Source organism: Lissotriton vulgaris, chromosome 1_1 (genome assembly GCF_964263255.1).
Source record: "Lissotriton vulgaris chromosome 1_1, aLisVul1.2, whole genome shotgun sequence".
Taxonomy (NCBI): domain Eukaryota; kingdom Metazoa; phylum Chordata; class Amphibia; order Caudata; family Salamandridae; genus Lissotriton; species Lissotriton vulgaris.
The window spans coordinates 846,567,603-846,852,473 of record NC_141685.1 but is presented as its reverse complement, the minus strand read 5'-3'; the positions used below and the strand labels follow the sequence as shown (position 1 = coordinate 846,852,473).

Here is a 284,871-nt window from a genome sequence, read left to right as displayed (position 1 = left end):
AATAATTATTGTGTACATAATAAGTGGATTACTGCATCATAACATGTACTGATATGTCTGCTCTGATTATTTTTTAATGAATATTGACTTCAGACATTTTTTGGTAAGAGGCAAAAGCAAATAGCGGATTCGCATGGTAACAGAATCATGACTGAGCATGATTAACTATTTAGTCCCTCTCCCACGTGAAACATTTTGACAGTTATCCATGTGCTGCATCTTGCCGGTTGACAGCAGCCTCATGTGTTACCCCACCCACCCCTGAGCTATAAATAGGTAGCATCTAAACAATGGAAGCGCTTGGCCTCATTGCTCCGTTCCCACTTACCTGGAATCCAGCATCAGAGAACGGAGCTTCCTGTCTCCGTCTCTGATCTTCGGCCATTCCTCCTTTTACGATTGCTAGACCTGGCATCTTTGGCTTGGTTTTCCCCTATCTTTTTGCCTCTACCTCCTGTATTTTTGATGCTGTGCTGGATTTCGATTTTGCTGGTTTAGATGCTTTGGGCACTCTGACACTGCTGATCAGTGCCAGAGTGTAAGTGCTCCCTATGTAAATTGCTATTCTGATTGGATATACATGTTTGGCATATTTGTATCACCATGAAGTCCCTAGTAAAGTGCACTGGGTGTGCCAGGGCTGGTGATGACAAATGCTACTAGTGGGCCTGCAGCACTGATTGTGCCACCCACAGGAGTAGCTCTAAAATGGTGTCTCAGGCCTGCCACTGCAGTGCCTATGGGCAGTTTAGAAACTGCCATGTCCTCCTGGTCAGTGTCCCCGCTGACCAGGCCTGACCCTTCCCTTTTTGTGCACCTCAGTCACCCCTATGGAAGGCCCAAGGTACCCCCCTGGGCAGGGTGCAGTGTATGTGAAAGGTACTGGTGCAGGTGACATGCTCTGGTAGTGAATTACAGCCATTTTCGTTTTTCACTATTGTAAGGCTATCTTGCTCCATAGATTAACATGGGGATGCTGGCTACAGTAGCTTCCAGCATTTCTTCCCATAGGAACAAGATAGGACATAAGTATCTAGTATCCCTGAACTCAGAATTTAATAACACATCTTTTAGGAAAGGTTGTTTTAAATCCTGTGTTTGAGAACAGCACTTTTAGAAAGTTGCTGTTCTTTGTCTGACCCTTCTGCGTGCCTTGGCCTGTTTGTGTATTGACTGTCTGGTTTGAGAGTGACACGGCTGGGGATTCCCCAGGAGGCTGGCTGAGTCAGCCCTAGGCTGAATGACTGCATTTGCAACTGGAGTGGTGGGAGGAGTTAGCACCTGGGCCTGAACAGGGCTGTGCCTGCCTTCCACAATGCTGGCTCCACCTCCTGCTGGGCGGCTGACGACCCTGCCCCTCACTCTGAAAGGAAAGAAGAAGCCAGCAAAACAAATTACTAAGGAAACACCCAGAAGTGGTTCAGACCGGGCTCAGGGCCCACATGCACAGAGAGAACAAAGACTTTAGGGGTATAAGTACCGGACCCCTGACAACAGAAAATTAGATCATCCTGGAATCAAGAAGGAACCTCTGCCAAGGAGAAAGCTGACTATGAAGAAGGAAGACTGTCCTGCTGTTGCTCTGCTGGACTGACCTGCTGTTGCTTTGCTGCCCAGGAGAGAAGAAGGACTTTGCTGTTGTGCTGTGTCCCCTTGCTTGAAGGAATCTCCAAGGGCCTGAGAAGAGCTGGCTCCCTGTTCTGAAGTCCCAGGAACAAAAGGACTTCACCCCCAACTTCCCTGAACTCTGCTGAGAGATTTCTGTCCTTCCTAGAGTGCTTGATCCAGTTGTGGGGCCTCTGGAAATTGTACCTGTGCTGGGAAGCTTGAAACTAAGCTTGAGAGACTTTTGCAATTGAAAAGTGTTGCATCGCTCGCTTGCGGAGCGCATCCCCGACAGTGCGAGAAGTTTCCTGCCGCTACGAAGGTCGAGATTGTTGCAGCGCCTGACACTGCTGCCAGAGCCGTCGCATCCTTCGTTTGCGGTACGCACCTGATCGATGCGGGAAGCCGAACATCGCTGCGAGTGTCGTTGCAGAGCCTGTCGTCACTGGGTGAGATCGCCGCACCGCTTGCTTGCGGACTGCATCACATCGCTGCGAGCATCATCGCAGAACCATCGCATCGAGGAGTTGCGAGAGAGAGGATCCCTGCTGGACCTCGCATCGCAGCCCCTACGAGATCGTCGCATCATGCCTTTGCGAGAACAAACTTCCTACGGAACCTACGCACCAGAATCCATACAAGTGGCCTTCCTCCCCATTCAGACCGGATTCGTCGCAACACGCCCGCTGCTGCAGCGGGGTGGTCGCTTTGCCTCCCCAGGGTCTCAGGAGCAACGCATCGCTTGTTTTCCACCGCACCAGCTTCTGCTTGTGGAACTTTGTCGCAACTAAAAGGTACTGTGAGTAAACGTGACGCACCTGTGAACATTTCACGCATCTGTGGATTATTTTATCGCAACTTAAAGAACTTTGATCACAACCTTAAGAACTCTTTTGAAACCATATTCTTGAACTGTGTATGTTGGATTTTTGTCGTTTTGGTCTTGTGTAGTTTAGAATAAATACCTTTATTTTCCTAAACTGTTGTGGAATCAGTTTGTGATGTTTTCACTGTGTTACTGTGAGAGTTGGTACAAATACTTTACGCATTGCCTCTGGTTAGCCTAGACCTCTCATGCCAAGCTACCTAGAGGGTGAGCAGAGGTTATCTCAGAGGGTTATCTCTTTGCCCTGACTAGAATCAAGGGTCCCTATTTGGACTGTGGTACCTACCTCCGCCAACAAGAGATCCCCAGTTCTAATAACGATCTTCTTCTACGTCCGTCTTCCATGAAGCTCAAGTTACAACGGCAACATCCGTGAGTCCCACGTCGCACCGGAAATCCAGCTTAGTCTCCAGATCTCTTCTAAAACCCTGGGAGAAAAAGAAAACCGTCAGTCAGGATTAACACCTTAACTGCCGCGCAAAGTCCGCCGCGGTGCTGGACATTCCAATCGCGGGCATGGCTAGGACGGCCCTCGGCCGTCATGCGCACACGCCCCCTGTGACTCATGACGGCCGGGGGCCGTCATGAGCACGGAAGGGGTTAAGGTATTTCTCAGCACTCGCGTCTTGAGGATGCCTATTCTACAATTGACAGGTATCTTTTGTGTTACGATTGCCGCAATATTAGAGAAATTGAACTTGGAACTGAGATTGGAATGATTAATCTTTCGAACTTTAACAAATCACTCTTTTGAGACTATAAACCTATTTGGAGAGAGCATGTATATGCAGTAAGTTAAACTTTGGATTGTTCAAACATTTGGGTAAAATCTAATATACATTTGTAGATATTAATGTTTTTATTTCTCTCTTTTCAAGTATAGTTGATATTCAAATACGTATTGAATTACTTCAGCTATTATTTACAGAGTGAACAAACTCCCTATATGAAGTACAAGCACATTTGTGAGAGGTACTGATTAAGAACAAAACAGAATGTTCATTACAAAGAAATTTGACGAGAAACAAAAAGAGTTTATTTTTTGTTTGATCATTTATTTATGGGCATTTTGTAGACAAAGAATGCATAATATTATTCTCCGGTACCAGTCATTGCTAAAGGTTGAACTTACCAGAATATCAAAAGTACATCAGCTTGAAGAAAGTAGAAGTGTGTTTTTCTCTCTCTCGTTTCTCTTCCCATTCCACTTTCCCCTGGGATTCTTCTCACGCTTAGTGTGTTTTTCATGACTGTAGCAGGAGTAGAGTCTTGGGGGTGTTGGGATTTAGCATCTCATCTCGCCAGAGGAACAACCTGGTTTTCAGGTGAGTGGCATTCTAACAGAAGGCCAAGCCACAAAAGTTAAAGTTCCTTTTGGGATATATGGACCAAGACCTAGAATATATTTATACTCATGACACGGCACAGGCTCTGATGAGCGATACTAGTAAGGAACAAGATCTAGGAAACATGTTACAAAATCTGCATTGAGAAATGCAGAAATGAATAGAGGAAAACTCAGAATTACGTAGTGAATTAATATGTTACAAACCCAGAGAAATCCTTTGGGATGACATTATGCCTAAATCCTTTGGGAATTCTTTGACACTGGCACGGAAATTTACAATCCATCTGTACACATGACTTCAGAATCTTTCTCAACACCAGTACAAGTTAGGGTAGCAGTTCCTAGTCCACTACCCCTGGCAGCCAGGGAAATAATTTTTGGAGACAGTTCTAAGTTTAATATTTGTATTAGTCAATGTCAGCTGCATTTTATTTGCAAACCTTAATCATTTCCTACATGCAGCTAGAATGGCTTTTGTTCTCTCTTACTTGGGAGGGTTTGCGGCTGATTGGTCCATTCCATTAATAGATACAAATGATCCCATTTCATATAATTTGCCAGTTTTTAAATCAACCATGAATAAATTATTTGCTAATCACACATTCGTACATGCAAGTGATGATGAGCTTTCAAATCTCAAAGAAGAACATAAGGACTTACTGAGTTATTTAACAACTTTCAATCGTCTGTTGGCAGAAACTCAATGGCCTGAGGAAAACTTCTTTATTCTATAGAGGTTTACGTGATGGCTTAAAAGATGCCGTTGCTCATATCGTAGAGTTGCCTAACGACTATTCAGATTTTATGGACCTTCTAGTAAAGCTAGATCATCGCCTTGGTGACTGCAAGGGAGAAAGATCACGCTTTGAAAAAAATCATTACTATGAAGGCTGAAAGAAAAGAACCAGAAGTTAAAATATCAGGAGCTGAACCCTTGCAAATAGGAGGTGTAAAAAGTCCTTTTTCTACTGAAGGGAAGGAAAGCAGGCGAAAATTAAACTTATGTGGCAGGTCTGGATCCTTTGCCCGAGATGGCTCAATAAAACCAAAGGGTTCCAAAGAGGCAAATACTGTGTCTACAACTAGCACAAGTCAGGAAATCAAAATATCTCGTCAGGAAAGGAGGTTGCCTTGTCAAGAGAAATAGAATTTCATATCTTCCAGTATTTAGCAAATAGAGTTGTATGTATTCCCCAACATTTTACTAATCAAGTCACTCTCATCTTAACAACTCAAATAAGGCATGTAATTTCAGTATTATTAGATTCTGGGGTCCCTCTGTAATTTTTTGACATTCAGTTAGCCAAAAAATTGGGTATTTCCACAGTTTTAAAAGCACAGCCGGAACCAGTCCGTGGGGTGGATGGATCTGAATTATCTTCAGGTTTAATTACCAACCAAACATGTCCTATTACATTAGTTTGTCAGAATGGTCATACGGAATAGATACATTTCGATCTAATTGATACACCTATATTTGGAGTCATTCTTTGGTTTCCCTGGTTAATTACCCATAGCACAAAAATAGATTGGGATTTGAGATCTGTTACCTTGGATTCTGTATATTGTTGTATACATTGTTATCAGGAAGCACAGGCAGAATCTATGGCGTTACTTCATTGCGCTAATACCACAACTTTTTCTGATATATTGAGTATCAGGACTTCAGTGATGTATTTGATCCAGTAAAGGCAACTACACTACCTCCACATAGATCGTATGATTGCCATAGATTAATTCCCAGGTGCCACTCTGCCTAACAGTCGAGTATATGCACTTACCGAAGCTGAAACACAATATTTACTACAATACTTGTATGAACTATTAGACCTAGGTTTCATTCACCATTCAACTTCACCTTTTTCCTCACCACTGTCCTTTGTCCCAAAACGACATGCTGGCATATTGCTGACTTAATAAGGCAACTGGTTATTTATAAAGTTTTATATAGCGCGAATATGGCCCATGGGGGTATCAGTGCGCTCTACAATCTGCAGTTGTTGAACATTAGATGGTTGAGGTAGTATACATTGATTCGGTATTATCCATTCAGTACAAAATAGGTAGATAGGAGTATATGGGTGGAATAGGAGACTAGTAGTTATTAACCCTTTCGATGCTGATGACGAGCTCAGCTCGTCATGATGCACGGTTGAGCTGTGCTGATGAAGAGCTGAGCTCGTCATGATTAATGGGAAAAATCCAAAGTCAGCACAGCAGGGGAAAACACCTAGCAGCCAAGGTGTTAAGGAATGATCCACAAGGGAATCAGAGCGAGTTACAATACACATATTATCACATAATAGGAGTTCAAGGTAGTATACATACATTCGATATTCGTCATTCAGTACAAAAGAGGTAGACAGTAGTATAAAGGTAGCATGTGAGACTGGTAGTTATCATAGAGTTAAAGTCTTAGGATGTACATTTGTTCATTAGGAGCAGTTTTACTTCTTTTTTGAAGGAGGTAAAGGAAGTGATTCTGTGAACCACTGGAGCTAGGGAGTTCCAGATCTTTGGAGCGATCCCTGAGATTGCTCTGCAACCAGTTTTCTTTTTGTGGAAGGATTGTGGTTTCAATAATAATGAACATGCACTACGCAATGGTCTGCATCCTCCTGATCGCTCAACCTTTCGTGCACAGTAGCTGGGGGTATTGCAATGCAGGGCTTTGTGAATCATGCAGGTGATCTTTAGGTGTATTTTTGCCTCATAGGGTAGCCAGTCCAAAGCTTTCAAGGTTGGAGAGATGTGGTTATTTCTTTTAGTTCCTGAACCAGTCTGGCTGCAGCTTAAAGCGAAGCCCTCAGTGAGGCAAGCTTGTATTTGGGAAGACCACATAGAATGGTGCTTCCATAGTCTAATCTTTGTAACACTAGGGCTTCGACCGCCATTTTTAAGTCATTCTGTGGGAGGAAGGGCTTAAGTTTCCTTAGTATGCTCATTTGAGATTTAGCTCCGTTGGTGGCAATATTGATTTGTGCCTGCATGTTCAAGTGGTTGTCTATGGTGACTCCCAAGGATTTCATGGAGTCAAATGTCAATGATGTGGGGAGCACCATCTATGGAGGTAAGATGCTTCAGCCACACGTCTATCTTGGGTGTGTGATTGGGAGGGGAGATGAGAAGGAATTCCATTTTTTTGGTGTTAAGCATGAGGTGGTTGTCAGTGAGCCAACTTTGAGTATTCTGTAGAATAGCGTTGAGGGAGATGAAGTCTTCTGGTTGTGAGATTTTCATATACAGTTGAGTGTCGTCCGCATATAGGTGATATAAAAGGTTGGCAGAGTTCAGTGCATTTGCCAGGGGTTCCATGAGTAAATTGAAAAGGATGGGTGAGAGTGCTGATCCCTGAAGAACCCCTATGGTGACCCTAGAGGGTTGAAAGAGTGAATGCTTCATCTTGATTCTTTGTGTTCTGTTATTTAGAAAGGAGGTGAACCATTGTAGCACTTGGCCAGTTAGTCCCATCTTTTGTCCTAGTAAGGACAGTAGGTTGTCATGCTTAACCGTATCAAAAGCGGAGGATAAGTCAAGAAGTATTAATAGGCATGATTTGTTGTGGTCAAGCATTTTTAGATTGTCGTCCATTATGAGGGTGAGTGCTGATTCAGTGCAGTGACCATGCCGGAATCCGGATTGGTGTTTGTCTAGGAGGTTGTAATTCTCAATATGATAGCGTAGTTGTATTTGGACACATTTTTCTAGCAATTTTGCCAAAGTGGGGATGTTAGATATAGGGCGGTAGTTGTTGTGATCAGTGGAGAGGGAGTAAGATTTCTTTAGTATAGGTGTGACCTGTCCTATTTTAAGACAGTCCGGTATGGACCCTTGTCTCAGAGAGGCATTTATGATCTTCACCCATAGGGGAAGAATAGAGGTTTTAATCATTTTGAATACAGAAGGAGGTAAGGGGACCAAAAAGTGATTTGAGGGGTTAATCGTTAGAAGAGTGTTATAGATTTCTTGTTCAGGGTTGGGAGAGAAGGTGTTCCAAGAGGCATTGTTTTTTGGGATTTGCTTCGGAGTATTAAAATGGACCTTGATCTGAGAGTGAGATTGAGCATCAACGGCCATAGTTTGTGGGAGGGCCTACTTGGATTGGATGTTTAGTTCATTGGATTTTGGTTTTTCTAGGAAGAAGTTGGCCAGCTCATCACAGTTAGGTGTAGTCGAGTCGCTTGGTTCCAGAGAGTTTGGCTTGTTGAGCGCTTGTTGTTTGACGATATCAAATAGTTTTTTGGGACGGTTGATTGCTTGGTTCAGCTGGGATCTGAAAAAGTCGGTAAACAGACAAAATATCGAATGAAAAATATAGAATGGACATAATATAGAGTAAAAAATATAGAATGGCTATAATATCGAATGGACAGAATATAGTGGTTAAAAATATCGAATAGGAGGTAAGTAATATCGATTTTTAAAATACAGAAAGTCAAAATATCGATGTAAGTAATATAGATTTAAAAAAAATAGAAAGTCAAAATATCGAAGTAAGTAATATCCATTTTTAAAATATATCAAGACAAAATATCGAAGTATATAATATAGATATTAAAATATATCGAATTTTTAATAATATCTAATTTTTTTAAGTGTTTTTTAATGTTATTTAATTTTTGCGTAATCTAATTCTGTGGCGGGTTGTGGGTTTATAGGGGAATAGGCTTGGAAGTACTTTAATTGTAATTAATTAAAAAATTAAATGTATTTATTGGTATTTATTTTGAATGAATAGTTAATTAATTTTTAATTAGTAATTAATTAATTTTTAATTGGTAATTAATTTTTAATTGGTAATATATTTTTATTAATTAATTATTTGATAATTATGTTAATTTAATTAATTTATTTTCCGTAGCGTGTTGTGGGTTTATAGGGGAATAGGGTGGGAAGTAATTTAAATGTAAATAATTAAGTATGTACATTTTTTAATTGATATTTATTTTGAATTAATTATTAATTATTAATTAATTGGTAATTTATTAGTTTTTAATTGTTAATACATTTTTATTAATTGATTAATTGATAATTATGTTAATTTTATCAATGTATTTTTTGTAGCGGGTTGTGGGTTTATAGGGGAATAGGGTGGGAAGTAATTTAATTATAAATAATTAAACGTGTTAATTTATTTATTGGTATTGAGTTTGAATTGTTAATTAATTATTAATTAATTAATTTTTAATTGGTCATTTAATTTTATTAATTGATTATTTGATAATTAAGTTAATTTTATTAATGTATTTTGTGTAGTGGGTTGTGGGTTTTTGGGGGAATGGGGGGAAGTAATTTAATTGTAATTAAGTAAATCATTTTTATTTATTGTTTGGTATTTATTTGTAATGCATTAATTAATTGGTAATCAATTTGTATTAATAGGTAATTAATTGTAATTATTAATATTAATTTGTATTTTTAATTGATTAATTATTATGTAATATTAAATTGGTGATTTATTGTAATAAATATTTTCTTGGTATTGATATTTAATAATTTTTTTAAAATATATTTAATCTTTACTTTCCCTACTGTTGCACTCTTTGGAGTGGGAATAGTAATTTTTACCCCTACGCTATCCAACGCTTTCCCTACTGTTGCACTCATTGAAGTGGGAATAGTAATGTTTACCCCTACGCTATCCAACGCTTTCCCTACTGTTGCCCTCTCTGGAGTAGGAATAGTAATTTTTAGTCTCCCGCTATCCAACACTTTCCCTACTGTTGCACTCTCTGGAGAGGGAATAGTAATTTTTACCTGTACGCTATCCAATGCTTTTCCTACTGTTGCACTCTGTGGAGTGGGAATAGTAATTTTTACCCTCCCGTTATCCAACACTTTCCCTACTGTTGCACTCTCTGGAGTGAGAATAGTAATTTTTACCCCTCGCTATCCAGCGCTTTCCCTACTGTGGCTCTCACTGGAGTGGGAATAGTTATTTTTACTCCTACGCTATCCAACGCTTTCCCTACTGTTGCACTCATTGGAGTGGGAATAGTAATTTTTACCCCTACGCTATCCAATGCTTTCCCTACTGTTGCACTCTCTGGAGTAGGAATAGTAATTTTTACTCTCCCTCTATACAACACATTCCCTACTGTTGCACTCTCTGGAGTGGGAATAGTAATTTCTACCCCTATGCTATCCAATGCTTTCTTTACTGTTGCACTCTCTGGAGTGGGAATAGTAATGTTTACCCTCCCGCTATCCAACACTTTCCCTACTGTTGCACTCTCTGGAGGGAGAATAGTAATTTTTACCCCTCGCTATCCAACGCTTTCCCTGCTGTTGCACTCACTGGAGTGGGAACAGTAATTTTTACCCCTACGCTATCCAACACTTTCCCTACTGTTGCACTCATTGGATTGGGAATAGTAATTTTTACCCCTACGCTATCCAACGCTTTCCCTACTGTTGCACTCTCTGGAGTGGGAATAGTAATTTTTACCCTTACGCTATCTGACGTTTTCTCTACTGTTGCACTCACTGGAGTGGTAATAGTAAATTTTACCCTCCCTCTATCCTATGGTAAAAATATTGTATATTTTTAATTAATGTTACGTTCATATATATATATATATGTATTTAAAAATCAAAATGTATGTTTATTTTTTGTAACTTAAATTAAATATTTATTAATTTTAAGGTAATATAAGTATTTTAAATATTTTAATTTAATTATATTTATTATTTTATTAATTTATAATTATTTTATAACATTTAAAAAAATGATATTTTGACTAACTATATTTTTAACAACGATATTTTTGATTCAATAATTTTGTACTTACCTGTTTGGAGATATGGATTCGATATTTTTGCATTCTCTAGTTTTTTAATCGATATTGTGGTAATTCTATAATTGTGACATCGATATTGTTTCAGTAATCCGAAAAAGTCTGCTTTAGCCTTTATGATCTTCCTATTGTATTAATTCTTCAGCACTCTGAGTTGATAAAGGTGCTCAATGGAGGGTGCTGATTTCCATAGTCACTCCGCTGCTCTTAGCTTGCGCTGATCTGAATTCAGGTTCTCATTGAACCATGGTTTGCAGAGTTTGTAGGAAATGTTTTTTTCTTGGAAGGGTGCTGCGGAGTCAAGAATTTCAAGCATCATGGCATTGTAAAAGACTGTGAGATCATGGACGTCGGCCATGTCTGTCAAGGGGATCAGGGTGGAGTTGCATAGGTTTATCAGGTTGTTAGGGTTGATATTTCGTAAATTCCTTTTCCACTGTTTTGTTTTTGTGGGTTGACCCCGCTTCGGAATTACCTCAATATTGATTAACAAGAGAATGCCTTAATGGTCTGTCCAGTCACATGGAGTGAGGGATTCTAATGATACTGTGTTCATTTTAGCTATTATGAGGTCTAGTGTCTCTCCCTTGTTGAGGGGTAGACTGTCACAGAGTTGGCACAGCTCCTGATTTGCCAGAAAAGATTTAAGACAGCTTACACCATGATCGCTTGAGTTGTTCCAATAGGGATTGAAGTCGCCCAGGAAAATCTATGGCACTTGTGAGTTGTCATTGGATGTAATGACCTCCAGTAGGTCATCAATGAACGTCAAATTATCACCAGGGGGTGGTAAATGATGTGAAGTTTGCAGGTGAGGCGCTTGTCATCAGCGATATTGATACAGAGATATTCGCTGGAGGATAAAGAGATAGAGTCTGCTTGATTGACTGCAATAGTGTTTCGATAAATGCAGGCTAGTCCTCCACCGGGTTGCATGTTTCTGCCTACGCAGATTAGGTCGTGACTAGGAGGTACCAGTAGGTCCAGGATGGAAGAGGAGGAACTATTTAGCCATGTTTCGGTAAGGATGATAATGTTAAGATCATTCGCAAGGATTAGGTCGTACATGTCAGGGGCATGTTTGCTAGCAGATCTGCAATTGATGAGTGCACATTTCAGCTTGCTAGTCGCATGGGGTAGTAGTCTGCACTATGTTGATATTTGTGAGGTTTTCTCCTAGGACGAGATGGGTCATTGGGGAAAGGAATCTTATACTGTCTGGTGTCCTCTAGGTGTGAGTTCTTGGTGGTATATCTGCTTGTTTGGTGGCTGGTTCACAGTGGCACTAGTAGCTCTGCGTGAGTTTAGGAGTTCTTTCGTGATGGTTGATAGATTTTGTATTTCAGCCTTGAGATGGAATAGGCCACTGGCTAGCTCATTGAATCGTGCATTCCAATCAGAAATGGGATAAATAGATTTGTGTGTAGGTGTGAGTTCTATTATAGTGGGAGGTCGGCAAATAAGGTTTGATTGCTTTGGTAACTCGTTATCTGGTTGCCTGGGGATAACGTTATTAGGGAGTGAGGGGGTTAGTTGATCATGGGTGTTTGGTGTAAGGTCTGAATCAGTGTGTGGGAAGGCCTTAGGGTGTGACCCCATGATAGGGGCTGGCGCATGTGATCGGGGTATGGTCAATGAGTGGTGAGTTTGTATGAGGGGAGTGAGCATCGGGGGTGATGGGAGTCGATCAGGTGACGGAGTGGGCGGTAGTTCATGGGTAACTATGCATGCCAGCTCAGGTGGAGATGGGGAGAGAGGGATGTCTTGGGTAGAGTCCAGGTTGGTAAATTCTCCCGTAGACACCAGGGATATCGATGATGCGTCTGCAGTATGGAGGCTGGTAGCTAAGAGAAACCCTGTCCCTCCTGAGCCAAGGGATCCCGGTGTGGATGAGATTGATGTGACAGAGGGGTAGAGATCATTGGGGGTGTGGAGAGGTTTCAGTTCCATTGAAATTGTTATGGGATTTTGTAGTAGAGTTGGGGCATCATCAGAATAACTGAGGAGTGTAGGGGCGGGGTGTGATTTTCTTGCAGTTCACTGCTTTCTTGAGAGTAGGGAAGATCTTGTCTATGGTAGCGAGATTGGAGTTAGAGGCTTGTATAAGGATATTACCGTTGTTGTAAATGAAGATAGTGGTGTTCACATGGCAGAAGTCTGACGTGGCTAACAACAGTTTGAGGGCATATAGGTATTTTTTGACATTGGAGAGTCGGAGCATGGAGTAGAAGGTATTTTTCCACTGAGCACTTTTTTTGTGTGTAGAAGATGAGGCCGTTTGATAGTATGCCTTTGCTGATGCAGAAGTAGGGATCTGAAATAGGAACCTCAGGGTGAGATTGCATTAGTCTATGCTTGAACTTCTTTGCTGCATTTTTGGAGAGGTTGGGAGGGTATGTGTTGGTAAAAGCATGGAGGCCTGAGGGTTCTAGGTTTTTATCCATTTTTTTATATCATCTCTCCTTCTTCCCGTCTTTATTTTCTTATCTTCCCTATAACTCAGCTTCCTTCCTTCACTCGTTCACTGGTTGGATTATTTGCTCACTAATAAGTTTAGAGTTGATCTACAATGTTTCTTTCCTATCCTCACTTGTCTGGGGAGGACATTGTTGATGTTTGATGCCTTTCAGGTTAGTACGTTTCTGGTATAGTTGGGACAAGTCCCCCAGCGTGTAGTAAAGGAGAAATGTCTTCCCCACAGTCAAACCTGCAACCTTCCCAGACTGCTATATCGCTTGTTTACAATAGATACAGTCTGATTTAGAGCGCCACTTTAGGTATAGGCATTGGAATTGTGGTGAGAACCGAGGTGATGACGTTCTGATAATGGAGTGCTCCTAGATGACCATATGTTTTTAATCCGCAAAGGTCAGAGGCAGTCGGGATGCCGAAGTTGAAACTAGCATAAACAGCAAAACAATAGGGACGCTAGGAACTGAATCATGGGAGCCATATTAGGGTTAGGCGCTGGAGTCATGAGCGTCGTGTAGAAGAGATCAGTGTTGCAGTAGATCACTTCTACAAATAAGGAGGCCTCGCAACAGGAATAATTGTTTGTGTTTGGGGAATCCAGTGTGCAACCCGGCCGGGGAGGGTGAAAGGTGCTCCTAGCGCTTCTTAATAGGGTGCCCTTTTGAGGTCAGGCGACATACAGTTAGTGCAAGCCTGGGCGTCAATCTCCTACGGCAGGCTGCAGCAAGCTGCAGCCGCAATAGAGTACCTTGGCACTACAGGGCGAAGTCAGCTAGCACCCTCAATATCAGGTAGTTAAAATTTGAGACTCCGCTTCACTCCCACCGCCTCTGCTGTCTTGAGAAGGCACCATTTTAAGGTCAGGCAGCTTTAGAGATAGTGCAAGCCTGGGCATCAATATCATACCGCAAGGCTGCAGCTGCAATAGAGTACCTCATCACTGCAGTGTGAAGTCAGCTGGTACTGTCAATGTCAGGCAGTCGGATTTCTGAACTCTGTTTTGATCCCACCGCCTCCGCTCCTCATCCGTTCAGTAGGGGCACCAGCTGGGACCACTAGTGAGCTCTGATATCATCTGGCGATCCACAGGCACGGACTCGGAGGGGCCGACCTATAGTGTCAGAAGCCAAGGACTCATATTCATCCCAGTGGATGTCTGCCTTCCATAGCAGACCGGCATCGGAGAAGAAGACCAGCCAAGCAGCGCTGGGTCAGCACAGAGTGGGCACAGTCCAGTCACAGCCGAAGATCCAGCGGGTGAGTCTGATGTCCGGATGATGCTTCAAGGATATGCTTCAGAGCGGGTAGGTAGCAGGGTCCAAGGGCAGGAGGTGGATGCCGATGGTGCGGTTTAGACAGGGATAACTACCTTTGCGGTAATCCCCAATCCAGGAGCTACTTGAAGGCTCCTACTCGGCGGCGGCCATCTTAGGTTAAAAACAAATATCCATTGCCATTCATTCCAGTGCTTTTTGATCAGCTATGACATTGTACTATCTATACATAATTGGTTCTTCGCGGGGCACATCATCTTATACGGGTCAAATAGGGTGACGAATGGAAAACTGTGTTTAGAACTAAATTTGGATTATTCAAGTACACCGTCATGCCCTACGGGCTGTGTAATACCCCTGCGGCCTCTCAATACTTCATAAATGAGGTATTAAATGAATTCCTTAACGTATGAGTGGTTGTCTTTATTGATGACATCCTTATTTACTCCACAAATAAAGAAGAAGATATGCAATAAGTCCGGACAGTATTACAAAGATTGCAAGACAACCACTTATTTGCTAAATTAGAAAAAATTACTTTGAACACAGATACTGTAGAATTCCTAGTATACCTTATGTCTCCAACAGGAATAATGATGGACCCAAAAAAGGTAACTGTCATACTAGATTGGCCAGAATCTAATTCAGTCAAAGACATAAAAAAGGTTTTGGGCTTTGCAAATTTTTATAGAAGTTTCATACACCAGTTTTCCAAAATTGTTTCACCTATCACTAAGTTGTTACGAAAAGTTCAACCCTTTTTTTGGTCAGAAGAAGCAGCACAAGCGTTTCGAAATTTAAAACAGAAATTTACATCACTACCCATATTGAGATACCCTGATCCAGACCTACCTTTTTTTGCTGAGGCAGATGCTTCTCAGGTCGCTGTGGGAGGTGTACTATCCCAAAGAGATGCAGATAATGGACAAATACACCCAGTGGACTTTTATTAAAACAAGTTGCTCCCTGCCGACCAAAATTACACTGTTGCAGAGACGGAGTTGTTAGCAATCAAATTGGTCTTCAGAGAATGGCATCATCATTTAATGGAAAAAAAACACTACGTCACCATATATAATGATCACAAAAATCTACAATTCTTTAGTTCAGTAAAAGCATTGACAAATCGACAAATGAGATGGTTGCATTTCTTCAGTGGTTTTGATTTTGTGATAACATATCGACCAGGTTCAAAATAAATACAGTCAGATATACTCTTGCATTTTGATCAAACAGCAGAATCAAAACAAGAGAGTTCTATCCCTCCGATAATACCCTCTGACAAAACCATTGCACTCACATTACAACTAGACTTTTTACTGTTACTATGGCAAGAACATCTAAAACAAAATATACAAGAGTGGTTGTCAAATTCAAGAAACACTATTAGAGAGGAATACTATATCATGAAACATATGTATTCATATACACTCCAGAATTGCAAAAACAAATATTAATCAGGAATCATGATTCAGCATTAGCAGGTCATCCTGTATATCAGAAGACTTTAATTGCAAAAAACAATGTTGGTAGCCCTCAATAGCTAAAGATGTTAAAACATATGTGGAAACATGTCTAATTTGTGCTAGGAATAAAACCTTGCATAAAGCCCCTGCAGGATTGTTACAACCCCCGTCTACACCTCCCAGTTCCTGGCATACCATTAGTCTAGATTTCATCACTAATTTGCCATCAGCTAATGGACACACTACTTTCTCTGTGGTTGTGGACTATCTGCCCAAATTGTACACTTTATCCCACTGTATAAATTGCCTACATCACTTGAATTCAGTAATATTTTCATGAGTCACATAGTGCGTTTACACAGTTTGCCATCTAAAATGATATTAGACTGTGGGAGTCTGTTTAAGTCATCATTTTGGAAATAATTGTGTAAAACATTAAACATGGAAGTAGCATTTACTACTGCTTTCCATCCTGAAACAGATGGACAGACAGAAAGGACGAATCAAACACTCATACAACCCCTTCGTTGTCTTCTGTCCACAATCACAAGGGATTGGGATAAGGCTTTACCTTTAGCTGAGTTTATTTATAACAATAGTTGTCATTCAGCAACACAATGTACTCCCTATTATTTTTTAACAAATCTTCCCTTGCACTTATTTTGGATCTTCTCAATGCCTCCCTAAGAGAAGCTACAGTACCCTCTGCATGGAAACACGCAATGATAGTGCCTCTGCTAAAAAAGGCAAATGCTGATCCTAGCAACCCATCTAATTTTCGCCCTATTTCCCTTCTACCGGTCTTTTCTTGGTACAACAATACTGTCGCCCTCGCAATCTGAGATCATCCAGCCAACACTTATTTTCAGTTCCCAGAATAAAAAAAGCCAGAATGGGTGGCCACTCTTTCGCCTGGCTTGCCCCCTCACTCTGGAATTCTCTTCCCCTCCAGTTACGAACTGAACCCAACTATCTTAGGTTTCGCAGACAGGTAAAAACGTGGTTATTTAACATCTAACAGTTCTCTTCTGCCTCTCCCCCCCTCATCTTTTTGGTTTTAGCGCCGGGAAACCTACTGGTAGCTGAGCGCTTTACAAACTTAACTATAATAATAATAATATAACAGGCTATCATCCTAAAGCCTTACCAGTCTCTATTGATACTTCTCTTATTCCTGCTACCACGGACCGATTACAACAGTTATTAGACATCCAAGAACAGGCAAAAATCCATTTAAACAAATACAAAGAAAATATGAAGAAACAAGCAGATAAAAAGAGAGAACCCACATCAACATTTAAAGTATGAGATACGTTTTGGATTTCCACAAAAAAAAAATGCTATAGGTCCAAGGACATTACAACCTCATTATATTGACCCCTCTCCAATAACAAAACTTATCAATCCTTTCACTGTCCAATTAGAGTTACCTTCTGAATATCCTATACCCCCTACCTTCCATGTATCATTATTAAAATTCTATAACCCAGAGACAAGAAAAGAATCACCACCACCACCAATTTCAGTGGACGGTCATTTAGAATATGAAGTTCAGCGTGTTCTTGATTCAAAAAGAATACAGGGTCAATTGTAATATTTGATATCCTGAAAAGGTCATGATGCTAGCAAAAATTATGGGAACCAATTTCTTTTGTTTGTGCACCTAAACTGATTCGCCAATTCCACATTTGTGCGCCGATTCCAATCCGGTAAAAAAAATCCCCCGTACGATTCGTATTCGTAGCCGTTTCAGTACGACTCGTAAACACACCGTACGACCCGGCGAGTACGATCCGGACCGGGTGAACAGGACGCTATTCGTACGGTCCGCGTCAGGTAAGGGCGATTCGTACGGAAAAGCGCACAATCACATACACACCGTACGGCGCGTACCCCCCATGATCGCCGGGGTACGTGACGTACCCCTGCGATCATGGGGGGTACGCGCCGTACACCCAGCGTACATGGGGTACGTGCCGTACACCCAGCGTACATGGGGTACGGTGCGTACCCCATGTACGCTGGGTGTACGGCGCATACCCCCCATGATTGCAGGGGTACGTCACGTACCCCGGCGATCATGGGGGGTACGCGGCGTCCCGGGGGGGGGGGGGGCGTTCCGTACTTGTTTCGGCGCGAACTATGCGTTTACGGCTGTTTCCAGCTCCCGTAAAAAAAAGGGTCGTACGGTGCGTACCCGACACGAATCGTACTTGCTGGGTCGTAAAAACCAGCCGCGAACCGTAGCGATGTCACGTACAGCGGGTTCCGAGTGAGACTCGTACGGATATTTTAGTCGTACGGAGTCCTGTACGACTCGTACGGTCTTTGGCTCCTGGTACGAATCGTACTTTATCGTACGTACGCGGACGTTTACGGGTACGATTCGTACGGGGAAAATTGCTCCGTACGACGATTCGGAGCGCATTTTACCGGATCGTCATCGACGCCTAAGTGTTCCCAGAAACCTCACCCCGTAGGACGTCCTTTGAGAGGGGAAACTGTTAGGAATTGTACACTGAGCATGGCCAGTACTCAAATTGTGCACTGAGCATGGCCAGTATTCTGAGCAGAATGATCATTGTGTATATAATAAGTGGATTACAGCATCATAACCTGAACTGACATGTCTGCTCTGATTATTGTTTAATGAATATTGACTTCAGACATGCTTTGGTCAGAGGCAAAAGGAAATAGGGGATTCACATGGCAACACAATCATGATTAAGCATGATTAAACATTCAGTCCCTCTCCCACGTGTAATATTTTGACAGTTATCTATGTGCTGCATCTTGCTAGGCGCAGCCTCATGTGTTACCCCACCCACTCCTGAGCTATAAATAGGAGCATCTAAACAATGGAAGCGCTTGGCCTCCTTGCTCCGTTCCCACTTACCTGGAATCCAACATCAGAGAACGATGCTTCCTGGAATCTCCGTCTCTGATCTTTGGCCATGCCCCCTTTCCGATCTTCTTCTAAGTCTGTCTTCCTTGAAGCTCCGGCAACATCTACGAGTCCTCTGTTGCATCCTGAAGTCCAGCTTAGTCTCCGGATCTCTTCTAAAACCCTGAAAGAAAAAGAAAATGGACAATCTGGATTAAGGTATTTCTCAGCACTCGAGTCTTGCGGATGCCGATTCTACAATTGACAGGTATCTTTTGTGTTCAGATTGCTGCAATATTAGCGAAATATAGCTTCGAAATGGATTTGGAATTATTAATCTTTTGAACTTTAACAAATCAGTCTTTTGGGACTATAAACCAAGTTGGAAAGAGAGCATTTATATGCAGTAAGTTAAGCGTTGGATTGGTCGAACATTTGGGTAAAATCATATATACATTTGTAGATATTAATGTTTTTAATTTCTCTCTTCTTAAGTTTAGTTGATATTCAAATACATATTGAATTCCTTCAGCTTTTATTCGCAGAGTGAAGAATCTCCCTGTATGAAGGACAAGCACATTTGTGAGATATATTGATTAAGAACAAAACAGAATGTTCATTAAAAAGAAAGTTGACTAGGAACAAAAGAGTACATTTTTTGTTTGATCATTTATTTATGTGTATTTTGTAGACAAAGAACACGCAACATTATTCTCCGGTACCAGTCATTACTAAATGTTGAACTTACCAGAATATCAAAAGTACATCAACCTGAAGAACGCAGAGTGTTTTTCTCTCTCTCGTTTCTCTTCTCATCCCACTTCTCCCTAAGATTCTTCCCACGCTTAGTGTGTTTTTTACCACTGTAGCAGGAGTAGAGTCTTGGGGGTGTTGAGAATTAGCATCTCATCTCCCCAGAGGAATAACCTGGTTTTCAGGTGAGTGGCATTTTACCAGGGCAGAAGCCAGTAGGGGCACTTGCTTCAGCTCATTATGAGTCTCTACTTCACTTGACAGTCCCTGGGTACCTCCCATGAGGACCTGAGTCCTGGTAAAGGAATGCAATGCGATGAATAATCTGAGCAGGTGCATGGGGATCCCCAATAGGACCAGTTTTCTCCACAGTGTCTCTCGGTCAACCGGGGCGAAAGCCGTAGAGAAATCTATAAAGGCCGTATATAAGGCCATACCCCTACTCATTGAGTATTTTTCGATTAGAGTTTGCAGAGCGGTAATGTTGTCTAGGGTACCACTGTGTTTGTGGAACCCGGCTTACTCTGCGGGGACAAAGGTGTTTCCAAAAGCTGTTGGCGAACAATTGTCGGGTCGCATCCAATAATGCAATCTGCCTAAAGCTAGCAGGGGACTTTAGGGACCCTTTTTATATAATGGGACCACAATACTTCCCTTCCAGGATGGCAGAATAATCCCATGTATGTAGCAGTAAGAAAATACTGGAAAAAGCAATTGTGCCCATGCTGAGCTATCTTGTTTCACTGTAACTATTGGTGAGTCATCTGGGCCCATCGCCCATTTACCTTGCCCCTTTAATATTGCACTATATTTCCTTGCATGAAGGGGGGCGTAGTCGCCCCCCTTCAGGGAATCAAAGGTTAATTCTGGATTCAACCCCGCCAAGGGATTTAATGCATACAACTGAGAAATGTATGAGGTCCACTCTGCATCGGATAGTAAAATGGCGTTTGCCTTAATTCTACCATCGCAGTACTTGGCTATTTGTTTCCTTGCCTGCTTTAATCTATTAATTTCCCTTTGTCTAGCCATCAAAAACTGCTTAAATTGTTCCCTTATTAGGGCATTGATCTCACAATTTAATTTGTTTACCTCCCATGATTTAGTGCCGCTAACTTGATTTTGCTTCCACAAGATCTAATTAAGGCCAGAATCTTCTCAACCCAAGAGGTGGGATTTTTCTGACAAGGGCCAAGGCTCACATTTTCTATAATCCTCCCAAGACATGGGAGGTTTTATTAGACCAAAAAGTATGCCCATTTGCTTTGTTATACAAAATGGTATTCTGCCTTTGATTCCAAAATTCCAGCAACTCAGGCAGACATCCACTGACAGGACACTGTGAATGCTCAAATTTGTTCTCTGTACCTTAAATGTGTGCATGAACCAAAGAGCTGATAGGATACCACCATATAATCAATCAGCGACTGCCCACGTAGAGAGTGAAAGGTAAGAGAGGCTGGACAATCGTCTGGGAATCTACCATTTAATATAATGAACTTGTTCATTCTCAAATCATGCAAGAAAGACAAGCCCCACCTGTCAGATCAAGTTTGACCAGGAAATGATGATTCGGGTATGGCCTATATGTCTTCCAATTCTTGGTTAGAAAAAGCCATGTAGGAGCAATTTGAAATTTTAGCATTAAAATCACCCACCATCAATATCAAGGTGCAATCCTCTGAAATACCACCCTCATCCACAAAGAAAAAAATAGAGTCAACCAGAGAGTCAGTTACTCTCCCAGGCTGAATATATACATTTACCAAAAGGAGGAATGCATGCTGTCCTAGTGTCCCATTACCCAACCTGAGTTTCAAACCCATGCAAAGCTTAGATGGATGAAGAAAAAACCACAGGTTTCCAATTTATAGTTCAGCTGAGTAAAATATCAAGACATCCACTTGTGTGTCCTTCTGTTGAGGGTTGTGCTGCACAACAGAAGACAAAAACATTATCAAAGTCAAGATCCACACAGCTCCAAGTTTCCTGAAGATAAATTATTTTAGGATCATGCACTAGTAAGGAATTTAACTTAGAGTTATGATTTCCAACACCTGCTAGGTTCCAGGACAAGATTTTCCCAAGGGGGCTACGTCTGCAACATAGGGAGTTTTGCGGTTTCTTTTGAGCCATTCAGTGAGCCAGTGACCCAGCTCCATTGGCCCATCTCGTCATACCCTCTATGTTTGATGGCCCTTTGGACCTCAGGAGCTATAATGTTAATTTCTCTTTTCCCAGAGGAGCTACCCAACGAAATGTTAATATCTTTTGGGTTTATGGCACCCCTTACATTATATAACATACTAGCTAGCTCCTGGCAGTCTTTCCTACGAGATTCAAGCGGGGATATAAAAGGCTCATCATATGGGAACACATTGATCCCTTTTTTCCTGAAATGATCAATGTTAGCTAGAACTAGCATTGCGATTATCCCTGAACAGAATGTGACTCTAGAGTTTGGAGACCCACTAATAAGGTCTAAGTAAACCTGCTCAATGTTTTTACTTATTACTAATCGCAGGTCCTCTAATTCTGATAGTAACTGCAGCATGGTGCTTCTATTGAGTGGAGCTGATTCTATATCAAATAGGGAAGCAAACATCTGGATATTAGGTGCTTGCCCTGGTCTGTATCCTAAACATATATTATCGCTTAACCTTAGGTCAATCCCAGACTCTGACGTTTGCCCAGTACGAGAAGCATGGACAGGACCCCCATACAAAAACCTCCCTTGGCTAGTATCAATTCATACTGGGAGAGTACCCCCACCCGTAAGGATAGGAAGGACATTATACACGGCCTGCCCTACATCTAGCACAGCATCGTGTTTTTACTGCTGAACTTACTAAATCCTGATCTCTCCTGGTTCCACAGGGCACTAAGGCCCCTTCAATGTTTTCTTTAAAATTCTCCCATGTATTCCCATCCCCCATTAAGTCTGGGTATCCCTATATCTTCCTGCCCTTCTGTACCAACTAATCCCTCCCATAAGGAGTCATCTATCAAATTAGCGGGAGGGGGGGCGGATTTATCTCCAAAAGCCCAAAGTTCTGGCCGTCGTCTAAGATGGTAGGCCTGGGTTCATTCCTACTTAGGAGCCGAATTGGCGTGTCTGGCTCCTCGGATACCATAGGGAACCTCAGTTTTTTGGGCTTACACCTTGAAATACGTAGAATCCTGTTCTTCTTCTCCCTACAACCTTTTAATCCATCACTATCTTTGAGTGAGGCACGCTCCCGAGGGGGAGTAGCATCTAAATTATCCATTGGCCATTTGACAAGGAGTGGGTCTATCACTGATTCAGTGGTGCAGGACATGGTGTTTTTTCCTTTTGTCAACATAGGATAAACCTCCAATGGATTCGTGGATGCAGTTACATTTGTGCTTCCCCTGGGACTGACGTGTGAATGAACCCCTAATGCTAGGTTTCGGGGGCAGTACATAACGTGGGACTATCTGTAGACAGTGGTGTGGGAGAGACACCCTTGTCTTCTCAAGCCTCCACCTGGATTCCCAGCTCCGATACCCGTATGTTTGTCAGGCATGCCTGAGATTTTACTTCAATACACTTTTCAGCCTTACATATACAGGGACTAGCAGAATTGAGCGTGTGATCCCCCATTAAAATCGGTAAAAGAACATCCAACATGTGATCAGAATTGAGAGTGGCTTTCTCCAGCAGGGATAAAATGGACAAAAGAATCCTCTCTAATGCATAAAGTATGTCAAGATTTTCCCCTCCCCCAATCTGTTATCCGCTACATTTAATAGGTGGCAAAAATCAAGTACCCCTTTATTTTGGGACGCATATAGCACCTCAGATTTTGACAAACCTAGAGGGGGTGCTACTATACAAAGTTAGTATAGGTGGTCAATTAGCGTGATTGTCGGGTGACAGTCTCAATGCCAACTCCTTGGCAACTGGAGTTTTCAAGTTGGTCTTCATTACTCTTTCCATCGGTATGGCGATGTCAGGCATGGTATCATCCTCCAAGTCCACCAAGTCCATAGGTTTGAGGCTGCAGTCTACAATCTGTTGTATTTGGGGGGACATTTTAAGGGAAAGATGGCCAGATGTTGGCTCTGCAACATTCAAAGGGCCAGTTTTATCGACCAAGGACCCTGGCCCCACAAATACAGCAATGACTTCACTGCAAAATGTATTTCAGTTTGGCCCTTCACTTCTTCAATAACCATGTCCATTTCCATCTCCGTTTCTTCAACTACCATCATTAAGGCGTGCTCATGAGTGGCCGCAGTTAGTGGAATTACGCCCTGTGAGTTCTGATAGGTGAACTTAAGGTAATGTGGAAGAGTCTGCTCAGAAAGAACTGAGCAAGCACCCGCCTCATCCTCACTAACTACAGCAGAGTCTACCCAAGTCCTTATCCTTTAGCACTGTGCCGCTCATGCCCTTCGAGAACATTGACAACAAAGTGGGATGGGACTTCAGGTGTGAAAAGTGACCCAAGGGTTTTTTCTGCCTGATAGTTTTTTGTAACTTGAGGGGCTAGTGTGATCAGAGGGACAACTAGCTGACCCTGATGCAGACCCTGGTGACCATGCGGAAAATCCTGAGGGCGCGGTTTGGCGCCCTGTACGCCCTGAACGACCTGAATGCAGGCACCTGGAGGACATCACCAGCAAATTTTGTTAGTTTGTGGGCTCACAGACAATAGCTAGCCTCGTTACCAGTCCACAGATATCTACAGTAACGCTAGAGTCACTGCATTATACTCTATTCTGCCATTTTATGATGTACACATATGTCCTACGCTGTGCTCTTTTACTGATTTAGTCCAACCCCCTGATTTAGTCCAACCCCATAGCTCTCATGTAACTCCGTATTTCGTGTTAGCTACCATGAATTGGTCAAACATAACACATGGGTAAAAACGAGCAAGATGAAGAAGCATGCGGCGAGAAAGCAAAAGGGGTGCAAAAGCACATTAGGGCAAGTGCGACATGGTGGGGAGCAGGGAGAAGCACATGGGTGAGAGAGAGAAACAGGGACTTCGTAGAAGGTATGAGAAGTACAATAAGGAGACAGCTGGAAAACACATGCACACTCATGGAGTGCTTAACCAAAAAGAAAAAATGAGTGCCTGAAAATTAAAGAGAGAAAGGAAACAATATATGAGGACATGCTCCAGAATGTCCCAGAATGCAGCAAAAAAGAAATTGGTATATGAGTCTCTGGACAACTCTGGGATAATTAACCTGGCTCTAAGCTGCACCGCCTCCTTCTAGAGACAGGACGTTCTCTCGCATGCAAGAGTACGTGTTTTAGGCTTTAGGGGGAAACGGCCCCAAGCTGATGCACGATGGAGGTGCGGGACAGGGGCATGTCTTGGACTGGAGCGGGTCCCTCAAATGTAGTCACATGCTGCACGGGTGTTCCTGTTCCGGTCTTGAGTTTTCTACCCACCCCACGGTCAGTGCCGGAAAACTCAGGCGCAAAGGATCTACTGTCTAACACACCAATTTAAAAACATGGACATCCAGGATAAAGGTCACAGTACCAGACAATGTTTGATGGGGCAAGTTAGGTGACGAGTGGGTTCTCGACCTTGACAAAGTAAGTCTTGCATGGAGTGTAATGAGGATTGTTACAGCACGTGATTTCCTAAAAAGCAGATAAAAGGGTATATTATTAGCTCTCAAAATCTCTCCTATTACAAAATAGAAAGGGAATGTAGATTTATTTTTAATTTTATCAAAACTGCCTGTCTTTTCTAATATAACTTTATAACATGTGGGGCTCGTATATTTTGCCTACCTTTTCTGTACCAACCACAGTTTGGCAATATGACTTGCAACAAGCATTGAATACTTTCCATAATTATGGTATCACTCTAATATCTGTTTTATATATTCATTCATAACTCAAGAGTGTGACTATAGGAGAGACCCACCCCAAACAGACCATGTAGCACCTAGCTGAATAGCTCTAGGTATTTAAGTTTTGCCTGCTTTCGTTCCTTGAGTACTGCATTGTCACATGAAACACACTAGGGTATTTGTGTATTTCACCTTATATTTATATATAATCTACTCACCTAATCCCACATCTGTTATATAAAAAAAATGTCATTCATTTTTGTAATATTGTGCTACATATTTTAATTGTCATTCATCAAAACTACAGAATCTTTAGTCATATACTCTGCTAAGTTAAATCAACTCTGACTCCTTGTTTATCAATTACATGAACAACAATCTTTGCTGCTTTTGTATTTATCTCATAGGTTATCACTTACTATGAGACCAGCTGAGAGATGGGTCCTCTCTTTACGTCTAAGCTTACCCAGCACTTACTTATTGCAGTGTAGTGGGCATAGACACAGGCCTGATGAATGCCTTAGACCCCCGGCTGAATAGAGGCAGAAACATGTTGACATAGATACTGTACATTGATGCATAAAGGCCATTATACATTAGTATGCCTTGTGTATTTACCTCTTGTTAATTTTTTTATCAACCAGGGATACCACCAAATTAAAGGATACTTTAGTGGTTTATCCTCAGGTTTTTTAAATTCATGAACTGAACCTAAAAGTCCCATTCTGAGGTTGAGTCGCCCTGGTAGTAATATCTTATCAGGGTGGGACAAGGTGGCAAATGATGAAGGATGTCACATTATGTGAGTGAGCTATCCTCGTCCAATTTTTGGAATTGCCTCGAATTTAGGTAAAGTATAACTATCAGCATACAGAGAACTAGTAGTGTCCCTGTTATTAACCTGCTGATGAAGCAGACACCCAATTTCTGAGGGCATCACACCTCTTTTTGTGTTGGTTCCAGTGGAGAGGCAAACACAAGAAGAGGAAGACAAACCCGCACATGCTAACAAATAAAAAACAAGCAACCTTAATATTTGATTTTTGGAATAGTCATCATTTTATCAACAAAATACACACCATTCTCAGGAATTGAGTTGTGTGGACTTCCATGTTTTTCTTTTTTTCTTTAACAATGTAAGCAATTTTGTTTAAAATAAATACTACAATCAAATCAAGCAATGAATACTCTACCCATCCACCAGAACCAATATTTGTCTGTGCCAGGTTCGGAGGAACACAGGGTCACCCGCTGGTACCTAAAGTTCCTTAAAAGTAGACAGACACTACACGTCACATATAGCTCACAGTTGCATTCACACAGTGACGTATCCAATACCATAGACAAAATGAAATCCAAGGGCTATTGACAAAATCCCTGGAGATACACATGGTTCTATTCCAGATGCAAAAAGAAAAGCAATTAAGCATACAGGCACCTTTACCGTTGTGCACTCAACAACAAAGATGTAAGCGTCATCATAGTTTGCTTGAAATATGAGAGTGTCTCTTCCTACATGCAGTGGGACTACTCTTTCCAATATTACAATAAATACAAAAACAACAAAAGACAAAATAGAAAACACACCAGTCTGTTATTTCACTGGTGGTCGGTGATCTTTGAAAGTGGTGGAGTGTGATATATTCCTCAAATATCAAGGATTGAACAAGCAAAGCGGCCAGTACGATAAGAAGGATTGGGGGGGTTCTCCTTTTGAGGAAATTTGAAATAAGGCATCATACACTGCATTTTACAGTGTGATTGTTAAATGGGCACTAGCAACGTACTCCAGGACTTTCTTCGTGTAGCAACTAACTGTGATCCTCACCAGAGGTATTGCAGGTGCATCTACTATAGAATAAGTTTGTCATGATTTCTTCCAGTTTATATCTTTTGAAATTTGTTTGATGGTCATTGTTATAACTGATTTTAATTCACACCATTTCCTGTGCACATGTCTATGAGATGGAGTAGTCTTGTTAGCCAATCAAAACCTACAAAAGTTTCCTCTGTTCTAATGATCAGCCAATTTGGTTTATGTTACTCTGGTTATTTCCAAACCTGGTGATGTAGTATTCTGTCTCTAAGGACACCTATTCCAAAAGGCGAGGTACCAAAATATTGTCACAAAAGTATCAACCTGCAGAAACATCAACGCTAAGATGTTGACTTGCTGAATGTTGTCATGGTAAGTAGGTTTGTAAGTTAAAATATTAACTCTATTCTCCTATGTATGCTTACTGTGATGACATTGCTGAAGTCAATATTTTGAAGTCTATATTTCTATGTAATATTGCAGACTCATATGCGGAGTGTCTAAAGGTTTGTCTCTCTTCCCCACCTTCCTCAACTTATACATGATCTCTCTGGCCAACGTCATCTTTAAACACAATATCTACATCCTCTCCTATGATGACAACACACAACTGATACTCTTCCTTTCCGACAATACCCCCAACACAAGAAACAAGTTCACTGCCTGCATGACCGAAGTTGCTATCTGGATGAAATCCAACTGTCTCAAGCTCAACATAAACAAGAAAGAAATTGTGATCTTAGTCAAACAAACGCGTAACCATGGGACTCCAACTGATGTACGGCCAAACTCAGATCCCCACCCAGCACCCACTCCATGAACCTCAAAATCATTATCAACAAAAAACAGGATGTGACCCCACAAGCCAACACTGTCACTGCATACTCTTTCCACACCCTGGAGATGCTGTGAAGATTTTTAAATGGCACCAAAGCAACACTAGAAAAACATCACTTGCATAACAGTCAACCTTTTGCAAGAATCTAGGTACTAGGAGCCACCAGGTTGCTTTATGAATTTTGAGCACTAGTACTGATCGGATCCATGTCTTTGGTGAGGCAAAATTGATAATGGCAAACTAGATACGTCACTCTAAGTGTTAACAAAATGTGGTAGCTGTGGGGTAGTCTCCACACCCATCCCAAGAGCAGCAGGGATGCGATTAGTGGCACTAATGTTCGGACCCTATTTATTGTATTTATTGTACTTGTGCCCTGCTCTTACAAAGGATTGTTCTGTTTAAACACTGCAGCTTATTTTAGGATAACAGTTGTTCTCTTCTTTTTTATCTCTTATTGTATTATGTATATTGCTTTATATCATTCCTTCTTTTTTTGATCTGTGTGACCAAAATAAAGTACTTGACTGACTGATAATATTCGCCAAAAAGTTGGACTATGGCAACACCCTCTACCCTGTGATCATCAGGCAACTCACCAGAAGACTGCAAACCAACCAGAACTCGGCCGCCAGACTGTTAGACCTGGCATAATTGGCGTGAGTCTCCCTTCCATTTTGACGGATTGCCTCCACTGTTTTGATACGTTTTTGCTGGATTTATGCTTTGGGCACTGTGCCACTGCTAATCAGTGCCACAGTGCAAGTGATCCCTATGTTAAATTAATGTAATGATTGGTTATTCCATGATTGGGTTTTTTGATTTACCTGTCAGCCCCTAGTACAGTGCTCCATGTGTGCCCAGGGCTTGTAAATCAAATGCTGCTGGTGGGCTTGCAGCACTGGTTGTGGCACCCACAGAAGCAGCTTGCAAAGTGTGTCTCAGGCCTGCCATTGCTAGGCCTGTGTGCACTCTAGCACTGCCATGTCGACTTGGCCAAGTGCACCCACTTACCGGTCCCTAAGCCTTCCCATTGCTTTATATTAGACACCCCTATGGTAGGCCCAAGCGCAGGGTGCATTGTAAGTATAAGGAAGGACATGCTCTGATGTGTGTAGCATGTTCTAATAGTAAATTACAGCCATTTTCGTTTTTCACTATGGAAGGCTACCTGTTCTCATAGGCCAGAATGGACAGCTAAGATTGTTACATTCTTACAATCCTGACTCAGGGAACATGGTAGAAATTCGAATTTAGTATGCCTGAACTCAGAATAATAAAATACATCTTTTAGTAAAGTTTATTTTAATATTCTGTGTTTGGAAATACCACTTTTAGAAAGCAGGTATTTGCTTGCCTAACCATTTGAACCTGCCTTTGCTGGGTTGTGTATTCCTTGTCTGGGTTTGTGAGTGACAGGGCTGGGGAATTCCAGGAGACAGTCTGGGACAGCGCAGTGGTGAATAGAGAGATACACATCCAGATGGGAGGGAGGGGTGTACCTGGGACCTGAATAGGGCTGGTCCTTCCCTCTACAATGCTGGCTCCACCCCCTGTGGCTTTTCTGATGTCTCTGCCCTGCACCGTGAAAGGAGAGAAGGAATCATGTCAACAGGGTGCTCCAGAGCTGTATCTTCCCTCCCCTGTGCTGGCTCCACCTCCTGTGGGGCTGCTGATGTTTCTGCCCTGCACAGTGAAAGGAAGAAGAGAGTCATGTAAACAAAGTGCTCAGGAACTGGTTTGGACTAGGCAGAGGCCTCTCTGCCTTCAGAGAACAAGGGATTTTGGGGTATAGATATTGGGACCCTGATCCCAATAAATTACATCACTTCTATAACAAGAAACCTTTCTGCCAAGGAGAAGAACCAAGGAAGCTGCAGGAGTTTGAACTGCCCCTATGCCAGTGTGCTGTTTGCTGGTTTGGCCTGCAGTGGTTGCTTCATTGCTAAGGGAAAGGAGAAGGAACTTTGTAAGGACTTTCATCTACAGAATATTCTCCAAGGGCTTGAACTGTGCTTGCCTTCTGCTGAAGTCTCAGGGACAAAAGACTTCACCTCTAGCTCCCTCCTGAATTTCCTTGCTGGGAATTCTGACTCCAGACACTTGCGTGCCGCTGGGAGCTGGAAGCGTGACGCATCGAGAAGAAGCGTGTCGTCGCCGCAGCTGAAATCGTCGCAACGCCGGAGAAGCGAGCCTTTGTCGCATCTCCCTGGAAGCGTGTGTTCATCAAAGCTGCCTGTCATTGCATCACCGGAGAAGCGTGATGCCATCGAGAGAGTCGCCATCGCATCACCGGAGAAGCGCGTCGCAGGGCCTGTCGCGGCTCCAAAGTACAGAGTCGTTGCAAGGCTGCCAGGCCATCATCGCATCGCCGCCTCAAGGGTGCCATCTTCTCGCATCCCAACCGGATCGTCGCATTGCATCAAGGCGCCATATTGCGCACTGCAACGGGCCCGCAGGCAGATAATCTACGCATCACCTCAGCACCGGTAATGCTCACGACGAGTCCCCTTTTTTGAGCAAGCATTGAGTAAGTACGCAACCGTTGCCCCGGGTCACGGAACCGACACATCTTCCCTATTGCGAGCCTTTTGTTCACTTTGCGTTACGCATCCAGGTACTTTGTTGAGAACTTTGTCACATTTACCAACAACTTGAACTAAGAGACTTTAATCATCTTTTAAGCAACCTTAAGTGTAGTATTGTGGATTTTTGTCGTTTGTGGTCTTGTGTTAAGTATGTATAAAGAATACTTATTTTTATAAAACCTGTAATGTGTCCATCTGTAGTGTTTTCACTGAATTACTGTGCATATTCATAAATCCTTAACACACTGCCTCTGAGATAAGCCTGTCTGCTCGTGCCAAGCTACCAAGGGGGTGAGCAGGGGTTATTAAGGAGTGTAATCCCCTTATACTGATTAGAAGTAAGGGTCCCTAGTTGGACAAAGGTGATAACCATTGCCAACTAGAGACCCCCAGATCTAACACAGACTCATCCCTAATCTCCCACATGGAACTCTAAATCACACCACATCTCAGGGAGCTCCACTAGCTACCAATACAGAAAAGTTCTCATTTCGAACTCTTCACACACACAATCAAGAAACTGCACAACTTTTGACCTATCTACCTGAACCGTTGTATCTCCTTTTACCAACTACCCAGATGCCTCTGCATGACTCCTATTCACACACATCCCATGCATACACAGATTTGGATAGGCATCCTCTTACATTGCTGCAAAGCATTAAATGACCTTCCATGCCACATCAGAGTCTCCTCTTCTCTTCCTGAGTTCCGCAAGAAGCTAAAGATCTGGCTATTCAATTAACCAGGGAACACAACAAGATGATGGATGGAGTGCTGCTATGTTTCAACCACTAACCCCTAGTCACAGATCTGGGTTTAATCCATTGTTCTTTTGTTCACTATGCCACCCCAGTTTGGACCCAGCCATATGCAAATCAGTCATGGCCCTGTTCCTCATGGGAACAGTCTGGCCTGAACTGCCAGGCCAGGTCCTCCCTGAACCTTAAAAAAACATCCTGGGACTGATTTCGGGGTATTACCCCTCATCAGCCAGGCCGGCTTGAATCCAGTGGTATAGCAAGAAAGGGGGTGCATTTTTTAAAATGCTCAACATTCCGTCCATCATCTTTTTGTGTTGCATTTTCACCCAAAGTGTGAAGGGTATGCCCAGACATGGGTCCCGTGCTCACTACCCCACTGGTTTCAAGCTAGCCTGGCTGATGAGGGGTGACTCCTAGAAACCGGTCCCAGGATGCTTGTTTTCTGGTTCAGGGAGGACTTGGCATGGCAGTTCGGGCTGGACTGTTTCCATTGGGTACAGGGTCAAGTCTGATTTGTATTAACCCTGGGCTCTAAGCGGAGCTGCACAAGTGGCGGAGTACAACAGTAAAATGCCGTTTGCGCTGATTGCTCGGTACCGGATGCTTGTCTGCACTGTGCAATAATTGTGAACGGCACAATGCACAGTGCAAGCAGTCCTTGCTTTCCTTTTCTGACGCTTGAGTGGATTTTTACTCGAACAGCAGGTTTCTCAACGCGAATGGGAAGTTTAACAACGCGAGCTGTCTCGAGCATACACGACCACTCGAAATGAGAAACCTGACCCCCCCGTGTTGAGAAATCTCACGGGATGTTGATTTTCCATGCTTGCGCTCGCCAACTTGATGTTAACAATTGCAAATGAGGAAACATCTCGCCGGGAGGCTGATTTTCCTCTCTTGTGGTCGCCAACTTGATGTTGTCGAACGCGAGCGAAGAAAAAAACATAGCTACGCAACGCAAAGCTGACTTTTTCGGTACTCCTCGTAACGTGGAGTGCAAAAAGCTCTGCAAACTGCGTGAGTGGAGCGGAGTTCACCGCCCAGGTTTAATTTGTATATGGCTGGTTCCAAACTGGAATGGCGTGGCAAACAAAATAATGATGGATTAAACCCAGTGACTTGGGGTGGATGTTTGACAATGTTCAACATTCTGTTCATCATCTTTTTGTGTTGCATATTCAATTAACCAACCTACCAGAGGCTGGACTATGGACACATACCTGCTTCTTACCTCATGAGCGACAGTGCACTTTACAAATATACATATCATAACATAACATAAAATAAAATTACATAATCGCTGACATTTTTGTGGTCTATATTTATGTGTAAAAACTTCTGAAAACCCTTCTTGAAGAGTTACCATGTTTGCTGCAGCAGAGAACCCAGGATGTGGGGACGTGGGTGTGTGAATGATTCATAGTGTTAACTGCATTTATTCATTCGTAGTGCCCTTAACAATCTGCTTTAGCTAATTGTGTGATATTAGATCCAGTAGAATATCTCAATTGGCCACTAAGCGTAGCATCGATTGGGACACAAGTCTCTGCAGAATTTGTGGGCATAGTATCAAGGACCGGTGTTAAAATGATCGCCTTTGTATCAGCAGGAAACTGCTGATAAAACAGCGATAATGGGCTTGATAATACGCCCTTGTTAATTCCCATAGAAACCCATGTTCTGGTGCTAACATGGGCTTCTACGGAATTAACAAGGGCATATTATCAAGCCCATTATCGCCCTTTTATCAGCAGTGTCCTGCCGATAAAACGGCGATAATTTTAACACCGGTCCTTGATAATATGCCCCTTTGTTTTACAGTTGATGATTTCTTATGACCCAAGGCCCTCCGCGAAGAAATTGTGCACTGAACCTAGTATCCCACTCCTTTATAGGCTGAAGCCTACCAGACAGCATCAGCTGTCTGGTGTGCTAATGACTTCTTGTAGGCATTCTGAAAAATTCCCTGGGAATGCATTGCACCCATTGCTTACCATTGTATTTGTGGTTTTTAACTTACATTTTTGGCTTTCCATTTACTGGCTTTATTTGTTTTAGGCTGTTCAGCATGTCTTCGTCCCTCCCCAGGAGCAAAGCTTGTTCATCATTGCTTTGTTCTTATCTTGTGGTGGAAGTAAATACTTTGATACAATCAAAATAAATCAGTATACTAGGTGATGACATTTCCACACATTATCATTTGTATACTGTATCTTTTTATCAGTAAAACTGTATGTGCAAATGCAATGGTTATTTCAATCGAAAATGTGTTGTCTTGAATGGCAGTGCACTACCACAGCATACATACTCCACACAATAGCACTCCACTCTAAACCATTCAACTATACAACACTCTACTTCACTCTATTCCCATTCACTTTATGCCACTCCACTCTATGAAACTTAAACCCACTCCACTCTATGCCACTCCTCTCCGTTCTATGCCACTTCACTCTATGCAACTCTACTCCACTCCACTGCACTCCACTCATTATATTCCACTGTAGTCTACGACACTCCACTCTACGCCACTATACTTTATGCCACCCCACTCTAACCAGTCCATTCTAAGCCACCTTACGGCACTCCACTCTACGGAACTCCACTCTACGAGACTCCACCCCACACTAGCCCACTCTACACCACTCTATGCCACTCTACACCACTCAATGCCACTCTACTCCAGTCCGCTCTGAAGCACTCATCTCTATGACATGCCGCTCTATGCCAAACAACACCACTCCACTCTACCACACTCCACTCTACACCACTCTATGTCACTTTATGACAATCTATTCCACTCTACACCACTCCATGCCACTCTATGCCACTCTGCATCACTCTTTTCCACTCTCTTCCAGACCACTCTATGACACTGCACTGCACTCTACTTTGTTCTTTGCCACTTCAATCTAGGCCACTTTACAACACTCAATGACATTTCACTCTCCGACATTCCAAGGCACACTATGCACCTCTAAGCCACTCCATGCCTCTCTGTGTCACTCTATGCCACGCTACAACACTATATGCCACTTTAAGACACTCTATGCCACTCTACTTCACTCCACTCCATGCTAGAACACTCCATTCTATGCAACTCTGGTCTATGCCACTCCACGCCACTCCACTCCACTCTACGACAGACAACTCCACTCCACTCTATGCCACTGTACTCCACGGTGGTTCACTCTACTCCCTTCTACACCACCTTACTCCACTCCATTCTATTGCACTCAACTTTACAACACTCCATCCCACTCAACTCCATTCTATGCCACTCTATGCTACTCTTTGCTACTCTATTCCATTATACACCACTCTATGCCACTCTGCGTCACTCCAGCCTATGACCATCTATGCAACTGTACTTCACGTTATGATACAAGCTATGCTACTCCACTCCAGGACACTTTAGCCCACTCTTTGTCAATCCACTGTACTCCATCTACGACACTCAATGCCAGTTTACTCCACTCTACGCCACCCAATGCTACTCCACTCCACTTATGACACTTTATTCGACTCTACACTATGTCACTCCACTACACTCTTTGCCACTCCACTACACTCTACAACACTTCACTGTAAGACACATTATGCCAACCTGCTCCACTTCTTGCCTCTTTACTCCACTCTATGCCACTCCACTCTATGCCGCTGTCCAACACTTTACTCAACTCTACACCCTTCTACTCTAAGCCCTTCCACTCTATGACATTCTTCTTTGCTCCACCCGACAACGCTCTATGCCACTCTATGTCATGCCACTCCACTCTATGACACTCCACTCTATGACACTGCACTCAACTCTATGTCACTATACACTTCTCCACTCTACAGCACTCTAGTCTATGTCAAATCACCCTGCAACTGTTGTTCACTCAATGCCACTCCACTCTACTCTATGCCACTCCACTCTACAACTTTACTACACTCTACGCCACTCCACAATACTCTATGCCTCTCTTCACCACTCCACCAAACCCCACCCCACTATATTCTATGCCACTAAGTTTTAGCCACGCTGACAGCAGCCATGCTTTTGTACAACATGGCAAAACACATTGGTAAAGCCAAAACATCTTGCATAGGCTAGACCTATTGGCGTTGCAAATGCTTGTTCTCTTTGAGGATGCCTTGTTGAGTGCTCTTCCTTTGATCTGACATCCTTTGACTGTCATGCTCTGGAATTGTTCTTAGTCTTCTTAGCTTTTGTGTTGCTGTGAAAGACTCAACTTTTTGTACCTTTATTTATATTTATAGAGAAAGAAAAGAAATGCTGTTTGGGGCAAAAAGGTAGATAAGAAAATCGTCAATCCAGTTTTGTGGCAAGGGTGATTGAGAGATTCGTTGTTCATGCGATAAGTAAATAAGACTCATTAAGTTTATTCAATACATGCCACTTTCTTCAATATAATTTTGTCAGTTTCATTTTTTTCTGTGATGTTCATTGGTTTTATTTATTGCCAAATGCCAATACCGCTTTAATACTTGAAGATTGAATACTTAGCCTTTTCAAGCATTAGTAGGAACACGACTTTAATATATATTTAATGTTTACATTCTAGTACTGTTTATTTACTACTAGTTTCACTATTTTCTTCACTTACGGTGTTTTAGAACCAAATAATGTAAACTAAAAAAATAATGTCATAAAAGCAGCAATAGCTGAATCAAGATGTAATACAACAAACCTCTCAATTTTAAATTCTGAAAGTGTTAATTCTCTTCCAAAATACCTATGTTTCAAAATTGTTTTGGGGCTGTGAGTGGTGAGTTTTAACCAGCTGTTGAGTTACAACACTTGTGACATGTATTTTCCCTGTTGGTGAGCAGAAATCTGTTATTTTCTCACAAAGCCCAATAGCAGCACCGTTCTACTGAATTAGCCCATGAGATAAGCTTCAAACGAACCAAATAACTGATTAAAACCACTTGTCTAAGAAAGTCAACAGACTGGGCGGGCTCAGAAAGGCCAGCGTGTGAGGGAAACTGACGTGGAGTTGGTACGGTATCTCCTAGCTTAGGTATTGGACAACATACACTGTGTAGCTATTGTTAAGCGATACGTGCCCCAAGTGTACGAGCTTCTAAGTGGGAGATATATGAAGAGCTGTTGAGCGAGATCACACGCAAAGATTCCCAAGGATTACTCCTTAAAATAAATCTCATGAGTAACTGAGTAACATTCACCAGCTTTGTGGATGTATGTATATGGTATTTCTATAGCGCAAGCCTAGCCAATCACTGTACATGGTCAATTGCTAGATATAGAATAAACAATCAAATAATCAGTCTTGAGGTCATGATATTTTAACCAATGCCGAAAGACTTCATCACTTAATAATCAGTGGTTAATTTGCAAAAACTAAGTGCCGGGGCTCTGGTCAGGTGGCAGCTTTCACCTGCCCATTTCTGCTGTTAGCACCGCCTAAAACAGATCCAACTACTAACCATGAAAGTGGGGAGAGGATGTGACGTAATGGCCAGAACTGCCAACTTCGGAGCTGGGGAACCAGGTTCGAGTCTTGCCTTTGGCTCCACATCCTGTGATTCTGGGCAAATCACTTAATCTCCCCGTGCCTACCATAAATTAATGTGTTCTTAACTGGAGCTCATGAAAAGTGCCTGTGTTGATGATTAAGTGCCGGTGCTGAGCACCGGAAACCACTGGTTCAAATTAAGCACTGCTAATAATTGGTCTTATGCTACTTTTTAGAGATACCGTCCAAATGTATTTCATAAAAGAAAACATGCTTTCCACTTTGCTTAGTAAACATTGTGCAGTGTTTGCAAATCATCATGGAACGTTTCAATTCATAATCTGCATTATGAAGGGGGCAAAGGGGTGACATATTAATATTTGTACTTTCTCGCAGTAAAATTATATTTGAAACCAAGTGGCAGTCCATTACTAAGGTCAATGAAACCAGAACACTCACAGCTGGAATTGGAACACTGCTCAATAGACGGTACACTTTTAGGACAGGCAAGTGTAATAGGAAGGTTGCGCAAGCTGCTACATGTCGCTCAGTACTTCTGGAAAAGATGACAATAAAGTAGGGGTGTGCGATAATCGTATAATTTGTTTTCATGAAAGTTTGCTAAGTTTTGGGAAAATGCAGCAAAACTTAGCATAGTTATGTGAAACACAAATCTGCCATTTAGCGCTAAATTTTAGGCATGAGGCTCTACAGGTATACTAACCATGGGATATGGAGGGGGGGTAGTAACATTATTGTATGTGGCGGTACTATAACTCGAGTTAAGCTGGAAAGTTTAGGTAAGATGTGGTCTACAGTTAAGAGGCAATAGCTCACTGAAGGAGATTGGAGACATGCAATGGGCTTTTCATACAAATTCTCAAGGAAGGCATGCAGCTAATTGTTGCAGATGATTTTGTACATAGAACATATCTGACACCTGGGAGAAGAGGCAGAATGTGCCTACCATCTCCAGCAAATTCCCATAGATGCAGGATTGTCAAGGTTAGGATCCCGCAAGGGGTTTAAATGCACAACTGGTGTAGTGAAACCGAGGCATGCCTCCTTGTCTTGTTACCCAGGTCCCAGTGGTGTGATGTACAATGATGCCCCCGCTGCAGAATGTATGTGAAGATATTCATTGGACCCCTGAAGGGCTGGGGGCTCTCCGGGATGGTAAGGGGCTGTAGGGGCCTGTCTTACACTCCTGCCAGATCCAAGAAATACAAACCAATATAGAAGTTTATAGATCTGGCTTTGTTGTTGGTCAGCATCTTAGCACTACAAATAGTACATTTATCAATGACCCTGACATGTTAGATCGAATGTCAGAATTACAGAAATGGGCCATGGTTGAATTATCAATATTAAAATCTGAAGAGATGCAGTAAAGGAACTTTTACTCAGGGATGGTTTCATATACCTGAGGTGGACAAATAATGGAATGATGATAAACACATTGGACAGCAGTGAAAATCTTGAAAACCAGATAGGATTCCTGAAAATTGGTTATCCTGTCTGAACTACCCCTCACATCCTCATAAATTCCATAGTTTTTTGTCCCAATAGCAGCTACACTTCTTGGCAAGACATGAAACATTTTCTCAAAAAGCTGCCAAAATGGACTTCATATTATCGTACCTTACAGCGGACGTGCTGACATGGGGGACACACCTCATAATAATTCAAATCCCTTAGCTGGCCAGTTGCTCTCAATTTTGAATCAGCTCTCCACTATTTTTAGCAAATTACATGGATTAGCACTTTCAACAATGGATATCCGAAGCTACTTGGATGAATAAATCCACAGGCGATGACTACTATCAAGGTTTGCGGAAAGACTTAAAGGATGCTTTGTCCATGGCAGTCAATTGGCCAACACCAACCACCACTAATTGATTTAGCACTTCAAATTGAATCACAGCAACAACAGCGGAAGCCAGAAAGATGAAAAATTACTCATCAAACCTACAATCGTTGAAATCCTGAACAAACAGAAGACCCAAAGGCAACTGAAGAGGTTGCATGAGCTGGAAAGATTAGGACGACTCTACATAGAAGTGAAAGAGTGATGGAGCAAGCTGCTTATGTTTTTTTATTGTGGTAGTGGAGGACATTTAGTTAAGAAGTGTGATTTGTAAAAGAAAGTAGCTCGTCCATGAACACCAGACTGGGATGAGCTTGCAAGTTCCCCTGTGACAGCAAGCATATATCTACCCATTCTGTAAATCCAAACAGAGTGGTGCCGTCCCTTGAAACAGATGAGCGTGGATGACCAGTCCAAGATTTACTCCTCATCCCCTTCCCTGTTTCTGCCCCAATTCCTATTTCCGGCGGTGAGTCCTCTTTGCTCACTGTATTAGGTATTCATGAATGCAGGGGCTTTTATCTGGTCTACATCTTCGGAGCCTAACAGGCATTCGTACTCCTTTTCCCCCTACCTGGCTGCACTCTTTGTCCCTGCTACACAGCAACAGTCTCATGGTGTTGTCTCCAGCCATGGCCTACATGAAGTGCCCTTTGCCAATTGAGCAAGGCATGGAATTTGATGCCACCAAACATTCAATTTACCGCTGGTACCAATATGCACATAATGTGGTCTTTGGCCTCAGCCACTCCCGACTCAGTATCCCACACTATTCGTTGTTAGGCACATGGCAGTTACCACTGCCATTGTGCCGTCTCCCTATTCCCAATACTCACTAGGCAGGACCTTTGCCCAGTGGTAACAGGTGCAGAGCATGACCTTCGTCCCTGCACTGTATCTAGCATCTAGTGTCCTTGGTCAAAAATGGGCATTGCATTTGGCCTCGCCCCACAGATACTGCCCTCCTGATCTGACATTTGGCTACCTGCTGGGGTCTTTCCCTACTCTGCAGCTCTAACTGGTCATAGTCCTCAGTCAACTGATTTTTGTTTTCTTGCTTATCGATAATTCCCCTTTGGAATTCTACGCAAAAGCAACTTTTGGGGTCCCCTTTACACACCGACCCCCTTTATCAATCTTCAGACACGTTGTAAAAATTAAACTGATGTTGCCATATTTTGTTCTTTTCTACAGACACCTGACACACCTAAAGTTATAACAAATCAACAGAGGCTGTGGCAGCAGGCAATAACAGTATGTTCCTGTACTGACTAGTGCTGGGAGTACTGAATTAATCACTGTGTAGTACATCTTGGTACAAGTAAAGATTTCAGATTTGTTCCAGGGTTGGGGTTAGGGTTGAATTTACAGGTTAAAGAGGTGCGTTCTTGTTCATCTTCAGTTTCCTTCTAACAAACACATGTACATCTGTGAGTTGTATACAAACTGTATGGCTTAATGCAACAATTTTTCTGTTAGAGGGAAGCACATTTTCCAGCCCTCTAGAGATCCACCTAGCCTTCGCTTGAACTGAATGTAACAATGTAGCCCTAATCCCATGGCCCTCCAAAACATTTGGAGGTTTCACGTTCATTCACATGCTTCCTGGTCTCTGAACAGTTCATAAATTTAACAGGCATAATTTAGCATTAATCCGTCGAAGCCCACCCAATACCATTTGAAATTCAAGCATCGCCACAATCACAGAAAGGATTTACACCAAACAAAAGAAAATAGCCTATTTTGAGTAAAGGTCTGTTTTCAGTCCATGTCTGTAGGCATCTGTTTAGCTGCCTTTCCTATTTCAGAGAGAAAAACTTTCGATAGTAACAAAAGTGGCAAATTATATTTTTGGTTCTCTCCCAGTAGTTTGCCACACCTCTAATCTGTCTGTAAGAAATATGAAACAATTACCCTTGTCAAGACAGAGTGGTGCCATCTCTTCATTGGCGTAGCAAGGTTGGGGGGGGGGGAGGGGGTCGGCCCTGTGCGGCACGAGTTTTGGGGGTGGCAGCATCCCCCACGCTTACCTATGACAATCGCAGGAATCACCAGCAACCCCCCCCCCACTCTTACTTATTATCCTACTCAATGATATTCATCTTCGGGCTCTGGAATGATGAAGGCCTGAGTGGACCTGCTGGGATTTGAATAATGGGTCACGTGGTCAAACACAAATCCATGCAGTGAATGGCTGAATCTACTTATCTTCAGTCCCACCATGAATATAAAGTGAATTTCTATTACAGGAAAAAAGAATGCTGTTCAAGGCAGCAGCTGATTTTTTTTTACTTTTACAAATGATATCCTATAGAAAGAGTTACATTCTTTATAAAACATTTATTTTTTATTTATTTTTAACGACATTTATTTTCATAGGCTTTGATGATGTGCAAAAACTGCAATATTTATTTCGGTTGGTGTTCAAACTAGATTCTATTTCATGCACTCACCAATTTTAAGGAAAGAGTGAGTAACAACAAGGAATCTGTGGTCTACGTTGTGCATAGGGGTGAGCGTATCTTGCATATTGTGCTGTAGCATATTTGAGAGAAATTATAGCAACTTTAAGATCACATAGAATTATGTGAGGAGCATAACCCAGAATTTAGCTCTATTTTCTTAGCACAAAATGCACGCTAACATTCAAAATAGACCAGAGGGTATATTTTGCACTAACAAAATAGTGCTAAGTGAAACAGAACACGAGAAACAGCAGCCAGCCAATTGTTTCGTCTCCTGTGTTAGCATTTATGTGCAACATTTATCATAATTATGCACAAGGACATCATTGCTTGATTTTCTGTAGTTTTGCATGAAGAGAGTAATGCAAAATTTCAGAAATTACTCCAATTACTCTTCTGTAATTAAAATTACGCCCAGGCCTAGCTGTACAGTCCTAAAACCTGAACTACATGAACCATATTTAATCAGAGGAATTCATGTCAGTTGAGCTGTAAAAACCAAACCTTTCAGTTGTGTGCACTGCTGCAGGATCAAGTTTAATTATTAGTTTCATAGGACATGGAATAATATTTACCTGCCTAAACGAGTGCTTTAAGGAAACCCTATCTCTCTTAGCAGGTGTGAATGTTCTCACAGAGACACAGAAAATTAGCAGAAATCATTACCCTATCCTGGAACTGTTATCTTTTCTTTCACAAGAACTGTTTTCAGCACTCAATCATTTATATTTTTTCAAGACAGAAAATATTGTTTTTTCTTCAAAATTCTCCTGCACTGCATGGAATACCCTGGTAGTGGCTTTAGGCTAGTAGCGGCCGGTGCAAGTAAGAGTGGTGAAGCAGGGTAGAGTGGAATCGACAGATGACGATGAGGGGAAAAAAAGAACACCACTATCTTGTGCTCGCTGCATCGCTGGCTCATAAGTAAGTGGTTTTCTTTTTACTTTTTCTAAATTTTCCCTTGCCATCATTGTCTGTCGACTCACCCCTTCCCTCCTCCCCCATCATCATACCCCTCTTACCTGCATGGGCCACTCCTGCTTTAGGCAGCTTTTTCAGTAGGGAGACAACCCCTCAGTCATTAGAGACACTGTTTCCAGTCCTGAACTTTTCACCTACAAGTCAATGATTTCAGATGTATTCTTATAAGTAGTTCAAGGGAAGAAAAACAGGACTACGACACCTGGAATGTAATAGGTTGGTGAAAACAGTGTCCCTCGGGAACTGGAAGGAGGTGGTCTTCCTTGTGATCAGTCATGTAAATATTGAAATCTACTGGGTCAAATCATTAGAAGATGAGTAATAAAACAAGTCCAAAGATTATGTGTGTGATTTTTTTAAATTGACTAATTTTAGAGATTGAATTTTTTTTCCTGGTCAGTGTGATGAATGAGTGCGCTCACCCAGGACACAGCTGTGTGCCTGCTATAATATGATTAAAAATATTTCGCTCAAAATTTTATTTAAAAAACTCTTATCACCTTATCACCCTGGGCCAGACGTACGCCTGAAAATTGCATGCGCAAACGGGTTTGTGACCCATTTGCAAATGCAATTTTCCTCTGGGCAATGTACTAACACTATTTTGCGACTCATAAAATAGTGTTTTGCGACTTGCTATTAGGAAGGGGCGTTCCCTTCCAAATAGCAACTCACAAGCCATGTATGAATGTTTTGCGACTGCAATTGCGGTGCAAAACACTCGCATTTACTGCGCCATTCAAGAGGGTGGTAATGCAGTCGCAAATGGGAAGGGGTTTTCCCAGGGGACGCCTTACCCTTTGCAAATGCAAGGGGAAAATATTTTTTAGGGGCAGGCAGTGGTCCCAGAAACCACTACATGTCCTTAAAAAAAGAAATGAAAACACTCTTTTTTCTTTTTTAAAATGCATATGCTTTTCCTTTAAAGAAAACAGACTGCATTAAAAAAAACTGCTTTATTGAAAAGCAGACCCAGACATGGAGGTCTGCTGAGCCCAGCAGGTCAACAGCCCTGGGAGGGCCAGCCATTCCCAATGGGGTCGCGAATTGCGAGTGCCTCATTAATATTCATGAGGCTCGCATTTTGCGCAAATTGCGAGTTACAATTTACACTGGTCGTACATCTGGCCCTCCGTGCCTAAAAAAAACATGAATGTACTGTGTAATGTAATGTCCCTGTGCCTAATTAAAAAAAATGAATGTAATGTAATTGGCGCTTTTGAAATGCACCCAGGTTCGCCCTATATAACACAACCAAAAAAAAAAGGAATAAATAAAACCAGAGGGGTAGCAACATCGAGAAGGGGGTAGGTGGGAGGGGAAAAAGGAACCAGGCACAAGTGAAAGGGGGAAAAAAATAGTACCTCAATCAATGTGGGAGCAGTGGGCGTCCACTAATAAAGCGGAATCAATCTGTGCCTGGTTACGTGCTCCAGGAAGGGAATGGAAGTGATGGCTTAGCCTGTGCTGTCCAACAAAGAGGCACTAAAGAAGAGTGACAAAGAAGCCCACAAATAGGAAGCAAAGGGCAGGCTGAAAGCCCTTTGTTCTACACAATAGTCTTGCAAGTGAGAGCTCATGCGTAAGGTGCACATGCGCTGTTACAAAGTATTGACCAAATAAGAAGGGCCAATCAATTCTGCTTTCACTCATGATATCTGGTCAGTTGCTGTAAGGATCCTGAAGAGCGGGACTTATTATGCTTGAGGCGCTCCTCATGTGGCGGGTCCTGTTTTCTGACAACAAAAACCAAAGACCTAGAACATTCGGGTTCTCAAAGGGTCTACCTATTTCATCCCATGATGGGATTGATTTAACGAGCGGATTGCAATGCATCTCCAACTCTTTTACAAAATCAGTACCTTCTTACATGCCTTTGACAGAGGGACTAATCTACCAATCCTTTTCTAGTGACAACTGTGTACCTCACTATGCCATAGAACTCAGGTTTAACTATAGCATCAGACTAAAGTTATGTGATCTGTTTAACTTAGGCAAAAAGGCAACTCCTCCAATGGATGTGACCTCTGGCCACTGGGCATATTAAAGAGCTACCTTGCCCCAATAGCTTCATTTTCACTTGTCACTATACCAGAATACAAAATCTGCAGTGCAGTTATAGCTTGCACTGAGTTTGACAAAAGAGCCTCACTTATTGTGCAGTTTGTCAATGTGTTTTTTTTCAAGCACATCTGCAATTACAGGATGCATACTTTTCAGTTATGGAAAATGTGAAATACTGTACACATAGTGGTTGTACCACCAACCTGAAAATAATTACTACATAGTGATATTTGCAGAAATCATCTTTCCACAGAAATGACCATTGGAACATGTCTAAATAAGCACCCATTGTATGGTAGGTACTCTTATACCCTTAACAATGTCACAGCGCAATCCTGTCTCAAAGACCTCTACGCGCTATTCCTCGTGTACTTTTGAACACTATGTTGCTTCAGCTTTCTCCAAGTCCCATGCATCCTCTGGAGTTTCTAAATTATATGCTGCTTTAAGTACTTCTAAGCATTTAGGTGCATCAATTTGTTTTTAAAGTGCTAAACTCCCTCAGTCTCTATTAATTGTTATTCTCTCTCAAATGCTTCTAATAACAGGTTCTTTAAAAAACAGATTTATACCTTGAGCATGTTGTCTCCCGATGTTCCTCTAGCAGCCTCATTTTACTCCTATCTACGTGGGGCTTCATACTCCGTATTCAAGGATGCCCTAAGATAGTTGCAGAATACTTAACCTGCTGAAGCGCGCTCAAGATCTCTGCTGACTTCTTTTTGACTTTAGAGCAGGCCTCCATGGGCCAATTATGTCAACGCTAACCCAGTTTTTCTCCAAGAACCAATCATCCTTTTTGTGCACCAATAACGTCTAGTAGCATGCTATTGTCAAGACCTCAATACGTTGTCTCTTACCTTTAGTGGTGGACAAGAATTCTTGTTGACAACGTAGAGAATTTCGCAGAGACGCAAGTGACCATCTTCCCAAAAATCTAACTAAAACTTGCTGACTAGAATTCACAGCTAAGTAATAACTAGAACTTTGGGAGGAGGGCCGGTACTGGACGTTGACTGGAGAGTTGAAAGTCTTGCTGTCGACCTGCGAATCAACAAGGGGATGGTGTTTACTAAATAACTCTAGCCTTCTGAATTCCTACTTAAACTACCCTACCCTCTTCCCTATAAAGTGAGCAAAAAATCTAACTGACTCCTACCTGCGATCAGTTTAGTTCTATCCACCGTCCAGTATTTCTTGTCTTGTCGGGAATGGTGTCTTTAAGTTGTCTTGTTAGATGAGTTGGAGTTACGGCGATTGAAAGTCTGAAAATAAATACACATTTATTAGAAATGTTCTTCTTCTACAAATTGTCTTTTCTCTTGATCCCTTTACCCTGCTACCTAAACTTACTTGGAAATTATCTTCATAAAAATTATAGGGTGATTCTGATTTCCTTCTTTATCTTTACCTAAGAAAAGAATAGACTAAATACCAAAACAACAGTGCTAACCTAACTCACAATAACTCCTTGTGAATTAGATTGTGTCAAATATCTTTTCCACAAAGGTTCTATCTTTACATTAATTAAATGGTCCCTAAAAGACACCAAAAATAGAAAACATAAGCCAAGTACTAATTCCTCTCAAAGTTCTGCTAAACAATTGTCAATGTCTCTTTCTTGCGAGGGGCGCCTTGTTTTCTTCTTTCAAAATATTTCACTTAGCTTTGAAATGTCTCCTTCCTTATTGCAGATTGAAGGTCTAGTGCAAGCGATGGTTTTCTCTCCGGTGAAGGGCGTAAGCTGGAGGGCTGATATCCGATGACTGGAACTCGCGTTGTTGCTCTCTTGGAAGTCAGAGGCAAAGCGAGTTCCAGAAGCCTGGGTGCGGTTTAAATACCGACCGCACCCAGGAGAAACGTGCGCACGCACATTTAAATGCTCTCAGTTTTCAGTCGGCTTTCTGCCGGCAGAAACGGCAAAGACAACAGAAGCTCAGCTGAATAGAAATGTGAAAGAAACTTTGAAACACCACTATTTGGTCCATTAAAATGCCTAAATTAAAACGAAACATCACAGCTACAATCAATACTTTACTTAAAAGCATCTAAACGGTACATTTTACATTAGAAGCATGATAAAACACAAGTCACTTACACAAATACTCTCAAGAGGTGCTGGTGCACGGGATAAGGGTGGGTTTTTAAGAAGGGATAAAAAACAGCTATGTACTATGAATGTACATGACTGTTAACAGAGTAAATAATGTTTATGGACCTGTGTGATATTAGATGGCAAGTGCTTTTAAACAGTACAGAATCTCTAGACATAGGCAGGAGGATCATGACAGTACTCCCTCCTCAAGATCCCCCCTAAAACCGGTGAAATAGGTCTTGGTTTCTCAGGATGTTGAGCATGAATCCTCTTTAGCAATTTGGGAGCATTCTTCAAATGTTCTAGAGGTTCCCAAGATCTTTCCACAGGTCCGTAACCCTTCCAGTCTATAAGGTAAAACGACCTTCCCCGAGATCTTTTAGAATCCAAAATTGATTTTACTTCGAATTCTGGATTTCCCTCAATGTCAATAGAGGAAGGAGGTTGGATGGATCTAGTTTGAGAGTTAAAAGGTTTGATCAAGGAAACATGGAATACTGGATGGATTTGATACTTGGCAGGCAAAGTCAACCTAACACAAACCGGATTTAGAACCTTTTCTATGGGAAAGGGACCAATAAACCTAGGATTAAATTTACGTTTCCCCTTCAATCTTAAATTTTTTGTGCTTAACCAAACCTTGTCTCCAGATGTATAAAGTGGTGGTTCAGTTCTATGTCTATCAGCAAACCTTTTCTGATCTTCTTTAGCTCTAGCTAAATTGAAAGCGGCTTGTTCCTGAATTGAAGACAATTTGGATACATATTCAGAAATGGCTGGTACATGATTGAGTTCTTTGATTTCTTTTGGAAAAGACTTGGGGTGATAACCTAGGTTACAAAAAAAAGGTGACATGCCTAAAGAGGTATGATCAACATTGTTATAAGCAAATTCCAGTTGACTTAAGAGTGTAGACCAATCCTCACTTACATTGGTTAACATACATCGAATGAATTGCTCAATAGTTTGATTGGTACGTTCAGTAAGACCATCAGTTTGAGGATGATAGCTAGAGGATAAACGAATGTCCATATTTAAAAGAGATCTTAAATTTTGCCAAACTCGTGAAATGAATTGAGACCCCCTATCTGAAATAACCACTGATGGAATTCCATGTAAACGAATAACATTTTCCATCAACAAATGAGCCATTTCCATGGAAGATGGTAATTTTTTAAGAGGGACAAAATGAGCCATGTGTGAAAACTGGTCTACAATAGTCAGAATTGTGGTAAAACCCTTCTTAGTGATTGGTAATTCGACAATAAAATCTAAAGAGATTGTGTGCCATGGTTGAGGTGGAATGGGAAGAGGGTTTAACAAGCCGCTAGGATTCTGATGAGAAGATTTGTTCTGAACACAAACTCCACAAGTCTCCACAAAAATGTGCACATCTTTAAACATGGAAGGCCACCAAAAGGTTCTCTTGATTAAATCATAGGTCTTTATCTTACTAGGGTGAGCAGATAGAGCTGTATCATGATGGAAATGAAGGATCTTTTTCTTTATTGCATCTGAGGGTACAAAAATGAGATTTTGCATAAAGATCAAACCATCTTTTTCTTGTACATGAGGATATGTTTCTTTCCATACCTTGAATTCTTTTTTTGCCAATTCTATTTTAATTTCTGAAATAACATCGCACACTGTAACACTGGCTTGAAAACGTGACATGGGTATTACTGGATTTATTTCAGAAGGAGAATCAACAACACTTTCTCCCATTCTTGACAAGGCATCTGCTTTTAGATTCTCTTTTCCTGGTCGATAGGTGATAACAATTTTTTTTTTTTTTTAAATATTTTTATTGAAAAAAACAAAGAAATTTTACTGGCACACATATAACACAGAATACAAGTATAATTAATACATATAATAAACCAAGGTTACTTATCAAGAAAAACAATATAATACTACACATAGCCTTTGATAAAACAGGAGAAAAAATAGCAGAAAGAAAAAATAAACCATTGATTAAATTAATAATACATCAAACTACATTTGCATTAGACCTTTCCTTCCAACGATATACCGGTTCCCAAATTTTCCTTCCCCACCTTTTTACCCTTTTACCTTTCTTTCCAAATATACCTTTTTCGAGGTTAAACGTCCCCAGTAATAAAGCAATCCACTGCTGTATTCCCGGGGGTAGGGGATCCAACCAAACTCTTGCAATCAACAACCTGAGAACCACCATGGCTACAAATAAAAATTCACTATGGTCACCTTCGCAACCCCTAACTCCTAACATAATAACTGTCGGTGTTAGAGTCACGTTTAAAGCAAGTGTATGGGCCATAAAATCCTCAATACCCTTTAATAAAGGCCTTAATTTAGGACAGAGTGCAAAAATATGGATACTATCTGCGGCCAGAGCATTACATCGCCAACAATTAATCCCTGTAGTTGCACCTCACTGTGCTATGCGGTCTGGCGTATGATAAAGTTGATACAGCGTTTTGAAATGTTGTGATTGTAGTGGGGCAGAATAAAAGGCTGAACAACCTAAATCCAAGGACTGCAGAAAAGTCTCACTCAATATCCCTAATTTCCCAGCCCATTTGTTGCCAAATCTGTCGGTATCATCCTTCTTCGTTACAGCCAGCTGGGCATAAAAATATCGAATGGGGCACACCCCGCTTTGCTCTATTGCTTCCATGATGTTGCTTATATTGAAACCTCCTGCACCCCCTTTTTTCTTAACAAAAAAACTCCTAACCTGCAGATACTTAAAAAAACTATATCTTGCTATATTAAATTTAGCCAACAAGTCTGAAAATTGAAGTATATTTCCGTCTAAATCTAGCATATCTCCTATTTTTTTGATACCTTTTCTGTCCCAATCTGCCATAATAGTATCACAAAAAATTAAAGGGGGTAGGGACTTATTCCTATAGAGTCTAGTATACCTATTAAATCTCCCTAAACCAAAATTTTTAGCAACAGCAGTCCATACATTATACGCTGAGGCAACTGTCTTGAAACGTGTACGTTTGTAATATGATGAATCTGTACAATTTAAGAAAGCATTTACTGAATCTTCGCCCAAAACAATTGAATAAATCATAGTTGAGACAGCTTTGACTTTCAAGTCCTCTTCATTTGCTCCGATTAACCCTTGAATATATTGCAATACCGATGCCCAATAGTAAAGCCTAAAATCAGGAACCCCCCAACCTCCCCTATCCCTTGGCAAAGTCATAAACTTATATGCCCGTCTTGTCTTCCCATAGGACCAAATGAACTTATTAAGAATCGACTCCAACTTATTAAACCAAATTGACTCAACCAAAAGAGGGATTGTACGAAAGAAATAAAGGAATTTAGGAAGTATAAGCATTTTAATAATGTTGGTCCGACCCACTAGGGTAAGCCTAAGATTATTTATCCTCATCAGATCCAACCTTACTTTACTCAATAAGGGCGCGATGTTACGTTCAACTACTGTCCCCAAGTTGGGAGAAATTTCAACCCCAAGATAGATTGCTGCCGAGACCACTCGTGGATCATTACATTGGGTTTCTATGTTTTTAATAATCTGTGTTTTGGCGCTATTAAGCTTATAGCCAGAAATATTGCCAAAATTTAAGGCCTCTTGTTCAATCTCGCCTATTGCCATTACAGGATCAGGTGTAATTATCGCCACATCGTCAGCGTATGCCAACACTTTAACTACTATCTCATTTACACACATAGGGGGAATACTAGGATTAAGATCAAGATTGCGTAAATACGGATCCATATATAATGCAAACAAAAGAGGAGAGCTAGGACAACCTTGCCTTGTTCCTCTTTTAATCTGCACCGCCGTTGTTAATTCCCGATTGATTTTAATTCTAGCCGTTGGATCCCTATAAAGAACCTTAATCGCTCTTATAAAATTATCACCAAACCCAAAAGTTCTCATTAGCTCCCACAGATATGCCCAAGCGACCCTGTCGAAAGCCTTCTCGACGTCTAAAAATAAAGCCGCGACAGGGCCGCCTGAAACCTCCATGGCATCAAAACAGGTGATCACCGTCCTAACATGTTCTGTAGTCCCTTTCCCTGGGATGAATCCATGTTGAACTGGGGTGACTAGTTTTTCTATGACAGATGACAACCTTGTAGCCAGAATTTTGGAATAGAGCTTCACATCAGCATTCATTAATGCGATAGGTCTATATGACCCTGGAATCGTGGCGGGTTTACCTTTTTTCAGGATGACTATAATTTCAGTCTCGCCCCATGATTTTGGGATTGAAATTTCTCTCTGGGCTTGAATAAGTGTATCCAGCAGCTCCACTCTAAGAACTGATATAAAGGTTTTATAGAATTCGATCGGTAACAAATCTGGTCCTGCAGCCTTTGAGGATGGGAGATCTGATAAAGCTAGTGTCAACTCTTCTAGTGTTATAGTAGCATCGAGTATAGTTTTTTCCTCCAAATCTAGTTTTTTAAGTTGAATGTTTCCCAAATAATCCTTAATTTTGTCAATATCTACCGCAGTCTCCCTGTCATATAGTCCAGAATAAAACTTCCAAAATACATTCCTTATTCCAACCGAGTCAGAGATCAAGTTGCCTAAGTTATCAACTATGTTTTTAATGTCCCCTGCATTCACTTTTTGTCTGGTCCTGACAGCAAGAATGTGACCAACCCGCTCACTAAACTCACAAGCCTGCTCCTTCTTAGTTAGATAAGTAGCTGCCGTCTTGTTAGTGATTCTTTCCGCTATTTCCGCTTTTAAAACCATAATCTCTAGCAATTGCTGATCCAAAGAGAGCCCCCTCATAATTAGTCTACTTAACTCAGCCTCAGCATTCAAAAGGGAGTTAACTTGTTGATCAAACATTTCTCTTTCTTTTTTCCGTCTATATGTTGAGAAACTAATTGTCTCTCCCCTGACACCCGCTTTGAAGGCATCCCATATGTAGCCACTACTAGTGCTCCCCACATTGTTAAGCCAAAACTCGCTGATCCATTTTTCCATATGTTTACAATAACCCTCATCTTGTAGCAGAGCTCGTTCAAATGTCCAACTATGGGTTTTCCTACATAGCCCATTCAAACTAAGTGACAATAGCAATGGGTTGTGGTCAGAAACCAAACGAGGTAACTTCTTAATCTGTGTATTAGAAATCAAAACATTGGAAATTAAAAAATAATCCAGCCTTACTGTTATATTGTGAGGAGCAGAGAAAAACGTATCACCATCTATCTGCGGGTGCAGGTTGGCCCAAACATCTGAAAGAGCATTATGCATGGCCATATCTACTATCGCCCTATGGACCCTTTTCTTCCTCCCTGTATAAGAATGGCTCAGTTGTAGCTCAATATTTGCCGGTCGACTGATATTAAAATCTCCACAACAAACAATTGGCTCCAGCCAAGTTGAAAGTTCATCATCCAGAAATTGGAATATATCTGGGTCATCGCACGTTGAGCCGTAGACTGAAACCAGTGTGAACCTAGCACCTCTGAAGCCTATTTCTGTAATCGCCCACCTGCCCCAGATATCTTCTTTGCTCCTAAATACTGTGCAATCTGTTCCTCTCCCCAGAATCGCTACCCCACGAGTTTTAGAGGCTTGTTTAGTGTATGCTAACACCTTAAAGCCAGCCTGTTCTAACAAAAAACTCTTTCCTCCCTCCACATGAGTTTCCTGAAGACAAATCAGATCAGGAGACATTGATTTACAAAATGCTGAAACTCGCAACCTTTTTTGAAGATCATTAAGGCCACAAACATTAAATGACAAAATTCGACAAGTCATCAAAAAACATCAAAAATTAGCGCAGACTTCCAGTTCCAACTCTTAACCAAACCCACCATTTCCTTTTTTCTCCATTTGTACATATCCTGTGTTTGCCTCAAACCACGTTTCACTGTGTATGATGTGTGCCATTTCCCCCCCCCTCTTCCCCCTCCTCCCTCCCGCCTCCCTGAACCCCCCCACACTGCCCCTCCCCCCCCCCCTCCCTCCCGCCTCCCTGAACCCCCCCACACTGCCCCTCCCCCCTCCCCAAGGTGATAACAAAATTGTAATCGTTAAAAAACATTGACCATCTCAACTGTCTTGCAGATAGAGCCTTAACAGATCTCAGTGCTTGAAGGTTTCTATGGTCTGTATATATCGTTACTGGGTGTCTAGCTCCTAGCAAGTAATGGCGCCATTCTTGAAATACTGCTTTTATCGTTAAAAGGTCTTTATCTGCAATCGCATAATTCAATTCAGCTTCAGATAGTTTTCTGGAAAAATATGCAATTGGATGCATCTGTCCTGTATCTATATGTCTCTGAGACAATATGCCTCCAAGTGCATACTGAGAAGCATCTGCTTCAACGATGAAAGGCTGACTGGGATCAGGATGGGAAAGAATAGGGGCTGAAGTAAATTTGTTCTTGAGATGTTGGAAAGCTTCTTCAGCAAGATCAGTCCACATAAACTTAACACCTTTTCTTAATAACTTAGTGATGGGAGTGATTGTCTTAGAAAAGTCTTGAATAAACCTACGGTAGAAATTTGCGAATCCCAAAAAACTTTGAACCTGTTTTACAGAAGAAGGACTGGGCCAGGATTTCACCGCTTCTACTTTCTTTGGATCCATTTCTATTCCCTTGGGACTGATGACATATCCTAAGAATTCTACCCTTCTAGTGTGAAACTGACTCTTTTCCAATTTAACATACAAAGAATTCGAAAGCAATTTTTGAAGAATGGCACGGACCTGCTGTACATGCTCCTTTTCTGAATTAGAAAAAATTAGTATGTCATCTATATAAACAACACAGCAGACATCAATGAATTCATGTAGAACTTCATTTATAAAAAATTGGAAAGCAGCTGGGGCATTGCAGAGTCCAAAGGGCATGACTTGGTATTCAAACAGTCCAAATTTTGTGCGGAATGCTGTCTTCCACTCGTCACCCTTTCGAACACGTACCAAATGATAAGCTCCGCGCAAGTCCAATTTTGTATAAATGGTCGCCCTTTTGATCTGATCTAGCAGGGTGGGAATCAGAGGTAAAGGATATCTGTTCTTTACAGTTACATTGTTCAAAGCCATATAATCAATGCACGTGCGCAATTCACCTCCCTTTTTCGGAATAAAAAAGAGAGCTGAAGAGACAGGAGACTTGGAATGACGAATAAAGCCATTTGCTAAATACTCATCTAAATACTCTCTAAGATGAGCATTCTCCTTTTCCGTTAACGCATATATCCTGCTACAAGGTAGAGTAGCCCCAGGGACAAGATCAATTCTACAATCAAAATCCCTGTGTGGAGGAAGAGTGTTCGCCTTTTTCTTATCAAATACGTCTTGAAGATCTGAGTAAACAGGTGGAACCCCTTCTATTGCCAACACACTGGATGAATCAGAGGGAAAGTTAAAACCTTGAATAATTTCTCCGGATCTCTCTAGGAGAAAGCACTTATTAACACAATGTGATGACTGAAAAGTCATCGTCTGAGATACCCAATCTATACTTGGATTATGTTTGATCAACCATGGAATTCCTAGAATCATCTTGAATTGAGGGGCGTCGATGATGTCAAATTGAATCTTTTCTCGGTGAATGGGTGAACAGTCCATGTCAAGAATTTCGGATTGTCGATTTATCGGTCCAGAAGTTAATTCTTTACCATCTACTGCTCTAACTATCTCAGGATGATCTTTTAGGACAGATTCAAAGCCTAATTGGGAGAAAAACTGAGTGTCAATAAAATTTCCTGTTGCTCCTGAGTCTATAACTGCTTCTACCTTTTTAGTCTGAGAGGTAGGAGATAAACTTTTTAACTCAACAAGAATACCAAAATGCTTACATCCCAATGGAGGAACAGTAGAGGCCAAACTGGAAATTACACTCGATGAACCGACCTCTTCTTTCATCGAGTTTTCTAGTTTTCCGACGACTCCTGTGTTAAAAGCTAAATCTGAAGATTTTGGCTTTGATTTATTTGGTCTGGTTGGACAGTCTCTAACAAAGTGTCCCGTCTTACCACAATATAAACATTGATTTAGTTTTCGCCTCTTTTCTTTTTCATCTTTCGAGATTGGACCCCGAAGTGTTCCTATTTGCATAGGCTCTACAGGATCAGGTTTGGAATTAACTTCTTTTACTGTAGTATTTCTATCCTTAACAAACAAAATTTTATGTTCGCTCTTTCCCTTTTCACCCTTCCTTTCACTGAGACAATGGTTCAACTTAACCACGAGATCAATGAACTCATTGATATCATCAGGAGGTTCTAAGATTTGCGTTACCATGTCCTTCAAATCTTCCCGAAGGCCTCTATAGAAAATAGATATTCTTTTATTATATGGCCAATTAGCCTCAAGTACCAATCGGTTGAAATGGGATATGTAATGGAGTAAATCAGAAGACCCCTGTTTTAAATTCAGTAACTCGTTGTCTGCAGACTGCACAAAAACATGTTTAGCAAAAATCTTTTTCAAGGCACGTTCAAAATTCCTGAAATTGTACAAAATCGGGTCATCCCTTTCTACCAAAGGAATTGACCAAAGAGCTGCATCACTTCCAAAGTATGATAACATAAAGGCTACTTTGGACGAATCATCTGGGAAGGCAGATTTTTTGGCAAAAAAATGTAAATGACATTGTTGCAAAAATATGGAGAACTTATTACAGTCTCCGTAAAAACGTTCTGGTTGAGCTAAAGGGGTAGGCATAGGGGTAACTACTTGAATCTGAGTTTTCACTCCAGATTCAGAAGATGAAGCCTGCAAAGTGACTGGATTCTGTTGAATTACAGCTTGTAGCGCAGTCATGCCGTTTCTTAAAGAAACATTTTCATCCCTAATGTCTTTTAAGACTGCTGCTATTTCCTGTAAGGTGACTTGGTCCATTGCGTCTGGGCGAAATATTATTCTTAAGCTTTGCCTTCTGTCAAGACCTCAATACGTTGTCTCTTACCTTTAGTGGTGGACAAGAATTCTTGTTGACAACGTAGAGAATTTCGCAGAGACGCAAGGGACCAACTTCCCAAAAATCTAACTAAAACTTGCTGACTAGAATTCACAGCTAAGTAATAACTAGAACTTTGGGAGGAGGGCCGGTACTGGACGTTGGCTGGAGAGTTGAAAGTCTTGCTGTCGACCTGCGAATCAACAAGGGGATGGTGTTTAAATAACTCTAGCCTTCTGAATTCCTACTTAAACTACCCTACCCTCTTCCCTATAAAGTGAGCAAAAAACCTAACTGACTCCTACCTGCGATCAGTTTAGTTCTATCCACCGTCCAGTATTTCTTGTCTTGTCGGGAATGGTGTCTTTAAGTTGTCTTGTTAGATGAGTTGGAGTTACGGCGATTGAAAGTCGGAAAATAAATACACATTTATTAGAAATGTTCTTCTTCTACAAATTGTCTTTTCTCTTGATCCCTTTACCCTGCTACCTAAACTTACTTGGAAATTATCTTCATAAAAATTATAGGGTGATTCTGATTTCCTTCTTTATCTTTACCTAAGAAAAGAATAGACTAAATACCAAAACAACAGTGCTAACCTAACTCACAATAACTCCTTGTGAATTAGATTGTGTCAAATATCTTTTCCACAAAGGTTCTATCTACATTAATTAAATGGTCCCTAAAAGACACCAAAAATAGAAAACATAAGCCAAGTACTAATTCCTCTCAAAGTTCTGCTAAACAATTGTCAATGTCTCTTTCTTGTGAGGGGCGCCTTGTTTTCTTCTTTCAAAATATTTCACTTAGCTTTGAAATGTCTCCTTCCTTATTACAGATTGAAGGTCTAGTGCAAGCGATAGTTTTCTCTCCGGTGAAGGGCGTAAGCTGGAGGGCTGATATCCTATGACTGGAACTCGCGTTGTTGCTCTCTTGGAAGTCAGAGGCAAAGCGAGTTCCAGAAGCCTGGGTGCGGTTTAAATACCGACCGCACCCAGGAGAAACGTGCGTACGCACGTTTAAACGCTCTCAGTTTTCAGACAGCTTTCTGCCGGCAGAAACGGCAAAGACAACAGAAGCTCAGCTGAATAGAAATGTGAAAGAAACTTTGAAACGCCACTATTTGGTCCATTAAAATGCCTAAATTAAAACGAAACATCACAGCTACAATCAATACTTTACTTAAAAGCGTCTAAACGGTGCATTTTACATTAGAAGCATGATAAAACACAAGTCACTTACACAAATACTCTCAAGAGGTGCTGGTGCACGGGATAGGGGTGGGTTTTTAAGAAGGGATAAAAACAGCTATGTACTATGAATGTACATGACTGTTAACAGAGTAAATAATGTTTATGGACCTGTGTGATATTAGATGGCAAGTGGTTTTAAACAGTACAGAATCTTTAGACATAGGCAGGAGGATCATGACAGCTATATCACTTGGTAATTAGCATTAGTTTGAGATGAGCACTGCAACAAAACTTGGCCCATTGCCGCCATACAAGATCCAAGTACCAATAAGAATCCAGATCCATTGACGTCAGTGAGCATGCAACCTATTCATTTAGAACCCACTAACCCTGACAAATATGGATAAATGTTCAGAGAGCAGCAAATCTGATACACTGGGGCATTGTGAATCTAATTTCTGGGGCTATGGTTGCAATTTTCAAAATCTGCTGATCTTCAAATAATCTTGAAGAGGTATCAATGAGGAAACATTAGACTTTTTAATTATCCCAAAGAGATTTCGAGGTTCAGATATTGCTAGATACCACATGTAGGTTTGGCTGCTTTGATGACGTTTTGCGTACTTTTTGTGTGTATTTACTTGTATCTTTCTCAACTTGAGAGTTTGCGTTTGGTGCTTTCTTTGTTGCTGAGTTGGGCAAATTATTCTCATAGTTGCCCATTTGAGGACAATGTCTTCTAAGGATGTGAATGGTCACTAGATGATTTGGAAAACGTTCTTTGTCCTTAATATTTTGACAATGTCTGTTTAAAGACTTTCCAATTAAATGACCTGACCAAAATATCTAATTGTAGGTTTCACATTTGTCTTTTTGGAAATTATGAGATCCATGTGTTTATGTGGGAGGGTTTTTGTGAGATCCATGAATAGGGAAGCCAAACAAGCCCAACAAGTGTGCATACTGTCAAGCTTAATTCATATATATGATACGGATGATTGTGAATGAAGGCTTGTAAAAAACATCAATTGGCAAGTGGATTTTTCATTAAAATGCATTCGAGAATAGGAACCCATAGGTTTAAGAGAGCAGTTGAATTGGTTCTCATACTGGCCTTAGTGAAGGATGGATGTGTGTCTCTAGAGAGCAAGCAGCACTCCTTTTAGACCAGGGCCATATGGGACCAGGGCATATGTAATTAGCCATGGTGGACTTCGTGCAGCTGCCTGCCTGTTAAAAGGACAACAAAGGTACCTATAATAGGCAATCCACTTTATTATTTGCATGGCATGTTTTCTTAATTCACCTGCTTATTTTGTGTTGTTGTGTGATCTTTGATTTACAATGTATTATGGTGAAGCATTCACACATTTCAATTACTGGGAGCTGTAACCTCTTCTAAGAATTCATCCTGTGAAAGAAGCTTTGTCTTGCATTTCTGATGAGGCTGCCCAACATTCTGTTGCTACAGAACCTGTTTAGGCATAAATCTGGTGCATGTGTGGCACGTTTATGAAAATATAAACCTGGCATCAATTTGAATATTTTGATTCAAGCCGTGGTAGTCTCAACAAAAATGTTTGCAGATTAAATCTTAATTCTTTGTATCTTTATTATAAATATATATTAATAAAATCAAAAACATGTATAGATTAATTTAGAAAAAATATTTAAAGAAACAAATTAACAGAAAAAGATCCATCAAACACATAAAAACATTGAAAAATTACCCAAGCAGACCCAACATTCATCATCAGACATTAAAAACTTGAAAGAGGGAGTCATTTGTAATGTGTGATTTATCTGTTTTGTACTTCTCCTGACCACACAGAAGATTACATCTTTCAGACTCTTTTCTTTTAGCCTTTTGCTTTCAAATTATACATGGACTAGGACTCCATAGTTTTTTGTGATTATTTCTTAAATATTTTTTCTAAGCGGATTTATATATGTGTATGATTGAATTAATATATTTATAATAAAGATATAAAGAATATAGATTTGATCTATTGAAGTTTTTGTTGAGATTATCAAGGCTTAAACCCAATTATTCAAATAGATGTTAGGTTTAATTTTTCGCAATTATTTAAGTGCTTAGATATCTATGGTAAAGTAGGCCAACCCCTTTTTAGGAGGGAATGTGTGGCACTTTTGTATAGAGTTAAAGTCACTCAGATACTAATGGTGAAGCTGCTGCTGCCGCTGTTCGCGTTGCGTTTATCTTAAAAACTGCACTAAATTGTTCATTTGCACATCATTTGCTGCTTTTAAAAACTGCCTATTTTGCACAACCTCTAGAGGAAGACAGCGAGTTAGGCTGTTCTCTTATCTTAGTTGTTTTGGCTGCCGAATCCCGGGCTCCGTTCCACCACGGCTGAGTGCCGATTGTGTGGAGAGCAAAAGGGGAGGTAGGCAGACCAATCAGTGGACATCCCATGCAAGCCGGAGGGCGGAGCCAGGAGCCCATGCTTCCCGCTATTTAACTCTGTGTGTTGGCGGTCGCGCAGCATACTACTGGTGAAGCTACTGCTGCCGCTGTTCACGTTGATTTTATCTTAAAAACTGCACTAAATTGTTCATTTGCACATCATTTGCTGCTTTTAAAAACTGCCTATTTTGCACAACCTCTAGAGGAAGACAGCGAGTTAGGCTGCTCCTCTTACCTTAGTTGTTTTGGCTGCCGAATGCCGGCCTCCGTTCCACCACGACTGAGTGTCGATTGTGTGGAGAGCAAAAGGGGAGGTAGACAGACCAATCAGTGGACATCCCCTGCGAGCCGGAGGGCGGAGCCAGGAGCCCACGCTTCCCGCTATTTATCCCAATGTGCTGGCCGACGCGCAGCAGACGGGCGCAGCGGGCCTGACGATGGCGAGCCGAAAGTGCACCTAAGGCAAGCCTGTCTGCGCCCGTCTGCGACCGAGGGGCCATACCCCCTGTCGGTGACACTCAATCCCTGCATGCCGCCATCTGCTATTCCCGTAACGAGCTGCTGGCTTATGCACACAATCTGGGCCATAACCACGGACAATGCACTCTGACCGGTCCGGGACTTTCTTATGGCCCAATTTCCTGTCTCGCTTGTGGATGGCCTAGCATGGGCCAAGTACAATTAGGCTGCCCGAAGACTCATGATTATCCAAAGCTTCTCTGCCTATACTTTAATGCTAGATCCTTACCCAAGCATGCAATGGATATTTGGGATCTACTGAAGGTAAAGAACCCCGATCTGGTCTTTATCACCGAAACTTGGCTGACCGACACTAACGCCCCAGATTTGGCCTATGCACTACCTAGCAATTACAAAATCATCAAACAAGACAGAGTCGGAAGTAGGGGAGGGGGGGGTTGCTATTATAATTAGAGACCACCTGACTTGCCTTCCGGAGCAGGCAACCTCTTACAATGAACATCAAACTCTCCCCTTTCAACTACTCTATGATGGCCTCACCATCCTAGCAGGAGCAGTAATCTATAACCACCCAGGCCAACAAGGTAATTTTAGTGCCAAATTACTCACCCAACTCCTACCAACTTGCCTAAAACATAATAACTACCTAGTAATCGGAGACTTTAACATGCACTATGAGAAAAAGGACACCGTAGCTGTCTCCCAACTGGAGAATGATATGGGGATCCTCAATCTTAAACAGTGGATAGAGGGTCCAACCCATATAGCGGGCCACACACTAGACTTACTCTTCACCAACATCGAAGCCACAGATGTTTGCGAGATCATGCCATTACTCTGGTCAAATCATTCTCTCAAAGTCTTCCCACTGGGTTTACCCACCAAATCATTGAAACCCAGGGCAACCCATCAGATCTCCAACCGAGCCTGGAGGTTAGTTAATGAATCGAATTTCGATACACATTTTCCAGATGCTAACATAAAGTTCTCAGACGATATCACAGTATGTGTAGACGCGGCCACCCTCGAAACTGAGATCTATCAAACACTAGACAAGCTGGCCCCTATTCGTAAATCCAGGAAATGGTCCCAAATGGAAAAATGGTACACCCCACAATTAAAAAGCCTCAAAAGGGAGTGCCAGAAACTGGAACACCTATGGAGGCAGTCCAAAAATGAAGCAAACAAACTAAGTTACATGCTCAAGCTGAGGTCTTATAATTACACCAAAAAAAATACAAAAAGAAACTACTTCTCCCAGCGCATCCATGAAAACTGCAACTCGGCCAAAGAACTTTTTAGAATTGTTAAGGAACTCAACAAGCCTTCTAGCACTACTCAAACCCTCACCCCTTCCGTAGAGGCCTGTGAACGAATTAGTGCCTTCTTCACTGAAAAAATTAGGAAGATATACCCCACCTTCAATCCCCAGAGTCCTCCTAGCACAATTAACGTAGTAAAGACCCCTAGCACAACTAACGTAGTAAAGACTGCCGGGGCCGTCCCCAACTCCGAAGTCACACCAACCTTGGGTAGCTTCGAGCCTCTCACAGCAGATGAGGTTCTGAAACCTATGAGTACAGTAAAATCTGGTTCCCCACTGGATCCCTGTCCCCATTTTGTCTTCTCAAAAATTGCCCCCACGCTTTGCCCCTTGATTACCCAGCTCCTTAACAAATCTTTAAGAACCACCATCTTTCTGGACTTATGGAAACATGCCTCAGTGATTCCCCTCCTGAAAAAAGCTGGGACGGACGTCCTCAACCCTGAAAATTACCGTCCCATTTCCCAGCTCCCATACCTTTCTAAGGATTTAGAGAAACTGGTGAATGGCCAGTTGACTAGGTACCTGGAAACGAATCATCTCCTGGACCCCTCCCAGACAGGTTTCAGAGCTAACAACAGCACGGAGGCAACGCTGCTGGCAGTGTCGGACAGTATCAGATCGTGCACCGACCAAGGTGGGGCGGTGGCTCTGATACTGTTGGACCTGTCGGCAGCGTTCAACACGGTCTCTCACAACTGCCTGCTGAGCATCCTCTATGAAAAAGGAGTTCACTCTACTGCCCTAAGCTGGCTATACTCATTTTTGAGCAACCGTACTCAAGCAGTACATATGGGCCAATTTCATTCTAAACCTAGCCCCATCAGTTGTGGTGTCCCCCAAGGGGCCTCATTAAGTGCCACCCTTTTTAATGTCTATCTGTCATCTCTAGCTAAAATTGGCAGGAAGTGGGGCATTGGCATCTGCTCCTATGCGGATGATACACAACTGATGGTGGCCTTGGACGAAAAACCAGGCATTACCAAATCTAAACTGCATAACTGTCTTTCTGAAATGGCCCAGTGGATGCACACACATTGCTTGAAGTTGAACACCGGCAAATCTGAAATCCTACTGTTCGGCGGTGCCAAACGAGTGTGGGATGCTATTTGGTGGCCACCCACTCTAGGTATGGCCCCCATCCCAAAACAACATGCCAAAAACCTGGGCATCATTATGGACTACGCCCTGACTATGAAGGACCATGTGCGATCCCTCTGTGGTAAAGGCTTCGCCATCCTGAAGCATCTAGCTAGACTGTTCCCATGAATACCACTGACTCCAGATGCTCTGTAACACAAGCCTTGCTGGTTAGCCTCATGGACTATGGCAACACCTTATTTGTAGGCTTGAATGAACACATATTCACACGCCTACAAGTACTGCAGAACGCAGCGGCAAAACTTGTCTGCAATAAAGGAAAGTATGAGTCCGCCTCAGGTTGTCTGAAGAAATTGCGCCAGAGAGCAGTTTTCAAACTGCTTAGTCATACTCATAGAGCTCTTCATAAAACAGGCCCTACATTACTCCAGGAGAAGATCAAATTCTATGTTCCCATAAGAAACCAGCGATCGCTCCAATCAGCTCTTGCCAGAACAAGACGCATAAATAAAGTAAGGACAGGAGGCCGCTCATTTTCCTATCTTGCAGCCAAGAAATTGAACGAGCTTCCTCAGGACCTAAGACACACCGCCAACTATCTTCAGTTCAGGAAAGAATTAAAAACATACTTATGCCCTAAACCTTAATGCATCAGCTTCTAGCATCAGTTCTGCAGAATCATCAGCACTGGTATCAGCGCCTTGATATTCCTTGGGATGAGTGCTGCACTATCACAGCATTTATGGAGAAGCAAGAAATGAAAGTCAATGATTTTAGATATCCATTCATTCATGCCATGTTCAGCTGCCTCAATATTGGTTGTCGTGCTCTCTTCACCGTATGCGGAGCTGCGGGCTAGTTGGGCTTGTCATTGCCTCACAGCGTTTGATGGCTGTTTATGACTGTTTCTGTGTGTTTATTCTTTGGCTTCATTAATTCTGCCTGGTTGATTGAACTTGTTCTCATAGATTTGTCGCACAAATGCAGCTTTTGTTCTTTGCTTTAAATATGTTATGGGCGTGGATTGGTGTGCTGCGCAGGAAGAGCCGCTATATGTAGCACGAGGATATCCAAACAAATATAAACGAGTATGGGGAAAATGGTTGGGACTGTCGGGGTGACAAAACAGGGATGACGTGTGGGGAACTGTTGCTCTGGACGGGTGAGCGGGATACTTAGGGGCCCATTACGATGTCGGGTGGATCTCCACCGCCATGGTGGCGGTGGCGATCCGTACGACATAAATGCCCGCCCGCCACTCTTTCCCCCCCCGCCACATTACAATGGCGGGGCGGCCGTGGAGGCAAACACCGCCCGCCACTTTTCCACCCCGGTCGCATTACGGCCGGGGCGGAAAAGGGTTCATATGGCGGCGATGTCTATCAGACACCGCCAGCCATATTTGGATGGGCGTCTGCAGATGCTTTTCCGTGGCGGCATTGCCTACTCGGAAAGGCAGGTGGACTTCCCCCTTCATTTGCATTTACAAAGCGGCAGGCACCGCACAGTGCCTGCCGCTTTGTAAATGCAAATGATGAAATGCATTTTTAGCATTGTGGCGGGTAGTGCAGAGAGCACCGCCCGCCACAATGCTAAAAATACAGGATGTGCCCGCCACTGTGGCGGGCACATCCTAATACCCCCCAACGGGACCCCTGCTCTTATTGCGGGTGGTCCCTATTACCACGAGGATGGCGGGCGGGCAAAGTCCGCCCGGCATCCTAATGAACCTCTTAGTGTTCAACTGTATGGTGGGGTGGGCTTTGCGGTTATCATAAGCCACTTCTATCAAATGTAAGGGATCTGATGCCATTAAATGTCGTGTCTTTTGGTTTATGTTGTGCCTGCAAGTTTGAAAAACCCAATAAAGTTGAGTATAAAAAAATATGTAATGGGATGAGTCTCCGTTCTTGTTATATTATTGCTGTAAATAGATGAAGATAGATGACAGGATACTTCTAGTTGATTACATGTAGATTTATTGTAGGACACAGCTGAGTACAAACCTCGCCAGCTGACCAGACCATCAACTGACACTGGTAGAACACTCTGGTACAGGTTATAACACTCAGTTATTCTGGGAGGCTGAGGAGGTGAAAACCCTAAGGAAGGGCTAATGACTACTGTCAGCCATATTACAAGAAAAAATCAATATACAACACATCTTCCTCCTGTACAGAAAAGAAATAAAACAAACATAAAAATAATGAAGCTTAAAGTATGGGAGACAGCAACAATAATATTAAAGACAGATAGGAGGTCTAAGACGACTTGAACTATTTTTAGTTCATGAAGGCAAAAGAGCATTTTGGGACAAAGAGTGTAAAAGTGAAGTGTGAGGTGAGACGTCGTCTTCCTCAGTGTTTTCACCTTCTCAGCTTCCCAGAGTACCTGTGAGTGTTCTAATCTGTACTAGAGTGTTCTACCAGTCAGTTGATGGTCTGGTCAGCTGGCGAGGTTTTGTACTCAGCTGTGTCCTATAATAAATCTACATGTAATCAACTAGAAGTATCCTGTCATCTATCTTCACCTATTTACAACAATTATAAATTGTAATCACTACTTAATTACTGATTCTCAATTCAAACTAGACAAATCTGTGATACTTCCTCCATCACTTCTGGTTACTATGGTAACTAATTGTTTACGTTTTGAGAGTGTTAGCCAAACCCAAACTCTAATTGCTGACATTGTCCTTCTCCACAGATGAAGTGAGCACTCCCTTTCCCCAACCTGAGTGTGAAGCAAATGAAGCTGAGTGATCCTCCAGAAGGCAAATTTCCACTGAGGTTTCTTTCTTACGGAATTGCGATTGCCTATGAGGCACTTCTAAACTGGGTAGGTGCCATTTATCATTGGGCCCTGGGCACTATTGCACTTTCAAAAAGTTCCTATTTGTGGACTGACCCTCTCAGGACACAAGGTCGAGCAACAAGTTACTGGTAGGGGTTACCTACGTGTTAGGAAATAAAAGTGTTAAAAAATCAAATACTGTCCTTGTCCGATCAAATATATATTTCCTAAAGCGTTTACACCTTTATTAAAATGATATATGAGAGCAGAAGAACAAATAAGAATCATCAAAGAAAATCTGGAGTTTTTAGTACATTCTAAGACAGAGTTACAAAATCCTGCATTATTATTTTGCATCAGGGTGCAATAGATGCAGCTACATTGAACCCTATGGCTAATGTTGAGTGGAGGGAATATCTTATGACAGTGTCATATCTACAGTGCTGATTGAATGAAGCTGTTTTTGGATTTATGGAAACCTTCTCTAAATTGAAGAAGTTCACATCGGATGAGGGATAACATGTATCACTCAACCAAAATATTGCATCAGATATTACTTTGTTAGAAGGTGAAACAACATGGATCATCCTTCTAAGTAATCCCACTTCCAAAGAGAATTTGTCATAATAGTTTATATGCACTCTCAGCTAAATCTTAGCCATGTATTAGAGCTGCCAAGGCTAACACCGCAGAGCCAAAGATAAGGATCCTCCAAAATCCATCATGTAGCCAACCCCCCCAAAAATGCACTCAATTCGCAAAAGGTCCATTATGATGATAAGGGGACTGCTGGGATTTTGTTTTCAAAAGCTGCTAGGACAGAAATAGTCTTTTCTAAAATCCACAAAATATAAGTTACAATATTTTAAAATCGACTACCGCCTATCAATATTTAGGATCCAGGCCCAAGGCAGAAGTTCTGACAAAGCCACTGTATATTAGGAATATTTGCATTCATTGCTGGACTAAAATTTAGGGGGATGATGGAAACGTACTCTTGGGTCTGGATTTATTAACCTTTCACACAGCACAATGCAACAAGGCACCTTTCTGTGCTGTGTTGCACAAAGAGGAGATAGCAGAAATGCTCCATATCGATTAAGATATGGCGCGCGTCTGCTCTCTCATAGCACTGGCACACTTAGAGGCAACTTCGCTCCAATACAAGCACCCTTGCTCCATGGTGCAAGGGTGCCTGTGTTAAGGGCAGGATTATTTTTGTGCAGGAAGGAGCATCTTTCTTCACAAACAACAATACTCAGAAACATTTTCCTCTTTCTATGAATGCTGTAGAATGCAGCACACATGGAAAGAGGAAGTAACAAGGAGAAATTAAGATATTTCTCCTCATTACACCTCTTAGACAGAACCGGCTGGTGCAGGTAGGAACGGTGGGGTAGTGAGGGGGGGCATTTTGCGTTGTGGCTGCACTAAAACAGTGACACAAACATGACCCAAAATGTTAGTAAATCTGGACCTTAATATAATGGGTACCAGTGTTTATGTTATTATTATGACTATGGTCCTAGACTGACTAAGCTACGTAGCTAGAGACATCTCTATTCGACATTCATCAGTCTTATGAGTGACATTGTGCAAAATGATTACTTAAATTAGAAGGGTCAAGCATTGTTGCTGACCCCACTCTCACTTTCTAGTTCTAATTCACTTTACAATTAGCACAAATTCAGGGAGGGGTAACAGAAAACCAGTGGTTAATTTGTGAAAAGATGAGTGCCAGGGCCCAACATTTTCTAAAAAGTCTACTGGCACCGCTGCGAAATGACCGGGTTGCTGAGTACCAAGCTCTCTAGTCTTTATTTCACCTCATGCCTCTTTCATCCACCAATTCTCTCCCTGTCTCTATATAAAACTTTTGTATGCTCTTTTTCATCCTTGCTTTCTCCTGTAGACTGTTTTTCATTTTTCTCTTCCTCCTGTTTCCCCGTTGTTGTTTTTTTCTCTCTTGTTCGGCATCAAGGTTTAATGATTAAAAATACGTCACGGTACTGGGGGGCCCCATCTGCAACAACTGGCCCAAATTAAGCACTGCAGAAAACACATGGTGCATCTACCAGCAACTCTGCTATTTTAGTGCATTCTGTAGGAAAAACACCAGTCAAACAAGATGAACAAAATGGAGGCATGATGGCAAATGTGATGATGACATGAGGGATTTATGGGCCACTAACAGTAGCAAAATTACAAAAAGAAAACTCCACTAAACAAGATGAAGACTGTGCCATAGATGGAATGAAACTTTGAAATTAGTAAACATCCATTGTGTTACCTAGCATTGTCAATAAATTAAAAATCTAGAAAAACAAAAAAATAAACAGGACTGTGCGTATCTACTAAAGACGGGGTATAATTTCATCCATTTACTCCTCAGAACTGTATGAAGGGTTGCCTACCAAAAAAGGGGAAGTGCCATGCACTGATTTTTGTGTCCTAAATAGCACTCCATAATTTGAGACTTATTGTTACGCAAAATAGTGATCATCAATGAACAGAAATGTAAAGTTGAGACTGTGGAGAGATTATATGCTGTCAAAATAGCATTTATAATAAAAAAAACTATAGATACTTCCCCACTAAGATAAACTAGACTTCAGGTTTAATTGCAACAGTAACTGTCCGGTGCAGGTGGCCAAGAGCTCTTAAACATTGGCCAATACACCCACAATTTTAGCTATTTAAAATTTAAACTTGAATAAGCCCATAAACAATACCCCACAATGTTTCAATGCTAAAGGGACTCCTTAGCCTTGTTTGGAGCAGAACTTTTTCAAGGCAGTCATTTATCAAACGCTCTTCTGCCATCATAATCAGAATTAGCTGAATTTCATAGATGCATATTTCCTAAAAACTTTAATATTTTGGACAAGACCAAGGAGTAGCCTAGTTGCACGCCTTTATTTTGAAGGGGGACAAGATGTTTTACACCACTTTCAATTATCATAGTTCAGGTATATTAAAAATTTGTGATAGATTTAGATCTTCCTAGGTTTTGGTCTCAACCCAATTACATTACAAAAAGATATCAATATGGTTGCAATTAAGATCACTATTGGGAGATGACTAGGCTTCGGGATTTTAATGTTATTATTAAAACTTCTTTGAGTTATAGCTGTATTCAAACAAAATACTTTTCTGGTCATAAAATGCCTTTGGACTCACAAATACAAATTTTGTTCGTGCTCACTGCATATTAAATTTAGATGAAGTATGCTTATGTTAAATTAATAGACTGCTATAAGGAAGGGCTGTGTGCTTATGAGATGGAACCTTGCCGTAAGTATTTAAGGCCAAAAATTATTGCAAGGGTCCTACAGTTAGTAAAGTCTAGTTTAGTATAATAAATTATCTCACCAGGGATTGGAAGCAAAGATTTTCAACAGTCCCAGTCTTTGCCTCTAGGGTAGAGCAAGAAGCAGGGTCCTGTCTCTTGAAAACAGCTCTCTAGGCTGGTGTGCAGCTTCTCATTCTGTCTCCAGCTATGGTATCGCTATAGGCTGAATGGGAACATTTTTTATTCTGCTTTGGTACCATTGGGTGCCAGGGTCTCTTGCTGTATCGACAACATCAAGCACAAGACAAATTGCAAGTGGAAGTTTAGGTACTGTTACTGGCAGAATATGGGTGCACATTGCTTAATCCCACACAACATCTAGGTGGTCTAAGATAAGTACCCAGGAAAAATTCAATAGACTGAGGTAAGACACCTCAACTCCACTCCTAGGTGCATATCTTAATGACAATGACAACATGGAGGGGAACTTCTATTTTCTGCAGTCCCTCCCTGTTTCATCCATTAGTCACCAATCATCCAGTAGATGGCCTCAGTCATTAAAAAGATGTAAAATGGTACACAGAGGGCCACAGAGGATCTGAAGGTGGTCCTGGGCCAGGGTGGGTTAACGGCACTGATCCTCCTGGACCTGAGTGCCTTTTTCGATACGGTCTCCCACCCCACCCATCTCCGTTGATGGGAAGAAGCTGGTATTACAGGGAAGGACCTGAAATGGTTGGCCTCATTTCTGGATAAGTGCAGTTTCCAGGTCAGCAAGGGACTGTTCTTCTTATTTAGCCATCAGTTGTACTGTGGTGTCCCGTAAGGCTTGCCCTTTTTAGGTCTCGTCTAGCGTATGCTGCGCACATGCGCAGTTTCGCTGGCGAGATTTAAAGTTTTAGAGTATGTTTCACTCGCGAGGGTTAAGCCCCGCCTCTCTTTTACATTGCCCGGCGTCACCGTTTAGTGTAAACGGTGGCCAGCCATTGGAAAAGAGCGTCCTCTGATGTACACTTTTCTCTTTTAGAGCCGTCCCATTCGGTCAGACTTCCCCGACTTACTGCTGGCGTAAAAGGTTTCTTATCTTCTTTATCGGGCCATCTGTTTTGCCCCATAAAGAAGATAAGAAACCTTTTACGCCAGCAGGAAGTCAGGCCCAGCCCATCCAAGTGGGACAGCAGAAAAGTGTACGTCGTAGCGAGTGCTTGTTCCCACATTGTTGTTAGTGGGCTATATAGTTTTATCCGTAAAAATATCATGTGAGTGCGAATGTTGTGTTCATTTCAATGCACACTGTACTGCCTGCCTGTAAACGAGTGTGCTCGCCCACACCATGCTTTGGTGATGATATGGCACATCACCCGTACCTCTAGCTGTGGAATGGGCGTTGCTCATGGGGACACTTGCTCTTTCTAACTGTATTTATATAGCGCTTACGTTTGCTTTGGGGATATGTTTGTGACCCTGTGCTCCAAAATGCAGGACAGCTGCATACGTCACCCGAACCTCTCTCCTGTGGATTGGGCGTGGCTCACGGGGACACTTGCTCTTTCTAATTGTATTTATATAGCCCTTACATTTGCTTTGGTGATGATATGCTTGTGACCTTGCGCTCCAAAGTGCAGCACGGCTGCATACGTCACACATACCTCTCTCCTGTGGAATGGGCGTGGGTCATGGGGACACTTGCACTTTCTAATTGTATTTGTATAGCGCTTACATTTGCTTTGGGGATATGTTTGTGACCCTGGGCTCCAAAGTGCAGCACGGCTGCATGCGTCACCTGTACCTCTCTTCTTTGGAATGGGCGAGTCTCATGGGGACACTTGCGCTTTCTAATTGTATTTATATAGTGCTTACATTTGCTTTGGGGATATGTTTGTGACCCTGTGCTCCAAAGTGCAGCACAGCTGCATACGTTGCACGTACCTCTCTACTGTGGAATGGGCGTGGCTCATGGGGACACTTGCGCTTTCTAATTGTATTTATATAGCGCTTATGTTTGCTTTGGGGATATGCTTGTGACCCTGCGCTCCAAAGTACAGCAGAGCTGCATACATCACCTGTACCTCTCACCTGTGGAATGGGTGTGGCTCATGGGGACACTAAGCGCTTTTTAATTGTATTTATATAGCTTTTACATTTGCTTTGGGGATATGTTTGTGATCCTGCGCTCCAAAGTGCAGCACAGCTGCATACATCACCTCCTCTCTCCTGTGGAATGGGTGTGGCTCATGGGGACACTAGCGCTTTTTAATTGTATTTATATAGCCTTTACATTTGCTTTGGGCATATGTTTGTGACCCTGCGCTCCAAAGTGCAGCACAGCTGCATACATCACCTGTACCTCTCGCCTGTGGAATGGGCGTGGCTCATGGGGACACTTGCTCTTTCCAATTGTATTTATATAGCACTTACTTTTGCTTTGGTGGTGATATGTTTGTGACCCTGCGCTCCAAAGTGCAGCACGGCTGCATACGCCACCCTTACCTATCTCCTGTGAAATTGGCGTGGCTCATGGGGACTCTTGCGCTTTCTAATTGTATTTATATAGCCCTTACGTTTGCTTTGGGGATATGTTTGTGACCCTGCGCTCTAAAGTGCAGCACGGCTGCAAACGTCACCCGTACCTTTCTCCTGTGGAATGGGCGTGGCTCGTTTGGACACTTGCTCTTTCTAATTATATTTATATAGCGCTTACTTTTATGTCGCACTTGGGTGTTCGCTACAGTGTAGCACCCCACTCTGCCCGCTGTTCCAGCCAGGGCCGGCGCTAGGCATGGGCAGCGTGGGCAGCTGCCCAGGGCCTCGCAGCCAGGGGGCCTCGCGCTTTCAAATGCTTCAGAGTTTGGAGGCCCAGGGGGCCCAGGAGGCCCAAGGGATTTAATCAATATCTGCCTGCCTTGGCCTAATCGCTGCATCTACATGAGGATAGCAGCGATTAGACAGGTCTTCAAGAGCCCTCACCTGTGAAGTGCGCCCTGCCCCTAGTTGAATAAGAAGCAGGATAACCTGCAGGGCGCTAAAAGAAAGATAGAATGACGGCGCCTCACACTGAAAACAGCTCAGCTCATCCAGGACTAGGGAAAGGGAGCACAGAGTAAATGAAAGGGGTGCGAAATACGGAATCAAGTGAGAGGGGGCGGGGGGAGCAGATAGGTGTGATAGCAGCCAGACAAGAGGTGCAGGAAGAGTAGCACAATCAGAATGTAAAATTGGCTGGAGCAGGGCTTTCAGTGTGCTAGGTCCCTCGAGTCTTTACCTGGTGGTAAATTAAAATCGACATTGAAACAGGCCCCTACCGGACCCTATATTCATGTCCTTTACTTTACCAACAAAAACAATGATCCTGTATCAGCACAATAATTGTATAACACAGTGGCCGGGTTGGACATTAGGGTAATCAGGCAGTGTGTAATGGTCCAATCTGCCAGGTTAGTATTTGACCTGTTTTTTGGGCTGTTTGTTTGCCTGCTTTATGGTCAGATGAACATGTTTTTAATGTTGATTCTCATGATATTAAAACAAACATTGCCTGCAGCAAAATCAAATTATGCAATCTCTCGTACCTTACAAAAAACGTAAACAGCGTGTCTTTACAAGTTAAAAACTGCCCTAATTTTGACACTTTTCTAGCTAACTAATTCACTAATGGGGGCCACTTTTATTTTGGTGCTGGGCCTATTTCCTGACCCTATGAGCAGGCGCGGTTCGTCCATTGGGGCTTGGGGGCGTAGCCCCCTGGCCAACGCCGTCCGCAGCTCCCTCATGACAATCATGTCAATGAATCAACATGACGTCAGACCGCCGGGCGGGCGTCATGTTGATTCATTGACATGATAATGCACAGACGGCAACACAAGTACGCATGCGTGGGGACGGAGGGTGAATTTTTACCCGTGCCCACGCATGCGCACTTGTGTTTTGGCGGCGTTGCGCATGCCCATCAGGAGCCCTAATGGGCGTGCTGCGGGAGAGAGGGTACCTGTGCCCCTGGCGCCAGGATTGGCCAGGGGCGCTGTGAGCCTGTGACGTGTGCGGGACCGGCAGCAAGGTAAGAGTGTGTTTTTCAGTGTTTAGCTTGCACAAATGACTTGCGATAGTTCAGTGTGTTAAAGCATCTGCTGCAGAAATGTGTAAATACATGAATGATGGATGGATGCAGGGTGGGTGCATTAATGATTGTTCGGTGGATGGGTGCATGGATGGATGAATGGATGCATGCAGGATGGGTGGATGGATGCATGAATGATGGATGCAGGATAGATGTGTGGGTGGATGGGTGGATGCATGAATGAATTATGTATGGATGCAGGATGGATGGGTGGATGCATGCATGATGGGTGGATGCATGATGGATGGATGGATGGATTGGTGGATGGATGGATGGGTGCATGAATGATGTATGGATGCAGGGTGGGTGGATGCATGAATGATGTATGGATGCATGCATGCATGATGGGTGGATGCATGATGGATGGATGGATGGATGGATGGATGCATGAATGAATGATGTATGGATGCAGGATGGTTGGGTGGATGGATGGATGCATGAATGATGTATGGATGGATGGATGGATGGATGCATGCATGATGGGTGGATGCATGATGGATGGATGGGTGGATGCATGAATGATGGATTGATGGGTGGGTGGGTGAATGGATGGATGCATGAATGATGTATGGATGGATGCTTGCATGATGGGTGGATGCATGATGGATGGGTGGATGGGTGGATTGGTGGATGCATGAATGAATGATGTATGGATGCAGGATGGGTGGATGGATGGGTGGATGCATGAATGATGTATGGATGCATGCATGATGGATTAATGCATGATGGATGGATGGGTGGGTGGATGGATGGGTGGGTGCATGAATGATGTGTGGATGCAGGATGGTTGGGTGGACGGATGGGTGGATGCATGAATGATGTATGGATGCATGCATGCATGATGGGCGGATGCATGATGGATGGATGGGTGGATGCATGAATGAATGAATGAATGATGTATGCAGGGTGGGTGGGTGGATGAATGGGTGGATGCATGAATGATGTATTTATTTATTTTTTTTGTAATTTGTTAAGCGCGGCGAATACCCGTGGGCGTCTCGGCGCTAATTAAATTAATGTATGGATTGATGCAAGGTGGTTTGGGCTCGCTCACTGCGCTCGATCGCTGCGGTGCAATATGCAAATTAGTTTACGCCTCACCACTTTCAAATGTCACCAGCCGCCCCTGCCTATGAGGTCACTTCCTGTCAGGTTAAACCTTATGCAAATTATAGGGGCCTCGCATGTTCATATTCTGCCCGGGGCCCCACAAATCCTAGGACCGGCCCTGGTTCCAGCCCCACTGTCTGGAGGTCATGGGGTCTCCAGCCCCACTTTTCAAGGTGCTCCTGAAGATAAAGTCAGGAATCCCGTGTTCAGGACGCAAGGAGCGTGGCATCCTCACCTCACCTGGGTCCACAGTGTGCGCCTCCAATTAAAAAAGTGTTTTTTTTAATGGCCCTTTACGCTGACAAGTGGCGCTCATCCCGGGCCCAAGCTGTCAGGAGCCAGAATCGGCTGCCCCTCGGATGCTTGCAGCGCCCAGAACCATCTCCTTGGGCCGGTCGGGCGGGGATCGTGCAGATAACACTTCCCGTCCTGTAGCCATTAACCAGCTGCTTAACCCTCAACTTTGTCAACCAATGGGCCACGACTTATGCAACCGCCATATGTAAATGTTTTATAAACCAGCTTACTTTTATCCCTGGTTGCTACGCTTGTATTTATTGAAATACGACACTCTGGTATAGCGAACATTTCACAGTTTCAAATTACTGCTAAGGACTGGAGCATTTGAATTAAATGGAAACTGGGGTAAACTTAACTTTCTCCTTTGACTATAGCAACTTAAGTAAGACGTTCCAAAGTTTTGAAAAGCAAAAAAATGTGATCATATTCCTCCACCAATGAAACTCGACCTGCTTAGCGTGAAACAGCCCTGGAAGATTTTGGATTTTCTCTAGCGATAGAGTAGCTTCAGAAAAGGCTGTGGCTTTTTAATATTGCAAGTAACGTTCAGAAAAGAAAGGAAAAGCTTGAGCAAATAGAATCGCAATAGCCTATATGCAATTCTAGGCCTTCTACATACCAGTAATGGCTGTGAAGTGCACACGTGCGAGGAACTGAAAGGAACACCTGATATGTTTTAAAGATGAAGTGGCCTGAATAGCATCAGCAATTAATGTTCAGATGCTGGTGACTGCAGGACATAAACATACATGATTGTAATTTGTTGGTGGACACCCTTGATAAAGGAGTTAATCCAACATTTAGATTGTGTGTTTTGTGTTTGAAAAGCAGACTCTAGAAGCAGATGTTAAGGATTCCTTGTAATCTGGGATGTCAAGGAAAAAAAGATATAAATTCGCATTATGCTAGTGTATCCTAGTCATCGCTTTTGTTTAGCTAGCAGAGGTCCCTCGCAAGCCAAATCCAGTGGGCAAATAACCCGGATAAGTGTTCTACTTGCCCCGAGCTCAGTAAAGAGAGCACTGTCTGTAACACCTTGATAATGTATATACATTTATTTCGATTCAAGGTGTGGTCTTTATTTATTAGGTCTATTTGTGTCCAAACGAAAATGAATGTGTCTTTCTGTAACAAAACTGGTGCTCATGTAAAGCGCTCGGATACTCGATGTCTCGGTTTAGTTTGCGCTATATAAACGCTCTTTAAAGCAAGCATTAAAATGCAAAGGGTCTTGCCTTTTATTAAGTTAAGGCCATTTGCTTTGCTGTACAATACCATTAGCAAAGCAAATGGCTTTAACTTAATCAAAGGCGAGACCTGTTGCATTTTCAATGCTTGTTTAACATTTATGTCTGCCCCCTATCAGATATCATACGTTGCTTGGGCTTCAAGATGGTTGCTTATGTGGACAACACCCAGCTGATTGTGACGCTGTCACCAAAATATGGACTCTGTTTCCATGAGACTCAACGGATGCTTAGCAAAAGTATCTGAGGAGCCAGTAGTTGAATGATGATAAAACTGAGGTTCTGGTCCTAGGAAATAACCCAATGCTTTGGGTCAGATCATCTGGCCTTCTCCATTAGGCCAACTCCTAAGTCAAAGTAAAAAGCTTTGGGATGACTCTAGACAATCATCTAACCATGGCCACCCAAGCAAAGAATGTAACTGGCAGTTCTTCTGGCTTGTTGAGAGCCCTAAAAAAGGTTTTAAAAGGGCTCCCGGTAGAATCACGCAGAATCGTGATGCAAGGGCACAACTTGTCCAGCCTTGATTATGGCAACTAACTATATTTAGGCAGCCCAAAAACAATGATAAATGAACTTTATATCACTCAAAATGTCACCACCTAGATACTGTTCGGTATTCAGAAAATACAATTGTTTGGCTCTGCGTTTAAAATGCTTTATTGGCTGCCCATAAGCTGCAGAGTACAATTTAAAGCACTATGCATTTTATATCGGGCAAAGCATAACACAGGCCCATCTGTTCTGCAGCAAATGGCTATCCACTACCATGCCAATAGGGATTTGCGATCAAACAATTGTGGAATGCTTTTTGTCCCCAAAATTAAAAAAAGCTAGTAGTGGGGGGCAGGTCTTTTGCCTATCTCTCACCTATGCTTGGGAACTCTCGCCCTGCCAGCCTCAGGTTGGAGGGCAATTTTGCAAGTTTCAGAAAATAACTTAAGACATATCTTTTCTCGTAACTCTGTCCAATTCCCCTTATATTCAGTCACTCCTCTCATTACAATAGTGCTGGGAAGCCCAATCTGGGTAGCCATGTGATTTATAAGTTTTGGAGAATAGAATAGTACAGACAGCTATTTTGGTGTAAATTAATGTGGTGGCCTTATAAGGCAGGTACATATTTTACAGGGGGGATCAGAGGACTTCCTATCAACCCGTTTTACAGGTAAAAGGATCTTTGTCCCTCCACAGAATCAGCAGTTACCATTCATTAGTCTACCCAGACACTAATATGTGTGGGCAATAGCCACTCTCGATGATGGATTAACTTTGGATGCAAACCTTGACCCGCAGATCCTTGTGTACTGTTGGTGTATTAGATCAAAGGCCAGGGCTAGTGTCTGGCCTAAAGTATGGGGCTACTTATATTCCACACAATGACGAGATAGGAATAAATAAAATCCAGCCCCAATAATGTGGCCTATTGCCAGGTAACATATAGGAAAGAGGTTGGATTACCTTTAATAGAAGATACTAGTGTCACCAAGCATTGGTGATGGGACTTTTAATTAATACCTGTTATGTTGTGTGGTGTGGAATGTAGGATTCTATATGGTGGGGTATGAGTTATGTCTTGCAGTGCATGTTTCTGTCTCCTGATGGTATGACTAGGTTACGTGGATGTGGGTCTCTTGGCTGCATGGCACGTGTCCATGTGCGGAATGGTGTTAGTGTTCTATTTTCAATGGTGAGCTTTGGGTGAGAGCAGACTCAGGGCCAAATTAATCCACATTTGATAACTCACCCTTACCTGTCTACAACGCCTCACTATGAGCACAGAGATGTCCGATGGCATCAAGTTGCTGCGGCACCAGGTAATTCTTATAGCATCCCCACTCACAATAGATTCAATGCATTGTCCGGACTGGACTATAATGATTGACTGAATCACGACCAGTCCACAGGGGAAAATGTGCACACATCAAATATAGGAGAACTCCTAACAGGAAAAACCTCAGTCACAGAGGACAAAAATATAACACTTACTCCTGGAAAACATATTTCTACTGTTTCCTTGCAATATCGGTCGGGCGACTAGGACAATTCACCAATAGCCATTCCCAATCCTAGGCCAACGGATAACTTAATGGTTGCATCATTCCTTCCCAGTCCTAATTCACCTACCTCCCAAGTACATTTCACATACTGGAATATAGCTGGTCTATCTGCTAAACAGACAAATACTAACTTCTTGAACCGGCTAAATCTGAGTAAAATCATCTGCCTCCAGGAAACCTGGGCTACTGACCCCATACACATAACGGGGTACAAGACTTATTTTTCTGCAGCCAAAAAATCAGCTTCTGGAAGAAGCAGGGGTGGTTTAATCACTTACATTGCAAATACTCTACATGGTGAGGATACTCTCCCCCTAAAGCTAGAAGAGAACTACCAGCTAATAGTTCTAAAGAGAACTAAACAAGAGATCTATGTAATAGTAAAATTTTACAACAATTTGAATGTAAGTGACTTAATCAACCTTCTGTCAGAGATTTTCCTAGTTCTGCAAGATCTTCGAGTGCAGTACATTAAGAAGTCATGCACATTATTGTGGGGTGGTGATTTCAACCTTCATCTATGTAGAAATAACAACGTTGATAAGTGTGGAATTAAAGAGGATGATGGTAACAGCATAACACACTTTTTACATTCAACTGAGGGAGAAAAAATGAATGAGATTATGACGGAATTGTAACTGGGTTTTGCTAACGAGATAAAGACCTCCCCAGTAGCCTTTGTGCCAACATTTAATGGCAGGGGATTAGTAAGCCTGATAGACTATGTCCTGATATCATCATGCAAGGGGCCAAACATCGAAATCTTTGAAGTAATTAAAAACCCATTGAGCGATCATTTCCCAAACACCATTGCCTTATACGAATCAAAATCTTATAAAGATCCCGAAATAATGAACATTTTAGACCAGCAGGAGCTGGAACTAGGATCTTTAAATGGCTATACATTAAAATGGGGAAAAATCGACCAAGGAGCAACTACCGCAAAAATAGTCAGGCAAAGCCAGTCAGACATAATAAACTGTCTTGATCCTAGGACAAAATCCAGAGAGGTTCTGGCTAGTTTCAATACCATTTCTCAAAACATAAAAAAAGAACTTACCAGAACATAGAAACGAAAAAGTCAGGCAAAAAAAGGCTGGTTTAGCCCGGCTTGCACCAAAGCGTATTCGCGACTAAAGGAAGCCCTAACTAGGGGAAAGAGAGACAGAGGGGAGGTTGTTAGACTAAGAAAGGAATATGCGCTAGCCTTAAAAACTAGAAAGAAAGAGCTAAAAGCTGACCTATGGGACCAACTAAGTAGAAGCTCAGAATTAAAAGACAGTGCAGCCTTCTGGCAAATAGTCAGATCTCCTTTTCTAACAGATACAGAGGACTCACCATCCATTGACGTTGCGATCAGCGACAGAGAATGGGTGAACTATTTCTCTAAAGTTTTTAGTAATGGGAACATACGGGGTACGGATTATATAGATTCCTGACCCAGGTTAGCTACCCAATAACATTGCAATTTACACATGACGAGGTACAAAAAGCAATAAAATCCTCAAAATCAGGTAAAGCTCCAGGCCCAGACGGGGTTCCAGTGGACATTTTTAAACATGAAGTAGATCTCTGGTCCCCGCTACTGAAAAACGTCCTAAATGCCACTATGGATGAGGGTCTAATAGAGTCTTGGAAAACCTCGATATTGGTCCCTATATTTGAAAAAGGGGACCATATCAGCCCATCTTGCTACCGACCTATTTCGCTCCTGGATTCGCTCGGGAAGATGGCAGGTCGGATTCTTTTCGACCGACTCCAGGAGTGGACAACTAGTCAGAACATCATTTCCGCAATACAATATGGGTTCCGAGAGGGGCTAGGCACAGTAGACCAAGCATTAAACCTGTCTCTACTGGCAGGAAAATACATGGAGGCCAAAGGGAGTGCGCTGTATATGGTGTATGTTGATTTATCCGCAGCGTTCGATTGTGTAGTACACTCGAAGCTGTGGAAAATCATTTTAACTATGGGTGTGGACCCCAAGGTTGTGGATTTCCTACAGGAACTATACACATGAACAACGGGAAGAGTAAGATTTGGGACCAATGGGCAACTTACGGAAAGTTTCAGGGTGGAAAAGGGGGTCAGACAGGGATGTGTGCTGGCCCTCTTCCTATTTACCCTATACACAAATGGGCTAGAGACTACTATGCATGAGGGAAGCAAAGATCTCCCTTCAATTAGTTATCGGCAGATACCAGCTCTGTTATACGCCGACGACGCGGTTATCCTAGCAAGAACTCCTGTCGAGTTGCAGCGAGCACTAGACAGATACTGTGGCTTTATGTCAAGTTTAAACCTGACCCTGAATGTAAAAAAAAAGTATACAATGCATGTGGGGAAAAAAACTGCAAAGATTAAAAGTATATATGTGTATGGGGAGGTGCTGGACAGAACTGCAACATATCCATATTTGGGAATTGTAATTGACGAAAAATGTAAGTGGAAGGCAGCGATCAATGCAAGGAAACTGGCCTTTTTAAGAGCAACTACAGCACTAAAATCGTTCGCACAAAAATTGGGTAAGAGACCATCATTAGAACTATTGAAAATATACAATGCAAAATGTGTCAGCACTGCCACGTACAGGGCTGGGATATGGGGTCTTGCAAATGTGGACAAACTGCAAAAAATTGAAAATTCCTTTGTAAGATATTTACTTGCAGTACCGAAGAGCTCTCCCACATATGCCTGTCACCTAGAGCTGGGCATAGACTACATATCAGATACCATAAAAACCCAACCAGTAATGCTGTGGCGTTGAATTTGGGTAACTGAACAATGTCACTTAACAAGATCAATTGTACAAGATATTAAGACACTCGACCACTGTGGGAAGATAAAATGGCTGGCATATGTCAAAGCTCTACTAACAGACCTAGGCTATGAAAAATTCTTTGCTGAACCATCAACAATAGCAGAGATCTCAAATGCAGATTTGAAAAAAGCATGCCTGGCACACCTGGGGCAGGTACGCCTGCTAAAGGAGATAGGGAAACCCTCTGTCCAACAGGGTTTATTAGCTCAGACTGTGTTTTCCATTGAACCTTACTTGTTGTACAGACTAAGTCAATTTGAAAAACTGTTGTTGACACACTTCAGACTCAATATGATTCATCTAATGGTTTCCTTTCCCTCTCAAAACGGCTGGTCATCAAAGTCGTTCCCATGCCCTTGTGATTCTGTTTCGACACAATCAACCATACATGTAATACTTTTTTGTAAATTTATACTATACCGCGAAGGCGTTGGATATTGCCCATATTGAGAAACTGGGGCCTGCGCCAATGCCGTCCAGCATATTTGGCGCTTCAGTACCTTGAAGACGAAATAGAAGCAAAAGCGAAGGCATGTTTTCTTAAATTTTGTATTCGTCATCGCTTGAATCTTTGACAAAGATGAGTCATCCTGTTTACATATTAGAGGACTGATGAAATCATTGTAAAAACTGTATGTCACGCCATGGTCATATCTTTTATGAATTGTGATTTACATGTAAACTGTGTTTTATTGTATAGTAATAACTAATATTACATTTTAATTGATTTTTAACTGAGAAAGTGTATAAAATGTATTTTATGAACTTTTATGGTATTTCTACAATTATGAAAAACCGAATAAAGTTGATTTTGATTTGGGTGAGAGCAGACACTGCCAGTCAATAAGGAATTGGAATCCAAAGTAAAGGTGTTTTACATACCCTTTCATCCATCTGGTCTTCATTATGTTGGGGCACAATTTCTTTATGTGACACATTACAATTTCTTCAGAAGTATGGCATTTTGCATAGAGAATGTAACTAATACCAACTGCAAAGTAATTCTTTGGGTGAGAGGGCTGGTTGCCTGAGGTTGACAATGAGCAACAGACCCAGGACTTAATTTACAAAGAATTAGTGCAGGGCAGCACCGCAAGTCATTTTGCTGCACTGCCCTATGCCAATTCGAAAGGGTAGGAATGCACCAAATTTACAAGATACACTGCATCACTGTCCTTTCAGCCCATGCCGGAGCACAATTTGCAGGCAAGCCCCGACAAAGGCACCCGTGCACCATGGGGCACAGGTGTCTGTGTTGTTGCCATGATTGTTTTTGCGCACGAAGGGGCACCTTCCTACACAAAAACGATCACAAGAGGCATTTTCCTCATTCTATGTGTGCTGCAGAATTTAGCACACATGGAAAGATTAAAAAACGAGGAGAAATGTAAACTGGGGAGGTGTAAGATTTTGTTGCTGCCACAAGTTTACATGATGTGTCAAAACCCATGAGTGATGAGTGGGACGACCACAGCAATACCCATGGAACGCCTCCTTGAAGTAGAGTAAGGCAAGGCAGTGGTTTGCACTGCCTTGCCTTACTCCATATCTATGAGGCCATGCAAAGTCACACAGGGTGGCTTTGTGCCTCCTCATAGATATTTTTATTTATTTATTTATTTATTTATTAAATGCATTCTTATAAAGCGCAGACTTTTCCCGAAGGTGTCAGAGCACTGTACAATAGAACCAGTTACGTTACATGAGAGAACTGTTACAGGAATGGAACAAATAAAAATAGCATGCCATAGAATCAACGCGACATAAGCATAAGGCACACAATTTCAAGCACAGCAAACACAGACTGTGCAAGCAAAAATATGAATATAAATGACAAATTTTACAATGAATAAAGCACTTCCTGGCGAAAAATAGCAGGCCATAGAATCAAAACAACTTCAGGCAAACGGAACACAAAATCAAACGCAGCAAGCACAGGATGTACAAATAAAAATATAAATATATGTGACACATTTACAATTACTCAAGAACTTCCTGGCGAGGTCTGAGAAGGGGGGAATTAGTTCTGAAAGTGTCTTTGGAATAAAAGAGATTTGAGGTCCGGACCATCATAAAAAGTGACGCTCTCACGGTCAATGCCTCTTGTAAATGAGAGTTTCAGTGTTGAGGAGTGTTTGAGTGAAATGCTGCACATATCAATACTCCGCATTTCACCAACCAGGTTACAGCTTTCCATGCTTTGAGAGGTCATAAGGGTTGGTCAGAGTTGGTGCCAGGATGGATACATGTGGGCAACAATGATGATACGTTTCATGGATGTATGTCTAGTATTATCTAAGGGAGTGATACTCAAAGTACGGCCCAGGGGGCCGCTTGCGGCCCTCTTGACCTTTGCTTGTGGCACCTGATGAACAGCAACAAGAGCTGCTGTTTAGTTGCTGAGCATTAATAGTCAGGAAACAATGTTAAATAGACAGCAAGCATGTATTAACCTGCAAATGAAAGCTTTCCAGTTTATTTAAATACTTTTTAGATTTCCTTACACAATCCCTGACCCACCAAGACCCCCTACTGCAACCCTACTGGTATCAGTGCGACCCTCGGTCACACCTCTGACCATACTTTGTGGCCCAAGGGCAAATGTTTGTGAGTACCCATGATCTAAGGTAATACAAGTATCATTCAAGCCAGTGCTTTACAACAAACTGCACATAAACAAAGTATGCAATTCAAGCACTGCACTTTGATGTCATTGTTATGTAGCCCCTGGAGCCTACCCTTGAGAATGTGTTATCCTGCTTAAAAAAGAACCTCAAACATGCACCAATCATGTTAATTCTGGGTCATTAAATATAAAAGGTATGTCATGCGCTTTAGTAGGTTTCCATGGTAAACCTACTAATGCAATCAATATGTCATTCTACTACAAATGCATGGTGAAGATTACTTTTGAATATTCAGTCATTGACATAGCAACTTACCTTTTCAACTTTGTTCATATTAACACTGTTACCTCACACTTCAGATTGCTGAATTCCTTCCTTCTGACCCCTCCGGTCCAGGTTTATACTTCAATAGTAATATTCATGTTAAAGGAAGACAGAATTATGCGTGGTCTGCCTGTTCTACTAACCATTGTAATTTATCCACATAGGATGTACGGGCCGCCTGTTGACATCATAGGAAGTGACATTACACATCCCTCTTACCCATTTGACACAAGGTGACATAACATAGAATTTGGACCAGATAACATCACATGCGGTATCTCAAAAACTACACAATATGTAAAAATGATAAACAGCTTTAGAGTTCCATTGCGGTTGTGAACAGGCAGGCACAAGGATGGTTAACGAGTCCGTTTCTTCTGCTACTGACTACTGCATGTCATCCTTGCCATCAATTACTCTGTCAAGTGAATGCTTCCCTATCAGTTTCTTTCTGTTTTTTGTTTGTGTGGACATTGCACTACACAGCATTTATTTCTATTCCTATGGATGGTAGAGACTAAGGAGGCGAGTCATCTAAAATGTGAGAATCTCAAAAGTTTGTGAAGCCTGAAATTGTAATCACGCGGGTTGCATTTGCAATCCTGAGCACCCCAATTGAGGTCCATTATGCATTTCTATATATAATCATAGTTATTCATAGTGCCACTATATTAGCCTTCTAGCTCTTTAGACAACACTTAAATCCCATAGAGAGTCAATGATGGAAAGCAAGTGGATTGGTGGAATGGAGGAAGACCAGCACAGGGATAGATTATCCTTTAGGATATTCACACATTTATTCAAGAGGGCATTACTTGTCTTGGGTACACATAAACTGGCTTGGGGCATGTTTAATTGCACTTTGAGTCTCATTCTGGAGTCTGCTGTAGAAGGTGTGACTGACCTTTTGTGGGATCCACCCTCCAGGGGTATCTCAATGTTGGGATACTTGAATCATTAACTCCAGACAGCTTTGCTTTCCCTAGGAATATTTAAATTGTCTTTGGGCATGCTTAAGTAGGCTTTAAGTCCACTTTGGTTGCTGTGGCTGGACCACGGTGGGATTCGGCTCTCTAAATTATCTCAAACCATGGGGATTTTTGCATCTTTAATTGCAGGAATCTTTGCCTGCACTTAGAGTAAATAAATTTACTTTGATAATGTTTTAATGGTCTTGGAGTCCCATACTCATGTTTGCTTTAGTTCATGGAACTCCTTGGGCCTTGCTGGAAGCTACCCCAAATTCCCGTCACGAATGGCAGTACAATACATGTGCTGGCTATCCATTGAACTCCTTTGCTACGCTCCACACCTAAGCACAAATACACTATCACAGCAACACTCTATGAGCAGTCTCAGCGATACATGCACAACACTAAAACACATCCCAAACACGCCATCTATCTTGGTGATATATATGCTTGAGGAACGTAGATATGGAGTCAAGAATGGTAAATCTATATGTAACTATTTATACTTACCGATGTGTTACTGTGGTAGTCAATATTCTGGTTACTACATTGTAGCAGGATGACATTTCTGCGTGCAATATTCTTGCCTCCAACCTCCAAAGTACCCACTGGCCATCATTGGCTTATTTGAAAGATATATTTGAAGTACTTCCAAAGGAGCTAGTGAACAGGACATGTGCAATCTAGGATCAGGAGTCTTCTACACCAAGGGGCAGATTCACTTAGGACTTGCATTGTCTTTGCATGGTGCGAGTCATTGCAACGAACCAGAAGTCTTTAAATGTGTTTACAAAGCAACACAAGGGGCCACTTGTGCCTCCCTGCCTGGCTTTTTAAAGAAATGTAAGGCAATACAGCGACTTGCACTGCGTTGCGTTACATATCGTTGTGGTAGCTTTTCCATGGTTGAGCATGGGCATTCCTGTGCATCCACCGATGGAATTTGATGCTATCTCCAAGTTAATAAAGGCAGAAAATTTGGTATGGTGCCTAAATGGTTCCCCTACCACAGAGAGGTGTAACAAGGAGAAATATATTTATTTCTCCTCCTTACTTCTTCTTTCTATGCTTGATGTATTCTGCATCACACATAGAATGAGGAAATTACCTCCTAGGATTGTTTTTGTGCAGGAAGGTAGTCCGTCATGCACAAAAATAATCTTGCCTTCAATGCAGGCCCCCTTATAGCATGGCACAAGGTTGCCTGGATGGTGCTAGGCATCCCACAGTGCGCCAGTTCTACGAAAGTGTAGAAGTGTGCCATATCTTGTACTTTTTTTTTCTCTCCCTTTCACTCAATGCAAAAAGTAGCTGTTAGATCTGGCATCTTTGGCGTGGTTTCCCCTGTCTTTTTGCATCTTCCTCCTGTTTTTTTGACTGCATGCTGGACTTCGTTTTGCTGGTTTGCTATGGTAGTGGAGAAGTGTGGCTCACTGGTTAGAGGAGGCAGACCTGGAAGCAGAGGTCAGTACGGGACCAGGGTTCAATTCCCGGCTCGGAGGGGTCTTGAGTCCTAAAATGTCCATGGACTCGACAATTCTCGCTCCGGTGCCTGCTTGAGTCATGGGTACACACTCTGCGTCTCTGGGCATTAGCTTGCTTAATCTCCACAACGGCCCCTCGCGGCGGAATGCCTGGCTTTCACCTTGCAGGGGAATTCCCAGGACGGGTTCCCTAAGCAAGCGCTTAGAAACCGCTCGGTGATTTGCGCTATATAAATTCCTGTACATTTACATTTACATTTTGTGTGTTCAAGCACTTTAACACTGCTGATTAGTGCAAAAGTGCATGTGCTCCCTGTGTAAATTGTGATTATGATTAGTTATCTATGAGTGGCATATTTGATTTACCGGTAAGTCCCTAGTAAAGTGCACTATGTGTGCCCAGGGCCTGTAAATCAAATGCTTCTTGTCGGCCTGCAACACTGGTTGTGTCACCCTGATGAGTATCCCTGCAAACATGTCTCTGACCAGCCATTGCAGTGTCTGTGAGTGCAGTTTGTGAAAGCTAGAAGGATGGTGGGCAAGCAAATATGTATTGCCTTCTTTTTTTTTAGACATCATTTTTAATGTTTTTAAATTATTTGATTTTAATATTTTAGAACTTTACTGTAGGCTTGTGTCTAAATAGTGAATGAGTATATGAAATAATGATGATGTTGTTTGTGTGTTCTCCTGATCTGACTGTATTTTTAGGACTTTTTTCATCACTTATGATATGCAACTGTACTTTGTTTATTTTTTTGTCCTTTGATTTTAAGGTTAATTGTTAACTGAATAAAGCTTTATTGATTCTGATTTTGAGTGCATTTTTAAACTACCATGTCGACCTGGCCACTGCACCCACTTACCAGGCCGAAATCTTCCCTTTTCTTACATGGAAGGCACCCCTAATGTAGACCCAAGGTAGCCCCATGGGCCGGGTGCAGTGTATGTGAAAGGTAGGACATGTACTGGTGTGCTTTGCATGTCCTGATAGTGAAATACTGCCAATTTTGCTTTCACTATTGTTAGAACTATCTCTCCCATACGTTATCATTGGAGCTTCCTTGTAACATCCTACAAGTGTAACTTTTAATTGGAAAGTGATAGAGATTTGGAGGTTGGGCTCCCTAAGCTCAGAATTTAAAAATACATCTTTTGGTGAAGGTTATTTTTAAATTGTGTGTTTGAAAATGCCACTTTTAAAAAGTGGACATTTTTTTTTGTTTTACCATTCTGTGTCCCTACCTGCCTGTGGAATCAATTTCTGGGTTAGACTGGGAGCTAGGTTGTTTGTGCATTCACTTTAGACAGTCTCCCAAAGGGAGGTGAGGTGTGCCATGCATATATCCGGATGGGCCCTCTCAAGTTGATGGACCTTCCTGAGCAAGAGTGGTGGGAGGACCTTTCACTAACCCCAGAATAGGTCTGTGCCTGGCCTCTCACAATGCTGACCCCCCATAGTGTGTCTGGAGACAAGGAAGGGCTAATTCGAAGGTCAACAGGGGTATCATTATTGGACCATTGTAAGAACACTTTTGGACAGAGGACTCTGCCAAGAAGAAGATCTGAAGAGCTGCCAGGAGGGTTACTGCCCCTTTGCTGTTTGTTGCGTTGCTGGGTTTGCCTGCAGTTGTTGCTTCTGTCTCTGGGCAGTGGAACACACTGGATTTGGCTTCCTTCTATCCTGCTTTTCCAAGGTTCTCCAAGGGCTTGTGTGTGTTTGCCTCCTGTTGGAAGTCTCATGGCCATCAAAGACTTAATTTACAGCATCTCTGAACTCCACTTCTTGGAGTTCTGACCTGCCAAGTGGTGGCAATTCCAGTTCTGGGCCCTTGGAGGTGGTTCTGCTGCTTCAAGACTTGAAAATCCAAGCATCACCCTTCCAGTGCACCATTTCCTGCAGCAATTTGCCGTGCAGTTGAAAAACTAACACATCCCTGCGGTGAGGCTAAAAAATTAACATAGTACCTGTTCGCGTCCCAAACAGCTGCCTCCACCTGAGTCCAGAACACTGAGTCTCCGATGTCGAGAGCCCCACTTTGACTTCAACGCAGGCCCTGGTGTGCGACTGATGGAATTGACAGATCACCTGTAGGTGGGAGTGGAAATCGATGCAGCACCTGTTTCACCACCTCATTGACCCTCAGCACCTCGATTTTCTCACACATCGCACCTGTAGGCCAAGTCTTCCAATGCACTGCCCCGCCAAAAGGAGTCACCTCTGGAAATCGATGAATCGCATCTCCTCGCATTAAGGAATCGAAGCAACACTTGTTCTGCCTGCAGCAGAACTGACGCATTCATTGTCCTGGGACTCAAGAACCGACACATCACTGTGTTTTCTGATGCTTTCCTCCTTTATGGCTGTTTTTCGTCTTAGATTTTGACGCATGAAATGTACTTTGTGCAGAAATCAATGCACCCATACAGTTCTATGGACAGAACTGCTTAATCCCTTTAAAAGTGATATTTTGAGTTATGTGTGTTGAATTATTGTTGATTTGGCCCTGTTTGGTTTAGAAAAAGATTGTTTATTTTTTTAACTGGTGTTGTGTCAATTTGTAGTGTTTTCAATGTATTGCTGTGTGTTTTATGTACAAATGCTTTACGCATTGCATCTGAGATAAGCCTGACTGCTCATGCAAAGCTACCAATTTGGTGAGCAGGGGTTACCTTAGGTGTGTAACTCCCTTACCCTGACTAGAAGAAATGGTCCCTACTTGAAAAGGATACATACCCCTGCCAACTAGGGACTCCCATTTCTACCAGAGATTTGCTGCATTGCATGATTTATTAGTAAATCTGCCCCCAAATAACTAGGCCTGGTGGTTCAATTGATTGACATTCGCTTGCTGGATAGCCAATGGGTAAAAAAACTTACGATTCTTAGTGGATGTGTAGCACAATGCTTACGTCTGTGATTACCTATGGTATTTGCTCCTGGGGCACTGATAAATTCCGATGCCTGCTCAAACACTTTTTGGCACATGGGTAAGAATTCAGATTGTTGTGGTAAATAATGTACCCTTGCAATTTTTCCCTGATCAATTTTGTTAAGTCCTACCTACTAAAATGTTCCTGGTCTAAAACATGTGGTAAACGGGAAATGTCCTTCACACCGAAGCCGAATCCCGCTGTGTATTTACAAAGCGGGCAAAAGAACGAACACTTCTTTAGTATGCATTCGTTCAGCACGCAAGTCGTTAGGTTTGCACATTGCAATGGTGTTGGATTTAAAGTCCAACACCTTTCCTACTGTTGCGCATACTGAAGTTGGAATAGTAAATTAACCTATTGCAAAATCCAGCACCTCCCTAAGGCAAGTCGCTATAATGACTTGCATCTAGGAATGCATACTAAAGACGTATTTGTTCTACTGACTGTGCTGCGAAGGCACAGTGTGATTCGGGCTTGCGGAATACCATCACACATTCGTGGTAAATATTGGTATGTGCAGAATGTAGCACAGAAAGTACAAAATGATGCACCTAATTCTTCAATTTAGCTAGGAAAACTTGGAAAAGCGTGTATTATTCTCACCCAGAAATTACCACACCGTGTGCCATTGGTTTACCATGTAAAGCAAATATTTCACCCCCTTCAGACCCATATGGAATGATGGCGTTAATACAGTGAGAGTCAAAAACTACCAGATGTGCCCCTTAGAGAAGACAAGGAAGAGAGACAAAAAGGTGGCATGGGAATAATTTCTAGTTTATGCTCCAAAAATAGAATTCAGAAATGTAACCATTCTGGTGTGCACCATAAAGATCACAGTTAAAAAACAAAACAGCCATAATACCTCAGATACGCTTTCCAAGGTTTGTTTTATTTTTTGTAATTTTCAGTCACCTTATCTTAAGTGGGAGTTGTTCTAAGATTCTTAAATGTCTGTTTGGTATTATCAATTGTAAAAAACGAAATATAATTGTTTAAAACTTCACAAACACACTTTAGACCAAGCACGAGATTATTAATAATATCTGGAATGTTTGCCAGGCTTTCTTCAGAACAGTATCTTCAGTCACTCCACAGCTTTGCTGGACGTAGACTAACATACGGACACTTTCCTTGCCACTGGAAACATGGATTCCATGCTCCTTATTTTATCTTAATTGATTATTCCGAAGACAATGCTTAAAGTCCAGACTCTCTTGACTCTCTTGAAGGTATTGTTTCCTTAAGCTATTAAGTGACTACTTTGATGACAACAGGGGAATATCTGGTGTCGGCAGAGGGTTCCTTCAGATAGCATTTTACTCGTTCCGCCTAGTTCCCTTTGACTATTATCGCCTTGTTGATTTCTTAGTATCACGATCTATTTTTTTGTTTTGATTGTTGCTTTTGAAATTGCACGGGCACAGACACGCTGGCCAGATTTAATGATTACCAGAAGAAGAACGTGGTCCTACAGTCTACTAAAGTGAACAAAAAGGCGGAGGGGTATTGTTTTGCACACAGTTTACTGGATAATAAGGAAGAAACTGTATAAATATGTGTTCCACGGTTTTACCTGACTGTGAGACATATTCGCTCCTTTTTAGACCTGGTAAAAAATGTCATTTACGCCCGTGTAATTTAGAATATTTTCTGGCAGTCAGAGGTTTTATTGTTATGTGAAATTACACGAGATCATTCCAAGTCCCATAACTGGGACTTTGTTTAATTAAAAAATCCTATTACGAAAGCATGGAAGGTATCTGAATGAGCTGAACGCGTCATTTGCAATGTTGTGTTATTTTTGTGTGCCGAATGCCTCATCATATAAAAAAAGGTGCAAAGTTGCTTTTTCTGCTAAATAATAGTGCAACACGCCAAAGCTGACATTTTTCATATTTTTGGGCCTTTTCAGATAATTTCCGCAAAGAAATTATGCACAGTCACCCAGGCCTACTTTATATATACATCCAAAAATTACATTAAGTCATAACCTCCACACTGGTTACATTGTGCACAATGACAAGACAAGGAACGATTGCAAGCAGGCACTGCATAGTGTAGCAACCAACCAGAAAACTTACTAAGCCACAATGTGAAGGGAACACATCCTTTAACAACCCTAAATATTGCACAGGCCCTTGGTGAAAAGGATATATTGAAAAACAACCTAAAAAATTGCACAAGCACGCTGTGAACTAAACAAATACACAGACAACTGAACTCAATATGACACAAGGACACTGTGTGAACGGGACACATACACAACCAACCCAACATTACACGAGCACACTGTGAACTGGACACACCCATTATCAAACCAAAACATTACACATGCCCTCTATAAATAGGGACATCCACACCCACCCCAAAAATCAGGCATGTCAATATGAAATGAACCCACCTTTACTAAATTCAAACTATTACTACTCTTGGTTGTGCATAGGACACTTCTACACCCAATCTAAAACATTACACGAGCACACTTAGAACTGAACACTTGTATGACTAACTCAACATTAGACAAGAACACTGTGAGCTGGACTTATACACAGCCAACCCAATATTACACACACAATCTGTGAACAAGACACATACACAACAAACCAAACATTAAACCAAGCATAGTGTGAACTGGACACATACACTTCCAATCCAAAATACTACGGAACTACATTGTAATTGAAAACATGCACAAACTGCCCACAGCGTTACACAGTGTATAGGACTCATTAACAACCAACCCAAAAGCGCACCTGTGAACTGAATTAATCTACAACCACCCAAAATCACTGTGCCAGCACACTGTGAAATGGACACAGTTAGAACAGGCTCTAAACATTACACCAAACACAGTGTGAGCTAGAGACACCCCCAACCAGTTCATAACTTTTCATAAGCAAGCTGTGACCAGGACATACTCAAAATAAACCCAAAACAATGCCCATGCATGTGAACTGGGCACATCTACTACCAGCCCAAAACACTGCATAAGAAGTTTGTTACTGGCTGTAAGTGGCAGTAGGAGCTTAAGAAGCAAAGGGAGGGTAATTATGGCAAGGAGGGTGACAGAGACCCATGGATAAATGAGTGACACAGGGAAATATATTCTGATGAAAAAATGGACCAATAAAAATCAAGGGATTTTACTCCACGAACCATTCCAGAATATGTGGTCCGCTCTGGCCTAGGTGTTCTGCTGCTGCCACACTGAGGGGCATATGTACAAGCCCCTATCGCCACCACAACGTCACTTTTTCTGACCTTGTGGTGGCGATAGGGGCTTAGCCTTATGTACAAGGCAGTGTTAAGCCACTTAACGTGTCTTAACGCTGCCTTGTAAATACGGCCCCCTTTCACGCTATGGTTAGTGTGAAAGGGGTGGGCAGTGGATGTTGCGGCGGGCGTTGTACCGCAACACTCATTGATTTTTGGCACTTCCCCCTATGTACAAGGGCAGTGTACATAGGAGGCAGTGCCAAAATTAAGACCAGGGAAAACCTGGTCTTAACTTGGCGAAGCAAGGAGAAATTATTTATTTCTCCTCTCGTTTTCTTTTTTTGCCATGTGTGCTGCCTTGTGCAGCACACAAAGTTTGAAGGTGATTTAGATTTTGCATCTTTTGTACTTAGGGGCAGACCAATGCTTTCCTGCTGTAATTTTACTTCTGCAGGTTATTTGTGGTTCACCAGCTAATGTCCTGTCTACTGCACACATGCAAGCAAGACCCACCTATGTGTACACGACTACACAGGCACAAATACTTAGAGCTCACATCAGACCAGTTGGCTTTCTCAAGGAAATATTACAGGAGTTATTGGAAATTCAAGACCAATTCAAGCTCAAATAGGCTATGGTCATGACGAGTTTGCATCTAAATGATCACAATTTGGGTGCAAACTAATTTGCGCTCATAGGTACGCAGATTGCTGATTTTTTTCGGCTCTGCCATGATCAGATCTAGAGACAAAATGTTGGGGTATTTACAAAATTGTACCATGAATTTGCACATCTTGCTCCTGGAAATAAAGGGTTTAGGTGAAAATGGGGCAGAAATTGTGAAAAGTACACCAACACGCAATGATGCATGCAGAGAGTAGACACATCTACTTAAAAACATATTTAGAGTGGAAAAAAATATTTCACTATTTTCACAAATCTATGCCAGGCTACTGTGAAAATTGCTTGGAGAATGCACAGGTATGTGTGGGAAAACATAGTTTTGCAAGTGTATGAACACATAATGTATGAGCATTTGTGGTGGTGGAAGTGTTCATTTGTTTTTGCTTTTAAGTACACACATATGTGCATGTCATACACTTGTTTTCTCCACCTGCCTGAAACTGCCTTTGTGATAGGGTTAGGTAGAACTGTCAAACTTTAATTTCTGCTGCACTTAGGACAATATGGCCGCTGGCAGGCTGTAGGGAGAGGACGTGTCTCTCCTCTCTCCCTGGTTTTTTGTGAGAAAGATGAAATATGTATGCAGACCGGCGTTTTAGCAGACAAATTTCCCTAATGTACACGGAGAAACGAGGATATGGTGTACTTGCTTGGGCAAAAGAATAAAAAAGATTTAATCTTAGCGTTCCCAATTATAGCTGAATATAAGCTATATGGAAAAGAATCAACCGCCCAGACGGTGAAGACGGCGGTGGTGTGGGCACTGACACGCTCAAATCAAAGAGCACTAGCTACATCGTCTAACTATTGGGATATGATGGCTCCGAAAATATCAAAGAACGTGAGAGAGGAGAGGGAGAGAGCTGCTTGGAGTGACTCGGATGCCCCTGCGGCTAACCTCAGAGTGAAGAAAATGCTTCGGAGTCAGGAGGAACGTGATAATCTTCGTGCCGGCGAACAAGACAGGAGTGCTGTTAGAAATGGTGCAGCTAGCAGCATGACCGAAAGGAAGAAGAAAAAGGAAAAAAGCAAGGCTGCATCTAACAAGAAATGCAATGCAGGTGGTAAAGCGGCTGAACAGGCAACCATGAGGCAACCTACTGTTTACGAGGCTTTTTTACCTGTCAGTGTCGGCGTTCGCGGGATATCAGCAAACGCGTCGGCTCCCGCAGACCTTGCTGTGGTTGATTCAACCTCCGCCCCTGCTTTGGAACATTTGGATCAAGACGGCGCTATGGTACAGTTTGTGGACTCAGCTCTGATAGTACCGGTAAGCGTGGAGGCAACGGTCACAGCAAACGAGCAAGGGGCGGGGCAAGGCACTTCAAAGCAGTCGGGAGGATTAACGCTGCAGGCGGATGGCGTGGAGAGGGGCGAGAATGAGAGTGAGAGTGTTTCACTGGAAGGGGAGAAACAGGCTGCGAATCAAGTGAACCAAGCGAACATTATAGCCCAAATGGAAGCAACATTAACACGGCAGGAGCAAAGGGTGGTAAATATTGGCAATAATGGCAATTGTCAGGATGAAGAGGGGACAGTCTCTGTGTGTCTGGACAAGGATATGGCATCAATAGGGGCATTAATAGGGGAATTAAGAGCAGAAATACAGGCTGAAGACATGATTCTTACTCCAGAAGATATTATGGGGGCGGGGTCTACTCAAGTACTTACTAAATCCGGACCCACGATAATAGTGAATGACATGGCTATTGTAGATTCTGATGATCTTTATTCAAAAAAAGGAGGCCAATCCAGCAGGCACCCTTTGGCAATTCCAGGCTCTCCTTCCGATGAATGTTTTTTTTCTGTAAATGAGGGTGAGGAGGACGAGAAAGAGGAGGAGGAGGAGGAGGTGGACGGGGAAGAGGAGTAGGGGGGAGCACTTCTGTAGCCTCCTTAAGCTCTGTGGAGACAGAGAATGATCAAACAATGTCTGGATTAGCGACAGAGGCAGTAGCCACATCAGAATCTGGAGAGGGCTCGATTCAAAAGCTATCTGCCAAGCGTAAGTCAAAAATTTTGACAAAAAAACGAAGGAAATCAAAAAATATTGTAAGTCCTATAAATGCTGATATTGCAAAGCGATTGGATTGGGACTACTCTGCGACGTTGCAGATGCACCAAGAGACTGTTGGGGGGACAGGAGATAAAGCTATGGGTACTATAGAGATATCAGAGCAAGATTCAGAACAAATACAGAGGCAGAGGCAGAGTCAGAGTCAGTCTCAAGGGCAATCACCACCTAAAGGGTTTGAAATGATGTTTTCAATGTTGAAGCAGATACAGACAGAGGCGAGAGTGGAAAGCCGCAGAGCCAGGCATGAAAGTAAAAAGATACAAGGATCTCTCCGTAAAGTGAATAAATTATACGCAGGTTTGTCAGGGAGAGTTACGAAGGTGGAAGAAAGAACCGGTATGTTGGAGGATGAAATGAAGAAATGGCAGGAGTTCAGGCAGGAGCAAGAGAAGACTACATCAGATGTCCTATGGAAATTGGAAGAATTTGAAAATAGGCAGCGTAGAAATAATATCAGACTCTTGGGTATTGCGGAGGGGAAAGAGGGGCAGGATGTGAGATCATACGTTATTGAGTTACTCAAGGGTGCGCTTCCTGGCATAGAAGGCTGGGATTGGGAAACGGAGATACAGCGTGCGCATAGATTTCCATTTACACAGAGAAAGGGGGATGTATCAAACAAACCTAGAGCAATACTCATATATGTTGGTAACTATCTGCTGAGAGAGGAGATAATGGCAAAGGCAAAACCACAGGCCAAGTGTAGATATAAAGATGTTGAGTTTTTTGCTAGGCCTGACTTCTGCCACACAACTGTAGAAAGGAGGTGGAGAATGCGGGAGCTGATTGTGCCTTTTCAGAAAATGGGATGTGAGGCATACCTGATGTTTCCTAGCAGGCTAAAAGTGGTAAGGGATGGACAGTTTAAAATTTTTTATTCTGAAATTAACGCTCAAGAGTTTCTGATATGGTTGAAAGAGAATAACCCACAGTCTCAGACACAGGTTGATAAAGAGCGAGCGGTAGCTCTGGTGGCGCAAGGAAGCAAGAAGCCGTAAAAGCACACAAAATGGATAAGATGTACAAATGATTTATAGTAAAGTAAGCAAAGATGTATGTATATATATAGGATATTTCGTTTTGTTTGCATAGGTTGGTATTAAGAAAGGGGGAGTGGGGGATACGGTGTTCCCAGACAGTCACAGCTGCCACATATAGGTCCCATGGACCAATTTGCCAGTAGGGGGGTGGGATAGTCAGGGTGGGAACTCAAGGGGGGGTAGGGCGGGGGGGTGAGGAACAAAAATTTTGGAGATATTGTAGAGGAACAAAGGAAGCAAGCCAGAAGATAATGACTAATAAAAGAAAACTGTATTATTCTTATATGGCTGTTAGTTTATCATGTATAAGGTTTGAGCTGTGTATTGATATAAGAAATGTCGACTCACATAATAATCTAGAATGAATACTCGAATAATGACATGGAATGTCAGCGGGTTAAATGACAGACAAAAGAGACAGAAGGTGTCTATTTTAATTAAGAGCCTTAGACTAGATTTCCTAATATTGCAAGAAACACATATCCAGGTGTCTGAAATTCATCTGCTTGAACAATTGGGACTCTCGGTTTTAGCGTACTCAAGACAGGGGTCTAGGAATAGGGGAGTAGCAGTATTAGCAAGACAGAGAGGCATCATTACTAGGAAAAAATGGGAGGATGCTTGGGGGAGATGGGCTCTGGTAGAATGCCTGGTAGGAGAACAATGGATAACTCTTGGTTCTATATATGGATCTACAGGGACGATGCGGAAATTTTTGAACAGGTCGATATAGAGTTGGCAACTTGGGCCCCATATGTAGTACTAGGAGGGGATTTCAACATTAATGGCGCAGGAGGCCTGGGATTGGGGTTAGGACCCCCAGTTAAATATCAAGGAAGGAAAAGAAGGGTGTTTCAAGCAGTTTGTTCCCTAGCCAGGAATAACGGTTTAATGGATGTTTGGGATACTCTTAAACCAGGAGAGGATGGATATACGTATTACTCTGCACCGCATAAAGTAAGTGCAAGATTAGACTATTTTCTGGTCAGTAGTCAGGGTGTTGATGGTGCACATATCGAGAGATTGCCAAGATTATTGGCGGATCATAACCCCCAGATTATTAACTTAAAAGGATTATCAGTGGCAAGGGGGGCTCGGTCTGGACTTTTGAAAGAGTGTTGCTTGAAGATGAGGCATATATCCAGCATATGAAAATATGGATAGTGGAATACCTGACAATAAATAGAGATACAGCAACTGAAGGTATGATCTGGGATAGTTTTAAGGCTGGGGTGAGGGGAGAGACTCTAAGTTTCGGAGTAAGGAAAAGGAAGCAGGAACAAGAGAGAAGTCAGGCCTTAAAAAGGGAGATACTATTAGCAGAGGAAGAAGTGAGTAAGGGTGTAGATTCACCCAATAGTAATGGGTGTGTGCCAAATCCTGCTATAATTAAGTTAGCGAAATTGAGAATGGAAGCAGAAGAATATATAACAGCAAAGGCAGCAAAACAATATGTGACTAATAGGGAAAAATGTTATGAGTTGAGTGACCGAGTAGGCAGAATGTTAGCAGTTAGAGCAAGGCAAAAGGTATCGCTTGGGGAGATAAAGGCAATAAAAGGCAGTTCGGGAAAGGTGGTAACGAGTGTGCACCAAATTAGAGAAGTCTTTAGAAAATTTTAAACAAATGTATATCAAGAAAGCGATGTAAAAGATCCTGGAGAGATAGCGGCTTATTTGAATGATTACGCAAGGGTGGAGTTGGATGAGTCAGAGAGAAAGAGATTAGACAATCCACTAGATCAACAGGAGATAGGAAGTGCTCTGAAGAATCTTCCATCTGGCAAAGCAGCTGGGCCGGACAAGATCCCGCTAGAATTTTATAAGGTGTTCTGGGAAGAGTTAGGGAAGGATATTTTATGCACTATGCAACAGGCACAGAGGGGTTTATCAATACCAAACTCTTGGTCCGGTGCAGAAATAGTTGTCATTTTAAAGAAAGGAAAGGCACCCACAGATCCGGGTTCGTACAGACCAATAACGCTAATGAATACCGATACAAAGATCTACTCAAAAGCATTAGCAATAAGATTTGCTAGCGTAATAACTCCATTAGTTACCATCAGCCAGCATGGATTTATACCTGGACGAGGAACTACACACCATACACGGAAATTAATTACCCTTTTTGATAAAATGGAAGTTATAGGGGAACCATTAGCGGTTTTACTGTTAGATGCCGAGAAAGCATTTGACCGCGTATCCTGGGGGTATTAGTGGAGTGTCTTAGAAAGGGTGGGATTTGGAAATGGCTTTCTTACGGCAATATAGACTTTGTATAGGGATCCGGTGGCCACGATAAGAATAAACTCGGGAATAACTGAACAAGTGACAATTAATAGGGGTACTAGACAGGGATGTCCGTGCTCCCCCTTACTCTTTGCTATGTATCTGGACCCATTAATACGCAGAATGGAAGGGAATGGGAATATACCTCCAGTTGTTACGCCTAGGGGGGACTGTAAGATACTTGCATATGCCGATGACGTGGCTGTTGTAACACCAGTACCCACAGAGGCTATTAGATATCTGGAACTGGAGGCTAAAAACTTCGGAAAAGTGTCAGGATACTCTTTAAATACTGGGAAAACACAGATGATAAAAAACAGCAAGGCAATGTGTCAAGATCCACGAGTGGTGCAGACAGGAACATATCTGGGTATAACGATCACTGCAGAGCTGGGAAAGTTAGTAGAACTAAATATAGATCCTATTATAAGGAAGGTGGGGAAAGACCTAGACAGACTCAATAATCTACACCTTACAATAGCTGGTAGAGTAAATATTATTAAGATGTTAATTTTACCGAAATTTCTGTATATTTTTAGGACAATCCCGTTATGGTTTGATAATCTTTGGTTTAAAAAGATCGAAGGAATGATCAATAGATTTATCTGGTCTAAAGGTAAAACTAGGAGAGCAGCAAGATTTATGGTGCTCCCAAGAGAGAGAGGTGGGTGGGCTCTACCGGACTTGAAACTTTACTATTGGGCTGCAGCTCTACAGTATATGGTTGGATTGATAGGTGGAGCAGAAGCAGAAGGGGAGGATGATTTAGGATCATTAGCAATATATGGTTTATTGATGGGGGAAGAGGTAAAAAATATATTCTTGAAACACTTTGACACAGCTTACTTTAAAAGGACACGATTTAAGACCATTTTGGGAGCCCATAATATTTGGAAAGCTTTTATTAAGAAATATGGCTTGGGGAAAATTAATAGATACACGAGAATAAAAGATAATTCAGCATTCCCTGAGGATATTTTTTCTGATCTAGTGTATATAGAATGGTATAGGAAGGGTATTATAAAAGTGGGGGATTTGATGGGTACACAGGGGATGAAACAATTTGTAGAAATACAGGAGAAATATGATTTGGCAACAAGGCATTTTTTTAAGTATCTTCAAGTAAGAAGTTTTTTGGTGAATAAAAGGGGGGGCCCGAGAGGATTTGAGAAAAATTCTATACTTGAGGCGATACATAATGGAGTAAACTGCACTATTAAAAGGTTCTATGCAGAGTTAATTGAAACAAAACCGGACGACACGATTAAGTGGGGGGAAAGTTGGTCGACTAAGTTGGATATAGAATCGGAATGCTTTAATTTGTCATTAGAACTGGGACAAAATATTCTGTGCTCTGCAACATTACAGGCTCAGCACTATAAAACTATATACCGGCTGTACTATACTCCGGCAAAACTTGCACAATGGGGGGCGATTACTGGGATTAATTGTCCTAGATGTGGAAGTTTGCAGGCCGATATAATTCATATTTTCGCAACATGTCCATGTTTATCAACAATATTGAATGAAATACAACATTTTTTACAAAGAGCATTGAAAATAGCCGTCAATTTAACCCCTACGATTGTGTTATTGGGAGTGAATTCAGGCAACACACATGGAGAGGGTTGCTATTTTATTTTCATTGCTATGGCTGTCTTTAGATTATGTATTGCCTCAGCATGGCTCGATCAGTCACCACCAGTATTTCAACAATGGTTAGCCAAGGTCTTAAACATTTATAGTCTGGAAAAAGCAATATACTCTAGAAAAGGAAAGATTGGGAGGAAATTAGGATTGAAAATATGGGAGCCGATAGCAAAATGGAGAGAAGAAGCATAATAATGTATATAATGTATATAATGTATAGGTTTGTAACGTTTATTGTGGTAGGAGGGAGGACTCACAAGTGTTTAGTAAGAAATAATGTGTCATATGTTTTTTGTTAATTTTAGGTGCGCCACACGATTGGATTGATTAATTGCTAAATCTAATCTCTCTCTGATGTATATGTTCCTCTATGTGTATTGCAGCAAAAGTTGTTTTTTTTGAAAATATGATTGAATGTATATAGTAATATGTTCCTCACCCCCGGTGTAGGGGGGAAAAATAATATGTAAAAAGTTGTCAATAAAAAGAATTAAAAAAATAAAAAATAAAAAAAAAGGAAATTCAAGTCCAATTCAAGCTCAAATAGGCTATGGTCATGACGAGTTTGCATCTAAATGATCACAATTTGGGTGCAAACTAATTTGTGCTCATAGGTACGCAGAATGCTGATTTTTTTCGGCTCTGCCATGATCAGATCTAGAGACAAAATGTTGGGGTATTTACAAAATTGTACCATGAATTTGCACATCTTGCTCCTGGAAATAAAGGGTTTAGGTGAAAATGGGGCAGAAATTGTGAAAAGTTCACCAACACGCAATGATGCATGCAGAGAGTAGACACATCTACCTAAAAACATATTTAGGGGCCGATTATGATCGCGGACGGACTTGCGTCCGTCCGCGATCATTGAGGAGGAGGGGACGTTATGGTCTGCGGAGTCCCCTCCTGTGCGATTAGGATGTGACCGCCACCCTGGCGGTCACATCCTCTATTTTTAACATTGCCGCGGGTGCAGCTTCAAGCTGCACCCGCGGCAATGTTAAAAATGCACGCATTGCATTTGCATGCAGAAAGAGGCAGGCACGGCGCGGTTGCACCCCCCACCCCCCCTTCACCTAGGGGGCCCGCAACGGGCCCCCTAGGTGAAGATCCGTATGCTTTTCCACGGCGGAAAACCCGCCGCGGAAAAGCACTTTTAAAATCCCATCCTGATATGGCGGACGGTGTCTGAGAGACACCGTCACCATATCAGAGCTTTTCCGCCGCGGTTGTAAACCAGCCACGGCGGAAAAGCTGCTGACGGAATCCAGGACCCACCAGCCATCCTAATGTGGCGGTGGGTCCTTGGTCAGTCCGCTGCAGTTTTTCCGCATCCTCGGGGCCGGCGGTGGCTTCCGCCGGCCCCGAGGATGCGGAAAAACCGCAATCCTAATGACCCCCTAAGAGTGGAAAAAAATATTTCACTATTTTCACAAATCTAAGCCAGGCTACTGTGAATATTGCTTGGAGAACGCACAGGTATGTGTGGGAAAACATAGTTTTGCAAAGTGTATGAACACAAAATGTTCAGTATAAGCATTTGTGGTGGTGGAAGTGTTCATTTGTTTTTGCTTTTAAGTACACACATATGTGCATGTCATACACTTGTTTTCTCCACCTGCCTGAAACTGCCTTTGTGATAGGGTTAGGTAGAACTGTCAACCTTTAATTTCTGCTGTCTTGCAAGATTTGTTAAACTTCTTCAATTTTGTGAATTTTACAAAGATGCTAAAGTTGGAAAGCTACAAAAAAAGTGCAAAAAACGCATACAAAGGTCTGTTTTTTTGCACGAGAATTCTCCAGAAAAAAAAGTACGTTTGTTCCAAACTTTCCAAGAGGGCTACCATTGAGGCACACATGTTTGTTTGCACGTCAGCCAACCCGCAATGCAATTTTTCTTTTGCTTTTAGAAAAATAAAAACATTTCAAAATGGGATGTAAATCTTGTCATAATAAAGCAAAAGAAAAATTATTCCACGGAGGCACGCATTTGTGTGTGTACACATTGCTGTCATCCGAGAGAAAAAAAGTATTGGAAAACCAGTAGGTCTGCATCCCAGTGTCACAGGCGAGACTTAGTGATCATGCCATTGATTTTTTTCTGATGTCATTCCCATCTTGATATTAATTCTCATTAGTTTCAGATCTTTATCCGGATAAATTTTATCCATAAAAGTACAGATCATCATAGCTAAAAGGGAAATATAACAATCCATAGACAAGTGCCAGATAAGAACGACGTCATGCATGACAATTAATGTAGCATAAAACCAATCTATACCAAAATTCCCATAAATCAATTACTTTTACAACTCAGTCTCTACATAAAAACAGAACATCATAAAGTGCACATTGAATTTCGAGCGCGTACTCACAATTTTAAAAAGGTACCAACACGGGCCATTAACGCATCATTTTGGAACTTACGGATTGTTAAGTAAGCTTCTTCTAAATGTATTGGCCGTGTGTTCTTAAAAAATGGGAGCAAAAACTGATGGGTATATCAGCTGTAAAATTTACAAAAGAATAAAAAATAGAGTGTTGTCTGCCCACTCCTGTCATTACATGGGCAAGGTAATTGACCCAGATTCGCAGTGTACCCCAAAGGAAAATCAAGCAGAAATGTAACTGTATCAGCCCTTAGACGAAACAATAATCCTCTCTCGATTGGCTTTAGAAGGTAACTAGGTAGGGTATTTGATTCTTCCACAACTGGCAAATAACTTTCTACAGATCTTTCTGGATCTCCCTTTTGAATCTTAAAGTCCTGTTGTGATCATATAAAACCCCCATAATCCCTTTTTTATTCATGCTAATGGAGTCTTCTGGGTTTGTAAAAATCTGAGCATGGATGATACTACTGAGGGCAACCCTTGTAAAAGCGAGCCATGGTATATCTTTCCCCTTATCACTCTTTAAGCAGACTCTAATGATCTCTCTAGTCAGAGAAGCTGCTGGGTTCTTCCAAATTGCAAGCCAAAAGAGAATGGGTCGCGCCTTTATAAAGTCTTCAACATAATGTAATTTTAGTTCCGCATGACAAATGAAATGTGAGGTCGAAATCGGGGCTCTCAGTACTTTCCTACAGAATATGTTTTCTTCAAGTTGAATACTATTGCACTTTGTGGTCCCCATGTCTCTGCGCCATATGTCGCAGTTGGAATGCACTGTGTTTTGTACATTTTCAAAAATGCTAGTATTATCCCTGTCTTTTTAGGCTGCGGTAGACTAATAATTGAGTTGATAACTTTAGAGAACTTGTTCCTACTATGTGTCACATGGTCAGTCCATGAACCATTGGCAGAGAAAACAAGCCCAAGATAAGGGAAGGTACTGGTACAGTGAAGTTTTTGCTCATCTACGGTAACAGAATTTAAAATATGCTTTTTTGGCCCACAAGACATAATAAAAGATTTTTTTAAATTAGCACACATATCTAAGCTACCCATAAAATCCACAAAGCCCCACACTAACATTTGTAAGGCATTTGGCATTCGTCCCATTAAAACAGCATCATTAGCATTACAATAAGGTGGTTACTAGATTACCGTTAATTTTGGGGACATCATTAGTAAGTGCAATAAGGGATTTATGCAAATTGTTAATATATAAAATAAAAAGCAGGGGTGCTAGACCACACCCCTGCCTTACAGCCCTATCAATTCTGATGTCTCCTGAGACTTCCCGACTAGTATTGATCCTTACTCGAGCCGGTAAGTCCCTATGCAGGTATGCTAAAAAACAAACTAAAACCTCATCTAATCCATACCCCAAAAGGGTAGACCATAACATGGACCTTTTAACAAAATCAAAGGCTGAGGTAAGATCCATAAAAGCCATATATATAGGGGTTCACCTAGCCGCAGTATATTTCCCAATAATTAATTTGAGGTTTAGACATTGTTCAATAGTCCCCTCTTTGCTTCGAAATACCAGTTGGCAAGATTAAAAAATACAGTCATCCTCGGCCCAAGTCTTTATTCTGTTGTACACGATCCTCCCTAAAATTTTCAATGTGTTGTCTATTAGGGAGATTGGCCTGTAACAGTTGGGTTGCGATCGGTCATCGTTTTTAAAAACTGGCACAGTAATGCTTACTGACCAGGTACTTGGGAGTGGGGCATTAATTAAATTGTTAAAAACATTTAATAATTGGGGCGCCCAGAGCTCAGGTCTAAGTTTGATCAAATCGATAGGCAGCCCATCAGGACCTGGAGTTTATTACTCAGACTCTGATTAATAGCATCTTCGACTATCTGCAAAGTTATTTCAATAGCAGGGGGGGTCTTCAGTCTCTAGGGGGGCTTCGCTCTGTGTAGGCAATGAATAGATCATCGAAAAGTGGGCTTCCAAAGACTCACCTGTCACATTGCAGCTTATGAAAGTTAGTGGTTAAGCAAGGGATCTCATACTTTAAACTGCAGCTCAGAAAGTGTTCCCATTATGTAGGAGGGCGACCATTGCTAGATCATCCCAGTGCTCATTCAAAATCTGCTCTTTCCTCTGTAGGACGGCTACCTTATACTTTTTTCTCAACAATTTACCCAGGAGGAGATCTCTTGGGGTTTTTGATAATGCCAGACGTAACTGTCTATTAATTCGTGAGCATTCACCATTGAACCATCGAACCATCCTAACCAAGGTTCCACACTCGACAATGGTTTTGACAATATAGACATGATCCCTTCACATAGTTTCCCAAAGTCTCCAACTACCTCCAGGTTGGGATCCTGAAATGTTAAACATGAATCGATAAGGCTCGGGTATTCACTAACCATTTTGGCAAAAAGATCAATATAGTTACCTTCCCGCCAAACCAGTCTTAAATTATCAGTAGATGGTGTCAAATCCTTTGCACCGCACTAAATATTATAGTTTGTCGTAATTGGATTATGGTCGCCATGAATGGCAGGGACAACCATAGCTTGGGTTAAACAATCCTCGAGAGTGGGATAAATAAAAACATAATCAATGGTGGTGGCACTACCCTTTCCTCTAAATGTTCCTCTAAATGTTGGTTCTGGGGTATCCCCATTATAATTCACCTCCGCAATTTCCATCACGTTTGACAAGTGCTCATTAGTTGAATCTGGAGGGCTCAACTGAGATATACATCATTTCATGAGCAAGGGTCAAACTTATAGCCCACTCTAAGGGGCAGATTTATGTTAACTGGCGCATCCCCAGGGATGCGCCAGTTAACGTGCGCCACAGCTCCGCCACCCATGGTGCGCCGCATTTATAATGCGACGCACCATGGTGCAAAAACGGCACAGATGCGTGACGCATCTGTGCCGGAAATGTGGCGCATTGCTGGAGTTGCGTCGCAAGCGCAATGCAGCTCCAACAAGGCTCGGGGGTACACCATCTGCACAATGCTGCGTCAAGACCTATGCCTGCTTCAAGCAGGCGCAGGGTTTTGACGCAGCATTGCCCTGAAAGTGACTGAGTGAAATCTCATAGATTTCACTCAGCCACTTTCAGGAGGCGTTCCTGCGCAGGAACACCCCCCCTGCGCAGGAACGCCTCCTTATGGCACAGTGCTTTACAACGTGACGCATCTCCTAGATGCGTCACGTTGTAAATAGGGCGCATTGTTTGCGCCTCAGTTGCGTCAAATAAAGTGATGCAATTGCCTCATAAATCTGCCCCTAAGTCTATATTGGATACAATAGGTCAGTTGCTAGTAGAAACCTGAAGCTGCTTGTAGGCTAAACCAACAAAGTCATCTATTTGTCTCTTCATTTCTCTTCTTCTGATATCTCAAGTCCTTACACTCTGACTGCATATATGGGTTCATGACAAGGTCAACTCGTCATAAGCACAGGGCAGGTAACACCCATGACGAGTTGACCTTGTCATCAGCATGGAAGGGGTTAAATTTATAAAAACATAAGGGCAGAATCAAAACTAAGCTTCAAAATAAGCCAAAGAAGTCCCAAACTGTCATTCTGAAGTGCATACGTACTCCGTGCTTAATTTATAAAAGGAAGAATAAGTGCAGGCCCCTAAAATGTTTTCTAGGGCGGTCACAGCTTGGAAAGCACGCTATTGCTCCGAAGAACTGATATCCCTGAAGGCCTCAATTCTTCAGGGAGAGTGAGGAAGGGATGTGGACATGGCCAGCAGGCCTCGCCTTCCTCACGTTTTGAACAGGTCAAGCACAAAAGCAGCTACAGGACCACTACTGGCCAGAAGCCTCAAACCTTCTGACAACTGCTTGCCGTTTGGCTGCATATTTGGCCTATGCGGGGAGCAGCGTTCATACTATACTATAAGAGAACAGCAGTCATTTGTTTATGTTTTTCGTGATTTGTGGAGAAAATAAAGGTCTGCCAATGCTCCGAATTTTGAAAGAGCACTGTTTTAGCTTTCGTTATTTTATTTCCATGTACCTGTGTGGAAATAAAAGAAGGACAGACTTCTCTGACTCCCACTGCTCAGTAAGTGAAACCAGCTGCAGACCGGGACCAAGACCAAGTGACAAAGAGTCACGGTCCTCAGGAAGAGAAGGTGGCGGTGCTCATCAGAAATATATGGCAGTCATGCTCACTGGCAAACACCAGCACAAATTAAGAACTTTATCTACGCATATTGTGAATCAATAAGTAAGTCAAATACATTTCTGTGTGCATCAAGTTCAAAATGTGCAATGATTTGAATTGGAAGGCTATCACTGACTCAAACTTCAAAAAGGTTTTTTAGAACTCTGTTGCTAAATGCCTATTTTCTAAATGCCCTGGTCCTCTTGCTACATTTATCTTTGCCATTGCTGTTACAATTCTGTACAGTCGAACTCAAACATGAGCTTGTCAAATTAGCAGCAGGTTACAAGCAGGCTAATTGCAAGTTATTCCAACTGTGAACCTTTGTGCCTAACTAAATGTATGTGTTAAAACAGTTTTTTTGTTGTTGACTCTCTATTTTCCCTTACTTGTTTTAAGCTGCTCCTCAGACACACCTATTCTACATATGATAATTGGGTCATTGGAAAATAGGCTTAATCAAACCCTTGATGATAAGGCACCCCATAAATATTCTTTGACATCTCTCTGTGTAAAGGGTGATCCTAAACTGGATCTTAAACTGGAGAATGAATACTGCCCTCAGAAGACCTCCACTGTCCTGTGAGACCAGCCCCTTAGGGGGTTTACTTTTTAGGTTTGGGCATACATCAGTTCAAACAGAGCATCCTTGGAGTAGGACAAGCCTGTTTAGCTCAGCAGCATCTTCTTCCCAGAAGATGTGTGGGAGTGGGGGGCACCTCGTGTGCCCCCCCGGCACCATAGACCAGGGGAATGGGGGCCTTGCTAGGGCCCCCCCAAAGTCCCTTTCCGTCTGCAATTTTCTGGGCAGTTGGACCGCCATGAAAAGGCAGAGGGAAATGGACATTGTAATTCCTATGGCAGTGCCTAAGCAGGAACCGCTCCTATTGTAGGGATTATGGTCAGTGCGCTGCACTGACGGGCTCCTTGAGCCCGTCAGAAGAGCAGCGGTTGGTACCCCTGCCCAATGTCTTGAGCTGCCGGATCAAACTGACGGCCTGTCGATGGTGGGCCCACCAACAACGGAATAGGCCCCTAACTGGTTTGAGTTATTGAGTTTTTTAAGTAATTTCTTTTTTATTTTGTAGATCAGGAATTATGAGTGAGTATGGAGTATGGAGCATGGAGTATTGAGTGTGTATAAAAAACTTTAAGGGCTAATTACAATGTTGGTCAGAAAGCCGTCGACCGCTACTCGGAAGCGTTCCGACTGCAGGTGGAGGTTTTCCGACCGACACTGTCGGTTTGCGGTCAGACCGCTGAATTACGATGTCAGTGGTTGGAGCGTGAACCAGTTGGTTTTTCCGACACGATTCCGACCGACTCTCGGATTCTTCCGGCTGGTTGGAACTGCACTGTAATCCCAAATGGACAGCATTTCTGCTGTTGGGAGTACGATGCCGGTTTCCCACAGCCTTCTCGTGCCAGTCTTTCCAACATGGAAAGGCTGTTGGAAAGTGACTTTGGGGCCCCCTTGCCTCCGGTGCCTATGTTTGTTGGCCGAGGGGGTACCTAGAGTGCCCCCCTGTAAATCCATGCACTGTGTGGCAGGCACCATGGGGTGCCTGTCACAGGGTGCAGTGGTTTTACACTCCCCCATTCCTTTATGGGAGCCTGTATTACGACTGGTTTACTGCCTTAACACATGCTTCCATAGAGAAACGTGAGTATCCGACCAAACAGTGTTCAGTTGCAGAGTAATCAGGCGGGTGGAACAGCCAACTGGAGGTCGGTCGGTCCCGAGACCGACACGGTGTCAGTCGGAGGCAACTCCGACAGACATCGTAATAAGCCCCTCAGTGACCAGCAACTTTTATAAAATGTTTTAGATTGTAGTGGAAATAGTAATTAATTCCCTTTTAGTGTCTAACATATTTTCCAAATTGATTTAGATTGGAGAAGGGAACAGGTAAATTCACCACTTTAGTGCTTAACTCATTCCCTAAATTGATATAGGCTGGAATGGGAATAGTATTGTCACCCCTTTAGTGTTCAATGCCTTTCCCAAATTGGTTTAGACAGGAGTGAGAATAATAAATGTCACCCCTTTATTGTATACCACCTTCTTCAAGTTGGTTTAGTGAGCTTAGTGAATGTCACTCCTTTCCTGTCCAACAGCTTTCCCAAATTGGTATGGATTGGAGTGTTATTTGTGGGTTTTTTGTGTGCATTTATGTGCAATTATTGAAGTGTTTTTCATTTCTGTTTTCACTAGTGTGTAGGTTTGGGTTTTCACACACTGTTTTAGCAATGCACCAATGTGTTGTATCATGTTATGTTACTTGCTCTATGATGAAAAAGTGAAATATATTTTGGTTAATTTTTTTAATTTTCTTAAAAGAAAATATTTTTCACATGTTTGGGGATTATACTTTCTGACTACAGGGATACAGAGGATGATCTGCAGCGAAAAACAGTAAATTAAATTACATTTATTTGTTTTGAGTGGGAAATGTTATCTTTTTTTCTTTGTGTAACTATTATGTGATTGTTTTTTGGAAATGTGTCTTTTATGTTTTATAATTATTTTACTTAATGGACTGAGTTTGTTCTTTGAGCTTTTTCTTTGGTGAGGTTTAGATTTTTAACAAATCATTTTATATAATATTTTATTATATCAGTCTTATTTGAGATTGGAGTTTTATCTAATGTTTTTACTAATGTAATAAAATATTATGTTTATTATTTATATACAAATTATTTGTCATGCTGTTTAAGACTATGTTATAATTTTTGGGGAGTTTTATAGGTTAGTATTTATTTTATAATATACTTTTGGCTATTAATGCTTAGTAATCTTCTCCTTTGTTGTTATGAAGAGTTTGACTTTAAATTGTAGCACGTCTTATATTCTTTTGGTTTGTTTGCTAGATTAAGGGCAATTTAGATTTCCGAATGCTCCATTTGCAGATTTTTGACTTCCTGTACCAAGGTGCTGTCATAGACATTCTACCATGGTATTTGGAATTTGGGTTGGCATCTGTGTTCAGAGCGACATACTCTATTGGCCCAAGTTTCTCCAAAATAATCCATTAGAAGGCTTAGTTTGTATTCATTTTGTTGGTAGAAAGGTCTTCCTATTAGTAAATTGTAGTGGTTAGCTACCTCAATGACAGTTACATAGGCTTGCGCTAAAAACATTTTTGTTTGAAAGGCAAATTGACTGTTTGTAGAGTATTCTACACTTAGAGCCCGATTAGCAGTTTGTCAGTATTTCTGTTGGACGCCAATGTGTCAGTTCCAAATAGACAGACAAATTTGCGGTCTCCTACCCACTGGTGGTGTCACAGCGGGAGTATGTATGGCCCATAGGAGAGCCTTAAAAGCTTACTGCTGCCGTGACTGCACCTCCAGGTCATCCGTGCACGGTGTGGCTTGCACCCTGTCGTGCCTGCCACACAGTGCATGCACAACTGTGTACTTTTGGGGGGGCACATCATGTACCCCTCCACCCCCCCCCCCCCCTATGTTGTGATTCAGCCAGGGGCCCTGTTGGGCATCTCTTAGCATGCCTTTCCATCAAGCATTTTATGGTGGGGTCCCCGCCATGAAATGCTTTGATGAAAGACAGGTCGTACTCTGGTAGGCGGGCCCTACCTGTGCACCGCTGCCATTCACAATAGTCAGTCCGACCGTTGCGCCGTTGGTATCCCAGATCCTAGTGGTTGCGATGGTGTGTCACTGGACTGGTGACAGTTCAATTACCGTACTTCAAATAAGGCGGTCAGACCGACGGGTTGGTAGTAGTCAGACCGTCAAAGTTGTAATCGGCCCTTAGTGCACATTGTTGGAGGTGCCTCCATATGCTTTGATTGAAATGGTAGTAACCATATTATATGGTTGTAAAGGAGAGGCACATTTTTAAATGGTTTGAATCATGACTTGTACTAAGTATATGATTATTTTTTGTGGTTAGTAGTTATTTGTTTTATTTTTAATGTGGTTAATTGTTGTGTAATGAGGTCATAGTAAGTTCTACTTTGTTTATTTGGTAGTAATTCCTATATAAAAGGGATGTTTTATTTTTGGGTATTCACCATGTTTTGTGTGTATCTGAGTAAATGGTTTGGGACACCTTTTGAATGTCTCCTCCATCATCCAGGTTTGATAATGACTTTGTTTTAGTAAGTTATCTGCTGTAGAAAATATTAGGATTTGCCTACCATTTTTTAGCTTTCATATAACAGGCATAGTTCCTCATTATGTCTAATTTTAAAATGTTCAGGCATTTCTATATCTTGAAGCGGCAGGAGATGATTCACTGGTGTCTTTTTTCATTTGTGCAATTAAACGTTTTAAAGTGGATATTGCTGGTAGTTGACCTGTGATGTGTTCAGGGACTTTAATGAGTATGCATTTTATGATTTTGGTTGTAGGTTCCTAAGAGCTAGTGCTTGCCACTCTTATATCCTGCAATACCATGCCAGAAATGAGACAGAAATAGAAGTAAAGTTACTTCTGTTTCTGTCTCATTTCTGGCATGGTTGTATTCCCTTAGATTAATGACAACATCATCTTTTGAAGTGACCCTCCCATAGCATGTATTAGAATAATATTTGATACATTTCCAATTTACATTTTTCTTCAATGTACTTTCTTGGTTGTAGGTGTAGCCCATGTGACTTGGGGCCTGATTACAACTTTGGCAGGCTTACTGCTGCTGCGATAGTCCCAAGTAGACCGCTGAGCCAGTGGTCTTCCATCAGCCGTATTACCATGTTACCATTGTGTTTCCTCATTTTGAGTCTTTTGTTGTTTTTGAAGTATTTAGTCGACAAAATGTGTGTACCTTTCTTAGTGTTTTTTTTAAATATCTTTATTAACATTAAGACACTGGTGACAAGACAATCGTACATTCTTGGCGTTACACATTGCATGATGTCACATAACCATGGGCACAAGTATAACTGGATTAATTACGTTCCACACCTTTGTATTACTATTAGTTTCATAACAAAAACGCTGACCCCAATGACGTGGGCCCCTTGATAACGATCCTCCTGTCTATAAAATGTTTTAGTGTCTGATCCGGCATCTCATTATCTCCCAAAACATTTCTGTACAAATAACCGCAAGTCCCATCCTCCCATCCCCCATCTACAACTTTATCTCTACCCTGTCTGGTATACTCTCTATGACATAAAACTGGGTATCTGCCAGTTGTACAATTCACTGCGTCGTCCAACACATCAACTATGTAAACTCTCCTCTGTTTCACAGTTGCCTCCTGGCTGATTACCCGATCTTACAATTTCAGTAGCGTCTTCCTGTGATTCCTCATCCCCTCTACCACTGTTCAGATCTTCTATCATCACCCTCCATGCCCTCAGATCATCTTCCAGCTTTTCATCGTGCCTGACCTGTTTCATCCGTATCACCTCCGCTGTCGTCCACTCCTTCACGTCCTGCACCCATTGCGTTTTTTGAGGTGGTTTGCAACTTAGCCAGGAGATAGCTATCCGACGTTTGGCTAACGCTAGCCCCAGCAGAGCAAACTTCCTACTAAGATTTTTGTTTTTAGGTCGGGGTAATAAGCCCAGCAGGACCACCCGTATCTCCCATGGTAGTACCCATTCCGTCGCGGCTCGCAACACAACCAGGACTCCATCCCAAAATATTTTGAGCTCGTGGGCATTGCCCTGAGCGTTCCGGGTAAATCCTGTGTAGCATCTTTGGTGTAAGATATGTCTAATGTATTTAATTAAATTGGATCAGCTTGAACCATGCATTGGAGCTCACCTGCTTGACCCCTTCATGTATTTTATTCCAGTCTGTCTCCATTATAGTGCCCTCTGTCAGTGAATCCCACCTATCCTAAATCAGCAATGCCTGGACCTTCTTGTCATCTCTGATAGCTCGATATAGGTGGGAAATCAATCTGCTTCCTGTAGTCATCATTAGCAGGATCTGTCACACCCTGACCTTTCTTTAGTGTTGATTTTTTTGTGTGATTTTGTTGGTTAAGTTTGTTTATAGTTTGATTTTATTGGTTAGATTAGTTTTAGTTTGAATCTATCTATATACATGTATTTAAATATTTAGATTGATGTATAAATGTTTGTGGTTTGTATAACAGTTTTTGTGCTTATATTGTTATGTATTTATTTATTCATTTGTACATTTTATTGGGTGAATTATAATTATTTTGGTGATATAATATAATTTGTTTTATTCAAATATGTGTAAATAGTGTTTAATGTTCATTGTATTTATTTTTTTAATGTAAAATTTTGTATTTTATGCTAAGAATGATAATGTAATTATTTTGGCAGTATTATTATAGACAACCTTAAATGAGGTGATATTTTTGTAATATCATATGTTTATTTAAAGGTAGCAATACTTTTGGTTCTGATATTTGTGTTTTCAACATACGTCAGAATCAATATTCTAACAACTATATATGTGTGTAATGCAATATTTTTGGTTACAATATATATTTTCTGACATTTTTGTGTTTTGATATTGTATGCATCGATATTGTGTCAGTGATCCGTTCTTTGTAGCTGTCAAGATGGCTCAGCGTTTAACCACTTGTAATTGACTTGTGTGCGTGTGTTCTGCAGTCATGATCTGAAAACTCAGTATTAACCTCTCACCATTTTATGCTCCCCTAGTTCAAAAAAGGCCATTCATTTAGATAACCATAATACCTCTGAAACAGCCAACATTGCGATAAGATTTATACAAAAGAAGAATTTCTTGCTGCTTTTGAAGAGGACACAATGTGTTTATGCTATTGGTCATTTTACACAGCACGAGACACTGTTAAGGCGAGTCAGAGTGCACATCCCTAGCATTGCTATCAATTAGGAGAGTCAGTCCCCAGCTCAGCATCATGAACATATGCTCATTTGTCATCATGCACATTTCTAAATGACTCGCCTTTGAATTGGTAAGATGGATGCTTTTGTGAAAAACATTTAGGACTGATCTTGTTAAACCTCCCTAGACACATAGTCTACTTCTGTGTCTAATGTTAGCAGGCAGAAAAAAATGGAAAGGGACACTTTTTTGGCACTATACTTCTAATTATTACTGGGTAATGCTGGGGGTCTATTGTGCTAGATTGGAAGGTAAGTAAAACCCCTATATGTGGTAATTAAAAAGCAAACTGTGACAGTAACAGCGAAATCTAACAGAGCAAAAGCTATTATTTAGGACTGGGAGAAATTGTAATTACAATGCTTGTCTTTGCATAATTCTCAAATTTTGCATTACACAAAATGCCTGAAATTCCTTGAAATTTTGCATTACATACACTCAAATACATTTTCCATGTAGGAGGCTCGTTAATGAAGAAAATACTTCAGTACGGGATATTTATCTCCCTAAAATACAATTTTGTAGGATTTTCTAAGAATTACCTCGAATTTCCCCAGAAAAAAAGAACATGAATTCTCCCACCCCTACCTTTGGCAAAAAATTGTCCATACAAGCCAGTTGCCAAAAGTTAGAGCCAGACCACCTTGTAATCTGCAGGATACCACAAAAGTATTATTACCTGCATTTGAATTATACGTAAGTCCTGCATGAAATTGAGTGGAAACATGTTTATGAAGTATCATCATTTTACCCCATTTTTTTTTCACTACCCCTGTAATTTCTTAGTGCATTTTTATTTAAATGATTGATCAGCACTAACAGTTTTATTCTTAAGACAGATCCGGAAAAAGAAAATCTTATTTTGTGCATTTGCATGGTTCAAAATTGAACACATACATGCACAAAATGCATGGTATTTGCATAATGTGTCTTGACTGCACATTTCTCACCCACTTGCAAAATGTGTTAATATGCACAGGGCTGTGTTGCATCTGGTGCATATCTCTCCATATCCATCATTTGCTTGGGGATTCACCAAGATCTGCTCCTGAAACACCACGCCTCACCCTTTGAGTGTCCTACCCTGGCAGAGAAATCCTGTCGTAGACATTGGGCCGGATTATGATGATGGTCGGGTGTGGGAATGCAACGGCCCAACATGTAGTTGGCAGTTCCACCCACCTAATTACGATGTGACAGCCCAGTAGGTAGTCATAAAAAAGGCCTTTTTCCATTGTGCTGGGGCCTTGAAAAGGGCTGCAGCATAAGCGACATTGGGAAAAAGGCATTTTTTAAACATCCATGCACCATGTTCCAGGCACTATGTGGTGCCTGGCACATGGATGTTTTGGGGGCAACACATGTGCCCCCCTGGGCCCATAGCAGAGACCCACTAGGTACGGGGGCCCTGCTAGGGGCCCCCAAAGTCTCATTCTGTCTGCCTTTACATGGTGGTCAGGCGACCTTGTAAAGGCAGAGGGAAAAGGGACATCGTAATTCCTATGGCAGTGCCTCTGCAGGCACCTCCCACATTATAGCGTATTACGCTCCAACCGGTGGTCGGTGCCCGTCGGAGGCATTGTTTGATCATTCAACCCGCTGCACTCCGACTGGCCACATCATTATGAGGTGGTTGGACCGCAGCCCCAGATGTTGGATGGACCACCATTGATGGCCTGTAGGTGGCGGTCCGTTCGACATCACAATCGCACCCATAATATTTGTAGGGACAAAGCTTCATTACATGCACTTGTACATCAACTCCTTTGCTAGGCATGGATATTTGTGTAATGGATTACCTTTTTACCCCTCTTTCAAGGGCTGGTGTATATTTCATTGCATGACCTTGCATGGACTCTTGAGGACTCTGTAGCAAAAATTCTCTCTGACCCAAGTAGTTGGAAAGGTGGGTGGCTACTAACTTCAACAAGCCCTTTCCCTCCCAAAAGTGACTCATGAGAGCGAATAGTTAGTAAAGCTGTGGTTGGAAGTTAGCTGTTTAACTCTATGTGAAGTTGTGTCATGAAAAGTAAGCAAGGCATGTGCACTGCTTGCCTCACACGTTTTATCAGAGGTGCACACTCAATGAAGGCCACACTGGGCAGGGGTAGAAACTACCTATTCATTATTATGCATGTATTTTTATAACTTCTGTTCTTCTACTATTAGGGCAGCTTGTTTCCACACAACTGCTCATGTGTGGTCCTTTCTTGCAGTGGGCTGGTCCTCCCTGCACTTCCTGTTCCTGGGGCAGGAAGTGACATTCGGTGTCCTGGCTATGGAACTGGGAGGAGGCTGTACTACAGGTTCCTCGTGTCCTCTTCAGAATATGACACCCACGTGGAAATGCACTTGCAAGGAACTAAATGGCCGAAACAAATGCACAACTGCGTGTTAGTGAATTAGCCATTAAAACAACTGCTGTGATGAAATTCTGTTTCCTCCATTAGGGACAAGGCTAATGACAACCGGATGCAGAAAAATCACAGAGAAAACACAAACTATACCATTTTGAGTAAATTAGGTAAAAGTGCTTTAAAAGGAATTCCTTCATATGTGATACATTTTTAGATGTATATGGATTTTATACGTTTTCTGCATTAAAGTAAAATGTCCCCGAATAACCTGTGCAACCCAAAGACACAACAACCACCCAGACCAGGACAAAGACACTCAGAAAGAATCAGCGATACATCTTTGCTCGTGGAATGTAAATGGCTTAGCATAAAAAATCCAACACTCAGAATTCCTCCAATATTTCAACAACTTTGACATTATCATTCAACAGGAAACATGGCTCACGGAACCATTACACATACACGGATTCCGTTGCTTTGCTCGCCTGGCCACTAAGGGAAGCAAAACGGGCCACGCTTCAGGGGGGCTGGCGACCTACATTTCAATTGCATCAATATCAACTGCGGGGGCAACTGGTCTGGAAATGGATGTAGCACTAGCAGTTAATCTCACTCTCTCCTGGGCAGAGCTAAAACATAAAGTAACTTCGTTCAAGTATACATCCATTCAAAACGGACAGCAATCGAGTCAGCAAAATTAACAGAACAAAATAACTTCTTACGTAGGCTGCAATGAAGCCCCAAATCTCATTCTATCAGGGGACATACATTTATATCTAATGGGATCATCCGAATCAAAGGAAGTCTGCCTTCAATCATCATATTACAATTCTTTATGAACGGGAGGCCCAAAAGGGTAAACAGACTCCTGCTGGAAGAACTAGAACACCTAAACCTGAGGGCCCTTAATGGAAGAACAGACAATGACACTTCCCCAGCAGCAAGCTACCACACGAATCTAGCAAGTTTGCTTTTAGATTACACGTTTGTCAGCTTTCCGCTGTTTCAATATGTAACAGGCTTCAAAATGGGCGACATAGGGGACAGCGATCACCGTCCACAAGAGGCTATTTTAGCGGCAATGGTTGCAAATAGCATTCAACCTGCTCTACAACTAGGCTCAAGTTACAATTCTAATTATAGGAGGATCAAGTTTTCGACAGAAAACATAAAGTCCCTGACAGACACAGCAATCAACCTTCTATCCGCTCAACCGCTTGGAAAGAACCAGATACAGACCTGGGAAAGCTTCACAACTAACCTCAGCATTTTAAAGGCAACAGACACAAAAACGAGGAGCTCACTGGCACAGATACAAGAGAATAAGACAACCAGGATTCAAAGAGCACAACTAAAAGCACTTAAAAGATCAATAAACAGCTTGATAAGATCTCTACGCCACAAACCAGGGAACACATTGCTCATCTCTCACCTGCGACAACAGAGAACTGAACTAAATAGGCTGAAATGGACCATCAATAACAACAATGAACAGGACCTCTGGGCAAAGCTCCTTCACAACATCAAGCATAATGCCAGTGATTGCTTCTGGAAAACAGTAAACACAATTATACACCAACACCATGGGGGTCTCACTTCCTTTATATTAGAGGAAACATGGGCAAGCTACTTAAACTTTCACTTCAACTGCCAAAGTAACAATCAACATATGCCGGTGCAGAACAAAGCAGCTAAGGATGCGGACAATACTATCAATTGGAGTAGGGAAAGTGGCAGTATTCTTACTGAAAGTTCCGCCGTTGCTTTATGTCCAAGGGCAATTGTCACACTTAACCCTGCCGGTGGAAAGCAACACAGGGAGGAATGTTTACCTGCCAATGAACAACTCACAATCAAAAAACAGATCAGGAAGGGAAGAAAGGAGGGAGCGCCGGGTCCGAATGGAATCTCACCAGCAGTGTTTAAAGAAAAGCTGGATGATTGGGCAGAAATACTCCATCCACTATTTCTGGAAGTAAGACATCTGGGTATAATTCCAGAATCATGGAAAGGTTCAACAATCATTCCAATCCACAAAAGCGGCAGTAAGAACTTACCAGCCAATTACCGGTTAGTCGCCCTGATCAACAATGAAGCCAAATATTTTGCGGGAATACTGCTGGAGGAACTGACAATCTGTGCCGAAAATAATGCAAAAATTCCGCTACACCAGACAGGATTCCGAAAAAACTCTGGCACAATATCCAACATAATGACAATGTCATTGATAATGGACATGCCAAAAATGAAGAAAACACAGCTGCATGTCTGTTTCATTGAATTCAGCGCTGCGTTTGATAACGTGGAGCGGTCCAAACTGTGGTCTAAGTTATCCAGATGGGGCATCCCTAACAACCTTCTATCAATGATTACGCTCCTACATACCGACAACTGGGTTCAATTCAAATTGGGCCCAGGGACCCATCTCTCAAGAAAAGTCAAAACATCCAAAGGTCTCAAACAGGGCTGCGTGCTGGCCCCCTTGGGATTCAACTTATTTATAGCAGACTTAACCCAGGCACTCAATAACTGCACCCAGACTAGGAGGCACTTCACTATCCAATCTACTTTACGCGAACTGTCTGGAGGTCTACGTAGAAGAAAATAATCTCTCAATAAACGTTTTAAAAAACAGGACCATGACAATCAATAGGAAACAAAAAAAGAGCTACCTATGGTACCAGGGCGACAAACACATTGAAACAGTGGAGGCTTATAAGTATCTGGGAGTCTAAATAGACAAAGAAGGATCATTCAGCCGTCAACAAGATGAGATCAAAAGAAAGGGATGATCCTTGCATTGACCATGAAAGGTTTATCAGCTAAACTACTTGGCCCTACCATGAGCCGTCACTTAATGGTAGCACGGGCTAAAATCCTACCTTCTATTACCCACTGTATCAAAGCACTTCGAGGGAGAGATAGCAATCTTCTGGACAAAACGCTTGTAAAAGCATATAGAATGATGGTCAGCCTCCCGTCCTATACCTCACCGGCGCAAATTTGGCTAGTGTTTGGTCTGATAAAGCAAACCTGGGCCAGCTACGGAACATTCATCAACTACTGGCACAAGATCAGGACATAAATCGTAAATCATACGTTCTTATATAGCACCTTTCACCGTAAGGTCTCAAGACGCTTGCTTTGGGAACCCATCCTGGCCTTTCCCTGCTAGATTACCCCTACTGGGCATCCCATCGCAGTGGGGCCGTAGTGGAGATTAAGCAAGCTATTGCCCAGAGCTGCAGAGTGTGAACCCACAATTCGAGTAGGGACCGAGGCGAGAATTATCGAGACGTGTGAAGGACTGGGTTATTTAAGACCCAGCGGTGCCAGGGGACAACACCTGAAACCTTTGTGGGTAACCTGCTCCGGCGTACAAGTGACAGAGACACGGGACACTTCCTTCGGCGTCAAAGATTCGAGCTTTATTTACTGCAGGGAACACAGAAATCACGGCAAGTACAACGCGTGCTACTTGTGGAGACTGCTTCAAATTGGTTCTGTGGATCGCTCCTTTTATACATAATTCACCCATAGGTTTACATGGTACACAAAGGTTTATGGCTCGGTTCCCATGACTATCTCCCAGAGGGGTCACTTTGGTCTCTTTGATGCATTCAAGGTCCGGAACATAAGTGCGGAAACATTTGGCGGTTCCCAACTGCAAAAACCCATCTTCCCACCATTAGTACATTCCATTCAGCAATAAAACAGATCGAAGAAGGAACAAGGACAGGTGCGGAGGAAGATAGAGACAGTGGGGAATTGGAAAGGGTGTATAAGAGGAGGTGTCGGGGAAACACGAGCTACAGGCATCAAAGGGACGTGCCTAATGAGATGCACGACTGAGACAATAAACCGGCACGGCAAGATGAGCCTCTAGCGGGGCCATTTGCCTTACAGTATCATCCCCCTCGTCATAAAGACACTTTCAAAGGACATGTGTCTTCCGTAGATATCTTGGGAATCCCAGGGTCGCGAAGCGGACAACGTCCGTTCGCTGGCTACTTGAGGGCAAGAGACAAAATGGATGCCATATCTAAGATGGAACCCGTGGGTACAGATAGAATACCCCACGTAATAGACGAACGGTTTAGTTTAGCACAGCGAAAACTGCATACACCCACTAAACTCGTCATTTGCGGTTCATAGATACCAGACTCGACCATATTCGTACGAGTCGAAAACACCACTTACAATTGTCACGGAACCTCAGACGCTCCTTTTGCCCTCATGTAGGCAAGCACTAGTCGGAATCATACTCGATATTCATCAGACCATCTAGATGCTGCTGTAACATAGCTCTGTCCAATCGAGCTTCTTTGGTAACAGGCGGCTGTCTTATACACGTTGTAGCACAGAGGCCACATAAGGCAGGACCACACTGCACACAAAGGCAACACGTGAACAGGAATGCCACAACAACTCCGATAATCATCAGAATCTTCCAACCCCAAGTCGACATCAGGCCCCAAAACCACCCAAGCAGCGTCCAATCCCCTTCGTCCACGTGTATGGACTCAGAGATCTTATGCAACTTTGAGATGGCTTGATAAACGGTCGGAGCGTTATCTGGAATGAAAATACAGCAGCTCGAATGGATCACCTTACATACCCCACCTCGATCTGCTAAGATCACGTCTAAAACCATTCGGTTTTGTAACGTCATAAGTCTATCCGCCTGAAGTTCTGTAGTGATGTTACCAAGGGACCTGGCAGTAATATTAGCTGTCGATTCCACCACTCGAGTCAACTGTCTCAGGTTCCTACTATTAACCATAGGCCCCCAAAACGGGAGGAAACCCTTGAAAAAGTCTCCTGCCTCAGTGTCCTCTTCGCTAATTACGCCTCTCACAACTCTAGTCTTGTGATAGTCTGCATCTACAGTGAACGTCGGAGGCAACAAATTTGCGATAAAACATGAGCCCACAAAGTCGAAGGGCAACCATGCATACGCACGATCATGGCAGATAAAGTATGTACCCTTGGCAGCCAGAAACACAGGGGACGAAACCATCGGCAAAATGTAATTTTCAGTGCAAGCACTCTCTCCAAGTCGGGCTTTCGATCTTCGGCCACGACCTATTAGACAAAAATTACCAATGTGGGGTACGACCCATATCGGAGGCGAGCTTTTAAGCTGTTTTTCACTAGTGAACACACTATACTCGCCTCTACTCAGGACCCTATAGGCTTGTACCTCCTCTTCTGGAATAAGCGAGGGTTCATAGATATCTCTATCTAAATCCTCTATCGCTATAGACAAAGGCTTTTGATACAAGCCAGGGCCAGAGTAGGGGGATCGTGGCTCTCGATTGGGGTGGGAACCTAGTGCGCTTCGAAACATTGTTTGGAATGCTCGAGCGGAACCCTGGGAACTGTACGGTAAAACCAAATATGGAATTCCCTTATCTGTGGTATGTGGCATCAACCCACACATCCAACAATTAGTAGTGTTAACCACTAACTGGTGCTGGTGAAGGAGCTGAATAAAGGAATTATTGCGAAATTCTGCACGTCTAGCCTGCTCGTGTTAGGGTAAGATATGGAAAGAATGAGGAGATGCAGTAGAGGTAAGTTTAGAGTCAGAAGTAGGAGTAGGTGTAGGTATGGCAGAAAGTAAGAAGTACGACATCATATAGTACACCCCACCCGCCAATAATGCAGAAACAATCAAAAGCAATACAAATATCTGTAACATAAAACATTTCGTACGGCTAAGTTGCTGTAGCTCAAATCTTTGTGCCTGTGCTCTTTCCACGTCCATCAGCTTTGAAAACGCCATCCCCTATGACCGTCCGCAACGTTTCTTGACGCACTTCGTTCTGTGTAGCAATAGTCAATCCCTAGGAGTTCCCAGGAACCGACGGTCTTTAACCTAGCGTCAAGACCTACTAACCAGAAAGAAGTACGCGCGCGGCCCTACGGCCTTTATTTACAATATATATGCAATGTCTCTCAGCTGTGGAAGCAAAAATACATAGGAAAAGAACCTTCAATATATACAAGAATAATTGCAATGATACAGGTGTTCAGACTGATCGTGGAAAACGGGATAATGCAATTGCCAAGGGGCAAAACAAAACTTTATTTGTCCTTAGTACTGGATCGCAAAAAGTATCGAGTTTTCCCAGGACGTGTCTGTTCATCGAACAAAGGATCCGTTGAAGAAACAGAGTTCTGTTGATCAGTCGAATGTTCTGGTCTCGAGTCTTTTGATGACAAATGTTCGACAGTATCTTTCTGCTGCACTGGGGATTCTCCGACAGGTTGTGCGTCGCTGAAAGGTACAAACGCCGGCAATCCTTCGGACTCAGTTGAAGCAATGCCCTTCCTTACCCACGAGTCGGCCGGTAACGGAATAGGAACTTTCTTCGTATGGGTGGCATGCACCCAATTTTTCCGGCCCTCTAAACGAACGGCAGTTCTCGTGGCAAGGAGGACCTGGTAGGGTCCGGTGAACCTGGGCTCCAAGTTCTTCTTCCGAGAAAAATTTCTGGTGACCACCCAGTCCCCGGGCTGGAGCTGGTGGCCTGGACCCTCCGTCTGCGTCGGCAATGCTTCGTAAACCTGTTGGTGAATTAACCTCAGTTTAGCAGTCAGATCATGAAGATAGTCAATCAACATTGGGTACTCAAGATCACGGAACACACCTGGTCTAGGGACCCCCCACACATTTGCAGGGCGACCGAACACTATTTCATAGGGACTAAGCCCTACTCGGGAGTATACGGTTGCCCTTGTTGACAGTAAGGCTAAGGGTAAAGCGTCAGGCCACGAAAGACCAGTCGTAGCCTGAATCTTCGCTAGTTTTAGTTTAAGGGTGCCGTTATACCCTTCAACCAAACCAGCTGACTGGGGATGATTGGCGCTGTGGAATTTTTGATTAATTCCAAGGCCTTTGCACACACTCTTCATCACACTCCCCACAAACTCACTTCCGTTATCAGACCACACAACCCGAGGCATTCCGTACCGAGGAAAGTATTCCTTCAGCAGGATTTTTGCCGTTGACAAAGCGGTGTTGTCCTTGAGAGGATAGGCTTCGATCCATCGGGAGAACGCGCAAACCACAACTAAAACGTATTTCAGGTTATTGCATCGCTCCATATGGATGAAGTCTAATTGAATCACCTCAAAGGGACACGAAGGGGGAGCAAAACTACCAGGAGGAGTTGGGGTTCCCTTACCAGGATTGTACAACATACATACCATACAATTCTTAACCAATCGCTCAGCACATTTCGTGATACCATCATTCTTCCACACAGGAGACAGCAACTTACAAATACCTTTCACGCTAATATGTGCTAACCCATGTGCCATTGTCACAATAGCCAGCACACACGCATCCGGCAACATCCATCTCTTATATTCCGACAACTCTACCCAACAACCATTCGCATCCAACTTTCCCGTACTTTCATTCCACTTCTTCTTTTCAGTCTCGGTGGCCTCATTTTGTATCGCCTTCACACTCTCGATAGTGTCCTCACACATACTAGTCTCCGCAGGCCACCTAACCGAACTTGCCACATACATCCGAGTGCTAAGGTTCCGGGCAGTCTCCTTGGCGGTCTCATCCGCAAACGCATTACCACGTCCAACATCATCCGTCACCTTACGATGTGCACTACATTTAACAATCGCTACCTGTTTAGGCAACGTAAGTGCATCCAAAAGATCGTTCACAAGTTGGCCATGCTGAATCTTCGTACCATGCGACGTCATAAAACCTCTCTCTCTCCACAATCGTCCAAAACTATGCGCGACACCAAATGCATACTGACTGTCAGTATACACATTCACACGTTTATCTTTCGCTAACACACACGCTCTAGTTAAGGCAATCAGCTCTGCAGCCTGGGCAGAATTCTGATTCAATCTCGCAGCTTCCACAACAGTACTCAAAGTTACAACAGCATATGCAGTGGTCACATCACCATTCGGCAATTTAAAACACGAGCCATCTACATACAACGTTCCATCTGGATCTTCTAAAGGAGTGTTTTTAAGGTCCACTCGACCTTTTGTTTCCTCCTCTGTTCGCAAATAGCAGTCATGGGCTGCTATTTCATCTGACTCTGTACTAATGGGTAACAAAGTTGCCGGGTTCAGAACATTGCAACGTTTTATCTGAATATGACTTGCCAGCAGCGTCAACTCGTATCCGGACAACCTCGCACTCGTCAAGTGCTGAGTTTTCGTACGATTTAAAAGAGTGTCGACTGCGTGCGGAACCATCACCGTAAGCATATTATCCATGACCAATCCTGCTGATTGTCGGATGGACACCGCAGCTGCCGCTGTTGCTCTCAGGCAACTCGGCAATGCTCTAGCTACTGGGTCCAAGGTCGAGGAAAAATATGCACATGGACGTTGCTTATCACCAAAAGGTTGCGTTAAGACACTCAAAGCACAACCTTCCCTCTCGTGAACGTACAATGTGAACGGCTTACTGTAGTCAGGGGTACCTAACACAGGAGCAGAACACAATGAATCACGTAATTCAGAAAAACTCTTCTGACATTCCTCCGTCCATGGTAAAGGAGTTGAAACATCCTTGCACGTAAGAGCCACCAATGGTTTCGCTAGCAATGAAAAATTCGGGATCCACTGTCTGCAGTACGACGTGATACCTAGAAAGGCACGCACATCTCTTTGTGTTGTTGGCACAGTCACTCGTGCAATTGCTGCAATTCTCTCTGGGGTCAACCGCCTTCCCTCCCTTGACAATAAGTGACCTAGATAGGTTACTTCTTGACAACAATATTGGAGTTTAGAAGGTGACACCTTGTGATGTAAGTCACAGAGATGTTGCAGCAACGATACCGTAGCAATTTTGCAAATGTCCTGAGTATCCGCAGCTACCAATAAGTCATCGACATATTGGATTAAGGCCGCACCAGCCGGCAACGTAAACGCATCCAGTTGACCCTTCAAGGCTTGACTGTAAATCGATGGACTCTCACAGTAGCCTTGAGGAGCGCGTTTAAACCGGAAGCTGCGTCCACCAAGAGAGAAACCGAAAAGGTCTCTACTTTCTTCTGCGATCGGGATGCTGAAGAATGCATTCTTCAAATCAATCACCGAAAACCAAGATGCAGATGCTGGAATCAGAGTCAGTAGTGCCGTGATGTCAGGCACAACGGGGAACTGAGGAACCACAATTTTATTTACCTCCCGTAAATCGATAACAAAACGATAAACAGGTGGTTTCGAAGGATCAGTACGTTTTAAAATAGGCAATACAGGGCTGTTGCACACGTTTTCCCGAGTCTCTTCAATAACGTCTTTGTCGATCAAATCATAGATGATCGCTAACAGTGCTCGTTCACCATCAAGAGAGATACGATACTGGGGAATACGTGGCAATCGCACATTAGATTTCAACTGAACAACATAAGGGGAGATGTCAAGCAGGCCCACATCATTGGGACCTGTCGCCCATAGAGATGCAGGAAGAGAACTCAATTCCGGTGGAAGCTTATCGAGAGACAAGTACATAGGAGAGACAACCCTCTCTCCTAACGTAAGCTTTACACCCGCAGGGGAACAATACAGAGTTGCGTACAAACGTTTTAGCAAATCCAGGCCCAAGAGATTTTCACCACAACCAGTAGTCAAAATCAACGGAGCTTCAAGCTCACGTGGTCCAATTGTAAGAGGCAAAGGGCGTGAAACTGGATTGCTAACAGGGGCGCCAGAGAATCCAACGGAAACATTTGTTAAGCCAGACAAAGGTGCGCCAGGGAGTTTCGAATGCATAATGGAACTTTTCGCTGCACCAGTGTCCAACAGAAAAGGCTCAACGACGCCCGATGTAGCAACTGCGACGTAAGGCCCTCTCTGATCAACCGGAACTGATACCACTCCCTCTCCTTGTCTATGGCTGTCCTAGTAATTACTGTCGTCAGTTCCCTGATCGACGTAAAAATCGTCCACATTGTACTGCGCAGATCGTCCTTGCGATGATCCCCGTTGATCGAAACAGTTATTAGAATTTGATTGGTTATCTGAACGGTCATTTTGAGCACCACGACCTCTACCACGTGATGTCTGCTGAGAACCACCACGACCTCCTCTAGATGAGTTACCACTATTACGATTGTTCAAAACAGGACAATTGAATTTTAAATGACCCTCCTGTCTACAATAGGCACACTGATTGTACCCTAACGAGGATCTTTGAGAAGAGGAGTCATTTTGAGATTGCGATCGATTAGACTGCGACTGTGATCTATTTTGCTGTGAAGCATTCTGATTCGAACGCGGGGGATACGCTTGCTGTAACAACACTTTAGTTTTAAGTTCTTTCGTCTTTTTGTCAGCGCGGTCGTTCTCCTCTTTTTCTCTATTCTCATAATAATGTGCTGTAGCCAATATTTGAGCTGTGGTAGAAACGGCCCTCGCACTTTCAGAGTTTTTCAACTTACTGCCCAAATCAGGCAATAAGTTAGAGACAAATTTATCCACGAACAATCGTTGACCACCCTCAGTGCCCATATCCTGCCCACTATGATCGATGAATGCCTCCTCAAATCTCGTAAAGAAGTCGGAGACACTCTCGTCCTTTTTCTGCTTACAAGCTGACAATTTGTCCCAATTCACCCTCATAGCTGGCATAAGAGTTTTCATTAATGTAATTATTCTCTGAGGGAGAGCAGCAATCAACTGTTCGGGTTTAGCACCACCAGTTTGCAACCCATCCGCCGCTATAATGGCCGCCCAATCACCACCTAGTTCGTTTGCGTGATTTTCCTGACGAATCTTAGCCCATACCGGTTGCGGTACTACATTACCAAACAGCATATCAATATCGGCAAGATTCATTATCGTAGCATCTACAAGCTGCGACAATTCTTTATAATACCCTGCAGGATTTTTGCGAGGGTCAGGCAAAGATTGCTTCACCTGTAACACTTCCGATCGTTTCCATGGGAGATGTATCCATACTCTCTGGAAATAGGGTGGAACAATGGGGTTAGCATTAGGATCGCCTGCCATCCACACTGGTGGGACTTCCCGCATGGGAAACTGACCAGACGCATCGAACTGCCTCTCAACGTCCTCAACAAACAGGGCTTGAGGTATAGGAGTGGGACGGAAAGATAACAACCGCTCAACAGCACGTCGAACGTTGGTATCCACTATCAGTCCATTCGAGAACTGTAGCTGTAGATCAGACAAAGCGGTCAACACCTCGTCAGGTGCATCGGCCGATATCTGATCGCGCAAAACTTTGCACATTTCTTCGAAAACAAATCTTTGTGTCGGTACATTGAATTGACAGAACGTATCAAGTACAATACGTGGAGGATTTCTAAGAGGATGCGTCATCCAACCCATCGCCATGTTATATAGCGAAGCGCGTTCCCTACCACCGGGAAGCTGACTACGTCTCTGAGGACCATCTGAACCAGCGGACCCAAGGACAGGTCCAAGAGAAGGAAAGAAGTTAGCCGCAACAGGAGAAGTGCGACTACGAGTAGCTGAAGAAGTATAGCACAAGGGACTAACAAGAGAAGGAGTAGAAACAGAAGCAATAACAGGAGTTAGTAAAGAAGGAACAGTAGCGGGTGTAGGAGTATGTGGAAGTGGAGGAGCAGTGGGAATAGCAGTAGGCAAAGGAGCAGGAACAGTCGGAAGAACGGGTGCAGGTTGAGGAACAGGCTGAAGAACAGGTGGAGGAACAGGTACAGGGGGAACCACTGGAGCGGCGGTACCCTGTACATATGGAGGTGGCGATTTCAGAAGATAAGACATTAGAGGATCCTCAACTGGTTCTTCCTTCTTATCCGACTCCGTAGGCAAAACAGGATAGCATTTATCTATGGACATACGCTGTAGCCTATCAAACACTTCCTTTTCCTTATCCTCCTTATCACGCTGAAACTGCTCTGCTTTCTTTACAATGGTAGCAACACCATCTCTCTGGTTACGTTTAGTCTGTCTGATCTCTTTCTGTCGGGCTTCTTTACGCCACAACCGAAAGGCATCAAACATGGCCGGCCTTGACTTCTTCGCAAATAATTTAGCCTCTAGATTATCTAAGATTGGAGTCTCAAAGCTACCATGAGGTGGCCAACTAAGGACACCATCCTTCTTAGTATACCGAATCCAGTAATCATTAAAAGTAATCGGGCCTAGCCCGTGCTTACTGTAGAGCTCATAAGTGGGAGTTCCAACCGGAGGTATCGGACACGAATCCTCCAGTCGGGAATCCGTACCACAACGTCTAAAACAACTAAACAAAGTACAGCGACCAGGCATCTTGCACACTAGCCGTGTTTCACAAACTTCAAGGGTTACGGGATTTACCAAGTCCCAGCAAAGAGCAAAAACCCTCGGTTTTTGGCGTCTGCAGTCGTCAAATATCACAACAAAGTACCAAGAACCACAAATGCAATGGAACCATGCAACAACTAAGTAACCACAACCAAGAACTCTGGGAGCGACCCACAAATACTTAACTCAAAGATCGATGGCGTCACCAGGAAGGCCCGTCAATCGTCTCGCTATACAAAGGTCTACGCCAGGCACCAAAACAGGTCTACAGTCAGGGCAGCAGTCCGTCGCAGCCGTCAGGAGGCGGGAATCTTCACGGGAAAAGTCTTCGGGCCACTTATTTCGACAACAGGATCGATGAAGCGGAGTGCACCTTCCCTCGGAGATTTCACACGAAGTTCCTCACGATCGTCGGGCTTGGACCGGTACCACTGATGCAGCCCCACGTTGGGCGCCAACTGAAGGACTGGGTTATTTAAGACCCAGCGGTGCCAGGGGACAACACTTGAAACCTTCGTGGGTAACCTGCTCCGGCGTACAAGTGACAGAGACACGGGACACTTCCTTCGGCGTCAAAGATTCGAGCTTTATTTACTGCAGGGAACACAGAAATCACGGCAAGTACAACGCGTGCTACTTGTGGAGACTGCTTCAAATTGGTTCTGTGGATCGCTCCTTTTATACATAATTCACCCATAGGTTTACATGGTACACAAAGGTTTATGGCTCGGTTCCCATGACTATCTCCCAGAGGGGTCACTTTGGTCTCTTTGATGCATTCAAGGTCCGGAACATAAGTGCGGAAACATTTGGCGGTTCCCAACTGCAAAAACCCATCTTCCCACCATTAGTACATTCCATTCAGCAATAAAACAGATCGAAGAAGGAACAAGGACAGGTGCGGAGGAAGATAGAGACAGTGGGGAATTGGAAAGGGTGTATAAGAGGAGGTGTCGGGGAAACACGAGCTACAGGCATCAAAGGGACGTGCCTAATGAGATGCACGACTGAGACAATAAACCGGCACGGCAAGATGAGCCTCTAGCGGGGCCATTTGCCTTACAGTATCATCCCCCTCGTCATAAAGACACTTTCAAAGGACATGTGTCTTCCGTAGATATCTTGGGAATCCCAGGGTCGCGAAGCGGACAACGTCCGTTCGCTGGCTACTTGAGGGCAAGAGACAAAATGGATGCCATATCTAAGATGGAACCCGTGGGTACAGATAGAATACCCCACGTAATAGACAAACGGTTTAGTTTAGCACAGCGAAAACTGCATACACCCACTAAACTCGTCATTTGCGGTTCATAGATACCAGACTCGACCATATTCGTACGAGTCGAAAACACCACTTACAATTGTCACGGAACCTCACGTGGACATTTTGAGCTCAAGGCCCTGCCGCGTCGGGGATTGAACCCTGGTCCCGGGTCTGATCTCTGCATCAAGGACTGCCTCCTCTAACCGGTGAGCCACACTACTCCCTCAAACTCCAACACATTAAATCACCTCCTGTGGCAAGATATTCAACAGAGGGAGAATTCGCCCGCAAGACTGTATATTCAGGAGGCACTGACAAACACAGGCCTTTCGCCCTTATGGGACACACACTGCCACCATGCAGTTTTCAAAAAAACGGTCTGGAAGTCGCTAAAAATACACTCATTGCTGGAGGACAAAGCAAATTTTTCTTTCAGAGTGCACGCTTGGATGACTCTGAATTCATACAAGATCCTAGCCCCACAACAATATTTCAATTTGGGATACTCAAAAGCACTGAAATTAAAATTCATAAAGCTCTGTCTCGGAGCGTTACCAACTACGCAGCACCTCCCTCCCTGGAAAAGGGTGCAGGCCTTCACACTATGCAGCCTGTGCAAAAACAGCCAGGGGACATCATACATACCATCTGCACTTGTAAGGAGATGCTTCAAGAAAGGAGGCAGCTGCTAAAAACTCCCTTTAACCAAAGAGGGATTCGGACAAGGAGACAAGCAGTCTTGGCATGTTTTGACCCCGCATCTCCACAATTGAACACTAGACTAGTTAAATTCCTTGAAGCGGTTCTGGCAAAAATGCCAAACTGACTCTTAAGCTGCAGGGTATTGGAGCATTGGGCTACAAATTTTACTAGGGGGATGACAAACTGTGACAGCTGACCGTACTTTTCTCACAGGTTGCTACTGCATGGCTAAATCTGCATTATAAAACTGCAAAGCTACGGAAGTGTTTTAGATTTTCAATACCATGACATATATGATGAAGCACTAATATTTTAAATACAGTTTTATTTTGTATGTATTGCAATGGTTTTAAGTAACTCTGCAAATAAAGAATTGTGTACCTTTTTGTACCTTTATGCTTTTCAGTGAGAAAATAGACATGTACGACAAATATCACTTTGTATATTCATTGCCATATATTTTTTATCTTAACAAAAAAATAGAAAAAACACATGAAATTCATTCTACAGTTATACAATGTACAAATTTAAAAGCAGATTTCGTATGGAAATATTATTAAGACTTTTCATGACCGTATACTGTTTAAAAAAGTAATGAAAACATGGAAAATCCGGAGAGCACACCCTTGCCCTTATGTGTTTGCCGGAAGAGACTATGGAGCTTAAATCGCTTCTTTTCTGGTCAATGTAATGTTTTAGTTATTATTCTAAAAACAAGCAAGATCATATAACAGTGTTAAATAAGCTCCATGACCTGCGTAGTTTTTAGTTTTATGATTTCCAAAATGTTTTGATTCTCCCTGAAAATTCTTTTTGGTGGGTCTTTTTTTCAAAACTTACTTTTTGTGGGATTTTCGCTAGAAATAATCAAGTACATGAGATGGGCAAAGTTTTTTTTGTAAAAAGGCACCATGATCGGTGGAGAAAATTTTTTGGGGGGGGAGTTGGGGGTAAATCCCTGCTGGCGAAAATGTGTGAGATCTGCAAACTTCGCAACTTCATGAAGTTGCTTAGTTGTGAACTTTGCACAACAACATTCACGAGGTAAAGGTACGCCATATTACACTTACATAAAAAATGGTATGCAGTGTGGGTGCTAGTACAATAAAAATCATTGAGAAAGTCAAGATTTTTTTTAGCAAGAACGCGATTATTTATAAATAATTACCTTCTTGTGTACTTTTTGAGAGAAATATGCAAAGGTCACACAACAAAAACTCTGCAACTTGACACACAACAAATTATAGACGACAGCCCCATGTATGCTGGGAACATCTTCACTTCTAGTATCTTAAGAAAGGTGCTAAGAAAACCACAATGCAGCGCTAAAAAAGATGTCACTGGATAGTGATGTTTGTGATGACATGTAGCTTGTTGCATTACTGTCTCTTGGCTTTATATAGGTTTCCAATAGCTTTCCACGTGTTGCTTGCGTCTTATGACACGATACACATGACTCTGAAGAGATTATACATCTCTTCGTCATGGTATGTTCCACTGCTTCTGTTCCACCCAGCTCTTAGTCCTGCCTCTTCCTCAAGAGAGCACTTTTCAAACACACGCAGTAAAAAGAAAATCCAATTATGACAGCATTTGGCATCTGTGCCTCGGCCCTCCTCCCGCACGGGCCAGCATTCCCATTGGGGCTCCTCAGAGGAAACCACCAATAATCAATTATTGATCAGCAGTTCTGAAATTGATTTGTGTGCAGAGTAGCCCTGTTAGCGTTTACTCTGAAATCAATAGCTGACGGCTGCTGATGTCCCCGGGCGAAGCTGTGAGGAGAGGGAATGGGGGCGACGAACCTCTGTGGCGCTGGAAATAAGGAGGGAAAGGGAGTGGGTAGAGCTGGCGCATGCGCAGGAGGCTCAGGCGAGGACATTGTCGTGAACAGAGACACGCTGTCTACGAGGTTGGGAGCAACACGGTATAAGTCGCTCGAAAAACATTTTAAAGCATTTTAGGACACAACGAAAGACGAAGGAGTGAACACTTGCATTTCCTTTAAATTCTGGTCATATACATTTTAATAACTCTCTGTCAATGACATTTTTTATGTCATTTTTTGCTAAATCGCTCTCCTAAGGGTAGCTGTATAAGCCAACAGGCGAAGTTTTGTAATGTCAATTTTAACTTATATTGTTCCTACTTCGTGCTGTAACACTGTCCAATCCTGCACCCTTTTCCATCCATTGCCCCATGTCTTATGAGGGTGGCCTCACTGAGGATGGCCTCTCTGAATTCCGTCAGCTATAACCAGGGCACAAGTCCTAAACAAGCATTTGCAATGCAATAGGACTCGCATTTACTGCGAGACCTATTGCATTGCAGGCGAGGGGGGGGGGGGGGGGGGCAGGGAGGCACAAACAATGGGAGTGCTGGGGGGCGGAGAAGGCACAGCAGGAAATAGTACTGGAAGTAAAGGGGTCAGTAGCCATGCAAGGATACAAATAACGACATGGCTGTCATAGTGAGGGACTAACAGGCCTATAACCAATGGAAGGCTGAATTTAGTGAAGGACAAAGACTCAAGCTAATGAAAAAGATGGGCGGGGAAGTGGGCTTGGCTTCTCTCCCTTAATCAAGTACCCCAGATCAACCCCAGAGCAGTGCTTGCGTGCTGGCTCAGGGCTCGACCTAAAAAACGAAGTGGGGGGACTAACCAGGTAAGGCAGTTTGCAAGTGAACGCATGACACATGCCTTCACAACGCATGACGTCACGATGCGTGACATTGCACGTGACATAGCAGGAAGTGACCTCAGTGGATGTGACATCACAAGAAGTGACATCAGATATTAAGAACCCATACATGTTTATTAGGTAAATAATGAGTACATTTCAGCACATTATTAGATTTGGCATCAGGGTTGTGCCAAAAAAGTGGAGCAACTCTGAAGCAAAATCTGGGCCTCAACTAACATATATATATTTTTTTAAACCCTATCACAAAGAAATTGGCAACTATGAGGAGCATGGCAGTAGATCTGTTCTGCTTAAGTGGTTGCAAAGTCTGCGTTTTAAAATATTTTATGGGTTAAGGCATCTGCTGTAAAGGTGCTCAGTAAATCTCAGGGAATAGTAATAATGGTGAGATAACTTTGGAGGTGAACGCGTTTGTTGGAGACATCTGTGTTTTGTGAAGTCCCAGATTTAAATCAAAGTAGCATAGAGGGTCAATGCGTCTCCGGCAAAGCACATCACCTAACATGCAGATGACAGATTTTTATTTTATGTAGATAGTAAAGTTTGTTACTGTTTTTATCACAGAGATCCTTTTGTTACCTGCGTTCATAGATTATAATCCTTGTAATATAGCACAGTGAGCTATGAAGGACATGTGACTCCTACAATTTGTAACCCTCTAACAAACGCCCAGATGAATGCTGGCTCCTGCAGTCCCAAGATTTCCACCAATGGGGAGGAAATAGTCATCATAAAGAGCGGTCTGTTGTTGGCACCAATACTGTATGTTTTTAGCATCTGAGGAAGGATATACATTCGAAAAACGTCATGCTAAATACAGAATAAACTCACCTGAGCATGAACTGCTGTGTCCCCTACCGTTTCTTAAAGGAGGAGAGGTTTTGTGGATATTTGTTGTGAGGCCACTGCGCAAGTAAGGGGACCCGCCCTAACGAACCAAGACCCTGAGTGGCACAATGGTGGAAGCAATTTGAGGTATCGGATGGTGCTTGGAGCGCTGCAGCCACGGGAGGGTGAATAGTCGGCCTCAAATGGATCGTGACTTCACGGTGGGGCACTCAGCATTGTTGCATTGCTTCCCGGTTTCACCCGCAACGGAGGCTGCAGAAGGCGTTGGACATGAAAGGAGAGTTGTTTTTTCCCAAGGGATTAAACTCTGGGTCCTGCTAGCCTTTCCTGACGTCCGCCCAGATGGATGCTGGATCCTGCAATCCCAAGATTTCCACCAATGGGGCAGAAATAGTCATCATAAAGAACGTACTGTTGTTGGCACCAGTGCAGTATATTTTTAGCATCTGAGGAAGGATATACATCCAAAACGCGTCATGCTAAATACAGAATAAACTCACCTGAACATGAACTGCTGTGTCCCCTACCGTTATCTATATATATATATATTTTTTTTTTTTAAAAACCCTTTCACAAAGAAATTGGCAACAAGGAGAAACATGGCAGTAGATCTGCTCTGCTTAATTGGTTGCAAAGTCTGCCTTTTAAATTTTTTTATAGGTTAAGGCATCTGATGTAAAGGTGCCCAGTAAATCTCAGGGAATAGTAATAATGGCGAGATAACTATGGAGGTGAATGCATTTGTTATAGACATCCGTGTTTTGTGAAGTCTCAGATATAAATCTAAGTAGCACAGAGGATCAATGCGTCTCCTGCAATGCACATCACATAACATGCAGATGACAGATTTTTATTTTATGTAGATAGTAAAGTGTGTTACTGTTTTTATCACAGAGATCCTTTTGTTACCTGCAGTTCATAGATTATAATCCTTGTAGTATAGCACAGTGAGCTATGAAGGTCCTGTGACTCCTACACTTTGTAACCCTGTCTCATGTAACTCACCTTGTACATTCATTTACACATGTACATGAAATATTGTCAATACATAATATGTATAGAGCTCTGACACCCTGCAATGAGTTGTGTAGCGCTATAAAAGACATAAAATAGTGCTATTAAAATTGTTATTTGTGTAAATACTGGTACAGACCAACACTGACATTCTTACAGTGCATGCATCTCTTATCCACGGGGACTGAACAAAGTCAAAAGCATGCATCTCTTAAGTACCTGTGAAGAGATAACAAGCTATGTGCCTTTGTTTCCTCTGCGTGGCATCTACATGTAAGTGTGAGGTTCCAGGCCGCCTCCAGTCATGATATTCAAACAAAAGGAGGCCTGAAGGCCCCTTAAATTTGGCCCATCTAGAGGTGACAAAAAATCTCCATCGCTGCCTGCACTTTGCTGCTGCTGGAAACGGAAAGCAGACAATGTACAGGTGCTACTGAACGTGTCCCGGTGTCTGAAAATTACACAGGTACAAGTTCAGCATATTTCTGTGGAGCCCAAGTTGTTGGCAGGGGGGAGGGTGTCCACACTGTGAAAACAGTGCGTGGACGCCATGTACCTGTGTGTACCCCAGACTTGTGCCCTGGCTATAACCACTGCAAATTTTGAAAATAATATATGAGAAAAGCTCTTGGAACCTCAGTTTCCAACCCAATGAATGATTAACAAAATTCACGGACGTCCAGTAAATTTATGACATGCAGGTCTGTCCTTTGCTCTGAAAGTGCCCTGCAAAAAGAACAATTGATAGACAGAATGCCGGCCCGGAAACAAGCATCCAGGCAACGGTTTCGGGGTATCAAACCTCATAGTCAGGTTAGCTTAAATCCAGTGGAATGGTGAGCTTGGGTAGTCTGGGCATACCTGTCCTCCCTAGGGTGAAAATGCAAGAGCAAATGAGTGACAGAATGCTGAACAGTCAAGCACTTGCCCCCAGTTAGGGACCTGGGCATAAACCCATTGTTGACATCTCCCAGAGTAGATCTAATTTTGTATCAGAGCTGCTGATAATGTGTAAAATGAGGCAGCAGGGAGCCACTTTTGTGTGTAGAGAGTGATTGACCTCTGACTTCAAACATCCCCATTTCTCCTTAATCCCACCTGAATCACCCACAGCTTAGCTCCTTCATGCTGGTGCCAATTTGTTGGTAAGGGACAGAAGGGGGAGTTAAGGGATGTGGGTTAGAGGGGGAGAGGATCTTAACAGGGGAGGAGAATCAAAGAAGTTAAGAAAGTCTCATACATAAGCACCTGCATTTAGGACCTTAAAGTAGGCAGCTCTTTCCTTTGAAGTTTTTCACCCTGGGCATGCACCCGGCTCCCCATGCCAAATACCAGCCCTAATGACATGCATCCCTAGAGACACGGAATGAACTGCATTGTGATAGATATGCACCCCAACCCTAAATTCCACAGCTACAGTAATATCTGGATGCTTGGTACTGATTTTTATCATGAGTGAACACGAATCATGCATGTGCACCATAATCTAAATCTCTCTCATGGATTGCTTTCTTTTTGGACCGGGAGGATTGCATTAAGCTTTACATTTGTAGCGATAAAGGGCTATTGCCAGTGGTGTCACACAGGCCCCCGCAGACCCTGTGGAGCAGGGGGCCCCCAAGTTCCAGGGGGCCCCCTCAGCCCAGTACTTTGGCTAGCAAACTCCTGATTGAGTCCAGAGGGGGTCTCTCCACGTACCTTGCAGGGGGACCCCTCAAATTTTGTTACGCCAGTGGCTACTGCTCTTATTGAGAGTTAAAAACCATGAGTACGGTGGTGACAATCTGCCATTGTTGTAATAGTGAGTAGTATAGCGGAAAGGCCTTTTCAACTGTATCACTGGAGTGAAGCCTACCTGCCCACTCATGTAAAGTTCCGCAGCTGTGTGCCTAACTCACCCTTCGCTTGCAATATGTTAGTATGTAGCACTGTTCAGTGAACAAGTGATTCTGTGTGCTTGCTGTATATATGCTTGTGTGTGGTACAAGACTTAGATACCGGTGGGTTCCTTATTGGAAGCCCAGCATCTTGGGAAGGCATGTGAAGGTGGAAGAGTCATCTCAAATAGGTTTGCGGATTTCCTGAATTCCTGAGAGCTGAGTGGGACACACACTGGAGGAAGGGAGAGCCAGGCTCTTCCATACAATTCAAAATGTCTCTTTGATTCTGGAAAGGTTGCTGATCAGTGGGGCCTGAGCACATCTCAGGAATGCGATGGGCTGATAAGAATATTATAAGGAGTAGGGCTAGTGTCCTTTGTTAACTTTTTCTAGGCGTATATGAGTGAGGCTGACATTTAGGTGTGATCCATGAGTAACTTCCATAGCTTGTGTTGTAGGGCTATCTGGGTTGGGGTCGCACCTGCTGTGGCAGACTGTGTCATGGGCAATGGACAGGCAAGACAGCGGATACTTCAAAGGAGGCACCCACTGCAACATGAACATCAGCGCATGAGGCGGCACTAAACCACACCTGTGTCTGGAAAGGGATTATAAAGAGCAGAGCTAGAAGCTCATAAATTGTCAACCGTCAAGCATCCAGCTTGGACTGTAGTCTGACATGGAGAAGTTCAGCAAGAGTTCTGCCTTGCGTGACCAAGACTGGGAATAAAGGTATGCCAGACTTCCAGATGGGTAAGAGGCCCCACCCAGATAAATGAAGACCTGTGAGTCAATCTCTCTTGTGCATTTCAAAAGGGTTCTTTGAATCTGAAAAGTTAAGTGGTCCCTTGGACCAGGGCACCTCTCTGTAAAGAGATGGGATTGTTATTGGAATCATAAAGAGTAAGGCTGGGGGCCTTTGTTTATTTTTGATAAACATATATCAGTGTGGTTGACATCCAGGTGTCATCATCTAGTCATTCCCGTGGGCTGTGTTGTAGGGCTATCAAGTTTGAAGTTGCTCTTGCTGTGACAGACTGGTTCTTGGACAAGGGACAAGACAGAAGAGTAGGAGCCTAAAATTGGACAACTCCCACACCACAAACTTCAAGGACTAAGAGTCTGATTTAATTCTTGGTGGTAAGGATTGGCTATCCTAATGGTAACAGAGTATCCTTATCACCAAGAATGCACTCCACCCACCGAGTTTAGATGCAGGCAGACTTTGGTTTTATCACAGTGGAAACTACTCTATCTCTACTGTGATTAAATCCTCTGATGACCCTGTGGAGTAAGGGCTGTTAGAGGGAAACCCGTAATCCCTCTCACCTAATTTAGATTGGCAGTATTAGAGGTCAGTTTTCACTACCCATTACCACCAAGAATAACGTGGTGTCAAGTGGCAGTTGCAACTGCTAAATGCCCCCCTCGCCATGGGAGATAATTCCCATGATGAGGGGAGCATTTCCTTTTTTATTTTCAAAAAGACAAACCCGCTTATTTTCAAAAAGAAAATCCCATTTCAAGATTTTCTTTTTTGAAATAAAAAAGAAAGCAGTTTGGTGCAGAGCTCCATCACATTGATTCCGCCCTGAACAAAACTGCCCTGCGCTAAACTGCAAAATGCACTGACAGGAACCGCTGTAATGGCGGTGTCTGCCAAAGCTTTAGAAATGACCACCTGCTTGCTGGTCATTTCTAAATTTGATGGGCGGCACTTCCATCAAAGTGACAGAGTAATTTACTCTGTCTCCTGTACAGAGAAACTGGCCACTTCTTATATCTACATTGGGCCTTAAGACACTAAATCACAAATGTATCTGGAAATAGATTATAAAAAAGGGGAGCGTGAGCCTCACAACATTTTCAAACTGTAGCTATACATTCATGTTGAGAAGCTCAGCATGATTGCTGCCTGCTGTGACCAGGATTTGGGCCAAGGTCTGCTATTCTCCCTGCTAGGTGAGGGGGCATCTCACAGGAGAGTAAGACCACTTGCACTTGAGCCTGAAACACAAACATCTGCCTGCCAAGGTCAGAGGACCCAGTGAGGAGGAGGTGAAACGTGTCTTGAGGGAGCAAGATCCAGTGTAAATCCATAAAGCAAAGTGTCAAACTCCAGCCCACGTTGGGACCACTGCACCGATTGGGCTCTCTGTCCTTGGGCTACTGTTTGGGACTTCTGTATGCCTGGTGACTTCCCTCTCCCCACACAACGAGCATGGCTGACAGCAGCCCTTACAAGAACAGACCATCCGAGTGCCATGGTGTTCTTATGCCTCATTGGCTGTGCATCTTTAAGCCAATTTATTTGCACCCTTGTTCTCCCAACTCAAGTAACCTATGTAACACATGCAGATATGTGGTATATGTACAGAGCTAACATAGGCGCATAGTGCTGAACAGGGTCGAAGATAGAGATACAATGCAAGAGGGATTCTAGTTGAGGTGCAGAGTCCAAGAGGGGATGTGGGCTATTACTGCTTTGCCCTATATTGTTCATTATGCCGGTTTGTATTCAATTAAACAATCAATCAGGGTTGGTAAAGTGTAGCTACTCACCCATTGGGGGTCTCAAGGCGATAAGGAGGAGGGGGGGCAGCTTCGTTGAGTGCTGGGGTTATCCGAAGAGTCAGGTCTTGAGGTCCTTCCTGAACTGGAGCAGTGTAGGGACTTGCTTTAGGAGGAGGGGGGACGTCATTCCAGGTCTTGTGTGCGAGGTAGGAGAAGGACTTTCCTCCAATTCTGGTTTTGTAGATGCATGAGATGGTGGCAGAGAGAGGTCAGCTGATCGGAGGTGTCTCTTGGGTGTGTGGAAGGAGAGGCGGTTGTTTAGTTATGCTGGTCTTTTATTGTGCAGGACCTTGTATATGTGTGTGAGGAGCTTGAAGGTTATTCTTCTTTCCATGGGGAGCCAGTGGAGATGGTGGAGGTGTTGGGTGATGTGGTTGTGATGGGGGATGTCTAGGATCAGTCTGGCTGCTGCGTTCTGGAAGGTCTGGAGTTTACAAAGTAGTTTCTTGTTGATTCCGGCATAGAGAGAATTGCCGTACTCCAGTCTGTGACTAATGAGGGCCTGCATGACTGTTTTTATGGATTCAGACAGGAACCATCTCAATGTTTTTCAGAGTATGCGAAGGGTTTTGGAGCAGGCCGAGGATACATCATTGATCAGGTGGTTCATTGTGAGTGATAAGTCAAGTATTATACCGAGGTGTCACACTTGGTCCGTCTGGTTGGGGGGTTTCTGAGTGTGGGGGTCACCAGGTGTTGCTCCACATGAAGGAGGTGGAGCCAAGGATTGGGACTTCTATTTCCTCCGAGTTGAGTTTCAGGCAGCTCTTCTTCATCCAGGTGGCGACGGCTTTCATCCCTTCTTGGAAGTTGTGCCTGGTGATGTTGGGTTCTTTGGTGATGGAGAGGATGGGTTTTTTCAGAATAGGAGATAATGTTGAGCTGTGGTTTTCTGACAATGGTTGCAAGGGGGCCATGTAGATGTTAAAGAGGGTGGGGTTGAGGGAGGAACCCTAGGGCACTGCACATCTGGTCTCTGTTGGTTCCGAGATGTAGGGCTGGAGTCTGACTCATTAACTTCTGCCTGTGAGAAATGACCATATCCAGTCAAGGGTCTTTACGCAGATGCGAGCGTTGTGGAGTCTGGTGGCTGGCTAGTGTGCAGTGGGATACGGTGCCAAAGGCAGCTGAGAGGTCCAGGAAGATAAGGGCCGCCATTTGGTCCTGGATGAAGAGGAAGCGGATGTCGTGGGTGGCGGTGAGTAGGGAGGTCTCAGTGCTGTGGTTGCTGCGGAATCCAGATTGGGACATGTCCAAGATGTTGTAGGTTTCAGTGAAGGTTGCTACCTGGGTGTTGACGGCCATTTCGAAAACCTTGGCTGCGAATGGAAGCAGGGAGATGGGCCTGAAGTTTTTGAGGTCCGTCGGGTCTGCAGAGGGTTTCTTCAGGAAGGGGTTGTCCTGCTTCCAGTCATTGGGTAATGTGGTGGGTTCAAGGAACCAGTTGATCGTCTGGTGTAGTTCTGGTTCGATGTCCGTGGTGGCTCTGTGGAAGATGTGGGGTGGGCAGGGGTCTGAGGGTGCTCCGAAGTGGATGCTCCTCATGGTCTTTAGGGTGTCTTCTGTCAAGAGCGGGGTCCAAGCGAGAAGGGTCTGTTGTGTGGCATTGCTGGGGTGGAGCTGGAGTGGTGCGGAGGTTCTGGTTGTCAAAGTTGTCGTAGATCATCTTAATCTTGAGGTGTAAAAATATGCTGAATCTGTTTCAGAAGTCTTGGGAGGGTGGGACATGGGTTTGGCAAATTCCTTGATGATGGAGAAGAGTTCTTTGGGGTTGAGGGCATTGGTGAGTTTTCTGTCTTGGAGGAATTTCTTCTTTGTGGATTTGATGAGTTGGTTGTGTGCTGTGGTGGGTGCTCTGTAGGCGGTGTGTGTTTCTGAGGGTCTGTTGTTCCGCCATGTCTTTTCAAGTCATCAGCAGGAGCGCTTGGATTCTTGGAGTGCATGAGTGAATCAGCTTGCTTTGGTGATGTGTCATCCTGTGGCTTTCTTGGGGGGGGCGAGTGTGTCAGCGCAGTTCATGATCCAGTGATGGAGGTTGCGTGCCATGGTGTTAGTGTCTTACGTCGTTGGTGATCGGGTGCAGATGAGGACGGAGGAGATCTGGTCTTTGGTGACTTTCTAACAGGTTCTACGGGTAGGTGGTGGACGTGCTTGTGTACGGTGGGTGTTCTGAAGGAGAAGTGGATGCAGTGGTGGTCTGTTCAGAGGAGGTCCGTGTTGTGGCTGTAGGAGACGCTATTTCCTTCTGCAGAGTTTAGGTTGAGTGTGTGTCCCGTTGTGTGTGTGGGGGTGGTGACCAGTTGCTTCAGTCCTCTGTAGGCAAGATTCTGTAGGAGGGTGGTCGTGTTGGGGTCATTGTGGTGGTCCAGGTGGAAGTTTAGGTCTCCGAGCAGGATGTAGTCAGTGGAGGCGAGGGCATGGGGTCCAAGGATGTCAGAGCTTGTGTCGGTGAAAAGAGCATGGAGGACAGGCGACCTGTAGATAACGGTTCTGCGGAGAGTCGTTTTAGTATTGATCTAGATCTGGAAGTGGAGATATTCCATGAGGGCTGTAGTGCCATCTGGATCAGGGTTTGTCATGTGGAAAGTGCTTTTGTGGACGATGACGATGCCTCCTCATGGGTGAGTGTGGCAGTTTCTCTGCAGGATCTTCTATCCATTGAAAATGGCGGTGGGGATGTCGGGGTGGAGTTGGTGTTGGTCCAGATTTCTGTGAGGAAGGTGACATTGGGCACATGAGTGTTGAGGAGGTTCCAGATTTCTATAGCATGCTTGTGAAGGGAGCACACATTGAGGAGGATCGAGTTGAGTGGTTTGTGAGTGGAGATGTCCAGTAGGCTGTTAGGTGCTGCTGTGTTCCGGAGGTGGGTAAAGGTGCTGCAGCAGTGTCGACAGGAGATTGGGCATTGGGTGGTGCTTAGCATCAAAAGCTGGCAGTTTTTGCTGCGTCTGGGTTTGAGAGTGTGGAGGGTGCCTGAGTCGTAGTGGAGGCGGTTCGGAGGACAGGCGCAGACGGGCTTGCCCTGAGGGCACCATTGGCGCGACAGCGGCGCGGCCATCATTAATTAGGGGTTGGGGAGGGCAGACAGCTGAGAGGTGTGAGTGGAAAGGACACACTGAAGGGGGAAGGGGCCACAGGGGCAGCAGCAGTGTGGACAATACGGGTAGCGAGAAGAGAACAGAGAGAGGAGAAAGAAAATAGAAAAAAGAGAGAAAAGGAGCAGAGAGAAAAGAGGGCACAGAAAAAGCAGAGACAGAACAGCAGAAGTGCTCTCCCACTGGACCACCAGGAATGAGGCGCAGGCAGGAGCCTGTGGGTGAAGGAGGGCCTCGAACATTCAGCAAACGGAGAGCTCAGGAGGCTCAGAGGGCAGCACTTAATGGTGGAGCTGAGCGGGGGGAGAGCAGTCACACTGATCAGGTCAGTGGTCTAGCTCTTCTTGCTGCACAGCAGCCGCCATTAAGCAGGGGTCAGGGTAGAGCCGTCTGCTGGGAGGTGGGAGGAAGAATGACACACTGCAGGGGGGATGGGCCCAGAGGGGCAGCAGCAGTGTGGACAGGGCCGGACTGGGAACCAGAACCGGCACTGGCAAAGTGCTCGGCCGGCCCCTCTCCCCCCCTCCGGGAGGAGAGGGGAGGGGGGAGAGGTGCAACCGTGCTCTGTGACAGGGCCGGTTTTCGGCCGTTTTTGTTACAAGGCCGTTTTTGCAGCATAACGGCCCTGTAACAAAAACGGCCCCCAGGGGCCCAAAACCGGCCCCCAACCATGCGGCCCACCGGGGGATTGCCCGGTGCCCTCAACGGCCAGTCCGGGCCTGAGTGTGGACAACATGGGGAGCAAGATTAGAACAGAGAGAAGAGAGAGAAAAGAGAAAAAAGAGAGAAAAGAGAGCAGAGCAAGAAAAGAGAAAACTGAAAAATCCAAGAGAGGCAGAACAGCAGAAGAGCAGAGTGGTCTCTCACTGGACCACCAGGGATGAGGCACATGCAGGAGCTTGCGGGTGGAGGAGGGCCTCGAACACCCAGCAAACAGAGAGCTCACAGGGCTCAGAGGGTAGCACGTAGTGGTGGATCTGCACTGGGGAGAGCAGTCATACTGACCAGGTTAGTGGTCTAGCTCTTCTTGCCACAGAGTGGGCGCCATTAAGTTGGGGTCGGGGAGAGGGTGGTCAGCATGGAGGCGGGAGCGGGAAGGACATACTGGAGGTGCCACAGGGGCGGCAGGGGTGTGGACAACCCGGGGAACGAGAAGAGGACAGAGAGAGGAGAGAGAAATGAGAAAAAAGAGAGCAGAGAGAGAAAAGAGGGCCCAGAAAAAGCCAAGAGAGACTGTCGTAAAGGGACCCTTATTCTAGTCAGGATAAGGGGATTACGCTCCAAAAATAACACCAGATCACCCCCTTGGTAGCTTGGCACAAACAGTCAGGCTAATCTCAGAGACAATGTGTAAAGCATTTGCACATCACAAACAGTAATCCAGTGAAAACACTACAGAAGAACACCACACTCATTTTAGACAAATAGCCAATGTTTATATGTGTAAAACAAAACCAAAATGATAAAGATCATACATACAGTAAGCAAAATATGAATATTGCAAACATAAACTTAAAATACAGTACCTTGAAGTCAATAGCTCTGTCCAGGGCTATCACGGTGAAATGAACAAACAAATCCAACAGTTCAAGCTGACCGTGGTATTGTTGGAATTGAAATGTGTCACAGCCATATTACTCGTGCTTCACATGGTATTATGTTAGCATTTATGTAGCTGTCTCATGAATAAATCCTATTGTATATGTATGCATTCAATAAGTGTAGACGTGGTGTGAATTAAGGTTAGCATCTGTGCCGCCATCTTCCTGTTAGTAGACGCCATCTTGTATTATAATCGAAATGGTCCCTGGTAAGTTTAGTTTCTTCATGCTCAGCTTTGGCTCCTTGTACTAGCAAGTGTTCTCATTAACACATGCCTTTTCCGTTAGAGGCCTTCTCTCACCTGTCTGGTGGGGAGGATAAACTAGACGACCTTGGGAAGTAGATAGCTTGTGACCGGCTGAGGAATTTAAACCTATGCTCTGTATCTACATTGTATTACGACATTTACTAGTACTTTTCCAAAGTAGGCTGGTCTTTGATGGCTCCGCAAAATACAGAATCTAACTTTATGCTTGTTAGAGTCAGTCCCTCGACAGTCATCCCATTGAGCTGGTCAGACTGGACGAACATCATTATCCTGATTGGTTAAAGCTGCTGCATGTTGTGCAGAGGGTCTCTGAGGATGCCAGCACCAGTGGTGTATCAAAGATGCCTTTGGCCCGGATGTAGAACCATTTTTTATATTTAAATCTTGAGTATCATTATCAGCCCATTGCACTATTGATCAACTAGATTTTGAGATTTCATCTGAGAGTGTAATGTGGGATAAAATCATTAGATCATATAGTTTCAAAGTACAGGGAAATCTATGAGGTTCCACAAAAACGACAGAGAGGATGATTTCAAAACCATGAAGGTTTATTAGTAGATTAGTCAAATTACAATTTGTATTAAATAAGTTACTCATTTGTCAATAAATCATCAAGTGTTAGTAAGATTAATCAATCCAACAGAATAAAATTGAATATTGGTAGCACAAATCATACAAGTAAATGTCAAATGAAAAAAAGAACAAAGTTTGAGTTCCTTAAAGGAACTTCCCTATAACCAGTGGCAGCTCCTCTGCTAAGGCACAGGAGCGTCGCCCCAATGTAAAAAGAGGAAAAATAAAATGATAATAACTCGTGGTTATTATCATTTTATTTTCCCCGTTGTGGCGTCTTTGTGGGGCAGGGATTCTCTCAGAGCAGGGGGAGGAGTGATCTGTACTCCTTATGTGAGCATGAGGGCTTGGCCGGCCCTCTCGGGCTGCCCAAAACAGTCATGCGCACATACCGTGTTCTGCATGCAGGCTTCATTCCAGCCTGCGTGGAGAATATGCCCTTCCCTCCAGGACCTGGCTGATCACCATGTCATGGCGCTTAGACCAATCACAGCGATGCATTGCAGCATTGTGAGTGGCTGCAGGGAGCCTGGGAGCCCTGGTGCTTCCGACTTCCTGTCTCCCCCAAAAAGCAAGGAAGAGGACGAAAGAGAGGTGGTGATCGGCCAGCTGGCCGGCAGGCCTGGAGGTAAGTGATTTTTTTTTTACCCATCGCCCCCCCCCCCACCTCCACCCCTCTCCACTGCTGCTTCCAGGTAGCAGCCACCACTGCCTAGAGCGATAGTAAGAGTACCCAAAGTAACATGAGGAAAAATCTAAGTAGAAGGTTGACAATCTGTAAGGTTCGAATGTTGAACTAAGTGAAAGCTCAACTTAAGGTGAAGGCATAAGCATTCAAGAGTCTAACCCAAGAACAGGCAAAATAGAGACTCAAGTCAACGAAGTCTGCAAAGTCGAAGAAAAGGTCACTCCTCCCTAAAGTCAGGAATGAACCTGATCTGTCTGTTCTAAGAACGTACAATACATTCTGTTTCACCCAAAACTGCCTCCCACCAACTCTTCAACTGTGGGGACCAATGAGTATGCATCCTCTTCTTGGAGCAGGTAAACTCCATCATTTCCATTGTTGACCAAAGGCAAACACACATGCATGACCTTGGATGTATTGTCTGAACAGCCTGGTACAGGAAGATCTTTTGGGGGTGCCAAAATGAAGAGCGCTGGGTTGAGTCTGGCACTGTTTCCCCCCCCAAAGAAAACAAATTGAAGAGGCTGCTGGGGCTGCCACCAACATTCTAGGGAGGTCTCAAACCCCTGATGGTTGTTAGCTGCCCAGAGCCACCATAAAATAAGGTGGAACCCTACTCTTTGTTGGGCATTATGCAGGGGTGCAAGAAGTAGGGGTTCAGGTGGTGCTGCAGCATTCCCAAGTTAACCTTGCAGAAATTCAGAAGGGGGGTGAACATTAAAGATGCCTTTAGGTTTAGTTTTTATCCTGGGGCATTAACTGTGTTTTCAAAGACAGCAATAAGGATGCCATGCACTTTCTTTTGTCAAACTGTGCCTTATTTAACATGACGATTCATGTTTTCGTTTCCTTTCCATGAATGCAAAGTGAGGAAACTATAACATGTCAGTCTTGCTGGGGGTACAGGAAGCATGAAATGGAAGGCTGTAGGATGCCAAATATTTTATAACACACTATGAAATGGCAATGTACACATATTCCAACAAAAAAAAACCTCAATTGAAGCAAGTTGTACTTTTGTATCTCTGAGGTGTGGTGGAGGTCCAAGAAAATGAAGACACTTTACTTGAATGCAGAATTGATAAATATGTGCACAAATCACATGTGCTATATAGGTTTAGCAGTAACGCTGTATGATTCATGCACACTTAGTGGCCATTTCAAGAGGTCATTTCAATGACAAAGGTACTCTATGCAAAATGCAGAACCCTAGCAAAACATGTTTTGTTCATTTATTTAAGGTAATGTGCTGCAAAATCAAAATGCACAACTTGACACGCAGATTCACCGACCATTCTTCTGCCAAATGTGTGTGGCTCATTAGCTACACTTTGTGTAACACTTGCATTTTTCACAACCTCTACGACTTCTCTGACACAACATGGATGGCAGCACCCCAACTCTGAAAATTGTTCCAGCATCAACTCTTCACCCGGTGTCTTTATGACGGGACCCTATATTGTGTGACACACAGTGGTTCCACGTGAGTTGACAAGTTATATAAATATAGACATGAAATGTATGTTTTCCTTTTAAAAACCTCGGTGGGAGCCTTTCGGATACTGCATATATATTCTCTAGTGGTCAGCCTGCCACATTCAACTAGTTGTTGCGGCAGGCTTTGGTTTTACCCAGTCTTCGGTTTCTGAATCAGTGCACATCCTAGGTTTATGGTGGCGTCACGTGACCTCACGCTCTGTTTTAACAATCACATTGTTTGTGCTTTCGCGTTGCAAAAGTCGTGTTGTAATAAGGTCATGAACTGCTAATTGTTGTCTTTATGTACCTTTCTCTGCCGCGGCTGCTCCCATTGTGCTGTGCAGCCTACATTAATGCCGCCACAAACAGCCAGCTTGAACATTAACTTTAATACTGCTCGGCGAAATTGTTTCAGAAAGGGCCACGGGGGAGTATATCGAGCTATGGTCATTGTTTACATAGACTTTCATCAAAGTAGGAAGTAGTTTGAGGAAAATGAATCGATTTTGTCTCTGGAAACTTGGTTCTATCTGTTGCACTCGCAGTGCACATAGACACAATAGTACACCTTTATAAAGATCCTATAACGGAGTATTGTGAAACAAAAAATGCACGTATTCAAAACCTTTCTGACAGGCCAGCTTCGGACCAATCGTAGGAACTTTACCATGGCATGTTAAGTTATGGAGTTCACTGCGTGTCTCACCAGTATCATCGTGGCGCTAGGACTTAGGACCATGTGTGCCAAAGTACGAGCGAAAAAAGAACATTTGCTGACAGTTGGAGCAACAGAGTTCCATAGGAGAGGAGCCCCCATGAAGGAAACCTCTCTACCATACATCCATGACCATTTGAAGCATGGACCTATTGGTTGATAAAGTGTATATAGACACAAAATGAATCTAATAGCGAAATTGTCTGGGCACAACTTGCTCCAGTTGGCAGAGGACATCAAACTGCATTCACTCTGCTTCTGTTCCAAATGATGGTGCCATATGATCAGACCTTCGTGCACGGCTATGTGGCACAAATCAGAAATGTGTATTAGGTTATGGAACTCTAAGTCCCAACATGCCAAGCAGTGTTGGCTAAAAAGCCAGGACAAGCTGAGCATGTCAAACTGTCCTCTGGACCACTTGGGAAATATGCGTCTCTCAATCCTATGCCAGGTCCACTGATGGAAGTCTGTAATATTGTGTTGTTCATCGCTGCAGTGCCAGGAGGTTTGAAGAAAGCTTTCATGAAGCCAGGTGCAAACCCAAAGAAATGATCCACTTTTACATATATCTCACTTCTTTGCCCCCAAAATCCAGGATCAGTCATCCATTTTTTGAATTCTTAGAGACAAATCCGCTACTAGATGGGATGAAAGACCATTCTCAGACTGCTCATGGCATGCAGATAGTCTTGGGGTCTGCTCTAGATGGCATCCCGCTTACTTCTAATGCTGGAGGTGAATCTGTTCTGGTTTTGTTAGGTCTCACGTCAGCCTTTGACACTGTCTCCCACCCCATTCTCACATCTAGAATGAGAGAGGTTGTGGTTGTCGGCAGTGTCATGGGCTGGCTGCCTTTGTTATTAAAGAGAAGAACACCAACATTTAATCTACCCCATCCCCCCCTTTGTTGCTTTAAATTTCAGTCATTGAAATGTAGTGTCCCGCTGGGATGGGTTTGAGTCCCACGCTGTTAAACATTTATGTGAATCTGTTGTCAGCACTTCCTTATTCATTTGGTTTTGTTCAGGTATCCACCACATCTTCTCAGTATTGTTTCCTTGAATGCAAGTTTGCTATATCTCAGTGGATTTACAACAAGCCTATAAACTCAATAGAGCTAAACCAAAGGCCTCCATTCTTGACAAATCAGTATGTTCAGCTCTCGGTGGTCATCTGCCATAGGTTAGCACCACGCCCCCCGCCCTCCCCCGAACAATTTCCCAAGCCAGAAATCCAGACATCGTTTTTGATAGAGATCTATGTTTTGAACTGCAGACATCCAATTCACCACATCCTGTTTTTTGGCTCTTTGTTCCTTAAAGAAAATCCTTCCTTCTTCACAATTTAAATTAGGAACCTTTTATTCAGGTTGTTATTGCTGCACACCTTCACTACAGCAATCTAACATATTTAGGGGTCCATGGGTAACCCATAAATATAATCAAGCATTCAGAATACCTCTGCCAGAATAGCTTGCGGTCTGCCATGGTACATACAAGTTTCTAACCAAATACACACTTGCAGTGGCTTCCTGTCTCCTCTGAGTCTCCAAGAGGCTTCTCTTTGAATGTCTATGAATTTGTCACAAAGTCCTGCAAGGCCAAGACATCTAGGCCTAGATGTATGTAATAGCAAATTACCGAATGGTAAATACCGAATTTTACCGATTCGGTATTTACTATTCGGTAATTGCTATGTAGGTAAAAAATTCGGTAAAAATACAGAATCGGTAAGATTTGGTAATTACCGATTCGGTAATTACCCAATCGGTATTTGCCATTGATTCCTATGGACCTTGAAGCCCATAGGATTCAATAGCAAATACCGATTCGGTAATTACTGAATCGGTAAAATAACAGATTTTACAAGGGGGACAGGGTGTCACTTTGACACCCTGTTGCACCCCTGTTACTGGCTTGTGTGCCATGTGACACACATACATGCCCTTAGGTAATGTCTGTGTGCCACATGGCACAGGTGTACATGCACAGATGTGCATGTACACTGGAATTCGTTATTTACCATGTAAGAGTATGACATGGTAAATAACAAATCGGTAATGGCCTGTGGCACTGTTTCCAGTGCCACCTACATCTGTATTTACTGATTCGGTAAATTTACCGATTCGGTATTTTACAGAATCAGTAAATTTACCGAATCTGTAAATATACCGATTCTGTATATTTTAAGGCCCCTACATCTCCATTAACAAATACCGGTCGGTAACGGCCGAAATCGGCCGTTACCGACCGGTATTTGCCGACCTACATCTGGCCCCTAGATCCTACATGATTTGAAAGCTTTTCACTTTTTAAGGGGTAGTCCTACCCCCTGAATTGCTGCTGTGCGAGGTTTCTTTTGTCAGGTCAGGGCAGCTTATTTGGAATAGCGCTGGGATACCCTTTGAGATCGCTTGTTAAGCTTCATAAATCATGTTCATTCATTCACTCATTCACTCATTCAAAGCACTGGATTTTAGACAGCAGTTAGACATTACGGCATTATTGTGCCATGGAGAGGTTTACTGCCTTTATAGATTACATTTCATGAGGGAATATAGAAAATCCAGTATTTTGGTATGTTTTTTTACAGAAAGAGAGGTTGGGAAACTTTATTGAACTCAGGACATATCAAGATGAGGGGGATATGTTTATCATGCCTGGTTCATGTGGGGATATGATACTCCGAATCTCCTGAGCACAAGAGGTCGGTTTTGTGTAAGTGTAACCTGGAAATAGGCTTTGTATCTCAGCTAGATGCTCTACACTGAATATCTGAGTGAAGACAAGAATGACTAATGCTCTATGAAACCACCAGGATCTCATGAGACATGTAAATGGTTGGGGCCATCTTGAATGCTTACAAGTACAAGTTCTTCATATAAGTTCCTTGTGAACCATAGGACCCTTGCTAAGCAGTTGTGATAGATAGCTACTGCAGCGGGGCTACTTGTTCAGAAGCTTGGAATCTTTGTCCTCTGTTAATCTTAGAAAGCGACAAGGCATAACTGGAGGTACAGAAGTATTTCAACACAGAAGTCATCTAAAAGGAAATAGCCTTTCAACTTGAACATTATTTCAGGATTTTTTCATTTAGAACTGTAAACTCTTTTGCATTTGTTAATTTTGTTTCACAAGAAGTTGTCTATTAGGATTACAAGGTCTGTTTGAACTTTTCTTTGCAGAGTGAGTCACGCATTCGGGCTACACACTCTAGTTTGCACTTGCATTATTTCTATGAGAGGTATTAGAATAGCATCATCTTGCACAGATTATATATTTTTATTAGAACATGTATAGTAATAAGGTAAAGCTTTGAATATGCAGATGTTTATTGGTTATTGTAGGCAAACTATATGATACTAGTAAATACTTACGTAATAAAGTTATCAATTAATCAAGTTGGTAGTAGTCACTACACAAAATGTGATAATACAATTTTAAAGGTAGAGTCGTTTTGCAAATAAAGTCGTTAAGGAGCTGAGAATATAGTACATAATTAACCATAATAGTATTTCAACTCAGGAATCTAGTGAGATTCATTCCACCACAGAGAGTTGGGAATACAGCATTCAGAGGAGGTATATCACATATAATATCAGGGTCTACATGTCCAATTCAATACCATATCAATCCTTAAAAGTCCTCTCTTGTCTTTAATCATCAGCGTTCCTGCAGTGTAGATTAAGCCCGGTCATGCAAGATATGGCACACTTCTGCTTTCTCCTAGCTCTGAAGCACTGTGTGTTGCCTGGCTTCAACACAGGCTCCCTTACACTATGGTGCAAGAGTGCTTGCGTTATGGGCAGGATTGATTTTATGTGGTAAAGGATACCTTCCTGCACAAGAACAATCCTTAGAGGCCGATTCCTCCTTCTAACTGTGCTGCGGAATTCAGCAATCATGGTAATGTAACATAATGAGGATAAAATAAAGATCTTTCTCCTTCTTGTTCCTCTCTGTGTTAGGCACACTTTTTTGGGGGCCATCCCAGGTTTACTGCCTTTAATAAATCTGGGATTGTGTCAAATTTCTAGGGTGGTTGCACGGAAATGCCTATACTATGCCCATGGAATGCCTACCACAATGAAATGTAGTGCAACACAGTAGAAGCTGCTGCATTGTGTTATATTTCTTTACAAATTCAAACAAGGCGGTGCAACGTGGCACAAATCGCTCCTTGCATGGCTTTACAAATCCAATTTAAGGACTTGTGTTGCCTTTAAATAACTAATGTCACACAAGTAGATGCAAATCTATAGTATATATGCCCCCAACAACCGATCTACTCATTTAAAATGTTCACAACTGTATGTATTGATGCTAGCAAGGCTCGCTGGCCTCTAAAATAAGATATTATCATGCTGCACATGTTAACTAGGAGGAGAGAACTATTTAGTAAGTTCTATAACCTCACCACCACCATTCTCATCCTAATTCTTAAGCCATATGAGGACCGTGCACCTCACCAGAGGAACACCCTGATAGCCATCTACTAATTAGACCCCCACCTCCATAGGATCCTCATCACAAGAGGAACTATCTAATAAAGGGGTTTCCCCTCCAGACACCTTACTTTGTTCTGTCTGCAGGACAGATATCCAGCTGGCTCCTCATGAAAAGGCTATTATCTATTTACTGTTTCACTTATTTTTCAACCTGGTGGTCATTGAATGGAAGAACACTAAATGACCATGAATGCTTTCCTTGGTAAGGGTACCCAATGTAGGAATGACACTGGTTTTTTTATGGACCCATGGGTAGGTGCTGGGATCCATTTATTAAAAAGGAACAGAGGTTCCCAAGATTTTTCTCCTAGTGTCAATATTTGCACTCATTTTTACAGGAAACTTCTAATTGGAGCTACATATGGACAGCTCCATGTTTGTAGAGATACCGTCAATCAGAACCTGTTAAGAAACATAAATGCGGACAAACTTCAAGTTAATGCTCTATCAGCCAAAATCAGCAACTCCTTTCTCCCAACAAACATGAAGAATGCAGCAACCCAGGGCAGCAATTAAATCCTCCTTTTTTTGTGGTAAATGCGAAAGATATGCAAGCATTAACGTGTTTCTACGTGAATCGCCCTGGTCACGACGCTGACTGCCATTGTTTTGATTCTTTTAAACATCACAAATATAAACAATGGACTAGCCTGGATTTAGAACGTTAGACACCATCTACAAATGGGCTAAGTCTTTAGAACAATCTCTCCAATATACAAATTAAACCATGACAAATCTCCAACACTAATAATGATAATAAAGAAAAAGTAAGATTTGGTTAAAAAAACTGAATTCATCGGAAAGAAAGGTATAAGTCACAAAACTAGCATTATGCTTATTATGTGGACACTGCAGAATCAGTATAGAATATAATAATATCACTGCAACACAAATCCACACATTCATCGATATCGATGTATTAGACATAAGTGTGTAACCATCAAGCCCAAACCATTATTCACAGTATTAAGTTGATATCACTTGTGTGTCAAATAGGAATTATACCACCTACTTTGAAATAAAACATTGCACAGTAAACTGAAATTATTACAAAATAATGCTAAATAATTTGACTGAAGATCTTATGGCATTGGATGACAGTTCTCACATATGACTACACATCTATTATATAGAATTAGGTCTCACATACAGCCGAACTGGGCACATTCCATGTAAAAAGTATTTATTATCTTATCTGAAAGCGTCTCCTGGCATCTTATTTTTTATTAATTTCCTATGAATATGTAATAATGCCCACTTTCTATTCTAAGGCTGTACATCTGTAAACATAAACAAGACCTAAGAATGCATAGAAAAAACAGCAGTGAGTCTTATCACTAAAAAAGAATAAACAGGGGCAGCATTTATAAATGTGCATACATCTCTTCATCAATATTCAACCCATGGGGTTCTATAGTATCCATTTCTGATATATTCATGGATTCCAATCTCCGTAGTTGTTTCTCTCTATCTCCTCCTCTCTCTGTCTTCAGGACTCAATCAATCACACTATCCTTTAACCCATTATGGTCTGCCCCATGACATTCCTGGAAGTGGCATTCTATTGGAAAATTAACATATTTTTCTTAATTGCCCTAAGATGTGAAGGAGTATCTTATGCGCCAGTGATATAGTAATTCCTACATATGTTTTGAGGCAAAGGCAGAACAAGGCCTAGACTACAAACTCTCTTTTACAACACAAAGCTGTTCTAATCTTGATCTTTCTCTTAAAAGTGGTGACTATCGCTGAAAAATGTATTACGAGCACACATGCTTTACATTTGTTAAGTTTCTTGAATCCATTCTGTGGTTCAAGCCACTGTTCCTTCCTTGTGATTACCTCACTTTTAACTAATCTATTTCTCATGGAGTATGCCTTCCTGAACATAACCTGTGGTTTCCTGCTCACCTTATCACCAGTAATCGGGTCACTTCTAATGAAATACCAATTTTTGCATAAAGCCCCCTTTATTTCATCATGCTGACTGTGGAATGTCATGATAAGCCTACATACTTGATCTTCTCCTTTCTTGGTGTTATCTTCCTTATAAAGATTATTTTCCCTTCTGCATTTTGTTATTCTAATGTTTGCTGTTGACAAGATTTCATCTGAATAACCCCTTGCCTTCAATCTGGTTATCATTTCATCCTGTATTCTTTCAAAATGTGCTTCCATACTGCATATCATTTTTGAATGCATGAGTTCCCCACATGGGATACTATTCTTTAATGGCAAACGGCGAAACTCTTTGCATGAAGCTTGCTCTTCCCTGCTGTACTTTTTCTACATACAGTAGTTGTTAATTAGAACCCTTACTATAAGTCTCACACCCAAAAAGTCCAGCTGTTACTTACTAATTTGGCTAGTGGATTTCAAATTTAAATTGCTGTGATCAATCCTGTCCACAAAACCTTTAGCCATATCTGCATCCCCTTTTCACAATACAAACTTGTCATCAATACACCTGGCCCATATTAGAATGTGAGTAGATCATTTAGCCATAACTGGCCCACTGAGCACCTGCTCCACCCACCAGCCCATGGTCAAATTAGCATAGCTGGGGGTGAAGCAAGTGCCCATTGCTGACCCTCTTCGCTTTTCAAACCTCTCGACATTGAAGAGGAAAGTGTTGCATGTCAATCACCACTATAACATTTCATTATACTTAAAGAACTTTATCAAGCTTGCTCTCAAAAAATACCTTACTGCCCTCATCTCATCGTCATGACGCATACTTGTGTACAAAGAGGAGACATCTAAACCTATCATAAGAATATAATTGTCCCATTGAAAATCAAAGACAGTCCTTTATAAAAAGTCAGATGTGCCCATATTGAAACAAGAAAGGTTCACTACCAATAGCTGCAAAAAATGGCTCATGTATTTAGACACAGTTTCAAAGAGTCTGCCTGGGGGTTTCTCCCTGTTCTTGTGAATTTTAGGTATAAGATAAAAAACAGGTAATTGTGAGTGGTCTACTTCCAAAAAGAAGTATTCTTCTAAGCTTAACCATCCCGCCTCTCACCACTCAACCAAATATCTGAAGAAACTTTCCTTAATATCCAAATATTCTGTTCTTGTATATATCATTTTTCATCATATAGCTCTTTGACCCTTCTTCCATGTACCTATATCTAGGAAACAACACCTCCCTTATCAGAACCTTAAATCACACAATCTTCTTTTTGACTGCACTCCTGGATTACTTGTGTATATTGTCTCTCTTGTCATGTTGTTTTTCTCCTATTTCGGTACATCAACAACTGCATCTTTCTCAATTCCTTCATCATGGCTTGGAAAACAAATCTATATCATCATGGACTGGGATTTTAAAAACTGGAATGTGAAAGGTCCTGATGAATGCTGTGGTGACCTGTAACTGTAGGCACATTTCCAACAGCTGAACCATGTTGACAACTTGGAAGTAAGGAGGGGTAAAGGAACTCCTAATACTTTCCTGTCACCAACATCCTTCACGTTCATAATCCTAGTCAGTGAATCTATGAATACATTATTTACAAAAGATACCACTGAACTAGTTTTATTCTTCACAGCACTTTTTCTTTCAGTGATCCCAGGATCCATTACCCATATTATTATTTTTATATGTTTGTATTGTCTTCCCCTCCCTTTTGCTCCACCCCCAGCGTTGGTCTGCACAGGGTTGTATTGTAAGCAAGCCCGATGATGAAGCATGTCACAATTTTGCGAGTGAGGGCAGTATTTGTTCATGAAGCACGTTTCACCTCTCTCGAAGAGATTCATACACACTACTCCTCTCTGTGTGTGTGACAGTGTGGGAATTGCTTCCAGAGTAGAAACAATGGATTAGGCCTTTTGGAATAAAAACTTGTGTGTGAGGTATGTTACTCTTCTTAGGTAAGAAAGAGCAGCTGGGGAGGGTTCAAGTACTTCATTAACTTGAAAGTGAAGAGGGTAAGGCCGACCCGTTCATAATTAAATGTAAAGGGGGACCCGAGGAATTTAATCCTTTGTTCCCTGGTTCTAACAGAAGCAGCTTGACAACAACCCATGGAACCAGTTTGGTGTGGTTGAGGAGGAGGGGACTGCTTAATTCCCTCGACATATGAGTGCACTGTGGAATAGTTTTCAGTAAGTCAGACAGAAGGTGCTGCAAAGCTGGGTATGTTATCCCTTGGAAACATTTTTCTCATTGGTTAGTAAGTGTCCATGTGTGTCACCCACTCACTAGCTAGTGAATCCCAAAAATGAAATACACTGTCCCCAGCTCATCAGAGCACTTTCAGTCCTGTGGAAGAACACCTGCTGCATGTGATGTGTGCTGGGACGTGATGGGTTGGATGACCTCCGACTTGTGTGGCTAAGGGACACAACAAGCCAAAGGAGGGTTTTTTGCTGAAGTGACCATTTGATCTGTCACTATTGGGCCTGGATCTGTACCTGGACTGGACCCTGCTGGTGGCCTTTACTGGAGTGAGCTCTGTCCCCTTAGTGCTGTCCTTGAGGCTCTGTGAGCCTTAGAAGAGACCAAGAGGAAATGCTTCAGAAAGTGTGAAAGGTTTGAACGTAAAACTTTTTTGAACTTCCAAAACCTCGGAAGCTTCAGCGGGCCTTTGTGATAAAGGGATTCACTTTAGAGAGGGCTTTTATCACATAAAAGGTCCAGGCATGCTCCACGACGGGGTTTGAGTCCCAAAACACAGGTTCCAGGCTCGCTCCACTAGGGGGACAAAGTGCCTGATTTTGCCTTTGGTGATTGGACTCATCCAGGGCGACAGAGAAATCTGTCACCCTGACGAAGTTACCACCTACCAAATTTTGAGATGTGCCCAGCGTACATCTCATGCATTGGCAGGAACTGCCTTCACAGTGGTTCCTATCAATGCATTGAAAGTTTGATGGATGGCTCCATCAACATGACCGAGCTGTACTGCAAATGTAATTTTTTTTACTTTTACAGCAGGACTTTGTTTTGGAAAATAAAAAAAACAATGATCCCCTCACCATGTGAGTTTTCCTCCATGGATTGAGGATCAAAGTGTACACTACCACTTATCTGGCGGTGGCAGACAATGAAAACTTGATTGCCCACTCTGAATAAGGTGAGCTGAAAAATGGCATAACCTTCAAAGGCCTTTTCTCTGTTGGGCCGTTGGAGGTGTATGTCGGCGGTGGAAAGTAAGTAGTCTCTGCCATCCACGTACTGATGGTGTGCCCTACTCTAAATGCAGGAGAGTTTGGACAAGAGGGTACTTCATCACCTTTTCGATGGAGTACCCACTCCACCAAACTCTAAATTAGGCCCTAAGGTAGAAACCTTTAGAAGTCAAGGTCGCAAAAAACATGTGATCAATGAAAGGACTTCAGCAGGCACAAAATTAAAATGTTCCTACTCACTGATATTTCTCCCAAAACCAATAGCTTCAGCAGGACCTCATCCAGCAGCTATTCAATTTTGAAAGGACCTCACCATACACAATCTGCAATCTTGCCCCAGTGGCGGATTTTTACTTCCATTTCAGAGTGTAACTCAGTAGGTAAAATCTTAGACATATGAAACCTGTTGGATGTGTCTGACCTCCGCTCTATCACACTGCTTTACTTTTTCTTGGTTTCCTGCGTTAGATATTAAGTAATTTTGGTGTCATTTATCTAATTACATTGTTTTGTATTCCTTGAAAATGGTTGCGGAATTTTTATTCTGTTGAGTTTTGACTTTGATTGTTCTAGTACTGTTAAATAATAGACACACTTTTCTTTAAGTCAAGGATGTCTGCTCTACACCATTGCATCCAGGGGTGGAGCCCGGGTTTATTTATTTACATTATAGAACAAGGTTGAGTAACAGCCACAGAAGAGCCACAACCTCAATATATCCATGCACTCTTCAGGCACACTCAAACGTCAGACCTAGAAGTATTCAAAATAAGCTGAACTCCTTTCTGGTTTCTGTGCTCATCTGATCTGGGGGCACCTAGGGTGCTATATTTCTTAACTAAGTGAGGAAGACTCGTGTCTGGGTCTGAGCTTCTCCTGTAACTGACACACACTTCGGTAGCACTTGCATTTGTGCACCTGATCATCTTGGAAGCCCACACCAGATGCTGATTTTGAAAACACTCATAGGCTCCAAAACAGTGGTGCCCTCCTAACCCTTGAAGCATAACGCAGTACATGAGCAGCTCATTTGAACTTAGATTCCCTTACCCCCAATGGGCTTATTTCAATGGGGGCTGTTGTGCTTGGTGAAACTACTTCAAGCCAAAAGAAAGAGCTCCTGGCCTTTAATTTTTCAGTGCTGTATCTGGGTGATTTAAAATGCTTTACCACAGAGTGCTGGTATTGTTGCTATTGTTGCTACTGGTCCTTAGAACTGTGGTTAACAGAGCTTTGAACCAGCCCTCCTTTCCAGCCTTTGGTTGTTTCCTGACAGGGACAGTCAGGTCCTTTTATTCCGCTAGGCATTTTCCAGTGAACTGGAGCACTTGTATGCTGGTTTTGAAAGACCAGGGCCACTTCTGGTTCCTGCGTCACTTTCCCCAGTTACCCTGGGATAATTGCAGAAGCACATAGAGGCTTCAAGAGAGAGAGAAAGAGAAGGAGGGCAAAGGTAGAAAGAAAGAGACTAGAGAGGGAGAAGAGAAGGGGAATAGAGAAAAGGAGACAGAGCATGGATGGATGGATTCAATTGATAAATAACAACAAACAGACAAAGGGACTGGGGCTGGTTTGAGCAATTTTGCCAGAGCTGCTTTTGTGTTCCTAGTCTGACCCTATTTTCTGACCTGTGGTATTCCAGCAGCAGCTCCTCAGCTTGGACAGAGATCTCTAGCTGACTGCACTCTCCAGCAGCGAATGTCTTCTCCCTATATCAGGGTGCCTGTGTGCCCCACTGAAGCTCATGGTACTGACTAACAGGACACTCACTGACATTAGCAGACCAGAGAGTCCAAACAGATATTTTTCCTTCAGGACCCCTAGAATGTCCACAGTCTTCTGGCCCCAAAATGGAGGTGAGGAGCTAGAATCACACACTCTGGACACAGAGTCCAACAAAGGGTACATGTCCAGAGTGAGTCCCCCACATTCCAGACAGGAAATTAATTGGCAAGCTGGCCTGTTTCATTCATCTTCTTTTGCTCCTTTTCTTCTGAAGGGTTTCTCCTTGTGAAGGGGTTTAAATGGGCATGGGACAGGTCAAGAATTTGGAATCCCTATTCAACCCAGAGGTGCCATGTCACTACTATATCAGTGACTAGTACCAACATCCTGCACAGCAATCTGGGGAGGTTCAAGATGCCAGTTAGAAAGGAGGTTGGGAAAATACCTAAATGTTGATTCAGACTCCTCCCAGTCAGATCTGTAGTCTGTAGTCTCTCCTCTAAGACCTCTGCCAAAGGTATGCCAACTCTCTATGTCTCCCCTTCCGAAGGATCATACCAGTGCTTATCAGTGTGAGATAGCTAATTACCTTATGGAGATGTCTCCTCCACCCTGTCATGATTACATGAGATAGCGGTGTCAGGAATGTGTAGAGTTATAGGAAATAATACGTTGAAATGTTGTTTGTTAAAAGATTACAGCAATTGGACGACTTGAAATGAAAATTTTCAGGATCAGAGGGACAATGACATGTGCAGTGGTGAATGCACAACAAAAAGAAACCAATTTGAATCTCACAGGATGTAGGATTTTGGATCTGGTGGCCATTTTGGATGTTAATGTTTAAAAGGAGAGTGAAGTCGGAGTCTCATTGCTTCCCAAAGAATATCGTGTTTGGCGGTCGTCAGAGGATCATTGACGAGCCAGTGTCTTGCAGTAGGGGCATCTAGTTGGATCTTTGACTTCCTACTTTTGCAATATCTTGCCTATTCAGATAATTATATTCAATCATTTACTATTTTCAAGACCTTGTATATTTGTATCTATATTTATGCACTCCATTTGTATTATTTTTTGATTTTTTGGCCACAGTCTTAGTTTGCACTTTGTGTTTCTCCTGTTTTCATCACTGCCGTTGTACATATTGTCATTTTCTGAGATTTTCAAGACTGAAATAGTTTGGACTCATGTGCATTGAACTCCCTAGTAAGTCCTCAGAGTCATACATGAACACCACACTGCAAGTATTCCAAAAAAGACCAAAGTAATAGTTATTTTTCCTATATTTCCAATGAGAAGACTGCATCTAAGTTTAGAGAAGAAAGGACTGGGGTTAGAAGACTTCTTACTTAAGGTAATTAGGTAGAAGGATTGTATATTATTTTAATGATACAAGTTTATTTTCTTATCTAGCATTGTTTTTACAATTGTCCATAAGCCGCCCAGGAGGAAGTGTGACAAGCCTTGCACCAGAGTTTTCTTTCTCTTCCCCTTTCCCTTTTTGCTCCTGTATGGGATGCTGTGATTTCGGTTACAATTAGAAATCATCGTCCGTCTGTAGAGGTAAATAGGACTAGGTTTGTGACACGCCTGCAGATTGGTAACCAAAATCCTTTAACTAAGAAACACAGGGGCATATTACCAAGCAATAGCGATAATTATCGCTATTGCTTGGTTAGAGACAAAAATTTACCGCAGAGCTGCAGCAATTTTTACCGCAAATAAACCTTGGTATTACCAAGGTTTGTCGCAAATGCGATAAAAATCGCTGCAATGCATGAATATCGCTGAAAAGTCAGCGATATTCATGCATTACCGAGCTAATACTCTTAGCCTTGTTATCCACCTCCCATTGGAGTAGTGTGGCTCAATGCTTAGAGCTGCAGACCTTGATGCAGAACGCTGGCCAGGGACCAGGGTTCGATTCCCGCCTCAGTGGGTTTTGGGCTTAAATTCCTCTGACCGGATATTCTCGCCTCAGTGCCAATTCTAAGCATGGGTCCCACGCTGCAACTCTGGGCAATAGCTTGCTTAGTCCCCACAAAGGCCCCCTGATACACAAGGGATGCCTGGTTTCACCATGGGATGCCCAGGAGTTGACACCCCACAAGGAAAAGCCAGGATGGGTTCCCTTGTGGTAGGAGTACAAGCGCCGGGATGCCTCCGGGTCACTGTTCGCGCTATACAAATACGCCACATTTACATTTACATTGGATAACGTGGCTAAGAACTGCTCAGGGCAGCTGTTAGCTTTTGGAGATATTCGCTCTTAGCGCGAATATCTCCAAAAGTTGGTAATAGGAGATAGCGATGTTAGCGACTGTTTTCAGCCGCTAACATCTTGGCACGCCCACTTTGCATGTCATTAGTGATAAATATCACTGACATGCAAAGTGGGGCCCAAGATGGTCGTTATCTCCTACTAGCTGTCGCTAACTGGTGTTAGCGACAGCTAGGTAATAGGGAGATCATTTTATCTCCGCTTTCTTGGCTTTTAAAGCCAAAAAAGCGGAGATAAACTCCCTTGATAATATGCCCCACAATTTCCTCTCTGAGCAGAAAGCTTCACTCTGAAGATGGTTATATGTGTCTGGGAGAGCTTTAAATTGCTGGCTGGCCAGTACTGTAATTACCTTGGCCATAAAAAAAATATATAACCTGCGCAGAGACTTTTACTCAGACCCTGCATCAAGCAACCTTGTTATAAAAGGTGGTCACTGGGCAGGTAAAGCTAAGAACCATTTTAAACAGAAGCTTACAGTGAGGAAGACTCCATTAGGGAGTCTTACAGCTGGGGTCCAAAATTAGAGTTAAAAAAAACTGGGAGTTTTTATGCTTCAGAAGCCACTTCTTCACGTGATGTTTATTGCAATGTGTATGTTGGGGGGATTGGTATGGATCTTTTCAACCAACCTTTGGTGAGTGGGAATTATGTCATTAGTTACCAATCTCTTTTTGACGGTGCTTCATATTGGGGGGTAGGGGTTGGGGGAGTGGAATATCTTGTTGCCCTCCATATACATTTTGCTACTTTGGCGCCCCTTTTCTATGCATACAATTCAAAAGGCAGAAGCCTTCTCTAGGGCTCTTTTTGTGAAATTAAGACCACGTTTTATTGATTAAGTGTTACACTCTGCAACTTGTCCGTAGACATTTGTGAGTAATGAGTCAGGGAAGGAACTGGGTGTCAATTGTCTTTCCCTTGAAATCTGACTTATGGATGACTAGATGATATATTGTATTTTATGTGAAATCATCCCATATATTGGTGCTATCTTCAAAGTTTGTTTTTCCATTTCCTTAGTTATGTTTGTGAATAATCTGCATTAACACCCTTTTCAAACTCTGTTCCAGCCCACTTGTACTCCCCAGGTTATATTTTGCTTGAGTAATGTTGGTGGACCCCATTCACTGATGTGATGATGCTTTCAGAATCAAGAGTTTACTTTAAATCCAAGTAAAATTATAACTCTTAGAATATGAGCTCCCTTTGTGATAAGACTTTATGTGAAGAAAGATTAACAGAAGGGGCTCAGAAGGTAGCAGGAGGTGCCGACGGACAGAGCGGGGCCTCTTTTGACCTGAGCGAGTGCCAGGCGAGGTGAGGCTATCTCCATAAAAATTTATGGGAGAGTTTTTTCTTCTTGATGCGAGACCACCATATAAATAATTTATTTCTGGTAGGTCATTTATTCTTTTTCAACAGGTCCTGACGAAAGCCTTGTAAAGGCTGAAACATGTTGACCATTCTATTTTCACAACTGATAGTGATATTTGTTTCACACACTATCTTCACTCTGCTTTTAATCTTGCCAGTATGATGACCCCCTCAATAAAGTCGTTTTTTTGGCATCATACTAGGCAATCTTAATTACTATACACACTTTTCTCACTACTCCGCAAAAAGTTTTTTTTCGAGCACTGCAACATTACTCCACTTCAACCTGCCTATACTTTCTGTTGGCTCTCTATCACTGGTGGATCTGTTGCTAGTATTCCTCTACATACTATCAAGGAGGTACCTAGCAGATACGAGTTTTCAACAAAACCCAGATGATGAGACTCCGCCAATGGGTGGGCTGATGCGTATTATTCTGCACTCCTTTCTCTCTCCTTACACAAATTACTTTACTAACTACTTATGAGTGTATTGGTTCATTGTAGTTTTCTATTTAGACCCTTAGCATCCCTGTTGTGTTCTTTGATAGCTAGATTGGGGGATAGGATGCAAGCTGGTCTTAAAAGACTCCCCTTAGACCCTCTTCACGTTCTGTTTTTTGATGTAATGTATTAGTATCCTAGGCCATCAGAGGCCAATGGTAAATGACAAAACCCACCACAAATACTGCCCTGTAAACAATGACTATCCAGGACCCAGGCAAAAGGCCTCATACAGATGCAATAGCCACTTTCTTACCACACAACACGATTCCCATCATCACAATGAAATCTCAAGGAATGAGTGACTCAGTAACAAACCTGCAAAAGAGTCCACGCTCGCATATATATCCCACACTAAAACAATTAGCATATCTCTGTCTGTGTACTTGCATGATTTGGCTTTAAGACTACCTGGAAACATCTGTGCTAATAAGTCACACTGAGAATATACCAGTCTGGAGGACAGGGAGAACTCTTTTTTTTTACGGAGTTTTATATAGCGTGAAATTGACCCGGTATGGGTATCAGAGCGCTTTGCATAGCACCAGTTGCATTACATGAGGACACATTCATTTTTGTTAGGCACAGGTAGATTAAGTGATATGCCCAGAATCACAGATGTTCAGCGTCATTGCCGAGACTCAAACCCGGTTCCCCAGATTCGAGGTCGACCTCCCTAGCCGTTAGACCAACTCCTCTCCCCATATATGGAAGCCCCCTTGCAGGCCCGGACTGGCCGTAGCGGGCACCGGGCAATCCCCTGGTGCGCATGCACGGGTGGGGGCCGGTTTTGGGCCCCTGGGGGCAGATTTTGTTACAGGGCCGATTTTGCAGCTACGCTGCAAAAACGGCCCTGTAACAAAATCGGCCGAAAACCGGCCCTGGCAGAGAGCTCGGCGGCACCCCCAACCCCCCTCCCCGGGGAAGGGGGGGGGGGGGGGGGCGGCCGAGCACTTTGCCAGGGCCGGTGTTGGTTCCCAGTCCGGCCCTGCCCACTTGTGACTGAGAATTCTTGAAAAATACCAAAATCTCTAGATTCCCCTTGGGTAAACTCTTACTGCTCTGCTGTGAGTAGCTCTTATATTGAAAATAAGAGATGAGTTCTGAGTTGCTCAGAAGCAATAGCAACATGCATCAGCTGTTCTCCTTCCGGTCCTTAGGGATCCGAGATGGCTGTCTCATGTTTTCCAGACTGAGCTAGAATTGGCTACTCGAGTTTGAAAGTGAGGTTAGGGAGTTGGATTTGCATGGCTTGGCGTCACCTGACATGGAGGGGTTTCCATGATCCCTGCAATTAATCACAGTCAAGGACTTCTTCCTTCAGGATTTAGGAAATCACAGGATTTGCAGCTACAAAAAAGGCAGTCACACTGTACAAAAAACACATTGCAAGTCACAAATGAATTTCCAACAGGCAAAATGCCCTTTACGTGAAGATTGCGATTTGTTAGGAGGAGGGCATGTGAAATAACCACCCCCGTAGTACTGATTCACAATGAAATGTATCAGTGGTTTGTGTCCAGAATTGCAGCTACAAACTATAGATCTGATGCAACTTCCCAAAAAAGGAAGGTATCCTCTCTGCATAGATTATGGGCCATATGCAGGTAAAAGCAGTTTAACGAGTCCTTAATAGCGATTTTTAGGGAATCAATATTAAGGACTCACAAAATGCTATGTAGGTAGGAATCACAATCATTTTTGCGATTCTTACACATTCCTTATTTGCGACTCGCAAATTGCGAGTCGCAAATAAGGAATGGCTTCCAATTCATTCCTATGGGCCAAGAGGCCCATAGGAATCAATGGGAATTGCGTGCGAAATTTGCGCATTTGCGGGCGCAATTTCAAGGGTGCAATGGTTCCAGAAGGACACATTGGCACTTTAAAATAGCAAAAAAAATAGCAAAAAAGAGCTTTATCTAAAGGAAATCGCAACTTACCACCAACTTGAAGTTGATGGCAATTTGCCATTCCTTAAGGCATTATCGCAATTTGCGATACCTACTAGCATAGCATTTAGGGAATCGCAAATTGCGATTCTCTAAATGCTTGCGCAAAATAAGGAATAGCAATTTTTGCGATTCCTTATTTTGCAAGTAGGTATTTGCCTACCTACATAGCACATAGCTAAATTGTGATCGCAAACCCTGATATTCTGCAAATTTCAGCGTTTACGATCGGTATTTCGCTTGATGCATCTGGCCCTATGTTGTCTATGCAGGATGACGTCCACCTTGTAAATGTGGTCGTTTGGCAGTGGTGAGCACAGGCAGTAGTCAGGGGACTCCTTCATGCTCCCTCTAATGCCATTCACTGAATTCCTTTCAGGGACAGGCTTCTTTAAAAATAGTGTATGTGTATACAGGGACAGAGGCCTGTGGTTCTCTGGACGGCTCGATCACTGCCTTTGCAGTCATTCGCAGTAGTTTAATCACGTACTTTAGCCACATGGAACATTGTTATATATACCTAGACAAATGCCCAATGAAACATTTGATAATAACCGCTGGCCCCAGTGCAGGTTATCTGAAGATTTCTCTTCTTACTGTGTCATTGCCTATGTTAAGTCAGAGTATATCCTAGCATTATTCAATTTAAGACGTCCAAGCAGGCACATCTTTCATGTTCTTTGGGGATTGCCCAGTAGTACTTGTTTGTTCATCTACGCATTTGTGCTACATTCTGTTATGATTTGAAGGACAGAAGCGAAAACAAATTGCTGAAGCATAAGCTTGTCTGCAAAGAAAATGTCTGAATCGAATGAATCTTCTTCAAAGACAGCAAATTACACGAAAGAGAAGCATGTTTTCTAAAAACGAAGAGCTCTTTAGTGCAAGTGGTAATAACAGACAGCAAATGGCTTAATTAGGCCAAACAGGTGACAGTTGGAATGCAATATTTGGAGGAAGTATTAACCAGTGCTACAAAAAAAAGGAGGATGAGCAAGGAATTGTGTGTTATAAAATAGTTGCCATAACTTAAACCACAGTGGGCGGTTTAACATGGCCGATCTGCTGAAGGTTTCTTAATAGGCATGAAACAAAAAAAAACACTTACCTGAAACGGCCACGCCTCTCCTTCATCTTTCGTCCCTCTGACATCTTCCTGCACTCCCGGCCTGCAGCAGGAAGCACCCGTCTTTCCAGCCTCCCATAGCCAATCACAACGCTGCAGTGCAGCATTCTGATTGGATCGGCTCCTCGACGGGGACCGGAAAGGTATGCATGTTCCTCACCAGGCTGTGTAATGCAGCCTGGTGGGGGACATGCAAAGTGCACAGGACTGAATGGGGGGCCCGAGAGGGCTGGCCAAGCAGCCCTGCCCACTTCAGGAGTGAAAACCACTCCTCTCCCTACTCCGCCAGCTCCACCCTGCCTGAGAGCCCCTGACATATATTGGTAATACAAAATGATAATACCAATTGTTATTATCATTTTATTGTTCCTTTTTTTCAGTGGGGCGATGCCCCCTGCATCAGTGGAGGAGCCGCCACTGATATAATTGGTAATTGGTAGCAGGCATCTTCGTACCTTAATTAAAATGTATCACCAACAGTGAGGCATATTCTCAAGGACTTATTGCAGAGTAATCTGCACTCTATCACAGCCAAATTGGCGATACATTTATCGCCTCATTCAGAAGCTGGTGCTAACAGCCCATATCACCAGTTTACCTGCAATAGCAGCTGCAAAAACCATCGCCACAGATGACCCGACAACTAACGCTAATGATATGCAGAGTAGGCGGTCCCCTGTAAAAAGCTGAGAAAACACCACTCTGCAACATTCTCAATGACCAGCCATATCCGCGATAAGATCTCAAAATATGTGATAAGGTGCGTTAGCATCAGGGATTTAACACCTGCTCCTACCTGCTGTAAAGTCAGATGACAACCTGCACTATAAAAGGGAGCCCAGCCCAGAGCACACCAGAAGACCAACTGATGCCAAGGAACTACTGATCATGCAGCTCGGAGCCCCAAGTGGGCCACAACACCCACCGCCACCAGCCCCAGACCCACCTCCCCGGAGCCCCTTCTGCCCCCCCCCGAACGACCACAGAGGCAGCGCAGACAAAGACAGCAGACCTTCAAAAAACGCACCAGCCTCACAGACCTAACACCATAGGATGTCATTGCCCACTACAGGCTCAAAAGAACAACTATCCTCCGCATCCTGAACATCGACTGAACACATGTCCTACTTGTGCCCCCTGCCAACACTGTACACAATTACTGCAACAGAAAGCACATGCATTCCATCAATGTGCAGGCAATAGTGGACCACCAGGGAATCTTCACCAATGTCGCCGCCAACTACCCAGGCAGCGTGCATGATTCCTACATTTTCCGACAGTCCATCATTAACCGGCGCTTCCAGGATGACACTTACGGAAATGCTCTGCTCGTTGGTAAGTACCAAATGAACATACCACACAGCCCAACTCCACAACCATGCAACTCAGAACTCTGGTAATGCACACATCACAAACTCACATACAACATGCCAAACAGCCTGCTCACGCACCAGGCACAGCAGCACAACTTACTGTGGTAACCTGGGATAGCCATGTACATGAGCCATCTCAGGCATGGCACCTCATCCACACAATAGTAGAATGTGGGGAGAGGTGGGGACCAGGTATGTGTGAAGGAGGCAAGTGACCCATGATTGAGAATGTACACAATGCCAAATGAGGCATGGATGTGCTGGCCAGACTGCAGTATGCATACCACAGATATATCCATGTCGACATACTGTGCTGGTGTTTGGATTGTAGTGGACAGTGGACGCAACCATGTCACCCCAGCCAGTGGGCAAGATCGCGGAAATGTAGCTTGTTACGTCACCCCTTTAAGTGTGAGTGGAGTGGGCTTGCGTACAACAGTTCAGCATAGGGATGTGGTTAATCAACCCTGGGCTCTGTTTGTGGTTGAGTTTAGGCCTTGCCAAGGAAGTAATTAATGCGTGGGTCTCTGTTGTAGTGTCGGGGCCATCCACCCCTACAATGGACAATGATGCTATGTAGCATGCCCCTGGAGTGCCGGCTCAGCCAAAGCGGTAAATGAGGGAGTGCAAGCCCACTCGGGGTCAGGGATCATACATGCCTACTGTTGTGTGTGTCGCCATTACCGCAGCATAAGCCTAAGTTCTACCCTCAACTGCATGTTGAGTTCAGCCAGCCATGAACTTTATATCTGTGTCCGCCCTATCCTTACTATAGGCCTACACACACTTGGCCGCCCACCTTCAGCACACAACATCACTGTGTCGTTGTCAGGCTTGTGGACATGCGCAGACAGGCATGACAATGGTGTGCCGTAGGAGAGAAAGTGATGCAACTGTGCTTCGCACAATTGTAAATAGGCCCGGGAGCATGGAGGAGCAGCAATGAGGCTACTTAATACACATTAAAGCCACACATTTGCTACAAGCGGTACATGTCAAACAGGGATCACAAGGTCACACATATCATACACCAATGTACCAGTGAGCTTCCCAACACATCATGCAGAATGAACTATTGATTCATGTCTCTCTGCACTATCACAGGTGATCAAGGATATACACTCTGCGCTTGGATGATGACACCCTTCTGAGCCCTGAGCACACAAGCCCAGAGGCAGTACAATTTGGCCAACGAACGCACCAGGAGCATTGTGGAACGCACATTTGGTGTGTTGAAGTCACGTTTCACATGCCTGGACATCACAGGTGGAAGGCTCCTGTACAGCCCAGACATCGTTTGCAAGAAGATTGTTGTATGTTGTGTGTTGCATAACATATGTGTATGCACCAGTACCCCATGGATATAAGTGCCAGATGCACCGGACGATGATAAGGAATATGAGGCAGGTGGACCACACCCCACTGCAGCCGCAGCAGGAATATCCCGTAGGAACACCATCATTGACAATTTCTTCACATGAGCACGTCACATTGTGACAGTCCTTAGCAGTCATGGGACAGTACAAAATTACCACAGGCACAACATGTGCAAATAAATGCATTACCACACACATTCCCTGAGTGCATGTCACTCATCTGTACAAGCACATCACTCAGACAAGTGTAAGTGCAACATGTAGTGCTAACAATTTCATAATTTGATGATAGATGGTGGGTGTGTCACCTCTGTACCGAGAAGCTGTTTAGGGTGTCACGTATTCGAAATGCCAGTTCTGTGTGTCACATAAATTACGGAATCCCACTCCTCTGTGTTCCTCATAATCATTACATATACTCTGTCATTTGTGACCTACAAGTTACAACAGGGCTTCTTTTGGGGTCAAATATGAACCACCACGATGCAGGGATGCACCCTGTGACTCAAGTCCCACAACATGAACAACATGTACGTAAGGGGTAGTCACTGCCCCTCCATTTGTGACCTGACCTGACCCGGTCAGTCCGGTCGTGTGGCCCACCCTCAGTGTGCCCGATCTCCTCCCGCTGCCGCCGCTGCTACCTAGATACGTTTTGTGCCCCTGTTTGGTCTGGCCCCCTGTTCCTGACTGTCCCTCTGTGCTTGCTTTGTTTTTTCGTTTTTTGAACAGTATTTGTATCGTTGCCGTTTTCTTTCTCGTGTCTGGTTCTGTTATTGTCCCATTGTTGCTCCAGTTGTTCCCTGCCCCACCCCGCTCCCTGCCACTGCTCCCCGCGGCCCCACCCGGCTCCCTCCAGCATCTCCGCACCGCTCCCCCCCACTTGCCACCCTGCTCCCGCCTCCCAGCTGCTCCTCCCTCGCCCTGCCCCCCCAATCTCCATTTATGGCAGAGTTCAAGCGTACGCGCAGCGTTGACGCACAGCAGGCACGCCGATTGTGCGCCGAAGGTGCGCCAAAGGCAAGCCCGTCTGCGCCCGTCTGCGCCTGGACCGCGCCCAGTGCCAGACCCCCTGGCCCCTGCAGCTGCCAGCTCACCGGCTGGACTTACGACACCGCCACCCTCAACGCCCTCAACACCAGCCGAATCCCCGGCTGCCACCGAGCCACCCCAGTACGCACCCACGGACCCTTCACCTGCCAATCCTGCAAGTTCTCCTGCCTCCGGACCTGCACCACACCCGCCAAGCCAAGCACCAGCTGCAGCCACCTGAAGTGCATCCTGCTCAACACCCGCTCCGTCCACAGACACACCGTCGAACTCTGGAACCTCCTCGACTCCACATCACCAGACATCGCATTCCTCACGGAAACATGGATGAACGCCTCCTCAGCGCCCGACATCGCCATCGCCATCCCGGACGGTTACAAGATCACCCGGAGGGACCTCGTCAACCAGATAGGAGGAGGCTTCGCCATCGTCCACAAGAACACCATCCGCATCACGACCAACTCCGACGATACATTCACAGCTGCCAAATACCTGCACTTCCAGATACACACCAACCCCAAGACCACCCTCAGAGGCACCCTCACCTACAGGCCCCCGGGACCACGCACACAATTCAGCGAAGACATCGCCGACTTCATCAGCCCGCACGCCCTCCCCTCGGCTGACTACATCCTCCTTGGGGACCTCAACTTCCACCTAGAGAACAACAACGACCGCAACACCACCACTCTGCTGGACAACCTCGCCAACCTCGGACTCAAGCAACTGGTGACCATCCCCACCCACTACGCTGGCCACACGCTTGACCCCGTCTTCTCCTCCAGCAAGGACATCTCCTTCAGCCACACCACCGGACTCCACTGGACAGACCACAGCTGCGTCCACTTCAGCTTCAGTAGGACCACCACTGACCACCACCCGCAACAGTTTCCCCGCAGAAGCTGGAACAAGATCACCACCGACCAACTCACCACATCCCTGAGCCAGAACCCTCCCGCCAGCTCAAGGAACCCCAACCAAGCCGCCAACCACCTCACAAGGTGGATCACCAACTGCGTAGACGACCTCGCTCCACTGAAGACCCCCCCCGTCAGACCCGGCAACAAGAAAGCATCCTGGTTCACCGACGAACTCAAGAGCTCCAAGAAGAACTGCCGGGCCCTCGAGAAAGCATGGTGCAGAGACCCGACTACAGACAACATGACCACCCTCAAGCACGCCACCCGAAAACACCACCAGCTGATCCACACCACCAAGAAAACCGCATTCAAGGATCGACTGGACAACAGCGCCCACAACAGCAAGGAACTCTTCAACATCGTCAAAGAGCTCTCGAACCCCAGCCCCAGAAACAACAACATCACTCCCTCGCAAGACCTCTGCAACTCGCTCGCCTCGTTCTTCCACAGCAAGATCGCAGACATACACAACAGTTTCAGCACACAGCCAACGCACCCTACAACCGTACCAACGCCCGCCACCACCACCCTCCGTGCCTGGACCCCGGTCAACACCGAAGGCACCATCCGCACGATGAACTCCATCCACTCCGGATCACCAACCGACCCCTGCCCTCACCACGTCTTCAAGAAGGCCAACTCCGTCATCACACCCCACCTCCGGGACATCGTCAACACCTCCTTTGACACCGCCATCTTCCCAGAGAGCTGGAAGGACGCCGAACTCAGCGTCCTACTGAAGAAACCATCAGCGGACCCCACAGACCTCAAAAACTACCGCCCCATCTCAATCCTTCCTTTTCCTGCCAAAGTCATCGAGAAGACCGTCAACAGACAGCTGGCCACCTTCCTCGAGACGAATGGATCCCTCGACCACTCGTAGTCCTGCTTCCGGCCCAACCACAGCACCGAGACCGCCCTCATCGCAGCCACCGACGACATCCAAATTCCTGCTCGACAATGGGGAAACAGTGGCCCTCATCCTCCTGGACCTCTCCACAGCGTTCAACACGGTCTGCCACCGCACCCTAGTGCAGCGCCTGAACAACATCGGAATCCAGGAGAAGGCACTGGAGTGGATCATCTCCTTCCTCGCTGGAAGAACCCAGAGAGTCCGCCTCCCCCCGTTCAGATCCGAGGCCATCGAAGTCATCTGCAGCGTACCACAAGGATCATCACTCAGCCCCACCCTCTTCAACTTCTACATGAGCCCCCTCGCAGCCATCGCACGCCAACACAACCTCAACCTCATCTCCTACGCTGACGACACCCAGCTGATCCTCTCCCTCACCAACGACCCAACAACTGCCAGAACCAACCTACGCGAAGGGATGAAAGACGTAGCTGAGTGGATGAGGAACAGCCGCCTGAAACTGAACTCAGATAACGGAAGTCCTCATCCTGGGATCATCACCCTCCGCCTGGGACGACTCCTGGTGGCCCCCTGCCCTGGGCAACGCACCCTAAGTAAGAGGTGATTACACCAACTTACCCCAGCTGAGTGATCAGCCAGTTGTGTCAAATATGGAGGCCAGGCCAGGGGTGGCACAATACATGCTGCAGCCCCTGGTAGGCCTTGGAAACACCTATGCCCTGGGTACCTAGGGTACACTGTGACAGGGGCCAATAAGGTGAACCAGTTCCAATTCGTAATGCACCTAAAGTGCATTGGCAGTAATTTAGAGAGAGAACAGCAGGCTGTGGGTCTGATTAGCAGGCCCACAGCCACATTAAGTCATAAACCAGTGAAGCAAAAAGCAAAAATTTGGGGTGACCATAGGATAGCAGACCCTACTCTCCTACATCCAACAACTGCCAGAACCAACCTACGCGAAGGGATGAAAGACGTAGCTGAGTGGATGAGGAACAGCCGCCTGAAACTGAACTCAGATAACGGAAGTCCTCATCCTGGGATCATCACCCTCCGCCTGGGACGACTCCTGGTGGCCCCCTGCCCTGGGCAACGCACCCAAACCAACGGACCACGCACGCAACCTGGGCTTCATCCGGGACTCCTCCCTCTCAATGACCAGACAAGTCAACGGCGTCTCCTCGTCATGCTTCAACATCCTACGCATGCTGCGCAAGATCTTCCGGTGGATCCCCACCGAAACCAAGAAGACGGTCACCCAGGCCCTCGTCACCAGCCGACTGGACTACGGCAACTCCCTCTACGCCGGAACCGCAGCCAAACTTCAGAAAAGACTCCAGCGCATCCAGAACGCCTCAGCGCGACGCATCCTGGACATCCCCCAACACAGCCACATCACCGGAAACCTGAGAGACCTGCACTGGCTCCCCGTCAGCAAGAGAATCACGTTCCGACTCCTCACCCACGCACACAAAGGTCTCCACAACCAAGGCCCCAGATACCTCAACAACCGCCTGACCTTCTACACTCCCACCCGCCAGCTACGATCGACCAACCACGCCCTTGCCGCCGTTTCACGCATCAGAAGAGCAACAATGGGAGTAATATCCTTCTCCTACCTGGCTGCCAAGATGTGAAACTCCCTCCCCATCCACCTCCACCTGACCCAAGACCACCTCTCCTTCAGGAAGCAACTCAAGACCTGGCTGTTCGAACAGTAGAGGACCCCCCACCCCCAAGCGCCTTGAGACCCTCTGGGTGAGTAGCGTGCTATACAAATGCTTTGATTGATTGATTTATTGATTTGTCCATGCTTTCACACTTGATTGATTATAGAAATGACACGTCTGTGTGCAGGAGGTGTTGATTTTCCCTCTGCAATGTGAAGTGGAGAATTGGTTTCACAGTGTGTTCCATGTATGTTTCCGCATTGGCACAGTCTACATGCAGACTGCATGTCAATGTACATTGTGACTATTTGTGAGGAGATGCCTATTTAATGCAGGACAATGTACATTTGTTCTCCATCACGAATGTGGGCTTGTACTCGTTCATTGTCATCTCACCAGTTTTTTCTCTGCCTTTCTGGTGCATTTTCCCTCTTGACGCGTGGGAATTGCAGGCCTGTCGCTGGGTATCGCTGATTTTTGTATCGCGGGTTGGAACATCGTCACTTTTTCGCATTCATGTTTTGCATTTTTGCGGCGTCGCGTTGATTTTAACTCAGTCATTTAACTAGTTATTGTGAGACTATCGCATGGTACTGCCGTGTTGAGAATACAAAGTTAACAGAGCCTTATTTTCCCGCAGTGGACTACGATGTGAAGAGCTGCGGTAAGCTAATTTTGCGATAATTATCACACGTTCTTGAGAATATCCCCCAGTGTGTGCCAATGGCTTCATAATGAGCTGGAGTTTGAGGCTATGCTAATACTGGCATGCTACAAATTGAGGAGAATCATGGACTTTGGCATTTCCTGTGTCTTCCCCCCTGTTGGCCCTGTTAAGTGTGTCACGGGGAACTAGGCCCCCATATATAGAAGACTCTATTACATTTGTCCCACTTACCTTATGGATTACGGTTTGGCTAAACTCCCAAGCAAGCCTAAACTGTCTTATTATCAGCAACTACTTACAATGTGAAAAGGGCCTTAATATACCTTGGCTCTACTCTGTGAAAGGAGTTTCAGAAGACTTGGGGTTGTTCCACCTCTTTTATAATCCTTCCGTTATTTGTAACTCAGGCACACCCTTGTTAAAATCTGCATTCTTGGCTTGGAGGCAGGCTGAAAGAGAGCCAGAGGCATTGAAATACACTCTATTAGAGAATACATGGTGCTCAAAACATCACCAGTCCTTAAACCATTTTTGCTCAGAATTGCTGCACATCGGGATAGGGCGCTGTTGACACATTTTAGGCTGGAGCTCATATACTCTCAATTGTGTTTCCCCCTGGACCAATACGACAAGCCCTCCATTTGTATTTGCCTTTTTGATGGGTACTCGATCCAATCCTTGTTGCAGTTTATCTTTTTTTGTAGACTTTATTGTATTTATTCTTAATTATGCTTTTAATGAAACATTTTCAAATTTGTGGTTTCTTTGGTATGCATATGCTTTTATGATTATGTCCATAATCGAAAAAAGTATTTTTTGACGGATTGACTGACGTTGTTGACAGACAAAGTAAAACTACCAGGAAAGATTACACAACAGCAGCAATGTTAAAGATGTTAAAAGAAAATGACAATCTTAAAAGAGCAACCCTGGCCTAAGAATAGAGAAAGTAAAAACTAGTCACAGGGAGCTATTATCCTGCATTTACACTTCATTTTCAATTTGTATCCATCCATTGAGAAAGTGCTTTATTTTTTGGGGTGGGTAAGTGTCTGCCACCAGCAGCGGTTTCTTCATTAGGGTGGAGGAGCATTGCCCCTGCGCAGCTTGGAATCTATGACAAAATATCGAATACAAAAATATCTACCTACAAAAATATCGCAACAAAAATATTGATTCTAATAATAATGATATCCTATCTCTAACAAGGTAAGTACAAAACTATCAAAAAAAATATTGTTTTTTAAAAAATATCGTTTTTTTAAATAAAAAAAGGAATATTAACAAAATATTACTTATAAATGTAATAAACATAGTTAAAAATATATTATAATATTTAAAATTAATAAATAATGGAATAAAAACAAATAATTAAGGTATAATACATAGTATATACTTCATTAATAATAACTCAAAAAAATTATAGTAATAACTTATAAATAATTGAAAATATAATACATTACAAATACATGTATATACATAAAATAATAATATAAATAACAATGAATAAAAATGTAATACAAATCAAAAAAAGTAAGTAAATGTTGGATAGCATACGGGTAAAAATTACTATTCCCACTCCAGAGAGTGCAACAGTAGGGAAAATGTTGGATAGCGTAGATGTAAAAACTACTATTCCAACTCCAGAGAGTGCAACAGTAGGGAAAGTGTTGGATAGCGTAGGGGTAACAATTACTAGTCCCACTCCAGAGAGAGCAACAGTAGGGAAAGTGTTGGATAGCGTAGGGGTAAAAATTTCTATTCCAACTCCAGAGAGTGCAACAGTAGGGAAAGTGTTGGATACCGTACGGGTAAAAATTACTTTTCCCACTCCAGAGAGTGAAACAGTAGGGAAAGTGTTGGATAGCGTAGGTGTAAAAATTACTATTTCAACTCCAGAGAGTGCAACAGTAGGGAAAGTGTTGGATAGCGTAGGGGTAAAAATTTCTATTCCAACTCCAGAGAGTGCAACAGTAGGGAAAGTGTTGGATAGCGTAGGGGTAAAAATTACTATTCCAACTCCAGAGAACGCAACAGTAGGGAAAGTGTTGGATAGCGTAGGGGTAAAAAATTATTATTCCAACTCCAGAGAGTGCAACAATAGGGAAAGTGTTGGATAGTGTAGGGGGAAAAATCACTATTCCAACTCCAGAGAGTGCAACAGTAGGGAAAGTGTTGGATAGCATAGGGGTAAAAATTACTATTCCAACTCCAGAGAGTGCAACAGTAGGGAAAGTGTTGGATAACGTAGGGGTAACAATTACTATTCCCACTCCAGAGAGTGCAACAGTAGGGAAAGTGTTGGATAGCGTAGGGGTAAAAAGAAACATACTTATAAATAAAGAATTTTTTTAAATAATAGAAAACGTAACTATTAAATAAATATAAATCATTTACAAATACCAATACATAATTTTTAAAAACATGATTAGCAATAAATAATTAACTAAACAAATTTATAAAAAATACCATTTAATAATATTTAATTACCAATCAATAATAAATTAACAATTATATAATTAACAAAACAATTAATTAAAAAACATTATTAAATTTAAATTACTTCCCACCCTATTCCCCTATAAACCCACAACCCGCTACAGAACATAATTATCAATTAATCAATTAATAAAAATGTATTAACAAATAATTAAAATAAATACCAATTAATTAAAATTAATTTATAATTCCTACTAATTAATAATTAATTTAGTATAATTAAATTACTTCCCACCCTATTCCCCTATAAACCCACAACCAGCTACAGAACATGATTATCAATTAATCAATTAATAAAAATTAATTACTTATAAATTTAAATTAAATACCAATTAATTTAAATTAATTTATAATTCCTACTAATTAATAATTAATTTAGTAGAAATAATTTACCTCCAACCCTATTCCCCTATAAACCCACAACCCGCTACAGTACTAAAATACAAAATTTAATTAAATTACATTAAAAAAATTAAAAACATAATGAATACATAATAATATACAAACGATTAATTTAAAAATCGATATTAGTAACATCGAAATTATTAACATTGATATTACTAATATCGATATTAAAATCTATCGATATTACTTACCTTCTATATTATGTCCCTTCGATATTTAAACTTCGATATTATTGTATATTGCTATTTAAATATTGATATTTTGTCTGCATACCCGCACGATGAGCCACGCAGAGCAAAGGTGAAAAATAAAATGGCAATGAAATGATTTCATTGCCTTCTTGTTTTTTACCGATGCCAGCCTGCCCAATGATAGCCAGCATGGAGGAATTAGTAGTGGCCAGACACTCCAAAGTGTGCGTCAGTTTGGCCGGCTGTTTTGCGATGCTCAGCCTGACATTCGTATTTCTGCCTGCACCTCCCTAGCCAGCAGCTGTGTAAGCAGCGTGGGAATGCAGGGGCCCCATTCTCAAAAGGGACCCTGGGCTAACCTGCTCCATCCAATCCTGATGCTGCTCTCATGATGAAAACTGCGTGAGTGCAGCTGCAGGATTGGCCATGTTCAGGAGAACTGCTGTTACAAAAAAAGGTAAACATAACTCTATTTCACCTGTAACAACAAAGGATGGATGTTTTCTACGTCAACAAAACTGTTTGCTTCTGAATGCCAGCTGTTTACCAATTTTTGTTCCTCTTTGAAACGCCATCTGCATATTGGTCTACACGTACTGCTGTCGGGGTGAAAATGCACTGCACCTGTGTAAAGGTCATGGGCCGTGACCCAGTCACTCTTCCCATTGTAGAGACAATGATAGTTGTGATTTTCATATGGCAAGTCAGCTTTATTGACCCACATCTGGTTTTAGTTTATGCTCAGTTTCTCCATCTGGGCTTACCCTGCACAGTGATGCTTTGCTGCATTGCACTCAGGGTTTCACTGGCTTTGGCTGCTGTATAGGGGAAAGTTGTAATACTGGGTCAAACATCTGGATGCAGTGCTTGTGAATTAAGTTTTATATGTCCCGGACACTGTCAGCATCATTTCAATATCTATAGTATGGCACACTTTTATATAATATGTGTTACATATCACTGCAGCAGCAGGGAACTGCGAAGTTCAGTACTCTCTGACATTATTACAAACATACTACCTTTAAAGAAACTTTGGAAAATTGTCTTGTACAGTTCAAAGGTTACTGAGTGAACAACCCCAATTCAAATTCTGTTGAATGGGACAAACTTCTGTGCCATCAAGGGATAATGGTTTGTTGCTTGTTGTATGCCAGCAAGCAAGTGTACTGCATTGCATTGTAGCTCTTGAATAGTTCCTTTTAACAATGGATTTGTGGTGAGATCCCTACTACAGTATTTCTATAGATCTCCGGCAATACTGGAAACAGGAGGTAGAATTCAACGGAGGGACCCTTTGGATTGGAGGAGCACATGGGGTACCCAGGGGGCACAGAGTGTAAGGCTGGAGAACAGATTTGCTGCTCTAACCGACCTTGAAGCATACGATTGACTATATATAAGATCTAAAAGCTGTTGACCCCTGATATCAGAGCGAGACCAGTTCTACTGGAGTGTAATACTTCTTGCAATGAGGGTGTTTGTGGAAATGAGGGGGCGGTGAATGTATTGCTGGCACCTATGTAAAAAGGAGATTTGTCTAGGAATAGCGAGATTGCTCGTGGATTGATAAAGACCTGCGTAATAGGAAAAAAATTGTCAACTAGGCTTGAGACTGATATTATGTTAAGTGATAGTAACCCTAAAACTAAATCCACTTCATGTGAGATAGAACTGGCCAAGGAGTCTGTGGTGAGATTAGCTTCTTGGAATGTTGCATATTGACCAAGCTTTTGCCTGATGCCCACTGGGGTGAATTCAGAGACACCATTGATGTGTGCCTATTCCAAGAGACCTGGTGTTTGGCACCCACTCACAGAAATGCGTACACATCTTATTGGGTTATTGCAACCAAGAGCACAAAAGGAAGACCCTCAGGAGGACTCGGTATATGGGTTAAGACTTCGTTGCAGTGTACTATTGGAACTCTGCTGTGTAGCTCTAAAGATATTCCTGCCCTTCGGGTCAGGTTTCCCTCAGGAATGTCTATAAAACTTATAAATATTGATAATAGGGTAGAGGGCAGGAATAATGAGACACAAGTAATTTATCAATTAGAGCATCAACTCCTGAACTTGCGTTTGCAAGATCTAATATTGATGGCAGGAGATTTTAACACTACGTTCGAGCCATTAGTGGCTGCTCCCCACGAATTAACCACTGACAAGGATAACCAATGGGGAATTCTCATTTTGGAATTACCCAATGTAAAATGGTCACCCAAAGCTGGTCAACTTTTGGCACTTACCCTTGAGCATGAGCTAAGAGCCACTAATGGCAGGTGTAGCTCGGATCCCCAGGATAAATTTACCTTTAACAGATTGGGCCACTGCAGTAGAATAGATTATATTCTAGCCCAAGTTGACTCATGGCCTGCGGTTATGGACATGGAGGTGATCAATTGCTCCGATAGTGATCACAATGTACTTAATCTATCATTTAGGATTAAAGAATCATCCCGTCCTGAGAATATGGGGCATAGTAATATTGGCGGACTTTGTCCAGCAAATAATTTGCAAACAATTAGATGGAACTGGGTAACGAAACATCCTGAGCTATCAACTATTGTAAATGAACTTGTCAAGGGGGACCTTGACCTTTTATTTAAACTCCCCACTACACTGAGAAAATAAAAAATACCCCACACACACGAGAAGATAGGGGAGAAAATTAGAGACACGTTGGGTAAAAACAGACGGAAGAAGAATCCTAGTCCTAAATCTAAATCCTGGTATACCAAGGCATGCAGAGTGGCAAAGGGAGAGCTTCTGGATGCAATTAAATCTAAATCCCAGGCTCAGATTAAGAAATCTAGGGCCTGCCACAAGGAGGTCCTTAAACATGAATAAAATAGTGGGAAGAATCACTGTGGTCTGATTTGCATGATGCCCTGGTCAATAGGGACACCAGGGAGTTTTGGAAAAGTGCAGCCATTGTGTCCAGGGGCACGAAACCTATATTGGATTTTTGTATTCAGCCAGAACATTAGGTTGCACATTTTAGTAATTTATATACTGATAAATCCAGAATGCCTAACAATAGTGACCCTGTACTTGTTGGGGAGGGAACACTTAAATCTAACATGCTCCAATTCTCGCTTAGGGAGACAGAAGTAGCAATTAGTTCCAGTATCTCTGGCCGTGCACGAGGTCCGGAAAGGATACCTAGTGATATTTATAGAGGAGATCTTGAAGTATGGGGACCTTACATTAACCTATTTTCCAATAGTATCCTTTCAGGTATGGATATACTTTATTCATGGAAGCTAGCAGAAATTGTGACTGTATTTAAAAAGGGAGATTGCGCCTTCCCGGTGAATTACAGGCCCATCAGCCTAATTGACTCAATGCAAAAAAATCTTCTGTAAACAGGTCTTGCACGTCTTCAGTAGTGGATTAGAGAGGAAAATATTATTTCTGAGTGGCAGGCTGGTTTTAGGGAATATGTCAGTACCTTGGACCAAGTTTTTCGTTTTATGTGTATTTTTTGGAGAGAGGTCACCATCCGTAAGAAGGGCAAACTTTATGTTGCCTTTGTAGATTTACGTGCTACCTTCGACATGATATCAAGAGCAAAACTGTGGGAAGTTTTGGAAAGTATGGGATTGCCAGCACCTCTTCTTAGTATTTTAATAAGACTCCATGCTAATACCCAGGCCCAAGTGAGATGGGATGATAGAGGTACCCTGACAGAAGCCATACCTATTGACAGGGAAGTTTGGCAGGGGTGCGTATTGGCATCTACCCTGTTTACCCTCTTTATCAATGATGTCATTGAATGTTTGAGCAGGGATGGCTGTGACGCTCTGAAAATAGCAGGGCAGTGGACCCCAGCCCTCCTATTTGCGGACGATACCCTACTCATATCCAAGACCCCGCAGGGGCTGCAGCAGCTGTAGGATGACTTTCAGGAATTCTGCATGAAGCGCGGGTTGGAGCTTAATAGCTCGAAAACAAATGCATGCTATTTTCTTCCTACTTGAAGGCTTAATGTATGAGACAATTGTATGTGGGTGGCAAACCATTAGAATTAGTTAAAGAGTTTGATTACCTGGGTATCAAACTCACCCAGAATATGAATTGGGCCCCACATATGGCTAAAGCATTTACTACCCAGATATACCAAACTGCAAGCATTGTGAAAATCCAAGGGAAAACGTTATCCAGAAAGTTGGGGCCAGCACTGGAAATTTACAATACTAAGGGCCAGATGTAGGTCGGCAAATACCGGTTACCGACCGGTATTTGCAAATGGAGATGTAGGGGCCTTCAAATATACAGAATCTGTAAATTTACCGATTCTGTAAATTTACAGATTCTGTAAAATACCGAATCGGTAAATATACCCAATTGTTAAATCCAGATGTAGGTGACACTGAAAACAGTGCCACAGGCCATTATTGATTCGTTATTTACCATGTAATTCTATTGCATGGTAAATAACAAATACCTGTGTACATGCACATCTGTGCATGTACACCTGTGCCATGTGGCACACATACATGCCCGAAGGGCATGTATGTGTGTCACATGGCACACAAGCCAAAATCAGGGGTGCAACTGGGTGTCAAAGTGACACCCTGTCACCCTTGCAAAATCGGTAATTTTACCGAATCGGTATTTACCGATTCGGTAATTGACATTGATTCCTATGGGCCTGTAGGCCCATAGGAATCAATGTCAATTACCGAATCTGTAAATACCGATTCAGTAATTATCGAATCATACAGATTCGGTAAAAATTACCGAATTTTTACCTACATCTGATTTACCGAATCTAGAATACCGAATCGGTAAAATTCAGTATTCTAGAGTCGATAAATCAGATTTACCTACATATGGGCCTAAAGCTCTAGGGGCAACCCTTTATGGTGCAGAACTCTGGGGTTATTCAAATAGTAATAATCTTTTGACTACTGAACACAAGTTTTTTAGATCTCTAGTGAGTCTCCCAGTGTCTACTCCCCTGAGTCCTCTTTATTTGGATTTTGGTCAGAAGAGGGTGTCACATAAAATTTGTTTGCGGGTACTCATGTTCTGGCACTGGTTGTGGACTACTGAAGCACTTGCCTCTTATAGAGTGGGGCTCGGGGAGCTAATGATAGTATCTGGTGTGGACAAAATCCCTTCGATGTCTACAGTTAAGAACCTGCTGGGTAAACTGGGGTTGGCTGTAAATTGGAGTGAACCAGAAACTCTGAGTCAGATAAGTAAATCCAGCCTTAAAACGATGTAGTGGGGTACTATTGAAAATGAATTGATATTGAATTGTAAGGGGTCACTTTCAATTGACTTTATGAATTTTAAACAACATGTTCATTTTGAGCCCACTTTAAACTGTATTTACAGTCTAGATATAGTTGTCTCCCTCTAAATCACTTTAGAAGAAATTGGAGCAGAGAAGGGGAGCGTGGTGTAGATGAGTGTTGTCCCTGCTGTCTAGGAACTGCTGAGACTCCTCTATCATGTCTTATTTTTTTGCCCCTCTACTCCCGATCTCGACTTAAATGGATAGCTCCCCTTTGTAGAAGTTTGGGAGTAAGGAGATACAAGGAGGCAAATAGAATAATGAGGTCTAACACGACACGCATGATTGTTTTTTGTGTAGCAAAGTTCCTAATGGCCCTAAGGATAAGACGTGCCAAGTATTCTTCTTTTGAAAGCGACAATGCAATGGTACCCATGATGTAACACATAATTTTAAACTTTTTAACATGTTTAATTCCTTTTTAAAAGAAGCTGTAACATATGCAATTGGTTTTTCTGTATTAAGGAAGTTTTATGAAGTCTGTTTTTATAATCAATAATGTAAATTCTATAATTATGGTGCTACTATGTGGATCTACCTCTATTGTGCACAAATATTAGCACACGTTGATCAATTAATAATATTAAGACTGTAGACAGATTGTGATTGCTTACTTAGGGTGACATATTTTATTGTATTGTGTGTTTGTCATTGTCTTTTTTATGGTGTACTTTTATGATTGTACGTTAACAAAGAGAGAGTAAGGGTATTCTAGTTCACTCTCTTACCCCTAATAAATATTTATTAAACAACAGAAGAGTGAAGGTACCAAAACACCACATCAAAAGAGGAGATATTTCTTTTGAAGTGTTAGGGAAGGGAGAGTAGAAGAAGGACCAAAAAACTGGTTAAATAAGAACCCTCACTCACCAACCTAGCAGTGACATGCTTCATCACTGGGTTCCCACTGGAAAGACTTAGGGGGTCATTAGGATGGCGGGCGGGCTTTGGCCGCCCGCCACCCTACCGGGGATGTGGACCACCCGCCTACAGGGCGGGGGTCCCGAAATGGGCATTAGGATGCGCCCGCCACACAGGCGGGCGCATCCTGTATATTTACCATTGCGGCGGGCGGAGCTGAAATCTCCGCCCGCCGCAATGGTAAAAATGCACGTTGTGCATTTCAAAGCACAACATGACAGGCACCGCGCGGTGCCTGCCGTGTTGCACATTCAAATGCGGGGGGGTACCATAGGTACCCCCAATGTGCACCCCCCAAGCCCCGGACTCCCAGGGGGCCCGCAACGGGCCCCCGCAGGGAGTCTCCGCATGCCTTTCCGTGGCGGCATTGCCGCCACGGAAAGGCATTGACAAATGCCCATGGTAATATGGCGGGCGGTGTCTAACAGACACCGCCACCATGTTACTGGTTTTCCGCCCCGGCCGCAAGGCGACCGGGGCGGAAAACATGCGGGCGGTGTTTTGCACCGCCGCGGTCCCCCCCGCCATACTAATATGGCGGGGGGGAATTGGGCTGTGGATGTCGGGCGGATTTGCTCCGCCAGGGTGGCGGTGGCCACCGCCACCCTGGCGGAGCAAATCCGCCCGACATCCTAATGACCCCCATAGTGTCTTTCCAGTGTGCTACAACGCCTGTTTACAGCGGAGCTGGTTCTTGTGTGTGTTGAGGGTGCAGAAGGAAAAGCCAAATCGTGCTAGGTGAGTGCAAAAAAAGGTTAAAAAGTGCGTCGCTGTGACTGTCAACTATTTTAATAATAGTCCAACCTGCAATGGTTTAAAAACAATTTAAAGTGGAAACATAGGGAAGGTCTTGACAATTAGAGACACCTAGTCCACAGTGAGGAATAAGTTCAGGTCGACATGTTTCTGCTTATATGAGCCCGAATCGCTCAGCTTTCATCAGGACCAAGGTATGTAATCCTCCGGTGGTGTACACGCACTAAGGTGCACCCTGCCGTGAGGAATTTAGTGTGAAAAAGGTAAAAAGGATGTGATTTCCAAAATACTTATGGCTAAGAGCCGTTGGGACCCAAACAGCTATTCGCTGGGGTCAATACCTGTAAAGAATAAATGTTTTCAGGTTAAAAACAAATTTTTCAATTACAGTGTATTACCAGTACTTTCAATCAAAACCCTTCACCAAAAACAACCACCCCCGTAGTGAGAATTCAACAGGTGGTGTTTGATTGTTTGTAAGCAGCAAGCGTTTCCTGAAGCTTATATTCGAAAGTCGATTGGTATTAGTCCAACTGCAGGTCAATCAGTGTAATTACTTTTACCACTATGTCATTCCGGTGGCATCCCCGTGATTTTATATATTAAAAAGATCCAGGGGGTATATTATAATACTGGCTATTAGCCAAACATGCACTCAGTTAAAAGAAAACTGGAGTCCGACTGTGCTCCAAAGGGAGGGGGGTTCAAGTAGAAGCATAACCCCTGGAAGATAAAGGTTTGCACTTAAACTCACATAGAGAGGACAATTCTCACTCTGCATGAGCATACGCGGTGGAGGGTGTACTTCATGTCGCATCTCTGCTGGATAAGAAGCCATGCGACCGTTAAAAGGAGAAACACCCAATGCCATGCAAGAGCTTTAGAAAAGAAAACGAACTTGCTAAAAGTAAACGTTTTCGTATAGCTATAATGTACACTATTAAGTAGAAAAGCGCATCTGTCACTTACATGAGTGCTGACGACTCCCCGCCAACAACCTATTCTATCGACACCGCGGCCCGGAAGAACGCCGAGTCTGCGCGTTGCCGACAGACGTAGTCTGTGTTGTGGTCACGTGAGAGTCATGTGACCTAGTGTGCTGGAAAGAAATATTGGAATTTAAAGGGGCCTTGCTGATGTTATTCAAGCTCGTTTGTTTGTGTCGCCCGTCTAATAGTTCCCAAAAACTTTCTCCATACGGGACGTTATGGTTGTACCATTGTTGAATAATGTTTAATTATTCGTAATTAGACGAACGAAAAATATGATGTGAATCATAGTCCTGCATCGGATTCGTGATGCTAGTAACTCCGGGAAGTGCCCTGCAATATAGATGTTGGTTTGAGCTACTGTGTGTACCCAGGGATTTCTTAACCGGCTACTCTTGATGTACAGAATATGGGTGTAAAAAGATGTCAGTACTCTCTTACTGTAGGAGAATTCATCTCGGGTGGTGACCCTAGCCTGAAAGATGTTTCTGGACAGTCTAGAAATGTGGCTTATTTCAGGATTTTAAAGCGGACCATGCTAGATTACAAAATGTTGGATATAAGTTGGGCAAAATCCCTTTCTTTAAAAAGAGAGAAACATCTCAGAGAGGTGGAACTGAAATTAATAGTATTGTTGAACAGCCTGGGATTGTGACCTATTACTATAATGCTTTATAGGTTGGATGTTCAGGTCCTTTTCAGGTTTCAACGCCTCAGTACTGATCCCCATGCAATGTCGTCATTGAGTCCTTGTCTATGGCTGGATAAGCGATGACTCCACCGTTGTTCCTTCTCAAATAGCAGTTTCTCGTCGCCGAGGACATGCTCCACCACAGTCCACCGCATGTCGTTAGGTGTATGATTACTTGCAATAAAGTGTTTTGTGAGCTTGGTCGCACTGCGTTTGCACCGAATACTGCTACGATGCTCGCATATTCTCAGCTTTACACGCCTCGTGGTCATACCAACATTCTTCAAACTGCAGGTACAGATGATCAAGTACACGACGCTGCTGGTGTTACAATTGGTATGGCCACGTTGTTCCCACTGTTTGCCTGGTTCTAAGTTTAGGAACTTCGTATGGGTGGTAAGGTGGCAGATACTACAGTCTCCACAAGGAAAATGACCCTTCACGGCCGGAAGTCCCCAAGTGGATAATACAGTAGATTCTTGACTGTTCTGTTTTTTAGCTTGCTGTGTATGGACTAAAGAATTCTTCAGACTGCTCGCTCTCTTGTAATAGAAAAGAGGATTTTCCCACTTTAGTTTGCTGCTCGTCACAATTTTCCAATTTCTTTGGATGCTCCGGCTTACCATGTTCAACATGGTATTGTATTTTGTTACACATGTTAAAGGAATTTCTTGTAGTGCATTTCTGGGATAAGTCTCCAACAGGGCATCTCTGTTCTGATTGAGAGCTCTCTTCCGGCTCTTATGGAGTATTCTCTTGGGGTAGTCATGTGCCTCCAATTTCTCTGTTAACTCGTCTGCTTGCTTTTTGAAATTGGATAGATCACTGCAATTTCGTCTTATACGAAGGTATTGTCCATAGGGGAGATTCTCCCTTAGTGGTCGAGGGTGGAAACTACTAAACAACAAAAGGTTGTTTTTTGTTGTAGGTTTGTAGTATGTCTTCGTATGGAGCAGATGATCTCTCTTATTGATGGTAATGTCAAGAAAAGTAATACTTTCTTTAGCGTACTCATATGTAAATCTCAAATGGGGATCGCAGGTGTTGACCCAGGTAAAGAAAGGGAGTAGGGATGCTTCATCTCTCTCCATAGCAGCAGGACAACGTCAATGTAACGTTGCCATAAGACCATGTTGGTGTTAAAAGGGTTAGTAGGGGCCAGGATGTATTTCTTTTCAAAGCTGTACACGTACAATCCTGCCACCGAAGGGGCAAAAGTGCTGCCCATGGAAGTCCCTGTTGTTTGGAGATATATCTGATTCTCATATTCAAAATAATTCCTCTTAAGGGCTAGGGTGGCACAGTCTACTACAAAGCCCTTAGGTACTGAGAAATTCCAGCTGGTTTGGTCTAGAGCCTCTGCAACTACTTTGATGGTGTATAGAGGCTCTCGATATCCAGGGTCACTAAGAAGGTGGGTTCCTCTGGTAACTCGATGGGTTTGAGCATGGCCAACAGGCTTTTAGTATCTTTAATATAGGTCTCAGTAGATTGTATTATGGGTTTTAGGAAGAAATCGAAATATTGCGAGAGGGGTTCCAATAATGAACCGATCCCGGAAACAATTGGGCGTCCAGGAGGAGGTGAGATGTTCTTATGGGTTTTTGGCAATGTATAAAAGTATGGTACCTTGCCCGTTGAGAATGTTAAGTAGTCAGCTTCTTGTTTTGAAAGCCATCCATCAGACTCAGCTGTGGAGACCAATTCCAAAATCTCATCCCGGAGGCTCTCAGTGGGATCCACCCTGAGGGTGGTGTAGTTGTTGGTGTTACTCAATACCCTCAACACACACAAGAACCAGCTCCTCTGTAAACAGGCGTTGTAGCACACTGGAAAGACACTATGTCTTTCCAGTGGGAACCCAGTGATGAAGCATGTCACCACTAGGTTGGTGAGTGAGGGTTCTTATTTAACCAGTCTTTTGTTCCTTGTTCTACTCTCCCTTCCCTAACACGTCAAAAGAAATGTCTCCTCTTTTGAAGTGGTGTTTTGGTACTTTTATGATCCTCAGAGATCGAAATAAAGTCTTTTGAATTTAATTGTATAGAGCCTTTTATCACTGACAAGGCTCTGACGCCCTTTTGATTGTAAGGAAAGAGGTTCATCTCTTTGCTGTTCATGGGTTGCCAAGTTTAGATTTATTGTGGGGTTTAAGGAAAGAATTTGGATGCCATGAGTGAATTTGCAGAGGTCTTTCAAACAATTGTGGCAAATTTGTGGCTGTGCTTAAACGTGTAATGAAGCAGAGACATGTGAGTTATGCTTATGTTTACATGTGCATTTACCATCTTCTAGTAAGAGGCTGAACAGTTGTTAAATTGCTGGGCGAGAGAGAAACTTATGTGGCAAGAGTATGGCTGTCCTAGGCGATGTTCAGAGGGGCAGAAACATGCTATGGGGTGCTTAGGGCTAGGCCTAAGCATGCACTGATAATATGTGTGCATTGTTTTATGTGTGGAGATTCTGCAATCATAAAGATACTACTCATAGTCATAGTCATATGTTGCTTTAATCAGAGTCATGACAAACATCCATACAAGCAGGTGTACAAGTAAAAAAACATGCATCAATTTCATTTATTTGCATCTTAATAAAATACAATCAAGTGCATTAAAAAGCAATATAAACATGAGTTCAGATTGTTAAAACATACAGCTGCTCGATTTTTTATTATACGTTCCTACAGATATATTCGTAAAATTATTAAAATACAGTGGCGCAATTCCGAATTAATATCTGATTTCACTTATTTCCGTGGCCCTTACTGCCTTTGATCCTCAAGTATATAATCATTTTGCTGTGCTCTAGGTAGTAGCTAATTTCATGGTATTCCTAGCATAAAAAAGGGCCCATAAAAATGATGGCATTCCGCAACAAATTTCTAACGTTGGCAATGATTTCAAAAACAAATATGCTGGACGACATTGTGTACAACGTATTCTGGAGACTTAAATATACTACTCATATAATGCCTTTATGAATACCAAACAGTTGTAAACTTACACAAAATTATAAGGTTGCCAATGTGAATCAGGCCCTAAATGTATAATATACTTACCTATTGGGGGTTTCTGTCAGGCTTCTTCATTTATTGTTATGGAGGTATTTATGTATACCATATTTCCATAATTCCAACCTAGCCAAAGATGAGCTAGAGTGCTGTACCTGGTCAAAGGCAAGCATAAATTTGACAAGTGATAGGAGAGGTAGCTGGCTTATGCACTGTTAATGTATTGCAATTTAGTTTTCTTTAAAGAGTTGAGTGTTCAACAGTTTCTTAAACTTGAGAAGTATTGTGGGAGATGCTGTTGGATACAGGGATGTTGTTCCAGATCCTGAGTGCACAGATGGAAAAAACCTAGTGATGTATATTCCTTTTTCCCCCTTCTTAGTCTGCAGCCTGATGTGTCCTGACTGCAGGTGTGCTGAGATTCACTGGAGATGGTGAACCTGCAAAATAAGCAAGGGTATCAGTCATGATAGCTTTGCAAATTATGCAGCTGTATTTGAAGAAGGTGTGGGCTGACAAGTCGAGCCAATCATTTTTCATGAAGATGGGGGTTATTTGATCATATTTCTTCTGGCCCTGAATGGGACGTGTTGCAGCGTGTAGGCTGCACCTAGGGGCTGCCAGTGTGGAGTCTGGGGAGCCATGGAATAAGACATTACCACCATCCAGATGCAAGAGTACAGGTGTGTGAACAGTAGTTCTGAAGTCACTTTCTGGAACAAATGGTTTGACTTTATTTAGAAGAGAGAGCTGGTACCAGGCCATTTTTTCTTTTTAAGCAGTGTGTTCCTTTAGGGGGAGGTTGGTGTCCAGGGTGAATCCAAGTAACTTGGCATTCAGTGAAAGTTGGGCTTGAAGCCATCGAGGTTGACGTGATAGAGCCAGGCTTGTACTGTGTCTTGTTTATTGCTCTTGGCAAATAACAAGAATTTAGTCTTGATTGTACTTAGCTTCAGGTAGCCACTGGACATCCACGTCTGGATTGTGTCATTCAAATTTTCTTCCGCTGACTACAGCATACAGCTCACTTCAGTCATTGGATAACTTTACTATGTGTGACAGTATTCTGTCCTTTCATAGGAAGCATATGCTCAAACAAGTTGGTTCCTTTCAGTGTACATGGAACTATTACGCCAGTTTGTGCTTTTTGAGACCAAAAAAGTATTTTTGCTTTTGTGTCCAGCAGCTTCCCCAACAATAAAGTTTTACAAGAAACACTACAGAGGGAAACAGCATTCACAGAGCCAAAAGGATAGCAGATAACTTTAGACCTGTAATGCTCCTTTTCTAAGGGTTTCCTGGTCTTCCTTGAACAAGCAATGGCAATGGGAAAGACACCAGGGGGATGGCCTACCATCAGAATTTTATTATTTGTGAGTTGATACTCTGGATCTCAGGTTGTAGAAGATGTAGAATGTGCTGTGCAAACTTGGAGCCTTGCCGGACACAACCAGAGAGGTAGCAATCATGGCAATATCGAAAAAAGGACAAGACGCATTGGCTCCCAGTGCACTTCACTCATTATAAAAGCTTAATCACGATTATACAACTTTGGGCAAGGTGATTGATAAAAGGCTTTTCCCCGATGTAGGAAATTGGCCCATTTATATTAGTGTCCATTTGCACCAGTAGCACAGCAATGAACATTGGAAGACTAATACCTGTAATGGTCAAGCTTTCAGAGACACAATTGGACAAAGTAGTGTTGTCCATTGATATGAAAAAAGGCCACTGGTACTGTGGCTTTGGAAGAGATGGGATTTGGCTGGCAGATCCTTAAATGGATTTGGCTCTTATATTGATAATCATGGGCAAGAGCATGAATAGCTAATATACTTTCGGAGGCATGGACAATTGAGAAAGGGAAACACAAAAATACTCACTGTGTGTGCTGCCATTGGAGCACCCAGCAGCTAGTTGCAAACGGAGATGAGAACAATGTGGGAACATCAACAGGGAGAAGGGTGCATAGCATTTCATTATATGCGGTGACATCTTGTTCTATGTAAGGAATGTGCCAAAGCATATTGCTGGTTTTGGAAGAACTGAAGAAGTTTGAAGGAGTGGCTAACTAGAGGATTAATGTCGCTAAGACCTCTGTGACCCTACATAGATCTAAGGACAGACATGAATAAAGTGGGGATGGGGATTCCAACTCAAGTGGGAAAACACACCTTTAAATATTCAGGTTTACAGATTTACAGGGCAGATGCTAATTTGATAGATGCAATATTGATGGCACATTGGCAAGGCTTAAGGGCCCTATTGAGTTCTGGAAGACGTTGCCGCTATTGGTAGAGGGGAGGGATAGCTGTATCTTTGATGATTGACCTACCCAGTTGCTTTATTACTTTGCACTGTTACCATTAGAATTCCCTGAGCCTGTTGGGAGAATTAACAGCATCTGGTTGAATTCATATGGAGGGATGGAAGGCATAAATGGGTGCTAAAAGAAACTCAACTCCTTATGATGTTGTTTACCTGTACATTTCTTTTCCGTACCCTTGGCATCTCCTTGTCCATTTATTTCAGGCTGTAGCGCTACCTCAGCTATGACAAGGTCAGAATCATAAGTGCCATTAGCAATGGATAATTCTGGGCTTTTGCCTGGTAGAGAAGATTTGAATTGGGAGCCAACCATCTGGTCTGGCGATTTTGCCTCAAGAGGTACTATAATATACCCTGCTTTTACTGCTGTGGTCCGTCCTAGGTGGGTGCCCAATATGCTGGAGTTGAAAATAGATTTACCTGGGAGCTGAGTGACAGAGGATTAGTAGATAGTTTGCAGAAATGTTATAAAATACGAAAAGCAGCAAGATTGTAGGATCTTGTTAACAAATATAACGGTGTGTTCCCCAGGGCATTATTTTGTTGTTGTTGTAAGATCATGATTTTACCATTATATATTGATGCTAAACATGTGTAAAGAAACACTCATTTTAGACAAATAGTAACAAGAAACTGCCCTACAAACTCAGTGGTCTGAAGCCAAAGTCCCCAGCCAAACATCTGGCCTTCCAAACAGACAGAACAATGGCAACTTGCCTTGTGTCCTTTTTGGGCAATAAATGATTTATCATCACACTGTCATTGCGGCACTCTAGGACCTGGTCTCTATTTTTGGTATTTAGTGACTAATCACTCCACCCCCTTGCTTCAATGCTTTACTGTCTTGCGCTCTGACAGTAGAGCGCTTGTGGACTTAAGCGGGCAGGCTAAAAAGCGAGGATAAAGTACAGCAACAGATCAGAACAAGCATTTGCAATGCAATAGGTCTCGCATTTGCGAGAGTTTAAGCTATTGGCATTGTAAATGACAATGCCTTTTATTTATCTGTTTTGATAATTAACACACAAATAAAAGGAATTGTCATTTACAATGCCAATAGCTCAAACTCTGGTAAATGCGTAACCTATTTTATTTTAAAGAAGGGGCCACCACTGTCGGCTGCTTGGAATATGAAAGCGAGCATGGCGTGCTGAATATTGCAGGAAAGCATGTCGTGTCTGCAGTAGGAGACATTCCTTAAAGAAAATAGCGCTTAAAGACTAAATAATACATACACTGTAACAATAGAAGTAAAAGGGTCAGTCCTCATGTGAGGTTACAAATGAAGACAAGGTGGTACTAAGGAGGGACTAACAAGCCTATTATCGAGTCATAAGCTAGCTTTTACAAAGGACAATGACAGAAGCCAGTAAAAAATGCGGGCGGAGAGTGGGTGGAGCTTCAAGTCAATACTCGAATAAAGCATGCCTTGAAGAGCGGCACATGCGCACTCCAGGCACATAGTTTAATGGGAAGTTGTATAAAGTAGAATGGGGGCCGCCAAATTAGAACATCTCCTGAAACAGGAGAAACATCAGCAGCAGAGCAAATGATCACAGATTAAAACACACCAGAGTTTCAGAGGTAATAGTGAATAATTCTTGTGAGACTAATCATCGTTCGTAATGAGTCCGGACCAATTCTATAGACAGTATTTATACTTTCATAGATGATTTTGAAGCTGGAGCCAGGGCATTTCATCACAATCCATGTGCACCGCTCTCTGGGGTCAGTTTCTTTTCATGTTTTTTGTGGCTATATGGCCGAGATACCCGCCACCCCCTCTCAACACAATCCCCAAAAGGAGGGAAACCGGAGACAGTTCTTGAAGTTTTTGGAAGTGGGATGGAGTGACCATCCCGGCCGTATTTATTAAAACAAAATTAAAACATTAAACGTTTCATGTTATGTACAATTTCATTACCACATTGCGATGTTTGGCTAACCTTAACAGATTCTCTAATACAGAGGTTCTCCTAGCCGAACTAGCATCCTACAAACATTTTCTTGACATATTGAAATTGTACATCCTAACGTTTAAGGGCCAACGGCAAGGTCATAACCGGTGTCAAGATCCCTAACCCGACTTACCCCTCCCACTTGGGAGGGGCGACAGCACGGAGGCGTACCTCAAGTGCAACTACTACCAATTTCCCTTGACTTGACGGGGGCACCTAAAGACTCGACGCCAGTTAAAGGTCGTTCGAATACTCGTGTGAGGTATCTAGAAGGTATCGTAGACCTTATCCCAACCCCACACAACTTACCGCATCTGCCGTCGCAGATGTCACTGGCCCCGGGAAATTCCCCAGGAGGGGGCTGTAACCCCTCCTACAAAGGAAGGGGCCTTGACCGCCTTTTCCTTTACTTCCGGCGACCCATCCTTAGAAGGGACCGCCTCCCCATTGAGGGGCCAATGGCCACCTCTCCCGAGCGCTCCCATCCGTGTTGGGTGACGCCCACTCATAGGGATCTACTAATTAGTGCTCACCGATCATGACCTTACCGCCTACCAAAATAAATACGACAGTGCTAACTAAACCTAAGAATACATTGGCCACTATGACCGAAAGAGCATGCTTAAAATTCAACACTATATCTGAATCTCTTTAATGGCAAAAACGTACTCAAACCGACCATTCTTTATTATACTCAACATCAACATGACTCCACAACCTGTAAACGAAATGGAAGCAAAATTAATCAACTTTATTACAAACAACTGGCTGTCTTCAGGGGCTGGTGGGTGGGTCAAAATTGGCTCTTCGTTCTGTCCCGAGCTCACGTGCAGCAAGGAGGTGCAGCTTCAGGGCACAAGAACAAGAGGATGTCTTCTGGTCTTGCGTCCCTTTTTATCCGTCTTCAGGGCGGGCGTATACCCGCCCCTGCCTGCCCCGAGGGCGTGGCTGGCTGCGTCAGTGTCTAGGCCAGCCCACTCTAGGGCGGGAACGGGCGCGCCCCAGCTACGCCGCTTCGGGCATACCAGCCGAGACGCGCCCCCCGCCCAAAAATGGCTTCCCGGGGGGATCGAGGCACTCTGCCATAAGTTCGGGGGGACCGAGTTGGTCGCCCCTTTCCATATGGCCGAGATACCCGCCACCCCCTCTCAACACAATCCCCAAAAGGAGGGAAACCGGAGACAGTTCTTGAAGTTTTTGGAAGTGGGATGGAGTGACCATCCCGGCCGTATTTATTAAAACAAAATTAAAACATTAAACGTTTCATGTTATGTACAATTTCATTACCACATTGCGATGTTTGGCTAACCTTAACAGATTCTCTAATACAGAGGTTCTCCTAGCCGAACTAGCATCCTACAAACATTTTCTTGACATATTGAAATTGTACATCCTAACGTTTAAGGGCCAACGGCAAGGTCATAACCGGTGTCAAGATCCCTAACCCGACTTACCCCTCCCACTTGGGAGTGGCGACAGCACGGAGGCGTACCTCAAGTGCAACTACTACCAATTTCCCTTGACTTGACGGGGGCACCTAAAGACTCGACGCCAGTTAAAGGTCGTTCGAATACTCGTGTGAGGTATCTAGAAGGTATCGTAGACCTTATCCCAACCCCACACAACTTACCGCATCTGCCGTCGCAGATGTCACTGGCCCCGGGAAATTCCCCAGGAGGGGGCTGTAACCCCTCCTACAAAGGAAGGGGCCTTGACCGCCTTTTCCTTTACTTCCGGCGACCCATCCTTAGAAGGGACCGCCTCCCCATTGAGGGGCCAATGGCCACCTCTCCCGAGCGCTCCCATCCGTGTTGGGTGACGCCCACTCATAGGGATCTACTAATTAGTGCTCACCGATCATGACCTTACCGCCACAGGCCGGATAGTTGACCGGCTATCCGGACCCCCACAAAACTCCTACCTAAAGGTCATGTTTCAACGTTTTTTAACCATGCTAAGAAGTCTCCTATGAGTAACTCATTCCCCACCCGAGACAAATGCACACCATCCCCCAGATACATACTGTCATCATTAATACAACCATGCGAGATAGAATGCAATGTCCTGGAACGGAACAACCTACTCACTTTGTTATTAAGTTTTCTAACAGAATGGTTCAAAGCAGGAATCGAAACAGCCCCCCGCCACACTTTTCGTGGGATCATATGAGACCACGCAATTATGCACCCCGGAACTTTCCTCGCCAACCAACTTACAGTGGAAAGCATTGCCTCTAGGAGAAGTCGTCTACCGGTGGTGACCAAATCATTGCCCCCTAAATGTACTATGACTATAGACGGCGGTGACCTCGTCCGCCCTAACAAACCCTCAAAGAATGCCTGAAACTGGTCAATACAGAGGCCGCCCCTTCCGTAGAAGGACACCCTGTACCCGTATTCCCCAGCTACGTGAATCATGTCACCTGCTTTGAATACGTCAGCGGCACGCCTCACGTATGAGTGGCCCACGACCCACACCTCTTTCCTCACAGCCGGTGATGTCTGACCGCTGGCCTGGTGTTGGGTCGACTGCATAGTCCGCCCCGCCTCGAAGGCTTGCGTAACTGAAAACCAAACAAAAGACAAGAAGCGTGAGTACATTATCATAGCTTCACAACATGTGCAACCGCACATACCTCTTATAACAATTGGAGGACCAGCGCCCCACACGTTTCACTTGTTCCACATTGAGACCCCTGGCTGTAGCTTCAGTGGCAGCCCCTATCCGAAAGGAATGGGTCCCAAACTCGCCCGGGTCCAAGCCCGCTGCGGTAATTGACATCGCGAGCACCCGCTGAAACTGAAATTTCGTCAGTGGGGTGGCGTCCGCGTGTCTCAACAATGTCCCTCCCCATGATGCCACCCTTCGTGCTAGGTAGTCCTCTAAACACTTTACCGGACACATGGAGGACCCTGGAATCCTGCGAATGACTATGCAGTCCCCTACCCCACCTTGATCGGTTTTGGACTTGACAAAGGATACAGTCATCGTCTCACCCCAGATCTGAACGTGTTCCCGGCACAAACCCCCCACCACATCCTGTCTGTTCCTTGCCACCAGCTCACTTATCCTCATCGCCCCGTGAAATGCAAGCGTAAAAGCAGCTCGGAACAAACAGGCCTCGAACTGAGACGAGCATGTGGCGGGGAGTGTGGCCAGCAACTGGGACAACCTATCCAGACCTATCGGGCGCCTCTCATCTACTCTGCGACCCTCAAGGCGTTGCCACCCACGCAGCGCTTTCTGTACCACAAAAGACGCTGTCGGGTCCTGGATATTATGAGCCCTGGCAACAAAGGAAATGGCAGCACGATGCCTCTGGGCTGTAGCCACTGACTTCCCAGCCCTACGCAAGGACATCAGAAAATGTACTACCCAATCCTCATGCCCCCAAAGCCCCCCTCTCTCAGTCCCCAAAAAGGCTAAATAGGCCCGAAACGCCCCTTCGTATGCCTTCCTCGTCCTTGGTGCTAGACCCTCTCCCACGAGGTAACGGAGTTCGGGGCACCGAGAGACCAGAGAGCTTCGGGAAAGGGTGCCGGCTCTGGGTCCGCTGAGGGAAGGAAACCCGAGAAAGCCTGCATTTGAAAACGAGACAGTGCATCAGCCGCCTGATTCATCACCCCTGGGACATGTTTCGCTCTGAATACCACGTTCAGTTGCATACACAGTAAGACAATTTCTTTAAGCAGCCTTAAAATCATTTTACAACGTGCTGCCTGACTATTGATGCATTCTACAACGGTCATATTGTCAGACCAAAATATGACAGAGTGATTTTTGAATCCATCGGGCCAGGTTCTGAGGGCCACCAAAATGGGAAACAGTTCAAGGAAAGCAATATTACTCGTCAGCCCCTCTTCATGCCACCATGTTGGCCACCTTTGTGCCGACCATTTTGTGCCGAAGATGGCGCCAAAGCCCATGCTTCCCGCTGAATCCGTCCATAGACCAAGCTCTTCAGAGGACAAGGCTGGTTTGTTCCAGACGACTCGACCATTGAAATCCGCCAAAAATGCTAACCAAATGCGCATGTCTTGGCGGACCTCAGCCGATAGTCTCGTGCGATGATGACCCTCCTTTAGGCCGACCATCGCCTGGGAAATTGAACGGGAAAAGGGGCGGGCCATTGGGATCACCCTCAGGGCAAAATTCAACTTCCCCACCAATTGCTGCAATTGATGCAGCGTAACTTTAGATGCATTTATACACATTTGCAGGGCTGCCCTGAATTTCGACACTTTGGCAGCTGGTAAACGAAAACAACCCTCACTAGAGTCCAACTCGATCCCCAGAAACTCGAGGCAAGTCGTGGGACCCACAGTTTTACCTGGTGCCAATGGCACGCCAAATCGATCCATTAATACACAAAATTCAGTCAAGGCCCGGGCACATTCGTCATCCCCAGCGGCCCCAAGGAACAGAAAGTCATCAAGGTAATGCATCACATTTCGAAAACCCGTTTCCTTCGTGTAAACCCATTGTAGAAAACTACTGAATTTCTCGAAATATGCACAAGATATAGAGCACCCCATCGGCATACATCTATCCATGTAATACGAACCTTGAAACATGAATCCCAGAAGACGTTGGTCGTCCGGGTGTACCGGGAGCAAACGGAACGCTGACTCGATATCTGATTTCGCCATCAGCGTCCCGGGCCCCAAGCGATTCAAAATGGCTACGGCCTCATCGAATGATGCGTACCGCACCGAACATACCTCTGGATCAATTGCATCGTTCACAGAAAGGCCATGAGGGGCTGATAAATTGTGGATCAATCGAAACTCACCTGGGTCCTTCTTGGGGACAACCCCTAAAGGAGAACAGACAAAATTCTGTACCGGGGGAACACTAAACGGGCCGGCAACCCGACCTCGGATAACCTCTTTCCGGATCTTATCCTGCACTACAGTCGTATGCTGCAAGACGGAAAGTTGATTTTTGCACGTCCCGACACCCTGAAAGTCCCCCACCGGGATGCGGAAACCATATGAAAAACCGTTCCGCAGCACCCCAGCAGAAGTACGATCTGGGTATTCGCTGAGCCAGGGAATCATCGCCAAGGTATCAATCGGGGTTGGTAAAGGCGCCCCTCGGACTACATTAGACCTGTTTGGCGCCTCCTCTACCCCCATTCTCACCCGTTCTGGCTCTGCACGAGGACTCGGGATGGGGTGCCCAGCAACCACTACATTCGTGCTTGAACTTACACGATCCCGGGGGCCTAGTACATTTACCTTTGTTGAAATTGAAACAGAAACCCTTCTTCCCTGCATTGCCGGCGGGTCTCGGATAATCGTCGGTACCCGTACCCGACCGAAAGGGCGTCCCCCCATATTGGCGGGAGGATTCACCAACAGTACTCCCCACCAACGGCATTTTCAACATCCCTGACTCTTTCATTTTATCCCATGTCAAAGAATCATAACAGTCCCAGGTTAAACTTTTGTTATGCTCCATCGCTTTCCTGAAAAGGTTGTCATAACAGAACCATTGGTTACCTTGGTGCGATGTCGAGTACCCCATAATTCGTGACTGATATACTGGAAACTCAGGGAGCAATTCAGGCCTACGTTCCCCCAAAATTGACGTAAAAATTCCCCATGCATTGCCCCAGTTGCCAATATTCTCATTCACTTTAAATGCGGCCATTTTTGCGCGCCAAACACTTGGATGCATCAGATCCTTTTGACTCTTAACAGTTTCAACCTCATAATGATCAACGAGCAAGGAGAAAATGTTTACATATTCCCCCGCCCAAATCTTCTCCTTTATTGCCAAAGGAACATGTTGCCCCAATTTTTCTCTACGAGAGGGTGTTGACTCATCCCTCGCGATCGGCAATGGCCGCTTACCTGCACCGAACGCTGCTTCCGCCACTCGTGGCTTGTCTATCACCGCAGCCGGCGCGGGTACCTTGGCTGTATCACGTTTCTCGCGCAACTGTTTCATCAGTGCTTGCGCTTCGGCAGCCGTGGCGCCCTCGCTACTGTCCCCCAACCACGCTGCTAACTGTGCCGCCAACTCGGGAGGCATATCCTCAGTGGATGTCGGGGTGACTACAACGGGAATCGGATTCCCTTCCTTCGGTGCCGGGGCCGGTACCGGGGCTGGCGCCTCGAGCGGGGAACAGGGGACCGGGACGTCTCCCCCGGCTGGCCCCCTTCTCGGCCTCTTTGGCTTCCCTCCAGCCGGTGGACGCCCCGATCCCTCCTCCCCGTCTCGCTCCGCCAACCGCTTCTTTATTTCGGACATCTCCTTCATGAGGACCCGAACCATTTGGTCAGTCGTCATTCTCTTCGCGCCTTTCTTGGGCATCTTTCAAACGAAGTATCTAGAAGACAAAAAGAAAGATTAAAACGCTCAAAATTGGCTCTTCGTTCTGTCCCGAGCTCACGTGCAGCGAGGAGGTGCAGCTTCAGGGCACAAGAACAAGAGGATGTCTTCTGGTCTTGCGTCCCTTTTTATCCGTCTTCAGGGCGGGCGTATACCCGCCCCTGCCTGCCCCGAGGGCGTGGCTGGCTGCGTCAGTGTCTAGGCCAGCCCACTCTAGGGCGGGAACGGGCGCGCCCCAGCTACGCCGCTTCGGGCATACCAGTCGAGACGCGCCCCCCGCCCAAAAATGGCTTCCCGGGGGGATCGAGGCACTCTGCCATAAGTTCGGGGGGACCGAGTTGGTCGCCCCTTTCCAGTCGTTGCATTTCCTCAAACAAGCTCCAATCCCTTTTTTCAAGGCTTCCCGATACCATGAACTGCCAGCAGTATGTGGACAGACGTATAGGGCAGGTTACAGGACCAGGAGAAAGTTCAATACCAGAGCAGGGTGAACAAAGTTTAAGTGTACTTGTGCAAAGTAGGAGCTTCAGTAGCAGTTCATTATGGATAAAGTCACTCAGTCTCAGATCAGCTCCCATATCTCATGGTTCTTATGAAAATTAAATGCTTGTGTAATTTAGGGACTGATTTATTTCTACCAGCCTATCAGGTGGGGACAATCAAAGGTGTAATTATGTGCTTCCTAAACAAACACACTTCCGTTTTAATTTATATTTTAGTAGAATATTAGATGGGAACTCATTTCGAGAACAAAAGAAATCCTGGATCCAGTTGTTAGAGTGAGGAGCAATAATAATATTCTAGAAGGTAGATGGAATTCCCAAGTTTTTTATCTTTAAACTGAGAGAGGAATGATTAACCATACCAGAAGCACTAGTGAAGGCATTATTGTATGCCTAAAGGGGATAATCTTCCTCTAAACAATTGTTCACAAATTATTTTAAGAACTAAGGGGGTCATTAGGATGGCAGGCGGACTTGAGTCCGCCCGCCATCCTAGCAGTAACAGGACCGCCTGTAAGGCGGCGGTCCCGTACTCCAAATCCGGATGCAACTGCCAAAGTGGTGGCTGCATCCAGCTTTTTTTACATTGCAGATGGTGCTCCTGGCTGCAGCATCGCTGCGGTGTTGAAAAAAACATGTTGTGCATTTCCATGCACAACGTGGCAGGCACCACTCGGTGCCTGCCACCTTGTGCATGGAAATGTAGGGGGTACCATGGGTACCCCCCAGTGCAGTGACAACCCCCCTCAACAAGAGGGGCCCACAACAGGCCCCCAAACCCAATCCCCACTGGCCTTTCCATGGCGGCAATCGCCCCCATGGAAAGGCTCCTGGCCACACATATCCAAATATGGCGGACGGTGCCTGCTAGGCGTCGCCACCATATTAGTGGCCCTGCTCCGCCCGCCAGGCAACCGGCGCGATTGCCACCGGCAGAAAAGCAACAGCTAGACTTTATGTCCGCTGCTATACCCACCACCATCCTAATATGGCGGTTGGTAAATCTCAATGTGATGGCGGAACGATCGCCACCGTCGGCCCCGTGGTGGCGATTGTTCCGCCATCGTAATAAGCCCCTAAGGCATTATCAGTTGTGAAAGCAGATAACACAAACATTCATTTTCTCAGCCAGAATCAAGCATGAACTACATGACCTGATGTTCGGATCTGATTAAATGATCCTTGCAAACATTTTCCTGAACAATCCAAAAGAGCAAGTGGACTGCAATTCCTCGGTACTGTCCAACTTACATTTTATATTTGGGTAAACCTAAACTATAACACCATGATAGTGATATTTGTCTAGCATCAATGCAACATAGGTAAAATTGATCTAAAATATCTCTGAAGATTGTAGGGCTGCTCAAATCACTGAAATTGAGAGCCTATCAGACCCTTGGGGTGTGGAATTGTAGATTTTCAATAAGGTTTTCCATTGAGATAAACGTTGCTGCAAAACTATGTATGGATTACTGTAGGAAACCCGGATTGGAGGGTCCAAGGGGACAATGGGCCCCATTTGTAACTAGTGCAGTCTTATACCACTATTGTCCTGTGGCCCCTGTCTGGTAGACTCCAAACTAGAAGCGAGGAACCCCATTTTTAGTGCTTGACTTTAAGGGTAGCTAGGTATAGCATCCCAAGGTTTATTCTTACTGGTGTCAGAGGTCTGCCTGCTCCCCTTTGTTCCTGTGAGAAGGGTATGCACAGACTTGTCAGTAAAGTGACCACTAACGAAACTATGCAGATTAATCTCCCTCTAACTTCCTCTGCTAGGAGAAGGCTAATCCCATTTAAATGGGACTATTATCTGGGGAAGGCTGTGACTGACCTCCTGACTAGAAGATAACTTGCCTCAGGTGCACAGAAAGGTAGTTTAAACCCTGTAACCCGTTGAGGGCTGGCTGAGCAAAATGTTGCAAAAATCCGAGTATGGGAAGGAGTGGAAATATGACCAAATTAATATACTATTTGCACTCTGGACATTTTTAAATATAAGGAAAGTGAATTTAAACATCTGTGTTGTGCCAAGCAAAAATAATATTTGGTGCAAATTGTACCCTAAATTTGAATACAGAAAAGCACCAGAAATGCACAGTAAAGTATATTCCAATCAGTTATGAACCAAGACGAATTGGCTATCCAAGGATTGTATCCTCCCAGGCATGGATAACCGCATAATCAAATAAAGAATCTTGACATGAGACTACCTTACCATGTCTTTTGAGGTTTGGAAATATTCTCTAGAAAGCTGTGTGCATTTCTCAATAAGATGGAGATGAAAAATCACCCACTATCTAGGTGGCAGATTACATTATGAGGTTGCTCTGCATCCATAACGCATTTTTGGTGGATCAGACGTGCTCCAAGATATTAGGACCTCTTGGATGGAGGTATTTTTTGTAGACCTCTTTCAAGTAGTTTTGGGATTCAAAAAAGGAAAACAGTAACTTGCCTGTAGATAACCTGTAGTAATTGTATTGTAGGAATGTATGGAAATATTAAAAGAAAAGTAAGTAGGGATGATGAGGATAATTAGCGGTCCTCCATCCCACTGACCAAAAAGTTTTCAGCTGTATCTCCCTGGCCTCATATGAGGTCTGCAGCTTACTTCAGGGCCTGGATCCCTGAATATCTGATAGTCTGTCTAAGTACATTGGTTGTCTTGGTAATGGTGAGGGTGCCCCTTCACTCTCATATTCGTGCACATAAACTCATGCAAAATTACATTATACTTGTATCTTAGCCTCCATCCCCGTATTGTTGGAACCAATAACAATATGTCTCAAGAGATATGTGAGACACACCTGTAGAAAATTAGAAGGATCACTGAAAAAATATAGAATACTAAAAATATTGAAGTAAAAATACAGAAAGCAAAAATATCGAAGTCCTATCTACAAACAGGTAAGTACAAAAATATTGAATCAAAAATATCGAAGAAAAAAAAATATAGTTAGTCAAAATATCAATTTTTTTTAAATGTCTTAAAAGTAATTTAAAATTAATGAAATAATAACTATAATTACCGAAAACACTCAAAAATACTTATATAACTTTAAAAGTATTAAATAATTAATTTAAGTAAAAAAATAAACATACAATTTAATTTTTAACACATATATATTAATATAATATTAATTAATAATATACAATATTTTTACTGTAGGATAACGGGAGGGTAACATTTACTAATACCACTCCAGCAACTGTAACAGTAGGGTAAACGTTGGAAAGCGTAGGGGTAAAAATTACTATTCCCACTCCAGAGAGTGCAACAGGAGGGAAAGCGTTGGATAGCGTAGGTGTAAAAATGACTATTCCCACTCCAGACAGTGAACAGTAGGGAAAGCGTTGGATAGTGTAGGGGTAAAAATGACTATTCCCACTCCAGAGAGTGCAATAGTAGGGAAAGCGTTGGATAGTGTAGGGGTAAAAATTACTATTCCCACTCCAGTGAGTGCAACATTAGGGAAAGCGTTGGATAGGGTAGGGTTAAAAAATTACTATTCCCACTCCAGTGAGTGCAACAGTAGGGAAAGCGTTGGACAGCGTAGAGGTAAAAATTACTATTCCCACTCCAGAGAGTGCAAAAGTAGGGAAAGCGTTGGATAGCTTGGGGTACAAATTACTATTCCCACTCCAGAGAGTGCAACTGTAGGGAAAGCGTTGGATAGCATAGGGGTAACAATTATTATTCCCACTCCAGTGAGTGCAACAGTAGGGAAACTAAATACTTCATATATTAAAAACAATAAATTAAATATTAATACCAATAAAACATTAATTAAAAGTAAATACCAATTTAATATAATATAATATTTATCAATTGAAAATACAAATACAAATTATTTATTAAAATTCATTACCTATTCATGCAAATAAATTACCAATTAACAATTAATTAATTAGCAATTAAAAATTCATTAACAATCAATTCAAAATAAATACCAATAAATAAATTTAAATATTTAATTAATTACAATTAAATTACTTCCCACCCTATTCCCCTATAAACCCACAACCAGCTACTGGAAATACATTTATAAAATTAACATAATTATCAATTAATCAATTAATAAAAATTAATTACCAATAAAAATGTAATTACTTGTCAATTAAAAATTATTTAACAATTAATTCAAGATAAATACCAATACATAAATTAAAATATTTAATTAATTATGATTAAATTACTTCCCACCATATTCCTATATAAACCCACAACCTGCTACGGAAAATAAATTGATACAAATAACATATTTATCAATGAATCAATTAAGTAAAATTAATTGCCAATTAAAATTTAATTAATTACCAATTAAAAATTAATTAACAATTACTTCAAAATAAATACCAATAAATAAATTTTAATATTTAATTAATTATAATTAAATTACTTCCCTCTCTAGTCCCCTATAAACCCACAACCGGCTACAGAATTAAATTACGCAAAAATTAGATAACAAAATTTATTACTCAAAATAAATTATAAAATAAAAATACACTTTTCACACATATACTAACATACAAAGCACTTAAAAAAATTCGATATTATTAAAAATTCGATATATTTAATACCTATATTATATACTTCGATATTTTGACTTTCTATATTTATGAAAATCGATATTTAATTACTTACCTTAAATTCGATATTTTTGTTGACTATATTCTGTCCATTCGATATTTTGTCCATTCTATATTTTCACTTCGATATTAGTGCTATTCTATATTTTTGATTCAATATTTTGTCTTTATACCAATTAGAACAATCATTACAATAGTTTCAACTTGCACTTGGTTGGTGTGAATGTGTGTGTTCTAAAACACTCATACCTTCCCCTATCCAAACAGATGTGATTTAAATATATTCCCACTAATGTTGACACAGTGATACATTTTTTAAAACATAATGCTCCTTCTTCTAGGTTTAGAAATGGGTCCCATGGCAAACAATGGGAGCTCTTTGTAATCACACACAAGAACATCTTAAGAGTGAACTGATCGGCAAGGCTTGTTGACTCAGTGAAAAGTGCAAATTTTGTCATGCCTAATTTTTAACAAGAAAAATAGACTTACGCTTTCAAGAGAGTACCTACTGGTGCTGTATTTCTCTTGATTATGCATGTCAACTCTCCATACCAGTAATAAATGTGAGGTATCATGCACGTCCTCTGCGTCTGAGCTACATCACATGGGGGTCTTGTGACACAAGGTGTGTCTCCATGGAAACTCACCACACCCTCTTATATCTGAATTATTGAAGTCACATTTAAAAATGTTAAAATTAAAGTTAGGTGGTTTTAGTCATGCATGAATATTAACGTCATTATGTCACATGGAAATCATGTAATGCTGGATATGTCTCCTAGGAAACACATCATAATGTGCTGTGTCAGCATTTATGTAGTAATGTGTTTTGTAGCCATGTATAGCTATGACATTGATTATGTCTCTTAGAGCCGGCCATGTTAAATGCATATGTTAGCTGTATATGTGCCTGTGAGTGCTACAGTACATGAGGACACAGTACTCTGCAGTACGTATATGCTGTATACATGCACTGGGTGTATGTGTGCATGCAGATGGTACAATACATGGAGAGCCCTGGATTTCATTTTGGGAGACCAAGGCCTGTATGGTGAAACATGGAAGGCAGGTAGAAAGACTTCCCCACTGAGATTTGCGTATTGCTGCATTCCTGTAAGCTGGTTGGGACTCACCGTTTAGAGGAGAGGACCAGAACTCCCCTGTAAACTTTGAAGGGGGCTCTTTGAATCAGTGCAAGGTCATAAGGAAGGGGTCTGGGTACATCTCAGGAAGGAAATGGGTCTGTAAGACAATCGTAAAGGGCTGGGCTGGGAACCCTTAGCTACACTTTTGAGATACTTGTAATCCAGGTGTGAACTCTAGTCACTCACATGGCCTGTGTTTTTTTTTTTTTTTAAATATATTTTTATTGCAGGAATTAGTAAATCGTTACAGTATCGACCAGCTTTGTATCATAAACAATATCAGCGGAACAAGACCCACTGGCCCCCCACCTTCAGACCCGAACACAGCCATCCGGCCCACAACCCTGGGGTCGGGCGGCGAAATGCAGAGGGGGATCAGTTGGATGTTTGAGCTGGTCCGGATGATTCACTGTCCGTCATCTGCTTTTCTAAACAAGCCTATAAACCCAAAAGAAAAGAGAACCCCCACCCACAAAGAACTACTAAGCAAAAGAAAACCCACCCAACCCCCCCACCAGCGCCAGGGAGCCATCTACACAGGATCTGCCTTGGGACCCACGGGGAAAGCAATAGGACCATCAGTTCAAACGTTTACCGGGACTCGGGGCGAGTCGCTTCTTCGCTCTCAGAGTCGCTGGGGGCACAGTAATCCCTGAGGGCCTGCACCAACGTTTCCCATTCCAACGCGGCCTCCTGCGCCTTCTCATTACGCTGCCTCCAAGCTAGTTGATATCTCAGCGCGCTCTCCCCCGCCGCCCATTTCAAAAGCTCATTGTGCCATCTGCTGCCTGTCGGACCAACCCGTGCCTTCCAGTTCCTGGTCACCTCTCGTTTAGCCAGGAGGAGCCCTAGGTCGATAAATTTACTAGTGATTTTATTTCTGGGGGTATGGGGGAACCAGTGCAGGAGCCCCACCGCCGCATCGAATGATAGGGTTCTCCCCGTCACCTCCTCCAGGGTCGTCCCTACTTCCCGCCAGTAAGATGACAGACTTGGACAGGCCCATAACATGTGTAGGAGGTCCGCTTCCGGAGCCGGACACCTAGGGCATGCCGCCGAATTCGTGGCAAAATATCGCCTGATTTTCACCGGGGTGAGGTATGCTCTATGGAGAACGTAATAGTGTACCAGCTGAAAACGGGCGTTGCGTGTGCCCTTCCAGGCTCGTCTCACCAACTGGGACCAAGTCGTCTCCGGGATCTCCCTACCAATGTCCTCCTCCCAACGGTTTTTGAGAGTGGTGAGAGGAGCTAACCCTTCGTTAATCAACCTGCCGTAGAGGCAAGTGACCGCCTTCACCGTGCCCGCCGACATCATCACGTACTGGCACACCTGAGATAAGGGGGGTTCCTCCTGCCCGCTCTTCCAGTGTGCCTGGATCGCTCTCATAACGGCCGAGTGTAGCAGAAAGTCACCGCGGGGGATCTCGAAGCGGTCAAGAAGATCTTGGAAGGACAAGAGCGCTCCGTCCTCGTATAGATCCCCGACCAGCTGTAGGCCGGCATCCTCCCAGGCCGCCAAGCGTGACCAATCCCCTCCGTGGGGGAGGGCCGTCAACATCCCCAACGGTATTTCAGGTGCATACGGGATCCTCAGTTGGCCCCGGGCGTGGGCCCGGTTCCAACACAGGCGGATGGTCCGCTCCTCCATCGACAAGTCTCGAAGGGCCAATCGCTGGCGCAGCGCTATAAAGGATAGAACATGCCTGGCCATGCCTGTTCCCCTTCCGTCTTCCGGGCCCCGGAATTCCCTGGCGACCTCCTGGGTGAAGGTCTGGAGCTGCGCCGCCAGATAATACTTTTCAAAGTCCGGCACCGCGAGCCCCCCCTCGTCTTTTGGCCTCATCAGGGTTTTGAGGGCCACCCGCCGGCGGCCCGATCCCCAGAGGAATCCGACCACCATGGAGCGTAACAGTCGAAACGTGGCCGGTGGGACCCAAATCGGTAGAGTCCGGAAATAGTATAATAACCGGGGAAGCGCCACCATTTTAAGCAGGGCGATCCGACCCGCCACCGAAAGCGGCAGCGTGGCCCAGAAGGCCATGCAGCCCCGGAGTGCCCGAATGCTGCGGGCAACGTTCCCATCTAGTAGGTCAGGGTGTTCGTGATAAACAAATACCCCGAGGTACTTAAAGCAGTCGGGTTCCCACCTAATCTCCCTACTTAGGGCAGGGGCAGGAGTACCCCTGCGTATCGGAAAAAGACAGGTCTTGGGCCAATTCACACGGAGACCCGAGACCTCCCCGAACTCTGTGAGCGCCGCCGCCGCTCCACGTAAAGCGTTGAGCGGGTCCTCCAGGAAAAGCAACAGGTCGTCCGCATATAGTGAAACATAATGCGGGCCCGCAGGCGTCCACAAGCCCGTATAATGGGCTCCCGATCGAAGGTGCAGCGCGAGTGGTTCCACCGCCAGCGCAAAGAGTAGTGGGGACAATGAACACCCCTGCCGCGTGCCTCGTTCCACCGGATACCGCGAGGAAATCAGTGGTCCCGCCCGGACCCTGGCCGATGCAGAGGTATACAGAACCGTGGTCCACCTGATAAAGCCCTCCCCGAGGCCGAATCTCCGCAGCACTGTGCAGAGGTAGTCCCACTCCAGGCTATCAAAAGCCTTCTCTAAGTCCACCGACAGAACGACCGGGGACGGGGCATCCACAAGCGGTTCCCCTAGCAAACGGAACAACCTGCGGATATTCATAGTCGTGTTCCGCCGTGGGATGAAACCAGCTTGGTCTACATGCACCAGAGAACTCATGTGTCCCAGCAGCCTCGAGGCCAAGATGCTGCTCAGTATTTTATAGTCCACCGTCAGCATCGATAGGGGACGGTAGGACCCCGGGTCGGACGAGTCTCGGCCTGGTTTAAGGAGAGGAACCACCAACGCCTCACACATCGAGCTCGGGAGTCGCCCTAGCCCCTTCGCCTCCCTGTAGACCACCAATAGTCGAGGGGCTAGGAGGTCAGCGTAAGCTGCATAAAACTCCACCGGCAGGCCATCAAGGCCCGGGGTCTTGTTTCTCGCCATCCGTTTAATGGCCCCGCGGATCTCCCCCAGCTCAAAGTCAGATCCCAGGGCTTTCGCCACTTCCTGCTCCACCGCGCGGAGCTCCAGTGGACGTAAATAATCCTCAAGCCGGTCAGGGTCTCGTGCGGAGCGACTACGGTATAAACATTCGTAATAATGCCGGAAGCAGCTAAGAATCTCCGGTTGGGTGTGTACCTCGGTGCCATCTGTCTGTCGCATACTTGTCGTCGATTGGGATTGGTGCGTAGGGTTTGCCAACCACGCCAACAACGCGCTCGATCTGTCTCCTTCTGCGATGGAGCGGACCGTGTAGGCCTTATAGTCAAAACAGCGGAGCCGTTCGACCTCAGCCGCCACCTTTTCCCTCGCCTCCGCCGTTTGTATTTGCAATTCCGGGTGTCCGGGGCGCCGAAGTTCAAGCTCGCGGAGTTTCCGATCCGCTGCATCTAAGTCAGCTAGGATAACACGCCTCATGCCCACCTTCTTAGAAATACAGTAACCCCTCACCACCACCTTAAAAGCATCCCACTCTAACGCTCTGGTACTCGCAGTGCCGCCGTTGGATGCAAAGAATTCCAACACCTTGTCCCCCAGGTCCGCCCTGAAAGCACTGTCCTCAAGGGTCTCGGGTTGCAGCTTCCAGGTGGGCACCGCCGGCCTCCCGGGGAACCAGCGAAGGTCCAGCAGGAGGGGGTTATGGTCTGAAATGGTCCTGGATAAGTACTCGGATCTGACCGCCGCCGAGACCAGTTCGGGCGATCCAAGAAAGCCATCTAGTCTGACGTGTAACTCATGAAGGCTCGAGAAATACGAATAATCCCGAGCTGCGGGATGATGTGCCCTCCAGATGTCCGTCAAACCCCAGCGAGTCTGCCAATCCTGACGACCCTTAGCTGTGCGACGAACCGGAGAGTCGGGAAGCGGTGGATGCGAGCGATCAATGTCTACGTCCACTACGGAATTGAAGTCTCCGCCAAGCAGGAGGGGCCCGGAGAAGAAGTGGGCCAACGAGCCCGATAACCTGGAAAGGAAGGCAGTCTGGTCCATATTAGGAGCGTACACACAACAAACGTTCAAGTCCCTCCCTCCCAGAGTTCCCGAGATGGCCACATAACGCCCCTCTGGATCTATCACTGTTCTCGTGACCTGGAAGGGGACCCCCGCCCTGATCCATATTAGCGCCCCTCTGGCATAAGCGGAGTACGAGGTGGAAAAGACCTGCCCCCGCCATCTACGCTGTAGCGCCGCCCCTTCCGCCTTGTTCAGATGAGTTTCCTGCAGCAGCGCCATTTGCACTCCCCTACGCACTAAATAAGCGTGGACCTTGTGGCGCCTGGACATAGTATGAAGCCCCCTTACGTTCCAAGTGACACATTTCAAGTTAGCAACATCAGCCATTGTCCCATAACGTTCTCGCACAGTCTCCCCATCCGGGTCCCCACAAAGAAAAGACAACAGTCCTCCCAGCACTGATGGCGGCCATTTTCCCCAACCAAAACCAAACCACCCAAGAACAAACCAAACCCTCACCCACCCCCCCCAGAACAGGACCCAAATTATACCATCTAGATCCCATCCAAACCTCGCCTTCCATCAACCCAATAACCCCTACTAATCCCACGGTCGCCACCGTGGGAAGGCCTTAAGGGCCAGGTGCGGGCCGGGCGGAGGCAGTGGGCCTTCGACGCCTAGGCCACCAGGACTATAGCAAGCCCTAAACAGTGTTGCCAACCTCTCCCAGGGCAGAAACAGGGTCACCCCCCCCCTCCCTCATTGTCAGCAGCTCATGGACGGCAACCGCCTCCCCCCTGCCGGGCCCCCACCCAAAATAAGGCAGCACACCCCGTTACCCTTGTCCATCCAAGAGGTCCTCCACCGATTTCGGTGTGATCACCGGTGTATGGGTGCTATCAGTCACTGAGTCCTCCGAGTCCGATGGTGCCACCTCTTCGCCCAGGGTTTCCTCCTCCTCGACGGCTTCGTCCCGTGCACCCGACAACTCCGACAACACTTCCAGCACCCCCCTCCGCTCCGACGACGTCTCTGCAGTGGAGGGCCCTCCCGTGCGGCCGCGGCGATTCCTGATCCTCCTGGATCGCCGTCTCTGTTCCGGCTCATCTGCCTGTTGGGATGAGGAGCCGAAGCCATCTTTCCCTGTCCTGTAAAGCCCGAGCCAGGCACAGACATCCTCCGGGGTGTCGAAGAACTGAGTTTTGTCGTCGACTATAATGCGGAGCCTCGCAGGGTAGAGAAGCGAGTACTGGATGCCCTCGCTCCTGAGCTCGCGCTTGACCGCCAGGAAGGAGAAGCGCTTGCGTTGAGTCTCGTAGGTGTAATCCGGAAAGATGTTCACCTGACTGTTCGCTACTTTGAATGGACCATTATGCCTGGCGGCGTTGAGGATCAAATCCCTGTCCCGAAAATGCAATAATCGCGCCACCACCGGCCTCGGGGTGCGTCCTTGTTGCAGCGGCCGCGCCGGAACTCTGTGGGCACGCTCCAGAGTGTAGAAGGAGGATAGCCCCTCCGGGGCCACCGTGTCGCGGAGCCAGGTCTCCAAGTATGCCACCATGTCGCCATCCTCGATTTTTTCCGGGAGGCCCACTACACGAATGTTGTTCCGCCTGTTGCGGCCTTCCGCATCCTCCGCCCTCTGCTCCAGGGTCGCAATTAGGGACAGGGCGTCCTTCATCGTCGCAGCCAAGGTTCGCTGCGCCGGCTCCAAGGTTTTCACCGAGCCCTCCACTTCTTTGACCCGGTCCGAAAGTTTGCCATGGTCCGCCCTGAGGAGACCTAGGCTCGTCGCCACCTGGGCAATGTCCTGTTGGAGGGCCGATCTCGTGGTCGTTATCGCTTCCAGGACGCGGTCGAACTGCCGTTGCATCGACGCGCCACCAGAACTCTGTGGGTCCCCAAGCTCTTCTTTGTCCTGGGCTTCCGAGTCCGAGGCGGTCGGGGTAGGCCCCTTGGCACCTCTAGGTTTCCCCATGTCGCCGGGGGCACTCCGTGAAGGTCCCGGAGTAGGTGTCTCCGGGCGTAGACGTCGACCAAAACTCTCCCGGCTACTGGTCCTCAGATCGCGTATGGGAGACCTCCGTCTCCAAGGCCTGTGGAGACTTCTCCGCTTCGACTCACGCCACTGCCACGGCGTCCGAGGGCACCGATGAGGGGGCGGAGATAACCGTCGCCGTGCCGGGCAGGCCCGCTCACCCGTTAGAGATCCAGGGCGAGGGTTTCCAACTCCACCGGACGATGTGTAGCGCCAAGGTGTCGCACCTCCCATGGAAGTGGGCTGGCCGGGAGGACGCAGCTAGGTGCGGAGTCGCGAGACGGGCCACCGCCTGGATCGCAGGGCGTCCGCTCCCGGGGTCCCCTATAACGTGGGCATCCGCCCGGCCATCCAACCGAGTGCAAACTCGTCGTGAGAAATCCGATCCAATAGACAGCCAGTGCAGAGAGCAGTCGGGAATGGCGAGGTCGGGCGCCTGTCGCTGCCTGCGACGCTCTTCCAAGTCAGTGGGTCCGACCAGGGGGACAAAGAAGTCCGGGCGCCATGTTGGGTCGCACTCCGCGACTCCGCAAACTTCGGTTGCACTCCGGAGCAACCCCCGTCCGAGCCCCACCAAGGGTCCCGGCAGGTCTTCGTCGGTCCGCTCAATCGAATGCGGGGTCTGGGGTGCCCCGCAGCCTCCGATTTACAGGATAAATCCGGGCTCAGTCCCGGAGCCGAGCTCTCAGGCGACCATCGCCATCGGCGCCCAAGCCACGCCCCCCACTCACATGGCCTGTGTTGTGGTATTGTCAGCTGTGGAGACACCCCGGCTGTGACAGGCTGCTTTACAAGAGGAAGAGGAAACAGAGAAGTAGATACTTCAAAAGAAGCAGAACGTCAACATAAAACTTCAAAGAATCTAACCCAAAACACATTTTGTGTCAGGAAATGGACTATAAGAAAGGGAGTTCGAGACACCCAGATTTGGCATCTGCCCTGCTGGATGAGGTGACTTCACCATGAGAATCCAAGACTCCCTGCCTTGGCGCCTGGAGCACCACCGCCTACCTACTTGCCAAACCAGTGTGTCCTGTGAGGAGGAGGAGAGCGTTGTATGGAACAAGGTCCAGTGGGGATCCCTGTCAAGTGGACTCCCTGAGCAAGATGTAAGGAAATGATTGCTGAACCAATTGGTCATTGCCCATGTGCAGGGCTGAGTTGGCAACCCCTGTATGCCAGGAAGGCAGTTGTGAAGATAGCTGCGGAAGAGATTGCTGTGTGGTAAGTCCTGAAGCCTTGCACAGTAATGCTGCAGCGACCCCATGTGTGGGGGGCCTGCCATGGTAATGACTGCTATGCAATAAGGGACGAAGCCTGCATGGTAACGTTGCAGTAACCTTGTGTGCCAGGAAATGCGCCGTAGTAAAGACTGTCATGAAGTACGGGCCGAAGACTTGTCTCCCGTATTCTAGGAGGGGCTGCCGGATATACTTGTGCCATGCTTTTCGGGCTGGAGCCCATAGGATGCGAATGGTAGTGACCCATAGATCTCTAGGAGAAATGGGGACTGCGACTGGTCTGACCCTATTGAGCAAGTGAGGATGTCGTAAGAGCATCATCATCAAGTTTAGAATCTTTTACCTTGACTTTTAGAGTCAGAGTTGACTTATGGGACATGGACTGCTACTACAGCATTCCCTGGATGTTGCCAATAGTGAATGAGAAATAACTAAATCGCTAACACGAGCAGGGAATGGGACTGGGATTTGCTACTGAAACAGTAGATCCCCGACATCAAGGGAAATTGTGTTATTGTTTGCGAATTACGTATTTTTTCTTTGTGTGGAAAGCAGTAGAAATAAAATAAAACATTTTTTACATAAAAGTAAGGATTTGACTGGACATTCATTTATTGCTGCTGCTGTGAGCATTTTGAGTTGCTAACCCATGTTCACTAATCTGTATCCACATCTCCCCGAGGGAGCATTGGACTGCTCAACTACGTTTACCACTGAAAGTCAAGTGCAGAAAGGATTCTTGGCCCGTTGCTCAGAACCTGTAGTAGGCCGGACCCCAGGATATCACGAGTAATCAGCCTCAACCTTCATGGTTGGGCCCAGTAGCCTCTGAGTGCCCCGTAGCACTCTGACCAGGGTTCTGACAGTGATTAATTTAAAGATCCCCATAGAATGAAATAATTGTATTTACTATCATGTAGAGGTATAAATTGTTTGAAAACGTTTTGAAATCTTTTCAGGAATAGTTGCTTCTTTCCACTGCTGATAATGGCATAACGAAAGTCTTAACTAGACATGTGGTATTGTACCCTAATATAAAACCATGTGTTCATCAATGCTTGAGAGAACACAGTACTGTAGACAGAGTGTTGAAAAAATGTATGAGAACATATATATTAGAGATTATCAGCCTGATTCATCACCGACCTGTTTTGCGAGTCTATAATAGCGATTCATGAGGAATCGCTATTACAGGCTCGCAAAACGGGATTCATGTAGGAATCGCAAAAAAAATGCGATTCCTACATATTCCTTATTTGCGATTAGCAAATTGCTAATCGCAAATAAGGAATAACTCCCCATTCATTCCTATGGGGAGTATTCCTTATTTACGATTAGCAATTTGCTAATCGCAAATAAGATAGCGATTTAAAGGGTGCCAGGGGTGTCCAAAGGACACCCTGTAACACCCCTTAAATGCAAATTTAAACAGGTGTTGCGCACACACATGTCCAAAGGACATGTGTGTGTGCAACATGCAACTTAGAAAAAGGCTTTTAAAAGCATTTTTCTGAGTTTTCGCTATTTACCACGAGGTTTGACCTCGCGGTAAATAGCGGGCCGAAATTGCGAATTCGCTATTTAAAAATGGATGATGAATTGCATTTAAGGAATCTCAAATAGAGATTCCTTAAATGTATTTCCTCCCAAAATAGCGATATCGCTATTACCGATTTTTGCATTTGGGATGCTGAATCCCAAATGCAAAAATCGCACTCGCAAAGGGCCAGATTCTCAGAATCTGGCCCTTTGCGAGCGCTATTCAGCCTGATGAATAAGGCTGAATGAAGCACCCGCTTTTGTCCAAGGTATGTCAAAATTTACCCAATTAATATGTGTTTTGAGATGGTATGCCCATCCCTCTTCCTTAATAAGGAGCAACTGTTGGGTATTGGTGGGATTGTAATTAATGTCAATCTTTTTTATGACAACCCATATCAGATAAATTTCACTGTGCTGTAACTCAAGGGCCTTCATTCTTGGGTTGTTGCTGTCGCATCTAATGCTACTCCCATGTTCCCCAAAAAAGACATGGATCTTTCTAGATGTAATCCCAGTAAAGCGAAGGCCACAGGGTCATTTGATCATGTAGATCACATTCTCAGTGTTACAATTCACATGTAATTTAATTTGCCAGGTTTTGTCTACTTCCAGATTGAACATAATGGTAGCCATGTCGAAAGGACAGACACTGTGTCTGCCATGTGGATAGTGACTGAACACTGGTGAAAAGCCCCATAATGTAGTAGTAGCCAAGGGGCCATATGTATCAAGCAAATTCGCATTCGCAAAGGCCGAAATTTGCGGAATCTCGGCCTTTGCGAATGCGAATTTGCTAAATGGAATGTATTATGAAAAATTTGGTGCAAAATAAGGAATCGCAAAATTTGCGATTCCTTATTTTGCAATTGCATTTAAGGAATCGCAAATTTTGCGATTCCTTAAATGCAATGTATGTAGCAAAATACCCTTAAGGAATTGCAAATTACCACGAACTTCTAGTTGGTGGTAAGTTGTGAATTCCTTGAAAAATGCAAATTTTTGCATTTTTCAAAGTGCCATGTGACGCACATACATGCCCTTAGGGCATGTATGTGCGCCACATGTGCACCCATGTATATTTCAGGGGTGCAACAGGGTGTCCTTTGGACACCCCTGCACCCTTGAAATTATTCTCAATTTGCGATTAAATTGCGAATCGCAAATTGAGAATAACTTCCCATTCATTTCTATGGACCTCCTGGCCCATAGAAATAAATGGGAAAGTATTCCTTAATTGCGATTAGCAATTTGTAAATCGCAATTAAGGAGTTTTAAGGAATCGCAAAAAAAATGCGATTTTGTACATACATACCAATTTGCGATTCTCAAATAGCGATTTCTTAAAAATCGCTATTTGAGAATCGCAAATGGGTATCTTGATACATATGGCCCTTGGTCTTGTTTGTTATAGGCGATCTGTCATGAGGCAATACGTCTCTTGAGTTCTTTTCATATCTGAGCTAAAAACAAGGGAGGTTGCCAACCTTTACCACTTGAATCAGGAATTTTCCAATGTTTTGTAATAATTTGCTTGACATCATTGTAAAGGTTTGAGAAAGTGCTGACAAGTCATTTTGTTTTTGTTTGAAGGCATACGCCAGATCTCAAGTAGGGCATTGATGTTGCTATTGGGTGCTCTCTTTTTGGCCAATTGTATGATGTTATGGGGGGTTTTATGTGTAGTTAATTTACTCAGAGGCCTGTTTGTCAAACCTGGAGATGTTTGAGCAATTCTTTCTTGTTCTCGGGAACGGTGAGAACAGTAGATTCTTCCTAAGTTGTCCTGGATGGTGACTATCGTAACTAAAGAGGCTATTCCTATCTGTATATTTATGATATACTTCTGGGGCGAAGATAGGTGGCCTTTATTGCTGCCTACTGGGAAGTGGTACGCTGCCTATGGAAGGATTTTAGCTCTTTTGAAAAGTGCAGGCATACCAGCTTATTAAAACAAATAGTGCAGGTACTGGGAGTCTATAAGTTCCTACCTCTATAAAGCAGTGGATGGGAAACTTTTTGCCTGGAAGTACTTTTTGGCATTCTTCCTGGGTTATACATGCATATATCTCTGAGAGTTTAGAGCACAAGATCCCTAAGTGTGCGTATGTGTATGTTTTCTAGAAAATCATCAGCGATTCAGTATTGTTTTTAGTCAGAAGCTATTTGCTTGTTCAAGATGGAGGCTGTTTAAATGAAAACAATGTATGTGTGCATGCATGCATGCTTCATACTGAAATAGCAATCAGCTTTTGGCTAAATTCATTTTAAAAACTTTTATGACTATTTTTAAAGCATATCTTTATCCGTTTTTTCTTTCCATACATTAAGTAAATAAAGTCAATACAGTAGACTTCAGGTATTATTGGTACATGTGAATCTGCTATTCTCGTGAAGTTGGCACCCAGACGTCCCCAGTGGTTCACTTACCCTAGGTTAACAACAGCTGCTGTAGAACATCAGTTTTTGGGCACTGGTCTAGCATCCCATGATTGGAAATATTTTTTTGTCAGAAGTTTCACAAATAACTTCTTCAGTGGTCACCGAGCTTTTCAGGCAGAATTCTTCCAGCAAAACCCATATTACATGATATCTAAAATGCGGGAAGACTGTTTTGGGTAAAATCCCTCACTTTCTCGTTTTCTGTCCCAGTATTTCCCTGGGCGCAGCAAAATCATATGACCATCTCCGGCTCTTGCCCTACCTTGGACAGACCATTATTTGGTGTCCGCGTTATGGCAATTCAACAGCCGAGCTGCGGTGGTCCCTCGGGTTCACACCCTGGAGAGAGCCTGGTCAAGGCTCCCAGTTGACACCTGGGCGGCACACTTGGAGGACACGCAGCCCTCTCAGGGAGCCAACCCGATAGTCGCTGACGCGAACTTCCACACCTGGCTCGTGCATTCTCTAGACACTCTCCTACCCAAAAAGAAACAACTTACGAGGGGGAAGAGAGTGGGCTCGGCACCTTGGTATTCATCAGAATTAAGAACTCTGAGGAAAGGATGTAAGAGGCTAGAGCGGTCCTGGAGGAGAGACTGGAGTGAGGCGAATCGTAAAGAATATCGTGCGGCCCTGAGCAGGTACAAATCCGCTATTTGGGTGGCAAAATCAGGATTCTTCGAAGAGCGCATTGGCTCTGCGGCCAACTCTTCCAAAGAGTCATTTAGGGTCATTAAGGAGCTACTCAATGCCCCCGACCCTCAGGTTTTCCACGAGGACCCTCGCAAAAAATGCACAGAACTGGCCTCGTATTTTAAAAGTAAAATCGACAACATACTGGCTTCCCTTCCCCGGCTAGGTGAGATCTCCTCCTTGGAGGACAATCCCAGCTCCCAACCTGAGTTACCATTGGCGGAGTTGGTTTCCCTCGGTCCAGTTACTAAGGAGGAAGTCCTGTCGGTGCTGAGATCTATGAAGAGCGGCTCCCCGAAAGACCCAGCACCTATTAAATATCTTAAACAGGTGTCATCTACTATCGTTGGCCCTGCTACGGACTTGATAAACCTGTCTCTCGCCCATGGGGTGGTCCCCCCTAGTTGGAAAGGGGCGGTGGTTAAGGCTCTTTTGAAAAAGCCTAACCTCGATCCCGCCGATCTCGCCAACTTTCGGCCTATCTCTTTGCTGCCGGGTATCAGTAAGGTGGCTGAGAAGCTGGTGAATAGCCGCCTCTCCAACTTCTTGGAAGCCAATTCCCTCCTGGGCGACTCCCAAACGGGTTTTCGGCCCGGTCAGGGGACCGACACCGCCCTGCTGGCGGTCGTGGAGAATGCGAGGAGCATGCTGGATTCGGGGGGATCAGTGGCAGTGATCCTCCTGGACCTCAGCGCTGCTTTTGACACCGTGGACCATCAGGTGCTTCTCCAACGGCTGTCAGGGGTCGGGGTCACGGGTTTGGCCCTCAAATGGTTCGCCTCCTTCCTGGAAGGTCGTACATTTGAGGTGTGGGAAGGCCAGGAAAAATCATCTTCTACCCCTCTCCAGTGTGGTGTGCCACAGGGCTCTTCATTGAGCCCTACCCTATTCAACGTTTACATGGCCCCCCGGCCGCTGGGTATCAAAATCATCAGTTACGCTGATGATACCCAGCTGGTGGTAGGCCTCTCCCAGTCGGCGTACCATCCCGACCGGCTGCACACGTGTCTTGAAAAGATCTACACGTGGATGTGCAGCTCAGCCCTAAAGTTAAATGGCTCCAAAACGGAACTGATGCTGCTGGGGAACTCCTCTCCATCTTTGCCCCCCAGCAGCTGGCCAGACTGTTTGGGACCGATGCCCCCCCCCAAGAAGGAGATCAAGAGCTTGGGGGTATGGCTGGAGCAGGACCTATCATTTAAAACCCATGCCAAAAAGACTGCTGGCGTGTGCTTTGGCCTGCTCCGTTCAGCCCAGAAGATTCTGCCCTTGCTCCCAGTGGCCACTCGAAGGCTTCTCATCCAGGGACTTATCATCTCGCGGCTGGATTTCAGCAATGCGCTTTTCCTGGGCGCACCCAAATCTACCCTGAACAGACTGCAGCAAGTGCAGAACGCGGCTGCCAGGCTTTTGACGGGTCTCCCTAGGCGGCAATCTGCCCGCCCGGCGTTGAGGGCACTGCACTGGCTCCCTGTGAAGGACCGGGTGAAATTCAAGTCACTCTGCCTCGCCCACAAAGTCCTGCACGGGGTGGGTCCACCTATTCTTGAGGAGATGGTCCAGCCCTATAAGGCCTCCCGTTCCCTCCGCTCTGACCACCAACATCTCCTTCAGGTTGGCAGGGTGAAAAAGGCAAGAACTGGGGGCAGAAGGTTTTCAATAAATGTGGCCTCCTTGTGGAACTCACTGCCCCTACAACTGCGCTCCGAAGCCAGTCTCTTCAGGTTTCGTAAACTTTTAAAAACTTTTTTGTTCTCTGTTTAATCCTTGCACTCTTGTAGCTGTGTTATGTTCTGATAAGCGCGGGGATGCCTATTGGTAACCAGGCGCTATACAAAACTCGGAATAATAATAATAAATGTGTGGAGGTGCTGAATACCAATCTTCTTTACACAAAGAGCTATTAGGAGCAGCCCGGTGCAGCAGGCTGCAATTACCAGGGCTGAAATCACTGAATATACAGTAATTGCTTCAAGCTCCTGGAACTTTAATTGGAACTACTCAGGGGGGTTATGCAGGACCCAGTAGCCCCTACGACGGTGCAGGGGGACCAATCCTTTAGGGGGAGCTGCATTAAGTCTAAGACTTTTGAATAGTCTTACTTCTCATCCTGTAGACGATTTCCAGACAAGGCCCCATTTCGACTACGCTTCGATCAACCTATGAATTTGTAAACCCACAGAAGGTTATCCACACTCAGGACTTGACTTCACTGGATGACAGTGAGATACACCCACGGGTGGCCAGTACAGTCAAAGGCCTCAATAAGCAGAGTCTTATTCGGTTACACCCACCTTCAGCTACGATGTCCCCCACACGGCATTGACAATTGCCCAGAAGAAGCCCTTGTTTGGGCGAAACGCATTGGCTGTTCGCATTGAATGCAATTCAAAGCACATCTGAAATAAAGCCACCCAAAGACTCGTACCAACGACCTGTTATTGCTTTTCAACTTCTATATGTTGAATCTCTTTACTTGTCATGTTCATATCGCCTCTCTTTCATCCTGTATACATGTTTACATTTACGATCAAGGGGCAGCTGATCATTTGAGGTGTACAATATTCATACACCACGTGACAGATCCAGGTAGTGCAGCCTCCTGTAACCCGGCTGCTTTCCTTCTCTGTAGATTAAGCAAGAGGAGTAATTTCAATCATCAGTAACATCACTGGATTTCCTGTCATCCATCTGCACAAGAAGTGACATCACCGGTGTCCTGCCAAAACTGCCCTTAAAGAAGAAGCCCAGCAAGAGGAGTAATTTCCTTCATCCAGCTGAACAGGAAGAGACATCACTGGATTTCCCTTCATCCAACTGCACAGGAAGTGACATCCCTCCTCTCTCCTCCCAACACTTACTTAATTGTGCCATAGCATAGATACACAGTGGAAGCGCTTAGTGTGCATTCCCAAGGTATGCCCATATGCTCCTGTCTGTGCATGGACCACACCTAGAACAAGGAACCCTGGTCCTCCATACTGCTGCCACTACCATGCTGCAGCCCTCCACACCCTCAACCTCAGGTGCTGCTCCACACACTGCTGTCTCACCTACCTGCATAGCACTGAGGAACATTCAAACACACCACAGAGATCTGAGACCTGCAGCAAGACAATGCTCCTGATCTTCTTTTGCTCACGGAAACTTGGCTGAACTCTGCATTAGCATCTGACATTGCCACAGCCATGTCTGCCAGCTACAAGATTGCCAGGCAAGACAGACTTCACAAGCCCAGAGGCAGAATCACCATCATTCAGAAGAATAACGTCAATTGCACCACATCTATGGACATATCATTCTCTAACATGGAACACCTGTCACTCAAGCTCCACTTGGATTGAACACCAACTTCACCAACACCATCACAAACTTCATTGCACCACTCATCCTTGATGCTAGCAAATATATTGTATTCGGAGACTTGAACTCCCACCTGGTTGACCACTCTGTCCCCAGTTCAAGAGCACTTATTGAAGATCTTGGAAGCCTGGACTTCACCCATCCAGCGAAGGAACTTGCCCACATCACCGGACACCTTGTGGACCCTATTTTTATCAACTTCAGCAACATCCAAGTAGATGAGCTCATGCCAGTTTACTGGACAGACCCTGCTACTGTCAAGCTCAGCATCCCCCATACCGGTCCAAAGCACACGCACCACCACCAGACCAGTACGCCCATACTGGAACAGCAATGCTAATAATGACTGGAACACAGCTCTCCACACCCACTGACCCGAACACAGCAACTGCCCCCACAAAGTCATCAAGAATTTCAACAGTTGGATCACCTCCTGAGTTGACTCCTGGAGCCCCCTCAAACACAGCAATGCAACAAGATCCAGATCCCAGGCTAGTTGGTACCCAGAGTAACTACGGGCTAATGAAATGCCACTGCACACAACTGGTGCTCACATGGAGAAAGAGCCAAGACAATGCAGACAGGAGCCTGTCAATCGACCCAAAGGCACTACCACTAAATGATCTGGTTCTCTAAAACAGCTGCTCTGATCGACCGTATTGATACCAGCACCAACAGAAGCAAGGAAATCTTAGCCATTGTAAAAGTTTTCCCTCACGGTCAGCTGCCTCTAACTCAATCACTCCCTCACAGGACCTCTATGACAATCTCTCTCAATTCTTCAGCAACAAAATCACTGCCGTTTACAGCAACTTCATCCCGCAACGGACCCCAACAGACTTACCCAAACACTTCACAATCTTATCCAAAGAACCAAGGCGATCACTTGGCCTTTCATCACCCCAGAAGAAACTGCCACAACCATGAAGTTCATCCACTGAGGGACCCCAATGGACTCCTGCCCCACCACACCTACTCTAGAGGACTGCAACCCACCAGCACCATGCTCACACCCAATCTGAATGCCTCCACCTCTTCTGCAAACTTCTCAAATGCTTGGAAACATGCAACTGTCCTCCCATTGCTTCATAAACCTTCTGCAGACCATTCAACTGTCTAAAGCTGAACACCAACAAGAAAAAACACTTTTGATCTTCGGGAACAACACATCACCGTGAGACTCCACCTGGTGGCCAACAGGGCTAAGATCGACACCCAAACCCACCTCGACATAACCACCTAAGTGAATGCCATCACAGCCTGATTCTTCCATACCCTTTAGGTGCTGAGGAAGATTTTCAAATGATTACCAATCAGCACCCTGAAAACCATCAGGCATACCCTGGTCTCAAGTAAGCTGGACTGTGGGAACATCCTCTATGCTGGGTTAAAAAAAAAAATCCCCAGAAGGCTGCATACCATTCAGAACTACGAAGCCAGAATTACTCTCAACCTCCCATGTTGCACTCACACCACACCACACCTGAAGGAGCTCGACTGGTTCCCCATTCATAAACTAGCGCAATTTAAACTCCTCACCCACACTTTCAAGCCACTACATAACACTGGCCCAGCATATCTCAACAATTACATCTTCTTTCATAAACCTTCCATACAACTTTTCATCGTCCGGACTCCTACAAATTCCATACATACGGAAAACCAGATCTGGAGGTCGAACCTTCTCCTACATTGCTCCTAAAGCATTGAACGACCTGCTTGCACATGTAAGAGCCTCCTACTCACTTCTTGAATTCCACAAGAAGCTGAAAACTTAGTTTTTTCGAATAGTTCCAAAAGACTGTAGGTGTGCCTAAACTCACACATGCTCAGTGCCAGGATACTCTCCTGGGTAATAGTGCACTCTACAAATCGGCATAACATAACATAAGGGATATCAAATTCATATTGGAATTCCTCGAAATCTATCTACAGTTCACTCCCCATCTAGCATCAAGAGACCCTTTTAGTTTTGAATGCATGCATCGCCGATCTCTCATAACATAACACACCGCCAGAGGGGTAATATATTTCTTCTGTTGGATTAATATTTATTGATACTTTCAAATTTTCAAATTTATTTTTGCAATGACCTACAGCCCATAACATACATTTTAACTTAACTTTTTAAATAGGCATCATCATAATTCTGGAAATTAATAGGATACTCTGTCAAGCAACTGTTTCAGACTATTCTATACTTGTACACTAACGCACCTATCTTTTAAATAGGTGAGTAGGCGCTCTTTTTTTGTTTAGATCTCCTCTTGCTGGCCGGTTTCAGATTGCTAAATGTCTCAGGGGGATAAGACTTGCTACTGACCACTGAAGTAATCTCCAGGACATGCATTTGAATAGCAGCAGGGCCACTTCATCCTATTTTCTTCCCACGGATGATGAAGCAAATGGAATTACACAGGGCATGGGCGCCCTGTTATTAAAAGCACGTTGCACATAAGAACCGTGATGTTAAGCGCCCTAACTAGATATTCGTCGTTATTATTAATAGATGGCATGGAAAAGACGCAGAGTTGTAGAGGAGGAAATATTATCAAGGATTATTTAAATTCTGGTACCCAAGCGTGTCTTTCTTAATCAACGTCTCAGCAAAGCATGCCACACCCCTTCTACCTGCTACTGAGTCTTTAACTCTTGTTGACTCCTGATCAGTTTCACGAAAAGTGACTTCTGGTCAATAACAAATGATTGCCCCAAGCTGGACTCAATCAATACATGGATTGGATGTAAATCAGCAAGAAGTAAGGATGAGACTGTACTGCCCACTGTCAACCCCCTGACTGCATTTCATGGGCTTGCTGCACCATGTTCAGCACAATAAATTACACTAAATAATACAATGAATGTGCCTTTTGTTCTGCAGAGCTTGCTGTCACGATGCGTTTTTCTTGGCGGCGCTTCGAACAGCAGTTTTTACTGACACCCAACTGAACGCAACCATGCTCCTTTCGACATCCACATGAGAATGAAAGGCTGCAGCAAGCTTGTCACCTGCAGGTACGACATAGCGCCAGTAGGAAGTACATTAGCACACTGAGCTATCTCAGCAGCTGATGCTCTAATGGACACGTGCGAACAGACAGGTTGTAATTAGTGGGTGCACATTTGTGAAATTAGTGGGTGCAAATGTGTGACCTCTCTGCAAAGTTGCTATGTTGCTTTGTGACCTTTATAGTAATAGGTCACATCACAAACTGCAAACTCGCAGGTGGCCTCAGAACGACTTGACAATGAAGACTCATTTCTGCCCCATTCTCATTCTGCTCATATTGAATTACAAACTATTATTGACTACTAGAATGATAAAATGAGACAAGAGCATTGTGGAGCTGTCTGATGGTTGGCGCAGGTGCAAACAGGTGCCCACGCGGGCCATCAGAGGGATTTTCCAGAGGTGGCGAAGCCCCAGCCCTGGCCACAGAACCCCGGGTGCCCCCTAGGTTGTAAAGAGCTGCAGCAGCTCACCTGTAAAGCTAGCCTTTTTTTGCAGATTTATATAGCGCAAACTCGGCCCGAAGCTATTGGAGCGCTTTACATGAGCACCAGTTAGGTTACACAAGGACACATTCATTTTTTTTTTCGGGAGGCACAGGGAGATTAAGGGGCAGATTTACAATTACTGGCGCATCCCTGCAAATTAGCAGGGATGCGCCAGTGATTGTGCGCCGCAGCTCCTCCAACCATGATGCGCCGCATTTACAATGCGGCGCACCATGGGGCAAAAACGGCACAGATGCGTTGCGTTGCAAGCACGACGCAGCTCCAGCAATGCTCTGGGGGGCCTATTCTTCCAATGCTGCGTCAAGCCTTACGCCTGCTTCAAGCAGGAGCAGGGTTTTGACGCAGCATTAGCCTAAAAGTGACTGAGTGAAATCTTGTAGATTTCACTCAGCCACTTTTAGGAGGCATTCCTGCGCCGGAACGCCCCCCCCCCCCCCCCCCCCCTGCCCAGGAACGCCTCCTTATGGTGCAGGGCATTACAACGTGACGCATCTCGTGAATGCGTCACGTTGTAAATACCCCGCACCATGGCGCATCTTTTGCGCCGCCGCTGTGCCACAAAAGTGACGCAATGGAGGTGTAAAAGAGGCGCAAGGGGCTTGTAAATCTGCCCCCAAGGGAATTTCCCAGAATCACAGGATGTGGAGTCGAAGCCGAGGCTCGAATCTTAGTTTACCAGCTCCAAAGTCGGCAGTCTAGCCGTCAGGCTACATCCTCTCCCCAAAGAGCCTTGGCTCTTTAGGCTTCAGCCATCTTATGCTCGGGACATCCAGGCAGTCACTTCATACATCCCCATCTCATCAGAGCATATAGTGGGGCAGGAGCCTCAAAGACCCATCCCCACACTGTGATGCGTTGAGAGAGAAAGAAGTGAAAAAGCAAGAGGCTTTAGGGCATCAGGTTGCACCCTGAAGCCTGTGCAGTACACCAGCAGGATGTGTGATATGCATAGACTCCAGCTTTCAGTTCCTTCCTTCAGCACCTGAGGCGAGAGGGGCATTGTGCCTGCCCCGAGTGTAGGTGGAGTACCCAGGAGCTCCTGACCTGAAGCAGACCGGTGCAGGCAGCTGCATGTAAGTTTTACAATCTCTCGACTGTGTGTGTGCTCGTGCAAGTGAGTATGTGTGTTTTTTTCTGTTCTTGAGCATTTGTATTTGTGAGTGCATGTGGGTGCTTGAGTGTTGAAAGTGAGTGAGGGACAGCGAGAGAGAGGGGGAGTGAGGGGGATGAGTGAGAGTGAATTACAGTGAGTGCAACTGTGAGTGAATCGGAGTGAGACTGTGAGAGTGAGAAAGTAAGAGCTCAAGTGAAAGTGGGTGACAGAGAATGAGGGTAAGTAAGAATGAATGATTGACAATCAGTGTGTAGGAGTGTGAGGGAGTGAGCATGTTGGAAAGTTGGTGAGTGTGAATGCCCCGGTTCCTTACCAGTAATCTTCATTACTCCGAGTATAGTCTTCCTCGCCTCATGACTTACATAGTGAGCTTCAGCTCCACACCAGAATCCTCCAAAGCAAAAAGTCAGCCTCCCATGCGTCCCATCCCTTACAAAGATGGCCGACCCATTACCACCTGACCTCTATGGGCCAATGGGCATTTTATTCAAGTGAGAATACTTTCATTTTCATTTTCAAATTGCACATGGGATGGTACTACGTTTGTTTAGTTGCTGCAAAATACAGATGTTTTTCTGTTTCTCTGCAAAATGTTTAAATGGGATTCACATACATTTGATTTTGAATTGTTCACCCCATGTAGGTATGAGGGTATTTATATAGTACACACTGTGACAGTGGAGAGCTGCACAAGGCCAAACGCAAAGAAAAAAGTTAGGGAATGTATATAGAATAAGGGGTGGGCGTTAAAGAATTTGGAGCCTGATGCACAATCTGACATGCCGTAAATAGTGGGCGCCAATTGTGCACTCATTTTTTGTGACATGCCTGTCAATTTGTGATGCAACATATGCACTAGTAGATCCATTGCAAAAAGTCCATTCTCACAAAATGACCTACCTAATGAATATTATTTGTGACGCCCTTTGATAGGTTGCGTGAGCAGTGATGCTAGCCTGGAAGGGACAGCATTTTTTTTTAATGAGCCCCGGTCTATTACAAGGACAGGTACTGCTATTAATAATGTGTTCCCCATTTGGGAAGACATCAGAGGCAGCAGGAAGTGGTGTTCTGGAGCAATGCCTGCTGCCCCCAGGCAGTCCCACATGTTTTCCAAACATGAAGCTGGGCCACAGGGACGGTTACTCCTATGGAAATCCTTTACCACCCCATCTTTGAAATCAGTTACTTTATAAAGAAATGAGGCTATGATTAAGGTCACAATCCATAAACAAATTACAGATTGCAGTAAGTGAGGACTCCGGTATCACCCCCCATCCCCACCCGCTCATCTGCTATTCGGAATGAGTGGCAGAACTTTCTTTTGCTAACTGGGAAGTCTCTTCTAATACGCAAGTGGGTTCTGTATGTCTGAAAGCACCCTGCAGTTGCAAATCCTGTGATTCAGTGAGTCACAGGAGTTGTGATCACAAATGTATTTTATATTTTATTACTGAAAGGAAGGGGACATTTTATTATGTGGCGTTTTTTGTTTAAGTATGTTTTTATAAGTCTTTCCTGAGTTGATCAAGAGTTGGGTGGGGGGGGGGGGGTCTTGACCCATATGGGAACGTTTCACCAGGTCCTGGATGTGTTTTGGTGGAGAAGGCCAGTTTCCTGTTTTTTTCTCTTTTGCATTTTTGCAACTTCAGTGCGCAGTATCCTTTAATATGGATAAGTCAATGACCACTGGGGATGGTGATCTTATCAGTCAGATAGACCAGAGTCATTTTCATGTTGGATTTGTGGATGAGCTAGCTTGTCTTGAAGATTTTGCAGATGGGCACCAGGAGCAAGTAGAGGTCCATCAGGCTCTTTCTGGTAATGAACATCAAGAAACATCATTCATAAAGTAATAGTTCTTAGGGATGAATTAGTTCACGCTTTTAGGTCTGCTACAGCTACACACATGATCTATATTCTATTTTGTCTGAGTAGGCTGGATTAATTTGTTTTAATGTCCCACAAAGTTTTCATATAAGAGGTAGCAAAATAATAGGTCTGAAAAAGTCTAAGCGAAAAAATATTGTATATAAAATTTAAGGGCTATCAACCAAATGAAATAGTCGTAGATATTGGTTTAGCTCATTGTCGTCAGTGGTGATAGAAGTGATATCAAAAACCTTGATAACCCCGATGACAAGACATGCTTGACCACCTTACCCACTGATGGTCCCTCAACATCTTCCTATTTGAAGCTGAGACCTTAAGAGGAGGACAAGCAGTGGAAAATACAGAAAATAAATAGTGGTTTTCATTTGTGTGTCTGCCTCTTGCTACATGGCCCCTGAAGCAGAGGTAGCAAGAGCAATGCCAGAGGTAGTATATAGGAAGGCCAAGAGCAGCACTTGGTACTCCAATTCCTTCCTCTAATTTGTGCCTTTGAGCAAAAGTGGGAGCACGCTTCATAAAAACTTGGAAGAACCAAAGAAGTACACAAATAAACAGAAAGGATTCAGTATCATCAGGTACACCCATTAACACCATGGACTGAAGAAACATGTGTCTAGGATCCTGATGAGAAAGTGAGAGTGCAGCTGAGACGACAGAAGCAGGATGGAAGAAATTAGAAATAAAATGCCAGCACTTTAAACAAGTGTCCCAAACACTGACATGAGTTTTGTGTTTTCTGTTCCCAATTGACTCATTACCAAGGGAGTTGAACTTGCTTCACGGAAGAAACCCTGCTTCCATAGAAATCACCATGGCAAATATCTGCAAAGTGTTCTCTACAGTATTGGATCTATCCAGCACCTCTTCTAATCCATCTTCTAACCCATATCAATATCTCTAAATATGAAGTAGCTGAAAAGGAAAATAGCAAAACAGGAGGAGAAGCTAAGTAAAACATTAGCGATCTAAATCCCAAATTCCATCTTGTATTTTTTTTAAAAATTTTTTTTTTAATCCTCATTAGCCTCCTAGCCACCCATATACCAGAATGAAACTCAAAACGATACCGTCCATGGGCTTTTATCTCATACGCCGACTTTAACATCAAAGGCTTGTGCTACCGCCCAGTAGATATTAGGCCTCTAACTTCATACTAACCGAAACGCCCGAGGCTTCAATCTTCCGGCAGCTGCTACCTTATCTGTATAGCCTTCAAAAAGGCTGCCAGCGAGATAGGCCAAGACCTTAATCATTGGATTTTTATTGTTTCCCCCTTAACCGAAGTGTTGTAAAAAAGGTAACCAAAATCTGTGCTTTCTCCTTTTCTGACCCAAAGAATGTAGTTTAGCAAAATATCTCATAGCTTTTACCCAGTCTAATAGAGTTGGGGATGTAGGTGAAACCCATAATTTACAGATCTCCCAATGGGCAAGCAAAACTCCATAGAACACCAATTTGACCTTGTCTGTAATATTCTTACTTTGCAAATCATATCTTCCAGTAATGATAAGATCAGGGCTTACCTCCATGTTTACATCAAGCACCTTTGACAAGCTTTTACTTCCTCCCAAACATTTCTGTTATTTGGACATTGGACAAACATATGCAGATCGTCTACGTTGATACTTCTGCATTTAGGGCATTCCACCATACCTCCAGCCTTGAACTTCGAAAGCCTTCGAGGAGTCCAGTAAGCTCTGTGAATAGTGAACAAAAGATTTCTCCTTAAATTCGCAGATTTGACTATTTTATACAACATAGCCATTGTTACTTGCCATTGTTCTTCTGTAGTGATGTCTGGCAAGCAGTCTCCCCACAGAGCCTGTGGAAGCTGGAACATGCCGTCTTCAGTTTCCAACATTGCCCAATACCATAAAGCAACTTCTTTCTTGTTTGCTTGACTAGAGAAAAGTTTATCTTCCAAATTGTTTTGCCGGCCAATATCAACTTCCAGTTTGCTTGCCCAACTTTGTATCTGGAGGTACTTGAATTTTGAAAATCCCTTCCCCCATGTAGCCTCGCCCTGGCCCCATTCGATCAATTTTCCGCCCGGAAATAAATCTCCCCAACAGACTAGCCCTGCTGCTCTAAGCGGTGTAGCCAAGGCATCCTGAGACCAGAGTGGAGAGCCTGGGGCTTCCCATATTGGTTCCCTATGTCCATAATAGGAGATCCTCATAGTCCTCCTGACCTTATACCACAGTTCCGCTGCTTCCCGCAAAATTTTCAACCTAACTTTCTTAAAGAATTTGGGGTCAGAGAATTTACACATAAAGCCCTCCTTGTTATAGTTACTTTTTTCAAGCATAACATAAAACATGATTCCAACATCTGTATCCTTTGGAACTCCTAATAAGATCCTAAAGTTCTTTAACTGAAAAGCCCATGAATATAACATAAAATCCGGGGCCGCTAATCCACCTTTACATAGTCTCCTCCTAATTTTTTTCCAGGATAAGCGAGACCCTTTCATTGCCCAAATAAAAGAACAAACCTCACTTTCGAGCCTCTTAATCCAGACTGTGTTAAATAGCAAAGGTATTGTCTCAAACAAGAAGGTCATCTTTGGAAGAATCATCATCTTTACCAAATTGGTACGTCCGTATATAGTAAGTGGGAGATGACCCCAGCTACGCAGAGTGGAGCTTATTTCTTTTTGTATCTTCTTAAAGTTGGTTTTAGTCAGATCTGCTATGTCATGGGTGATCCTTACCCCCAAATAGTGCATGTCTTTTTTTACTATTATGTCTTCTGTGTCCAAATTCCAAGACATCATTTCAGTCTTATCCTGATTAAGTTCATATCCAGACACCTGGCCAAACTCCTTAGTTATTCTGTATAAGCTCGGCAGTGAATAATGCAGATTTGGGGTATAAATAATAATGTCGTCAGCATACAGACCTATTTGTTTCTCCCAGCCTTCTACTACAAATGGTGATATGCTGTCTGAATTCCTAATCCTAGAAGCAAGAGGCTCGATATATAAATTAAATAGTAGTGGGGATAGGGGACACCCTTGCCGTGTACCACGCTGTAGCTTAATAGATTTTGTTAAAGTGCCATTTACCAGGACCTTAGATGTAGGGGAACAGTAGAAAGATAATATAGTGTTGTTAAAACTTGTGCCTAAATCAAGGTGCCCTAAAAGAACCTTCAAAAAAGACCAGTTGACACGATCAAAGGCTTTGGCAGCATCAAGAGCGATTACTGCCAATGGGAGCCTATAGGTTGTTGCAATGTCTATAGCACCTATCAATTGAAATGTGAGATCTTTTAAAAATCTTCCCCTGATAAAGCCCTTCTGATCCTCATGTACTGTCTGTGTTATGACTAAACTTAGCCTATCCGCCAATATCTTAGCAAAGAGTATATAATCACAGTTGAGCAGTGATATCGGTCTATATGATTCTAAATTTTTAGGGGATTTACCGGGTTTAGGAATCAAGACTATAACCGCCTCATTCCAAGAATCTGGCATTGTTGTTTTTCCTTGAAAAATATCGTTAAATAGCTGATGCATTATTGGAGCAATTAACCTTGTCAATGATTTATATACTTCCGATAGAAGGCCGTCCGGGCCAGGCGCTTTCCCTGTCTTGCAGAGCCTTAAAGATCTCTCAACCTCCGTCAAAGATATCTCAGAGTTCAAAATCTCTTTACAATGGGGTGGAAGTGGGTCTACCAGTTGCACCCACTCTCTAGCAACCCGGAGGTCCGGTTCTAAATCTTCTTGATAGACCTTTGAAAAATAGTCAAAAAAAGCTTCTGTAATCCTTGTGGTATCTGAAATTGTAGTATCTAAATCACCTTTTTTAATTTCCTTAATAAAGTTGCGGACTAGATTTTTTTTTGCCTTCCAAGACAGTAATTTGCTGCATCCCTCCCCATAACTAAAATGTGCCAGATTACTAGCATCCCATTTCTCTTTGATTCTATGTGCCAGCACAGCCTCCGAATCAGATTTCAAAACAGCTAATTCCTGTACCTCCTGCTCTCTTTTCATTAAATTTCTCTCCACCAGGACCTTCCCTTCTATTTGCAGAATCTTCTCTTCCAAGTCTGCCACCTTGTTGTAGTACTGTCTACGTTTTCCTGCACCCAGGGCACCTAACCTACCCCTTAAAAAGGCCTTACAGGCTTCCCAAACTATCGCAGGCTTAGCCGATCCCTTATTTGCTTAAAAAAAGACTTCTAATTCCTCCATTATAACCTTCAAATACCCCTTGTCTAGAAGAAAAGTTAGGTCAAGTCTCCAAACTGTGTCCACCCTGTCTTTTTTAAATCCCAAAGTTAATATTATAGCTGAATGGTCCGAAATATGGACTCCTATGTGGTTAATGTTTATTAACTGATCGATTAATCTCAGGTCCAAGAGAAAGTAATCTATTCGAGATTTATGTTTATATTTTTGATTGTAATATGTATAACCAAGCTGTTGACCAAATTTTTTGCGCCAAATATCACACAGACCAAACTGGGACAGCAACAGCCTAACCCTATGTGACATCTTCACATTACCCTGTCCTCTCTTCCCAGAACGGTCCAAGTTACCATCCATTACTGTGTTGAAATCCCCCGCTATAATAATCTTCCCTGAAAAATGTAATAATTCACAAGCCAGAGTATCCAAAGGTCCGACATCATCCTGGTTTGGTCCATAGTATCCAATAATAGTCAAATTTTCTCCTGCCAGTTTGGCCTGCAAAATCAACCACCTTCCTCTAGAATCAGCAACCATAGATTCAAAACAAAAATTTACACCTTGCCTTACCAAAATTGCCACTCCCTTAGTTACAATTGATTGGGATGTATAGTAAGAGTAAGCAACCCAACGTTGTTTTCCAAATATGTCTTTAGACTCGGTGGCAGTTAAATGTGTCTCCTGTAAGATAATTATATGGGCCAATGAATCTTCTAAATATTTCAAAATTAACTGTCTCCTGGACTTTACACGTAATCCATTAACGTTCTATGACAAGACTTTTATTTCCAATATACTAGCCCCACTCATTGGTTAGGTCACCAAATACAAAAATCAACCAGGCGACTGTTTGGCTTTTGAGGATCATTTTCAATTTTTCCACCCTCCCCTCCCTCCCCCAACCACACCCCTTCCCACCTCCCCCTTTCCCACTGTGCCCCCCCAACCCTCCCTTGGAAAACCCCACCATCCTACCCAGGGCCTAGGCCCTTCGAGTGCGGTTGGCGGTGGTGCGCACCTTTCTTATCATCAGATTATTTACATAGTTTTATGCAGGCCTGTTTACTAGCCTAGATTAAGTTTGGAGCTAGGGATTAAACAGCTGCCTCTTTCGATAACTCTCGACATTGCTCAATAAATATGTCAGCCTCCTCAACAGTGCGAATAGAGTACATTTTATTTCTCCTCATTATTTTCAGAAATGCCGGAAATTTAAATTGGACAGTTGCTCCCAGTTCCCTAAGCAGGTCTATCCGCTTCCCTAGCTCCCACTGCCTATAAGCTGTTACGGGGGACAGGTCAGACCTTACTTCAACTTTTATTCCGTCAACAGTTATGCTTTTCTTCCTTAAAGCAGCTGACAGGATTTTATCCTTTAAATTATATGTAAGAAAATTAATTATTATTTTCCTAGGCTTAGTTCTGTTTACATTTAACCTGAAGGGATCCCGATGCACCCGCTGAATATCTATGAAGATCTGCTCCTCCTCCTCTTCCAACTCTAACCCTGTCTTCAATAGATGAGCCACATATTTTTTGATATCAGCACCCTATTTACCTTCTGGCAATTTCAAAATTGTTATGTTATTCCGTCTATGCATATTTTCCAATCTCTCCACTCTATCTTCCTGGAGCCGCTCTCTAAATTTAATTTCCTCGATCTCTTTACGATTTTCTGTTACCGTCTCTCTGAGCTGTTTTGTCTCGTTTTCTAAGACTACTGTGCGAGAGCTTAGCTCGCTGAACTTAGCCTCTAACATGTTACAAGAAGCGCAAATGCTCTCTTGGTTTGCCTGTGATATCTCAAAACCTTCATGCATGTCTCTATCAAGTTTCTGCAGTAATGCTATTATAGGTAGGTCCGGGTTGCCATGCTCTGATTCGTCATATTCATCTAAAATGCCCTGCTTATCCACAGCCTCCTCCTTTTTTCCTAGATCTACCACCTCGTTTACGGGTGCCTCCCCTACCTCCGCTACCTCATCTAGTATGTTCACTGAGGTGTTGTCTGAGGTGTCCTGGTCCGTTTTATCTGCTGGCTCTAGAGTGTCTGAAATATCCACACCTTCCATTTCGATATTTGTCCCCGTCGCTGATATTTGAAACCTATTGGGGCTCAAATGAGGAGACCAATCTTGCCAGCCTTCTAAATCTGGGCCTTGCTCCTTAGTGTCCGATCTTAAAATTAATGTTTTAGGAATGGGCTTAAAATATGCGTTAAGAGAGGGAATTGGTTTTGTTTTATACACCACTGAATGTTTTAGCAGTTTACCCTTTTGTTTACTGGCAGTTTTATTTTTAAGAACCTTCTTCAATGAACTAGCCAGGTCAATATCAGGTACTTATTCCACCGTTCCTTTCAAGCCTTTTGCGCACTCCTCAAAATATACATCTGTTTAGTTTGTTCTGTTTGTTTTACTTGTCCTCCCGAGGTCTCTTCTCCTGATTCCCCTATTTGAGTCCCGGTCTGAGCCTCTAGCCTGGACTGATTGTTTTTACTTTTAACAGTCTCTTTAGACGAAAGTCCCAAAGCTACCCCTGCCCCTCTTCCACACCCTCCTGCCGGTCTCAGGGGCTCTTAGCAGCCGCTCGCCGCCCCCTTCCTACTTCCTTTGCAGCCCTTCCCCAGCCGACTGAATCCGCCCGAACTCCCGCAGCTGTTACCGCTTCGGTTTCCTGCGAGGTTTCCACGGCTGGATTCGCGCTCCCCAGCGCCTCCGGCGTCTCCGGCGTTTCCAGCGTCTCCGGCACCCCTGGAGCCTCGCTAGCAGCGCAGGTCAGCTCTCCATTGCCTGGCTCCATACAGAAGCGCAAGTATCGGTATGTAAGTCACGGAAGGACCGTGAACTACCGCGAACTACACTAGAATGTGTAATAGTGTAATAGTACACCCTGAGAAGCCGCAATCCTATCCCTCCGCCAAACAGCAATTGGGTCACCTGCAGTAACAAACGTGCACCACGCCACTGCTCACACCCGCGACCCGCTACTAGCCGGCCGCCATGTTTTCCCCTCTCCAAATTCCATCCTGTTTTGTAAATTCTGAATCAATCTTAAAATCTCAGATCAATTTGAAAGAGATTACCCTAAGAATGAGTAAATCGTTCTAATGTCTCCTGGCCACCACATAGCCCAAGCATCCCGGTCACTAAACGTTGATATCCTGAACACCAATTTAAATATGTTTTCTCCACAACCAGATTCCACCTCTGACTCTTTCAATCCCCTATCTCCCCGAAAGTGCTTCAGTAGTAAACAGTAAGCTATTCTTCCAATCAAAATGTTAGGGCAGGCATTCCCTCGCTTCAGCCTGTACATAATCCACTCTCTGCAAGCATCAGAAATGCTGAAAGTAAAATACCAACATTGAGGGACAGTTACAAAGATCTCTTTTACAGGATGGAGGAATGTTTCTGATCATCAATGGTCCTTGGAGAGTAGGAGTTTAACTTAGCTCAGACTTGAGGATGAAATAGTTCTCCCTTAGCTAAAAGAGTTAAGAACAGCCGCGGCCGGCAGTGAGAGTAAATGCAGGGCGGTGACGTGGGAAGGGGGAGGGGCAGGGTGGGGGGTAGTAATGTATGGATTACGGAGTTTTACAGGTAAGTGAACATTTAAATAAATAAAACGAACTTCGTTGCATGCACTGCATCGCATTTTGGGATGCAGTGTACTCAACAAAATTTGTTTTATTTAACCGCATCATTGCGGCTGCTTTTCCCGCTGTGTGCGGCAATTTTTAAAAAGCCGCGTTACGTGACGAGCTCAGCTCGTCATAAGCACAGCAGCGCCGTAGTTGATGACGAGCAGAGCTCGTCATCAGCAGCGAAGTGGTTATTTAAATGTTTACTTACCTGTAAAACTCCATAATCCATACATTACTACCCCCCTTCCTGCCCCTCCCCCTCCCCACGTCACCGCCCTGCATTTACTCCCACTGCCGGCCGCGGCTGGTTAAGAACGCTCAAGAGAGTCAATATCTGAGAATAGGGCTACTTGAAAGGGAGTATAACAATCGACTGCAGCAAAGGAAACTTGCCACAAGCTCTTCATCAAGGTAATCTTCTAAAACAAATGTTCTACATTGAGAATCGTTCTCTGACTGATCCTATTTAGACATCTTTTCCATACCTAAACAACTACAAGGTGATGTACGTAGGTGGTATATACATTTAAGGCCTCATTACGATGTCAGGCGGAGTTTCGTCTGCCCGACAACGCCTTGGTCAAGGGACTGACCAACACCCGTCGACGGTCCCGACCGACTTATTAGGATGCGACCGGCCACTGTTCGTCGCATGCCTATAGTTTTCAATGGGAGCATGTATTCCATTGTAAAATAGGAGGTGCAGTTCATCCCTGCACCACATGGCAGGCACCTTAAGGTGCCTGCCACAAGGTGCAGGGATCAACAGGGGGCCACCATGGGTGCCTCCTCAGCCTCCAACCGGATTCCATGCACCCATGGGGGCCCTGCTGGGGGCTCCCACAATTGAATTCCGACAGCCTTTCTGTGTCAGAAAGGCCTGCACAGAAAGGCTATTGAAATCCGACATCGTAATCCCTCGGGCAGAAAGAGACGCCCTTGGGATTACTGAGAGCAATCCGACTGGCGGACGTGCTGTCCAAACCCTTCATAAGCCAGTTGGAAGGACCAATCGGATTCTGTTCCGACCACCCCCATTGTAATGAGGCGGTCGGAAAGGAATTCAACTGACATATTACGATGTGTTCGGAAAGCCTTTTCCAACAGCATCGTAATTAGGCCCTTAGTTACAAAGTAATGGATCTTTAATGGCCCTTTCTGGAAATACTAAACCTTGGTTGTTTGTCACAATATCAAGGTAGATAATATTCAACCACAATAATGTCGCATCTTCTACATATTATACCACTACATCACAAGGAAAGTCTATAAGTACAGTTCTTAACTCTGCCAATACTTGCCTTGGGAGTTAACTATAGACACAGATAGGAATACATTTGCCCTGCAATGTAGAGGTAGGTCAATGTAGAAGATGCAACATAAAGGTCATGCAATATTTTATACGAGAGATACTGAGCCAGGGACTCTCAAATTCCCTTACCGAGCTCATCCTTGGTCTTCAAAACATGAATTTTTCCAGCTTCTTCCTCCTCTCCAATTTCTTCAAGATCCTTACCTGACATTTTACAAGTTGAAAAGTAGTTTCTACTTACCTCAATTCCTACTCCCTCCACATTCCCAGACCCTGACTCCCACCTTTTGCACAAAGTCAGACAACCATCGGCTCTTTTTTGATCTCCGTCTCCCTCAATTTGCTGAAATTGACAAACGGCATCAATGGCTGCAAGGCTTGTTTTTTATTTCTAATGTTGCCGTCTGCTTTATATGTTCACTGATGCATCAAAGGCCTGTATGGCCGAAGTGTGCTAATACACATTTGACTTGAGCAGGGAGATGAAGCTACTGTTGTATTTGATTAGTTCGACAAATGGAGGACGACCCTCTGGGGAGAAGGCTTTACAAGCAGTTAATAAGACTTGTACATCAGCAGTGGACCTCGCAGAATGACAAAGGAGATGGGAGGGCTTGAATCTCACAAACATTCATATTAATCTTCAAGGAAGGGACGGGAGAAAAGGCCATTTGTTGTCTGATGAAGCCAGCTTTAGATTGGAAGCCACGAATATTTACTTGCATCTTGCTCAAAAGAGAGTCGAGGCAGCCCTGGGAAGGGGTGTAGAGGGAGGTTATAAGTTCACCAATTATCCAGAATAGGTCAGAAATTCAGCCGAGGTCAGTGGCCCTCCTGAATAATACGTGTCCTAATTCAAGAATGACAAATCAACAACTCAAGTAACCCATCTAGTACAACCCTTATTCTTTTCTGAAGAGTTTCACTTAACCCCTTAAGGTCCAAGGTGTGTTATTATGGTGAAATGGCAAAGCCTTTTTCTATTTTGGCGTCGGCATCAACATAATAGAAAGTTATTTGTGAAAATAAAAATTGACGTGTCATAAAATAGATAACATCAAAGTTGCATTTTAAAAAGCAACACAAAGGGGTAGGTATAGGAAAGTCAATTAATTTACCTACAATTTGCTAGGAAGTTGCAAACATTGTGAGATTAGAGGCACTTACACTCTTAACTCATTCTTACCATAAAAAGTGATGGCTTCCGCTGGATTTATATTTCAGTTTTCAAGTAAAGAATGGGAACTTTCTGAATAGACAATTTTATTGCATAGAAAAGGAGGTATTGTGTGTAACCGTGTCACTTTATTATGTTATGATTTTAACACTAAAGTCATGCAATACCTTAGCATACATTACCCTGGAGTTAGAACTGTTATGTCTTTTAAAATGTACATAAGCCTTCCTATAACTCCGAAATATTTGTTAACTAACTAATAGAAAAAGTAGATCATCCCAGTACCTGATACACAACATTACAATAACATGTTCTGTGGTTTAAAAAAAAAATTGTCACATAGTATCCATATGTGCTATTTACAATTTTAAGGCCATGGCCTGGACAGTGTAGCCAAAAGAAAACCTCGAACTTCTGCATGCTTCCATCATTTTTCTGGTTTAATAAAACAATGCACATTGCTTCCATTGTATTTAGAGGATTATAAATAGGATTGTACTATTTTCTTGGCCCGCATCATTGTGATACAGTGGGTATGTCCCAGGCTGGTTTACCCTATTGGTAAGTACAACCAAACCTGTTAGAACTGCCAAATGTGAGGGGATGGTGATAGGTAGAATGGTTGAAGTGATGCCTCTCTGGGTACTTCATTGGGGCTTGGTGGGACTCTTATTAAAGCAGGGAAGGAGATGCCACCTTTAAGAAGCAATATGGGAAGATGATTAGAACACAGTAAGTGAGAGGTAAGTGAGGGGACTCTTTGAAACGCAGAGTGAAAGGCCTTAAAAGTAAACCGTATTCGGCAGGGCTGTACTAATGTGCTTGTGCTCTCTCCTTTAACCAAGGCAAAATTGGCTTACACCCAGTTGCCACATTTCATTTATTTATAAGTCCCGAGTAAAGCGGTACTACACGTACCCAGGGCCTGTAAATTAAATGCTACTAGTGGGTCTGCAGCCCTAATTGCGCAACCCACTTATGTAGCCCTTTGAACATATCTCAGGCCTGCCATTATAGCTAGTGTGTGCAGTTGTTCACTTCCATTTCACACTGGCAAAATAAACCTTGTGCCATATGTCACCCCTAGGGTAGGCCCTAAACAACCCACAGGGTAAGGTGCAATGTATTTAAAAAGTTGGACATGTACTTTTAACATTTACATGACCGGGTAGTGACAAATTTGCTTTTCACTATGGCAGGTCCTGCCTCTCCCACAGATTAACATTGGGTTAACTTATTACAATTAAGTTTCAATTGGGAGCTGGAAGGAAACTCAAGTTTGGTCTCTTAAAATATGTCTTTTTAATCTCTATTTAATGGTAAAGTTCGATTTTAAGTCACAATTCTGAAAATGATACTTTTAGAAAATTGGCATTTTCTTGCTCTAACCATTTGGTGCCCGCAGTCTTTGTTCTGGGTTACATGATTAGGTGTAGCTGTCAGTTAGTCTTTGTGTGACAGTGAGACAAAGGGAGAATAGGTGTTGTCAGGATGGCCTTTCGCTGTCAAGATGAGGACAAGGAGGTGTCACCTACCACCCTTGCACATCACAAAGACTCTGCCTCAGCACACTCACAAAGGGTTTCACACTATTCCTGTGTGCGCCACGACTAGCTGGGGCCAGGGCAGGGAAGCAGAAAGTACCAGACACCTCTGTAAGGGGTAGACTCTAGAAGCGACTCCCACTTCAAAGTGGGCGCCAGGTATAAATAGTTGACCCTCAGACCCAACGCCTCAAATTACTTCTGGATCTGTGGATCCAGGAAGAAGGACAGCCCTGCTGTGAAGTTAGCCCTGCTGGCCAAACTCTGCTTTGCTGACTAAGGACTGCTTTGTTGCCCAAGGCCGGCTGTTGCTGCACCAGAGGGTCAGTCTGGTTAGCAACTCAATTGTACAGGTTCTGATAACAGCCGATGAAAGCACTTGGTAACAGGACTGACCCTGGGGCATCCAATGGAATTGAAACTGTGCCATCGACAAGGCTATACTTTCCTGCAATGGCTCCCTTGCGGATGAGGTGTTAAAACCACGTGTTGGTTGCCTCCCATTCCCCACCTATCCCGTACTGAGAAAGACACGCAGGCAAAGCCTCAACTGTCTCATATGATATGCCATAGGTAGAGTTGAAACGTCGACGAACATATACCCATGTACCTGGACCCACCCAGCCCTTACCTATTGCGCGCCACAGATTAATACAATCTGTGATTGTAAAAATTAATGTAACTAGACCATGTTAAATAATAATGGGTCAGGACACTAAGATTGATACCCTTGATAATTCCCACATTGAACTTCTCTATTTTCTTTCCATTTTCACCATGGGAATACTGCCCCACTCACTTAATTTTTGAGCACTATTTCTCTGCACGTTCCCCTTGGAGCAACCTTTTTCAAAAACGTCTAATGATACATTTCTAACAATGAAAATAAATTCATGTAGTTTCATACAAAGTTAAGTCTCAGCACATCCATATATATATATATATATATATATATATATATATATATATATATATATATATATATATATATATATATATATATATATATATATATATATATATATATATAATATATCTATCTATATATATATATATATATATATATATATATATATATATATATATATATATATATATATATATATATATATATATAATATATCTATCTATCTATATATATATATATATATATATATATATATATATATATATATATATATATATACATACACATCACGCTCCAACTTTGCCCACACTTGAGCAGCCCTTTATTTGAAGGGTACAAGGAGGCTCCTGTTCATAGCTACCTTATAACATTCATTCAGTTGCAATACGCCAACGTGTTTCGAGTTCATTTCTCTTCTTCAAAGGCAGTTGCAGGAATGAATGCGTGCTCCGGTCTCCACCAATAATGTCAGTTTCACGCCCCCAGATGGGCTGGTACAATTACCTGCAATGCATTATGGCTATGGAAGTCCCGGTGTTACAATCCTCCAATGGTGCACTAATTTCTGTTTCCTTTGCAAGCCCTCAGATGGGCCGCCACAAACAGTGTCCACTTTAATCCTAAATATGCGTTTCCCAAAAGCCGCTCGATATATATGCCCTATTGAGAGAGGATGAACACATGGCCAGTTTTTACTGTTTATCATTGCCAGGTAAAACCTAGCACTGAAGCACAGTAAAAACTGCAAAATGACCCCCTCACCATGGTAGAACATTTCCTTAGTGAGGGTTCATTGTTTACATTTTAGTTTCTGAATGAATGAATGAAGAATTATTTATAATGCGCGAACTTAGCCCAAAGGGCATCAAGGCGCAGACTAAAACATAAAGTATATATATGAAGTTACATAAACAGACAATGAGTGACAGTGAGTTTAAAAGTTTAGTTATAGGCCTTAGAGAAGAGCCAAGTCTTCAAGTGCTTCCGGAACATAATCAGGGAAGGTTGGTTGGAAAGCTCGGAGGGGAGGTTATTCCACAATTTAAGGGCCAGAGTGGAAAAGGCTCTTCCTCCCCATTTCGCCTTTTTAAATCTGGGGACCGCAAGCAGATTTCTTGAGGATGATCGAAGGGTTCTCTTGGGAGAGTAGGAACTGACCAGAGCCTTTAGAACCATCCTAGCAGCAGAGTTTTGATCCATCTGAAGATGATGGAGGGATTTCTTGGTAATGCCCCCATACAGCGCATTGCAATAGTCAAGCCTGGAAGATACCAGGGCAACAGTAGACTGCTTACGAGCACCAGGTGACAAGTAGGGAGCAATCTTTTTTAGCATGCGGATGGTATTGCAGCAGGTGGATACAGTTCTATTTACCTGGAGGTCAAAGGAGAGGGTCGAGTCAAAAAGAACTCCAAGGTTCCAGGCCGAATAGGTGGGTTGGGGACAATCTCCCAAAGAGTGAGGCCACCAGTCCTTGGACCAGATGTCGGGATTTCATCCAAAGACTAGGACCTCCGTCTTCTCACTGTTGAGCTTCAAGTAATTGCGCACCATCCACTGAGAGCCCGCCTCCATACAAGTTCGAAATTTGGAAGCGACCTCAATGGTCGGTGAGGTAGTAGAGATGATAATTTGGGTATCGTCTGCATAAGACAAAATTTGGTACCCAAAGGATCTTATCACCTCGGCAAGTGGGGTTACATAGATGTTGAATACCAGGGGACTCAGGGCAGAGCCCTGAGGAACCTCACATTGCACATTGTGGGAGGAGGACAGAAAGCCACCAAGCTGGACCCTTTGCTGTCTCTGCGAGAGAAAAGAAGACAGGAGACTCAGGGCACTTCCCCTCACCCCTAGCCCCTTCAGCCGGTCGACCAGGATCGAAGGGGATAGGATATCAAAAGCTGCTGTGAGATCGAGGAGCACCAGCAGGGTTGTCCGCCTCTGTCAACCTCAGTGCGGATGTTATTAGCCACGACAGTGAGGGTGGACTCGGTGCTGTGAGCAGCACGGAACCCATGCTGGGAGATGTCAAGCAGACCCGATTTTTCTAGATATGTGGTCAGATGAGAGTTGAGGTGGGCCTCAAGCATCTTTGCTGGGGCTGGGAGCAGAGATATTGGTCGGAAGTTTTTTAAGACTTCTGGATTGAGCGAAGGTTTCTTTAGAAGGGGCTTTACAACTGCCGATTTCCAAGGGATAGGAAAAGATCCATCATCAATGGCCATATTCATAACTCGCAGGAGGGGAGGGAGGACAGACTCTCTGCAGGCTTTCAAGATTTTTAAAGGGCAGGGATCGAGAGGAGAGCAAGATTTAGTGGCATCGAGAAGGTGATTTAGATCCTCATGCGACAAGTGAGGAAAGCTGGAAAATTTGGCAGGGAATCAGAATCAGTGGTTTCCGTGTATGAGGGGGGAGAGGGGGAGGACAGGAAAGTACTATTGACATCTAGTGAGGTATTAAGGGATTTGAGAGAAATGTAAATATCCGAGATTTTAGAGTAGAAGAATCCTGCGATGTCGTCGCAGAGCTCTTGCGACTCATTCACTGATTCAATCGTTTTGGGAGTGGCCAAGTTGTCAATAATTTTAAAAAGTTCCCTAGAGGATTTCAATGAGGTGGTAATTTTGTTAAAATAGTTATTTTCTTCATCAATAGCTTTTTTGTATTCTCTCAGGGCGGACTTCTGTAAGTTTTTCCTCAGGAGGTCCGGGTGGGCATACCAAGCTCTTTCCTTCTGTCTACATTTCTGCCGCAATGATCTGAGATGTTCGGAGAACCAGGGTGATGAGGGGCTCTTCTTGGCCGAGTAGTGTTTTTTAAGGGGTGCTAGCGAATCCAGGGCATTAGTAAGAGCGGCCGACAGAGCCATAGCAACCTCGTTTGCATCAGGCCGAGAGAGGGGATGAAAATCTGTCAGGAAGGGAGCAAGTGTAGTATTAGATATGTTATTATAGTTCCTCCTAGTCTCCCATCCTTTTTTATTGGTTAGGTCAGAACAATAAGGAGTAATGGTGAGATGGAAGGGAATAGCTGAATGGTCAGACCAGGACAGGGGGATCGGAGTACTGATACCCAGTCTGGTATCGTTGGAAATAATGCCATCTAGGGTGTGTCCAGCGGAGTGAGTAGGACCATCGACTAGTTGATTAAGTCCACAGGAAGTTAGACCCTCTGTTAAAACTTTAGTGTTGTTATCCTCTAGTAGTTACAGATGGATGTTAAAATCACCTAGGAGAGTGAACCTAGGCTTGCTAATAAAAGGTTCTAGTAAGGTAAGTAAATTATGATACCAGCAAAGGAAACTAGCTGAATGGTGAAATGTAATGCCTCATAATTCTCCTTGGGGGATGAGAGGGGGTCGATACGGCAGGTAAAGCGATCTTTGCACGATATTCCCAGTCCTCCACCCCTACGGTCGACATGGTCCATTCTAGTCAGGGCATAGCCATCGGGAATGGCCTCTACTAGATCAGGGTCGGTCGCGGTAGATCCCCAGGTCTCTGTAATGAAGACCCGGGAAGGTTTCCTTTGTACAACAAAATCATTAAAAGCGATTTTGTTTTTAATCAGGGATCTGGCATTGATAAGAAAGCCAGTTAAGTTTTCCAGATGTTCAGAGGATTTAGCCGTGGTCTGACGTTTTCTAGGTGGTTTAGGACGGGCGAGTGGGGGGAGTTACAGCCACATTTGGTGAGAGATATACCCTCTGGAGGTAATGTGTGATGACATGGCAGTGGTGGAGGTCTTAGTGAGAGCAGAGTGGTAAGAAAACCTGAGTCTTGATTGGTGAGAGAGCAGGGGAGACCTTCCAACCCGTCCTGCAGCGCGTCCTCAGCGCGGACGTGCGCAGATGGGCAGGACTCTGGCACGACTCCGGCGCGAGTCCGGCATGGCCGCTGATAGCGTCCGCTGCTCGGAGGCATGGCCGTCCCCTTTTATGCGCAACTAGAGCGTGTCAGAGCGCGAAAACACACCCAATATGTCTGCCGTGATTTTGTTACCCGGGACCAACTCCTCTGCGTCGATACTCTGCTGAGGGTGGCCCAGGCAGCGAGGATGTGAGGGGAGGTTTGAGCGATTCAAAGCTTATTAAATGAAGCAATTTCACAGTTAAAGTTTTAAAATCACAAGAGTCACGAAAATGATAACAACAAAACCTCTCGGCTTCCGCCTCAAGTGGACACAGACACACAGCTTAATCAAGCGCAGGGCTCTAAGATGCCCCTTTTATGCGCAACTAGAGCGCGTCAGCGCGCGAAAATACACCCAATATGTCTGCGTGATTTTGTTACCCGGGACCAACTCCTCAGCGTCGATACTCAGCTGAGGATGGCCCAGGCAACGAGGAGGTGAGGGGAGGTTTGATCGATTGAAAGCTTATTAAATAAAGCAATTTCACAGTTTAAGTTTTAAAATCACAAGAATCACGAAAATGATAAAAACAAAACCTCTCGGCTTCCGCCTCAAAAGGACACGGACACACAGCTTAATCAAGCGCAGGGTTCTAAGATGCCCCTTTTATGCGCAACTAGAGCACGTCAGAGCGCGAAAACACACCCAATATGTCTGCTGTGATTTTGTTACCCGGGACCAACTCCTCAGCGTCGATACTCGGCTGAGGGTGGCCCAGGCAGCGAGGAGGTGAGGGGAGGTTTGAGCGATTCAAAGCTTATTAAATCAAGCAATTTCACAGTTTAAGTTTTAAAATCACAAGAGTCACGAAAATGATAAAAACAAAACCTCTCGGCTTCCGCCTCAAGAGGACACGGACACACAGCTTAATCCCACCATAGAATCCAGCATTGGGATTTTGTTTTTGAAAATATATATATTTTTGCCGTATTGACGGAGCCTTCCGTTAAACTTTCAATGCATTTACAGGAACCACTGTGACTGCTGTTCTTGGAAATGCAAGAGATGTCAGCTGGGCCAGTGGACATCTCTAAAAGTACTCTTGAGGCGTAGCCAAGATGGTGGGCTAAGCGGACGTGGTTTCCCTCGGCTCCCCGGCCTAAGCCCCAAACTAGCCTCTTTACAGCGGTGGTGACCCCCTAAAAACCTGCGATTTTCCGCTCCTGTGGTGTGGTCAAGTGGCCACCAGCGACGAGACCGGCCCCCGGCCCGGACCTGTGGGAGGCGACGAAGTGGCCCGCGCTCCGACCCGGAGCGGGAGACAGCCGCTGACGAGGCGGGCTCCGGAGGCTGGGCGGCCCGGTGGGAGCAGCGGAACGACCTGCAAGGGACACGGACGGGTCAGTGGTGAGCCCCACAAGATGCTGTCAGACTCAGCCGACGGCCGGTGCCGCGCAATTCCCCTGAGGCAGTGGAGACAGCGAGAAGCGGTGGCCGCCCGACTCCCGGCCGGCGGGCTGATCCAATCGAGGCCCCGGCTTCGGGCCTAGGCGGCAGCGACGGGGCCTCGCAGAAAGGCGCAGCAGCGGCACTGGGCCAGTGTAGATGAGGCCCAACGAGTACAGCACTGACCCCGAGGAAGTGGAGGTCTCCTACACAGTGCCTGGAGCCTACATCGCGGCGAGGCCAAGACTAGGCCGTGACCAGAGGTGAGCCCACACGCCCCTGGGGACAGTGCAGCGCCAATCATCGGGGGCGGCGGACCCGGAGATGGAGCGGGCTACAGGGGCCCCGGGGGTGAGCGTCTGGGCCCCCGTCGTGGGCGCTGCACCTGTGGGCCAGAACCGGGGATTAGAGACTCTAGCAGAGCGCTGAGCCACCGCACTTGAGGACCCGGCTTTGGGCCTAGGCAGCTGGACGCAAGCTCACACAGCCGAGTGGGGCTCCTGCACCCTAGCGAGCGAGAGACTGGCAGAGGCCCCGAGATTGGGAGCAGCGACAAGGGGGCCCGGACCTCCGAGACGGTGAGTGGCCTGGGGCCGGAGTCCGCGGCGGTAACGGACCGGACGGGACGAAGAGAGACAGGCACCCCCCGGAGCGCGGGACGCGGGGTCCGCCGTCTGCGCGCCTCCCGACCGCCCGGGCAAGTCAGCAGGGAGACACTATGCCCCATCACTATTGAGGAAGACTCAGTGTACATGGGGAGGCGTGCCGGTGGGATGCATGGCAGAACCCCAAAGAGGCCCGAACTGAGGTGAGGACTGGGCCGCATATCTCGGGGGGCAAGGTGATCGGGCCCCCGGTGGGAGGTGTGAGGGACACCTGTCGGAGCCAGGCCGGGATTGTGGAGGCAGGCGGGGGCAGGCGACGGCGGGCCCTGCGGGCAGGAGCCGTAGTGGAGGAGACCATGAGGGTGGTTTGAAGGCCACAGAGTTACCGCCGGTGGAAGCGAGTCACGCGCTGGCAGGCGGGAGCGGGCACCCCCCTGGGCTCGAGAGGGGCGCGGGCCTGCACCAGGGAGCAGTTTGGCCAACTCGAGCCACAGGGCTAACCGCACCATCACGGACATGCTCAACAAACCTACAACCAAGGGAGGGAAGGCTCAGACACCCCCCTCCACCCCAGCCGACCCAGGGGTGCAGCACCAGGAAAAGCGCAAAGCACCCATCACCCGCACCTTCCTGGAAGCACTGTTCAATACCCTCAGAGACGACTTCCAGGCTCTCAAACAAGACATCGCTGGGGAACAACAGGAACTCCGTCGAGACCTGGATGGTTTAAGGGAAAGGGTGGCGGCGGTGGAGGAGGCCGGACATGCCCGCAGTGAAGAGCTAGTGCACCTACAGCAGGAAGTCCTCCGTCTTCAGGAGCAACAGGTGGGTCTTCAGGCCCACACAGAGGACCTTAAGAACCGCTCTCAGAGAAATAATATACGGGTCAGGAATGTTCCACAGGGTGCCGAAGGGAACAGTGTCACTGGATACCTGCAGGATCTCTTCCGGGAGGTGCTGGGGGAATCGGAGGACTTCCCCATACGCATAGACCGTGCACACAGGGTGGGCCTGCCGAAACGGGCCCCGGCCCCACCACCGGACATTCTGGCCTACCTCCCTGATTTCCCTGTGAAGGAACGGATCCTCCAGGAGGCCTGGCAGAAGCAACCTTTGCAATTTAGAGGGGTTGGCATTGCGCTGTTTCAGGACCTGTCAGCCATCACGCTGCAAAAGAGACGCGAATTTAAGGTCGTAACAACCTTCTTGCGCGAGAAAGAGGCATCATATTCATGGGGCCACCCGTTCCGGATCATTTTCAAATGGCAGGGGAAACTGCATCAACTTCGCTCCCTCAGCGACACCTGCTCCCTCTTGAACATTGACCTGCCAGATCCCTCAGACTCAGAGGATGGGTTACCCCACGGTTCTCAGGACAGACTGACGCAGCGCAACCAGGATGGCTGGCGGAGGGTCAGAAGGCGGCGCAGGCGTGGGGCGCGCCTGAAACCGGACCCTGAGACAATCGCCCAGGAACAAGCAGCGGCCGTCCAGGAAGTGGTGCGGGATACCACTGTTGCCCCATGAACAGCATTATGGGGGTCGCTCATCACACTTTGCTTTAATATTGGGGGGTTGGGGGGCTGGAGGGGAGCCGCCACTGCCACGTTTCCCACAGAGACTCTTCTACGGACCTGTGTTGCCTACCAGGACCGGAACTATGGTTTGTTCTTTGGGGTTTCAAGTTGGGGTATTGTTGGGGGGAAGAGGTGGGGAGGGAGTTTGGGTGAGGGCGGGGTAGGATTTGTGGGGTTCTCCAGTTGGGGTTCGGGTGGGACAGTCTTTTGGAGGGGAGGGAGGGGGGAAGGGTGGGGGGGAACCTTCTTGTCCGCGGATGCTGAGATGTACCGTTGATTTTTTATCCTTCAGGACACCAGCCAACACTAAACATGAGCTTGCCCCCACTCCGCGCCTGGAATGATGCGTCCGCTGACTATTCTTTCCCTAAATGTCAGGGGGCTTAACAGCCCCAACAAGCGCAGGGTGATCCTCTCCTTCCTAGAGCGCTCACAGGCCGACATTTGCCTCCTGCAGGAGACACATCTGCTGTCCAAGGACCAACACAGGCTTCGGTCCCGCGCCTTCCCTGAGCAGCTTTTCTCGTCCACGTCCAAGAAAGTAGCCGGGGTGGCCATACTGGTGGCAAGGTCCTTTCAGGGACGGGTGTTGCAGAAGGAGGCGGAAGTAAAGGGTAGGCTACTAATCCACAGCTTCCTTGTGGCAGGGCAGACGCTACTAATAGGCTCCATGTATGCACCCAATGAAGGACAAGAAAAGTACTTGCACTCCGCGCTTGAGGCGGCCACAGCCAACACGCACCAACACCTGCTACTAGGGGGGAACTTAAACCTGGTGTTTCACAACGTCGCTGATCGCTCCAACCAGAAGGTGGGCCAGGTAGGGGCATTGTCAGTGGAGGGCCATGCACACCTTGCAGACCTGGGACTGATCGATTTGTGGAGACACTTTCATCCCCACGCCACAGCCTACACTCACTACTCAGCAGCCCATAAGTCTTATGCGCGACTAGATTACCTGCACACCCAGCCCACAACGTCACTGGCGCTTGCGAGACGGCTTGCTGCAGAACCCCTCTTCAGTGGAGAAGATCAAGGCAGCCATCAGCCAATTCCTCACACACAATGCTAATGGTGACACTACCAAAGCTACCCAATGGGCAACACTAAAAGCTGTCCTCCGTGGCGAGTTTATTTCACTGACTGCGGCCAACAATAGGGAGCGCGCGCAGAAAATGGCCGACCTCACACAGCGCGTAAAGGAGCTGGAACAACTGCACCAACGCACCAGGGCGGCCAGGGCATGGCGCCAGCACTGTACAGAGCGGAAGATGCCAGCGGCACTGGATCAGGATGTTGCGGAATTCGCCGCGATACGCCTGAAACATGCCTACTATACAGGTGGGGACCGCTGCGGGAAAATGTTGGCGTGCAAACTGCGGGTACAACGGCAGCAGCGGCACATCAACGCCATCCGACCCGCTCGAGGGGATACACTCATCGATGACGCTGCCATAGCGGCTGCATTCGGGACCTTCTACGCCGACCTGTATGAAGCGGACAGGCTGGACATACAGAGCGGTAGCGACTACCTCGACGGGGCAACCCTTCCATCGCTGACCGAAGCGCAGTCTCAGTTCCTCGATAGGCCCATAGGTCTGGAGGAAGTCATTTCCGCGATTTCCCGCCTCAAGCTGGGGAAATCCCCAGGCCTGGATGGCTACTCCACTGCTTTTTACAGCGGGATCTCTTCAACACCTTCGACCAGGCCGGGACTATCCCCCCGGAACTGCTGGAGGCAGCGATTTCGGTGATACCCAAAGTCGGCAGGGACCCCGCTCGGTGCGGCTCCTACAGGCTGATATCATTATTGAACGTAGACCTTATGCTGTATACGGGTATCATCGCGAACCGGTTGGTGCCATACATGCAGCAGCTGGTCGAACCCGATCAGGCCGGCTTCATCCCCCAGCGACAAACGAGCGATAACACCAGGCGCGTCCTCCACCTTATCGAGGCAGGATCGCGCACGAGGCCAGGCTGTATGCTTCTCACCATAGACGCAGAGAAGGCGTTCGATCTGGTGCACTGGCCCTATCTAGAACAGATGCTCCAGAGATTCGGCTTTGGGGAGACTACCCAAAATCGGATATTTAACTGCTATAGACAGCCCACGGCGGCGGTACGGGTTAATGGTCATACCTCGCCGCGTTTCCCGATAGGCAGAGGGACCAGGCAGGGCTGCCCGCTCTCTCTTCTCCTGTTTGCGCTCTACATGGAGCCACTAGCGCAAAGGGTCAGGCATCACCACCGCATTAGAGGCATCCCCTTTGGGGGAGACACGCACAAGATCAGCTTATATGCAGACAACATCCTGCTCTCCCTAATGGACCCTACGCAATCCCTGCGGGCACTTCTGGTCGAACTGCACTCCTTTGCACAGGCCTCGGGTTTTAAAATTAACGTCCAAAAATCTGAGGCCCTGAATGTGTACCTGCCCCCCGACGTGTTGCCGGATGCCAAAGCCGAGTTTGACCTGCAGTGGTCCAGTTCCACGGTTCCGTATCTGGGGGTCTTACTAGCGCCGACGGTGCGAGGTACGGCGGAAGCCAACCACGCCAGGCTGAGCACGCAAATTAGTGAGACACTGCGGAAATGGAATCGCCTCACACTTTCCTGGCTCGGACGTGTAGCGGCGGTCAAGATGACCTTCTTACCGCAGGTCCTTTACATCTTCCAGACCCTTCCTCTACGCCCACCGACGGGATGGTTGCAGAACACGCAAGTGGATCTGGCGCGCTATGTCTGGAACGGGCGTAGTCCCTGCTTTAAGCAGCGGATCGCGACTCTCCCCCCGGCCCATGGAGGCGTGGGCCTGCCGGACCTCACCCTGTACTTTCAAGCAGCGCAGCTTCGCACTCTGGTGGAATGGAACCAACTCGAGTCCAGCAAGCATTGGCTCTTTCAGGACCAAGCCGTAGCTGGTCGACCCCTTCAGGGTGTACCCTTTCTACCGCGGCGTCATAGGCCCCCTAGCCTCTATGCATCATACATTACGAGTACAGTGATGAAAATTTGGGATCAAGTGGCTGTCCGGAGAGAACTCACCTCGTTTCCCTCCCCACTGACGCCAATATTCGGGAATCCCGACTTTACACCCGGCTTGGACTCACAGCTTTTTAAAACGTGGAGGACTACTCCCTGTAGGGAAGCAGGCCACATGTTCAAAGAGGAGTATTGGATACAAGAGACAGACCGACTTCCATACTTACAGGTCCGACACTGGGTCTTACACCCCTCCATTAAGCCGGGAGCGCAGCGTTTCCTCACGCCATACGAGAAATGGCTCCTCACGCGCACGTCTGAGAAGAAATTGCTCTCAGATTTATACCAACACTTGCTCCTCACCAACATATACACCTACCACCCAGGGAAAGCTAGATGGGAGGAAGACCTGGGGAGGCAACTCATGCGTAAGGAGTGGGAGGGGATATATCACAGAGCTAGGCACTCGGCCTACCACACCGGCCTCACAGAGACCCTGACTAAAGTAGACACATATTGGCGCCGAGACGCCTGCGGGCATTTGTTTGCGCTATACTAAATGTTAAAAAATAAATAAATAAATAAATAAATACCCCAGCGCGAATCCATCGTTGGGATCCCCAGGCAAGCGATCGCTGTTGGAGGGGATGTGGGGAGCGGGGAACACTTGAACACCTGCTATGGAGCTGTGAGCGGGGACAATATTGGTCCACCATCCTAGATCTCGTAGACGCGCACTTAGACACCCAGCTTCCTAGGTTACCTGCCTATATAATTCTTGGCTTGCCAAATGCGCTGATGTATCCCCTGAAATCCATGAGAGGGAGGTTGATTGCCATAGCACTGGGAGCCGCGGTACAGAACATTGTGGCACGCTGGAGAGATCCACAGCCCCCCATACAACTTGGCTGGCTACATAGACTCTGGACAATCCTGGGAATGGAGAGTTTGCAGACCTCTGGCGGCCATTTTTGACTTTGCTCACTGGGGAATTTCAGGAGCTGAGCTGCCCCCGATACCTACGATTGCTGCATCTCGCAGACACCCCGCTCACTGAGCCTAAGGCCAAGGCCCACAGGCGTAGAGTCCAGATATGAAACAGTTCGAAGACCGGCCCTTTAGGGCTGCAGGGCTGGATGGCGTTTTGCTTGGTTTACTCAGCGTACAAGAAGGGGGTGGGGGGTAGGGGAAGGGGGGGGGTCGTTTGGGGTTGTTTGGAGTTTGGTTTTGTTGCACAGATAATTACAGCATCCGGCACGCTCCATTGCCTTTCGACGCGGCCGGCCCAACTGGGTTGTAGGCGGCTTGCTGTGTTTAATGCATCCTGAATGACACTTGTGCCCGCTATGGTCTTACTTTGCATTGTAATTGTGTGGCCGGTGCCTTCACAAGCATGGGTCAGTATTTTTGCTATGAATAAACAGATTTAATACTAAAAGTACTCTTGAATTGTCATGAGCAAAGTACTCCACCATAGTGACTGTACATACTCCCTCCACAAAACTCTAAATCAGTCCAGAGGAAGATGAGTCTGCTTGACTTCTTAACTAACTAGCCCAAGGGAGTGGAGATGAGTGTGAGTAAGTAGCACTGAGCACCTGGCTAGCTCAAACTAGATCAGATATTATTTGTAACGTAAACTTAACTTACTTCTCAGTGTGAGCAGCATGCTATTTGAAAAAATAATATAAGCATTTCTAGAAAACAAAAATTAATAATTACTCACCAAGCCCTGGAACCATGACACCCAGGAGGTCTAGCAGATCCTGCTTGCGGTCCAGCAGGTTTGCCCAGTGGTGCGTCAGCTGCTGTATTATGTGCAGCACCCCAGTGCTTTGGCGCATGCACCGCCACAATCTCCTCACAGCCGGCAATACTCTCACAGGCTGCACCCTCTCCCAGGTCTGCTGCCACATGGAGGGGAGATGGTGCTGCACAAACAAAACAAGCAAGGCCACCTCCGCCTCTGAAAAATGGTGCGGACTGCACTCCATGGCAGCTCTGGTGACTGCAAGGTGTGAGGCTTGCTGCAGTTGCACTGGCACCACCAATTGCTGCCTGTTGTTCAGTCATGCAAAGACACACAATTAATGGACGGAATGCACAACAAATCAAAACACTCACCCCCCAGTCCAGAGATCTGGGTTAAATCCATAATTCCTTTCCTCACCATGCCACCCCAGTTTAGACCTGGCCATATGCAAAGACTGATTTACATATAGCTGGGTTCAAACTGAAATGACATGGGGAGCAAAAAAATTATGGATTTAGGCCCAGATCTCTGTATTGGGGTGAATGTATGACATTGTTCTGCATTCTGTCCATCAATTTTTCTTTTTGCTGTTGTTCAGTCATAGCACTGAGGTAAAGAAAAAGAAGTAAGGGAAAGAAAACAGCAAAGTAGAAAGAGCGAAAGGAAGTAGAACACAAAGAAGAAAGCGAAAAAAAAAAGTACAAAACGTCTCAGAAAAAACATTTTGTTTTAAATAAACACACAGAAAGACACCCACTGATGAAAAAGGTAAATGAGGGGTGGATGTGTGGGATGGGGAGGATTGGAAGAGACTAAAACTAGTTTTAAAAAGCATTCCAAGTACCATGCACAGACCAGAAAGCAGGTAAGACAAAATGGCCATGATCATGCGGACTGCGTAGTGCCGTTCGCACATAATTTTCAGCGCAGAGCACGCTACTGGCTTTAAAGAGCAGTGCGAGTGGGCGGACAAGCATTTTTCCACCCGTTTACAGAGTTGTGCAGAATCTTGCTGAGGTTTTTGGAACTCTGTGGAATTCTACAGAGCAAAACTCAGCGCGTTCTGCACAGTCTTTGCATAGGCCTAATAATAATCCACATCGCTTCACAACCATTAACTCACGGGACCTCAGAGGCTTATTAGTGGAGGCTTCACTGCCTAGGGAACAGCAATGTGAGTCTGGTTGCAATTTACAAAGACAGACTGAAATGTCTGTGCACCCTTATTTGAGGAGAACCAGGATATCTTTCTGCCCCCAATCCACTGCTGAGTGGAATTCATAAAATAATGATGATAATGTGCTTAGTGCATGCTTCTTTGCCATAAAATTGAAATATAACATTGTCTGGTCACCAAAAATGTGACTTTCAGAGCCTTACCACTAAACACGTTTGGCAACAATCTTCGTGTGCTAAATTTAGCTTTTTCTCAGACAACTGAGAGGTGAGATGAAATTTCCTTTTTCTAAACCGTAGGTTTCCATCACGCTCCAATTCCTTTGAAATCTTCTAATAAGGAAGAGATTCAGGACTTTAACTTTTCCTATTCACCCAACCCTCTTACACATAGTTTTTATTTATTTTAAGTAATTAATCACCGTCTTCACTAACCATCAAATCCACTTCAGTGATACCTACAAATTTTCCTGTCACAATCTCCTTACCAGTTGAAATTATATATCTAACGGACTGTTTGAGAGATTGGTGGAGGGAGTATGTAGCATCAATAAGATAGTGGTAGTATAACAGTGAGTTGGAGTAATCTGTGTCTTTTATTATGTAGCTCATACAGTCCCAATCTCCCACTGGTGTGTCGTATCTATGCATTAAAAAGGGAGACTTAGTTGGCCTAACAAAGGAGGTTGAGAAGCAAAGATCATTTGTTGCAATGCATTAGTAATTCAAAATGTGATTTAGATTTAGGGGTTAAGGTACAGGGCTCAGGTTTAGGAAACTAGGAATAGGTCATCTCAATACCAGTACAATAGGCAATCTGAATTACAAAAGTACAATGCTGCTGTGCATGCCTGTCAAAATAGTTTGGGGAAGATTACCTGTACCACTAATCTATTTTTTTAATCTTCTTTATTTCTTACGTAAGCCCCCAAGGTCAAGAGGACATCACAGGTGGGTGAAGGGGCTGCCATCACCAGCGCAGCGATGGGAGGAACGACTAGAACGGCAGCTGATGGTTCTATTGGCCCCAGTAAGTCCAGCTATTTTTATTTCCCTCATTTTTTTTCCTCCTCCCACTATTAGAATAATTTTGCTGTGTTTATTTTTTTTCTAGTCTACCTTTTTCATCGTCTATCTAATGTTTATTAAATTCTTGTTATCCCTGCATTTTCTTTATTTCTCGATATTTCATGTTTCTGCAGCTGACTTCTTCCTATCTGTACTCCATAGCATTCTTCTGCTTTATTAGTAATCTTTCCCTCTCGCCTTATACATCTTGTGGTACTTCAAGACTGAGAGAAAAGAGTTTTGATGCTGTGAAGATTGCAGACCCAAGTATGCTATTATTCACCACGCATATTTTTTGAGAAGGGGTTCATGACGAGAGAGTGGCAATGGTCTTGGACCCACCTCCTTATGCTGTGTTATCAATTCAATTGTACAGTGCATTAGCAGCTACCATGACAATGCAGTTCCCACTGCTTTGTGTCAAACAAGACCATTTGTCCTCCATTGACCATTCCACCCCTACATTACGCTTCAATGACTGAAAGTCATCAGCCTCCAATACAAAACTTTTTGGTTGGCTTGACTACCTGGTTTTTCTAACATTGTCAACCAACAAACCTCCCAAAGTGATAGTTTTGATACAAGATACTGCTAACCAAACTGTCGTGAGGTAATGAGGTTGTACTTTGTTAAAAAAAGAACAATTATTACTTAGGAGGTGAATCTGGCACCTAAAATGTGTAATTATTTTTCTAGCCCCACAGACCACCAATGTGGGGACTGGCAGCATCAGCAACACCAGTGCAACAGAGACAGCAAAGTAGGCGGTTAGACGGACAGTCTCAGCGGTAGCCGAGACCGTTGGTTGTAAGTCACCTTACTTGCTTTTGACAAAATAAGTATACTGTATTTGTTAAGCAAGTCAGATATCCCACCCATCATTATTCATCACTTCTCTGCCCATGGCATTTTGCCACATGTGGCCTAACTGCAGCAGGGTTCCATTAGGCACTGTAGTATTGGCTGTGCAATGTGAGTTTGCTTCCGGAAATGCGGCATAATTAAGTTTTCAATGCATTAAAAATTGAAAATTAGGTATGTATCCCAGAATCCACTCAGTCACCTCTTACTAGTCCTTCAATCCATTATTCTTTCCAAAGTTCTGTCCCAGCCTACCGAAAATTGAAAAATGCATTTATGGGGTATGTTACATTTTTCTGGCCAAGTGATTTATGCATATATATTACATGGCTTCTATAACGGTTTTAAGCCTTTTCAAATATTTCCCTTTCATCATTCGTCAACTACTGTGACTGAATAAGCCAAAGCTTAGCACATGATGATCAGTGACACCCGACTATTGTCGAACAAAACCTCACCCTAACCTAATCCCTCTATCTTACTCTGCAGTAGAGTAACTTTCTTTATTGCTAAGTGAAGATATTTGTTGAAAATAATTTGTGGCAGAGGGCGAGTCCAGGGAGTAAAGTGGGAATAAGTGCTTGATTTAGAGCTTGGTGGATGGGATGCTCTGTGATGAATGCGCCAAATAAAATCTATATCCTGTTACTTTTCCTGTACTGCAGTGCATCATTTTTACCACTACCTACTTACGGTAGATAGGATATCCACATTTTATAAGTGATGTGTGTGATGCAGTATTATTATTCATCTGCCTCTTGGAGTCAGGGTTGAATTGAAAGGCAGTCAGAGAAGAGCAGGGCCATTGGAATTAAAGTAAGATAATAAATTGTCCCGGACAGCTGCAGACTGCAGAGAGTAGCAAAATACCCAACACTATCATGTCTCCATTAATGGTGAACAACAAAAATACTTTCAATTGTGCTGCATACTTCCCTACTCATATTGGAACGTCATTTTTTTCCCCCTTTTTTCACACAAAGTGTCTGTTAGTTTTTATAGTTATGAAATCCTTTAAAAGAAAAAAAAACATTTAATTTTAATCTGGTAGTATTCTTGCTTAATTCCTTACAGACAGTCAATGCTTTTATCTGATGCATATTTGGGGAAACTTGGCCCTGTGACTAATCACTTAAAAAATCCCATTCGACATAGGGGAACATCAATGCACTTCTACTGTGCCACTATATAAACAAGAGTTTGCACTGAGCATTATTTACAATTTGTCATTTTTCTTTTCTTTCTTTCTTGATTTAGCTACTCCTGCTGGTCCAATATCGTGGCAGAAGATAGCAGCCCAGCTGCAGAGGCAACAGATGGAAGCCATCCAGTCTGAATATCGCCGGGTGGTGGCTCTGGAGGAGGAGATGGAAGCATATCCTACTGTCCAGGCAATAGTACCACCAGTCAGTCTCCAGCACCTCCATCCCGAGTCCCGACCACACCACCTACAGCACCATCAGCAGGTTGGATCCACCACTGCTGCCCCCTCCTCACCATTATACCCAGACTGCTTTCAACACTGAGTCCTACATGAGTTGGCGCTAAGAGGTGGCAGGCCTTCAAGCCTGGATTGATGCCCTTTTTTAGAATTTGCTTTGGTGGGATGGTCTTTTGTGGTGGGGGAGAGGGTGGAAATTGGGAAGGGCAGTTTGATTTTAGACTTTAGTTTCTCCTTCATTTAGACATTGGTTGGGGTGATTTGTTTATTTATTTATTTGAGGAGATTGGTGGGCCTGTTGTGGTTGAAGAGGATTAATTTTTGCTGTTAAAATAACTTAAAGGGAAATTGTTTATGAAGGAATTCTGTCTTTTGTGTTTTACATTGCGCAGATGCCTTTTAGCACAGCCTATTTTTTTAATCCATTTATCAAAGTGTATGCCAGTTAGCTATACCTTGTTCTACTACCCACTGTAACTATATTGACAACTAGGGAAGCCATCCATTGCCTATGTTGCCTACAAGAAACTATTCTAAATATCTTACTCTTCAGTAAAAGTTAGTTACTAACTAAGCTAATTCACTTCACTCCATAGTTTTCTTACCTGAATAGGTGAAGCGATGGCTGTACCTCTCTCAATCTTCCAACACCTTTCAAAACCTTATTGCAGGGGTTCCCAAGGTACCTTCTTAATGGTGGTGGGTAGCAGCAGGTTAGCGCTAGCAGGGAAGATATCACAAGCGGAGTCCCACTCCCACCTTGGTGACCTACTGTAGGATTAATTAGAAGGATTATCCATCACAGACTAGCAAGAAAATACAGAGTTAGTAGGTTATTTATTTATATCATAACTTATCAAAGATTGGGACCAGACTACCACAATGGCACAAAGACCTGATATTATAACAAAAACTAGCAGTAGTATTTCTTCTGAGCAATGGGTAGTTATATTTAATTTATTAAAACAATTAAAACTAAACATACAAAATTCTTGAGTCAAGAGAAGTAGGCCCAGGACAAGGTTAAGCGTTTATGCAACACAAGGCCTGAATGGTGGTTTTATATATGGAAATTATGGATCCCCTTTATGCGTGGGTGAGTAAGTGAGGCTGGTGTGGGATATTTTCAGGTAATAGAAGATCCAGCAGTGAGTTGGAATTGTTTGCACCAAATCTGCCCCACCGAGTATGCGATCCATTTATGGTGGAAATTCATAATCCACACCTCAATACATATCACACAGCTTGGGGGAAGAGGGTTCGGGCTTGATGAAAAGGTGGGAATGGGTAGTTAGGGAAAGATGTGACAAAAGCAAACACAAGGCAACAGCAATATTCCTTATGTAGATGAGCAGCACATCATTATCATCAAAGCTGTTGTGGAAGGGAATGAAGGAATGACAGGTCAATTAAATGCATTCCAAACAGTCCTCAGCCCCATAAACTCAAGTTAATATATATCTAAATGTTCTATTATCTAGGTTTAAAAAATACAAATTTATGGAGGGGTGAACCCACACAGTTCTGAAACTTATGACTGCTAAATAAAAACCGAAACTCTATATAAATGCCAAATTGGGTGATGGATCTGCGTTCTTCTCGAAATCTCTGTCTTCTTGGGTGCCTTTAATCGGTCGGTAAGGTAAGCAGGAGTGTTATAGAGCTTTCGCCTTTCATGCAGGAGAAGAGAAGGCTTTTGGATTGTATAAAACAGGAACCATTTTGTAAAGTCAAGGAGAAGGACAGAGGTAAGCTTTGTGAGGAGTGTACCACAAGGAAGCACAAGCGCATAGGCGGCTGCAAGCATTCATTTTGACTTAAGTGGGATTAACTGAGAAGTGATAGCAATTTTGCAACCAATTCCAGACAAGTAGCTGCATGTTCCCGGCTGATCAATCTCACAACTGTCATCATAACATTGAACTGAATGTGTCCATCATGTGATGATGTGACATCAGATGTCTGTCTCCAGTTACAACAGGACCTCCCTCACCACATCCACATAATAGAGGAGTTTCACATTTAAGCCAACACACACACTACCGAACAGCATAACGCACCTCTCTCCAGTCCACAGATCTGAGTAGGCTTCTTAGAGTCATCATCATGCCTGTGTCCCTTTAAAATCAATAACTTCCTTCTTCTGGCTGTTGAGGTAGTCCCACCAGGAGTTCTGACTTCGAGTAACAAATCAGTAAGACTCCATCCCGATCCAAATGAGATTTAGAGAGATAGACCTGTAGTGCACTGCCACAGATGAACAAGAAGAGAAAAGGAATTTGAGCATTTTGTGTGGAGTTGTGTTCGTTAACTAACCTGACTGGTCTGTTCTGTGAAAGAACCAGGAAAAAACACAGCAAGGAGTGGACCCTGCAAGTAAATATAGCTAAGTGTGAAACGGACAATCATCTTCAGGTAAAATCACCCACAAGGCCCCAAACTTTGCAAGTCATCGAAATAGTTGAACACCCTCCCTCACGGTCTGCCACTACACCAATCATCACTCATTGTTATATCAGTCATTGGTACGATAGTCACATGCTCCAATCTAAGCATGGTGGTACACAATTGTATCTCCGCCTTTCATGAAAGCAACACATTGGCAGTCTTGTAAATCGAATGATCTTTCTGGGGCAGACCTGCTAGGGGATGAAAAAAAGAAGGATAGGCATGAGATGGAAGCAGGCTTTGTCTCTAATGCCCTTGAAGGGAATTAGGAGGCTTCTTAACTGCACACTGCTCAAACTCCAATTTGGCCACACATATTCCTAAAATGGTGGGGCTGCATAAGTCAGAAACAAACAAAATATATAATGTTCCTCTAGCTATATCCATTTTTTTTAGACAAAGCAGTTCTTCGATAAATAATAAAAAAATTCTATAGTGGACTACTCAGTTAGGAAAGTAGAGTTCATCATCAAACTCAGGTGATTCGCACAGAATTTGGTCAGCTAAAGCACTTGAGTCTGGCCAGTCGCTCGCATCCTCCTCTTCCTCCTGTGGTGTTTTCAGGAACAGTGTAGTTGTGTGGTATGTAGTAATGGTTCATTTTAATCATGGTCAATCACACCACGTTTTGAAGCAAGAGACGGGTCCTTCTCACTGTGACAACTGCACAAGCTGTACTGAAGACACGCTCAGCAGACACACTGGCTACTTGACAAACCAGATAGTTTATTGTTAGCCTACTGAGCTCTAGCCATTGGCGCTTTTTCCCATACCAATAGACCAATGGTGTTTGATCCATGTAGACCTCTTTTGGGTAAACAAGGTAGTCCTGGAATGTCCTGGTATTTAGTGCTGCTACTTGCTCGACGTCTTTTGCCTTCACCTCTGTACTTGACCTAAGCCCTGCCACTTGAAACAAAGCCATTGCAAAGGTTGGGTCCAAGTCTTCTGTTGCTGTTGTTGCTGGTGTTCCTGTTGCTGGTGCTTGGTGCTGTGAGACAACAGCATTGCACTCTCTGGAGGTTGATGGCTGTGTGCTAGATTTTCTTCCAGGTCTCTTGTTTGATCAACAAGCCACATCTTGTGTAGTGAAAGATCCACTTCTGAAAAAGGAATGAAAGTGGATAGTATTTGTTTGTACCATGGATCAAGTATTGTGGCACAGATGTACTTTTTGGAAGACATGAAGTCCCCTGCAGAACTGGATTAGCAGGTAAGTGAAGGATTAAGCTCTCAACAAACTCAGGCATTTTTCCATTGCAGTTCACACTGGCGAACCTTTGCAACATCTTTTTTAACTGGTTCTGTAGCATTTGCATCAACGGGAAAGATTGGCTCATCGTATTGTCCTTCTTGCTGACTTCCGTGTGAAAACCTAAAAAAAGAAGTAGCATCTGTGTCAGGCATTTGACTATTCCCCTTTTTGAGTAACTAATAATCAAAAAGAGAACGGACACTAGTATCTGCAAAAACCATTAGTTTTTGTCGAAAACCCTCATAGACATCCTGGAGTTGTTATAGCGGTATATCTTTTTATCCGCCCCATCAGGAGTCTTGGCATAGTCATTGGGTCAACGATTAACGTGCAGTATGCCTGCCTCACCCGAGGCTACTTCTGGTGTATGCAGAAGTGTCCAGAAATGAAAAATTGTATTTAAAAAATAATGACTTAGTCAAAAAGGAAAAAAAATTTAATCTAAGAAAAAAGGAGACTAGTCACTATCATTAAAAAGTTTTGGGATATTGAGGTAGTTGAGTTACTGAGCTACCATATCATTCTCAAGAAATGTCGACATGTTTCAGCTCATGCCGGGGGCAGAGTCAGCACAAGACCCGCAAATTGACGCCGCATGGAGTAACTCCAGAAGCGACTCGGAGTCCCTGTGGAAGCCTATATACTGAACATATAAGCTTGGAAATTCCATTGTGCAAATATTACCATACACACAAAAGGTGTATGTGTTATATATATTTTTTGTTTGTTTGTTTTTTTGTTTTTTTGTTCCCGTCCTGACGAAAGCTCCCCTGACCCTCTGTGGGCCCCATGAGCTGAAACATGTCGACATTTCTTGAGAATGATATGGTAGCTCAGTAACTCAACTACCTCAATATCCCAAAACTTTTTAATGATAGTGACTAGTCTCCTTTTTTCTTAGATTAAATTTTTTTTCCTTTTTGACTAAGTCATTATTTTTTAAATACAATTTTTCATTTCTGGACACTTCTGCATACACCAGAAGTAGCCTCGGTTGAGGCAGGCATACTGCACGTTAATCGTTGACCCAATGACTATGCCAAGACTCCTGATGGGGCGGATAAAAAGATATACCGCTATAACAACTCCAGGATGTCTATGAGGGTTTTTGACAAAAACGAATGGTTTTTGCAGATACTAGTGTCCGTTCTCTTTTTGATTATTAGTTACTTGATAAGGGGAAACGAAGGGACTCTTTATCCTCTTCCCTCCCTTTTGTTTGATACTATTCCCCTTTTTGTCCACCACCATGGTCATGATTTTCTTAGTTGCATCCCCCCTCTTTGAATGATATAGTCATTGTTCGAATTGTACTGCTCAAACAGTTGTTGCAACATGTAATAGGTCAAGTTCCAATGTGTTGGCACCACCTGTATGAGGGCTTTAAACGGTACTCTATTAGCATGCTGAATGATCCTCAGCAGTTACAGAGCTTTAAAAGAATGGCTGAAATGAGTGCATATTCTTTGCAGGTGGTCAGTTTGTTGCTGACTACAGGCCTGATTATGACTTTAGCGATGTGGCAGTGGGCCCCCACACCAGCGCCCCACTTCCACACCGGCAAAGACATCCACTGGATGCATGCCAGATTAAACGTTTTCTCCTGGTCTCGCAGGTAGCGCTTTGGGTCGTGAGCCTTAGAAAGGCGCCACAATGGGAACGCCAAAGCATGTTCCTGCACAGACTAAAATGCACAAAGTTGTGCATTTTGTTCTGTGCAGGAACATGGAGGTGCATACAGACAGGGGGCTCATCATTTGCCCCCATGCACAGAGGAACCAGGGTCCCCTTAATTTCCTCAATGCCACCCTATTCAAGGCAGGCTCACAGCCATGAAAAGGAGGGCAGTAAGGAAACTAATATTATGCTCAGCAGTGCAGCACCTGCTCCACCAGAATATTATGGCCTCTGACCGCTGTGCCATCAAGGATCCCGGCAGTAGCAGTGGTCTTGTGACAGTCCCACCACTGTAGTTGTAATATGACAGGTGGACCACCTGTCTGGCGGCCCAGGGACCTCTGGTTCAACGGTCCCTTAAATCACCAAACTTGTAAATAGTCTAAATCTTATTTTTGGAGAAAGTCCTGCACAATCAGGTTGATGCAATGCTCCAAACACAGGACCCTGAAATAGGCACTATCTGCCATGGCCTCAAATATATTACTGCCATTGTCAGTGGCAACAGGTCCAATTCTGAGGCATTTAAGTCGCAGCCATTCAAACAATTTGCTGTTAAAGTCTTCCAAGATGTTTGCAGCTTCATGGGATTTCTCTATGGCAAACATTGCTACTGTTGCATGCTGCCGAACACCCTCAAAAGTTAGCTGTTACCTAACCGTCAGAAAAGAGATCCAGTGTGCAGTAATACAGATGTAATCAGTTGCTTGACAACTGGTCCCCATGTCTGTCATCAGGTAGATAGTGTGAACAGCACTCTGCTGCAAAGCTTGTCCAACTATTTGCAGCACATCATGATGAAGTGCTGGAACAGCAACTCTTGCAAAATTGGTCTGGCTGGGTACCTTCCATTTCGGCCAAATGGCCACCACAAATTCTAAAAATCCCACTCCTTTCACAAACGAAAAGGGAGGTGTTCCAGCGCTAACATTTTAGCTAGCTTACCGTTGTTGGGTGGTTCCGTACGTAGGCCACCTCCTGCCAAAACATGCCAATAATAGTAGCCTGTTTTGTTCTGGTGCCACTAATACAGATGACTTTTGAAGAGAACCAGGAGGTGGTAGACTCAATGTGCATCTTGGGGCAGTCACTGTATGCCATGGTGTCTCCTGCTGACCCTTGTGCCATTTCAAGGTTGCTGAGGTGGGTTGCACTGGCACACTGCTGGGGACATGGCTGCTTTGCATAAAGATGTCATTTTCTTCTTCTTCATCACCTCCCACTGTGAGTGGAGCTTATTCCCCTCTCTCATCACCACCTCCACCATCAGCAATTTATTCAGGTGTGCCTTCCACCGGATTTTTGATGTTTTTTCATATCTGTCATTTGGCCTCCAGTACCATAGTGTGAGTCTCCTCTCACACTCTCACACTTGTGTTGCAAATGGCGCATATTAAAATGTTATCCCCTTGCTTTCTAGTGGTAAAGAAGCCCCAAACTGGGGAGGATGCATTTTACACTGGGCCACTGGTGCCACTGCCAAAGCCCAAAGAACTGGAAGTAGGTGGGTGTGTTGACGGTTGCCTCTCTGCAGTGCGTACTTCGACTGAGGTAGTGGTGAATCAAGGTCTCAGTGGGGCCCTTAAAAATATGGAAGGTGACAATGGTGGTATTACCGGTGCCACATACCTCAGAGCAGGTTGAATATGAGGTATATTGTTGGTATCCTTCCACCTGCCATCTTCCATGATAATAACTGGCTTATCCTCCTCATACCCCTACATAATTGTAAGGCTTTAAGGAATTTTCCTTTTCCCTTGTCTCTCATGGTGGGTTTAGGACGCAGCCTGGGTCCAATCCATGTCCAGATCATCAGAAGGGGGGCTTGGAGAAGACGGTGGACTACCATTACTTTTTCTTGTTGGAGATCAGGAAGCCAATGGCTCAAGAAAAGAAGAGGTACATATTACTCCGCCGGTAACTCAATCTCTTGTTCTTCTCCTACTTCTGGAAGATCAACTATTGCTGGCTGTGGCTCCTGTCGTCCACTTTGCTCAGTTTCTTTTGGTGCTTGGGTTCTAGATTGTGGCTGAGAGAAATCCAATTTAGACTCACTGCTCATCGCTATGATATCAGTGGCTGCTTTACTGAGAGACATAGCCTTGGGCTTAGATTAGATTGGGGTGGTGCTGTTAATGTGGTAGTGCTATTCCCAAATTGCTGCCCAGAGGATGGGGCAGCAGGCACACGTTTCCTGAAAAAGAGTTGGGACGGCAAGCCAGTGGTGGAAATCTGCTTCTTCTCCTCCTCAGTGGCCAATTTCTTGGCAGTACCTTTCTTTGGGGCCATCTTCAAGCTCTGTCGGTTGGCAGTAAAATTTAGCTGCACAAGCAGAAGATACTGGAGGACTCACATTTTGTGGTCACGTCACTTTGTTCCAGACTTCTGTCTTGCAGTACTGTGCGCGATGTCTCTAGTGGACCTAAAAGCAAACAAGCAAGAACAGCATTTAGTGAAATGTGCCATTTTTTGAGTTTGAATTATTCATATTAAAGACAGTATAATTTAGTGCACTTACTTATTATCCTAAATAATTAACAACAATAGTGTATCAATTCCAAAGTCAAACCAGGCCACCATAACATAATATTTAATTTTCAATCAGGTTAACAACATACAGATGTAACTGTTTGATTCATGTTCATCTAAAGGTAAACACCTGTCGTAGGCAGAGTCCAGAAGAAAATGGAATAATCCTTAAAACAATTAATGCTGGTGTGCGCCTATAGGAGACAGGGGGTCCAGGGAAAAATTGAATAATCCTTAAAAATAAATACTGGTGTGCACCTATGGCAGGCAAGGGGTCCTGGGGAAAATGGAATAATTCTAAGAAATTGAATGCTTGTATGGACCTACGACAGGCAGAGGGTCCATGGAAAAATGAGTAATGACAATCCTGCTTCAGGTGCCTATGGCAGGCAGGAGGTCAGTGGAGAAACAAATAAATAAGAAAATTGGTCATATATATATATATATATATATATATATATATATATATATATATATATATATATATATATATATATATATATATATATATATATATATATATATATATATATATATATATATATATATATATATATCCATAACCCACAAGGGATCTTTCCTGAATGGTTCCCGGAGTCAGGTGGCGCATGTGCCGGCAAGACCCCAGCGCCGGTAAAGTTTGCACACAAATTCCAAATTCCACGAAGGATTCAATGCGCACTCAGATAGAGGGTAGAAGACTCCAAGTTTATTTTTAGATAGTCGCTACGCGTTTTGAGACCCACCGGTCTCTCGATCACAAGATATTTTCTGTCTACCGCTTGCATGCATTAGTAAAGTTTCAAGTGATTTCAGTGAGTGAACACAAAAGAGGCATTATAAACATTTGTTTTAGCTGAAAACTTGGTGGCCATCTTGAAATGGAGCATCTCATGCGCAAAGTCTATTATAACAGTCATTGTTGTAGACATGTTACACATTATATATATGCATATTGTATCTTTTTTTTAGTTTGAAAAAAGACTTATATTCAAAGTGCCTGAAAAAACAAGTTGTCACATTTTGTACGTTTTCGCAAATTATGCATGGCATTACGGAAAAATAATTATATACATTATTTTAACCACGTTCTGTCCCTGACATTGTTAGAAATAAAACATGTGCCTGGTGGTCTGCACTTTACTCCACTTGTTTTAACTTGTGAACTAATCAACATTTCCTGCATTCGGACTAATGCCAATGATTACTATGCTTTAGGTCTAGTGCCTTCTTAACTAACTGGTTGCCATCAGTCATAAACGATACTATACCACCATCAGTAGGCAATAGTACAATAAACCTCTTAAAAAAGTTACGTAAAATGGCACCCACGAGGTACCCTTGTGCAGAAATGTGATGATACAGTGATTTTTAACATATATTATTGTATATTTTTCAACATTCAATAAAAAAACATATATATATGAAAAATGAAAGAAGAAAAAATATTATTCTAATTGTGTCAATAAAGTAATAGTAGCCTTTTTCTTATCCTGTACCTTTATGAAGGTCTAGGTTTGTGAAGAAAAAGGGTAGGGAACCGTGCATCTCTATAAAAGTGAATTGTGAAAAAAGGCCCCTTCCTTTTCCTCCTGTGAAAGATAAACTGAAAGGAAAAATGGAATATAATAAAACAAGGATTTTCTAGTTAGTACATTTCAAATTATTTCAAATTTCATGTAGGTGGGTTGCTAGCTCTTTATCCAGATTGTGCCCACCCGGGAATCTAATCTCGAGCTCCATTATCCAGCTAGATTCTTTTTTTCTCAAGGCGATAAGTCTATTTCCCCCTCCGCCACTCGTGTGTACTTGTTCTAGGGCAAAGTATTTAAGTAGAGAATTGTTGGACTGGTGATATGTCTGAAAATGGCGTGCAATGGGATAGTTTTTGTCAACATTAGTAATGGCCCGGAGATGTTCCTGGACTCGCTTTTTTACCATGCATATGGTACTCCCCACGTATTTCAATTTGCATGCGCATTCCAAAACATATACCACAAACTTGCTGCTACATGTTAGGAATTGTTTTATGTTATGTCTCCTGTTTGCGCCTGGTATCTCTACTTCTTTCACCATGGTGCTAGATTTACATGCACAACAGTGTCCACAGGGATAAAAACCTTTCAGGTTATGTGTGCTAACACAATTTTTACAGCTGACTCCAAAAGAAATATCCATACTCTCTATGGGATTATTTTACAGCGCCAAATCTAACTTTGACTACGCAGGAACCAAAATAGACCTTTACAAATACGTGTGCAAGCTTAAATTGCGGAAATGTCATAGCTTGCATAAAAGAACGCAACCCACTAATGACAATGTACAGTCTACCCAAATTACAACTTCAACCTGTGATGAGTCTGTCCTTCTACAGGAATTGATTGACTTAGGTAATGATTCAGATCTACCTGTAGTGAGTCCTGCATCAGTAACAACCACCTTTAAACCTAAGTCTAAATTTTGTCCTATGATGCTCAGAGACAATGTTGATCTCTTTCATGAAAAAGTTTCCCAAGAATTGAAAACACTATTTGCAAAAAGAGATACTTTTTATAACAAACATTATTATCGGGATCTTGAGTACCATCAACTCATGAGAAAATTGTAATTCGCCAATCCGATAAAGGAGGAAACGTTGTTCTCTGGCCCCTTAAAATGTACATGGAAGTTGCACTGGAACAATTGAATGATCGCGCATGCTATCAACGGACAGATGCCATCCTAGTCCAACAAGCTAAAGGAGCCATTTATTCCAAATTGATGGCATGGCGCAGCACAGGTATCATCACAATGGACGAATATAAGTTCATGAAAAAGGAAAATCCTGTAACACCGGTTGTGTATTTCATTCCAAAGATTCACAAAAACTGTGTACTTCCACAGGGTCGGCCTATCATCTCCGCATGCAATAGTAATTTAGAAAATGGGAGCAAATACGTGGAATTTTTCTTGCAGGAGTTTGTTAGGGCCTTACCATCATTTGTACTGGACACGGGGGACTTTCTGAATAAGATAAAAGACGTTGAATGGAAACAGAGCTACTTGCTAATGATAGAATTCACTTTTCGACGCCCCAACCATCCCTATTCTCATACGTGAGTTAGCATCATATGGCTAACTGATGGAGTACGTATATATGCACGTTTTGAATTATTCCCATTTGTTACCTGATTATTCAAATGTATGTGTGACGATATTAGTTCCTTAGCTTAGCTTGTGTGCCTCCATTTTGTGCATCCCTCTGTGTCTGCGAGTCGCACTCGCTCATCTGCCCCTCCCGTAGCAATAGAGAATTTCACTAAGACAGCAGTTTTCGTTTCTCAGCTTACTGTGGCCGAAACTAACAAGTCTCTTTATCAGTAATGTTCTCATGCCCAGAGACGCTGAAGCCTAGCTCCATGGCCTTGAGTAAAGATAGCGATGTATCCCTTGCAGGTGCAGATGCCTACTGTATGAGGACATTGTTCACTGGTCTGGGTTACAGTAATTTTCCAGAAGGGGCGTACCCTAATGAACTGTGTTGCATTATAATGTATTGCTGTGATGAAGAGAGTCAGTCCTCTCGTTCGCACTCCTAGGAGTGAGGTCGGACAGGGCCCTCTCATATGAGTGTGTTTGGCCTAATAAAGACTATTGTTTATTCTTCTCCACTGTCCGGCTGACTTTCTACAGAATTACTATAGGTGAGTGCGGTAAGTCACTCGAGTGGATTTGAGCCACGCTTATCAGATGGCGCCCGAACAGGGACCCCGCGATAAAGATCTTTCTCACCCGTAGGTGGGTAGCAGAAGACCGGGGACCCGCTGGTCGGCACGGTGGGCCCGGGTACCCATCTGATGCCGAGCTTGGTTCTCGCAGCGCTGCCCCACCCTGCTGATCGGGAGAGGTCCCGGTTCGGATCTTACGCCGGGGTCCAGAAGGCGGAACCTGGAGCTGACCGTGTTGGTCCTGGCAGCCGGAGGTGGAGAACGGTAGAGGTCGGTGCCGCCTACGGAAGGTGAGTGGTCCACCTGTGATTGTTTAAGGAACTGGAGTGTTCCGGGAGACTAGGGTGTCTCCGGTGGTTTGAGGAGCCGGTGTGCTCCTGGGGCTAGTGTGCTCCGGGGAACTCAGAGTGCGAGCAGGCGCTCTGACAGACTTGAGGAGGTTGGGAGAATATCTGGATATATTGTTTGTAGTAATCCGACCGGGTGGTACTGCGGTGAAGGCGTGGCTCATTGCGGGTGGACTCCGGAACTTACCCTGAACTCCTAGAGTGGTGGTTCAGTGGAGGTGAGTCCTGGGTCTCCCGTGGTAAAGTGCGCAGTGATCCGTAGTGCCGCACGGGGAGCGGATGCGTTCTCCATCCTCAGAACAGTTAGTGTACTGTTCGGTCTGCGGTAGGGTCCAGGTTCCCCAGGACTTGGTCGACGGGCCTTGTCCCATTTGGTAACACGTGTTTGGAGGTATTTTATATGTGTGTGTGTGTGTGATTTCTTAACGTATAATTATATGTGTGTATGAATGAGCTCGAGCTAGTGATTTAAGGTAACGAATTTGAGGGGAAGTGCTTTATTTTACACCAAAGTAGAGATGCCGTGTTTTAGTAAGTTGCGATGTTTTGGATGTTGCTGTCGTGCTTCAGATTCTAGACTGGCTGAGAGCCAACCTGCACCCCCTGAGGGCACTCCAAGCTTTGATATGTATATCAAGCATGGATTGCCCCCGATTTTGTTTGGCACTTTATGGCACCGGTACACCGCTGACAATGTGGATTTACAATGGCCCTTGACGGGTTCTTTTGAAGAAGCTAAATTGGACTATTTGCAGGACAAGTTGTTTGCTAGGCGTAGCCGTCAAAGCATGTTCGATTCTTTAAGAGTGTGGCAGAAGGAAGCCAGGAAACGTAAGTTGAGAGAAGAGAAAGAGGCTTTTAAAAGGTCCGCGCAGACAATGGCGCAGAAAGCGAGAGAACATACTAAGAATGAGAATGAGCAGCGTTTGGAGCGCGCAGATAGGCTTTGCAGGTTGAAAGAAAATAAAAGTTATGTAGTGCGAGAGGACAAACAGGATGAAATGGAAGATATTTTGAGTACTCGACCCCCTCTTCCTTATGCCCCGCAGTCATTGTACCCCTCTCTGCCAGCTCCGGCCTCTACTAGTGGGGTTCCGGGTCCATCAGCAAGTGCCCCACACCAACATGGCGCAGCAATTTCTGCTTCCCCGCCCTCGACACCCCTCGTTTCTTTGCTCCAGACCACTTCACCCGCTCCCTCCCAATTTTCTCTAGCACTCCCTACTGTTTCAGCTAGCACCACCCCTAGTCAGGAGATGTTAACGCCGAGTCGAGGCGCAGGTAGTGGACTGCTCTCACAGGTACGGAAGTTGCTTACGCGTTCTACAGTTGGTTTAGATGAGAAAAGTATAGTGGCCAACCAGGCATGCCAGTGGGCTAGGAATAACATTTATTCGTTTGAAGACATTTGGTCCACAATGAAAGATTTTGAGCCTTTGATGCAACAGCACACTTTATGGCACATGTCAAATGTATTGATACCGCTATGGGAGCAGGGGTATGGAGGTGTGGCTCCGGCGACTTTGCGAGATATACAGAGCGGAGCCTACAGAACGAATACTGGGGTGAAGGAGGTGATGCGCAGTCTACGTGCCTTATTGCAGTATAGAAATGAATTGCCCTCTGCAGGTACGCCCCATTTCCAGGTATACATCCAATGCGTGAAGTACACCCTATCTTTCATCCCGAGATCCCCGAGATGGTAGACCCGGTCACGAGGGCTGTCACCAGGAATAGGGTAGATGCACATTTTCAGGAGCAATGGGTGTATACACCATGGAAGAGAAGCGAGGTATTAGCCTTAAAGGCCCAGCTGCCAGATTCTAGAAAGAACCCTACTGCATACTACAAAGAGTTAACGGAAGCCGGGTCTTCCACTGTAATGACTTTAGCTGATGTTGAATTGTTTTTTGGGCTTCTGGTCCCAATCGATGTATGGCGGCAGGTGAAGGGAACAGATCATTCGGAAGAATTGGGGGGTACGTGGCAGGAGTTGCAGGATTGGGATAAAGAACGTAAGCCAGGAGAAAAGCCGAAAGCTGAGATTTTGGCGTTGCCGGGGCGCATAATAAAATACATGCACGCTCTCATTCCCCCAAAGAAGGTAGACTGGGACAAGTTGACGGCTTGTAAGCAGAAAAAGGATGAGGCAGTCTCGGACTTCTTCACGAGGTTTGAAGAGACGATTATGGATTTCAGTGGGCAGGATGTGTCACAGGATGGAGGGTTGCGACTCTTTGTTAATAGGTTTGTCATGAACTTATTGCCTGAGATTTCAGCAAGATTGCAAGCATCGGAGAGTACATGGACGACATCCTCTCCCTCTGGTATCCTCAGTATGGCTCAGTATTATGAACACAGAGAAAATGAGAGTAAGGACAAGCAGGAAAAGAAGGCTAAGGATTTGAAGACTAGGGTTTTGTTACAGCAAGTGTCGAGGGGTCGAGGAAGAGGTGCGGCGCCAGGACGTGGTGGTGGCGGCTATGGGAGAGGTGAAAGGCGAGAAAGATTAGGACCGAATCAGTGTGCGAAGTGTAAGAAAGAGGGACATTGGTGGAGGGATTGCCCACTGTTTCAGTCGAATGCCGGTTCAGGGCGAGGACGAGGAAGAGGTAGTGGTGACTCCGGGAGACAGAACGACCGGTCAGATGGAGGCGGGAGGCCGGGAGGTAATTACTTCGACAATGGTGCAGACAGACAACAGCTGCAAAGGGGCGGTGGTCAGTACTATAATGATGATTACTCCGTAGACGATTTGACAGGGCTCTCCCATAACTAGGACAGCCTAGGACAGAGCGAGGGACCAGTGCCTGTGGAAGTTGATCAGAGAGGACCCTATGTCGAGGCAGACTTATTGGGGTCTCAGCAAAAATTTCTAGTGGATACGGGTGCAACAAAAAGTTCAGTGGCTCATTCTCGGGTCCCCGGGGCGGCTCTGTCTGGCAAGAACAATATCTCTGTGGGTTTTTCAGGTACCCCGGTGATTAGCCCCATTTCCAAACCCCTTACATTAACGATTGGTCCTTTCACTGTTGATTCACCGTTTTTATTGACATCGAATTGTGGAGAAAATTTACTGGGCTTAGACTTATTGAAGAGGTTGCACGCCACCATCTATTGTTCTCCGGACGGCGTGTACCTCACGTTAGGCCCGACTGTTGCTCGCCCACTGCAATGTTTCTCTAAAGATGACCCACTACCACCTGAATTTGCAGGCATACCCGACAGTTTGTGGGCTGTCAATGATACAGATGTGGGTAAAATGGATATCGCCCCGGTAACAATAAGGGTAAAGGTGGGAGCGAAGCTACTCAGGGTACCACAGTACAGAATTCCTAGGGAGGGAGAGAAAGCCCTGTTGCAAATAATACAAGATTTGATTCGGTCAGGTGTAGTGGAAGAGACGGATTCGAACATATGTAACAGCCCCATACTACCGATCCTTAAAAGACGGTCGCCTGAAGCTACAGATAATACTCCTGATGTATATAGATTTGTGATTGATTTGTGCCATGTGAATAGAGTAGTGGAGCCACAATACCCGGTGGTCTCGGACATCACTACGATATTGACAATGATTCCCCCATCTGCTAAATATTTTTCTGTTCTGGATCTGAAGAATGCTTTCTTCAGTATCCCAGTACATGAAGATAGCCGTTATCTCTTCGGATTCTCATTGGCTGGCCGAAGCTTTAGGTTTAAGAGAATTCCCCAAGGTTACACAGAAAGTCCGAGCATATATAGTCAAGCATTGAAGGCACAATTGGATGAACTGGAACTTCCACCTGGCAACGTTATGTTGCAGTATGTGGATGATATCCTGATTGCATCGGACGACGAGAAGGGTTGTCGGGATGCTACGATTAAATTACTGCATCATTTGGCAAAAAGGGGGCATAAGGTGTCCCTTCCAAAGTTTCAATACTGTCGAACGGAGGTTACCTACCTAGGTCACCTCCTTTCGAAAGTGGGGAGGAGATTGACGCCAGAACGCATAAAAGCGATAACTAATATGAAGGTACCTAACACGCAGCGAGAGGTGCGCGCATTCTTGGGCATAACATCGTATTGTCGCCAGTGGATACCTAATTATGCGTTACTAACAAAACCCCTATTGTATCAGACTACCAAAGAAGTGCGCGAACCCCTACCCTGGACCCCTGCATGTCAGGAAGTGTTTGAGTCACTAAAAACTGCTTTATGTTCTGCACCCGTTCTGGGAACACCTGATTACCAGAAGCCTTTTGTTCTTTATGTACACGAGGCGGAAGGTTGCGCGTTGTCTGTCTTAACACAATGTTTCGGAGGGAAACAGAGACCCTGCGCTTACTTTTCTGCGATGCTTGACAATGTGGCAAGAGCGCTGCCGAGTTGTCTGAGAGCCACGGCGGCTGCTGCGGTCTCTATAAGACAATCGGCAGGGCTTGTATTGGGTTCAGACCTCACAGTAATGGTACTGCATGCTGTGGACATTTTACTGAACAGAACACAGACGCAGCATTTAACGAGTGCTCGTCTTACCGGCTATGAAATGACCCTCTTTGCACCCCATGTAACGATAAAAGGTGTGCTACACTGAATCCCGCCACATTGTTACCTATCCCCACGGATACAAAGGACAATGACATACACAACTGTTTGTTTCGGACAGAAGAAGAGACAAAGGGGAGGGTGGATCTGACGGACAAGCCCTTAGACGAACCGGACGGGGAGTTGTATGTGGATGGGTCTTGTTTCAAACTTGCAGACGGTACATCGACAGCAGCATATGCAATAACGACATTACAGACGGTAGTGGAGACCTCTAGGATACCTTACAATTCGGCCCAAGCTGCAGAAATTATAGCCTTACTGAGAGCATGTGAATTGAGTGAGGGATTGGACGTGAACATTTATACTGACAGCCAATACGCCTTTGGCGTGGCTCATAATTATGGGCGACTGTGGGCAGAACGGGGATTTCTGACTTCACATGGACAACGCATACAGCATGGTCCACTGATATTACGACTGTTAGCAGCACTGACATTACCCAATCGATTGGCTGTGATAAAGTGTAGCGCACACAAGACAATAGTGGATGATGTGGGACGTGGCAATGCCTTTGCAGACGAAACGGCAAAAGAGACTGCTCGGACAAAATTACCACGGATGTTTGTGGCAGGCCCAGCCAGATGGGTGCCAGATGTTAACATGTTTGCAGATACTGTACAGAGTGTGAAAAATATACAAGAGAAAGCGACTGAAGACGAATTGAGGACATGGAAGGATGGTGGGGGGCGATTGGATGCTGATGAGTGTTGGACAGATGTGACCGATAAGAGACGATGGTTACTTCCGAATGCATATGTTCTTCCAGTCGTGACGATGGCTCATGGGCCTGCACACATTAGCGCCAAGGGTATATGCAAGCTGTTGGACCCAGTGTGGAGCAATAAAAATATCTCCAAAGTGGCGACTCACTTGGTCCGACAGTGCATGGTATGTTTGAGGCACAATCCTGGAAAGGGTACCCCTGTCCCAGTGGGAACTTTTGCACCTCCCTCTTTCCCTTTTGAGGTGATTCAGATGGATTATATTGAAATGGAAAGGGTCAACAATCTCAAATACGTCTTGGTGGTTGTATGCGCTTTCAGCAGATGGGTGGAGGCATTTCCAACAAAAGATTGTACAGCCATTTCTACGGCGAAAATGTTAATTAAGGATGAATTGATGAAGTAGATATGTAAAGGCTTACAGATTTCCCAAAGGTTCCACGCGGCCCAACATCCTCAGGCCGCAGGACTTGTGGAACGATTTAACGGAACGCTCAAATTAAAGATGGCCAAAATACAGGAGAGTACAGGACTCCGTTGGCCAGATGCCCTTCCTTTAGCCTTGCTTTCTACGAGAGTAACTGTTAACTCCAAAACGGGTATCTCTCCCCATGAAGTAATATTTGGCCGTCCGGCCAACGTTTGGGGAGTACCCAGGCCTAAATCTTTCTCTGAAATACAGTACCCTTTGTTGACAGACTACTTGTATGCTTTGACTAAAGATCTTCGTTCTATTCATCAGCAGGTAGCAGACACCCTGAAGCCGTTACCGGAGGGGCCTGGACATTCCATACACCCAGGGGACTGGGTCGTCGTACGAAAATATAAACGGAAATCCTGTCTGGAGCCCAGGTGGTCGGAGCCTCGACAGGTGCTCCTCACCACACGTACAGCACTTCGAGTGGAAGGCAGGAAGGCGTGGACGCATGCATCGCACGTGAAGAAAGTCCCGCTGCCGTTACCCTACAACCAATGGGTGAGAGAAGGCATTGCTGATGAGGAACATGAGCAAATACCCAGATATGTTCCCTTCTCGGATGCTTCACTGAGGGGAGAGGAGCAAAGTGACAAGGAAAATTCAAAGTCACGTGCAGAACAAAGTGCTTCACAGAGCTCTGTTACTCCCGTTGCTACTGGTGAAAAGGCGTCAGAGAGTTCAGTACCTGCCATAGATACACCTGTTTTGTTCACTGACCCCGAAGTGCGAGGGAGCACTCGCTATAATCTGCGGCCCCGAAAAAAAGTGACAAGTGTAATGGACTAAACACTGGAAGAAGGGCTTAGTGGACATTTTGATATAACGAAGATTTAGTGGTAGGGATGGACTTGTAAGAGCCCTGGTGTTTAGCCGAAGATTGTGTTCTATGAGACTATAGAGTGGTGTGGGGCCCAGATTAAGTGCTCCTCTGTTTCAATTGCTGTGTGTCAAGCGACGTGGGATTAAGGTATGGACGGTAAAAGCCTGCCTGTGAGGCTTTGAAGGACACAGGGAGAAGATCCCTTTTTAGGGTTGAAGAACCCCTCTGGCCGGTTTCGGTGGATAGTCTGGGACTATTTTTTTTTTAGAAGTGTTTTTCTATTTTTTTGATATATTTTTGAACAGTTTTCAATATGTACCCTTTTGGTCGCCCCATCCCTGATGAGGAGCAGCCCTTTGCGGCTCCTCCAAGACCCTTGCCTTATTCACCCTGGTTGGCCCTTTCCCGGAAGGGGAAAATAGTGCTCCTTATTATAGTGCTCATTGCTTTTCTAGTGACTCTTGGTATACTGTTTTTCTTGGATAAAGCCTACCCCGTTCATGTGTTTGCACCAACACCTACTGCTGTTCCTGAACATAACATGGTTACTGTGGATTATGGTGAACGAATGCTTAGACGAGGTTACAAAGAAAATGTTTTTATAAAGACTTTGCACCATGCTCATGCCACCACCAACATTACAGATTGTTGGGTTTGTGGGCTCCTACCTTCTGCTGCCTACAAGAAGGATAGATTTCTAGCGCTTCCTTTGACACCTGTGAATAGTTGTGTGGGGTGGTATACTCTCATAGGTCTTGTCAAATATTTTCAGCAGCCAGATTTTCTGACTCCTCGACTGCAGAATAGGGGATCGACAATGACAATGCGAGTACGTCCTCTCCCCCCCTCTTCCCTTGGACGGATATATACTGACGGACGTTTTGATCAGACATTTATAGAGACGTGTGAGAAAAAGGTGGGCCGGTTTTTGATTCCAAATGACACTGACAAAGTTAGGGAAAGCTTTCTGCAACTAAATTCCTCCTTGTCTTACAGACACCCACCAAAGGGAAATGACAGTGTCAAGTCTCTGATACCCCTGGCTGTAGTGGGTCCGCCACCATTTTTCTGTATAGAGGGAAGGGGCCCCATCAAGGTTGGTAAAAGTTCTTGTAACGTGACGGCATTGATATGTTTGCCTCTCAGCCCCTCTTTGGTTACTCCCCCCAGCATCTATTTTGTGTGTGGAGATAATGGATACTTATGGTTGCCTGAAGGTTGGGGTGGGGTATGCTACTTAGCCTAAATGATTCCTCCTGTATATGTGGCACCCTCCGACTACCACAAGACTCATCGTAGGTTTCCCAGTCCACAAGAGCAGCGTAAAAGGAGGGAACTTCAGGTAGATGACGTTGACCAGACCGACACCTCTTTACAGCAATGGACTGATTTTTCTAAGGGCCTCCTGCCTTTCTGGGGTCCGATATTTAATAGTAGGGCCATTCGACGACTGTCCAGAGTGATGGAAAAGGTAGTCCTTACGGAAGCTGACATTGCGACTAACATGTCAGTTGAGATTCAGGCTATGAGATTATTTACGATTCAGAATAGGATGGTGCTCGATGTCATCCTGGCAGATAGGGGCGGGGCCTGTCGCGTCATCGGGACGTCTTGTTGTGTTTATATTCCTGACTCAGCTCCGACTGTTAACTTGGCAGTACAGAAACTTCATAGATTAGCGACTGAACTCCATCAGGATAACGGGACATGTTCCTTACAAGGGTGGCTCTGGGGCGCTTTCTCCTCTTGGGGTTGGAAAATATTGATGGGTTTAGTTGGTGTGGTGAGCGTAATATTGACATGTTGCCTTTGTGTATACTGCCTTCCCCCATGTTGCTCAATGTGTGCTACGAATTTGCGACCACGAAAGAAGGTGTCAGGTCAATATACTGCCCCTATCATTACTGACATTCCTGATGCAAATTGGTTGATGTTTATTGCAGATGATGTTTTTGAATAAAAATGATGCTCTGCCCTTAGAATGGATGTGACGGTGCTACCTTTTGGCAAATAAATAGGGCTACAGTTAGCCAATGATGCTAAAAGGAGGGTCTGATAGAATTCACTTTTCGACGCCCCAACCATCCCTATTCTCATACGTGAGCTAGCATCATATGGCTAACTGATGGAGTACGTATATATGCACATTTTGAATTATTCCCGTTTGTTACCTGATTATTCAAATGTATGTGTGACGATATTAGTTCCTTAGCTTAGCTTGTGTGCCTCCATTTTGTGCATCCCTCTGTGTCTGCGAGTCGCACTCGCTCATCTGCCCCTCCCGCAGGAATAGAGAATTTCACTAAGACAGCAGTTTTCGTTTCTCAGCTTACTGTGGCCGAAACTAACAAGTCTCTTTATCAGTAATGTTCTCATGCCCAGAGACGCTGAAGCCTATCTCCATGGCCTTGAGTAAAGATAGCGATGTATCCCTTGCAGGTGCAGATGCCTACTGTATGAGGACATTGTTCACTGGTCTGGGTTTCAGTAATTTTCCAGAAGGGGCGTACCCTAATGAACTGTGTTGCATTATAATGTATTGCTGTGATGAAGAGAGTCAATCCTCTCGTTCGCACTCCTAGGAGTGAGGTCGGACAGGGCCCTCTCATATGAGTGTGTTTGGCCTAATAAAGACTATTGTTTATTCTTCTCCACTGTCCGGCTGACTTTCTACAGAATTACTATAGGTGAGTGCGGTAAGTCACTCGGGTGGATTTGAGCCACGCTTATCACTAATTTCACTTGATGTAACCTCCCTTTACACCAGCATTTTTCATAGGGATGGTTTGAGAGCAGTCCAACACTTTCTTGACTCAAGACCAAGTAGATTAAGTGAACATACACGCATGATTATTTCCATGATTACCATGTGTTTGGAAAACAACTTTTTCTTGTTCGGCAAGCAGCTGTTTCAACAGATGAAGGGTGTTGCAATGGGGGCCTGCTTCTCTCCCAGTTATGCCTGTTTGCATATGGGTTACTGGGAGGAGCAGGTCTTTATGCCAAAGTTCACTCTTATCATGCAGACTAAAGTTATAAGGTGGTTAAGGTACATTGATGAACTTTTTATAATCTGGGATGGATCAGCTAATGAGGCAAATGATTTTATCACACAACTCAATGTAAACAATCTAAACCTACATTTCAATGCACAGATAAGCGAGACAACCGTGTGTTTCCTGGATGTAGAGGTTTTTCCCAGAGGGGGGAAACTAGAAACCAAGCTATACCGGAAACCAACTGCTGGCAACAATATCCTTCATGCAGGTAGCCATCATCCTGCGCATCTTATTAGGAGCATCCCTTACGGAGAAATGCTCGGCATAAGAAGGATATGTAGTGCAGAAAGTGATTGTAGGTCAGCTCAATCAGCATGCAAAGCTAGATTCTTGAAAAGAGGTTACACCAATGATTGTATAGACAAAGCCATTAGCAGACCAAATTCCAGAGACAGAACAGCATTGGCGTCTAGTGTTATGCAGAACAGAACCATCTTATCTCCAATTACCAATAATGAGACTCGTCTTATCCTAACATTTAGCAACCAACACTTGGTCATTAGAAACATAATTAAACGTAACTGGACATTAATCTCTAGTGACCCGGTGTTAGGTAGTCTAGTTAAGGATAGTCCTAATATCACTTATAAACGTGCTAGAAGCATGGGTGATTGTCTAGTCTCTAGCAGTCCAGAAATCAGAACCATAACATCATGGCTAGATTCAAGTAGAGGTTTTCGTAAGTGTGCTTCCTGTAAAGCTTGTAAAAATGGAGTCAGTAGGAAGGAATACTCTACCCCATTTAGTGACAAGCCTACTGCCATCAAATGCCAACTAACATGTCGCACAGCATATGCAGTATATGTGCTGGAATGCCCATGTGGCCTGCGTTATGTTGGCAGTACAAGACCACATGTATATAAACGCATTCTGCAGCATCTCAGAGCCATAACTAATGGTGATACTGCTTACCCTGTGGCTAGGCATTTCGAAGAGAAGCACAATAAGAATCCCTCTGAGTTGAAATATTTTGTAATTGATACAGTTCCCCCCCCTAGAGGAGGGGAGGTGACCATGAAGCCATATTGCGTCGATTGGAGACTAGACATATTATCTTACTAGACACCAAGACACCTAATGGGTTGAACGCAGGGGAAGACTGTTACACGTACCTATGAACATGATTTTTTCAATATTTATTGTAACTGTAAACATACCTACATCGTTTATCGATTCCTAAATTTTCTATTGATGAACATTGTTTTTAAACACACATTTTTTAGCTAGTTGTATTATTTTACACTTAGTAGCACTTATCTTTTATGCCAATATTTATTACTAATTTTTGCACATATGCCTGTTTTAGCTCTTGACATGTCCAATGTTGTCTCAATTTTCAATTTTTCGCGGCAACGAATAGGTGGTATAATCTGAGTTTATATCAGCAATGGTGGAGCAACATTGATTTTATTATAAATCACCATAGGAAAGCTATTATTCTTATGATTGCTGCTATATTTATAACTATATTTTTATGTATATTTATGCTTGAAATTCATATTTGTCATATTTTTGATACTTATATTTATAATTATTTATTTATTTATAGATGTATTTATATGAATGACCGCCATTGTTTTACCATTGTATTTATACAGTAATACCCTTTGGCTTTTCAGGAGCTATTGACAGTCTTGAGGTCAACTGCATTTATGCAGTAACAAGGTAAGACAGTATGTCGTTTGTGTCTATTACTAGCAAAGTGTGTTTTTTTATTGGCAATATCACTTTAAATTGAGCACATACGCCCTTACTCGTTGTCATGTGATCAAGGCCGTGGTCGGCCGAAACGCGTAATGGTGGAGAAGTGGTGGAGAGCAGAAAACCAGCACTGAATTTTGGGTTCATCTCGTCATTTATCTGCGCGACGGTGGAGACGTTTTGTATGCCATATATCTATATATATATACACTCACTGTGGGGAGGAAGTAAAATTAATTAATTGAGCAAGCGTAGGTACCTACTGGAGGGTACAATGAAATGATGAAGGCACTACAATCCCCAGTATGCAATACTGATTGAATCTACTAAAGAGGCCCACCAGGGGGCGATGCCTTTTCATTGTACTGCACAACATATTGACGCCTGTGAGCAAGGAGCTGAAGCTGTGAAACATGTTCGGCAAAGAAAGGACATCTCTACTGCTGAGTGTGTTTTCTACCGAGGACGAATTGTAGAAAAAATGCACAATGGCGGTCCAGGCGTGAAAACGGCGCCACCCCTGAAATGAATAGGGGGCCGCGAAGGCTTGGAACTGCCTGGCCGCCTTTGTGAAATAGTAGATATGGAGAAATTACCAACATACTGCAATTTGGAGAGCCACTGTGGGGATGAAGTCAAATGAATTAATTGTGCAAGCATAAGTACCTACTGGAGGGAACAATCAAATGATTACGGTCTGCATGGGTAGTGCACAGGGGATTGTAGCAGTGCATCTGTTAATGCCTGGGTCACTGCATAAGTACATGGGTACTGACTGGATGAAGAGAGTACTGCAAGGAGAGTGCATGGTGAATTTATTAGTGCTTGGGTTTTGGCGGAGTAATTGGATAAGTAGATGGTGCTGGCTTGGTGATTGGAAGGCTGCATGGGCAGTGAACAGGTGATTGAGCCACTGCATGTGTTAGTGCCTGGGTCATTTCATGAGTACATGGGTAGTGACTGGATGATTAGAGTGCTGCAAAGAGAGTACATGGTGAATTTATAACTGCTTGGTTTTTGGTGGACTGATTGGATAAGTACACGGTGCTGGCTGGGGGATTGGAGGAGTGCATAGGTAGTGACAGGGAGATTACTGCACTGCACTACATCTGTTAGTGCCTGGTTCATTGCATAAGTACATGGTTAGCGACTGGATGATTAGAGTGCCGCAAAGTAAGTGCATGGTGAATTTATAAGTACTTGGGTATTGGCGCAGTGATAGGATAAGCACATGGTGCTGGCAGGGTGATTGGAAGAGTGCTCAGGGAGTGAAAGAGGGATTGCTGGAGTGCATAGGTAGTGCTATGGGGATTGTAACAGTGCATGTGTTAGGGCCTAGGCCATTGCATGACTACACAGGTAGTGACTTCATGATTAGAGTAATTTCCCTTGAATATTGAGGGTCTCTGGTGGCCAACTAGACCACCAGGTACCTCCAGTATGCGCCAGGGAGTTGCATTGCAGAGAGGTGTTCAGAGGCCATGCCTCTTTTTACACCTGTCTGCAATGCAGCTCTTTAGAGCTTACAGGTGGTACCTGGTGGGCTAGTTGGCCCCCAGGTACCCTCAGGATTGAAGGGGACTTTAACCCCCAATTTATAATGTGCCAGGGGGTGCATTTGCACACTTGGTATGTCAGGCCCCGCCCCCTCCATGCACCACTGTGCAAATGCACCCCCTGGCGGGCTAATTGGCCCCCAGAGACCCTCTGGGGGCCCATGAGACCCTCAGTATTCAAGGTAAATTAATTCCCCCACCTACAACGCACTGGGGGCGCGTTTGCTGAGTGCTGCATGGATGGGGTGGGGCCCAGACACGATGCTGACTTTTTTTTTGTTCCAGGGGGGCTGTGTGGCCCCCCTACTTTTAAATGTTTTGGGGCCCTTGGGACCCCATCCCTCAGGGCGTGGTTTAAAAAAAAATTAAAAAATAACGGGAATGGGGCAGCGGGGACCACATCCCCGGGGCATGGCCATATAATATTTTTTAAATTTTATTCTGTCTCCTAAGGCCTTAAGTAGCACCGGGGACCCCATCTCCTGGGGCTGTGCCTCATATTTGAATAATTTCTGTTAGTAGGAATGGCCTAGGAGGGGGGCCGCGTGGCCCCCCTCCTAGGCCACTCATGGCCCCGGGCACTCCATCCCCCGGGGCCGGACCTCACCATTGGGCACCTTGGGGGAGCCCCAATTCCCCCACAGTCCCACCGGCTCCCCACCTACCACTGTAGCCGGCATTGCTTTTCCACAAGGGGAGAGGCTGTCATGCAGCTCCCCTTGTGGAAAAACAATGTGGTTTGGATTTTGTAAGAGAGAGCAGGAAACCTGCTCTCGCATACAAAATCCAAACCACAATTTGCTATGACAGGGCGGGAGCCTTGCAATAGCAAACAGCAGCCCCGGGGAGGTGGTGGTCCCCGGGGCTCGGGGTCCATAACAGACCCCCACATTTCCATCTTAGTGCCCCGGGGACGTGGCAGTCCCCAGGGCGTGGAGGGGGGCTTGAGTCGCCCACACAGGTTTTTTTATTATTTGTTAAAAAAGCCTGTGGGGTGGCGGTCCCCGTGGCAGCGGAGGACTGTGTGCCCCCGCAAATAATTTAAAATTAGCCCCAGGGTGGCGGTCCCAGGGTCTGTGGGGGGCTGCGTGCCCCCCTGCAACTCTTAAATCAAACCCGGGGAGATTGGTGCCCCCAGGGCAGTGTGGGGGGGATTGGGCCCCCCCACACATTTTCCATGCCCCCATTTGACCTGGCCCAACCAGTGGCTTCAATACGCGCTTCATTTTCTTACATTTTCTAGGCCAGATTCACGCACCCAGCGCAAATTCAGACGATTTAAAAAAAAAAATGTTTTTGTGGGACCCCCTGACGGTCAGGGTGTTTCTACCCTGCCCTCTTTTCTTGTTTTTCATGTTTGTTTTTCTCTTTACTTGTGACTAGGTTCTATCTAGTCACAAGATGGCTGCCAACACTTCCTGGTTTGGAGTGTTGGCACCTAATTAGAATTAACCCTGGGCGTAGTTCGCGGAGTCGGACTCCGCGGAGCTACGCGAAGACGTAGTTGCACTCCGCGAACTACGCGTAGCTCCGCAACCATGCGGAGTTGCTTGCTGGGCCCGTTCGCGCGCCGTTTTTCGTCTTCGGGAGCGCGGTGCGCGTGTTCGGGGCGTTGCCTGCATGCTCGGGATGGCTAGCGCGCACAGTCGCACGGGAGGGTTTACAAACATGGTGGCAGATGCGACCGGGAAAAAGCGAACGCAGAACCAAGGTAAGCCATTGCCGCGCACGCGATAATGTTATTTAGCGCGCGACAATGTTATTTAGCGCGCGACAACTACGCTCCGCACCGGATAGCGGAGTTATCGGCAGCTACGCGAACTCCGCGGAACGCGGAGTTGCCAAAACTCCGCAAACTCCGCAAACGGAGCGTAGTTCTTCGCCCAGGGTTAATTAGAATAAAGCTCATGGTCTGGAGGGTGCGCGGATCCACCGCTCCTCTAGATATCTATATTTTTACTTTTTGAATTCCTCAGCAACTACTGAACGGATTTACACCAGGGTCGCTTTCTGAGCCAAGGATACCAGATTTGGTGTAATTCCATTCAGTAGTTTCAGCTGTAGCCTTGCCCAAAGTTTCCTATGGGAAATTAATTTTTTGACTCTTATTTTTTGAATGTCTCAAAAACGGCTGAACGTATTTACAACCATTTAAAAACAAAAAGGTCACTTTCTGAACCAAGCTCTACCTTTTTGCCAAATGTGGGATAATTCTGTTCAGCAGTTTGGGCTGTAGCCCGTCTCAAAATTTCCTATGGAAATTAACATGGTGAAAACGTGTTTGGGACCCCCTTTTGTCTCAGCCCCCGCTTCACGAATCCCCCCCAAACTTTCAGGATAGGAGCTGACCTGGATAGACTTTTTTGGGGGGAGAATTTTGCAAAGATTCGTCAAACAACGCTAAAGTTATTAGCAAATCAAAAAATGCTTTTCCTATGGAAACTAGGTTCTAACTATAACTACCTACTGGCGACCGCCAGTAGGTTATATATATATATATATATTCACTGAAAAAACCATAGGTTTCACACACGTTATAGTTAGGAATTAGCATTTAAAAAACCTTAGAAATTCACTGAAAAAAACATAGGTTTCACCCATGTTATAGTTAGCTGCAGATTTCTCTCATACAAAACCATTGAAATCCCCTCGTTATAGTTAGTTCAGCTAACTATAACTCGCGTGCCCACAATGCACTGCTGATGACGTCACATATTGCATCACTCATGACATGGTCAGTGACATCACTCATGACATCACTGATGACATCATCCAGTGAATGTGTGTCTTTCTGAAAAATAAATATTTTTTATATATGTATATCTAAAGGTCGATGGAAGAATAAATGGGTAAAGAAGTGTCTGAATGGATGTTTCATTTGTAAAAATGATTGCATAACTGACTTATTAAGTGTATATTAGAGAATACATGTATTAGCGAGTAATGTTTAAATACGTACATTTCTATATCAGTGTCTCACTTTGTCTATAAGTGGCTGCATGGGTTGCTAAGTAGCTACATGAGTGTGTATATGGATAATTAGTAGTTTTTTTGAGTATCAGTATAAGTGTCTGAGTGTCTGTATGGTTCGGTGGGGATATTATTCAGCGCATAGATACATGAATGAGTGACTCACTGTTTGTATGTGTTTTGAACACAGCATGTCTGCAGGAGCACCTGCTTTATTTGATCTATTAGTGCTTCCTGATGAAGCTAATTTAGTAACTATTTTAAGATGGCGCTGGCAGCTTGCCCGCGCCATCCTAAAATAGTTACAGGATGATGGACAGCTCACTTAAGGGACCCCTGCGCACATCGGTGCAATTGCATAGTAACACACACATGGTCGCTGGAACTAGTTGAAGCTCAAATTCAGTGACTCATTCATCAGCCCAAAAACAATTGTGAGCGTCGTCGAGGCTGGGCAGGTGTGCCTTCTTCCCAAATCTACAGTCGAAAATCTACTGGGATGCTGGATAGAGGCCTTTGCATCCTTGACTTTCACGAGCGCAATCCTCATGCTGTTCCTGTGACCAGGAGCTTCTTTCTCTTGATCTGCTGCTCTGATCGGTCTCTGACCTTTTATACACACAAGAGGCATGTGAACTCGCATGGAAGCCCCACCCATTTGGCCCCGCTCACACACTCGCGGTGTGCACCGTCTTCCCGCCACTTACCCACTATGATGGACAGCTCACTCAAGGGACCCCTGCGCCTTTCGGTGCGATTGCATAGTAACACACACATGGTCGCTGGAACTAGTTGAAGCTCAAATTCAGTGACTCATTCTTCAGCCCAAAAACAATCGTGAGCGTCGTCGAGGCTGGGCAGGTGTGCCTTCTTCCCAAATCTATTCAGAAAAGGGGGTGGTGATGGACAGAGTATCTGAATTAAACAGAACACTCATACCCAGTCAACAGATCAGGGCTTGAACCATCACCGTTTTTTAGCTCACTGCACAATCCCAGCTCAGAACCTGGCTACATGCAAATTAGTCTGTCCCTGGCCCAGTGCATCATGGGAACAGGGCAGACCAAACTACCAAGCCAATTCTTATACTGGGAAGGAAACAAGCTACCGGGGACCGGTTTCTGGCATTACAGCCGTCTTCGGCCCGGCTTGCTTGAATCCTGATGGTGCAATGAGCAAGGGACTCACATCTGAGTATACCCTT

At 44.2% G+C, this 284,871-nt stretch overlaps 1 long non-coding RNA gene across 1 annotated transcript; it reads left to right on the top strand.

Moving 5' to 3' along the window:
* Positions 1–41,914: 41,914 nt before the first annotated feature.
* LOC147748004 (uncharacterized) lies at positions 41,915–257,373 on the top strand. Its single transcript, XR_015299704.1, has 4 exons — positions 41,915–42,077; positions 64,436–64,567; positions 253,361–253,465; positions 255,622–257,373. It is a non-coding gene; the product is annotated as an uncharacterized LOC147748004 (long non-coding RNA).
* The last annotated feature ends 27,498 nt before the right edge of the window (positions 257,374–284,871 follow it).